General features: G+C 54.4%; 6 protein-coding genes across 43 annotated transcripts; 4 read left to right on the plus strand and 2 right to left on the minus strand.

Annotated features, from left to right (window-relative positions):
* Nucleotides 1–29,435: 29,435 nt before the first annotated feature.
* CACNA1S (calcium voltage-gated channel subunit alpha1 S) lies at nt 29,436–99,570 on the plus strand. Of its 23 annotated transcripts, XM_080367426.1 has the most exons (48): nt 29,826–30,361; nt 31,673–31,792; nt 35,217–35,420; nt 35,561–35,654; nt 36,816–36,981; nt 53,911–54,050; nt 58,836–58,941; nt 63,716–63,855; nt 64,434–64,567; nt 65,159–65,311; nt 65,595–65,800; nt 66,394–66,497; nt 68,277–68,425; nt 69,435–69,516; nt 70,032–70,192; nt 70,906–71,131; nt 71,712–71,919; nt 72,249–72,369; nt 72,842–72,956; nt 73,082–73,175; nt 73,951–74,020; nt 74,267–74,399; nt 74,671–74,800; nt 75,433–75,492; nt 76,098–76,204; nt 76,644–76,731; nt 76,987–77,094; nt 77,908–77,960; nt 78,231–78,377; nt 78,659–78,860; nt 80,280–80,438; nt 80,785–80,895; nt 81,405–81,488; nt 84,861–84,917; nt 89,205–89,333; nt 89,977–90,042; nt 90,558–90,649; nt 91,131–91,290; nt 91,787–91,914; nt 92,332–92,428; nt 93,793–93,895; nt 94,379–94,480; nt 94,603–94,727; nt 95,799–95,927; nt 96,664–96,863; nt 97,495–97,559; nt 98,040–98,149; nt 99,077–99,570. In XM_080367426.1, the coding sequence occupies exons 5-48, from the start codon at nt 36,925–36,927 to the stop codon at nt 99,335–99,337; spliced, it is 5,472 nt and encodes a 1,823-aa protein (XP_080223552.1). In that variant the 5' UTR covers nt 29,826–30,361; nt 31,673–31,792; nt 35,217–35,420; nt 35,561–35,654; nt 36,816–36,924; the 3' UTR covers nt 99,338–99,570. The 23 variants fall into 23 exon arrangements, 20 of the variants coding, with proteins under 20 accessions (XP_080223551.1, XP_080223555.1, XP_080223554.1 ...); XM_080367425.1 differs by lacking the exons at nt 35,217–35,420; nt 35,561–35,654 and adding an exon at nt 29,436–29,544 and having other exon boundaries at nt 30,314–30,361; XM_080367428.1 differs by lacking the exons at nt 29,826–30,361; nt 35,217–35,420; nt 35,561–35,654 and adding exons at nt 29,455–29,544; nt 31,104–31,303.
* Nucleotides 99,571–101,747: 2,177 nt separating this feature from the next.
* KIF21B (kinesin family member 21B) lies at nt 101,748–146,019 on the plus strand. Of its 3 annotated transcripts, XM_080367430.1 has the most exons (35): nt 101,749–102,088; nt 117,427–117,649; nt 118,007–118,189; nt 121,265–121,414; nt 121,652–121,786; nt 122,160–122,327; nt 122,853–122,968; nt 123,579–123,774; nt 124,163–124,352; nt 124,464–124,527; nt 125,006–125,230; nt 125,538–125,619; nt 125,946–126,063; nt 126,368–126,559; nt 127,248–127,447; nt 127,614–127,721; nt 128,139–128,207; nt 128,618–128,847; nt 129,266–129,413; nt 129,503–129,697; nt 130,532–130,633; nt 130,771–130,936; nt 131,209–131,269; nt 131,591–131,648; nt 132,162–132,367; nt 132,848–132,922; nt 133,094–133,207; nt 133,874–133,912; nt 135,639–135,775; nt 136,078–136,258; nt 137,141–137,305; nt 137,838–137,955; nt 138,685–138,855; nt 139,339–139,538; nt 140,864–146,019. In XM_080367430.1, the coding sequence occupies exons 1-35, from the start codon at nt 102,051–102,053 to the stop codon at nt 140,916–140,918; spliced, it is 4,878 nt and encodes a 1,625-aa protein (XP_080223556.1). In that variant the 5' UTR covers nt 101,749–102,050; the 3' UTR covers nt 140,919–146,019. The 3 variants fall into 3 exon arrangements, with proteins under 3 accessions (XP_080223557.1, XP_080223556.1, XP_080223558.1); XM_080367431.1 differs by lacking the exon at nt 133,874–133,912 and having other exon boundaries at nt 101,748–102,088; XM_080367432.1 differs by lacking the exons at nt 101,749–102,088; nt 117,427–117,649; nt 118,007–118,189 and adding an exon at nt 118,214–119,667.
* A 3,974-nt stretch (nt 146,020–149,993) lies between these two features.
* Nucleotides 149,994–192,875, plus strand: ELF3 (E74 like ETS transcription factor 3; the record flags this gene model as incomplete). Of its 5 annotated transcripts, XM_080367467.1 has the most annotated exons (8): nt 150,874–151,036; nt 151,716–151,937; nt 152,202–152,288; nt 152,382–152,501; nt 152,713–152,802; nt 153,447–153,563; nt 153,744–153,939; nt 154,086–192,875. In XM_080367467.1, 8 exons carry the CDS (start codon nt 150,874–150,876, stop codon nt 154,204–154,206), a joined length of 1,116 nt encoding a protein of 371 aa, XP_080223593.1. In that variant the 3' UTR covers nt 154,207–192,875. The 5 variants fall into 5 exon arrangements, with proteins under 5 accessions (XP_080223589.1, XP_080223590.1, XP_080223593.1 ...); XM_080367463.1 differs by adding an exon at nt 149,994–150,100 and having other exon boundaries at nt 150,868–151,036; nt 151,716–152,501; XM_080367464.1 differs by adding an exon at nt 149,999–150,100 and having other exon boundaries at nt 150,921–151,036; nt 151,716–152,501.
* Nucleotides 192,876–192,885: 10 nt separating this feature from the next.
* GPR37L1 (G protein-coupled receptor 37 like 1) lies at nt 192,886–205,801 on the plus strand. Its single transcript, XM_080367462.1, has 2 exons — nt 192,886–199,487; nt 202,891–205,801. The coding sequence occupies exons 1-2, from the start codon at nt 198,801–198,803 to the stop codon at nt 203,701–203,703; spliced, it is 1,500 nt and encodes a 499-aa protein (XP_080223588.1). The 5' UTR covers nt 192,886–198,800; the 3' UTR covers nt 203,704–205,801.
* Nucleotides 205,802–205,898: 97 nt separating this feature from the next.
* ARL8A (ARF like GTPase 8A) lies at nt 205,899–222,980 on the minus strand. Its single transcript, XM_080367486.1, has 7 exons — nt 222,673–222,980; nt 213,049–213,129; nt 212,205–212,278; nt 210,232–210,325; nt 208,969–209,036; nt 207,877–207,947; nt 205,899–207,738 (listed from the first exon to the last, which is right to left on the minus strand). Exons 1-7 carry the CDS (start codon nt 222,793–222,795, stop codon nt 207,689–207,691), a joined length of 561 nt encoding a protein of 186 aa, XP_080223612.1. The 5' UTR covers nt 222,796–222,980; the 3' UTR covers nt 205,899–207,688.
* A 3,989-nt stretch (nt 222,981–226,969) lies between these two features.
* PTPN7 (protein tyrosine phosphatase non-receptor type 7) lies at nt 226,970–236,768 on the minus strand. 10 transcript variants are annotated; one of them, XM_080367478.1, is made up of 11 exons: nt 236,609–236,759; nt 234,929–235,157; nt 234,314–234,497; nt 233,805–233,889; nt 233,095–233,171; nt 231,501–231,638; nt 229,999–230,100; nt 229,776–229,886; nt 229,020–229,177; nt 228,037–228,150; nt 226,970–227,508 (listed from the first exon to the last, which is right to left on the minus strand). In XM_080367478.1, the coding sequence occupies exons 2-11, from the start codon at nt 235,057–235,059 to the stop codon at nt 227,415–227,417; spliced, it is 1,194 nt and encodes a 397-aa protein (XP_080223604.1). In that variant the 5' UTR covers nt 235,060–235,157; nt 236,609–236,759; the 3' UTR covers nt 226,970–227,414. The 10 variants fall into 10 exon arrangements, with proteins under 10 accessions (XP_080223604.1, XP_080223605.1, XP_080223602.1 ...); XM_080367479.1 differs by having other exon boundaries at nt 229,999–230,043; nt 233,766–233,889; XM_080367476.1 differs by having other exon boundaries at nt 233,766–233,889.
* Between the last annotated feature and the right edge of the window lie 2,504 nt (nt 236,769–239,272).

Raw genomic sequence — 239,272 nt, forward strand, 5'->3', positions numbered from 1 at the left:
CCAGGGCAAGGCAAGCTCTGCTCCACATCATCTCCAGCTCCCAGCGTGCTGCACTGAAGAAGCCTATTTAGCTGCTCTCTCCTGCCATACAGGAATAACCTGAATCTGGCACAGAGCAAGTTTTGCTGCCCAGGGCTCAGGAGGGGAGACATGACTTCGCCCACTTCCTATGGGGACAGGAACTGAGCCAGCGCAGGAAAACTCACCCTGATTAACAACCACGGAGCCAGAATCAGACCCTGCTCGCACTTTCTACCTGCCCTTGAAGCAAGTAATTGAGGGGCCAAGGCTGAACTCCCCCAACTGTGCCCTGGGCGTGCAGAACCACAAAGGATGCTCTGAGCCTGGGTCTGCCATCCACAGCAAACAAGCCAAGATTCGCTTTAGCACAGCTCCTGCTCAGCAGCTGTCAGCCCTCCTGCAAGTTGTGTGGGAAGTTGAGGGAAAACAGGATATTAATCTGCCAAAAACCTAGATGGTTCCTCAGCAGGCTTTTAGCACAAGGCTGGAGGCTTCCAGCAGGACTAAAACCACCGAGAACTACTCCTGAGCCACACACGTTACGTCTCTTCTGGGGAAACCGCTTTTTGGGGCTCTGAACCAAGGGGAGACAGAAGAGTAATGGAATAGACAGTCCTGCTTGAGGGCTGCCTCCTCTTGGGTATGCTGTCTTCTAAAATACTCCTATGGGTACGGGCTCTGATCTCCCCCCTCAAAGAGGGGGAGATCCTGCCCCCAGGCTTTTGCTTCTGCATTAGACTCACAGAGCTACTGAAAGAGAGCCATCTGCATCGTTACTTTTATTACTGACAGCAATAAAAGCATCTCAATATATAGCGCCTGTCAGCCATGCACAAGCTCAGTGGTGCTTTGCTAATTACTGAAGTTTTCTGTGCTGACAAAGAGATGCCAAGGAATGCAGCAACCGATGGGGAAAAACTGCACAGAGGAATTTCAATACCGCACCACAGATCCCCTGGGCTAGAAGCGTGTTGTAGCACCTTGCCACAAGGGCCAGTGGGCACTGCAGGCACCCACATACAGGCACAGGATCTGGTCCTACATCTTGAAGACCACCCATCATACTATACTAGGTACTCTTTGGAGACAGGAGTCTAATGTGAGTCAGCATTTAGGGAGCTCTGAGTAGAGAAGCAATTCTCCTTTCACAACTCCAAGCATCTCTCTGGCACTTTCTGCCTCTGGCAGCCTTCTTCACCTGCATGGAGCACCTGCCCTAGACGTTATTGTTTCTGGATGGCATTGGACTGGTGGATTTGCTTTGCACCTCTGTCACACCTCTGGGAACCCGTCATGCATCTCCTCAGCCACGTGTCCCTGAGCAAAGCTCACCTTCCCACACCAAGCTGGTGCTACGCTGCCAGGTTGCAATAAATGTTGTTACTGCAGCGAACTGGGTTTGGTGTACAATCAGCAGCACTCAGGGCAAGCAGCTTGGGCATCATCTCACTTGAGCAGGACTTGACAGCTGAAAGAATATCTAAACTTTATGAATACTGACTTGGTTGAGACTAGGACTTACCTCCATAAACTTATTTTCCCACATCCACACGGTCCACACAGGGTGGGCTGAACGTCATCTGGGAAAGGCCAAGTGACCGACAGGACTTTCAGTGGTATTGAAACCTTTTCCAAACCTGTACGAGTGCTTCGTACGCAGGTTTCAGAAACCCTTTCAAGTACCATAATCTGATGTTAAGGTGCTGGGCAGGGATATGCTGGAGCCCAGAACATCCCAAGTCACCCTCATTTCAGTACGAGCTGGGATTTTTCACACCCAGACACATGTACACAGGTGAAAAGAAGGAGTTTAGGCATGTAAAGCACTGAAGGACAAGTTTTCATTGTAAATCATTACGCTCGTAGCAGCAAACATTTTCTCCACACTCATCCATAAATTTGTAGCAACAGAACCGCCACCACACACACAGTCTATCCAGGGGACAGTACCTGTGCTCCTAAGCAGCCCAAAGGACACACAATTTAAAGCAACCAAATCATACGCTAAGGGAAAAATTGTGACTTGTTCACATGGAAGAGCTCCATGCTTGCTTAAGCAATGCTAGGGACAGATCTGACCCAGCTTCAGCAGAAATTTAAGCAATGTTCACCTGATCCTGCTTAAGTCACCCTAAGAAGGGTGTGATCCATTGAGAACTACTGCTGCCTGTGAGCAAGTCAGTACCGATACACAACAAAGCGAGGGAAACGCCTCCCAACACCTTAAACTGCTGTTTTGCTCTTAGCACTTCTGTTTCTTAATAAACACTCTGTTGGTGGCTCCGAAAGAGCAACCCGGCTGCTTTCTGTACGTGAGACACAGGGAGCCTGCCGTGGTGCCGGACACATTAGCCAGGGCTCGCCGCGCGAGGTCAGGGAACGCTGTCTGGTGCTCTGCACTACTCCTGCAATAAGCTCTGCACCACACCTCGAAAGACTGATTGATTAAACGTTTCTGCTTCACTTTAGCAATTAATCTCAGCAGCCTTTCACTTACCTGTGTGCTTCAAAGCTAGAGAGATAATCCCTTCATTATCCCCTTGCTCTCCTTCGCAATTCGTAGTTTATTTCAAAATAACTGCCACATTGTACTGGCAGGCAGGAATGAAATCCCAGGGAGCTGCACATGTTCCTGGGAAATCACCCATCTCAGAGGCAGCAGAGAGTTTATCTCCGTGGCCTACCCACACAAATCACTTTTGCAAAGATTGACTACGGAGGAACCAGCTGTTTCAATAAGAACAAGACTCTCAGGTTTTTCAAAGCAAGCCACAAAGATCCTGGCCCTAATTATTTACTCACTCTGTTCCATCACAAAGTATAAACCCTACGGCCCTAGTCTCCACTGTTACTGCTCATCTGCCCCAGAGAAATTCTAGCCCTCTCAATTTCATCCTATAGATTCTGTATAGGCATACAAATAAGGCACTTTTTTGTGCTTCCTTAGCTGATATTTCATTTATTCATCCTAGAAACTGTTACCCAAAACAATAAGCTCCTCTGAGTGAGCATAAACCATTCTCCGTGAATATGTCAATAACTGGAAAACATTAGACAAAGCTGAAATAAGTCGTAAGGCTACATAAGCGTTTGGAGGATACAGGAGCATTTGTAACTTCCACAAACCCAAGACAACTAAAATGCTCTTTGCTGGGCTAAAGCAGCACACAGTATCACCTCGGTTAGGACACCACGCTTCCAAGGACCAACGCTGAGGAACAGGGACAAACCAAACCTCCCTCTCAGGCGAGAGGAAACACACGCCAAGTGCATTCATGCAACTGAGGAAGCGTCTCGTTCGGCACCACAACATACCCCTGCTGAGCCAAGGCCGACAGAAGCATTTTAACATGACGCCTTTTCCTAAAGATATTCCCCACTTACTCTTGAGTGAAGCTTAAAGCTGATGGTGTTTCTGTGGCCTGATCTTGGCTTCTCCCAGCCTAATATAAATTTTACACCTATCTCAGGAGGCAGCGAGCTCTTCCTCCCAAATCCCAAGAGCCCTCAAGTCCTGGCTGCATTAGTCCTGATGTCGTGAGCTGTGGGACGCAGGTGGGAGAGGGCAAAAAGAAAGAACAAGGGTCTGCGGCAAAACAACGTAGAAGCAGTGCAGGGGACAGGTGTGTAAGAGACAGTGGCATTGCAGCGAGTCTGACAGAGGCACGCATTCCCACGTTGCGCTTCAAACATAGCACCGCCAAGGAATGAAGCTTCACACGTGCATATGCACACCGTAACGGAGAATCAAGGTTCCTCCCGCCTCCAACTCAGCAACTCCCATCAAAACTGGATTCCAAAAAACCTCATTCCTGCTTGAGGGGATGCACTTTAAAAGCCCCCCTAAACACCAACTATTTGTCCCTTTTCTTTGAGGCAAAGCTGGGACAGGGGAGATACACCTGGAGAGGGAGTTAAGGTGACCAGGACAACAGGGAATGATGGTAGATGACAGTCATGGGGGGTGCTGGGTGGAGAGCACCGAGCCGACACCAGCATCCCCCAGGGAGAGACCGGCACACAGCCACACAGAACAAGGGCACAGTCAGCCTTTGTCCCTTACCTGCTCACTTAAGCACCAAAACATACTGAGGTTCTGAAATACAAGGTTTTAGAAGTAGTCTGCAAAGCAAGCTTAACATTTTTCTGCTTTGAAAGGTCTCTGTTTTGAAGGACGCAGAGACTGGGCACCATGCAGTGCCCAGACCTTACCTGTGTCGTAGTGTACTGTCAGGGACCCGGAATAATCACCAGTCTTCTCTGGGTGGAAGTCCACTGTTACTTGCACGGCATCGCCAATCCCAAGAGTCCCAGCAGAGCGATCAACAGAGAAAGGGCTGCAACACAGACAGGCACATCAGGATTATTGTGGGATATTTGGGGACTACGCTCCTTCTGCCATCTAGCTCACTCCAGCTCACCTGTATTAGCAAGGGGCCAAGAAACCACAGTCAGCAGCAGAAAAAGAGAACATACAGGGCCAGGAACTGAGCCACCGACCCAACTCCTGAAGAGCTCCAGCCTAAGCTATAAAGATCCTATGCTATAAAACGACCTCGTCTCCCCCATACCCTGCATCCAGTTCTCTGCAGCAAGGCTCAAGAGTCTGACTGCTAGCGGTACAATTGGAGGAGGGTTTTTGAAGGGCACAGAGATGGCAAGAGTTATTTGCATTCACAACTTGACACTGAGTTCCTCAGGAATCCGTCTTTTCCTGCCACCTATACACCTCAAGAGATGCAAATGTCAAGGTGATACCTGTCCCAGTGAGATTACAGCCTGGAAATCAGACAGGGAGAACAGAAGTTTATTCTTGAAGAACAGAAAATAATTAAACTCCAATTGGCAGAATTAATTTTTTTTTTTTTTTTTTTTTTTTACCTTGAAAGCATCCTGGTTTTGCCTAAGAAAGGGCACATTTTATCAGCATTTCAATGAAAGCTGCTCTAAGCCAAGAAAAATCTGTAGGAGTGCAAAGGCACGTTAGAGTGATACAATAACAAGAAAACAAGACACAAAAGGAGTACCCATTTACAGCCTGAACAATTAAATCTCTAGCTAAATGAAGCACCATTACCAGGAGCATTTCAAGGCACCTTTAACAGGAGGTTTTCGGTGTATTCACAAGCAATGCAGTCTGGGGCTTTGGGTTGTAATCCAAGCTTGGTAACTGTTTGCTTGGCCTACTAGAGAAATTCTGTGCAATGCATTGGAAATAATTATGAAAAGGTGTTGGTGTACTTTGGATTTAACAAGAGCAATTATGATTTGTGGCCAGGTAAACAGCTCTCAGCTGACAGACACATAATTCAGTCCCTTAATGCTCAGGGAAAAGTCAGATGCAACATGTTTCTGCACAACAGCAGCTGGGCTTTGTGGCTCTTGTACAGCCTCATTTAGAAAGCAAAAGTTATTTGGTTTAGCACTTTGCTGGTGGTCAATTAACCTTAAAAATATGTTCTGCAGAGTTTCCCAGTGATTGGGGAATGCAGCCCACAAAAATAATGTGAAAAACTGGAGCCATGTGCAAGCTGAGCTTCGTTCATGTAAGCAGTGACAGCTGATGAAATTGCTGGAGTTCCTGCTCATTAAGGAGATATTGCTGCAATGAGGGGCCTGACCTGCTCCCATTACAACTAGCAAGAACATCACCAGTGACTAATGGGGAAGCACTGGGCCTGCAATGTTCACGTGCTGGACCTGAGACTTTTGAGAGGGAGGAGGAAAGCCAAGGTGCCACCAGCCTCAGAACCGGACTGCTCTCCATGGCCCTGCACCTGCACTGGGGGTTGTGCCTGGTTATACTGGGCAGGGCTCTGCTGGTGCTTGGCTGGCATCACTGCCTGCTGGGGGAAAGGCACAGAAAAATTCCCCCCCCACCTCTTTTATTTTGTTGTTTTTACCAGAAACATTGCCGGAACAGAAAAGTTGCTGGTTAAGGGCCACACTTCAGCACTACCTCCCATCCCATCCCCTTCCTAGTCCATCCCCATGTCTGCATACCCCTGCCCTCAGATAGCTGGAATGGGAATGACACTCCCGAGGATGACTTCAGGGGATGCCCAAGAAAGTAGATACCTTCACATCTTCAAATTACCAGAGAAGAGGATCCCACCGAGGTCAGGACTCATTCTCAGGACTGAGAAACAGAGCGCAAGTCAGACACCGCACCTCCTGCCTCCCACCCCACGCTGTACCCACAGGACAATTTGGTTCCTGCTGTAGCAGGAGCTCGTTATCCCTCACGTAGACCTGGTTCTCAAAGACCCAGAGGGATGCAAGGTCCATGCTTAAACTGAACTCTGAACTTCAGTGCACGTCACTAAGCTGTTCCCTGCAGCCTACAGATAAGAGATGCTAAGGAAACGTCCCTGACACACTAATAGCCACATGAAAGCCACTGCCAAGAGATGAAGCTGGCAGGCTAAACTTTGACCTTTTAGCCATTAATTGTGAGCTGTTATTTAAGATAATTCTTGTCCTGTTAGATCTACCCTTGTAATGAATAACTACTGCTCCTGAAAAGACAGGAAAGATAAGGTTTGGAGGTTTATTGATAGCTCTTCTTCTGACATCCTGTTTAACTATGCCCATTTGTACGTTTGCTTTGTTGTACAACATCTAAACTGTCACAGGTCCAGATCTCCCAGCGGTGCCTTGCAATCCCCAGCTTGTATAAACTCATCTAGCTGCACCAATCTGAGGGAGACCTTCCCAGCAGAACCTGCTGAGATCTTGCCCATAGTTGCCCTTCAGAAAGGGAACAACACCAGATTAGTAAGCAATTTCATTGTGATCTGTCTTGGTGTTTACATCTTGCTTGCTTTCACCAGGCATCAGCTCCCCATCTTGACAAAGCTGGGCAAAAGTTAAATCCCATGAGGATACCACGGGCAAAATACTCCTGACAAGTCAGAAACACAACTGACAAGTGAACAACGCTGACAATTCTGTGGCTCAGGATTTCCCGACTACCGCGCTGCCTTTTCTCCTGCAACCATACGTTTAGTCAGTGCAGTGTGCAAGGAGGCTGCAACATACTTCGTCCCATGGTATGTTTCTCTTCTACAACCACAACCCCTTTAGTCCACTGGTGCCTTAATTTGCATTATAAATCATCTGAGTTTGTGAGAATTGATTTCATTAAAAGCTGCCTCCAACCCCAAGACCGACAGTAAAATTACTGGTTTGAATTGCCTCATCTGTCAACTAAGACCTATTGCAGGAAAAAAACCCAAAGATCATTTAATCTTGGCATACAGAATTTTTTGGTAATGGTATAAAAGCCAAAGTCGAGCACTGTAACCATTCCAGTAAACACAGTCTGTTAGGTCAAAGCATCCAAGACTCCATCTCCATACTGAAAAAATCCTGCACAGAGCCAGCATCTGACAAGCTCTCTCTTTCCCTCTTTCCCTGCACATAGGCTCTGTTGTCACATCCCTGTACATCCCATGGTAACTCTCCAATCCCACGCCTCCATGTAGTATAATGGGTACTGCAGGGAGGGATGCAAGGCGGCTCCTAGCACTGTGCCATGTAGGATCCTTTCCTGAGCTTCCAGAGCTTGATGGGACATTCCTAAATGGACCTTCTCAGACAGATCCTCTCTAACCCCGTAGCACAGCATAGCACAATGTAACATCAGGAAAAGGCAGTGCTGCACTGAGATCTGCTTCCAGGCAAGGTTGGGGGAGTACAGTCGAGATACCGGACTGCTGGGCTGCTATTCAGGGGACACAGCAGAACTGCATGCAGCCGAGGGATGGGAAATGCAAACACCTGTATTTGTGATGGAAGAATCCCTGGCAGTACAGGCTGGTGGGCACGAAAACCTTTCTACGGAAAGGGAGCTTAGGGGCTGCAGCACAGGACATAGAGGGAGATGCTGGGATAAATGGCTTTGCACAGCCTTGAGAAAGAAAAACAAAGGTTGGTATCACTTGGTCTTACTTTTCGTGTTGTGTGCACACCTGATCAAACTTTGACACTTACTTTGAGCACTGTGTTTGCTCAGATGATCTCCAGAGGTCTCTTCCAAAGAGATCTTCTCCATCAGCCCAATTCCATTTCACATGTTCCCCAAATTTCCAATATTTCCTATACACCTGTGCATATATATAGGCAGATGGTAGACAGACAGGCATTAGAGGAACTCAACCTTTAAGAAAGTTCCCAATGAGGAATTCATTATGACATTTTGCTGAACACTTAAAGCCAAAAAAAAAAAAAAAAAAAAAAACCAAACAAAAAAAAAACTAGCAAAAAGACAGGAACCTCAGAGTATTTAAAAAGAAATCTGAAGGAAAGTGGGGGTGACCTAATTAGAATAAAAAAATAAAACGCTGCTTATATTCAAAGATCATCAGTTTGAAATTTCAAACTGGCTTTCAAAAGTTCGTAACGAAATGGAAGAGATGCCTTTGGCTGACATGGGAAATCTTACCAGCTTTTGATCTCTGCACACATGCAATCCAGTTATTCAGAATTGTACTTTCTTGTGTAGTTTGAAATAAAGCTTTTGTAACGCTTCCCATCCCTTTGTTGCAAATCAGGACTGAAACATTCAATTGCTGAACTTCAGCATAAAAATCGTATCAAGCAGGATTCAACATACGCTGGATCACTCAACAGAACAGTTGGCAAGGACGTTGCCAAGAGATGCCAGACACGACTGGGTATCTGTTTTGGTGGTGACGACTAGATCTGGAAATCCCAGAGGGAAGCTGTACAGGGATTTACAAGGTCCTGCCTACGTATTTCCACAGTGACAAGCAGCAGCCTGCTTGAATAGCATCCTGGAAGCCTGCTTCAACAGCCTTGCCAGGCTTTGGTAGGAGCCTCTTGGACTTCACGCTTCCCAGGAGAAAGAGCAAAGAGCCTTCTCTTGACCCCTGTTTTCCTGGGGAAGAAACTGAAGCAACTGAGGTGCACTAAGGCAGACGGCATGTCTTTGCTGCATTCTGGACCTCAGCTCCTGCACCAAGACCTCTGGGACCAAGCAACTCGGAGCTAACTACCAGCCAGCTGAACTGGCTTCCTTGCAGGTGCAGCGTCCAAAATGCATTACCTTCTCCAGTTCAGCAAACTGGAAAACCAGTGACTGTCTTCTGAGACCAACAGGAACAGTACAGGCTGTCCACGACACAGCACACATCGGGCGCTTGACCAGGAGACTGCCCAAATACCACGTCCTTGTGGCCTCCCAAGGAACGCGTATATTTGGCCAACAGGGCCACATACCCATTTCAGAAGGTACTGAAGATCAAGGAGCTTGCCGGTAGCTACTACAAAGTGCTAGAGCACTTTCCAGGAGGTCTGAGAGAGACAAAGCTCTACAAGAGGCTCCCACCCCACATACCAGGTATTTGCTGCACCTTTGGCCTGTGCGCCCATTGGCATTCTGGTTTGGGGCTAAAGTGCAGTTTTGAAGCTGCTGCCAGCTCATCTCCACTTAAGAGCTCATTCTAATGAAGAATATTGGATCCCAGGGACCAGATCAAACCTACTGGAAAACCAGGTTCTGGACCCCACAGGGTTTTTGTCAGGGTCTCAATACCAATTGCTTTGATCTATCATCTCTGATTGCACTTGCTACTCTAGACAAACTGCTGATAAAGCTGCTGATAAATTCTTAAATGTCTCTTCCACCAGCTCAGAGCTTGCCTATTTCTTAACACTGCCCTTGGTCTGCAGGAACTGAGCTCCTAGAGCTGTCGTCTGCCCCGCAGGATCTTCCACAGCCCAAGGGCAGTCCAGCTGCCTTCTTACAATTGCTCTTTCAGTCTAACAGAATCAGCCTTGCACGACTGTGCACTGAAGACACCGTTGCACTATAAAACTCCACTCTGCAGCTTGCAGAGTTTAAGCAGAGGTTGTGCCATGCTTCAAACACTATAATCAACAGCAAAACCCACATGCCCTGCCCATCTCCAGCCACGGCAGCAGCACAGCAGCTCACATGCTCTGGTTCCTTTTTGTCGCTGTTTCCCAACTATATTATCACACCACAGTGTTTTGCACAAAAAGAGATGAGCTCCCTACCTCTGCATGCTGATGCAGTAGCGGGCCACCCGGTTACCAACGTTGCGAACCAGCAGTGTTTTCTGGGTGCTGTACTTGACGGGACAGGCTGAGAAGTTCACCTGGTTGGGGAAGTCCAGGATAGCTCGGGCACCTATAGCTCGGATAGGCACAACAAACTTCTCCCTTTCTGTGATGCAGATGAGCTCGTGGAAATAATCCTGCAGGGAAAGAAACAATCTCAGCACAATGCTTTTAGCACCATTCCCACGGCAGAAGAAAAACTGCTGTTTTCTAGGACTGTTGCAGTAGCATTCAATAACGTAATAATAGTACCTTTTACCTTCATGACCTTTCATTCCAGTAGCATGACTTGCACAGGGTTGTTAACTTGCAAAGAAGAAACAAGCCCACTGATTCACCCGCTTTCGCAGCAAGCTGGCAGCACCACAATTACCTGATGCTTTGATTCCGAGGCACCAAAACAGAGTCGCTTCACGCAAGGGATCACAGCACTAATGGAACCTGCTTCGATCGCCACCGCAGACTATTGGAAGCACCACTGAGAACCCAGCTGTGCCACAGCACTAACTCCAATGCCAGCAACGCGGCGACCTCGTTGAAGCTTGGCAGGGGATGCTCAGGTACACTTTCAAAAGGACTTCACCACATACGTGAGCAACGGTCAGTCTTTGGTGAAATACTTCACAAGCTGGTGACATACGGAATGAGACAATTGCGGCAGCGTCAGGGCAGTGTAGGGTACGGGTGTATTTCCTGCCCCTTCTCACAGTGTTATAGGGCCAAGGCTGGGGACACGCACCCTTCAAAAGCCACCTGATCCACCTCCCCACACCAGAGCTGGCTCAGCTCCAGACCCAAACTGTTTTTGCAAGAAGTTTCACAAGTACTTAAAAGCACTAACAGTTCCACCCCTGCCCTCAGCAGCCTACGCCAGCTCTGCGCTAGAGTTAAAGGGTGTTAGTTCTTCCTGTGTCTGAACTCTGTTTCCCTTTACATCTCGCCCAGCCTCAGGGGACACAGGAGACAGCTCTGGCTGATGCCTTAATCACACCCCTCTGTAAGGTCTGTTCTAGAGGAGTAAGTGACGGGGTGCCTGGTTAGCACACCCACCCCAGGCAGGCGGCATCGGGAGCTGCACACGAGGGACACTCAGACACCCCACCAGAGCAAAGCCGGCTGTGCATTCCCAGCCACTGCCTTCTGCAGAACAGAGCCAGGCAATCCCCCCCCATCCCGGCTGTCTGGTGTTTAGCAGCAGGAAGGCAAATCAAATTACCAAAATCTTGTTACTGTAGAGATGAGCAGAGCAGTCTCCAGATGTATGGCGTGGCGTCGCTGCGCTGGAACTATCACCTTGCCCCCACTGAAATCAGTGGTAAAACTGCTGCCATAGGGCCAGGAGCCATTACCCCCAGCAGCGCTCTTGTTGATGAGCTGATAAAAGCTCTGCTTCTCATCACTCACCGGCTGCCCTGATGTTTTCCTCAGTGCTTTTAATTAATTTGATATTTTTATCATTGTTGAAGCAGCAAGCACTTTGATTTAGGAATTGCATACAGCATCAAACGCCCTTCAGCAGAACTGATCCAGACTCCTCCACGGCTGGGATTTCTGCTCCCATCCCCATCCCCTCCTGGAAGGGCCCTAAGGCAGCCAGCCCAGGCACAGACACGTACCTATTGCTCTAACAGAAGCGCTGACAGCCAGTGCCTCACCCACCACCCAGCACCTCGCCTACCACCTGCTCAGCTGGGGTTTAAGGTTGTCAACACAGATGCTGCCCCATCCAAGACAAAAAGAATAATCTCTTTTTCTAGACATCTCAAATATTCACCCTAGAAACTGCAGAAGGGCTTTTGCTTTTCCTATTTGGAAGGTAAAATACTAGGAAGGGAACTGCAGCAAGCAACCTGCATGATTTAATACCAGATTTCAGGAAAGCGTTTCATCTTCAGCAAGTCATTCTGAATTGGCAATTTTGTACTCAATCTTGCAGCTAAGCCCTCTAAAATAAAAGCTATGGGCAGCCCATATGAATTTAAAGCACCTGTTATCTGGGTACTTCACGTCCTGCACTGTCTCGATCCTCAGAAACTCATTAGCAAATGAAGAATGTTATTTGCTTTTGTTGTTGTTGTTCTTTTGGCCACACTACTGTAACAAAGGCATTGCAAAGCCAGCTGAAAGCTACCTGCCTTATTAAGTCTTGGCATGCCATATTTACTTAGCTCCCTCTTTCAGGTGCCGGGTAGGCAGGGGAGGATGCAAGTTCAGATCAGCAGGAGGATAAAGAAAAAAGGAACTTCAACAACTGGAGCTACTTGAAGGAAGTAAAAGGAAGTAATTGTCAAGTCGTTGTCATTGCTAAGGAGCAAATGGATCAACAGCAATGTAATTAAGAGCCCAAGAAATAAATCCCCCCCAAAAGCAAGCACTGGCAGCCTTCCCAGCTCCCTTGCTGGTGAGGGGCACCGGGACCACCTGCACAGCAATGCACAAGGGATTTCTCCACAGACCTGAGGGCAAGGCTAAAGCAGCAAGGATTTGGTTTCACAGAGACAACTACGACCTTGAGAGAGAAAGATGCCTCTCGCCATTCCTGCAGATGCACATTATGCTCCAAGCCCCCTCTCCAGGGACATCGTGGGACATGGCATCCCGTGCAAGGCTTGACTCAGCACTTCAGAGCGGGCTGACCCTTCAGCCACGCTCTACCACCCCACCAAAGTGGGACCTTGCACCAGGCTGAATGCAGCGTCAGCCCAAACAGGGGGAAAGCCAAGGCAGAGGGGTGCTAGGCAGAAGCTGGCTGTTTGTGCCGCTGTGAACCCATGGTCCCTTAAGCTTTTGAAAGCTGAATTGCCCTCCCTTGGGAGTAAGAGGTTGCAAAGTCTCTACTGCAGCACTGCCTCGTGTTACCAGGGCGCTAACTCTGCTACGCCCTTGCTTGTAGCCTAGGGGCACAGTTGAGACCAGTGCAAAATGTTCTACTTTGCAACTGCAAACCCTTAGCAGACTGTTTAAGACCAGGTTTCTAAATAAACGTGCCTGGATGACAGAGGGGTTGCATCCCATCTATGCTTTAAAGTTTGTTGTGTTTAGACACAGCTTCAGGCTATAGGTTTTCATGCAAATACGACTTCATCCTTCATACAACTCCCCTCTCAATTTCAAGGAAGATACAGACAGTTGTACGATGGTTCCCCTTCTCGTGCTCCCCTGTGACAAGCAGTAAATTACAAGCTCTGGCCTTCCTGGTATCACCACTGGCATCTGAACTGGCACCCACTGAGACTGAGGCAGCTGCTCGTCTTTGGTGCTGTTTCAGGCTCTTTGTAAACTCAGGCTAACAGTAATTACTGTCACACCAATATCAACCCTAACTGCCCAGAACCCCAAACTCAGATGTCAGTTTCCCTGCATAACCTATCCCAAACGCTTCACTGAACTCCTTGCAGCAGCCAACCTGCACAGAAAAGATCCTTGTAGCATGAGGTAACACGGCAAGCCAAGCAGGGAAAGCTCCCGCTGAAACCCTGATATCAGAAAGGCTGGAAAATAAGGGTCATCACAAGACAGGAGAGACCGGAGGATGAAGATCTGTTTGCAGCAGAGGGGGTGCCCCTGCGCCTGCCCCCCTCACCTGCCGGTTCGCAGGAGCCTTTGAAATGAGTCACTTGGCTTCAGGTTCATGTGGCGCCAGGCCATTTGCCTTGGTCTTCTGCCCCTTTCCTCCTCACAAGAGTCATCTTAAAAGTATTTGTGGAATAGCTTCTGTGCACAACAAAATATCTAACAGGGCTGGGCTGAATTTTAAAGGACTTCATTTCAGTAATGCAATAACTCACTGTCCTGTCGTATTCCATAGTAATCAATGAGCATTAATTCAGTCTCCACCGAGCATCAGTAATGAATTTCACAAACCTCACAGAGTGAACTTGCATTGCCTGAAAACAGTGTACTGCTACGGTGAAAAGAGCAAGAGGACAACACAGAATAAGCTCTGCTATGTTTTTATGTGCTTCTTACTTCCTTCTTCCTTTACAATAAACTATTAATAAGCCTGTAGGATGCACAAATGGAAGTATTTCTGTCTGTTGTTTATCTGCCAGTCAGTGCCACAATGGTTCCCAATTCAGCAGAGGCCGTCAGACCATAATGCAAGAACACATGGGAACGTGGGCTGGCACGAGAACACCCACGCTGTACAACTGGAGCCATAAAACAGAAACATGCAAATCAGAAGCAGCAAGAGTAACAAATTGGAAATGTTGCCCAGCAGAAAAATTAGCAGTTAATTTATAGCACAAGTGCCAATAAACCAAGAGGCACACCAGCTATTTCTTTTCTGACAGTCCAATCACATGGCACATTCCCAAGTGACTGCGAGACAGTAGGAAACTGCTCATTTTCCAAGAAAGGGCTACGTGGCATTTCAGCCACTAACAACTCACATGGCCCGATTACTTAGGGCTTAGCCACAATTTTACTCCTTTCAATCAGGAGTGACTTCACTGAAGTCAGACTTACCCCAGGGAAGAACAGATTCAAAGCAAGAGAATTATACAAACCAACGCCCCATCAGGAAGACCCACATCCCAGTTCACTGGGTTACCCACAGTCCCTGTGGATCGTGCAGCATCAGGGATGTAGAGGTTGTTCAAAGGCAGCACTCCTGAGCCTTCCACAACTAACACAGATACTCTGCAGGCAAGCAACTGCAAGCCCAACACAGGTGGCTTTATGGAACCATTTCCCAAAGCCTGCCTCTTGGCCAAGGGCTTTGCAAAGTGCTCTGCACATCCTGACCACGCTACTGATGCATTTCTAGCTGAGCGACAGCACTGCGGGACTTTGCTGACTCACACTCCATCAAGTACGACACAAAAAGTCTGATTTGTACAACATTCTGGTTCTGCTGTATAATCCCCATGTGCTCCTCACCAAGCAGCCCACATCCCTCCCCCAATGCCCTGCAAGGAGCACAAAACACAGTTCGGCAGAAACCGCCAGGGTGTCGCTCAAGCTGTGCAGAGGACCTTGCTGGCACAGCTCCCTAATGCCACACACTCACCAGTTCAAGGGCAAGACAAGGGACAAAGTACTGGACATGAGTGCTCCTGGGGGTTCTCTCACACTACTTCTATTTGGGGTGATGTTCATCTGTTGCTCTGCTGCTTCTCTCTAGTTGAAGAGCAGCAATTTGCCCTTCATGGGAACCAATTTACTTCCACACCCAAAATGAATGCTAATTCATACTAATAAATCACATTTTAAAGGAAGCAGCGTCCTCTGCAAAGCCTACCTCGGTGAGATTAAGCTCTTATGTCACTTGGGCAGTATGGAGAACTGCCCTAGGCCAACATCATTTTTACCTTCCATACGAATGACGTAAAACCATTTCTCAGTCCCTCCCCAAAGCAACAGATCATTTCACAAGCTCAGGGAGCCAGGGACCGCAGGGCATTTCCTCTCTAGTTTGCTACAGCCACGCTGTTTGAGGATAGGACAGGGCATTAAACTAAATCTAAGCAGCGAACGCAAGATGAGAGAACAGCTGTGCCCAAAGGGATCCTGCGCCTCTGGCCTGGTGCGGAAACGCCAGCTGGCTCAGAGCGACCCCCTCACCTTGCATCACCCACAAATTTACACAAAGAACTGCCAAGAGGCAGCAGAGTGCTGGTGCAAAGAATCAGCCTGTCTGTCTGTGTTCCCCTGTAGGACAAGGCCTCAAGGACAGGAGTCCAAGTACTGATAGCCTGATGAATAGAGACTTGTTCAAACTTGCAGGGCACAAGCCCTGGGAACCAAGGAACAAGCTAACTGCAGACCCCTGAGCCGTTACAGCTGAGGAGGCAGCCAGGCGGACAGAGAAACAAGTAGCCAGATAAGGGAACGGATGGCGCCGATATGTAACTTTGTTAATCAAGAAAGCCGCCTAGAAAGAAACTACCTAACTTTGGAATAGAAACTGTTGCTATGTCAAGGTAAACTAATAAGTTCCTATTGTTCTAACGGTGTGCCTTAAATATCAGCCAATCAGTGTTTTTTACGCTTAAGATTTAACCAATCAGTGTGTAATATGTAGAAGGTAGAAACGTATAATTGTAAGAAAATCACTAATAAACCGACAACTTGCTTGCATCAAGCTGCGTCCCGTCTCTTCATTCGCTGCAAATTGGTGACCCCGACGTGATCCAGTGAAGGATCTGACGTTGAGGGACTCTCGAATCGCCTAACTGAGCGACATGCAGCAAATCCCACAGAACTTTGAATGAACCGCTGAAAGGAAGCGGGAGCCGGCCAGAACACCCTCCGGAGTTGAGAGGTGAGCTGTGGGAAATCCGTAATGGGGAATCAAGCTTTGTCCCCAGAAAGAGACGTATATGAGCTTATGAAAGGTCTCCTTAACAAACATAAGGAAAGTATTTCTGGGCATGACCTTAAAGCAATGCTTAAGTGGGTGCAAGTAAATATGCCTGCAGTGACTGCAACTACAATTTTCACGCGGGAACTTTGGGATGACACAGGGGTGAAATTGTGGGATTCTGCGACAAAAGGCAATACTGAGTCCCACCGTCTGCTCTCTTCATGGAGAGTTATTTTTGAGAATATAAAAGCACAAAAAGAAAAGGCAGAGGAAGGAGAGGAGGAGGAGTCGCAAGCTCCTATAGCCCTTTCCTTATCAGCCTCTAAATCACAGTGCTCTAAACCCCTGGGTGTCAATGCAGTGGAGTATCTGCCAGAAAAAGATCCCTTTGACCCAGGACCGGTAGAGCCTGAACAAGAACCTGATTTATACCCTCCTGATCTACGTGATGTGTGGGCAAAAATAAAGAAACAAGCCTTAAAGGAGGGGGATCTAGAAATGGCTAAAACTGTAGTTGCTCCGGTCTTCTATTCTCAGGGTCGGGCAGGGGGAGCACGATGGGAGGCTCTTTCTTTTTCGGATGTTAAAGAACTGCGCCGCACAGTTACGGAACATGGTATTTCTTCTCCCTGTTTTATAAGTCTGTTATCTTCTGTGTTTGATGCTTATGTCATGACTCCTCATGATTTGAAATCTTTAGCACGATTGCTGCTAACCCCGACTCAGTACACGTTATGGGAGTCGCACTGGAGAGGGGGACTGCAAGCACTCCTGCTCACGTACGTTAACCATAATGATGCTGCATCAGCTGCACTGGCAATAGAGCATCTTACGGGCACCGGTGCACGTGCTGATCCGGTAGCGCAGGCTCAACACTGCCCCCGTGCGGCTCTCGAGGCAATTAGAGAAGAGGCGAAAAAGGCTTTTTTCCAGGTCCCTGGCATACAAAAGCCACAAAAAGCTTTTACTAACATCACTCAGGAGTCTCGAGAACCTTATATGCAGTTTATTGATAGACTAAAAAAGGCTTTGGAACGTCAAGTAGATAATGCGGAAGCTCGGGATATATTGTTAACAAAACTAGCTGTTGAAAATGCTAATGCTGATTGTAAAAGGCTACTGAAGTCTCTTCCCAACCCGAACCCCACTCTGGTGGAAATGGTGGAAGCATGTAACCGAATCGGTACGGTTGACCACAAGTTTGAAGCTATGGCTGCTGCTTTTGTAGCGATGCATGGTGTGGGAAATTGCTATGGTTCTGGTAAGCCTGGTCATCTAAAGAGAAATTGTCTTGCTCGGGCTGCGGGGAATAAACAACAACCTCCTGGTCCTGGAGTTTGTCTGAAATGTCGGAAAGGGCGTGATTATGCTAATCGATGTTGACCTAAGTATGACTTCCAGGGACAACCGATACAGGGAAACCGACCACGGAGCGCGGGACAGCGACGCGCACAGACACAAATGCCACAGCTGACATTTCAACAAGCTCGGAGAGAAGCACCGACACCTCAAGTCTCTGTCCAGCAACCTCAGGCAGCACCGGATTGGACCTGGCAACCTCACACACAGTAACACTGCTCGATTCCTCGGTTCATTTATTATCAACAAATGTCAAAGGACCATTACCCCCCGATACACAAGCTCTGTTAATTGGTAGATCTTCCACAACATTGTCTGGTCTCTTTGTTTTACCGGGTGTTATTGACTCTGACAGTGTGGACGAAATCAAAATCATGTCACGGACTCCATTTCCACCTTGTACGATACCTCAGGGTAGTCGTGTTACCGAAATCTCGGAATGAAGAACTTATCGACACCAATGTGATGTAGATAAGCAGACACTTCTTTATTGATGGCTGGGTGCGTGAGCGAGTCCTCTCACGATCAACGCACACCAGGTCCCAAAATCAGATTCCATATATAGAACTTATTCATACATATTCATTAATTATTCATGCATAATCATAACATTTCCCGTAAATCATTTACATACTCTCCTCCTATATCCGATTCTGCGCAGTAAAGCTTAGAAAGGTCTAGAATGGGTCTAGGGTACCATTTGGGTAGGTGGTATATGAGTCGGTGGTCGCGATCTCCCCCTGCCGGAATTACCTTTTACTAAAGTTCACGGTTTCTTGGCAGGTAACTACAAGCTGTTCCAGTCGACTCTCCCCAGTTTCCATTAATCTCATACTCTGACATTTCAATACACCTCTGCATACAGAAGACTGGTCAAATACAAAGGAACCTTTCAACCCTAAAGTTATTACCTAAGTTTTAACTATGGTTCCAGCCCCTTCTTCTAGCCTTGGTACAGGACGTACAGAAGATCTCATAGCAGCTTTTACTGTGCAACTATAAGTTTCATTAAAAATATTTCTTATCCTTCTATTTTTCAATTTTATAAAATGATTTTATAAATCAATTAATCAATCAAATAAAGTCAATCAATCTTAACTTATTAACAAATCGATAACATTTCCCCCCTTTGAAAGTGTTGAAAATCATTATTTCAATACTTTCACATTATTCATATATCTTTTGTTTCAACATATTTTGGTGATGGATCATGTCTTGATAAAATAGTTGGTACTTCTCTCATAATCATACGATTCACTGCAATTCTATTGGTAAACTGTTTCTTCAGACATGCATATACTAGCATGCTCATCAAAAAGACAACTAGTAACAGAAACAAAGTTTTAATTATAGATTGTATCCAAGAGCTCAAATTCCATCCCAGTTTGTTAAAAATTTTCCCAAGCCAATCTTCTGACATATCCTTTTGAATTGCTTCAGTTTCTTTTTCAATTTTTCCTAATAGGTCTAGATCATGTTCCACATCCTGAGTGACATTTGGAATGTGGATACAACAGTGGTCCAATTTATCCTTGAGATATCCACACACTCCATGTTCTTTAAGCAGGAGCATGTCTAGTGCCATTCTATTTTGTAAAGTCATTCTGGAAGTTGCCTGTAGTTGTATATTAAATTCCTTAAACCCCTTCTTGGTAACGTTTGCCAATTTTTCCACTTGACCAGTTAAATGATAGAGCCATGCTCTGTTTCTATATGAAGCTATAGGATTTCAAAGTGATTCAAGTGCCCAGCCAATTTTCACTCCTGTAGATGGTTCATTCCAAATATCATCATTTATCCCAGATCTCTTTATTCATTTCAATTCTAAATTCTCTAGAGATCCTTTAAATGGTGATTTCTTCCGGATTGGACACAATGTTGGCATGCCTAAAGTGATTTGTTTCACCTTACCATCTAATGGTAGGTGTGTTGTGCAGGTTCCATCACTTAATTCCCAAACTAAATGTCCTGGACTTTGAATAGTAGATTTTCTACAACTAAACAAAGTTTCTCTTCTGACTGTAAAAGCGCTGGTTAAATTTAGAGTATTCTTAAGACCTCGACAAAAACAACCATATTTCAAAGCAGCAGCCAACGGAGGAATTCTTTGGATTACCAAGTCTGCATTACTACAATCATACACTTTTTCACATTTCCACCATGGCACTATTTTATTTTCCTTCTCTCCCGATGTAGTTGACCTATCATCTACCCAGGGTAATACTGAAAACACCTTTCCATCCCAGGTAAAACACCAAAAAGTTCTTGCTATATACTGAAAATGGGAAAATATGGACATAGACCATATAGAGTCCCACTGGTCTACTAATTGGGTGCTTTGGCCAGTTTCGTTACACTTCCATTCCATAACACTTTTTCTCACATTGGTTTTAAATTGTTCATCATAAGAACACCATCCCACAGTCTTAAATCTCCCTATTTTGGTAAAAACATGATTTAACAATTTTTCACAATCTGCCAGACTACCTGGAGTTTTCCACTGTTTTCTAGTAACCTTTACTTGTTCATACCATTGAGTTACTGGCCTTTGTTCACAATAGGTGGTTTCATTTTTATGTTCCAGGTTAGTCGGATTCATAGTTAAAATTCCCCATGGAATAGATTCACCTACTGCCCTTGGTATTGGCAAACAAGCAGTGATCTGCACGACATTTTGTAAACTGGCAAATTCTTTAGTCAATCCTACCAACAAATTTTCCTCAGCCATTTGTTTGGGAATTTCAATCACTTGTTCTGTTTCTATTTGTCTTTTGTTCCTGTCCACCAAGCCAGCCCATGATCCCACCAACATTACCAACCAAAAGAAAATCCAAAAACCAATCATAACCTGATATAAAAAATTAGACATGTTTCAAAGTCAATTTTTAAGTCTCTGGGTCACGATTAGCAATCTTCCACGGAGTAGATGCTTTCTTCACGGTGCTTTCTTCACTCGAGTATAATGTATCCAAGCATCCGATTCTGCAATTTTGATAGCTGTAAAAGTGGTTAACGGTATCTGGAAAGGTCCTCTCCAGCGCTCCTGCAAAGGTTCAGAGGTCCAAGTCTTCACATAGACATAGTCTCGTGGTTGGAAATCATGCACTGAATTTTCCAGGGATAAAGGTCTATTCCAAATTACTACACTCCAAATCACAGCCAAAGTTTTCCTTAGAAAAAGCAAATAGTTATACACATCTTGTTTTCCTTTTACATGTATGTTTAGATTTGGTTCTAGAGACTCATATGGTTTTCCATATAATAATTCATAAGGACTGACTGAGGTTCCACTCTTTGGCTGTACCCTGATTCATAATAATGCCAATGAAAGTGCCTGAGGCCACTTTAGACTGGTTTCTTGACAAATTTTACTTATTTGTCATTTCAAAGTTTGATTCATCCTCTCCACTTTTCCACTAAATTGTGGTCTCCAAGACGCATGCAAATCCCAATTAATAACCAACACTTTGCTAACACTTTGGACTACTTCAGCAACAAAGTGTGGACCTCTGTCAGGGGAAATTCCAATAGGAACTCCAAATCTCGGAATTATTTCTTGTAATAACCACTTCACAACCTCTTTTTGCTTGTGTGGTGCGACAGGGAAGGGCTTCTGGCCATCCTGTAAAAGTATCAACCCCTACCAGGATGTACCGGTACCCATTTTGTCTAGGTAGCTCTGAAAAATCTACTTGCCAATAATCTCCAGGTTCTGTACCAGAATTCAGTCTACCCATTTGAACCTTTTTCTTAATCACTGGATTATTTTTCAAACATACTTCACACTTTGCAGTTACCATTTTAGCTATTCCCAACATCTTAACTGGTATTCCTTGCTTTCGTAAAAATGTTACTAAGGCTTCTGCTCCCCAGTGACATTCTTGATGTCTCGTTTGAATTCTCTCTCTCATCACAAGAGGTGGAATTACTACCTGTCCGTTAGGAGTTATCCACCATCCAGCTAAGTTTTCTTAGCATTTAATAACTGACCCAATTTGTCATCTTCCTCTGAATATCTCGGTTTTTCCCTAGGAAGGGTTACTGTTTTAGAAGGAATTATTGCCATTTGCAATGCTTGTTTCTTTGCTACCTTTTCTCTCTCTCTCTCTCTTTTTTTTTTTTTTTTTTTTTTTTTCTGTTCTATCAGCTAAATTATTCCCAGCTATTATTTTTGTATTCCCAATCTGGTGTGCCTTACAGTGCATGATTGCTACTTGATCTGGCTTTTGAACTGCTTGCAATAATGGTAAAATTTCTGTTTGATGCTTAATGTTTGATCCTTGAGAGGACAATAACCCCCTCTCTTTCCACAAAGCTCCATGGACATGCACTACCCCAAAGGCATATTTTGAATCAGTCCAGATATTTACTCTCTTGTCTTTGCTTATCTCTAAGGCTCGAATTAAAGCGATGAGTTCTGCCTTTTGGGCTGATGTGGTACTCGCTAATGCTCCTGCTTCTATAACTGCAGTCTCTGTTGTTACCGCATATCCGGCGTATCGGACTCCTTGTTCCATAAAGCTGCTTCCATCAGTATACAATTCCCAGCCTGGTCGCTCCAATGGCACATCCTTCAGATCTTCATGACTGGAATAAACATACTTGATGGTAGCCAAGCAATCATGTTCCAGTCGTCCTTCTTCCTGTATGGAACTTAAAAACACTGCAGGATTTACCAGGTTAGTTGTCTTTAGAATCACATCATCTTGTTCAGTCAATACCACCTGGTATTTCATCATTCGGCTGGGGGACAGCCAACGTTCCCCCTTCTGTTCTAGGACAGTTATCACCATGTGTGGAACATAGACTGTTATTGTTCTTCCCAAAGTCAATTTCTGAGCTTCTTGTATGAGCATCACTGTTGCAGCCACTGCTCGAAGGCAGTTTGGCCACCCTCTACTCACTGTGTCCAGTTGTTTAGAGAAATATCTGGCTGGTCGTTTCCAGCTTCCTGTCCTCTGGGTTAACACGCCCAGTGCAAGGTGTTGTCTTTCATGTACAAACAGTTGGAAATCTTTGGTTAGATCCGGCAGTCCCAAGGCAGGTGCAGACGTTAAGGCACGTTTCAACTCTACAAAACCCTTTTGTTGTTGTGGGCCCCACACAAAGGGAGAGTTCTTTTGGGCCTCGTACAGCGGTTTAGCTATTAGCCCATAGTTCATGATCCAAAGGCGACAACACCCAGTCATTCCCAAAAACGCTCTGAGTTCATGAATATTTCTCGGCTCAGGTATACCACAAATAGCTTCTTTGTGATTTTTTCCTAATTGTCGTTGTCCTTTTAAAATCTCAAAGCTGAGATATATCACAGTCTGGCAGGCTATTTGGGCTTTCTTCCTGGATACCTTGTACCCATTTAGTCCCAGGAAATTCAAAAGGTCAATAGCCACCTGTATAGAAATAAATCTTTCTTCTGTAGCAATCAATATATCATCCACATATTGTAAAAATAAATGTCCAGGTCTTGGTTTGTCCTGTTTCCAGATTTCAAATTCCTTTGCTAAATGATTTCCAAAAATAGTTGGACTGTTTTTAAATCCTTGGGGTAATCTAGTCCATGTCAGCTGCATCTTTTGCCCGGTTTGAGGATTTTCCCATTCAAAAGCAAACAGTTTTCTGCTTTCCTTTTCCAAAGGTATACAAAAGAAAGCAGCTTTTAAATCAAGCACTGTAAACCACTGATAATTCTCCCTCAATGCTATTAACAGTGTATAAGGGTTTGCTACTACAGGATAAATATCCTTAACTATTTGATTTACTGCTCTCCAGTCTTGTACCAGTCTATATTCACCCGAAGGTTCTGACTGGTAAAATAGGAGTATTATACTCAGATTCACATTCTTCCAAAATTTTATACTCCAAAAATTTATCAATCAATTTCTTCAATTCCCGTCTCACTTCCGGTTTGATTGGATATTGTTTAATTCTCACTGTTCCTGCGCCTTCCTTCAAATCTATTTTAACATGTTCTGCTAGTTTCGATTTGCCAGGAGTATTTGTTTCCCATACAGTAGGGATCACTGCCAAATCCACCTCCGGTGGAATTTCTTGTTCCTTTACCTTTTCTTGTATCATCAGGATTTCTCCCTGTTTTTGACTCAGGTATTTTCAAGAAAAGTTCTCCTTCGTCAAAAACACTCTGTGCGTTTAATTTGGATAACAAATCTCTTCCTAAGAAGGGTATCGGACATTCTGGTACATACAAAAATTCATGTGTAATTGTCTTATTTCCAAATTTCAAATCCAGGGGTTGCAGGAAAGGCCTGTTTTTGTTCCAGTTTTTCCTTTACAGGTATTTAATAGAAAAATGTCGCTCCTGTATCCACTCCCAACCTCACAATTTAAACAACATTTTTTTCCACTTTCTTATTATCAGAAGTTATAGCCATTACCAAGTTATCTCTAATAGTTAGCTTACATTCATCCTGCCAATCCTTTCTTTGTCTTAAGTAAAAAAACAAATCCACATCTGGCATTTTATTCATTTCCCTTCTCTTTTACAATACAGTATTAACTGCAAAATAGTGTTCTAATTCAGTGTGCCATTCGTGGGCCACTTTTCCTGATCATCCAATATATACAAAGGCCACCAATTATTACAATACTCAAATTATTACAATACTCAATCTTCTGGCTCTTTTGCAGATCATCCTGTAAATTTCCCCAATGTGCCAATAAACATCCCAACAAAGAATTTTTTGGGATTTTGTCATTTACAGCAAGATTACCCATGCCTTTACTTTTAAACAACCGAGTTAACTTAGTTGCCATGGTGTAATTACTCACAGTACAATACACAATTATTCAACTCTGTCACTCCGATCCGCGGATCCACACTCCACACTCGCTTTCGTGCTCAATTATACGTCTCACCCTTACAGCCACACTCACACTTTCCCACAGTTACTTCAAACAAACATATAACACAGTATTATACCTCTTAATTTTCTTCTTAATACACAAACTCACAAAACAACAAAGAACACCAAAAACTTCTAACTTCTTGTTAGAGGCACTACCTTAGAGAACACTATAGCATATAGTTTCTCTTGTCTACACTTTTGTCCAACCCTGCAATAGCTTTCGCTTATGTCTTACGGGCAGACTCCTAGGCTTCCACTTCCACAAGGATCCTTTTAGTCCAACCCTGCAATAGCTCTCGCTTATGTCTTACGGGCAGACTCCTAGTCCTACCCTGCGCAGGTCTTTCACCACGTCTGACAGGTAGACTTACTCAGTGGGACTCCAGCCCACTGGTGGGACTCCATCCCACTCCTTACCATACACTTATTATAGTGGGACTCCTACCCACTTCCTCTGGTGCACTTACTTACTACAATTAAAAAAAAAGAAGTGGCTTACCCAAAAATCCAGGGAACGTCACGAAGAGCCTTATGGATCGGGGATCGATGGGTATCCCCGAGAAATCCTCGGTGCCGGCCGGAACCGATCAGGTCCCCGACTCCTCTGGTCTCCTTCAGCGAGGTCCCATCTGGGTCGCTAAAACTGTTACCGAAATCTCGGAATGAAGAACTTATCGACACCAATGTGATGTAGATAAGCAGACACTTCTTTATTGATGGCCGGGTGTGTGAGCGAGTCCTCTCACGATCAACGCACACCAGGTCCCAAAATCAGATTCCATATATAGAACTTATTCATACATATTCATTAATTATTTATGCATAATCATAACATTTCCCGTAAATCATTTACATACTCTCCTCCTATATCCGATTCTGCGCAGTAAAGCTTAGAAAGGTCTAGAAATGGGTCTGGGGTACGATTTGGGTAGGTGGTATATGAGTCGGTGGTCGCGATCTCCCCCTGCCGGAATTACCTTTTACTAAAGTTCACGGTTTCTTGGCAGGCACCTACAAGCTGTTCCAGTCGACTCTCCCCAGTTCCCATTCATCTCATACTCTGACATTTCAATACACCTCTGCGTACAGAAGACTGGTCAAATACAAAGGAACCTTTCAACCCTAGAGTTATTACCTAAGTTTTAACAAGAGTTCTAGGCCCTTCTTCTAGCCTTGGTAAAAGACGTACAAAAGATCTCATAGCAGCTTTTACTGTGCAACTATAGGTTTCATTACAAATATTTCTTATCCTTCTATTTTTCAATTTTATAAAATGATTTTATAAATCAATTAATCAATCAAATAAAGTCAATCAATCTTAACTTATTAACAAATCGATAACAACTCCACCGGGGAAGGTGACAGGAAGGAATTCTGTTGGTAGTTCTCACACTGCCCCGGTAGCCACATGAAAGGCACCACGAAAGTTGGGCTACCTGCTCTCTGGGCTGAGATGGGGAACCGCTGATTTTTGAACTTGGCCGGAGACAAACTGTTCCAAGGCACACCCCATGCACAACTCCACCGGGGAAGGTACAGGAAGGAATTCTGTTGGTGGTTCTCACACTGCCCCGGTAGCCAGATGAAAGGCACCACAAAAGTGGAGCTACCTGATTCCCCATTACGGATTTCCCACAGCTCACGTCTCAACTCCGGAGGGATTTAAGGCCGGCTCCTGCTTCCTTTCAGCAGATCATTCAAAGTTCTGTGGGATTCGCTGCATGTCGCTCAGATAGGCGATTTGAGAGCCCTTCACATCAGATCCTTAAACGCATCACATCGGGGTCACCAATTTGCGGCGAATGAAGAGACAGGACGCAGCTTGATGCAAGCAAATGTCAATTTATTGTACAGAAGCACGAGGTTTTATACACTTTCAGAAGCTGCGCGTTTTAAACAGATTGGTTCTTGAAGCTAAGCATTGCATACTAGGCAATCCCTGATTGGTGGTTAACTACCATCAATTAACAGAAAGGTGTTACCTTTCCTTGGCGCCACCCTTGGCGACATCTGTCCCCCACTCCCCTGTGCTCTGTAAACATGCCTCATCATGTTAATTGTTGTCTAGACAAGCTCGAGAACATTCCCCTCAGCTAACTGATTGCCATGCATGGTCCTAGTTTCCAGCCCGCTCCTGCATAACCCTAACCCTAGCCCTAACATAACCCTAACCCTAACCAACACCCTAACCCTAACCCTAAAACACGTCTAAAACTATCCCTAACCCTAACCATATCCCTATACCTTACCCTAAGCCTAATCCTAACCCTAACTCTAACAATAAACCTAACCCTAACCCGAACTCTATCCTTAAGCTGTGCATGGCATGTACCTAACCCTAACAATAACCCTAACCCTAACCCTCACCCTAATCCTAACTCTAAGAGGACTAACCCTAACCCCAACCCTAAAACCTAACCCTGACCCTAGCCCTAACCCTAACTTTAAACACTAACCCTAAGCCTTACCCTAACACTAAGAGGCCTAACCCTAACCCTACCCCTACCCCTAACCCTAAACCTAACCCTAACCCTAACACTAACCCTAATCCTAACCCTAAACCTAACTTTAAACACTAACCCTAAGCCTTACCCTAACACTACGAGGCCTAACCCTAACCCTACCCCTAACCCTACCCCTAACCCTAACCTAACCCTAACCCTAACCCTAACCCTAACCCTAACCCTAACCTTAATCCTTATGCAAACCCTAACCCTAACCCGAACCCGAACTCTAACCCTAAGATGTGCATGTCATGTTCCTAATCCTCACTTTAAACCTAACCCTAACCCTAACAGGAACATTAACACAAACTCCAACGCTAACCCTAAACCTAACAATTACCCTAACCCTAAACCTAACCCTAAGCCTCACACTAACCCTAACCCTAACCCTAACCCTAACACGCATCTGAAACCATCCCTAACCCTAATCCTAACCCTAACCCTGAACCCTAAACCTAACCCGAAATCTAACCCTAACCCTAACACTAACACTAACCAAACCCTAACCCTAATCCTAACCCTAACCCTGAACCCTAACCCTAACCCGAAATCTAACCCTAACCCTAACCCTAACCCAAACCCTGAATCTAACCCTAACCCAAACCCTAACCCTATCCCTTACCCTTAGCCTAATCCTAACCCTAACCCTAAATCTAACCTTCAACCTAACCCTAAGAAAGGCCTAACCCTAACCCTAAGCCTAACACTAGACCTAATCTAACCCAAACATTAACCCTAACCCGAAATCTAACCCTAACCCTAACCCTAACCCTAACATAAACCTAACCCTAACCAACAACCTAACCCTAACCCTAAAACACGTCTAAAACTATCCCTAACCCTAACCATATCCCTATACCTTACCCTTAGCCTAATCCTAACCTTAACCCTAAACCTAACCCTAAATCTAACCTTAACCCTAACCCTAAGAAAGGCCTAACCCTAAGAGGCCTAACCCTAACCCTAAGCCTAACACTAAACCTAACCTAACCCTGACCTGAAATCTAACCCCAACCCTAACCCCGACCCTAACCCTGACCCTAATACGCATGCGCAATATCATTACAGGCAAACTAAGGGCGGCGCATGAGCAGAAGGGGCTTTACCCCGCGGGGCGTGGTTTCCTGCCGCGCATGCGCATTACGTAATCTGCTTTCCGCATGCGCAGTCTCATTACTGGCAAAACTCATGGTTGCTCATGCGCAGAATGGGCTTGACGCCGAAGCGCTTGATTTCCGGTGGCGCATGTGCATGACGTCATCGGCTTTTACGCATGCGTAGTGGAGTTTCTTTGAAAACTAAGGGCTGCACATGCGTAAAGTGGGTTTGACACCATGGTGCATGGTTTCCGGCGGCACATGTGCATTACGAAATCGCCCTTTATGAATGCGCAGAATCGTTTTTGGCAAAACTAAGGGCAGCGCATGCGTAGAATCGGCTTGACGCGTAGGGGCGGGGTTTGTGGATGCGTATGCGTATTATCACATAGGATTTTACGCGTGCGCAGTCGCGTTTCTTGGAAAACTGAGGGCAGCGTATGCGTGGAATTGGCTTGACGCCTAGGGGCGCGGTTTGTGGCTACGTATGCGTATTACAAAATCCGCTTTTACGGATGCCCAGTAGCGTTTCGGTCAAACTAAGGGCAGCGTGTGCGTAGAAGTGGCTCGACTGCAACGACAGGGGTTCGCGTCACGCCGTCGGTAGAATCTTTCCCGCTCGGAGGACACGCATTCGAGCCCCGTGGTCTGGTACCAATTTTTGGCCGCCAGATGGCAGCAGCGCTCCACCAACCGTGCGGCTGCAGTACCCAAGTATTTTTCGCTAGATGGCAGCAGCGCTCCACCAATTCCGCTGCTGCAGTACCCACATGTTTTCGCTAGATGGCAGCAGCGCCCCACAAACCGGGCGGCTGCAGTACCCAATTATATTTCGCTAGATGGCAGCAGCTCTCCACCAACAGGGCTGGCTGCAGTACTCAAATATTTATCGCTAGATGGCAGCAGCGCTCACCAACCCGGCGGCTGCATTACGCAATTTTTTCTCGCCAGATGGCAGAAGCGCTCCACCAAGCCCGCAAAGACACGAGGGCCGGCTCAGAGCAGCCCGCGGCGGCACCGAGCCCCTTCCCGGCCCGACGCAGAACGAGAGCCCCAGCCCCGCCTCGGCCGGCTCCGGGCCGCGCTGCACGGCGGGGCGGGGCCGGGACCGGCGGGCGTGGGCGGAGCCGGCGGGCGTGGGCGGAGCCAGCGGCGGGCCCGGCCCGGCCCCGGAAGGTGGGTTCATTTCCGGCCCGCGCGGCGCGCTGGAGCGGTGGTGGCGGTGCGGGGCTTCCCCGGGAGCCGGGAAGGCTTTCGGGCCGGGCCGTGCGGCGGCGCGCTGGGTGAGCGGTCGGTCTGAGGGCGGCCGGGGGCCGGGGGGCGAGCCCGGGCGTGGCCGTCGGGCAGCGGCCGACCGGGGCGGGATGTGGCGGGCCGGCGCTCGGCCGCGGCAGGGAGCGCCTGGTGCCGGCGGCGGGCGGGCTGAGGCGGGAGGACGGCCCGGGACCGGCGGGGCTGCCGGCGGTTCTCGTCTCCCCGGCAGTGACGGTGGTCAGCGGCCTCCTCACGGTGCTGCCTTTTTTTTTCTCGGAGCTACGCCGCTACTTCAGCGAGGAGGTGAGGAGCGGCGGCGGGGCGGCCGCGGTGCTCCCTTGTGGCGGCGGGGCCCGGGAGGGGGGTCGGCCCGCGGCGCCCTGCCGCCCCCCCGCCGCCTCCGGGTGCCCGGGCAGCCGCCGCAGCTCTGCGCGGGGCTTTGTCTTTCCCCCAGCCGCCGGCCGGGGCCGTGGCAGCGGGCTGGTGCTGCCTTGGGGTCTGCGGTAACGCTGTCGCGGGGGGGCGGCTCAGGAGCCTCTTCAGCCCCTGCGAGCGGGCAAGGGGAGGAAAAGGAAGCCGGCGGCGGACTCCGCCTCCCCCTCCCCATTGTTGTTTTCTCTAAAGTATTACAGACGGCAAGCGCTTAGCTACCGGGGAGGGTTGGGAGGCAGCAGCTCAGGTGTCTCGCTGATCCTGTGTCGTGACAGTCAGCCCCTGGGCCGGAGCAGCCGAGGGGAAGAGGCCTTTGGATTTGCTTCCCAGTGAAACGGGGGTCTTTTGTTTTTTCTTTGTATCTAGGTTTATCCGGAATTGTACGTTGACAAATCAAGGGGAGCTAAACTGAAGGTCGGTCTAGATGTTACTTTTCCGCATGTGCGTTGTGCTTGTGAGTCGGACTGCTGACTGCGGAGGGATAACTTTTGTACTTGCCGAGGGCCCGCGAGGCTCCGTGTGCCCGCTGCTGCCGAGTGCTGCGCTGCTGCTTGGGCAACAGCCGGGGAGGAATTGTTGGTCCCTCGTGGTTACATAGCCAGGCCTGCTGGGCGCTTAAACCAGCGCGTCCAGTCGGGCAGTATTATTTTCCTAGATTGTAAATGAGCCTGAGGCATAAACCGATTTGCATTTCTGTATGGCGGTGTACTTGTCAGAGAGCTCAGTCGCACTGACGGAGCTGGCACAGAGTTCCCTTGGGACTCCAGACTTGACTGTCTTATTGAAAGGCTCGAGAGCCTGCTTGGGAAGTCACTTGGCAAGGCACAGCTTTGCTGTGAGTTTTGTACTTGAATTTTGACTGTAATACCAATGCCACATCTTAGCCTTTCTCCAGAAGTTATAAAAGCAGAATGAGCGTTAAGAATCTGATTACCTTTTAACTAAATTCAAAACAAAGTTGCGGGATGAAGTGACTGGAAGTCCTGCAAGTCTGACTGGGTATTGCTGCCGTGCATGTTATCCGCCTGTCTACCTGCCTCGTGTTCTGCTGTGGTAATTCCTTTGGGTAATGCGTTGGGCTCTAGATGGAGTGCATCTTGACTTCCTCCTGATCCCCTGCGATGTTATCGGTCTTTGCCTTCCTCACGTTTCACAGGGCGTGGGAAGGCCGGAGAGGCTGGAAGCCTCGGCTGTTGTGTGCGGAGAAGCTATGAGCCTTCTAAGAGAGCACGTAGCCAGCAAGTGCATCGTGGTGCTTCGGCACCAAGCCGATATGACAGACCTCAATGTTTTTTGTGAAAAGGGATCACAAGGAAATGTGCTGATGTTGAAGAGGGAAAGGTGGCGGGGGAAGAGGTAGGAGGCAGTTTTCAACCAATTTTAGGCTTAACTCCTGTGTTCCTGAAAATGGTTCTGGGCTTTGAGGGGTTTGCTTTTGGCTTTTTGCCTTAAGCGCGTCTACCTTTCAGGGTAACGCTTTCTTGGAAGTTGGAAACGGTCCTTCTGGGACACCAAACCAAACCCCGTACCTGGGAGGGCCGTTTAGGGTGTTGCACCGTGTGTTTTATTCCCTGTTGGTCACTTGACACTAGCTGTACGTGCTCCCCCGGTTTGGCACGTTCTTACCCTGCTGGCCGAAAGATTCTGTCTTTTCACTTCCTCGGCTTGCCACAGGCCATAACAAATGTGTGTTCATAGACCACTTTCCTTGCTCGCTGCTTTCAGATTTGAGCATCGATGCCATGGACGGAGCAGGAGAGCCTCAGCAGGACGTAGAGCACAAGCCGTTTAAACAGCGCTTGGATAAAGCTGCCAGTCGTGTGACTCCAGAAGCAGAGAGACACGGTAAGATGCTATTCTGTCATTCTTGGATGGATGCTCTCACAGCCTTTCCATTACCGTATGCCTGCTATGAGATTCATGGGAACAAGGGACGGCTGAATTCACAGCGTTTTAAACACCACAAACTATTGACAAGTTTATAGGACACAAGTCTATTACACTGGCAGATCAGACAAGCTCCTCTGTGTGTGTATATACGTTATACTCGGTACTTTTGCGAGGCAAGTCTTTGCCTGGTCCCTCTGAAATTGGGACAAGGACTCATTGATGCGTTTCAGGAGCAAAGCTGCTGAGTGAATAGGCTTTTCCTACTAGAAATCAAGCAGCTGCTCTGGCAAAACTTGTCTTTGGTTGCATTTTTAAATCCTAGGAGGCTGAGAAACGGGACGAGCTGGTTAGAGGAAAGAGCCTCTCTCCAGGGAAGGCTCCGCTGACTTGACCCTTAAGCCTAAACTTGTGTCTTACTATGTTTGCTTTGTGTGTGTTAGTGCATACCTGATTAATAGATTTCAGTTGATTTATCAGTTACGAGTTGGAGTAAGTGGTCCTTGGCTACATAAACCTCTCCTCTGTATTTTTTGACATGTTACGGCTTACTGTTCTACTTCAATACAAACCGGGAACGATTCTGGTAGTGTTGCAGTCTAACGGTAATACTGCAAGACTTTGTCTTTCTAAAACGTGAGGTCCTTGTTATCTGTTCTGGGAGATAGTGTAGTTCTGTGTATTGGCATGAACTAAAGTTGCTGATTTGTTGTAACACAGATTTAGCTTTTCTGTTCTTAAAGCTGAAAGGCTAAACTAAGCCAAGAACTGAACAGTGGGTAGGTACGAGACCTTCTGGTGTCACAGAAGTGAGGTGATAGCGTTCTTACTGTTGTGTCATTTAGCAGCCTTTCTGTATTCGGAGGCTGTGGCGTGACAAATGTAATGTCTGGGGTCAAACCCCGCTTTTTTGTACCCAATTCTCTGTTTCCACATATGGGCCTCCTGCCTTACTTGTGTTGCCAGCCTCCACTGGGGTTACTAGGTCTGAACCGGTTGCTCTCGCTCATTATATTATCAATGGAGAGGAAGAGAAACTTGCAGGGAGCAAACAGTCTCATCCAGGAGAGGCATTTTGAAAGCGATCAAATTGCACTGCATGCAACGAGCAATTTCTTCTGCTGTCTGGAAAAAGGATATGGCGAGTTTGATTTCCACCACACATGTGGCAAGTTAGATTGGAAGTGTCCACCCACCTTTGTGAAACTCTATGATTATCAGTTTCTGTTAGTAACACTTGATGTTCAGTCAGTTATTTAAATGGCAACTATAGCAGTATTGTCTGGTAAAGGAAAAATCCACACAGACGTGGTTACCGCTGGGCTGGCTTTAGTCATGACTCAGAGCTGGGCCACCACCCCAGTGGGTGACAGAGAACCAAGGGATACAGCGTAGGTTATATACACTTATCAGATCATTAGTCAATGTCTGAAGTTTTTAGGAGTTTCTTTTGGTCCTGTCAGTTCTGTGAATCCATCACCTGACTCTGTCCCAGTTGATTCACCTGCTCGGTTCCAGTCTCTGCCTCGGTTCCAAGCTCCTCCTTGGATCGTGATCTTCTTTCTGCCTGCTTTAACTCACAGGCTCCTTCAAGCACACTTAGTCTTTGAAAGAGCAGTTCCTATTCACATGCACCAATTTTTCCAAAACTGCCTGTGTTTCTGAAAGCACATGTGTCCACAGATTGATCATCTGTTGCTTCTCTGTTCTCCCACTGATTAACTGGACTGGGTTTTAAACCAGCCTTGGATTAGGGCTATGCTAGGGACGGGGCCTGGTTCTGCCACTTAGCTGCTTCGGCACTTTAAATTTCTTAGTTAAAAATACATTTTATTTAACATTAACCTTAAATTTAGTAAAGCATACCTAAATATTATGGAGCAGTATGTGGAGGCTTTTCCTGATCATAGTTACATTAAAATAGTTAATAGCTTAATGATTTCTATGGTAGGTTGCATTCTGTGCTGGGATGTCATCTCATTAATTTCCCCTGGATGGAGATAGAGAATTGAATTTTTTTTATTTTATTTACTGTTTCGTTTCCTTTTAACATGGACCGAGTTTTCCAGCGTCACGTGTCATATCTGCATGCAAGTCGAGGACCATGTTAACAGCACGAAACTTTGCATGTGGGGTTTTATGTACTGCAGTTTCTTTATAGTATCCAAGCTGTGTGCAGTACCTCTGGGTGCTCTCTGAGACAACTTGACAGGCAGCTGCCGATTACATTCAGAAAGCTGTTACTAGTTGCTGTATCTTGAAAGACTCCGTGTGTTGTACAGGTGTTCTTCAAATGGCAGGAATCATGGCTTTGACAAAGCATAGGAATTATTAAGCTGCATTCTTCCCGATGCTATCTTTTAGTGTAATTACAGGATCAAAACCCATACTGGTTGAATTCTTAATTGTACTCTCAACTTGTTTGAATGTTGTAAGCTGTAGAAAGTAAGTCTCATACAGTGGTTCAAGAATGGGTACATTTTTCTAAAATTTTTTATTTGCTTGATCATAACTACCGTAAAGTGAGGTTAACGATTGATTTTCATGCATATTTCATACTTCTTAATTAAAATCTCTTTTTTTTTCTGTGGCTAATACAGATGTCTTACATACTCACTTCTGTCCACCTGTTATACCTCCCAATCTCAACAAAGAGGGTCCCGATAACATTTTGTGCCCTCAGCAGCGTGTGACTTATCACCTGCCCCGGCCTTAGTTATCCAAGAAGCCGCCTTTTTGAGGCTTGTAAGAGGGTAGTGCGGCGGTGCCTAGACAGCCTTAGAGGGCTTTTGTAATCCAGCAGACTTGGTCCTGTCCTTCAGGATTTGTGAGTGGAACAGCCTGGTTTTAAGGGGCCTCTTCCAATAAGAACCCATGTTTCTGAAAATTTCAGACATGCAGTTCCTTGGCTCACTTATTCCGAACTCCAAAGTTTACAGACCTTTCTTATTTGTTTTGGGAAAACAAAGGTCTTGTTTGAGTTTTCTGGAGGCATGTCTTGCCCTTTGGCAGGTTTCAGCTGTCACCAGCTCTCATCTCCTCTGTAAAGAGTCCCTCTGCAGCCTTCTGCATTTAAGAACATATTTGTGCCCCAGCTGTACTGTGGCCGCGCATTCAACACACAGGTGGCACAGACACTTGCAGAATTGTAAAATCATGACAAAGATAGAAATTCCTTGGAGATTTCTAGTAAGCCAGTGGTTAATGTGTGTGCATTGTCAGCATCGTTGTACTGGAGAGCTGAGTGTCGGTTTTCCACTTGGGAGACTCCCACTGTGATCTAGTTTCACAGCAATATATAACTGTGTTCCCTACATATCTTGGGACAGGATTATGCGCTATGCGCTGCTGTCTGCTATTTAAAATGTTGTTTGTGTAACAGGTCCTGTATTGGTCGCAATTTGCTGTTTGGGTCTGCTTTAGACAAAGTTTTAACAAAGCCTTTGTGCAAGTAACATCTGCTCAGCGCTCCAGCAAGGCTTACAGGTGGCTGGTTCTTTCTATGGAGGGTGTTCTTCAGATGGCAAACGCTACTCTGCTTGTTGATCTTATTTTGCAGCTCAACAGGCCCTGTGCATTCTTTCAGGTGAGCTTCGGGTGCAGGATGCACAGATTCTGATACAAAATCATTTCCTTCATGTGTAGAACAGTTTCTGTGCGTAGAGCAGAAGTACCAGGTAGTGTTTCTAGACGTGCCTCGTCACTATGAATCCTCTTTTGTCTTAGAACTGGGGAAAGAAGAAGAAAAGGTGTTTGATCCAAATGCTTTGGATGCCAATTGCTGTGAAAGCTGTTACGGGGCAGAGTCAGAGGACATTCGGTAACCTTTACATCTTCTTAGTGCTTGAATCTATACAGTTAATGTGGCATATGTGTTGGAGGTTTTTTTCCAAAATGTCTGTGAAGGTCCGTGCAGTGAAATCCTCCTGGGCACCTGTTCAGAGAATGGTGAGAGCTGTTGTGTTTTAGTACGCCTGTGCTGCGCTCACGATTGTTAAGAGCGTGCACAGTTAGGTTGTCTGTTTTGTCTGCATGCCTGTTTAAGGGCAGTAGCACAAAGATTGTATCTTAGCAAACAGAACCTTTTCTGGGATTACTTGGTGTCCAGAGGGGAGCTGTGTAAATTATTTCACAGTTCTATGAGCTGTCTTGGAATAAAACCCTGTTATGGCTTTGCCTTCTCGCTTCTGCTGCAGGCTTTGCAACCTTATGGGAGCAAAGACCAGACACCCATCACTCACACAAATGATGGGTGTCATTCTGTGTTTCTCATTCCTTCTACCTGCAAATTTGTGTAAGAATGGATTCGTGATAGTCCACAGGTTCTGGACTATCCTTTGCTATTATTGTCTCTGTAGTAACTTAGTTTGTCACGTCTGTCAAGTTGCATCCTTCCCCAGAGATGTTTCCATCTTGAGGGATTCATGATTCCAGCCTTCAACTTTTTGTTTTGTCCAGCACAGCGTGGAACAGAGACAGACAATTGTTTTTTCTGGTGAGCGTGATAGAGACTCTGGTGAGTCCGGAGGTAGAAAAGCAATGAAGAAAGTTTGCCATTAACCTTGCCTCTGATGTTGGCAGTCTTTCCCTAAAAACGGAAGAAGGGAGGAATAGAAACAGGTAGATGCTTTGTTCGCATGGCGAAGTTCCAAGCTGCTCAGAACTGTGGGAGACTTCCCACAGAAACAAATGTCATTTCTGCAGCAAATTTATTTGCCAAGAATGGACTTGGCTGTCTGAATGGACAAGTAAAGCCCTCTTCAGAATTAAGCGCTGCATTAAAACAGCTTGCGTCCTCGTGCCAAAATCTCAAAAAGTACGTCAGGAAACTCAAGTGCCTTCAGGAGCATTAGACCACCTTTCAGTGTCCAGTTTCTGAAGTTTGCTGCTTTGAAATAAAATCCACCGGGGATTTGAGTCCTGAGCTGGAGTGTCTCTTTATCGCTGTAAAGATGATAAGATGATGTTTGTGCTCTTGCAGGTGCTGCAATACTTGTGATGATGTCGGAGAAGCATACAGGTGACGAGGCTGGGCCTTTGAGAACCCGGATAGCGTAGAGCAGTGCAAGAGGGAAGGATTTAGCCAGAAAATGGAAGAGCAGAAGAACGAGGGCTGCAGAGTGTGTGGTTTCCTGGAGGTCAACAAGGTGAGAGATGGGTTTTGCCGTGAGCCTGTTGCATGGTGGTGATGAGCGTCAGAAGGCACAGTCGGGGCATTCTGCTCTTTTTTTCCAACTTTAAGTGTTCACAGGACTGTAATAACCCCTGGGCTCAGCAAGGTACTTGTGCCTGTAGAGGGGCTCAGTAGGAGGGTCAGGAAAAGGGTGGGAAGGGGCTAGTTCTCTATTTCGTGACGTGGGCTGGCTGGAGAAGCTTAGCTTTTTCTACCATCTAGCTAGTGAGTCTTTTTACCGAGGTTTCTGGAGGGGGAGAGGCAGCTTCTTTGCGGTGAGGTTGTCCCACCTGCCCTTCTAGTCTCAAAACAGAGACCACCGGTGGGTGCTGGAGATAACAGCAACCAACAACTTGTCAGCAGAGGTGCTGGAGGGAGTGAAATGTTCCCTTCTTTAGAAAACCAGTGGAAGCAAGACTATTGGAGTTGTCAAGGTTGAAGATGCTTAAAGAGATGTTTTTTGCAACTGGTGTATGAAAATGTAGTACAAGATACACCAGATGACTATGTAACTACCCTGTCATTTGGCATGTTACTGAGCTCAAAACACTTGGATGTGCAGGTTTCGTACCCAAGTACATTCTAGCAGTCAGGCCCAGGGTAATTTTTTTTTTTACTACTTTATTTCAAAATCTGGAGGTTTTTTACATCTTTGTGTACTATTCCTGGAGGCAACATTTTTTATTTCTGAAAAACAAAACCAAAACCAAACACACCCCACCCTTTTGCTTATGAAGCCAGACATCGTGTTTTGAACGTCATCATAGGTGCTGAACCATTACAGGACCCTTTGCCACAAAGGTGGTGAGCAGGAAAGATTCAAAGGGGAGTGCTGTGGGTAGCAAGGGTCCAAGGGTGCGTGGGTGTCACTAGGGAAATTTCTGGGGGCCCTTGTTAGGCACTTGGACTTTTGCACATCTCCATTCTCATCGGGTCCGCAGTTAACATATGCGATAGGCTTGCACGGACATTCACAGGTGTAATGTAGCGTGTGAGCTTGATGCATTGAAATCTTCCAGGGGAGGGTGTGTATGATTGCTAGCGAGTGTCAGGGAGGACTGACACCTAATATCCATATCCTTTTCATGTTCAAGGTTAAAATTTGAATAACCTTTGTCTTTTGGGGGATTTTGGAGTGTGGGGGGTTTTTTGGTGGTAGGTAGGTTTAGTGCTTTATTTTTGAACACAGCTTGTTTTCATGGATGCAGACATAGGACCGCTGTTGTTTATTGTATTAAGGGTTTTCTTACCCTGCCTGCTCACCCTCCCAGCTACTTTCTCCACTCCGTTTCTGTGATACCTTTTGATATTTCCTACAGCAGCAGTTAGTTCCCTCCCACTAGACTTGATTCCTTCTTCTTATTTTTATGTCCGCTAAAATACTCTGCGTAGAACAGTTGTTGTCAACATCGGTATGTGATTATGGCTTTCCACATGACTGCCTGTGAGGAAGAGGGGAAATTCATATCTTTTAGGACAGTATTTGCTGGTATTGTCACCCATGACAATGAGTTGCTTATTGTCTATCTTATTCAAATAAAAATTTGAAAATCCAACCGCTGGTATGACTGCTTTGTTTATATAGATTCAGGCCTTTTAATGAAAGATTACTGTCTCCTGCAGGTAGCTGAAAATTTCCACTTTGCACCGGCAGAAAGTTTCCAACAGTCTCATGTACACGGTAAAGTATTTTCTTTTCCTGCTTATTGTGACCTTTAGCTTCCAAGTGTTTCAGACTGTTTCCTTTGAACATCTTTGCATTGCTATCTGTGGTAACAGCAGCACTGCTTCAGGGGGGAGGACATTGGTGAAATTTTGTTAGAGATGTTTAGAACTATCGGGAAAGAATAGAAAAGTGTTCTCTGAAGGTGCTGCCACATGGGTCTGGGAGAACATGGAGGAGAATGTGTCTGGGCAGTCTCTCGGCCTCACTTGTTCTACAAAACTTTGCTGCCCTGCTGTAAAACAACCTCAGGTACGGTGTTGGGTCCAGGACCTGAATATCAGTATCTCTGGAAGGGATGTTTTGGAGAAAAGCTTTTGAGAATTTCAAGGCAATTCAGAACTTTCAGAGTAAAATTTCAGTCATGAAGAACTTTGACTTCCTCAAGTACATATAAATACACAGTGGCTGGAATGACAGTGGTAGTTTACAGAATCATAGAATGGTTTGTGCTGGAAGGGACCTTTAAAGGTGCCCTAGTCCAGCCCCCAGCAGGAAGCAGGGGTATCTTCAACTAGATTGATTTAAAGAATCATTCACCTGTATTCGAGTGAGCGGAGGAGGTTATCTTTATTCGCCAGCGCTGGGTGCATGGGGGATCCCTCCACCAAAGTCATGCACCCCGAGGGGATTTTTCAGTCCCCTCTTTATACAGCAACTCATACCTATTCATTAACTTTCTGGGAAATCGTTTACATATTCATTACAATTCCGGGAACCCATTTACATATCTCACTAAGCTAGTGACCATGATTTAATTCCTTGTCTTTGCCATGTTGTCTAAACAACAGGAACTTAGGACCGGATAGCCTTTATAAAGATGACAAATCCAAGGACTTAGCAATTAGTACATCCGTCATGTTAGCAATAAGGGTCCTTGGACGTTTCCCAACTTTTAGATAAACATAAGTACATCATCCTTTAGATAAGTGGCACATCATTCACCATTCATTCCCCCCTTTTCTAGTAACTTTTGCAAATCATTTTGCAACTACAAAAAAATCATTATGCCTTATGATCGTTCTTTGACAGCACCAAACAAAACATTGAAGTAATACACATAATATTCCTAAAACTATTACAATAAGTATTATAATAAAAGTATGTTTTAACCATTCCAAATTAGGTAACCACAAAGTCAGTTTGTCCCATATAACTTTAAAACTCCATGATAAATCGTCTTTAGCAATTTCACGCAGGATCTGCACCTTGTTCCATATCTCATGGATGTCTGTTTAATCATTCCATCCATCAGATTGGGAACAAGTGTTTTGCCCTGGGTTTCCAGGACATGCTCTCCCTGTCTTGCTTCGAGCTTTCCAACGACAGTTATTATCACTTTTAATAAATATTGTGGTGGTTAGGCTTAATATTTGTAAATCAAATCTGGGACCCAACTCGTATGTTTTATTATCAAATAGGCAATATCCTCCACCATCGGCTGGCTTTTTCCAAAAGTCTGGCCAGGTAGTCCATTTGTCATCGAGATAATTCCAGTTTTGGGAGGCCACCCCATACAGTATTATTTTGGCACAAAAGTGTGAGCCTCTATCTGATGAGATTGTTGCCGGAACCCCAAAGTGGGGGATAATTTCATTTAACGATCCCTTCGTTACCTCTCTTGTTTTGCTTGTTCGACAAGGGGAAGTTTCTGGCCAACCTGAAAACGTATCAGTCATAACTAATAAATATCAGTACCCCCCTTTTCTTGGGAGTTCGGAAAAATCAACTTGCCACTGTTGTCCTGGATAATTTCCTCTACTAATGTTCCCTAGTTTTATTCTGTTTGCTACATTGGGATTATTACGTTGTTTTATTACAGTATATAAGTTTCACCCTATCAATTTCTGATTTAGGCTTTTATATAACATATCAGCTCCCCAATGACTCTTATTATGTTCTGTTAGGGCTGTGGTCCATATTAAATTGGATGGTACCACTATACGGCCATCTGCCAAATAAGCCCACTTATTTAATTTTATTTTACCATTCATGTCCTGAATTAACTTTAGGTCTCCTTTAGAATAATTTGGCTCCTCATCTGTACTTACAGTTTGGATTTTACCGTCTGGTATTAAGGATAGTTCCTCCTTTTGTACTTTCTCTGCTGCTCATCTGGCCTCATGGTCGGCCAGGCGGTTTCCAATTTCCAAATCCGTGCCTCAATGGGCCATCTTATGTTCTTCCTTCCTGGATACCCTCTTATAACAGCAGGGGCCATTCCTCACATCAGGGTCTGGCATGGCATATGTCCCCACCGCTCAACGCCTACTGGGTTGCAGCCAGCAGCAGAGCTCAAGATCCTTCTTGGTGGCAAACACCGAGGCCAGCCCGGTCTTGCCCTTGATTGTGGTAGGAGGCACCTGACCAACCTTATTCCTTGTACTTCGTTGTCAATGCAGAGTTTCATCTGCGCATCCCGTAACAAGTCACTGTCATGGCAAAACACACAGATTTACATTAGTAGAACGACTACAGAGTGTATTTTATTTCAGTTTTTATGCCAATATCCCCCCCAGCCCTGCTGACCAAGGGATATTCTTTTACCTGAACTAGGCAGGCCTCCCGCTTATCATTTTTACTGTAGCAGGTAAAGCATTTTTCGCCTTACCTGGAATTTATTCCCAGATATACCTGGTTAGAGATTTCTTTTACTTCAGGGAGGTCCTCTTTTCCACTTTTCTGTTGAATTAAAGATAAGCTCAAGATTTCAAGTAATTGATCATTTTTAACTTTTGGTTGCATTTCTCCTTCTTTAAACATTTAGATGTTCTAACAAATCTCATCCCAACAAAGATTTTGGTGAATTTGGCGCTCTTATCTGTTTTCTTAGTTTGTACTTTAAAGGTTTCAGGATGTTTTCCTGGTGACCAGCAGCTCCCACAACTGTAACAAATTCTTTTCACTGAAGTTCAACACCAAATAAGTTGTTTCAATGAACAATTGCCAAAAAACAGATTCTAATTTTTTTCTGGCCTTAAGCAGAGTGATAAGTTTTCAGCTATTTGCCTAGAATTACCAGAATATTATTTTTTTTCTTCCAACTCCAATTTTGAACATGTAACAAGACAACATATAGAACAAACAAGACACAGAGTGCTATTTCAGTTGTTACATTCTAGGAATTCCCCAAATCTGAAGACAACCTAAAGGAAGTTTTTAGCTTCCCAAGTCTTAAGACAATCAAATAGGGCTATTACCCTTTTTTTTTGTGCCAAAATAATACAAGTGAGTATGGTATTGGGAATAGATTGGCAATTACACACGCCTTACAGGCCTCAAGCAAGTGGAAAAGTAAACCACTTAATTAAACAACAGATAGCGAAAATAGGACAAGAGACAAATCTAACTTGGCCACAGTCTCTTCCCTTGGCATTATTAAGAATATGATCTAAACCTAAATTAAGAATATGAACTAAACTAAAGAATATGGACAAAGGAGAATTTGAGCCCTTTTGAAATATTATATGGGAGACCATACCAGTTACAATTTGCCAGAGAAGATTTAAGGCAGTTAGGGGAGGGATGTTTGTGTGAATATGTGAAGACCCTCCAGGGACAATTAAAAGTTATAAATAAACAAGTATTGGGAACAAGGGCCAGAGGGTTGGATTAACCAGTCCGTTCCTTTAAATCTGGTGACTATGTGTATATAAAGACATTTTCAGGGAAACCTTTGGAAGAAAAGTGGGAAGGACCCTATCAGGTGCTGCTGACAACCTTCACCGCCGTCAAGATAAGAGAACAACCAGCCTGGATTCACTACTCTTGGATAAAGAAGGCTACTGAGAAATCATGGGCTGTCACCCTGGCAGGACCATGGGACTACGGTTCTTTAGATCATAAAGAAATCTCCGGAGACACAATGGACTGTCAAAAAGGATCAGGGACATTTGTGTAAAGTTATTCTGATCTTAATTGTAACTGTTCTAGAGATATTAGAAACTGAAGCATGGGTAAACAATACCCATCTTCAAACATTGCAAATGATTGTTAATGCTACAAAAGCTAAGGAATGCTGGATATGTACCTCTCTTCCTAAAGGAGTCTTGATAACACCCCTGTATGGGGTGGCCTTCCAAAACTGGAATTATCTCGATGACAAATGGACTACCTGGCCAGACTTTTGGAAAGAGCCAGACGATGGTGGAGGATATTGCCTATTTGATAATAAAACATACGAGTTGGGTCCCAGATTTGATTTACAAATATTAAGCCTAACCACCACAATATTTATTAAAAGTGATAATAACTGTCGTTGGAAAGCTCGAAGCAAGACAGGGAGAGCATGTCCTGGAAACCCAGGGCGAAACACTTGTTCCCAGTCTGATGGATTAAATGATTACTGGATGTATACGTAGATCAGAGTAATCAAATTGAAACAGATATCCATAAGATATGGAACAGGTTTCAGATTTTACATGATGGTTAAAGCATGCTTTTGTTATAATACTCATTGTAGTAGTTTTAGGAATACTAATATGTGTATTACTTCAATGTTTTGTTTGGTGCTGTCGAAGAATGATCATAGGCATAGTGATTTTTTTATAGTTGTAAAAGAATTTACAATAGTTGTTAGAAAAGGGGGAGAATGAATAATGGGCTATATATGATTTATTTATAGAACCGTGTGCTCATGTTTATCTGAGGAGACCCTTATTGTTGACTTGAGGATGTACTAAATCCTTGAATGGGTGACATAGGGAGTGTGCTAATTGTCCAGGCACAAGATATGTTAATGTTGTTAACTTGAAGATATGCTAGGTCCTTGAATGGGAGTGTGCGAATTGTCCAGGTGTGAGATATGTTAATGAGTTCCCAGAAAGTTAATGAATATACATGAGTGACTTGTATAAAGAGGGGGCTGAAAGGTTCCCTCGGGGTGCATGACTTTGGAGCGATCCCCCATGCACCCAGCGCTGCCGAATAAAGATAACCTCCGCTCACTCGAATATTGGTGACTGATTCTTTAAATCAAAGATGCTCCTCTCTCCCTGCCCAAAGAACAACTGTGAGCCTCTTCCAGAAACCATTAGTGGATGAAAATGTCACCTCCACCATGTGGACAGCCATGTTTAAGTGGCTGCCATCGTCACCACCGCTGTTGTCCGGTGGCTTTGCAGCTGCTGCAGGGACACATACAGCAGCTCATGTGCTCCGCACCCACCTCCAGCCCCCCCATCTCCCCTCTGTCTCTCCCAGCCTCCTATACCTCTGGAAGCCCTGGCTAAGCAGCCTTCCTCAGTGGAAGGGAGACACCATTTTGAACCATCAATTTCTGAGTTAATAAACTCCAATCGAATGAAATTCAGTCCCTCTTCCACAGATATTATGCAGCCAGAGATAGTTGTACTGACCAAATTATCTTTCAAGTCACTGAGACTTGTTTGTGTGGCAACCAGTATGTAATTTATTCATATTGGTTTACACATGTTGTCCAATTAAATTGAGGACAAGCATAAGCTGGGCAGCACTGCCTCTGGAGCTGTTGGCTGAGCCCAATGATACCCATGGGCAAAGGTTTCAGGCAATGAATATTAATTGAAGCCAGAAATTTATTTTGCCTAATTAAATACTATGAATTGGTTGGTGAAGCCACTCGATAGGGTGGGTAGTGACTATAACCCAGAATGGGGCAGAAGGTCAGCTCAGTTATTACCCCTCAAGGGCCATCTGGCAGGATCATGAGGAGGTGTGACCTCTGCAGCTAAGCCCAGTTAGCAACTATGATCCTGTTTTAAGAGAGTCATAGTTACTCCTGCCATTTACCTGGGAGTAAAAGGAGTACCTCTCCCCACCAGACAGCCCTTGCTGCTGCACTGTGGGGCACCTGCTGGAGTCAGAGCTAGGAGCCTCCAGCCGCAGGGCTTGCCCCTTACTGCCAGCGTGCTTAACAACCCGGAGGCAAACACGTCTGAAAAACAAAACCACCCTGAAATTGTATTTCAGCATATTAAAAAAAATAAAGAAGAAAGAGGAATTCAGTCAGAATAAGGGATACAATAGTTGAGCTAAAGAAGGCATAAGCAGTGTCTCCTTACAGCCCCTGGGACACTGCTGTGAGGTGTCTTGCTACCAAAGCCAGGCAGGCAGAAGGGCTCCCCTCCTTTAGTGTCCCAAGATCCTGGCCCTGGTGCCTCAGACATCCTGTTGCAGCTGCTTGGTGTCCCTCGATCCCCTGTTTTTGCTGGGTGTGTTGGTGCCCCAGAACATCAGGTCATGTCAGGTGATGTCACTCTGAACCTGGTGTCACCATGCTACCACACAGTCAACGTTCTTGTCTGCCAGCCACAACTGGGGTTCACACCACTGTCTTCCCTGTAGGCATCTGCCAAGCACTGCTGTGAGAAGGGTAGAGTGCTTGGTGGCTGGTCCCAATACCATCCCTGTGCATGGGGTCCTGAGGACCTTGGCCCCCATGTTGGGTCCTTAACAGAGTGGTGGGCGAGCTGCCAGGTGCCACAGCTGGGCTGCTCACTACAAGGTGAAGCACCACCTTCCTCACGCATCTCGGTGGAGTGGACACAGGATTTTGCTCTGCCACCTCCACCACACCCATGACTGTGAAAGGGGGTCAAGGGTACCCCAACAGTGAAGTCCATGCCTCTGTTCTTTCTGGAGTTCATGGGTCAGCTGTCCTGGCTGAGTGCCTTGCCAGGCCTGTGGAACCCTGGTCCAAAGGCTTTTCCTGACTTTGGGTGGTTGTCGCACACTCAGCCAGTATGTGAGATCCAAACTCCCTTGTAACTCCTTCATCTTTGGAACTGTGGAAGGGAGATTTGCAGGTGAGACCAGCAGGGATGTGTTAAGGTTGGGGCTGCTCTTAATAGCTTGCTAATGCTCTTAATGCAGCCCCTTGGGCACTCACCAAGCCTTGTAAAGGTTCTGTTTTAAGTACCTCTTGAGTTTCTCACCAGTGTTGTTTGCCCATGTGTCATCTTCCATTTACACAGTATGGAGATCCATCGGTGAAAAGGGTTAGAGTTCTCTAGAGGTTGATCTCACAGATCTTCTCATAGGTGGTTGGAGTTGAAACACTACCTTAGCACAGTAATGGTGTGGCTCACCATCAGAGGGAACTGGTAGTAAACTTGCTGGATTCAAACGTTACATCTTTTTAAAGTAATATTAACAGCATTTAAAATCATGACTGCATAACGATGTGCTCTTTGTGGGGGACAGTGCTTGTGTAGCATGTTGTTTAACAATCAATGTTTAAGAAGCAATTCGTGCAGGCCATACATACACAGTTGTCGGGTGACTCTACGCCTTTTTGTGGCAGTTGCTGTTTCTTGCTTTAGCCACAGGGTGGCGGTGTGGGTCTGCCTTGTGAGGCAGGACGCCGCCGGCTGCTCCTTTGTTCTCACGCACGAATAGTTCAAAGGATTTGGGAGTAATCCGGGAGCAGAAGCTAAAACTCCTTTTATAGCTTGGAAAGCCTTTTCTCTCTCTGGACCCCACCATACAGGCTCCACTTCGTTTGCCTTGGTAGCTTCTATCAACGGCTTACTTAACGCCCCTAGCCCCTGTATCCACAGCCTGCAGCATCCTACTGCACCTAAAAATTCTCGCAGTTTTTTCTTTGTTACTGGTCAAGGTATTTCTACAATAGCCTGCACCCCTTCTGGATCTACTAATCCTTGCCCGTCTTTTAATATGAATCCTAAATATTTTGCTTCCTGCTAACACAGCTGAATCTTAGAAAGAGATGCATGGTCAGCTTTTTCTGCTAAAGCAGTACACTGACAAGTAGTATCTTTCAAACAACCTTTGCATGTCTTGCTGGCCAGTAACAAATCATCTACATATTGTACGAGTTTTTCAAATTTTCTCCTTGTCAGCCAGGAATGCGATCCTTTAAATAGTTGCAGATGATAGAGGCAGCTTGGTCCACAAACACACTGGCTGCCAATTCATTATTAAAATTGCAGAGGGAGGAATGTGAGATGGTGCAGAGACTGGGCTCTGCAGGTGCCTTGGTTAAACTACTCACAATTACTGCAGCTAAAGTTCTTCCTTGAGGTTTTTGTACTCATTTTTGACCATCCTCTTTATGATGGTCATATGCCCAGTTATCCCCTACATACCAATAATTCATTTGTTGGGGTTTTTCATCTTCCAAAATTTTCCAGAGCACAGCAAATTTCTTTAATATGAAAGATCCAGCACAGGGCTATACCCCCACTCCTAACTAGCAGCAGGATGGCAAACAGTCTTCTCAGCAAATGGGTTCTGCTGAGGCTGAGGGAATTAGGCTTTGGTCAGAGCATAGGAGGGTCATTTAGGCTCATTGCTCAGAAGACTGACCTGAAGAGCTAGGACTTGCTAACCACTATGAAGACCACAGGAAACTGAGGACATAACTGTTTTTTGGGGGATGAAGTTGTTATCCTTCCTGCTCCTTCAAAGTTACCACCCCTACTACCCAATTCAGATTTCCCAAGACTCTGCCATGTTGGAGTCGTGGTCATTTGGCTGTCTCTAGTAATCCATTCATTAAGGCAACCCATCCTTTTGGGCCTACTCTCTTCAACAAGTGAGAAGGGGAGAATTGGCAGAATTAACACAACAGATGTGTTTAGAAACCTGGGTGGTGGGTGGCTTTTAGAATATACTTACCCAACTTGAGACATCTTTATTCCTTGCAGTGTTGAATTTTTTCTTCATATCCAGGTCCGGGATCACTGGAGCAATTGGAAACACAAAGTCTTTTCTTTCAGGGTTATTTGGTGTCACAAGGCCACTTAGCACAGTGGAGATTTTAGAATGGGAAAGGACTCCAGTTTTCTATCTACCATTATTGTAGTACCTGGACTTCTTATGGGATTTAGACTGGTGTAGACTTCCAATCTTATTATAATTAAAGGAATAATTATTATTTTTTTTTACGCCTGTATCTATGTCTATAACTATAGATCTTTGGGAGAGTTTTTTTGATAACTTGTGACAGTGACAGATGTTTGAGTGCAAAACAGAATTTGTCAATTGCTGTTCTGCTTTTGCTGGGCATTAAGAGACATCCCCTTTAGACAGGTCTGTGCTAGGGAGGCAGAAGGAAAGATGATGCAACACAGGAACATGGGTCAGTATTTATTAGCAGAAAATCAGTAACATTTCACATCAGAACAAAAGTTACACATTTCAGCTGTTTCTTCTTTACAGTTTCACAATCACAGATCATACAATTAATTTCCTAGCTTCTTGTCTTGTATTTTCTTGTCTTTTAACACTGTTAGATGCAAATTTTAAAGATTTTATTTAGGAAAAAAAGTTTGTGGTGATTCTTGGGCTTTTCTAATAGAAAACTGTGCAGATTATTGTTAGTACTGATTTGAAATAATTATTCTGGGTTTGATGAGAAAATCCAGTGTGCAGGTTCCAAAGAGGTTAAAGTTTCAAGGGGCTTGTGACTGAAGAGCCAAAGCAAGCAATTTCATTTAATTAGTTTGTTTCTCCAGGAAATTGCTTGGGATGGTTTTAAGAAGCTCTCAGTACATGCAATTAAGAAGCTTGTGCTTGGCAAATTGCAAAGATGTAACTTCCCAAATAAATTCAAAAGCATCTTTAAATTGGCTCCACTGCACATTGTTAAAGTCCAATGATTAGTCCTTGGAAAACAGCGGTTCTCAGAGTAAATTACTGTCAGGGTAACAATGCAAATGACTGAGCTGCATGTGAAACAGCTTGCCATAATCTGGTGCTGGCAATAAAGGCTGCAGGACAAACTGATGTTATCTGGGAAAGAGTTCAGGAAGGGAGGCAAAGATCAGATAAGCACCTGAGTGACTTTTGGAGTCATTTGCAGCAAGCATTATGGCAATATGGAGGAATGACTGAAGATAACTGTGTGTACATCTGCTTCCTTCTTTCCAGTACCCATGCATGAAGTAGAAGAAAATGCAGGCAAGTCCTTTTTGCTAACACTGTACTGGTTTTTGGCTGGGATAGAGTTAAGTCTCTTCATAGTAGCTTGTACAGGGCTGTGTTTTGGATTTGTGCTGAAAGCAGTGTTGATAACACAGAGATGCTTCAGCTGTTGCTGAGCAGCGCTTGCACGGCATCTAGGCCTCTTCTGCTCCTCACACTGCCCTGCCAGTGAGCAGGCTGGGGGTGCACAAGCAGTTGAGAGGGGACACAGCTGGGACAGCTGACCCCAAGTGACCCAAGGGATATTCCATACCATACAATACCATGCTCAGCAATAAAAGCTTGGGGAAGAAGGAAGGGGGTTGTTTGGAGTGATGGCATTTGCCTTCCTAGGTAACCATTATGTGTGATGCTTTCCTGGAGGCGGCTAAACATGTTCCCACTGATGGGAAGTGTTTTGCTTTGCTTGTAAGCACAGCTTTTGCTTTACCTATTAAACTGTCTTTATCGCAACCCATGAATTTTTCCATTTTTACCTTCTGATTCTCTCCTTCATCCCACTGTGAGGGGAGTGAGCAAGTGCCTTAGCAGCCTAGTGAGGATAAACCACAACACCTATGGAAGTTAACTACAGCCTTTGATCCATGATATCTGGAATATCAAACTAGGGATTGCTGGATTGTCTGTGGCACACACATGCCGCAACCTTGCAGGGTTGGTGAAGTAGGTACTGGCATCCTCCAGGAATTGTCTTTGGCCTTTGGCCACTTTCTTATTGGCTCATTACTCTAAAGGCATTCTAGACTTTCCAGGCGTGCTTGGCTAGCCAGTTGGTCCTCCTCCTGGGAGCAGGAATAAAAGGCTGGCGTTGAAGGCAGTCCTGACAGACAAGACAGCTCAAGTCGCTTTGGCACGTCCTTGCTATGGACTGCATTATGAGAGAGGCAATGCTGCTCTTTGGCTTTCTTCTTTTCTTCCTTGTCCTGGCTCTGCCAGGCACCCAGGGAAAAGTCATCCGCTGATGTGACTTGGTGAAGACCCTGTGGCACTACAGTTTTGAGGGCTTCATGAGCAAAACTGTAGCTGACTGTGAGTATAACGAGTTCCCATTGCACCCCTTTGCCTATACCACCCTTGTCCCTCTCAGCTTCTTTGTAATATTCCAGCAGTACTGGTCTGTCCCCCCATTCCTTTGACTTGGTCATCTCTCTTCCTCATCCCCTTCCTTGACCTTTTCTATTGTTTACACAGCAAATACCAGTCCAAAAGTTTATTCTTCCAAGCATTTATCCACCCATTTCTCAGACTTACTATATCATCAGTTTAGTTAGTTCTCCAGCTCTTCATTCATCCTTGATCCCTTCATCTCTTTCTTCTTATTTACCCTGAGCATACCTGGCTGTTCCTCCTTTGGGTGCTCTCTTCCTCCTGCAGGGATCTGCCTGGTGAAACTTGACTGGCCAGTAACAAATCATCTACATATTGTACAAGTTTTTCAAATTTTCTCCTTGTCAGCAAGTAATGTGATCCTTGCTCAGCCCATTGTCATGAAACACTTTAGTGTTGTAACTGCTTTCCAGTGCATTACAGGTTGAGTTTCATCCATTTACTTGCATAATTCTGTCTCAAGATTGTGTTGTCCTGACTAACAGCTTACCAACGTTTAGGGTTTCTCTCTTTTTGTCTCTGTCTTTTTCCTCTCGTTCTCCTTCACTCTCTTCCTTATCTTCCCTCAGTCTTTTGTTCTTTGTTAACTCAGTGTAGAAAATACAAAAATTAATGAATGGTATATAAAACCTGCATAATTGCAGTTGCCTTAGAACTAGGACACAGTCACTGACTGAGGTGAGTGGTACAGTTGGCAGACAGAGAGAGACAACTACACTAAAACATGACCTTGCTTTTTAAATTTATGCGAGCGTCTGCTCCTGGCTGGTGTGAGAAATAGGACACCAAAATGTATGACATCTGGCCTGGCTAAATATGGCTTTTTTTATCATCCTTTGAGGCATCAGAACAAACACAGTCTAGGAAAGATGCAGGCAGCATCTCTGTGAGGAAATAATGGGTTGGAAAGCCAATTGGGAACGGGAAATGTTTTACTATTGAAGCCACGAGTCCTTTTTCCAAATGAAGGCTGAATCCAGAAATGGTGTACAAATGGAAGGTGACAATACTGAAACCACATTTGTTTCTTCATATGCTTTGTTCTGCTACTTGGTAAGCAGTGACTGCTTTTAGGTTTAAGCAATAAACAGATGCTTTACATCTTGTCTTACGTGAATTTTATAAACTAACTATGAAAGGTGTGTTTGTTAAGATGGCTGAACCTAAAAAAAAAAAAAAAAATGCTCAAAGTGGCCTTGCCAGAAGATCCTCTTCCCAATTACAGGGCAGACAGTGGCTCTTTCCCCTCCCATGACCCAGGAGGTTCTGTTCTCTCATTAAGTAACTCAAGGCAGAGCAGTTTTATGTGCTGATTTGAGTCACATGAGTCCATGAGGTTTTTGAGAAAAAAAGAAACTTGAGACAAAGCCTTACCTTGCCATTGTCTTCAGTGTAGGTACTGTTCACCAGTTTGGGAATCTGAACAAACCTTATCTAGGGTTTTGGCTTACGGGTTCAAGCCACACCATCTCACGAGCTCCCATGGTTCCTCCAGGAGCCACCTGTGCCCGTGGCATCGGGAGGCGCTGACCCCCCATCCCAGAGGTGGCCGGCAGCGCGGCTCCCGCCCAGCAGCTCTCCAGGGATGTATCGGGCCCCGGCTGCGGAGCTGGGGTTGAACCTCAGGACCGCTGTGGCCGCCGAGGGGAGAGCCTGGGCCAGGGACAGCCGCGGTCCGGCCGCCCCGGCGGCTCCAGGCTCCTCGCCCCGGCCCGGATGCCGACACGGGAGGAGCTGCAGTGGGGATCCAGCTCCGGCTGAAGGTTCCTGTGGGACATTGCACCCTTCGCAGGGACCGTGGTGGGCTCGGAGGGGGACGGGCCTCGCTGCCATCTGGCTGTGTCTGTCCAGCTCAGGCAACCCTGAGGCACAGCAGGGCACGGTCCTGCGGGGGCCGGCAGCGAAGCGGAGAGGTGCCTGGGCTGGAGAAAGGAGCTTTCGGGAGGAATGTGAGCACACATCTGTGCGTGCTGGGAGGTGCGAAGTGTTCACTGCCACGGGGCGTTTCTGTCCTTCACAGCAGCAGGAGAAGCCCAACTGGGGGCGGCAGGCCTCCATCATGGGCCCACTGCCTTGGGGTTCCTTCCTTAAGTCGTGTCTTTGGTGGAGCAGGAGGTGAACATGAAGGCCCATGAAGTGTGCGGGGAAGATGGGGATGGTTGTGAAAATGTTTCACAAGGAAGGAGTGTCTCCCTGCCCAGCAGGTAGGAACGTCTCCATGGAGCAGAGCACTGCAGCGTGTTTTGTTGAAGCCCTGTGAGGTTGGTGGTTGCCAGCACAGCTCTATGCGAAATACAGAGCACAGCAAGGCGGTGAGTGGTTGCACACGGAGTCTGTGAGCAAAAGGGTGTAGAAGATCAGAGAGGCCTCGGGTGTCCTCTCCACAGGCCCCTGCCTGCACCAGGCTGTGCCCTCCCGGCTCACTCACGCTGCTTTCTTCCTCTGAGGCTTTTCCAGGGTGAGTCAAAGGGCAGATGTTTCTTCTCAGGCTCGTGGCCAGATGGGCCCCACATTCATGCTGTCCCTGGGACAGGTTCTCCTGCACAGCCAGCAGCAGAAATGCAGCTCCTGGCTTTCACTAGAGTTTAGAGGGAAAAACAAGGACTAAATAATGAGAAACGGGAACATGCATGGCCCTGACTCACACGGAGACAGGGCTGGAGCCCTCAGCAGGAGTTATTTGACTCTGATTTTCACAAAATGCAGCAGTGGTGTAGGAGGGGGCAGGTTACTAATTTAGCCCCTTTACAATTGAGGCCCCGCTCCTCCAAAGTACATCAAAACTGGCTGGAGCAGCTGCAGGAGTTGCTCTCCCAAGCTGTCTCCCGGCTGTGGGCAGGGAGTGGTTAGTTCCCTTGGCCCTGCTGCCTTGCAACGCAGCCTGCTGCATAGCTGCAAAGTCATTCCCTCCACAGTGGAAATGACCCTGCAAAGCAAAGGAGAGGAAGCTTTCAGCAAGGCCGTGTGGTGCAGTGGGTAGAGCAGCTCCCTGCGATGCATGTGGTTGACTGGGGCACAGCTGGTCAGTCATGTTAGACTGTAACATCTCTGTAAGACATTTGCCATGGGACGTAACTGTAAGTAATAAGATCGCTGCAATTATTTTGCTGACTCAGTCCACGAAAACCCCAAGAGCAACTCTTCCTGGTGCCTCAGTTTTCCCTGCTGTGAAGAGGTGCTGATACCCTGCCTCTCTCCCTGCCTGCCTTCTAGCTCAGAAGTCACCATAAGTGTCCATACCATTCATCCAGTTGGGCTTTCTCAAGCCCAGCTGGACTTGCCAGGACACAATCCAGCCTAGGCTTGTGGGGGTTCCTGCATCCCCAGGCATCCTCCATACCCTGGAGGCAGGACTGGGGAGGTGAGGCTGAGCAAGGGGTTGAGTGATCAATGCCAGCCAGGGGCTTCCTCCGTCCCTCCAGAAAAGCAAGCAAGAGCACGTTTTGGACTCGCCGTGATTCCTTGGAGCTCTGAGCCTGGTGTCAAAGTCCCTGTCAGTGAGATGGACCCAGGCCCAGAGGCCCTGCAGCCCCAGGATCACAGGGTCTAGGGCTCAACCAAGAAGTAAAGGTGAAATCCTGCAGAGGGGACTGAGCAGTTTGTGGGGTACCCTTCTTTGGGAACCAGCCAGAGTCCAGTTCTCCATCTCACCCTGAGTAATACGATTCAGCAAGTGGGGCTGTGTGCTTTGCCCCAGGTAGCCCAGCTTCCCAGTTCAGGCAAGGAGGCCTGGGGAGCTGGGGAGAGAGCTGACCTGGGACAAAGGATTTTTCTTTCAGAGACAGTGTGCCCAGTGCTGGGGCCTGCTCCCCCCAGCCCGGGTCAGTGGCATGTGAAGCACTCGCCCCGCTCCCAATGTGCTGGGCAAAGAAGCAACAGCTGCAGGGGCCCTTTTGCTGCCTCAGGAGCTGTGACAGCACCCGGGAGCCAGGCAGAAATCTAAATTTAAACTCATGCTTTGTGTGTTTGTACACGCGAGTGCAAGCTCCAGCCCCCACTCCCCCACCACCTCCCCCAGTGCGCAGAGGAGACAGACTCCACGAGAAGGGAGATCCAGAGGAGCTCCAGCTGGTTGGGACCTGGGAAAGGGGGGCTCAGCTGTGGGGCAGGAGGGGGAGAAACACCATGGAGCCTGCTTCTCCCCAGGATGACGTGAAGAGGAGGCAACAGAAGGAGAAGTCCAAGAAGCCGGTGCCACCAGCAGCCCCTCGGCCAGCCAGGGCTCTGTTTTGCTTAACCCTGCAAAACCCACTGCGGAAGGCATGTATCAGCATTGTAGAGTGGAAGTATCCTTCTGGTTGTGTGGGCTTGGGAGCTCATGTGTTTGTGCCTGTGAGCAGGGGTGCTGGGGAGTTGTGCTGGGGAGCAGGACCCCATCGGCTGCAGACAGGATTGCTGTCCGTCCACTTTAGGCCTGTGCTGGCTGTCTCATTGGGTCTGTAAAATGCAGCAAGGCACTCGGGGAGCCCTGGTGGGATGCACTGGCAAAGGCAACAGCTGTGCAAACTGGGGCATGAACAGCCTTGTGGGGGAAGCTGGGGCTGAGAAGCAGGTCAGGCCACAGGGACCTTTGGTAGTGTGGTGCAGGGGCAGCCTGGGTGGCAGGGGTCTTGTGGGAGTCAATACTTTTTGTGCTGGCAGGAACTGTGCTGGGGAGAAAAAGGGAACAGCCCGCTGGGAGGGAAGAGGACTTGGCGTGTGAGGAGGGGGCACAGTGCCCATCCTGGGGTGGGGATGGGACCAGGCAGAGGAGGAGGGCTAGGCTGGGGGGATGGGAGCTGAGGATCAAGCTGAATACAACAGGTTGCCCCAGGGAAGAAGTTTTGGGGGTGCGTAGTGAGATCATGGGAGCTGCTTGGGACGGCTCTTTGTGTGTGTCACTGCTTGCCTGATCCGGCAGCTGCTCCCTGCCCTGGTGGTGGGATCTGGCCAGCATCTCCCAGATCCTTGCCAACGCCGTTGTCCTCTCAGCGCCCTCTTTGCATCCCTCCCTGGCACTGCTGTCACAGGTGAAGGCTTTTGTGAGTTTTACCGTTCAGATGGACAGTATCCCTCTGTGCCTCTGGCTTAATTTAGGGATGGGGTTTGGGTGGTTGCTCTTTGACTGGCTATCTTTTCACTGGGGTGTTAGAAACACCAAAATGTCATGTTTCTGCCACTCTTCCAGGAACTATTTTTGGCCATTGGATAATGCTTTGTTCCCCTGTATTTTATAGAAAGGAAGAGAATGGGAGATGAAACATTTCAGTCTGCATTCAGCAAAACATTTGGGCTCAAGTGAAAATGATGGAATTTTGGGACGTTTCCAGCAAATCCAGTTTTTCCACCCCAACTTTTCTCATTTCAGTTGCTGACCCTATCTGCATGTTCCTGACCTTGGCAGGATTATCCCATCCCTGGCCAGGCTTTGCTGCTGTTGGAGGTGGCTTGGTTGCCTTAGGCTGGCTGTGTTGCTTTACATGTAGTGCTGCAGGGACACAAAAACTGTGCTCCTGCACTGCCAGACATGCCATCTTGTTCAAAGCCCAGGGTGCCTGTTTGCAGGCTCTCAGGGCATGCTCACACCTCTGGTAGTGTTGTGCTCGACATGGATTTAAAGCTCTTGTTCCTTCACTGCAAAGGTGCTCTGTGTCCTTCAAGGAGAGGGAGCAGAGCTAAAATTGGGAAATTCTTTGTTTCTGCTTCTCTGGCATGAGGAGAGGACTGCGTTATTCTATAAGAACATGGAAAGGAACTTTGACTGTGTCTTAAATAGGCACTGAGTATGGAAGAAACTTGTGCATACACCCTAGTAGCAGGGGAAGAGCTTTAAATAGGACTTATGTCTTCCAGCATGCTCACACACATTCCTTCTCCTGGGCCAATGCATGCCAGAGAGAGTGCATAGCACAGTGGGGGTCTTTCCCACATCAGTACCCTGGAAAGGGAGTGTGGAGGGGAGAGGTGAGTGTCTCATCAGGAAGGTTGCAGGTGCAGGTGGTTCTGACCTGTGCAGGACAAATGATCCAGGGCATTGGGTTTCTCCGGAGACTCTCTTGTGCCTGGCTGTATTTATACTCAAATGGACCTGGCTGCCCTCATTCAGGGATCAGGCTTTGCAAGGCATGACAGGGTCACTCGAGGTCCTGTGGGTTGTTATGGTCTTCAGGGCCAGGCAAGCTTCCAAGAGGAGATTAGCTGTGACCATGTTCTGTGGGGGATACCTGGCATCCGGGTTCAGTATGGTAGTACACATTCCTGTTCCCTGGGCCTATCTCTGCTGTATAGCTTCTAATAATAATAATAGCACAAAGCTGAGCTGCAGGAGTGAGACAGGGTCTTTTCCAGGCAGTTGGAGAGTGGTGAGTGTCACTGTGCTCAACCTAGGGTAGATGAAAGTCAGGCTGGCTTGAGGCAGAGGGGGCTTTATGCTAAATTTTCTCACATCTCAAAACCATGTTCATTAGAAAAGGGAATCTGGGTACTCTGCAAATTGCTGGGTATTGTGTGCTCAACATCTAGCCCAGCAAGTTGATGGTTGTTGGAACATGTCTAGGTTTGTGGTGTCACTCCAGTATTCCAGGTCATTATGCGGCCAGGAGGACTTCAAGGCAGATGGGTGAGGAGTCCGGGGACCCTGGAGGACCACAGAGTTGCAAGGCACTAAGGGCCTAATTCCTGCTGCAAGGCAGATGTTGGGACTCTTGAATACTGTGTGGCAGGAGGCTGCTGTAGAGAAACAAGTGAGATTGCAGGACAAGGAGACGAGGAGGACGTTGAGGCTCTGGCTCAGTGGCAAGAGGCAGAGACCCTGTGCCCAGTGACACTACGTGTCTCTCTTTTGGTTCAATCTCTCCCACTGCATTTCTACCTAATGACAGTGCCAGACTCAGACTCTCAAGCAGCAAGCTGATTCTGGCTCCAGTTACAAGATAGGTCACCCTTCAAGGAGGGCTGCTGCTCATCTCACCCTGTCGGAGCAGGCAGGAGAGCCTCTAACCCCTGGACTCTGCCCCATTAGCTCGAACACAGAGGGAAACAGCTTTCCCAGCTGACTTTATTTTTTGAAGTGTCATCAAGTTGATGGATAGAAAGGTCCAGAAAAGGCAAAATAACCCGTCATGAGTATATAGGACATAACTGACAGCACTTAGCCAGTTCAGCAGGCCAGTATGGGGAGAATGCTCCCTAGGTGCTCCTTGCCCCGTGGTTCTGGACTGGATAGTGGTATGGCCACCACAGCCCAAGGCAGGCCTCATCATAATTATCTGGAAAGCTGAGCTAATTAGTTGATTAACTAATGCATAGGGAAGCATCAATATGGCTTCAGGGCTTCTCTGCTGGGGTACTGAGTTTTGAGGGCTGTGCTGAGCTTTGTAGTGGCATGAATCTGTGTAGCTGAGCTGTAGGTGTTCCCACAGAGCATGTTCCTGGGAGCTGTTTTCCTTTGGAAGGTTTACACAAAGCAAGATAGGGATGCTGTGAAGTTCTGTCTTGTACTGGGACCTCTGTACCTGCTGGATGAGACTTACTGGTTTGCCCGGGATGGCAGGTTGGAAGTTACAGGTGGGGATGGGGATGAGAGATCTCAAAACAGTTTCAGACCACTGGCTGTGGTCTGAAGTGATAGATATTGTCTGGTAGGACAATGGAGAGAAGAGGCTGGAGGATAGTGTGCTATTTACGTCACTATTCATTGATTTACACTGTGTGTGGGTCTGGCCCAGTAGGCAGCTGGACCATTTTCATTTCCTCCATCTGCTTTTAGTTTCAGTGGCTTCCAGGGGTACAGGCAAGGCAAATAGATCAGGGGCAACTGAGATATACTTGTCAAGAAACATCATTAACCAGGGAACTCTGAGATTAGGATTGTGACCAAAATGTTTCTTGAAGGTTTTCGTGTCATGCTGTTCCCAGCTGCCTTCTGGCAGCACAAGGCCACTAGATAAGTGAAAAAGACCGCTTTGCTTTTAGGTATGTGCATAGCTGCATGGTGTGGTGGCCACGCACAAGCATGTGAGATCTGCAGCAGGACCTGGATGTGACCAGCATAGGGGCAGTAAAAGATGATGGCTGTCATCTTCTGATCAGATATCTGCTGCACTCTCAGGGTATCACAGGGTGCCAGGTTTGGACCAGCATGGTGTCCCTGGGGTGAGAGCCTGGCTGTGGATGAGGTCCCGAAGCCAGAGCTTGGGGCTTCAGGAATGTGATAGCTGAAATTTGACCATGAGGTTTTAGGGGCCCAGCAGTGCAGTGACAGCAGCAGGAGCCTGGGAGTGACCAAGTGCCTGTCCTAGGGCCTTTGGGGGAAAGAGCAAGTCACCCCGTTTGTTCAGAGATGTCATAGAGCACAAACAGCACAATTCTGCCTTCTAGGAAGTGGGATGGAGCTCAGGCTGAGCACTCTGGTTACTCCCAGCCCATGGCACTCCTGGGGACAGTCATAGGACCACTGCCTGCGTTGGGGCACTGAGGCTATAGGACACCCAGGGATGTTAGTATCTGGATATTCTGCTAGAAGAGACCCTGGCTGAACTGTCGTGCCCCTAGATACCTTCTAGTCAGGGGAACGCGACCCACCCGAGATCTGCTGCTCAACAGCATCTCCCTCATGGATGCTGAATACAGAGGGAACCAGGGCCAGCACACTCCAAAGGGTGATGCTTTGGTTAAGTGCCTATATTGTGCAAGAAGGTCCTGACTCTTCAGGATTGTTCACTGAAGAATGAGGAGGGGAAACTACCAGCTCTCCAATCCACTCGTTATTCCTCCTCTGCAACCTTTTAATTTTTGCTCCCTCCCCATGTGTCCCATGCCAAAGCTGTCCCTCTCCAGCAGCCATGTGCTGTGTCCAGGCCCCGTGTCTCCTCCTGGCACATTCCCTCCCTCCCTGGGGACCCAAGAAGTGGTCAGCAACTGAGAATGTGCAGAGGATGGTCTGACTGCTCTGTCTGGTACTCTGCCCCGGTGGGAGGTAGTTTCCCCATAGCCAGGGGGGTTTCCCCACGCATACCCAGGCAGGACAGGCCAGGGGCAGGGCTGTACCTGCTTTTTCGTTCCCATCTCTACTCCTTAACGCTTCCTCTCAGACCCTTCGAGATCATCATCCTCCTGACCATCTTTGCCAACTGTGTTGCACTGGCCATCTACCTGCCGATGCCCGAGGATGACACCAATGTTGCCAACTCCAGCCTGGTAAGGCACAGCCCTTCCCACTGTCCTGCTGGACAGTCGGGTGCTCGGCTTTGAGGGTTCCGCAGGGTGGGTCGCTCAGTGTGGCATGGCGTGGGTGCAAGATGGTAATACCTGTAGTGAGGGCATCTGCTGATGCCCTGTGTGGGGTGCAGTCAGGCGTTGTCAGTCCAGCAAGAGATGCAAAGCCATAGGGAGGCAGAGTGGTGGAGAAACCGCTATAAAATGGATTTTTCAGAGGGTCTGAAACCAACCCTAGGTTGAGATCAAAGGCAGCAGATTGGTGTGTGAAGTACACAGGAAGGAAGAATTGATGCCAAAAAGAGAACAAATTCCCTCATGTTTTTATCATGATACTTCCAAAAGGAAACATCCTGTTCCAGAAAGGCTCAAATGTTTTGTTTCAGCATTTTTTGAATACATTTTTTTGACCTTTCATTTCAAAGTTGTATTTTAATTTTGGTACTTCTTATTTAAGAGAGAAAAAAACCTTCTCTGTTAAGCAGAGAGGTTGCTCCTTTCCAATCAGTTATTCTTTTTTTTTCCTAGTCACCATTTTGCCTGGAATAAGATGTTTGATGTGACCCAAATCAATAGTTTGCACTATCTTTAGTTTCCCCACCCTTTTCCCCTCCTCAGATCCCCTTTTGTGGTTCAATCCACATTGATTTCCATTGACAGTCTGACTTTGGTGACTGAATCAAAGCATCTAAATACACCCTTTTTAAATTAAATGTTCTCTTCTGTCAAGTATAAATGAAATTTCTCCGATTTATATTTACTGTGTATTAGATTACTTATGTTATATCCTATTGTGGGATTTTTCAGCCTGTTGCCATGCCAACAGCCCTCTGTATCAGGAGCCTGGCAGCCCCAGGCTTCTGTTCTTTCATCCCCACTCTCCATGTCCCTTTGTCATCATGTTCTGGTGGCTTTGTGGGAGCAATCCCAGCTAAGCGTTAAGCCACAGCCCCATCACCTTGAGTGTCAGGCTGTGCTCTGCACAGGGCCTGCAGATAGTGCAGTAAAGGCTTGTTGGAGCTGCTTCTACCTGCAGCAGAGAGATGCTGTCACTTTTTTAATTGCCTCTCTTCGTTGCCCAGTCGTCTCTGGAGAGGATTGAGTTTATATAAAGACCTTTGAAATTGTTGAGGAGGCAAAATGTGTGAGGGGAAACTGAGTCAGAGCATTGAGGACATTGCCCCGTGTTATTTGTGAAGGCAGGATCGACGCTTGCTTTTAACAGAGCTCACCACTAACATCTGTGCAGGACCTTCTCCAGCCCAGGCTTCCTTCAGAGAAGCCTCCTGCATCCCAGGCACTTAATGCCAGGAAAGCCACTCTGCTCGAAAGCGGAGGGTCTCCAACAAGGAGAGTCTCTGGAAGGAGGATCTCCTGGGAGACCTCTGCTGCCACTTTCTTTCTGCAAGGTTGGAAAACCTGGAGAGAGCCACACTTGTGACTGTCTTTCCAGGACCACCAGGGGAAGATTTGCACACAAAGTTTACACTAGATTTAGAATCTGTTTCATGAAAGCTTTGTTAACCAGAACTCTTTTTGGGGGGTGAAAAATGTATATTTAATAACCTGTAAATCTTCTATGAATCCATTTTGCCTTATCCTGAAAGAAATACAGTTGTTTAATTTCAACATACTTTGTTACTATTATTTTTAGATTAGATTTCTTCTGATTCAGAAGATGGTTTTTGTGATGCTCTTTTTGTATAATTTTGTCTAATTCTAATGAAATCAAAGTATTTTCTCTGACCCTGATAAAATGATTTTGACTTTTCAACTTGATCAAAAATTCACAGCATTTATTTTCACTTTGACTTGAATTTCCAAAATTGTCAATGAGCTCCAAATCATGCTTTCTTTCACTAGAAGCCTTGCTCCAGGAGCAAACAAGTTCAGAAATGTGTTTAGCAAGGCAGGTTGTTCAAGGGGATTCACCCAAGAAAATACAGATGTCTGCTTGTAAGCTGGCTGCCTGGACTCCATTTATGGTCAATGGACAAATAAAGGCAAATTTAGAGTAGAGTTTGTTTCCTAGGACAGTTGGCTCCCTCCTGCAGTTCTGGTGGGTGGTGTTTGACATGCTGCACACACTGAAGTACCTGTTTTTCCCCACTAATGGGAAACAAGTGTGATGCTTAGAAGGAGGCCCCCCTTTCAGAGCACCCAAAAGCAGCTGGGCTTGAGTCCCGTATGCTTTGTAAGCATATCAGGTAGAACATGGGGCCGGGGGGGTTTAGTGTCAGAGCTGGAGCTTTAGCTGTACAGAAGCCACTCTTAATAACACAGGTAGTGGTCTGTGTGTAGGCACCCTGTTAGTATCACAGATAATGGCTTTATGTTTAGGTAGAATGGCTGTTCAATATAAAGGAGTATGCTTCCGAAAATCCCACCGTTCTGTGTTGCATTGGGTTGTATCCCACCAAAAGGCTATACCACCTCAGACCACTGGCGAAGATGCTTGTGAGATGTCCGTGTAGTCAGGAGCCTGGCTTCTCTTGCCCTGCTAACATCAGCACTTGCCCACAGTTTACAGCCAGATAAGCCAGGGGAACTGGACCCACAGCTGTAGGACAGGTGATGGTGGAGCCCCACAGCCAGCACTGATGGATCACTGCATAGAACCTTCATATTGGTCTTGTTAAGACTTTTCCTTGTTTCCATGTTTCCTTTTCTGCCCAGCAAAGCCCCCAGGCCAGTTTCTAGCAGTTCACTCTGTCAGGAAGACGTGACCCCAAGGCCTCACTTCCCTGGGAGCCCAGGGCACAAAGCAAGCCACAATGCAGGCTGCCTTCTCCCATGGTGACTGTGGTGTCTCCAGGACAAACCCAGCAAGCCCTCAGCTGGAGAGGATGAGGAGAAGACATCAGTGTTGCCTGTGAGAGGAAGGTTATGGGAGAATGGGATGGTGAGGCAGCAGGGAGGAGAACCCAGGGGGGGTTACACCAGCAGGGCAGATCCAGCTCCATGTATGTGGCTGGATTTGCAAAGCACAACAATGAGCTGGTACTGTAAGGAAATCTGTACTTAGTGCCTCTTCCAGGATGGGTGGAACGTAGCCAGGTCGCAGAGGGCTGTCTGCTCGCTCGCTCTCTCTTGGCCCAGGTTTGAATGCTGCTGCTCACTGGCTGTATGTGGTGGGCAAACAGCATTGGAACTGGCCAAAGCACTGTTCATCTGGTTTGGGCTTCTCAAAGGGACCTCCAAAGAATAGCAAGTACCTTTTTATTCTGGGCAAGGGGTTTTTAGAGGGAGATCCCTGCTAGCCAGAGACCCTAATTCTGTCCTGCTGGATGAAGCGGGGCAGGAAGGGGTGGCATGCTGAGCCACCACACACCACTCCCTGGCCTGCAGCATGATCCCTTGCATCCCCTCAGTGGTGCTACCAGGACCATGCCAGAGGCTATGGGGACCTGTTCTTACAAACTGTGCCAGCAAAGCCACCACTTCCCAACTCAACAGCCAAAGGTGCCTGGCCCAGGGCACTGCACATGTCTGGTTCTCCTCCCTGCTGCCTCTGGTTCTCCTCCCTGCTGCCTCACCATCCCATTCTCCCATAACCTTCCTCTCACAGGCAACACTGATGTCTTCTCCTCATCCTCTCCAGCTGAGGGCTTGCTGGGTTTGTCCTGGAGACACCACAGTCACCATGGGAGAAGGCAGCCTGCATTGTGGCTTGCTTTGTGCCCTGGGCTCCCAGGGAAGTGAGGCCTTGGGGTCACGTCTTCCTGACAGAGTGAACTGCTAGAAACTGGCCTGGGGGCTTTGCTGGGCAGAAGCATTGCACCCACTCCCAGGTGGGACCTGGCACCCTACTGCAGGGGCTCAGCACAGCCCTGCAGCTGCAGGGCCCAGAATAGCTCATCTTTCCCCGGAGTGTGGCCAAAGGCTGCCTGTGCCCATCTGGTTCTGCCTGTCACTGTGAGCACTGTCCTTGCTGCTGATGGCCCCTTCCAGACTGGGATTAAAATCCCTCTGAAGCAGCCAAGTGGATGGGGCTATTTATATTTCTGGTTTTCCATGGCCCCTCTCCTCCATCTGCAACCCATGAAGGGCAAGGAGCATCCCTGCTTGGACTCTGCATGGAATTGCACCCAGGAAGGCAGAAACATTTCTCTGAGACTAAACTGGGAATGGGTCTCCACCGGGGAAGCCTGCAGTGCTGCGAACACACCTTCCTTCCACAGTCCCTCTGGCAAAATGCTGTCCATTTCAGAAACCAGGGCTAGGCCTCAGACAGAAGCATTGCTTGCTCAAATTACCATGTCCAAAAGTGTCCCTGTATGACTGTCACCCATACAAGTGACAGTTCCTTGTTGGATCTGAGGGCAGCAATGGTAAGGACCAGAGACCTAAGCAATGTGATTATTGGTGTTATCAAGGCTCTGTCTTCAAGGTTTTAGCTAAGGCAACTCAATGCCACTCACCTACACCTCTTATCAGTGACAGAACCCCCCTAGTCTGTCCCCAAAAGCCTGTCCTTGCAATCCCAGACATGTAAACACAACTATCGTGAGGATAATTTCAGGTACAGAAGGACTGCAGAGCCACACCAGCAGCCAGCGGTGTGGTGGGGAATCTCGCCTGCTGCAAATGGAGGAGAAATGGGGGAGCCTGGTGTGCGTGGGAGATCACGGATGGGTTGGCAGCATGGGCTGATCCAGAAACATGCAGGGGGCAGCCGTACATGGTGGTGATACCAGTGGAGGTGACAGTCTGCTTTAATGGAGCATCCTCTCCTGCTTGCCTTTCCAATCCCCAGGAGAAGATTGAATACGCCTTCCTGATCTTCTTTGCCATTGAGGCAATGCTCAAGATAATTGCCTATGGGTTTCTTTTCCATACGGATGCCTATCTCCGAAACGGCTGGAATGTGCTCGACTTCTCCATCGTGTCTTTAGGGTAATGCAAGGAGGGGAAGCTGCTGGTGCTCAGCCTGTGCCAGGCCTGGTCCATAGCCCATCAGCTACATCATCTTTTCTAGTGACTGCAGTGGGTTTGGGGGCAACTGGTAGGCTCAGTTAATGGCCTTCTCCCATGGGCCCCTTTTTCATGCCCTGACATCCCCTGGGTTCCTCTCTAACTCCTGTTTCTTCCTTTTCTGACTCCTTCATGCCTCTTTGGTCTACTTGCCCTGGAGAGTGGGAATGATGTGGGGTCCTCTGGGGTTTGGCACACTAGGAGAGGGTCCACTGGGCATCAGGGGGTGGGAGGGCCCCCAGCTGCTCTGCAGTGTGAGTAGCATCCAGTGGGGGGGTGCCCAGCCACAACTGTGCCCAGGAATTGGACTTAGCCAAGAGCTGTTCCCTGGACCAGGCTGAGTGTGGCTGGCAGAGCCCCATCCCTCACTTTCCTGCCTTCAGAGCTCTGAATCCTTAGCACAGATTTCTTGGTCTCCATCCTCATGCCTTTCTCTTTGTCCTTGTCCTTCCTTCTGCTTCTCCCCCTCCCTTCCCTGCTCTGTGCCCTGGCTCTTTCAGGCTTATCACCATGACCCTGGAGCAGGTCAATGCGAAGCAGGGAGGGACTTCAGGGGGAAAAGGCGGCTTTGACGTGAAGGCCCTGCGAGCGTTTCGTGTGCTGAGACCCCTGCGCCTGGTGTCCGGAGTGCCAAGTGGGTGCTGGGTGCCCTGCCAGCATGAAGGGCTGGCTGGGGCATTGAACCCCTGTACCTAGCCGGGGGGGGGTGCCATGGGGCAGGTTTCTTGTTGCTGCTGGATCAAGCCCAGCCCCGAGGTGGGTGTAGAGGAGCCACAGGTTCTTGCTCATCCCTACAGCTCGCAGTTGTCAACAGTGGGGGGCTGCAGGCCAGAACACATATAGCTCCCTCCATGGCTGAGTCTCAGCACCTTTGAGTGGCCAGTGTGAAAGGGGCCAGGACCTCACTAGTTTCACAGGGTAGGGATCTCCTTCTCCCATAACTCATGTGAATACAACAAGGATGAGAGCAACAGAAAAAATGAAGAAGCATGAAGCAGCCTCCAGCACTGCCTGGTGCCTGGCTCTGCTGTGGTCTTCCATATGCTTGCATAGTGGTTACAGAAAGAATTTCTCACTTCAGAGATTTCAGTCCCAAGCCACCTGTGCCCCTCTTCGCTTGGCACAGGGCATTTCAGAGGCTACTTGTCAGAGGGGCTGGCAGGAATGCAAGGTGCACCCAAAGCTGTTTGGGAAGTTGCTGACCTCTTCTTTCTCCTTGGTGCAGGCCTTCAGGTTGTCCTGAACTCCATCATCAAGGCCATGGTGCCCTTGCTGCACATTGCCTTGCTGGTCCTCTTCATGATCATCATCTATGCCATCGTCGGGCAAGAGCTTTTCAAGGGCAAGATGCACAAGACCTGCTACTACCTTGGGACAGGTGGGACTGGGCAGCGGGTTGATATAGCAAAGATGTCTCTGTGTGGCTGCAGTGGGGACCACACACAGATTCTGTGGGTAGCAGGCTGGTCTTGCCAGCATCAGGCCTGGGAGTGTGGCAGGACCAAAGGATGTTTGGTATAGCACATAGCTTGGTGACGGGACATGGTGTGAGGAGCTGGTAAAAGGGGCCCCCCTTGGAAAACTTAATAGGAGGCTGGGAGGTGCTGGGACAAGCTCTACTTGGCATAACCTGCTGCTCATACCATGACTTTCCCCCTCAGATGTGATTGCCACGGTAGCATCAGAGAAGCCAGCTCCATGCACCAGCTCTGGCCATGGGCGACACTGCACCATCAATGGCACTGAGTGCCGAAGTGGCTGGCCGGGGCCCAACAATGGCATCACTCACTTCGATAACTTTGGCTTTGCCATGCTGACTGTCTATCAGTGCATCACCATGGAGGGCTGGACCGAAGTCCTCTACTGGGTAGGCTCCAGCAGCTGGGGCTTGGTGCCCAGCTCAGCAGAGGTGACTGCTGGTCCCGCCTCAGAGCAGGGAATTCCCTCCAGGACACAGGACCCCACAGCAGGACTAGGTCTCTCAGCCAATGAAAGACATCCTGCCCCTACCAAGGGGGAGTGTACTGTGATGCACATCCCGTAATGCACCAGGCACATCTTCTGCATGTCTGCAGGCACTGCCCAAGCTGTCCTTGCTCTCCAGACAGAAGGGTGCTCCAGCTCCCGCCTTTGTGAAGGGGTACAGTCCAGGCACATCAATGGCTGACTGGTGGATACTTCTCCAGCAAAACCCCGTGTTTTGCAGTCCTTGGGACGTGCTGAGGCTTAGGCATGGGGCTGATGTTTAAATCTGCTCCCCAAATGCTTGTCTCTGGCTTCACCTCCACTAAAACCAGATGCAGTCATAAGGAGCCAGGACTCAGAGTCAGGTTTATCTGCTACCATCCCAAGCACTCACTTTAGAGGGGACAAAGCTCCCAGAGGCTCTTGAGGGTGCCCTAAGGGGTGACAGACAGTAGACTGTGTTCAGAATGCTTCATCTGCCTCTCTCCTTGCCAGGTAAATGATGCCATTGGGAATGAATGGCCCTGGATCTACTTTGTCAGCCTTATCTTGCTAGGCTCCTTCTTCGTTCTCAACCTGGTGCTAGGGGTGCTCAGTGGGTAAGTCCCACTCTGTCCTTTCTCTTTGCTAGCAGATCAGTGAGTGTGATCAGAATGGGGACATTGGCTGGTTTTGACTATACAAGAAGAAATCCTGGAAGTTTCTGTTCCTTTCCTCCCATTCTTCTTCCCTTTTTTTGCATTTTTTTTACTTAGAAACCCTGCACCTTGAGTTACTTTTTGTGTTACTGTCCATGACCACCTGAGGTTTTGGCTCCACACCTAACACAGAAATATTTTCCCTGTAGCACAAGCAGCTGTTTTCAAACACAGCCATGGAGCACATTATTAGGTGTTTGCAGTGTGGTCTGCCAGCACTTGGACTCAGAAAAAGCTGAGCAGGGAGCTCAAAGCAGCAGTCCTTACCCCACGGCTGTGGATCGAGACATCATTCTCACCAGTACCCACAGTGCTGCTGTCCTGTTGTAAGACACGATTTCCTTATGGCCAGCCTAAGGAAAACTCTTTGATATGAATGCAAGGGATCCAAGAGAATTAATGTTAGTCTAATTAATGCTTCAGCAGTCTCATCCAAATACAACAGCAAGCTATCATCACTCTGGTTGCAATGATCGTAACATTTCTGTGCCAAATGACTCAGTGCTAATTTCCATAGTAGTATAGTTAAAGCTGATACACAGAAAATATCTCTGGTGTGATGCTCAACCTACTATGCATTGCTGCACTGAGGTGCCAGCATCCCGATTTTGTTGCTGGGAAGTGTGCATTGTCCTGGGAAGTGAAGGGGGGCTTTTCTCCTCAGATCTGTGTAGGCTCAGGGTCTTTTTTGTATGTTTCAGTCCTGTGTGTGCAAGTGGAATATACTCATCATCTCTATTAGTTCACAGGGTTAGTTATACCCTAATTACTTGGATTTGTTGGTCCTTTTATGTGGCAATAACCATACAACTGCACAAGGTTATAACAAATCAGGTATTAATATAATTAAAACAAGCTCAAAACCCCAAGATGGACCGCAGGCACCTGACCCGTGCATGAAGTTGGTCAAAACAGCAGGACAAGCAGGACAAAACAGCCATCTGATCCTAGACTAAGTTGCAGGCACAGCAAACTATTCTGAACTATTTTGGCAAATTTAGCTAGATCTGCTTGAGATCAGTAAAAGCCAGACAAGTCCTGATGAGTCCTGAGGCTTAGTATGTCTAATTATTGTTACAGTGTCTTGGTCCTATTACTAACACATGGCAACACCAGACTGGCTGGGCAGATCTACATTCCTACCAGATACCAGGAGAGAAAATAAATTAATTAAAAAACAATGAGAAGAGTGGGACCCTATGCATTGGCAGACCTGTCTTTTCCATGTTACCATGAAGAGTGTCCTGTTTACTTGCCATGTGATGAGCTCACCTTCTGCGCATGGAAAACTTGCAGCAGCTTTCTGTCCCCCCCAATGGGTGAGACCTCACTTGCTCTAATCCTTAGCAGCTCTGGAGAATTCCCACAGCCTCCAACATCTCATTTAGTTGGCCTGTCCAGCCACATCATCCTGCAGCAAGGAGCTCCCAAAGAGCAGCTAGTGGTGGGGAAGAAACCCTGTGCCGTCAGGCATCAGGTGATGTTCCCCCATATTCTTGCATCATGGAACAGGGCCAAGAAAGAGGAAAGTCACTAGAGCAATCCAGTGGTAGCACTAGGTGGTAAAGTATTTCAGGCTTCTATCCTTCTGCAAGGACTAGCCTGGCACAGGGCTGTGGTACCTGACCTCCATATGCCATCCCCCTCCTGACTCTCACTCTGCTGCTTGCCTTGTCCCAGAGAGTTCACAAAAGAGCGTGAGAAGGCCAAGTCACGGGGCACGTTTCAGAAGTTGCGGGAGAAGCAGCAACTGGAGGAGGACCTGAAGGGCTACATGGACTGGATCACCCACGCTGAGGTCATGGATGGTGACCGGGCCAGAGGAGAAGGTACCAGAAGGGTCAAAAACCCTTAGCATGAGGGTTGTGTTTCTAACACTAACCCAGAGAGGCAGGGTAGAAACCTTTGAAGAAATCACAGGCTCATTTTGCTTGAAAACCTATGAAACAAAATGCTTCTGCAGAGTGGTTTCCTTTTTCTTTTCTTTTTTTTTCTTTCCTGAATCATTTTATTGAATCTCACCCAAACTAGCAATAACTTGGCCCTCATACTAAATCTCCACCTCAACCACTGTATTTAATACTTGCAGACTACTAGCAAGCCCTAGGTCTCCTTTGGCAAAATGTACTTGAAATGGCCAGGGGAAGCCAAGAGGAGCATGTGTCTTTTGGTGTGCAGGGGCAGAGTGCAGGGTTACTAGCTCAAACACTAACAGGTGCATGAATTTCTTGCCATTGCTTGACAATTTTAAGGGGTTAGAAGGGGCTCAGGGAAGAAGGTGAATATACAAGCATCTAGCCAAAGGCTCAGCAAGGCCTGGGGAGCTCTGCCACTGATTTGCTATATCTGCTAAGTGAAATAATTTTTCACCCTGCCTAGTGAAATAACTTTTGATGCCTCAAGATGAGCAATATATGTGTGCAGAGAGCCTTGGGAAACAGCGGGAAAGACAAAATGCCTTTTCCACACCTGTGACCAGTGCTCTTACAAACCCCTTGTTGTTCAGCATTTGCTCGGATCACAACTGACCCCAGTTTTCTCCATGCTGGGAGTGTCCTGCACTGAGGGAGCCTGTGTACACCCTGCTGTTTCTTCAGGCTGCCTCTCTGGGTTGCTGCTGCTCTTGCTGCAGGACAGGTGTTCCTGGTGCCTCCTACTTGGTTTGCACTTGACACTCAAAACCTTCTGCGCGAACTCACTGCTGTCTCCCCGGGACAGCATTTCTTGATTTCACATCTGATGGGGAAGCTCTTTGTGCTGTGCTCCTAGGAGAGGTTCCCTCCCATATGTTCTTCCCAAGGGCTCCAAGGAAAGCCTGGGATGTCATTCCCTCCTTAGGTATGATGGCATCAGACGAAGGAGGGTCAGAGACAGAGAGCTTGTATGAAATTGAGGGCATGAACAAGTGGATTCTCTACTTGTAAGTATTCACTGGTTGAACCATCTGCTGCTCTGCACAGTCTCTCGCTTGCTGTCCTGGCTGGGCCAGGCTTTCTTGTCACCCACTGGTTTCTGGGGGAGAGCCAGGGGCTGTGTGCTCAGGAGGAGATGCGAACATTGTGGACAGCAAACAGGGAATTTTGCTCTGGTACTGACAAAAAGCCACTTCAAGGTGAACAGCCTCTTCACTTTAGGACCAGTATCAGAGCATATCATGGCCTATCAGCATGTCTTGGGGTTTAGAACCTGCGGCTGTAGCCATCAATCAGCGGTCGCTGTAGGCCAAAATGGAGCGGGAGGTGTTTGTGTGAATGGACTGCAATTTCTGAGTGAATGCATCAAGTACCAGGGGCAGGGTTATGTTCCTCAGACATTTTCAGGGAAGGCCCCTGGAGAAAGAAGCGGGAGTGGCTTTCCTCTGCAGCCTGCAGGCACAGCCCTGGGCCAAGCAGGACCTGGCTGGCCAGCCCTGCTGACCATTGGCTGTCTCTCCAGACGTCAGTGGAGGCGTTGGAACCGAATGTTTCGCAGGAAGTGCAGGGATGTGGTGAAGTCCAGGTTCTTCTACTGGCTTGTCATCCTTCTGGTGGCACTGAACACCCTCTCCATCGCCTCTGAGCACCACTTCCAGCCAGAATGGCTGACACATGTGCAAGGTGAGCAAAGAGTCTAAAGGAGAAGGAGAGCCTGGGACACTCTGCTGCGCTGGAGGCATGCTTGAATTCTTACTGTGCATGCACAGCCACGCCGGCATGGCACAGGGGCTGTTAGACACATGCAGACTTGCTCATGCACACAAACACAGACTGCACACAAGTGTGTATACATCCCCACTGCACAGTCACACAATTGCACGTTGAACATCCGTGGTGCATATGCCTATACATGCACAGTGTATATATTCTTAGGGACATGGGTTTGCATGGTGAACACACACAGAGTGTATACATTTACACCTGTATGTGCATAGTACACGCAAACACACATTGCATACACTTGCACAGCACAGCCATACACATTTATGAGTAGTCACACTACCTGCACCCACACACATGGAAATACACACAGACACATGGAGTACAGCTGTGCCACATGTACATAGCTCAGCCACACGTATACACACACATGCATACCCCAGTACACATGCATGCACTGCATGGATTCACATGCACGGTACAGCCGCACTCTCACATACAAGCACACAGTTGCACATCACCCTTCTCATTTTCCTCTCCTGTGTGCTCTCTGGAAAACAGCCTTTGCTGCAGCTCAGGGCCTAGTGGGCAGAGAGTGGCTCTCCTTCCCTTCCTACTGTGCCATGCTGAGATTAAGAGGTTCATGCTCTGATGGGCTGGATCTCCCACCCCAGATAATGCCAACCGGGTGCTGCTAGCACTCTTTGTGGCTGAGATGCTGCTGAAGATGTACGCGTTGGGCTTACGCCAGTACTTCATGTCACTCTTCAACCGTTTTGACTGCTTCGTGGTGTGTGCGGGGATCTTGGAGACCATCCTAGTGGAGCTTAACACCTTGTCACCCCTGGGCATCTCTGTGCTGCGTTGCATCCGGCTCCTCCGCATCTTCAAGATCACCAGGTTGGAGAGGGAGCCCTGTGGGTGCCAGCAGCTGGCAGTCCCCAGGCATCACTGGCTTTGTCCATGGGGAGGGCTGCAGGCTGAGCAGAGCTGGTAGTTCCTGGATGGAGGAAGCTGGGGGGTGAGGGGGCGGGTCGTACAGTCATTTCTGTCTCCCAGATATGGTCTGGGAGCGGTAAGGAGGACAGGGCAGCGTTTGGTTTGTTGGAAGTCTCCTGAAATCCCTCTCTTGCTCTGGGTTCTGGGGTATCGTAAATGGGGGTGCTGTGGGGCAGGACTCCTGTCTTCACTTTCTGGCACCAGCCCACTGTATGTTCATCCCCCTTCCCCACCCTGCCTGCTGGTTCTCTGTGCAGGCAGCAGGGTGTCTTACCTGTCACAACATACTGGGAGCTTCATTTCCACCTACTGGGGCCTGGCTGGAGCAGTCCTGTTGCCCAGCCTGTGAGTGGTGCTGGTTCAGAACCCCCCTTGCTGGGCTGCTGGCACATACCCTGGGCAGGGTGGTCTGTTCCCTGTGCCTACCTGGTCCTGCCCACAGTCCTCACCTCCCGCACACTCCTGTCTTTCCTGTCCCCAGGTACTGGACATCGCTGAGCAACCTGGTAGCTTCCCTGCTGAACTCAGTCCGCTCCATTGCCTCTCTGCTCCTCCTCCTCTTCCTCTTCATCATTGTCTTTGCACTGCTGGGCATGCAGCTCTTTGGGGGCAAGTTTGACTTTGAGGACATGGAAGTGCGGCGCAGCACATTTGACAACTTTCCCCAGGCTCTCATCAGTGTCTTCCAGGTATGGGGCTGTGGGAAGTGCAGCAGGAGGCTGGAGGACAGGGTGCTGGGGGTCCTGCCTGGGCTGTGGGTCTCCAGGCAAGAGCTGGGGCTCAGAGGGAGGTGGGTTTGTGGGGGGTGATGTGGCTCTGAAGGAGGAGCACAGGAATGGAATTGGAGTCACTAGCAGTAGTGCAAGTTCAGCACTGAGTAGGGAGGTGGCGTTTGGCCATGGGGCTTTAGGGGCTGTGAGAGTTTGTGTCCGGAGCCAGGAGGGAAGGATCAAGCTGTGGGGTTCTGCTGTGCTCTGATGGGGAGGCTCTTGGGTCCCTTTTTCTTCTTCACTCTCAGATCCTGACCGGAGAGGACTGGAATTCAATCATGTACGATGGGATCATGGCCTACGGGGGTCCTTCCTTTCCGGGCATGCTGGTCTGCATCTACTTCATCATCCTCTTTGTTTGTGGGAACTGTATCCTCTGCCTGTGAAGCCAGGCCCAGGCTCCCTGTAACCCAGGCCCATAGCATCAGCTACACAGGACTGTGAAGCGGGGAAAGGTGGGGCTTCCTTAAGGTTTTCAGTGCTTGCCTTTAGCTTTTCAGTTCTGAACAATGAGGGAACAAACCCAGGCTTCAGGGCTTACACTGGTGGTGGCTGGGGTCTGGAATCTGGAGGAAAGCACATCACGAGGCAGGTTTGGATTCAGCCATCATTCAATGCAGTAACAAGACTGAGCTGGACCAACTGAACTAAGGCACAGAGGGCAGCCAGCCCAGAGCTCAGTACTCACAAATATGGGTGCAGGGTTAGGGATCACCAGCCAGGGTTATCTCAAGGGCTTATCTCCAGGAAGGTTTCTCAAGGCACCCTGGAGACCGTGGACAGCTCTGGCCACATCCTCCAAATAGGAACCAAGTTCATGTCCTTAGTGCCATCCCTCCAGATATCCTCCTCAATGTCTTCCTGGCCATTGCAGTTGATAACCTAGCTGAGGCTGAGAGCCTGACCTTAGCCCAGAAGGCCAAAGCAGAGGAACGCAAGCGGCGGAAGATGTCAAGGTGAGTGCTGCAGTCCCTGGCAGTGGAAGCTCCCAAACCAGGTGCTTTGGTATGAGGGGACAAAATGGCATTGCCTATGTCCCTGCTCAGAGTTTGGTTCCTGCTCTCTCCTTCTCTCTGCTCAGAGGTTACCCAGAGAAGTCTGAAGATGAGAAGCAGATGATGGCAAAGAAGCTTGAGCAGAAAGCAAAGGCAGAAGGGATTCCCACAACAGCCAAGGTCAGTGCTGGTGGGGCTGGGCCTTTGGCAGCTCCTGGTGAGGGACCTGGCTCATCCTCCTACCAGCCAGGGCTGACAAAGGCTTGGAGCCAGGCTGGGTCTGGACCCTTCTGGGCCAGAATCACTCCTTGCCGTAGCATCCTCTGGTGATGGGGGCACTCTGGGCCTGGGCAGGACATGTTGCCTGGTGAAACAAGTCTGTTACTGGGGTTTCTTTTCCTCTAATTCATTACCTTGGTCACAGCCACTTTTCAGTGGTTGAGACGGGCTGATGCACACCAGATGGAGGGGAGCAGAGCAGGTCAGCAGCATTCCAGACCTCCTTTATGTCCATGCCACACCTGCGTATGCAAAATCCACTATTCAGTTGTGTTGACTGCGTGTTGAGCTGCCTTTTATAAGCATCTGGCCAGCAGCTACTTCCCTATCCACTTTCCAGAGATGCCTCATGGGAACTCACTCAGGAGTCACCCCATGTCTTATTCCACCCATGGTATAGGTGCACGGCCCCAGGCTCTTGCCCAGCACACAGTCCCCTGTCTCATCCTCTTGGTATTGCTCTTTGCTCAGATTGCAGCATCCCCGAGGTGTTTCTCCTCACCCTACTCCATCCTGGGCCAGGACTCCATGTGCTCGGTCCTGTATGGGTCAAATGCAGAGACACTGCTTGCCCCACATGACTTCCAAGATTATAGGTTTTGGCCAGCATACAACATTTGGCAGCAATACTAGCACACACAGCTGCGTGTCCTCTCTTGTCTTTCCTTTGTTTCAGTTAAAAGTGGATGAATTTGAATCCAATGTCAATGAGATCAAAGACCCCTACCCTTCTGCAGATTTCCCAGGTAAGACTTGTCTGTAGCAGAGCAGCAGGAAAGCTGGGGAGGCACTGCAGAGGGACAGTGCCAGAACCCTGGCTATGTGAGGAGCAAAGGATGGGGTGACCCTCCACCAGCCTTGGGGTACTGAGGTCCTTCTGAGGCACAGATGCCAAATCAGAATTACAGGAGCAGAGGATTGTCAGTAAGGTCACATTCCCTCTCCCTCTCTAAGTGATTCTTTCCTTTTCCCTCCTCGTGGCCACCCTGCAGGTGACGATGAGGAAGATGAGCCTGAAATCCCCCTGAGTCCTCGGCCACGTCCCCTCGCAGAGCTACAGCTGAAAGAGAAGGCTGTGCCCATGCCTGAAGCCAGCTCCTTCTTCATCTTCAGCCCAACTAACAAGTAGGCACTGACCCTTCTCCCTGCCTTGTGGAGCCAGGCCTGACCTAGGTACCTCTGGATGGGGTCCTACTTGTGTGTAACAACCAGACCTGAAGGGAGCCAGCTCACTGGAAAAATTCTTCTCTGTGGAAGGTCTGGCACAGACATCCCATTATGCCTAGGGCCTTCCTGTGTTCAGTGTTTAGCTGTAACCCTCTTCCAGGCTGCCACAGCCCTATCTGATGTCCCTCTGGCCCCTCACAGCATCTCATGCTGTTTCTGTCCCTGGCAGGTTTCGGATGCTGTGCCACAGAATTGTCAATGCCACCTGGTTCACCAACTTCATTCTGCTCTTCATTCTGCTCAGCAGCATCTCACTGGCAGCTGAGGACCCCATCCGGGCTGAGTCCTTCCGCAATCAGGTGCCTGTGTAGCTGTGAAGGGTTGGGATGGGTAGGGAGACCTCATGGAGGCCCCCAGCTCCCCACTAAGCAGAGACCTGCATGCCAGATGTCATGCCTGGGCAGGTATCGGTGATTTCATCCCTGCCTCTGGGAGGGCAGTACACTCTGGGAGGAGAGGCTGGTTGTGTTTTCCATTCAGGACACAGCTGGGACAAGTTTTTACTGCTCCATGTCTCAGTTTACTTCTGGGTGAAGAGATCCACCTGCAGGGTGCACCAGGTTACCTTGGTTCAAGGCTATGGAGGCTTACTGGAGATGCAGTCTCTGGGGTGTCTCACAGGAGACAGCTTCCCAGGGCACTCAGTGCTTTTGGGGATCAGGTGCTTTCAGGTGAATCAAGTCAAGCCTCACTCACTTGGAAACTGTGCTTTGTCTGAGGCTGCAGGTTGGACCATGCACTGGGGAAAATCAGCAAAGCTAAGGGAGGTCAGGAGTCTTCTTGGCAGTGGGTTTTGCAGGCTCTGTTGAGCTAGGTAGGATCCCCAGTCCACAGAGTGGAGGGCAAAATCACAGTGCCAGGATGTTCGAACACACTGGAGCATTTCCCACATTGCCCAAATCTCATCCAGTTCTGGTGCTTCTGTTCCCAGATTCTCGGATACTTTGACATTGGTTTCACCTCTGTCTTCACAGTCGAAATAGTCTTGAAGGTGAGTTTCTCTGCCCTGTGGGACTGGCCACGCACATGACACAGTGCATGGGTCTAAACTGTTCTGGCCATGGGCACTCATGCTTTTTGGGTGCAAACTCCAGGTCCCAGCAAGGGCAAGCTGCCAGCTGACCCTCACATCCCCAGAGTTCATGCAGTCTAGGTGGTATGCAACCTGTCCCAGAGGCCACGTGTCCCTCCAGTAAGGAGGCAGCCAAGTCAGCTGTGCTGTGACACAGATGGATAGATGGGTCATGGCACCAGCATTTTCATTCTGACAATGCCCTTAAGAAAAGTTTTGAGAAAGGGAAAGCAATGGAAATCTGTGGAGTAAAACAGTAGTTCAAGCAGCTGCTGCATGTTGCTCCCACTCCAAGTCTCTCTACTCTTCTTCTCTGATTTGCTGAATGACTGAGAAGTCTTGTCTCCAGACAGTACAGGACAGAGGATTTCCAGCTGAAGCCAGCTTCCTGCCTGGCTGCAGAGGTAGAGGTCTGAGCAGGATAGGGTCCCCAGGCCCCTCGTGCCTTGTCCACCCCAGGGCTGTGGAAGGACCATGACCCTAAGCCTTGCCTGGCTTCTCTCCTAACTCCTTCTGCTCCACAGATGACAGCCTATGGTGCTTTCCTGCACAAAGGCTCCTTCTGCAGGAACTCTTTCAACATCCTCGATTTGCTGGTGGTCGCTGTCTCCCTCATCTCCATGGGAATTGAGTAAGCATTTCCACACTTGACAGGGTGGGCACAGGTCTGTTTAGCCTGGCAGGGTATCTGGAGTGCTGCAGCTCTCTGAGTCGGATGGAAAAGGAGCAGCCAACCCAAGGGCCAAGCCCATGTGCTAGTGTCCCTAAAGTCATGCTTTACTAGTGACAGGGAGGGGGACAGGGCATGCACAACTGGGAGTCAGGGAGGCAAACTCCTTGAGTGTCAAAGGTGAAGATCTGAGCAGGAATTCCATCTGGATCTGCCTTCTCCAGCTGCCAGTGTCCCTTGGTCTTATGTGTGGTGATGGGTTAGCGATATCCGCATGTCTCTGCCATCCCTTGCCCCTCACCTCTGGTCCCAGCTTGGCCTCCAGGACTGCTTGCTGGGGCTGTGTCAGGCTGGCCTGGGCAGGGGAATTGCTCCATCTCAGCTCTGCCTTCCTTCTCAGGTCCAGTGCCATCTCAGTGGTGAAGATCCTCCGGGTGCTGAGGGTGCTGAGGCCCCTGCGAGCCATTAACAGGGCAAAGGGGCTAAAGGTAAAGAGGGAGGCTGGGGCTAGGGGTCCTTGGCCCTCACAAGAGGTCATGTGGCAGACATCATGCCCTGTGGGGTTTGTGAGGCCAGGAACCCAATTCCCACTCCCCATCTGTGGAAGGAGTCTGCCCCATCCCACTGCTCTTGGCAGATTCCCACTCTTCCTGGGGCCCATCCCTGCAGTGAAAGGGTGTGGGACATGCAGCAGGGGCTTGCCCTAGGCATGCTTACCTGTACACTGTCCTCAACCTCTGCAGCACGTGGTCCAGTGTGTGTTCGTGGCCATCAAGACTATCGGTAACATTGTGGTCGTCACAACATTGCTGCAGTTCATGTTTGCCTGCATTGGAGTCCAGCTCTTCAAGGTGAGATGTGTCTCAGATGGGCAGGAAAGATGTTCTGCTCAGGCACATCCTGGACAGGCTCTCCTGGTCATAGCCCTTGGGGATGGTGCCTCTCAGTGTTGAAGTCAGCACAGGCCGTACTCTCTGCAAGGACACCTGCCCGCACCAGACCTGCTGGCAAAAGACCTTGCGGTGAGAGGAAGGCAGGAAACACCCAGGATACTGCCAGGTCCAGACAACACATGTAAAGGGACCAGCTGCCTTGCCCCACTTCGTGCTTCAGTTTCCCCTTTCTAAGGCAGCAAGTGCTTCTGACTTCCTCCGTGCTTTGAATGCAAAGTTTCCTTTTTCACAGCACTACTCTTGCTCTCTGGACCTTGGCTGCTCCAAGGGAGAGCTGGCCCTGGCTGAGCTCTGTTTTGTTCTAATAATTGAGCTTAAATTCCCAGCCAGCGTGAGGAGAGCTTTCAGGACACCTTGCAGACAGAAAAGACCTGTCAGCATACCTTAACTTTTAGTTAATTCTAAGGTTGTTGCTTTCTTTCCTCTTCTCCAAATAGTTGGCTCCCAGATAGGATGAGCTAAACACTAGGCAACATTTACTTGTCTCAGCATGGGATTGACCCTAGGGTCTCCTGTGGCTCCTGAAACACTCTGTGAACTGGGTTGTGTTGGAATGCAGAGTGGGGAAGCCAGCAGTGGTGTGAGGCAGGGGCCAGAGTCAGCACAGAGGCAGGGTGGGGACTGACTGTGGGCTGTGAAGAAGTCAAAACTCCCCAGAGTTTCTGAAGTCACAGCAAAATCATAGCCTCTTCTGATCTCTGTTAAATGCAGGGCAAGTTTTATAGATGCACAGATCCATCCAAGATGACAGAGAAGGACTGCAGGTAAGAGCTCTCTGCAGCTCAGCCCCAGCAGGGCAGTGGCCAGAGATGGGAGTGGTGTGTGTGGCAGGGGTCACTTGTGTTCCTCCATGGGGATGTTGCATCAAAAATTGGACCTGAGGTCTCGTGCTGTTCTCTCTTCCGCTGGGGTAAATCAGAAACAAGTACAGGGTTATCCTCCCCTCCCAGGGATGAAAGAACCCTGGGCCAACACTGCAGCAGGTGGGCTGAAAGGGACCCTGCCTGGTGAGCACCACATCCCTTCTGCTGCAGGGGTTATTTCATCAACTACGTGGACGGGGACCCCAAGCAGATTGAGCTACAGCAGCGTGTCTGGTTGCCCAGCAACTTCCACTTCGACAATGTCTTCTCAGCCATGATGTCACTTTTCACTGTCTCCACCTTCGAGGGCTGGCCACAGTGAGTCTGGCTGCATGCGGGGCCTGCCAAGGGATGGGTCTGTGCTGGGAGCAGGTCACTGCCATAGGCCTTTACCGTGGTAAAGAAAGAAGAGCTGCCCAGGCTGAGGAGCAGGGCTAGCCATCCTGGCAGTGGCTGTGCAGCTGACAAGGTCATCCCGGCAGCCCTGTCCCACCACTGTTGGATTTGGGATGTCCCCTGAGCTCTCTGTAACCTTCAAGAGGAGATGTGGTCTGTCCCACCTAATTAGGATCTCTGTTGCCTTGCTTTCCCTCCTGTAGGCTGCTGTATATGGCTATTGACACTAACGCTGAGGATACAGGCCCTATCTACAACTATCGGGTGGAGATTGCAATGTTCTTCATCATCTACATCATCCTCATTGCCTTCTTCATGATGAATATCTTTGTGGGCTTTGTCATTGTCACTTTCCAGGAGCAGGGGGAGAGCGAGTACAAGAATTGTGAGCTGGACAAGAACCAGGTAATGGGACTGCTGGGACAGGGCAAGGTGGACCAGCCCTGGATCTGGCACTGCTGGGACTGGCTAATTTGGATCAACCCTTAGTGGTGGCACTGGTGGCGCAGAAAAGTTGAACGTGCCCCAGATCTGTTTGCTGCTGGGGCAGGGTGAGGTGGACCCAAGCCTGGCCACAGTGCAGGCCTTCCAAGGGAAGGGCAAAGTGGACCAGAACCAGGGAGTGGGCCTTCTGCTGCAAGCAGGTGCTCACACTGAGCTGGATCAGTGTTGTGCCCAGTTCTGGGCTTCCCAGTAGAAAAGTGACATGGATGTACCAGGGCGAGTCCAGCAAAGAGCCACTGATATGACTGAGGGCCTGAAGCATCTGTCATGTGAGGAGAGGCTGAGAGCTGAGTCCGGTGATGAGAAGAGAAAGCTCAAAGGGATCTTACCTATGTGTATAAATACCGAATGGGAGGGTGTAAAGAAGATGGAAGCAGGCTCTTTTCGGTTGTGCTCATTTAACAGGGCAAAAGGCAATGGGCACAAACTGAAGAAAACAAGAAATTCCATTTAAACATTAAAAAACCCTTTTTTTATGGTGAGGGTGGTCAAGCACTGAAACAGGATGCCCAGAGAGGTTGCGAAGTCTCCATCTTTGGAGGTATTCAAAACCCAGCTGGACACAGTCCTGGGCCACATGCTCTAGCTGGCCCTTCTTTAGGCAGGGAACAGTCACTAGACCATCTCCAGAGCCACTTTCCACTGTCAGCCCTTCTGTAGTGCTGGGAACATCAAAGGTGAAAGCACCAGAAGCGAGACTGGCATCAGCAGAGGATGTGGCATGTTCTGGGAAGGACAGCTAGAGAGTTGCCTGCTGGCCCAGAGGAGGTGCTGGCATGCTCATTTGCTGAGCAAGCCTGCAGGTGCAGCATGGTCACCTTGGGCTAAGGGTAGCAGGGGTCATCTGAGCTGCACATGAACTCAGCAGAAAATGCTCTGGCCTCCTGGGGAGGGAAGGGCCTGCTTAGTACCTCTCAGGTGCAGAGAGAAAACTCAGTGCCCCCTTCACCCCTGGTTCATGTGATGTCTTCAGGCTGCTCTTGGCCAGTCCTGAGAGACCCTGGGAAAGTGCCCTGATAACCAGGCAGGCTCTGGACTGGAGTGGTCGGTACAAGGGCAGGATGGCAATCTTTGGAGGCAAGCAGTGGCTTTGGAAACTTGATCCTGTGTACGTGCCCTGGGGGTGTATTTCCAGAAAGCACAGCAGATACTTGAACCATTGCTGTCCCTGGCCCATGTTGGTGAGCCAAGAGAAAAGGAGGAAATCCAGCTTGTGTCTGTGGGGATATGCAGTGTTGCCGGTGGGGCTGACTCTGTGTCTGTGCCCCTGGCACTGCCCTGTGCCCCACTGTGGGATTACACCTGCCCTCCCCTCCCCAGCGCCAGTGTGTGCAGTATGCGCTGAAGGCTCGTCCACTGCGGTGCTACATCCCCAAGAACCCCTATCAGTACCAGATCTGGTATGTGGTCACCTCCTCCTACTTTGAGTACCTCATGTTCTTCCTGATCCTGCTGAACACCATCTGCCTGGGCATGCAGGTAAGGGGCACAGTGCCCACCACGGGTGGTGGAGGAGTTTCCACAGCAGCAGGCGGGTTAGCTGAGCCCTGCCACCTCCAAGGGAGCTTCTGGGGAGGAGAAGGTCTTTCCTAAACAGCAAAGCTTGTGATGTGTGCTTACCACCCCTGGGGATAGGGGCAAAGTGGGACTGGTTAGATGTATGGAGCCCAGAGAAGGGGCTGCAAGGAAGAAATTTCCTTTTTTTCGATCATTGCTGAGCCATAGGTCTGAGGGACAGGGATCTGCATCCAGCACACGCCTCTGAGTTCACAACGAAGGCTGGATCTGCCATGGGCTAACATGGTTCCTTCTGCCTTCTCGTCAGCATTACAACCAGTCTGCAGAAATGAACCACATCTCAGACATCCTCAATGTGGCCTTCACCATCCTTTTCACCCTGGAGATGATCCTCAAGCTCATGGCCTTTAAAGCCAAGGTGAGAGGAGGGCATGGTCTGGAGAGCAGGAGAGGACCTCAGTCCGGGCCAGGGGTGTCCATTAACCCTACATTTAGCATCTCTGGAGTACAAGCACCCCCAGGCCTGCAAATCCAGAGAAATTCTCCTTTTAAGACCCCTGGGGTCTCGCATGCACAGGACCTGTGAGTTTCTAGAAGGACTACTGTTTGTCAGAGCTACCATTGCTAGCCAAATCCAACCCAATCCAGTTGGCTATTGTTCCCATCTTCAAGGTCATCTGTCACTGGTGAGATCATAGCTCTAGCTACTTCAATCCACCCTTCTCATTTCACACCATCGCAAGACAGGACCAAACAATTGACCAGAGGGTGCAAGGTCTGACCACCACCCCTTCTTCTGACTCTCCCCAAGTTGGCAGAGGTCACTGGTGATTCTTCTGCCACTCCTTCCTCTGGGCACCATCATCTGTCTCCTCTTTGACTTAACCTTTGGATGTTCACTCCTCTTCTCTGGGTCTTCCCTGGCAGGGCTACTTTGGGGACCCCTGGAACGTCTTTGACTTCCTCATAGTGATTGGCAGCATCATTGACGTCATCCTCAGTGAGATTGATGTAAGTATCAGGCTGCTTGGGCACGAGGGTGTCCCTGCAGAGCACCACTGCTGACACCCACCTCAGGCTGTGCCACAGCACTTGCCCTGGGGTGAGACAGGCATGCTGGTGTGGTGTCTAGCTCTGCAGAGTGTTGGTGTCCTCTCCTCTCTCCCTGCTATGCTTGGTTCTGAGGAGGCACAAGCCAGGATCAGCCTGTGACATGGGTCTGTGGAGATCACAGCTGTGGCCCTGTGGAACTTCAAGCACTGTTTAAACATAACGGACCATCTCCAGCCAGTCAGCATGTCTCAGTGGCCCCCTCCCCTCCCCTGAACCTGTAGGCACTGGGGTCCTATGGAACACAGTTTACTTACTGAGGACTGGACCATGAGTAGCAGGATGCATGCCAGCCCCTTCCCCCCTCACCCTGTCTATCTTCCATGTGTGTGTCTGGACAGGCAGTCACCCACACATCCAGCCTCAGATCAGTGCAGGTATGAAGAAGAAGGGTTCCCACAGCTCCCTGTACCCACAGGACACTTCTGTCCCATGCCAGGGGAGGATCAGACATATCAAATTTCAAGGCATTTGCTTTGCATGTGTCTCTTTATACAGTGATACATACACATACACATACTGACTGTGTATGTGTGCATGTGTATACTCTACACATATTTCAGAAGCTCTACACCATATAAACTGCTTGGATGGGTGGCTGCAGGCAGTGGCTATATGGTAAGTGCTCTGCTGGGGAGCATTTTCAGAGCAGTGCTAGGAAGCCAGCATGCCACTCCCTTTCATAGCACTGGGACACCCGCACCTCATCCCTAGCACTGAAAATGTCCCTCTGCACAAGGAGGTCATGCTGCATTTAGCAGATCTGGTGATAACCCTAGAAGCAGCTGTAGGATCGAGTAGATTATAGATTAACTCTCCGTAGTGACTTCGCATGCTGTCTCCTCTTGGGAGAAGGGCTTGCCAGCTCCAGTGCACTGCAGGGCTGTGTCTGGCAGAGATACTGCGCTGCTACCCCTGCACCAGGGTACCCTTCTGCTGTTCTCTGTGCCAGGGAGAAGAGGGCGTTTAGGGGCCCTTGGTGACAGTTATCTGCCAGGTATGGAGGGTGGTCCAGGCCTTACCGAGCTGGGATGAACAAAACCATCCACCTTTCTCCCCTGTGACAGCAACGTGCACCTCCCTGCGCAGACTTGCATGTTGATACTGCCGTCCTCTAGCCTCTGGGCTTCTCAGCCTTGATGAGCTCCCAGATTCCATGCCAGTACCAGCAGCTTTGATCTGTCACCAGATCCTCCAGGACCCCATCCTTGGCCCCCCAGCTCTCTGCACCTGTGAACTGGGTTCCCATTGCCTGTAGGATGTAATTTCCTAATACACTATGCACTACCTCCTTCCCCATCCTGTTATCACTCAGAAATGAAGTCCAAATGGTGCTCAAGCCCCTGGACTGGGCAGAGATTTTCAGTCCCTGTGGAGTGAGAGACTGGGTCAGCTGGCACAGATGCCGAAGTACTGCTGTGCTTGCCATGGGTCTGTGGGGGTGCCCAGGGACACAGGTCATAGGCACCCGGAGGGGTCTGGTGCCCTGGCCAGGCTGGCAGGGTCTGACCCAGGTGCTGTGCCCTGTGTGCTGCAATGCTTTTGGCTGTGGCAGGGCTGTGCAGAGGGCCAGGAAGGATTTCACAAACGGCCCTATATGTCCTGAGCTTCCCTGGCCCTCTCCCCCAAGTCTGGGCGCTGCAGCGGTAGGAGTGCTGGTTTCCCCACCAAGTCCCCCAGGCTCTTCAGGGACCTCCATCACAGACAGTCCTGCTCTGGCAGGTCTCATGCCCCGGTGACCATTTATGTCTCCTCCTGAGAGCAGGGCCCCTCCCAGCTGCCACCTCCATGTGCTTTCTTCTCCATCCAGCCCACATCTCTACTAGCATCACCAAGCTTTTCTCAGCCATCTGGTGATGTGCAGGAGGATTAGGAGGTGGGAGGGCAAACTCACCCCCCCCCCCTTCTGGTAACTGTCCTCCCTGCTGAGAGGTCAGTACAAGGTGGATCTGTTACCTGTGGCCCCCAGGAGCTGTTTGCAACCACTGCAACCCATCACAGATCACCTTGCAGGTGCAGGCAGACCTTGGGGGGCTACAGTGTTTTCAGGAGGATGGCCTTCACAAAACAAGCTTGCACTGTGGTACAGGGGTGGTGAGTGACACCTCGCAGCAGCTGTGCCATTCCTGGTAGCAGCCAGGCACTCTGGTTTGCAAAGTCTGTCCTCTCCTCTCTCTTTCCATTCTGCCTCTTTTTTTCTCCTCCCTCATGTCTCTGTGTGTGGCTGTCAGGGTGAGGTGGTGGGGAGAGTTGTGCTGTCAGGAGCTCTCTGCTAGCCACCACAGCCAATCTTCATGGTTGTCCATTCATTGAGTTCCCCCAGATCCCAGACGGTATTGAGGGATCTGGGGCAAAGGGAAAGTAGGGATGGGGGCTGCTCTGGCAATGCTACCCCAGGCTCTGAAGTGTAGGGGGCTGGCAGTGTCCATGCTTCTATGTCACTCCTGCCAATGCCTGGCCTGGAAACTTGGTCCCTTCACAAGGGCCAACCCTCCCAGCCTACCCAAAGCCTCCTGCAATCGCTGGCTGGGCACCCAGGAACAAACCTGGTCTGTGCTAGGGGCACTGGGGCTGGGCCACCCCACTGAGGGTCAGGTGTTGGTGTCTGCACTGGGATACCCCCTGCCCCAAAGTATCCTAGGGTCTCTGCAGAGAGGAGTGTGTCTCCAGCTAGCTTCGAGGAGCCTCAGGGGTTTGTGCGTGTGTGTGTGTGTGTGAGCACACCCCTGCGTGTGAACACGTGCCCTGTGTGTGCCGATGTGTGTGCAGACCAGCAGTTCCTGCCTCTTGGTTGGTGGGTGAACAGTACCAGGCAGGGAAGGGTTTGTCTCCTACCCCCTGAAAGCAGCCCAGCTTGCTGTGGAGGAGCCATGGGTTGGCTTGAGCTGGTCAGCTTGCCTCCAGATCCCACCTCTGGCCTGACCTGGGTTGTGACCATGGGAACCAGAAAAATTACACAGTTCTGAGGTTTAGCCCAGATTTCCTGGCCCATACACACCTTACTCCTTACGTGGGTAAGTCCTTCATGATCAGTGCATCTCCCTGGCCATCCATCTGCTGCCTCTGCCCCTCAAAAGTCGTCTTGCCTTGTCAGTGAGCCCGTGACAGTGGGTCTCTGCCTGTCCTTCCCCTGTACTCCTCCTCTTGTCCTCAATTTCCATCTTACTCTTCTTTCTGTGTCCAAGTTGTCTTCTTCTGCCACCACTCATCCCTCCCTCCGTCCCTCTTATTCCTGCCTCACTTCTCCTGCTGACTTTCTTGTTCTCTTGACAGACTGTTCTTGCATCCAGTGGCGGATTGTACTGCCTCAGCGGAGGCTGTGATAGCATCGTAAATATCAGCTGCATGTGCTTGCGGTGCGCCCCTCTCCCCTTTGCTGCCGTGGCCGTACCAGTGTGCCTGTGGCCAGTGTTCGCATGTGTCCTGCATGTCATTAAACTACACCAGACCCAGCTGCTCTCTCTGTGGTGCAGCTCCCCTTCCTGAGAGGGACTCGGGGCAAGACACCTCACACACAGGCACCCCTTCCCACCCTGAGATGTACCAGGCTGTTCCCCAGCCCTCCTGAGTCCATTTGCTGGCCCAGTCCTGCCCTCCAGCACTGCGATACCTGACCTGAATGGGGCATCTAACAAAGGTGTTCTTGGCTGTTGAGGGCAGGCCACTTGGCATGGTTCCTCTGAAGGGATTGGCCTGCACGATTACAGCCTCTGGAACTGTTAGCTGGAGAAATGGTTAGAGCGGTAACTCTTGCACCATGCCTTCCCTCAGGGAGCTGGCTGTGTACCATGGCTCCTGGCCTGATGTGCTGGGAGACTGAGTGGGTCAAGCCCTGTGCTGGTGGCTGAGACCACCATGGGGGTGCAGTGGGGTGAGATGCCCTGGGTTGGCCCATAGGAGCTCCCGTAGGAACTCTGAAAACAGGCAGGGGCTGGCTGCAGGGTCCCATGAGCTAGAGCCTCTTCCCAGGGCTCCCAGGGCCCTGGTGTTGGGAGCTGCAGAGGACAGGCTGGCCTTTGCTAGGCACTGCCCAGGTCCTGATGGTGGGGACATGATGCACTGGAGCTGATGAGATGTTCCTGACCACCATGCTCTCTGGGCAGGTGCTAGGCACTAGGAGAGTGAAAGGAAAAAGAAAGAGACATGGGGAGAGGAGATGGTGTTGTGCATTGCAGCCCTGGGAACTCAGAAATGCCAGACTGGGCAAAATGGAGCTGCTGGGAGGGGTGTTTACAGATGGGGTCTGTTGCCCTGAAATAGCTGGAAGCAAGTGAGCTGGATGATGGGAGTGAGGGGGATCCAGTGGCAGCAGTAAAGCTCTGAGAGGCCAGGGTGGCAGTGGGAAAGATATTCCAAGCAGTCATGGCAGTTGGGATCAACAGTGCCTGGAGTGTGTGGAAGAACTTCCTGACACAGTTGGTCAGTGAGCCGACCAGGCAAGATGCCTCCTGGACCTTCTGCTTACAAGCAGGGAAGGACGGGTGGGTGATGTGTTGGTCAAAGGATGTCTTAGGCACAATGATCATGAGATGATACAATTTCCAATTCTTGGAAAAATAAGGAGGGTGTTCATCAGAACTGCTACCTTGGACTTCTGGGGGACAACTTTGGCCTGTTTAAGAGCCTGGTTGGCAGAGTCCCCTGGGACACAGTCCTGAAGGGCAAAGGGGTCCAGGAAGGCTGGACATTCTTCAAGAAGTCTTAAAGGCACAGGAGCCGGCTGTCCCCATTGCCAAAAACCAAGCCAGCAGGGGAGAAGACTGGCCTGGCTGAGCAGAGAGCTTTGGCTGGAACTAGGAGGGGAAATGGAGAGTTTACCACCCACAGAAGGGGCAGGCAACTCTGGAGGACTAAAAGTATGTCACAAATTTCTGCAGAGCGAAGATTAGAGAGGTGGAAGCCCAGCTAGAACTCGGGCTGCTCACTGCCATAAAATAGAACAAAAAAAAGTTTTTACAAATACATTAGAAACCAAAAGAGGGCTAAGGAGAATCTTCATCTTTTATTGGATGCAGCACAGAACATTGCCACAAAGGGTGAGGAAAAGGCTGAGGTGCTTAATGCTTTCTTTGCCTCAATCTTTAACAGCAAGACCAGGTTCCATCTGGGTACCCAGCCCCTGAGCTGGAAGACAGGGATGAGGAGTGGAATGAAGTCCCCACAGTCCAGGAGGAAGTAGTTAGTGACCTGCTGCTCTATTTCGACACACACAAGTCTATGGCACCGGGTGGGATCCACGCAAGGGTATTGAGGGAGCCAGCAGAGGAGCTCACCAAGCTGCTCTCCATCATCTGTCAGCAGCCCTGACTAACTGGGGACCTCCCAGAAGACTGGGAGTTAGCCAATGTGACATTCATCCACAAGAAGGGCAGGAAGGAGGATCTGGGGAACTACAGGCCTCTCAGCCTGACCTTGGTGCCAGGGAGGGTTATGGAGCAGGTTGTCCTGAGCACCATCACATGGCATGGGCAGGGCAACCAGAGGATCAGGCCCAGCCAGCACAAGTTTATGAAAGGCAGGTCCAGCTTGAACCTGATCTCCTTCTATGACAAGGTGACCTGTTGAGTGGCTGAGGGAAAGACTGTGGATGTTGTCCTTGTGGACCTTAGCAAATCCTTTGACACCATCTCCCACAGCATCTCCTGGAGAAACTGTCTGCTCATGGCCAGGACGGGTGTGCTCTGTGCTGGGTTAAAAGCTGGCTGGATGGCCAAGCCAGAGAGTGGTGGGGAATGTAGTTACATCCCGCTGGCACCGGTCACACTGGGTGTCCCCAGGGCTCAGTGCTGCGGCCACTCCTGTTTAATATCGATGCTCTGGATGAGGGGATCGAGCGCTCCCTCAGCAAGCTTGCAGACAGCCCCAAGCTGGGGGGAGCGTTGATGTGGGGGAGGGCAGGAGGCTCTGCAGGGGGATCTGGGCAGGCCGGGCCGATGGGCCAAGGCCAGTTGTAGGAGGTTCAACAGGGCTCAGTGCCGGGTCCGCCACCTGGGTCACACCAGCCCCACGCAGCGCTGCGGGCTGGGGGCAGGGGGCTGGGAACTGCCCGGAGGGAAGGGGGCTGGGGGGCTGGCTGACGGCAAACTGAACGTGAGCCCCCAGTGTGCCCAGGTGGCCAAGGAGCCCAACAGCATCCTGGCTTGTGGCACAACAGTGTGGCCAGCAGGACCAGGGCAGTGACCGTCCCCCTGCACTCGGCACCGGCGCAGCCGCACCCCCAACCCCGGGTTCAGTTTCGGCCCCTCACTCAGGAGGGACAGTGAGGGGCTGGAGCGTGTCCAGAGCCGGGCAGCGGGGCTGGGGCAGGGGCTGGGGCACAAGTGCTCTGAGGAGCGGCTGGGGGAACTGGGGGGGTTCAGCCTGCAGAGGAGGCGGCTCGGGGGGGCCCTCATGGCTCCCTACAGCTGCCGGACGGGAGGCTGTAGCGAGGTGGGTATCCATCTCTTCTCCCAAGGAACAAGTGATAGGACGAGAGGAAACGGCCTCAAGTTGCTCCAGGGGAGGTTTAGGTTGGACATGAGGAAAAACATCTTCACCGAAAGGGTGGTCAGGCACTGGAACAGGCTGCCCAGGAAAGCAGTGGGGTCACCATCCTTGGAGGTCTTTAAAACACGTACAGATGCATTGCTTAGGGACATGGTTTAGCGGTGGGCTTGGCAGTGCTAGGTTAATGTTAGGACTTGGTGATCTTAAAGGTAACCTAAAGATTCTGTGTTTCTATTTTTTTTGTATGGATCCTTGTGGTAGAGCCTGGGGCTGAGTCTGTGCCATGCTGGAGCAACCAGGGGAGCAGCTGACCAAGCCCTCAGCATCTCCAACTGCCAGTGTCCTGGGTGTTCCCAGACAAAACCTGGCCCTTTGAGTCCAGGAGCTGTGCCTGCTGAACCCCCTCCTTCCTGACAATTCTGCCTTGAATCAAGGAGTCCCCAGCCCTGGCACACAGCTGTTCACCCCTCCAAGGGGGGGCCCACAGCCACCCCAAGAAAGTAGGCATCGCTGCAGGTAGGGGTGACACTGAGCAGTGCCGCCCCAGGCCCACCCCGCCTTCAGTCCCTCCTTTGGTCCATGAAAGCCATGCTGGGACATTCCCAAACCAGCCTTTATGTACTTAAACAGCCGTCATTAACCCTTCTTGTGCCTGGCCTACAGCTCACCTTACAAGCAGGCCCTAAGGTGGGAGAATCCCGTATGGTGCATGCTGGGCGAAAGCCTTCAGGGACTTGAGCCTGTCCTTGGGTGGCCCTGTCTGGCATGCGTGTGGTGAACAGCACAGCTCTCCCAGCCTGCCTTACAGCATGCCTTTCTCCCTGCAGCGTCCCATCCCTCTGGCTAACAGGATTACTCTCATACTCATAATCAGGCATCCCAGCAGCCTGGGGACAGAGATGTGAGACAATGGAGCTGGGGAGATGAACATGTTGGGAGGGCTGGAGGAAAGGTGCCAGCACATCCTCTTTTCAGTCTGGTCCCCCATGCAGGCAAGGGCTGCAGGGCCCAGGACTGGTGCCTGGGGGAGGGAATGTCATTACCCTTCCACCCCCCAGGATCTGGACGCTCTCTTGTCTGCCTGGAGGCATCAGCACCTGACACCCACCAAGTGTTGTGCTCTGCCTGCAGGACTCTGATGACAATTCTCGTGTCTCCATCACTTTCTTCCGACTGTTCCGGGTGATGCGGCTGGTGAAGCTGCTGAGCCGGGGGGAAGGTGTCAGGACCCTCCTGTGGACCTTCATCAAGTCTTTCCAGGTATGTGAGTGTTCCCCTCCCAGACAAGCACGTGCCCTGGACTGGCAGCAAGCTCTGATCCTCAGGCCAGCTGCCTGAGCAGTCCGTCCTCACCAGGCAGAAGAAAGCTCCAGTGCTGGTAGGCTGCTGGCCTTAAACTGGACCAGGGGCTTGTGCTGTACAGGAGAACATTCCTGTGTGGGCGTGAAGATGTGGGAGGGCTCCCTGGCTGACACCACCGTGTGTCAGTGCTGGGCTGAGCAAACAGGCAGGGCCTGCCCAGGTCCACCAGCCCCAGTCCCAGTGAGGCTGGGCTCTGCACCAAGTGGGTAGCTCAAGAGCATTCTGCAGCATCTCAGCACATAGCCCCTGAGCCTGGGCAGTTCCCTCAGCCCTGGGCGTTCCTGTGTTACGCTCAGCCTTTGTCCCAGCTGCAGAGACCTGATGCTCCCCTGGGGGCTGGCATAACCTGCCCATGCATTACAACTGGACAGTGGGGCTGGTGGGAGGGTGGTTAGAGGAGCAGGCAGAAAGCAAGCTATCCACTCCCACATGGCGGCCAGGATGCTGGCCTCACACAGTAGCTCCAGACTCAAGCTCCTGTCTCTGGGTTGCCTTGATGCTGGGCTGTTGTCTCACATAAGCCATGGTCCTTTTGTCACAGGCTCTGCCCTACGTGGCCCTGTTGATTGTGATGCTTTTCTTCATCTATGCTGTGATCGGGATGCAGGTGAGAGGCACAGGGGTGGGATTTGGTCTTGAGCAGATGCCCTGAGCCTAACAGCATCTGGGGAGATGGGATGGAAAGGGACTAGGCTGTCTGCCAGGCACTCGCTGGACTTTGCACATGATGGGACCATTTTACCCTGGTCTGCAAGGATGTTTACAGCCCCAGCAGCCTCCTTCCATCCTCAGGCTGCAGCTAGCGCAACTGAGGCATACAGCAAATAGCACTTTCAGAGTCAAAGACACAACCTAGACACAGTCACCAGTGCTTGTGCCTGGTTCAGAAGACCTTGTCTCCTTGGCCTGGATGAAATGCAGCATAGACAGGGGCATTTTCAGCATAGGCAGGAATGTCCAAGGAGCTTGTGAGCCCCCGAGCACCCACAACCCAGTTTCAGTCTCTTCTGGGGACACCCAAAACCAAGTAAACAAGAGGAAGAGGAGCTCAGGGACAGGGGTGCTCTGGAAGGTAGTTGGTGCCTGAGAAAGGTGCTGTGATGCTGAAAAGGTGATTTACAGATGTTTGGGAAGATTGCCATGGTGGATGGGACCCAGATCAACCGAAACAACAACTTCCAAACCTTTCCACAAGCTGTGCTGCTGCTCTTCAGGTCAGTCTTGTCTTTGTGAGCTAACATCTTCAGAAGCGAGCTGGGCTCAGAGTCAGCATGGGAGCCCACCAGCCTGGAGTGAGGGAGACCAGCATTTCTCTGGTTGATTTCTTTTTTGCCCTACAGAAAAATCTCTTGAAGCAGTGGAAACATTTCAGGTTTGCTTGGTGCAGCTGAGTTGGAGGAGAGAGAGGCACTTTGGGGTTTCTATTCTCGATGTTTCTTTCCAAGACTGGATTTTAATTTGTGAATCTTGAGGAAACTCAAGGGGAAGCAACAGCTCAGTCCAAGCCTTTCCTCAGTTCCAAATGCTTCACTTTGGAGCTTTGAATAGGAGACTCCCCACAGCAGCCCAAGCCCAAGAGCCTGGCTGCTCCTTTCCCAGTGGCTCCCCATCCCCGTGTGTGCTGGGCTGGCCACAGCCCTCCCTGCGTGCCCAGCTCATCATGCTGAAGGACGAGCAGGCATCCCCTCTCCCCAGGTGTGCAACTGGTGAGGCCTGGCAGGAGATCCTACTGGACTGCAGCTACGGCAAGCTGTGTGACCCTGAGTCAGACTTTGCTGAGGGCGAGGAGTACACCTGCGGCACGGGTTTTGCCTACTTCTATTTCATCAGCTTCTACATGCTCTGTGCCTTCCTGGTATGCTGGCTTCCACGGGGCTCCCTTTGGCACCCCTGTCCTGGCCCTGGGTAGTCCCTGGTGTTGAGTTAGATTTGCATCTCATGGGGCTGAGCCCACAGCACCCTCTTCCTAGGGGCATCACCCCCCAGCCCATCAACCCAGCCATGATGCAAACTTGGCACCGCATTCCCAGGATCCCCCATTAGTTCCTTCCCACAGACAGCTTCCATGTGCTGCCATCCAGATGTGTCTGTGTTGGCTCTCGCAAGGGTGGAGAGGAAAGGTCCTGTGCCTGCTGCAGCCTTTAACATGATCTCCTTGGGTGGGAGGCCCATTCTTGCATGGGGTGACCCACAGCATCCCCTGGCTCCAGGGGAACTCAGGCTTCTCCTCCTGAGCACATCTGCCTGCATTTTCCCACTGCCCTGCTCTGTGCTGCCAGCTGTGAAGGCCAAGGCACCTGCTGTGTGCCTGCCCTAACTCGTGTCCTTCACATCAACTCCTCTGCCCTCAGATCATTAACCTCTTTGTGGCTGTCATCATGGATAACTTTGACTACCTCACTCGTGACTGGTCCATCCTTGGGCCCCATCACCTGGATGAGTTCAAACGGATCTGGGCTGAGTATGACCCTGAGGCCAAGTGAGTGACAGGGGATGCATGGCACAGAGGGGATGGTCTGTGGGAAGCCTGGGGCTGGCTGCCCTTAGACACACATTAGAGCTGTGGCACTAAGAGTTAGTTCCCAGTGTCTCAGAGGTAGATGTGGACTTGCCAGCATATTCCAGGGCTGATACAAGCCATCAGGAGGTTTGGGGACACAAGACTTCCAGTCCCCTCTTCATCCAGCCCAGGTGATGCTGCCAGCTCTTCCCATGCCACTGCACACCTTTGTCTGCTGTCTGGTGCCATGAGGAACAGCTGCTTTCCCCAAGAGGAGCACAGGGAAGTGTAGGGATTTGCCCACCACGGGAGCACAGGGCAGGCCACAAGCATGAACCCACCCAGCCCCTGCCTGAACCACTGTCCACCTGCTGATGCAGTTTGTCGTCTCTGCAGGGGCAGAATCAAACACTTGGATGTAGTGACTTTGCTGAGACGTATCCAGCCTCCCCTGGGCTTTGGAAAGTTCTGCCCACACCGTGTAGCTTGTAAGGTAAGAGCCAAGGGGGTGACAGGGTGTGTGGGCACAGGGTCACCTTCCCCAAGCTGTGTCTGCTTCCTCCCTAGGGAGGCTGAGGGTGACAATCCAGCCAGCTTCCCAGCATAGTGGTTTATACGCATGCTCTGACCTCTTGTGTTTAATGGAAGAGAGTATTCTGGAGGCAAGGAGAGATGCTGTTAACCTGCACGGAGCTGATGTGTTTCAGGCTCCTGGAGATAAGGAACTGCCTGTGCTCAGCCCCACACTGGGGGGGGGTCTCCGCCCAACCTGGACCACTCAGTGCAGAGGGACTCCCGAGCCACACTGGTGTGCCCCACATCTGCATCTGCTGCAGGAGAGAAATTCTGGGCCTGAGTACCTGGCCATACCAACTGGGCTGTAGAATTTTGTTTCCAAGGGCTGATAGCACTGAGGGAGCTGGAAACACCATCTCTGTGTGCATCAGTACACTTTACCTGGCTTAGCTCGTTGTGCGCAAGTCCAGGGCCTGTGTGGGACTCACGTGTAAACCACACGGGCAGGGGCTTAGGCACTGGTGTAAACCCTTGTGGGTCTTAAGCAAACTCATTAGGAGTTTTGATCCCCAGATCCCTCACAGCAGCCTGGGGCACTTTTTGGAGAGTGGAGCACAATGCAGAATTACTCCCATCTCCCTGACAGCAATACTGTGTCTCTTGCTGGCTGGTTGTTAAGCCTGGAGAAAAGGAGGCTGAGGGGAGACTTTATTGCTCTCCACAACTACTTGAAAGGAGGTTGTAGTGACATGGGTATACATCTCTTTTCCCAACAAGTGATAGACCAAGAGGAAACGGCCTCAAGTTCATCCAGGGGAGGTTTTGATTGGATATTAGGAAATAATTCTTCACTGAAAGGGTGGTCAGGCACTGGAACAGGCTGGCCAAGGAGGTGATTGAGTCACCATCCCTGGAGGTATTTAAAAGACATGTAGATGTGGTGCTCAGGGACATGGTTTAGTGGTGGGCTTAGCAGTGCTAAGTTAATGTTTGGACTTGATGATCTTAAAGGTCTTTTCCAACCTAAATGATTCTATGATTTTCTCCCATGGCACCAATGCCCCATAGATTGTGTTATTTCCACAGATCTGACCTGGTTCTCCCTGTAGCTTCATCCGGTTTAGCTGGCTGGTTAGGATCAGCGATGTTGCTGCCCGTGGCCTGTGTGCCGCCAAGCACTGGTGCAGAGCCCCGTGGGCCTGGATAGAGCCGGGAGGGCTCTTTGACCAGCAGCTCAGTGCCCTGAGCAGAGCCTCTCTCTGGCCAGGACAGGCTGTGTGTTTGTGGGGAGCTGCCAGACTGCTCTGGTGCCTGGAGTCACAGGTGTTGGTTTGCTTGCAGCGTCTGGTGTGCATGAACATGCCCCTGAACAGCGATGGCACTGTCACTTTCAATGCAACTCTCTTTGCACTGGTGAGGACAGCCCTCAAGATCAAGACAGAAGGTAAGTTATGCTCCTGTCTGCCTCTATGGCCTGATGGGGTGACCCTCTTCTTGTGCTGCAGGGTGCTGGTTACACACTGTTCTACTCTGTCCAGGGACCTCAGGGCACTTGCCTATGAGGCTAGACCCTCTGGTGCAACCCTTAGCTTCGTGCTATTAATTACCTCATTGGACCAGAGACCATGGCCATGTGCATGGGGCTGCTGAAACCAAGCCTGGAGGACATTATTAGCTGCAGGCACATGTGTTGCAGCCCTGGAGTGAACCAATGCCACCCCAGCTGAATAACTTAGCCCTGAACAGCTCAGGAGTGGTTCTGACCCAGTTACCATCTCTGCCACAATGTACAGCCACCAGCCTCCCTTCCTGCACTGTTGAGTGTAGTCTGATCTCTCCCTGCACCAGATTTTCACATGCTTTTTCTTCACTCATGTTCACATTCCCCTGGGAATGAACCACTCTGTCCTGCTCACTTTTCTTGCAGGTAACTTTGAGCAGTCCAATGAGGAGCTCAGAGCCATTATCAAAAAAATCTGGAAGAGAACAAGTATGAAGCTTTTGGACCAGGTCATCCCACCTATTGGAGGTATGCCACATGATGGTACTTCCCAGAGGGGCAGAGGGACATCTGGTCAGGGTCTCAACTGCTCTGACAGCTCCAGGGCCTTGTGATAGGCAGTATCATCAGGTTGGTTTCCTCCCCTCCAGATGATGAAGTGACAGTGGGCAAATTCTATGCTACTTTCCTCATCCAAGAGCATTTCAGGAAGTTCATGAAGCGCCAGGAGGAGTATTACGGGTACCGGCCCAAGAAGAACCCTGTGGAGATCCAGGTTGGTAGTATGTGGGTGGTGTTGGAGGGGTGACCCTTCCTGGGGGCAGGCAGGGTGTGGTGGGGAGCTCTGCAGATCAGGCAAGAGGCTTCCCCCAGCTCAGGAAAGTCCAGGGTGAGAGACAGAGCTGCAGTGACACATGGGGACCTCTGTGCCTTGGTCTCTGGAAATGAGGTGGCCCTAAGTGCTGAACTGGCCACGAGCACTCCGCTGCTGAGGGTGACCTTAGTGTCCAGGGTGCAGGTAACTCCAGAAGCAAAGGAGATTTTCAGCTCCCTGCCCTACTGACTTTGGCCACAGAGAGGGCTCAGCAGGGTCTGGGGCCTCACCAAGCAGTTTCTAAGATCTGGAAACCCCCTCCACAAACCAATGTCTGGGCCAAATGCTGCTCATCCAGGCCCTTATCCACCTACTCTTCTCCATTCCCAGGGCCTTCTCCTTTTCCTCACCTTAGCAGTGTTGCAGGTAGTTCTGTGTGCCTGGTGCTCTCTGTGTCATCTTTCTTTGTGCACTTTGTTGCACTTTGCCTAGTGCAACATCATGCGGAGAGGGGTTGATGTGGCTCATCTTGAGCAGGACCACTGCAGTTAGAGAAGCCTGCACAACAGCCCTGAAGGATGCTTTCAGGGTAGGACAGGAGAGGATTTAGGTACCTGGCCAGAGCAGCTGGGATGTCCCCAGCTTCTCCTGACCTTATAGAGAAGAAATAACTTGTAGAGATATAACACCAGGAACAAAAGGTGCAAGGCAAGCAACAGAGCCAGGCCCCAGATCAGCTATCTCCAGATCAGGGACAAAGGCACAGCTACTCTGTGCATCACCAGCTCAGCCCTTTGTTAGGCTGCCCTTAGCGTAGCCCTTTGCGGGACAGCATTAGCCCAGAAGCTATTTCACCAAGCACAGAACCAGCCAGTTGCAGGGCGACCCATGGCCTGTCCCTGGTAGGAGACCTGGCAGGGCAGCGTGGCTTACCTAGTGAACGTGATTCATTGTGTTTCCTTGTCCAAAGCCCAAAGTGAGAGGTGTGGTGGGGCCAGGCCACATCCAGCCATGCCTTCTTGTCCCCACCAGGCTGGGCTGAGGAGCATTGAAGAAGAAGCTGCTCCTGAAATCCATCGGGCCATTTCTGGGGACCTCACTGCTGAGGAGGAGCTGGAAAGAGCAATGGTGGAGGCTGCCATGGAGGAAGGGATATACAGGGTGAGTGCAGCCCTCAGGGCACCCCAGGTGGTGGTGATCACCCCAAGTCCCCATTTTAATGTGTTGGTGGTGGGTCAGTGTGGCTACCAGCAGCTGGAGGACAGTCCACAGAGGTGAGCCTGACCGTGGAAGGCAGTGTGGACTACAAGGATGGGTCAGCACTTCTTTCCTCTCCCTGAGCGTTAGGACATCCTGGTTGTGTCATCCTGGGCAACCTGTTCTCCGCCTCAGTTTCCCCTCTGTAAAAGGACCCTGCTCATATGCCTGGCAGGGGTGTGCTGAATGTTTACCCACAGGTTTGGAGGGACCCATTCACACCTTCCGTCAGGCTAAGGCAGGGCAGCTCAGGTGTTATTACCAGAGCAGAAACAGATTCACTTCCCACTCCCTGGGAGTCTTTGAGACAGCCTGGGCAGGTGTGGTGTTGCAGGGTTGCAACTCCTGCTGTGTTCAGAGGTTTCACTAGCTCAGGCTGTCCCACAGAGGTGGCAGGATTTGCCATGCACGGGGCTGGCTCCAATCCCAGTGCTGCTATGTGACCATCACCCCTCAGTGCCTCTGTTCTTCCCTACCAAGGCAGTCAGGCTTTTGAAACCATGTGGTCTGTGAGGCCCAAGTAGACAGACCAGAAGACTGCTGTTCCCATGGGCACCCCCACACGTCTCCTCCCATGGGAATGGCCCCAGAACAGCCCAGTGCTCCAGGTCTCCCCTGATGCCCTCCCTGTTGGTTGCAGAGAACAGGTGGCTTGTTTGGCCAGGTCGACAGCTTCCTGGAGCCCAGCAGCCCTCTGCAGCCCCAAGTGGCCAGCCAGAGGCCCCTGCAGTTCTTGGAGGTGGGCAGCGAGGACCTCGATTCCCCCGTCTTCCTTGATGACTTCCCCCAGGAAGGCAATACCAACAGCAACAATGCCAACAGCAACAACTGGCTGGAGGGGTAAGGGCTGGCGAGCCTCATGTGGGCGGGTGAGGAGGGGCAGAGCTGGGCCATGCCTGGTAGCTCCCAGAGGGGCTGTGCTGGCAGCTGGCTGCACATCAGTCTTGCCCAGGGTCTTCCTGGATGGGTAAGGTCTGGAGAAGTGGCTGAGTTGCAGCAGCGAGGTCCCTGCAGACTGGGGGAGGCATTGAACGATGGCTGTGGAAGTGGCTCCGTGGTCACAGGAGCTTTGTGCAGAAATTCAGCCCCTGGGATGTGAGTCAGTGTGTGTGATTCCCTGCGTGCCCTTCTTGTCCTTCCCATCACTCCACCTCGGTGCCGTGAGGATCGAGGTGGACAGCAGGGCTCCAGGGATGAACAACCCTTCCCCCTTCCCTGCCAATCTCTCAGTGCCAAGGCCAGGTAGAGGCCACCAGCACCTTCCTGGGCACAGGTACAGGGGACAACAGTTACCGTTATAAGAGGATGTACTTAATACTACTTCTTGGTGTCTCCACCCTGTTCATCCGTCCCAGGTGCCCCTACTGGTCTGCCCCCAGCTGCATTCCCCAGGGTGGAGAAGGTGGGGAGGGCTGCACCCCTGGGTGCAGGGGTCCCTGCTCAGGCTGACCCACCTGCCTGCCCTTGGCAGGATGGAATATGAGAACGAGGTGCTGAGGAAGACGGTTTCAGCAGCACCCAGGCATCCAGCACGGGGTGAGTCTCAGCATCATTCCTCTGCTGAGGGATCTGGACCAGCCCAAAGGCTGGGGCAGGGGGAAAGGGCTGATGTTGTTGGGCAGGAGGAGGAGACGCAGACCCCAACAACTTGAAGGTTATTTGAGAGCCCCAAGCACAGTGGGACCTGTCTGGAGACTTATAGGAGACCATCCTTCCACCTTCCAGCCCTCTGGGGTGATGGATCCAGTGCCTCGGGCTGAGGGAGGAATGGCCACCCCTGGGCAGCAGGGCCAAAAGACCATGTTCATCTCCACAAACAGGAACTTCTCCTTCCCAGTGTGAGTGGGAAGCCAGCACAGGGCAGTGGGCAGACACTGGGACTTCAGTTGGTCCTGAACTTCTAAATTCTTTGGTTCCCCCAGTCTAGTTAACCCAGAACACCCATTCCCAGCTCTGGGCAGCAGTGGTGTCCTTGCTTTTGTGCCCATCTAATGTCCCCACCTTTCCCTCTCCCAGAGCTCAACCACCCCTTACCCATGAAGAGGCTGCAATGGAGACTGAGCAGGAGACAAGGGGCCACCGCTGGAGTTCACCCATCATCAGAGCTGCACCTTCTCCCCCAGGAGGTAAAGGGGGCAATGTATGCCCTGAGACAGCAATGTGTGGGACATTGGTGAACCTCCTTCTGCTCCTGGGAAAGGCTGTGCTGGGGAGGAGCCAGTCTCTAGAGCTGCCGGCCATGAAGCCAGCCTTACTGGAGCTTTCCTTTCTGATCAGCTCAGGGAAGGACACAGGCCCTCACCCCACTGCTGCAGCAGGCACAGGGTGCTCATCCAAGCTGGGATAGCTCAAAGCAGCATCTCTCTGGCTCCCTGGCTGCCTCCAGAGCCAGGGCAGAAAAAAGGGGTGCATCAGATTTGCTCTCACACTCCCCTGGCTGCCCTTGGCTGGCCACAGTGCCTCATCACCTGGCAAGTGCTGTGGCAGGAGATAAGGGTCTGGTTCCCAGCTCTCTTTGCCCACATGGTCCTGCTGGTCCCGTTGCGGGTGGTGTCCTGAACCCAAGAGTTTCTGGCAGAATGGGAGCGCATGTCTAGGCTGGGGACAGTACCTGCAGCCTCCACACGAATATGGGAGGGATCTTCCATGGGAATTGCAGAAGTCCAGGCTGCAGTACTTTGCTCCTCTTGCCCAGCTGCCTGGAGAAGGTGGCATTGTGACAGGAACAGAGTCCAGCTCAGGGTGCCAGCAGGGTGAAAGCGGTGACCCAAGCACATCCTCCACCCTGCCCATCACCTTCCTCATTCAGGAGGTAAGGCAGAGACGCAGCCTGGCAGAGGAAGAGGCAGGGCTGCCAGGGAGTGAAAGGGGCTGGCTGGGGTGCCATGCTCATGCCAGGTTGGGAGGCTGGAGGGCAAAGCTTCACTATGAGCATGAGCAGCAGGTGTGTGCCAGCACAGCAGGGAAAAGGTGGTGAGGGTGGGCTGCCTGCAGCCTGGGACACTTCTACAGACTAAACACACACCAGGCTGTGACCCCATCCTCTGCTGCAGGCTCTGATCTCTGGGGGCCTTGTGGCTCTGGCCTGTGACCCATCCTTCGTAGCAGTGACCAGGGACGAGATGGCAGCCAGCAGCCAGCTGGAGATGGATGAAGTGGAGAAGGCAGCCTTGGAGCTGTTAAAGGGAAGAGAAACACCGCAGGGTACAAAAACTGACTCTGCCCCCCAGGACACCTCGGCTGCATCACTAGGCATCTCCCCAGAGCTCAGCACAGCCCCCTCCCAAAAGACCACCACCTCCACCCGCCTGTGAGTGACCTGCCAGTGCAGCCCAGTGGGCACGGTCCCTTCAGGAGCTTGCAGGGGGGGTTACTGGAGCAATGCCGCACTGATCCCCTTCTCTACCTGGGGTCCTGATGGGCTCTGTCCAGCTGCAGGAGGATTTTTGGGCTGGGTCTCCAGGATGCTGGTGCAGGACAGGATAATGCTGTGCCCGCAGGGTCTTGCAAGAGCTGGACAGGTCATTAAAGTGTTCCTGCTGTGTGACTCCGTGGATCCCCCTGTCCCCTTCTTCCTCTGCCACCCTGCCTTCACAGCCTGTGCCCACAGCTGCTTGCTGCCTAGCCCAGCCTGGGGAGAGGGCTGCAAATGCGAGAACACATTTAATCAGAGCTGGTGGTGATTCACAGGCAGCCTCCAGTCCCCATGCTGAGGGAGATCTGTCCCTGCTCCCAAGTGCTCATGCCTCAGCTAACCATTTGAGGGTGCCACACTGCGAGTCTCCTGGTATCCCCGCAGCTGGACGGCATCCTTATGTCTCTGCTGGAGTCTATTCCTCCTGCTTGCAGCCAAGCATGTCCTGTTGGAAGACAAATGGCAGATCTGCTTTGGGCTGGGGCAGCAGGCAGGCACAGGCTTTGTGCCACAGTGAGGCCTGGGGACTTCTTGGCTCAATCTCCCAACTGTGTGAGAAACTGGGGATGTGACAGAGGTGTGAGAGAGCGTGTCCACATCAGTATGACAGCCCTGGATCTAACCAAGAGGAGAGCTGGCCACTGCGATGCAATTTCTGTCACTTCAGGTATCTCCAAACACTGTTGTCAGGCTTGGGTACTAACTGGTCAGTCTGGCCCACAGGAGGGTCTCATCCAGCCCACAGACATCCCCACTGCTCTGCAAGGGACAGGCTGGAGATGCCACAGCCAGGAGAGCACGGGGAGCACAGCACTTGCTGCATGCCCATGGCCGTACTGCCCAGTACTGCCTCTGCGCTGTCCACTGCTGCCTGGTATCAAGTAGCAGCTGAGGTTATTCCTCTAGGGCAGGGGTCCTCAAACTTTTTAATTAAACTTTTTAATTAAAGCGCGGATTAAGTGGCAGGTAGTCATCTGCATCTGCTTGGTTTCCCCCCCCCAACCCCCGGCAGGGGGGGGCGGCGGGGGGGGTCTGTAAATACCAGGGGCCAGATTGAGGACCCTGGGGGGCCGTACAGGGCCTGCAGGCCGTACTTTGAGGACCCCTGGTCTAGGGGAATGGGTCTGCTCAGCGGTATAGCTTTACAGATCTCAGTGCCCCAGGTGGGGTCTGGGTGCCAAGCACTGAGGCAGCCCCATCTCTCCAGGCCATCTCTTTCACTGGGATCTTGCTCCAGAGGGCCCCCAGCCCAGCCAAACTGGGTAATGCAGGGTTCTTCCTTGCCTAATATATATTAAAATGCAGCAAACTGATGGGTCCTGGGGGAGATGCTGAATCAATAGAGCTTGCCTGCTCTCCAGCAGGGCATTTATTTGTTAACTTAATAAAAGGGAAATGGCTGTTGCTGAGCTCCAGCTGCAGCCTGAGTGTGGGGACATGGCAGCGCAGACAGCTTTCCCCCAAGGGGATGAAGGCAATCAGCAGGGATGTCGTAGGAACAGCTGATGCATCCCTTGTTCTTGCTTCACTGCCCTGGGGCAGGACATACACCCCTTTACACCCACACTCACAGATACACCCACCCGCTCCTGAGGAAGGGGCACGGGATGGTTGCCAATGAGGCTCTGGCATCTGCTCTGCCAGGGGGATGTCAAGGATGTGCTTCTTTAGTTACAAGGTGAATGGTGATGGTTTCCTGGTCCCTTTAGCGAGGTGCAGGACTGTGTGTGCCACTTTCCAAGGCAGGTGGGTGCTCACTGGGGACTCCAAACACAAAGGGTGACACTGGGGTGGGGACATACTGCAGTGATGGGGCAGTGCCTTTGCACGCTCTGCTGGGGTCTGGGGCTGCACAGGGTATGACTTGCCCCAAACTAGCATGTGAGGAGTCTTTCTCGAGTTGGTTTCTAGCAGAACTGGGGGAGAGGTCTGGTTTGTGACATGTCTGGCAGAAGGGCAGGAGTAGAAAGATAGGGCCAGGAACACCAAGCACTATTGCTGCCCATCTCTGCCTGGAGCTTTGGTGGGGATGGGCCCGGCCTCAGAGAAAACGGCAGCTCAGGGTGAGAAGTCCACACCCGACCCAGGTATCCTTGCAAACGTGGCCCCCAGGCACAAAGGAAGAGAAACGCTCATACCCTTGCAGGAGAAAAGGCCGTATCCTGCTCATCCCCTCGATGCTGTGTGAGCACGACGTGCCCTGGAACTTACCCATCCCAGCAGATGCCAAGCCAGCTTCCCCAGGGCGCAGAGCGCCGTGCAACATGGCAAGAGAGAGAGCGCGTGTGTGTGTGTGCAGGAGTGTGTGTGTGCAGGAGTGTGTGTGGCGACGGGTGCGTGCGTGTGCATGTCAGTGAGTGTGTGCGTGTGTCTGGGGGGCGGGGCGTGCATTCGTGTGGAGCGTGTCAGGGTGACCGGGGAACTGGAGCCGTGCGTGTCTCTGTGCCTCTGCACGCCCGCGCCCTGGCCACGCGTGTCCGCGCGCCGGCACTGCGGCTGGGTGGGCGTGGCCGCCCCGCCCCGCCCGGCACCTGGGGCCGCCCCCGCCCCGCCCCGCCCCGCCCGTGGATGCTCTCGGGCAGCGGCGGCCGCGGCGCCCGGGCGGCGGGGGCATGGCGGCCCCGGACAGTTGTGTTAAGGTGGCCGTGAGGTGAGTGCTCCCGCCGGGGGGGGGGGGCGGGCGTAGGGAGCTCGGTGCACCTGGGGGCCCGATGCCCACCGGCAGGTTGGGGGCTGCAGCTGCGTGTGCACGGCGCGGGGGGCGGGGAGGGGTTGCGGATGTCCCGCTCGGCGCTGCCCGTCCCCGGGGCAGGGAGTTCCTCCCGAGTCGCGTTTTTGCTCCCCTCCTCCCCAGCCCCGCTGCCGCTGCTATCCTCCCCACCCCCACCCTGCATCGTTTCGGGGCTGCCTTCTCCCTCACCCCACCGGCTCCCCCGCTGTGCAACCCTGAGGTGCCCACCGCCCCTCCCGTCCCCTGCGGCTGGGGGCGGGGGGGCGAGCCTTGGAACCCCCGGCCCCTTCACCTGGAGACCTCGCCGTCGCCCAGCCTTTGGCAGCTCGGCAGCTACTGGCTGCGTCGGGGGTGGATTTGGCGCCCCAGCGGTATCGGGCAAGATGCCGGGGGGGGTGGGGTGCGGGGGGGATCCCTGCCTGCCCCTGCACCCCCCTCCCCCCAGCTAGGTGGTAGGGAACGATGCGGCATCTCAGTGTCCTTTGTGCTGACTCCGGGCTGGGAACAATGCGCCTTCCAGAGCGTGCACCTCAATAAAGGAGCTGCCGGCGGTATCTAATTCATGCGGGGCCTCGGGGCGGGAGGGGGTGGCGGGGTGCTGCGGGAGCTCGGGGGGCGCTGGGCTGCGCGGCAGCCGGCGGGCAGACCACCCATCGTCTGCTGAGCCCCACGGGGGTGGGTGAAACCGGGGAGCTCTTTGTTAGCGCCGTGCCAGGCTGGGTGTATTCTGTGCACAGCCGCTGAGGTCCCGCAGACCCGCGTCGGTTTGCTCCTGTCTGCCCCGAGAGGAGGACGGGGGCCCCGGAGGAGGTGGGGATACGAGCCCCGCCGGAGCCAGCGGGAGGTGCAGGGACGGACCCTGTCGGCTGTCACGACCGGAGCTGTCGTCCCGCGTGGCAGCCAGCGCGCGCGCGGAAGGGACCGGGCCGGCGGCTCCCCCGGGAAGGGACCGGGTCAGCCGCGTGCTCCGGGCGGTGGGACCCGGCCCCGGCCCCGGGCTCCCGTGCGCTGCCAGGGTGCCGCGAGGGGAGGATCGGGTCCCCGTGGGAACACGGCTCGGCAGGCCCAGCCCACGCGGTCACACCGACCTCCCCGTCTGGCTGTGCCTGCCTTGTCTCCCACCGTGGGTCTGCAAGGTGCCCGCCTGCGGTGGGCAGGGCACGCTGCAGCCCCCTGTCCGCACCCCTAAGGGCACGAGGCAGGTTGGGGTGCTGATGGCAGTCTGCAGGGGGGCTGTGTTAGTCCTCGGAAGAGGATTGCAGAGGGCACTGCCTTGCCTGGTCCCTGCTTGCCTGGGCAGAGCCAGAGCACAAAAGATGCCGGGTGCAGCTGCAGTGATGGAGGGAGAGAGGATGGGTGTGGGGCTGTGTGCGCTGGTGTGTGTGTATGTCTGCATGCATGCGGGTGTGCGCACCAGGACACCTCCCAGCACTGCCTGCCGGTCCAGTCTTCCTGTCTTGGAAGCAGGCAGTGTTGATTTTCTGCCTTGCTCTGCTCAAGTAGCTGTGATTTTAAAGGATGAGGGAGCTGCAGGGGAGGTGACAGCATCCCCCTTGTGTCGGTGCTGCTGAGGTGCCGGGGCAGGGCTGGGCTGGGTTGTGCCCAAGGCAGGGGTGCCCATGCCAGGACACAGACCCTGGGACCGAGTGATTTCGGTGGTTGGATGTGATTTCCTGCTGGCCGGACTCTTCCCATCCTCCATCCCGCATTTCTCTTAGGACAAAGCCTTTTAACAAAGGCCCAGCTCAAGGCTGAATTCCCTTTTGCCTGGGAGATGGAATGGGTGCTGCTGGGAGTGGCACCTGAGTCGTTTCTGCTGGTCTCTTCCCACCTCCCTTTGGCCCCTGCCAGCAATGGGGTCGAGGTGATCGCTACTGTGAAGTGACTTCAATATGCAGCATTGCAGTGGGGCTAGGGTGTTCGCGGTGAGGATCCAGGGTAGGGAGGGGGAGGTCCAACTCTCTCCCACCCCCTCCTTGAGGGAGTGAGCCGGAGTCCGGCTCGGTGTAGCCAGTTGCTGCCGTGCAGGTGGGGCAATGTGAACGGTCAGGACGAAGGAGGAGGGCTGGGCACGAGGGGGCTGTGAAGACAAAGCAGGCAGGTCGCAGCACCATGCTGGAAGGTGGCGCCTGAGGCTGGGCTGGGTGTGCAAGGGCTGAGCTGCTCATCCTGCAGACCACCTGACTTTTCTGCCAAAGCAGCCCCAGGGGGCTGGTGATGGTCACCTCCTGCCCTGCCCTGGGCTGAGCGAAGGGCGAGGTTTTCCTTTGTGAGTGCTTGTGACACCTCGCAAGTGGAATGGCCAGGCTTCAAGAGTCTCCAAGAACCGCCCCCCCTCCAAGCAAACTTGCCTACAGATCCTACCTCCCTCAAGGTGCCAGTGCATGGAAGAGACTGAGTGCCTCTGGAGTGTGGCAGGACATGGAACAAAGCTCCCCTTTTGTTCTTTTATAACGTGAATATGCCAGCTGTGCCACTTCTTCAGGGTCTCTGTTGTCTGTGCTCCAGGTGGGAGTGAGGTGGGACCTGGGAAAGGGCCATAAACACTGGGAAGTGATGGGGCTTTGGAGGAAGGTGCCATGTGCTGCTGGAGTTAAATGTCCGGGTCATGGGGATGACCCAGCCAATGTCAAGGTGCTACAGCTACTGGGACCTGTCTCTGGAGCCTCGCAGAGCCCTCAGGGTGGGAGGAGTGGGGACAGAGGATCAGGGATGGTGGGGCTGAGCTGTTGTTGGGTGGATCCCAGTTCTTGCTGGTCCTCTCTTGGCCTGGTAGGAAGAGGCAGGAGAGATGCTGAGGCATTTCACTGTTGGCTTCATGGGTTCCCATCTTCCCCTTGGGAGACCCCTGGCTGCCCCGTTGGCACTGTGTAACCAAGGGACCCAGGTGCTGAGCCACTGACTGGGGCACGGGCGCTTTATATAGGCTTCCTGCGGGCCACGCATAAAATGGCTGGTACCTGCCCTTCTGTCAGCAGAAGGAAATGCAGGCCCGGCAGCTGCTCCTGGTCCAGAGGCTGATTTGTACCTGCACCTTGTACCTGCAACTCAGATGTGCACCCTCTGCAAGGGCAGGGCTGGATCCTGCCCTGACTCCCACCCTCCCTGCAGGAACCTCACTTGCCCGTCAGTGTTAAGCCTGCCGTGGCACTTTGAGGGCATGTTTGAGCTTGCTGGCTCCAGCAGCCGCCACAGGGGAGGAAGCGATGGGGCTGAGCTGCCAGCAGCGGTTGAGCATCTGCGCACCCTGTGCCGGTGTAACGGTCTCAGCTGAGAAGCTGTGCCTGCCCCGATGGTGCTGAGGGGTGGCCTGGGCACCCTCACTCCTTGCTGTTGGGAGTCATTCTTCAGAGGCTGGGGAAGGCAACAGCTGCCGTTTTATTCTGTAGGTGACCTTGCAATGGGTGGCTGCAACACAGCCAGCTCAGCAGCTCCCTGCTTATGCTCTTGATCTGGGAGCAGTCATCAATTTGAGACTCGTGTCTCCCCTTGAGCCTCAGCAGCACCCAAACTTGCAGTCAGGTGCTGTCAGCTCTTGCAGCTGCAGTGAGCTGAGGGGAGTGGGACTCGCTACATTGGTTGCAGGAGGTGGAGCCCAGCCCCATTGCATGCAGGTGGTTTTGCTGCGTCAGGAAGGGCTGATGGCACATATTGACAGAGAGGCCATTAAACTCCTTGGCCAGGGAAGGTCTGAGAAGCTAGACTGGCTGCAGAAATGCTCCCTGAGGGCACTTTCAAACCGCTCAGCTCATTGGAGAGAAAGTGGCACCCCCTGTGCCAGAGCTGCCCAAGGCACCCGAGCCCGCCTGGCTGACTGCAGAGACTCAGGAAACAAAGCTTGTGAAATTGGGGAAGGAAGTTGCGTTGGATTTCAAGTTTATTTAAACCCTGCAACCTCCAGTGCTCAGCTGCTCTCGTAACAGTCCTGCCGTGATGCTCCACGCTACATGCAGGCAGCCCAGTGCTAGCTGTCTCCTGCCCCAGGGAGCTGCTCCCACCTCCTCCTCAGGAAGAAGGGTGGGATGCGCCACTCAGGATGGGATAGACCCATCACCACGTGCCCTGGAGGGCCTCAGTTCAGTGAAGCATGCTGGCAAAGGTCATGTGCCAGGATTGGGTGGGCTCCTGGCCCTGCCAGGGTCCTGGCATCTTTGCTGCCATGTGGCTGGGGCTCTTCTGCCTGCTGGGATGGTTTCTGCAAACCTGAAGCCTCTGAGAGCAGGTGGTGTCAGTCCCTGAGGAGGCAGAGTTGTTGTAGCCCTTCCACACCAGCGCTTCCAGGGGCAGTTTTGGGTCCTGATGGAGAGGTGATGTGAGCCCAACTTGTAACACACTGATGCGAGTGCTGTCCAATGGCTCCAGCATGGAGAGGGGTGGTACAGCCTGGTACCTGCTGCCCACCATCACGATGGTGCTGCTGCAGGTCTGAGTCCCTTTGGCATCATCTCGGGGGGAGACTGTGGAGTGGATTATGGGACAGTGTCTCCTGCCAAGCCTGCCTGGTGTTTGGCTGGTTTTGCTCAAATGTTGCAGGGCTGTGCAGGGGAGAGGTGAGGCAAACTCGCCTTGCTTCATGGGATGCGGTGATGGCAGGGACAGCCCATACTGGTGTGGTGGCACACAGTCCGGCCCTCGGGTGGCCTGTCCCCCATTTGCGGATCCCAGGAAAGAAGTATCTCAGGAGGCTAGTATAGCCTGGGTGTCTGGGCAGGCAGGGCACTGGTGTGGGCACCCCCCAGTCACTTTCCCCATCCTTTGCCTCCGCTGAGGGCAGCTCAACCCCGGTAGCAGGGTCCTCCCATGGGCTGTTTTGCTGCTGTGCTGAACCCATTCAGGCAAGCTGCTGCTCTTCGGTTTCACTTCAGGGCTTCCCAGCCCCACTGTGGCAAAGGGGGATGTGTGTTCTTGGCTCCCAGCAAGCAGAGTTAAATTGGCCTCCCCAGTCTGGAGAGAGATGTTGAGGGCTGTGGTGGGTGGGGGGCCCCACGGGATCTCAGAGGGAAGTGCTGAGCCCAGGTGTGTGGGCGCGAGGGGTTTTTCTGTGCCTGGCTTCAATCAGGCGTGCCTCGCTGGCTTTTACAGCGGAAATGTTAGAAAGGGGATGGAGATGGTGCTGGTGCAAGGGGAGAGTGTGGCTGCACTCTGCGGTCCCACACAGACGTGCCTGCAGCATCGCTCAGAGCAAAGCAGCTTTAAGAGGCTTTTGGTGCCTGCACCCATCACCATCAGCAAGGGATTTAAATATGTAATGCCACAAAGTCTCAGGAACTTGGGGAGGCTGAGGCTGTCTCTAAGCCAGAGGACAGAGCCAGCTGCAGCTTTCCTGCACCAGCAGTGAAATTGGGGGCAGGAGAAAATTGCAGGAGACGAAACCTTAAACAAAGCTGTTGGGAACATGGCTCCTGGCCCCCTGAGAGGGAAGGCAATACCCCCACTGAGCCTGGTGCCGAGGAGCCAGCCCTGGCCAGGTGGCTGTCATGCTGTTCCTGCTGGGAGCAGGCGCTGGCACCGGTGGTCCCATGGGGCTGTTTCCAGCCGGAGGCTGTCAAAACAGTCCCTGTTGTTGGTTAAACAGCCAGCAGGTTTGGGATGTAGGGGATTGTAAGGGCAGCTGTGCTGGGTTCTGCTCCAGGAGATGAGTGACTCCCTGCCCTGGTCAGATGCTGATGGGTTTCTGCTTTGGCTTGGTGGGAGGAAGGTGACTGGCCTCCCACCATCCCTTCCCCTCTTGGCAGACTGGAAGCTGGTCCAGTGCTGCCCTGCCCTGGCATGTCCCCTCTGGCTCCGCACTGCTGTGAGGCCAGGGCAGCTGGCAGCCTCATCCAGCTTGGCATCTGTCCCTCTGCCCTGCTCCATGTGGACACAACATGGTCATCATCCCCATTGCCAAGTGCAAGTGTTTGGGGCTGAGCCTGAGGCCCCAGGGGTCCCAGCAAAATCCCTTCCCCTTCTCTGCAGCTCTTTGGGGCCAGGACATGGGCAGGGGAGGTGCTTCTTGTCACAGCTTGCTGTAGCTGAACCTGGCCCCAAGCTCCCCTGTCCCATGGTCCCTCCACCCCGTGTAACCTCACAGGGCTGTGAACGCCTCCCTGCCCGTATGCCCATGCCCAGCTGTTGGTTTTGGTGGGTGCCTCTGTGGTGCCCAGGGCGGGTGGCTCAGCAGCCCCCCTCCAAGCTCTGGGTCTGTTCTCCCAGTGTTCCCAGCCTCATGTCTGGGCCAGTGCCAAGGACAAAGCTCTGGTGTCTGGCACTGGGGCAGCCCAAGGGGCCTTCCTGTACTGGTCTGGCCCTCCTCTGGGCTGAAAGATTTCATAAAGGTCCTTCTGCCCCCCTGCCCCTGGGCTTTGCTGCAGCCAGGGCCCGGCAGGCTCTCAGCCTCAGACATCTTCCCTGACTGTTCCTTCCTCTTCTGCCACAGGCTGGGAGACATCTGGGTGGTGGAACCCAAGTACTCCAGAGAGGTGGAGGTGACGGGGGCAGGAGGCTCTGTGCAGCAGAGTGGGATGTGTCGGGTCCGTTCGGCATGCTTTTCCCCAGAAGTCGCAGGTGTCCTTTGAGCTTCATGCGAGCTTCTGCGCTGCTGGGTATAATAACCTAAATAACCAGTTGGCAGCAGCCTATGGGTGTGCTGGGGGCATGCTGCTTGGGCAGCAGGAGTGGGATGTCTCATCCTTGCACTGGTCTGGAAGGAGATGAGCAATGCTGGCAGAGCAAAGGCATCGTGTTGGGGGAGAAAGGCTGGAGCAGGGCTCCTGGTCCTTGCTTTCCTCTGCCCTCTGAGCACTGAACAGGGGCACTTCCTTGGCCCAGTGTTGCAGGGCTGGGAGGCACAACCTGGCTCCTGTCTATGTTAGGAGAGCAGATCTCTCTGGCCATGTTGCTGTGGGTCTCTGATCATCTATTATTTCATGCTGCGCTTGCCCAAGGAGGATGTTAGGGCAAAATGTGCCGGTTCCCTTCCCAGCTGTGGGACCAGGTTTGCTCCTTCCCAGCTGTGGGACCAGGTTTGCTCCTGTGTGTTTCATAGCATCCCCCATCCTGCTGGCAAAGGGTTTCGGATTTCTTTTGGGGTTTATTTTGGAGGGGTGGAGAGGCATCTCTTTGGTGCCACCCACTCTCCTGTCTTGCAGGCAAGTTGCTCCAGAGATGCCCTGTGGGCTTTGGTGTTCCAGTATCTTCTGCCAGAATTGGATTGTTTTCCCAGTGGCAGTCAGAGCATGCTGGGGAGTTTCAGGTGTACCTGCTTTCAGGGGGCCAGGAATACCTTATCTCCAGTATGGGTGCACCAGTACTGGGGTGGGACTGGGATGTGGGGACTTCACAGGGTCACCTGAGGAAGAGAGATACCCAGTGGGTGTGATTCACTGGCTTGGAAGAAAATGGGAGCCTCAGTACTGGGATGCAGAAGCAGGGCGGGGAGTGTGTCCCTCTGTCTCTGTTGGACCTGTGGCATCTCTGTGCCCTCCCGGGGTCAAGCCAGTGGCTCGTCAGGCCTAGAGTCTCCTGGTAGATGGTGGCTTCCTATCGTTCTCCAGTAATTGCTGACACTGCTGCTGAGCCGGTGGTTTTGTGGCTGTTACTGTGCCGTCAGAGGGGAGCAGGGGCCCAGCCGGGGTGTGCATCAAGTCACGTGTGCTGCCATGCGTGTGTTTCCTTGTGCTGGCCATCCCACCTGGGGTGCTGGGGCCCTGCATCCCTTTGTGGGTGATTCTCCTGGGTCTGTCATTTGCAAACATCTTCGTGGTGTTTCCCAGCCTCTTCTCTTGGGCGGGTCCACCATGGAGCTGATGGCATTGCCAGTTGCTTACAGAGGTGGAGGAGTCCAGGGAGATCCCAGGCTTGGTTCACTTCTGCTCGCCTCTAGGCTGGGAAAAGCACGATCCTGTGCTTCCCCCAGGTCCCGCTGGTCTCTGTCCACTGCCTTGGGCTGGGTGTCCCCAGGTGCTGGGTCCCCATGCAGGCAGCATGTCTCTTGCCCCCAACCTGCGGTGGGTCTCGGTGCAGAGCAGATGGTGCAGCTCAGCGCCGGTGTGCTCCTGCCATTGCTAATAAGCAGCACATGGCGGCTGCCAAGGCCTGATTTAAAGGTTTCTTTAAGCCTGGGAAAGCCTGGAGCAGGAGGATTAGAGGGGGCCCAGGGGGTTCTGGGGTCTAAGGCAGTGGTGTTTGCCCTGCAGGGGAGCTGGCTGGGCAACCAGGAACGGAGCACAGCCAGCACATCCATGCAGAGGATCTGTACTAGGGTCTCTTCCTCAGGGGATGGATGTGGGGTAGAGGCACGTCTCCGCTGAGCCGTGTGCAGCACGCCTCCGTGCACACCCCAGCTCTGTGAGGACCTGCTTGTCCCCAGGCTTGATGGTGGCAGGGATGGGAACCCAGCAGCCAGGGAGCTCTGTCTTGCCCCTGGTGCTGGTCCAGCTGTGATGACAGTAGCACCCTCTGCTTTGGCAGTGTTTGGCGGGCAGAGATCCAGTGGCACGGGTGACTCCACAGGTGGGCTGAGCCTGGTGCTTTCCCATGTTGTGCTCACTCCTACTGGGAGATGGCTTGCTGTATCTCTTAATTGGAGCATTTGCTGACCAGACCTGGCAGTCCCCAGGGAGCCTGATTCAATTTTCTCTGATTGTTGAGCCGCTTCCCTGCTGTGGTAATTAAATGCTTAACTTTGTCTTGATTTGGGTCCAAAGCAACCTGTGTGCAAACGGCCAGCCCTTGGCAGCCAGCCCTCTCCTGGGACTCCCTGCTCAGGGGTAAATGGGGCCAGGGGCATCCCTTCCCAGGCAAGGGATCAGATTCCCCCACAGGATCAAGCCATGCTAAGCTGAGGCCTGGGGAACCACTGTCTGCTGGTGAGGGTGGGCAGCTCCATGCGTGCTGTGCTGGTCTTGGAGATACAGGAAAACCTGGAGCGCTTTGCTCTGATCTTACCTTAGTGATGCTGACAGCACCCTGCTTCCTGGAGAGCTGCTTGGCCAGGCTGAGTGCCCTGTACACTACCACGCTGCACCCCGTGTGCCACACGCTGTCTTGCCTGTTGGGTTTCCAATGCCCCGTGTGTTCTTGACCCATAGGATGTCCTAGGTAGGGGCGCACAGGATGACGTTAGAGCTGCTCTCTTCCTGGTTGTCCTGTGCTGCTGGGTGGGATTGCAGGGAAGCAGCAAAACATGGAGAGCAGGTTTGAGGAAGAGGAGAGCAAAGCGTGGGGGCAGTAGAGGGGGTAGTGAGGCTGGCAGATGGGCTATGTGTGAGTCTGGGCTGTCTGGCAGATGCTCCTTCAGCTCCCGTGCTGGGGAGGCTGGAAGGAGTGCGAGCAAGGCAAACGCAGGCAGTGCAGGGAGTAGGGATGAGGCAGTGAGGAGGGTGAGGATGGGAGCAGAGTGAATGCAGGTGATGCAGGATGGGAGTGGGGCAGACATGGGCAGTGTGGGGATGGGAGTGGGCTGAATGCAAGGTCATGTGGGGAGGGGAAATGGGGCAGGTGTGGGTGATGTAGGGAACAGGGTGAACACAGGTGATGCAGGGATGGGAGTAGGATGAATAGGGGCAACGTGGGAAATGGAGCCTACTGCTGCCGGGGCTTGCCCAGATCACCTGTCTTGGCAGGCACATCCACAGCAGTCAGGCTGTATGGCTGATCAGGGTCTGCCTGGATCCAACCTCTGCCAGCCCGCATCAGCAGAGGTGCTCGCCGCTGGGCAGGGAGCAGTGCCCCAGCCCTTCATCTGGTGGTGGAGCTGCCAGCATTGCAGCAGGCAACCTTGCCCCTCTGGAGATGGGGTAGATGAGGGCTAGTGGCTCCGAGCCTCCAGGGCCTGGCACAGGGAGGGAAAATGCCATGGAGCTTTTCCACCTGCCGCTCCCCAGCTCTCTGGCTCAGCTCCCTGGGAAACCAGCCCTGCCTGGCTGGGCAGCTTCCTCGGCTCTGGCCTTGGGAAGGGAGAGGAACGTCTCCTTGCCAGGGGGTCTGCAGGCAGCCACCCTCCCTCCCAGAGCAGTCTCAGAGGGATGGGAGCTCCCTGCTGCAACAGAGACAGGCTCTGCCCTTCCAGAGTTGCAAGATTATAAAAGGCAGTGAAAGGCAGCTGCAGCTGGGGGGTTACCTGCACCCCCAGTCTGGAGCAGCTGCCCTGCAGCTCCCCGCCAGCACTGAGAAATGCTGGTGAGTGGGTGTGTGCTCGGCCTCCCTGGGGAGCTGGGACAGCTCCTGTTTGAGGTGGGTGACATTGGGTGACAGGTCTTGGGGAGGCTGGATCTTCTCTGTCCTCATGCCCATCCTCTCCTGATGGGTGGGATGGTCACCCTGCCCCAGGGGTGCCTGTGTCTCAGCAGGGTGGTATGGCCTGGAGGGAGTTTAGTGTGCAGGCAGTTTGGTGTGCATGGGTGTCATGGCTCTCGCCATGGACAGGAGGGCTATGGGAGTGTGCTGTCGCAACTTCAGCAAAGTGTTGGGGGCCAAGGGATGCTCTGGAGCCCCTTGGTGTTGCCATGGTGGTGGGCTGGGAGCGGGGGAACTGAGGCTGTTGGATGAGGAGGCAGGGGGACATGAGGACGTGAACCCAGCAGTCCATGGCAGCTGAACGGTGCCTTCCTGTGCACGGAAAAGCTCCCTTCAGTGCACAGGGAGGGCTGGGTGGTGTCTGCTGGTGGATGTGGCCCTGACATGGGCATACTGGCTGTGCCTGGTGTGGTGAACCCCCTCCCCTCCACTGGTTGCAGGGCTTGAGATGCTGGGATGGACAGGTCTCTTCCCAGGGGCGCTGCTCCTGCTGGGGTGAAGGAACCCCTGAGCTGCCCCTACGAGGGCTGCCAGCAGTGGTGCCCATCCAGCACTTGGCTCCCACCCCCTGACGCGGCCAAACACTGGCATAGGGCAGCAGCACTGAACAACTCAGCCTTTGTGCTTACGCGAAGCATGCTCGCCTGCGAGCAGAAGCTCCCTGCCCCTCCGAGTGCAGGACCCACTCCCCCCTTCCTCCCAGAAGCTTGGTCGCCCTGGCAGCCCAGCCGTGGAGACGGTGCTTTCACAGCCTGCCAGCCCGGCAGGGAAGGGGAGCGATGGAGAGGCTCCCAGCCAAGGTTCCCTTTGTGCCTCTGTGCGGCTGCGGACTCTCCTGGCACACACGCTACTCGTGCTGCCGGGTTTGGATGCTGATGCTGGAGCAGTCAGGCTCCTGCCATGCCGGCTGTCATTGCCTCAGCGGGAGCTGCCGGTTTGGGAAGGTGCAGTCTCCACCCATGCCTGCGCCTCTGTCTCTGTGCATCCGTCTGCCTCCCAGCCCTGTGTGTTGAGTGCCCAGGGCTGGGAAGCTGCCAGGTTTGCTTGGCAGGAGCACTCAGCTAGGACCTATTCTGTCCTGTCCTGGGTGCTCGGTCCTTGTCACCATTCCTTCACAGTGAACTGGGACACATACACACACACAGAGGTGATGGCTGGGCCCATCGTGCCACTGTGGTCCTGCTGGCTCTCTCCTCCCTGGGTGTGTTTCCTGTGCAGAGGCTGGTTTATCAGCATGGGCAGGAGGGAGATGTGGCTGGCACTGATAGTCTTGCTGGCCCCAAGACAGCCTGTGTCATCCCTATGCCATCTTCCAGCAGGAGCAGCAGTCACCTGCGCCAGTGTGGGGATGACCGGGCACAAGAAGCCTCATGGAGCTGCGGCTCTGGTCTGCTCCTGCCTGAGCTGGGGGGTGGCGAGGCAGCATCCCACTGGTTAAGTGCTGGTTTATTTTGGTTGCTACCTAGCAGATGAACCCCTCAGTGCCACATAACCATAGAAGCCTGTGCCATCGGCTCCTGGGGATCAGCCCAGCTCTCTGTAGGTGTCCCAGCCCTTCAAGGACAGCGCACCCTGGTGTGTTTGGCTCTGCAGTGGGTCCTGGTGCTGGGCACAAGCTGTCCTTCTGTCTGGTGGCCCATGACCAGGCACAGAGCAGGTTGGCTAGCTATGTCCAGATGCAGGTAAGGGAGCAGCTCCATTATCCTGCAGTTTGGGCCCCGACAGCATCACAGCCAGTTCTTGTGGACCCATGGACAGACAGGACACGTCCAGCATCTTTTTTGGTAGAAGTAGGGACAAGGAGTGCCAGAACACACTTGGACAGTGAATTATGACCACCAAAGTTTTTGATCTCTGTTGCAGAGCAGGGAAACTGAGACAGAGCACAAGTGCTGCCAGGTTGCCCAGTGTTACCTGGTGGGGTTAAGGACAGAGCCAAGGAGAGAGCCAATACTGGTTCTGCAGATGCTTATGTCATGTTTGGCTGGAAAGCTGCCCAGTGGAAAAGGACCTGGGGGTATTGGTCGATTGCTGGCTGAATATGAGCCAGCCGTATGCCCAGGTGGCCACAGCAGCCAACAGCATCCTGGCTTGTATCTGAAACAGTGTGACCAGCAGGACTGGGGCAGTGACCGTCCCTCTGTACTTGGCACTGGTGTGACCGCACCTCTAATCTTGTGTTCAGTTTTGGGCCCCTCAGGAGGGACAGTGAGGGGCTGGAGCGTGTCCAGAGCCGGGCAGCGGGGCTGGGGCAGGGGCTGGGGCACAAGTGCTCTGAGGAGCGGCTGGGGGAACTGGGGGGGTTCAGCCTGCAGAGGAGGCGGCTCGGGGGGGCCCTCATGGCTCCCTACAGCTGCCGGACGGGAGGCTGTAGCGAGGTGGGTATCCATCTCTTCTCCCAAGGAACAAGTGACAGGAGAGAGGAAACGGCCTCAAGTTGCTCCAGGGGAGGTTTAGGTTGGACATGAGGAAAAACATCTTCACCGAAAGGGTGGTCAGGCACTGGAGCAGGCTGCCCAGGGAGGTGATTGAGTCACCACCCCTGGAGGTGTTTAAAAGACATGTAGATGTGGTGCTTAGGGATATGGTTTAGTGGTGGGCTTGGCAGTGTTAGGTTGACAGTTGGACTTGATGTTAAAGGTCTTTTCCAACCTAAAGATTCTATGTTTGGATTGTGGTGCCTGGGAATGACTTGAATTATATGTGAATGCCTACCTGTCCTGACCAGGGTCTCAGTTGCCCAGTTGCCTGGCATCGTGATGTTCCTCCTGGGAAGGCAGGGATGGGAACCCCTAGTGTGGGAGAGCTGGGTCAGTTGGAAGCTGGGGAGCAGGAGGAGCAGCTGCACTGGCCTAGAGAAACTCTTTGTGATGTCTGTTGGTGGCCATGTGCATCTATGGTGCTGGGTGGCATCTCTGCGCTGTCCCACCTGGGACTGTGGCTACTGGCACTTGTCCCTGCCCTGCTGCTCTGCTTGTCCCGCTCTTGTAGTGGGAGCCTGTAGTATTTGCCCACCAGCTGGCAGCAGCTCCCAGGGACCTCCCCGGCTGATGCCTGGCTGATTGCCAGGAGACCAAGATCCTCCCAGGGGGTTTCTGTGTCTCCAGTCACCCTAGGGAGACAGGACAGTGTGGGTGAGCACGCTGAGGACTGGCACCGGGGTCCCCTCCAGCCCCCATCTGTGAGAGCTCTTGAGTGGTCACAGCTGGCTGGGCAGCGAGGTTTGGGGAGCTGGAGTGGGGGAGACATCCGTGTTGGTGTGTGGACAGCTGGAACAGCCCGGCATGGCCTGGTCAAGGTGGGTCCCCAAATGCCCTATGGAAGATTGTGTGCACGCTCCTCCAACAAATGTGCTGCTGCTTCTCTCTTCCAAACCCACGTGCACATATTTAATCACCGGGGGGGCGGGTGGGGGTGGGGGAAGAGGGGTAGGAAGGAAAAAGCTAAAACCCCTGTTCTCATTTTTCTTATATGGAAAAAAAAATTCTGAAAATACTGTAGTTCCAGTTTGTTTCTCTGCCCATTCCCCGGGGGCACTATCACTGCAGGTCTGGGGTGGAGAGCAGGAGGAAGCGCATCATGTTGGTTAAAGAGTAATTAAAGCGGGGTTTAATTTTCCTGGAGGAGGGTGGGACCCTGGGAAGGCAACAGGAGTGAGTCTAGGGCTGAGCACATCAGAAGCTGCTTTCTGTTGTGGCTGCTGCGCTAAATATACCCATGGACGCACATAGCTGTTCCCACGTGTCTGCTGCGCGGGCGCCCAGCAGGGTGAGCGGGGTGCTTAAGCTGCCTCCTGCCCCACTTTGGACACCCTGGCCCCCCAAGCACAGCGAGTTTTGCCCCTCTTGGTCTTTGCTTGCCGCTGGCCAGGCTGGCGAGGAGCAGTGGCTCACGCAGAGCCCCAATCCGCAAAGCGTCTGCTGCGGTTGCTGCACTGCCTTGCCAGCAATGCATCTTTGGAGGAATTAATAGCTGTGTTTATGAAGCATCCAGGGAGGGGAGATGTGCAGTCATTAGCTCTAATGAGAGCTGTTTGCCATGACGTTTGGCTCTGCACTCCCTATTTCTCCATGACTCCCCCAGGGCCAGCCAGCTTCCCCTAGCTGGCCCATCCACCGAAAGCCGGAGCTGCTGCAGCCCTAACAGGCACTAGTGCCTGTGCTTAAGCAGAGCTACACTGTTGTGGGTCCGATCAATCTGTACCCTGTTTTCTCGGGGAGGGGTTGAGTGTGGTGGGTGGGGTGTGGTGGGTCAGTCATATGCAAAGCACCAGAGCCAGGAGCCCAGAACAGCTTTGGCTGTTCCCTTCCCATCTGCGGAGTCCACAGCTGGGGACAGCCGTCGGGTTGGGTGGTGGTTTGATTTCGATGGTGGTTTTGGTGCTGAGACTGTCTCGTATTTTTGCATTTTGTATTTTAAGCCTTTGTAACTGCAGCTTGATCTTGCTGCCTCTCAAGCGAACACAACTGGCTGCAGTGCATTCCGGCTGCCTGCCCGTACCCTGGCCACCCATGTCAGGGCTGCTTCAGTGCATTGATCATGTCTCGCTGCCCAGAGCTTGCTGCCTGGCTGGGGGCATTGTGGGGAATGAGCCAGCACAGGCATGGAGGTTGGTGGGCCCCATATGGACTGTGCTGGACAGTACTCAGCTGTTGGTGCAAAGGCAGATTTAAGTGCAGGCTGCATGTCGTCGCCAGATCTGTCTGTGCTGTGGCACCCAGCCCTGTCTGTCACTTTGGCTGCAGAGTTGGCTGGTGGCATTGCTGGGATGCACCATCTTTTCTCAGACATGAACGGATCAAGATTGTCACTGAGTGCAGGAGTTGAAGCATCCCCTGCGCTGTTTGCTCTACACTGAAGGCAGAGGTGCTGCCAGTCCCCTGCCTGCAGCAGCCATGGTTCCAGCATGGGCCAGGCTCGTGTCCCCCAGGACCAGGATGAGCCCCAAGGCTGCCCTCAGCCTGCTTCTCTTCATGCAGGATCCGTCCTCAACTGGCCAAAGAGAAAATAGAAGGATGTCACATCTGTACCTCAGTGACACCTGGCGAGCCCCAAGTGCTGCTGGGGAAGGACAAGGCGTTCACCTATGACTTTGTCTTTGACCTGGACACATGGCAGGAGCAGATCTACACGACGTGTGTGGGCAAGCTCATCGAAGGCTGCTTCGAGGGCTACAATGCCACTGTGCTGGCGTACGGCCAGGTACATGCTCTGGCATGGGCATTGGGCGCTCTTGCAGCCCTGGGTGCTGGGGATGCTGAGGTGGCACCTGCAGAGGTTAGGGAAGGCAGTGGGGTATATAAGCTCCTCCGTAGTGTAGAGGGGACAGAGAGTTGTCCCTGGGCTGGATGAGAGCTGGGACAGGGGGGCGGCCTTGGGTGGGAGGAGAGTTGGGCATGGTTGTGTCGGAGCATGGGAGCTGGTGTGGTGGTGGGGATCAGAGGGGATCAGCAGAGGCATTTGGGGACCTGGGGTGATGGTGGGGAGCTGTGGGGCACATCAGGCAGAGCTGAACCTGGGAGGGCCCAGCCAGCTCCCCCTGTCCCTGACTCTTTGCAGACTGGCGCGGGGAAGACTTACACCATGGGCACTGGCTTCGACATGAACATCTCTGAGGAAGAGCAGGGCATCATCCCACGGGCCATCGGCCACCTCTTCAGTGGCATTGAGGAGCGCAAGCGGGCGGCGCAGAGTCAGGGCGTGGCAGCACCTGAGTTCAAAGTCAGCGCCCAGTTCCTGGAGGTGGGTGACAGCAGGTCTGGGTGACACTGTGGCCCTGTCCTGTCCTTTGCTTAGCTCCCACTTCCTGGGCAAATTGATTCCTCCATGTCCTGGCTGCTTGCTGGCTGACCTGGACCCCAGAACTGCTGTGCGGCTGGGGATGTGTGCCAGGGCAGAGGAGACACAAAGCACCTGAATGTTGTTGAACTCATGATGGCCACAAACTGGGGTGGCACATTTTTGGATCCAGGGAGCCCCTGCCGTGGGGAAGGGGCTTATGCCTCGGTCCTCTGGAGATTCAGGGGGATCTGGGCTTGCTTACTCCTGTTTCAGGTTGGGGATAGTGGCATACCTACTTCCCTGGGTCTGGACCAGCATTCCCAGTGAAACAAGGAAAGGAAAAAGCAGGGATCTGAGGAAGGGCTGTGCTATTTCCCATGTCCTTTGCTGTATCTTTGACCATGGGAACGCTTCATTGCATCCTCTCCTGCCTCTGCTTTGGCCTCTCCAGTTCAAAAGTCTCTTCTATTAACTCCTCCTTTCCCTGGAGAAGTTTGTCCCAGAAAGCTATGGACCTTGTGAGTCTGCAGCAGTTTCCCTGGGGGTTGGTCCTGGGGTGAAAGCGCAAAGTTCAAGATGGGAACTGGTTTAAGACCCTGGTGAGAAAACATAGGGTGGTGTTGAGCAAAGCTGAGCCCCTAAACAAACTTCATATGGTTGGTATCTCAATCTGGCATTCAGCCCAGAGGAGACAGGCAGAGAGGCCCCTGTGCTGTGATCTTGCCTCCATGTGGCTTTGGTGGCCATCACATCTGGGTTCCTCTAGATGTTGAAGGCCTAGAGAAGGGAAGCAGTGCCCAAAGTCACCTCCTAGCCTGGAGGGCTGACCTCCTTGCCAGAGAAATCCTTCTCAATCAGCTTTCCATCTGCAGAGCCCTTGTTATCTCCCATGGTGCTGTTGTGACTGGCCACATCCTTCCCTCCCCACCACTCGGACCTGTCTGAGCTCCTGGCTGCCTTCCCACACATCTTTGTCCTCGTGGGGGTCCGGTCTGGGATGGAAATGGGGACAATTTCCTGCCTGTTCTGAAGTCTTTCTGGGGGCTGAACTTTGTCCGGCTTTCTCCCTGCTGGAGAGTCCCCCCTAAGCCTGTTGGGGCCAGGGCATAGTCCTACTTTCCCTGGTCTATAGGACTGGATACTGGCCTTCAGCCCAGTGTGTCTCCCCCTCACCCTATGTGACACACTTTCCCTTTCCTCTCAGGTCCCCTGTATCTGCCCTCTAGGAGATCCTCTGCTGCCCAACTATAGTTTCTGTTATCTCAGTTTCTTCCACTCAGTTTGGGATGACCCGAAACGACCCCAAGGAGCTGGGTGACCTGTTACCTGGGGTTGGGACAGAAGGATGAACACTGGGGAGGAGATGCCTGTGCTGCCATCTAGACCATCCTAGGAAGCATCTCTGCAGACCAAGAGGTCCAGCACAACCTCAGGGACAAGTGGGTGTGATGGAGCAGTGGCCCTGCACGGGGTCACACCAGCTGCTGTAGGGGTTTCCTGTAGCATTTCTGTCCCGTCACCACCTCTGACCCCTGGTGGGTTTGGCTTTCAAAATAGCTTCAGAGAAGCTTGTCCGGTGGCTGCAGTGGAGAATGGGAACAAGGCTTCCTCTGCTGTGTTTCAGAGCTGCTCACAGTCGCACTCCCCAGGCCAGCTGTGCCCACTGGGACACTTGGCAACCCCAGGGTGTCAGGGGCATCTGCCAGCTGGGGGGACTTGAAGGCTTTCCAAGGGCCCTGTTACACGAGAGAGTAAAAATCCATTGCCTGACGGCCCGGGATCAGGGGGTGATCAGGGCCATCGGAGCCTGTCAAGGGCTTTGCCCGCTAGTCCACCCTGCAGGCATGGCCGTCAAACCAGGAGCTCTTGTGCCGCTGTGCCAAGACCCGTCCTACAGCCACCCTCATCCAGGCAAGGTGGGGGAAGGCGGGGGGGGGGGGGGGGGGGGGGGGGGTGGGGGGAGGGGCGGCAAGGCCGGTTGTGGCAGCAAGGGCTCTCCTGTGCCAGCATGGGCACGTGGCTGCCTCAGACCCTTGTTACCAGGATTTGGCACTGCTGATCCCAGTCCTGTGACTCTCCTCCAGGGAGCAGACTGTCAGAGTGGGGTTTAAACCTGTGGGGAGCCCATTTGCACCTGGGGCAGCCAGGGACGGATTAGCCCGATCCACTCTGCTGGCCAGGAGCCTGTGGTCCTTGGGTGACCCTGCTCTCTGCACTGGGATGTGGGTGTAAAAGGGTGGTGTGTGGCACTGAGTGGTGGTGGCGAGGGGACAGATGGGCAGGGATGTCTTTCCACCCCAGGGTGAGAGAGGGTGCTGTAGGGTCAAGATATCGATGGAGCATCCTCTGTTAGCTCTGAGTCCTCAGGGGTTTCACTGCTTGTCCAGCGCTTCCTGGTCCCTCTTGTCCCCTTTCCCTGGCAGAGGTGACCTTGGGGAGCTGTGGTGGTAGAGGAACTCCACTGGCTCCTGTGGCCAAGGGCTTCCTGCGTGAGCAGGGAAGGCTGAGGGATGCTTAGCTCCCGAGCGTCCACTCAGGCTCTGGGGACAGGGCACTGACTGTGTCCTGGTTTCCACACAGCTGCTTGTGTGGGCCAGGAACAGGACAGGGTAAGGCAGCTGGAACCACCCAGACTGCAGCTCAAAACTTCACCAGATGGACAAGCACATATATACATGCCTGTGCACATGCATGCACACACACACCATTCCTTCTGGGCATCCTGACCTAGCTGGGTACCCATGCAGGCAGGTCAGAGCTTGCCACTGCATCGTCTCCTATCTGCATGCACATGCTTGTGTGCCCTCTCCTACATTTGCATGCATACCAGCTCTCACGGTCAGCTTTGCCTAAGCGCACACATGTGCACACATGTGTGAACACACATGCACCCCCAGCTGTGCAGTTTGTCCTCCTGGCTCTTGGGACTGCAGCAGCAGGATGGCAGAGGTTAGCTCCTGTATGTCCCATTGTGGTGGGCTCCAGCAGCCTCCTGCTTACTACTGCTCACCCCACACACACTTCTGCCCCACTCAGCTCTACAATGAGGAGATCCTGGACCTGTTTGACAGTGCCCGTGATGCCGACACACGCCACCGCAAATCCAACATCAAAATTCATGAGGATGCCAGCGGGAGTATCTACACCACGGGGGTCACATCACGCCTCATCAGCTCTCAGAACGAGGTGGGTGCAGGATGGGGCAGGGATGGAGAAGAGATGGTAGCTGGGTGCCCACCAGCCGGGGATGTGGTGTGTGGGGACAGCCAGGTGATGGGGGAATCTCACTCAGGATGGGAGAGAGCAGCCCTGGGGTGATGCAGGGAGAGGTCAGTATGCCTGCTGGGCTGTGGCAGGGTGCTGTCCTGACTCCCTGGAAGGGTGCTTCAAGGTTTTGTTCTTCCCCGCCCCATGTCATTGTAGCTGATCCAGTGCCTAAAACAGGGGGCTCTTTCCCGCACCACCGCCAGCACCCAGATGAACGTGCAGAGCTCCCGATCCCATGCCATCTTCACCATTCACCTGTGCCAGATGAGAGTGTGCACCCGCCCGGAGCTGGTGAGATGTGCTTCTGTCTCATGGCTGGGATCTTCCTGGATCTGATATCCAGGCAATGTGTATGCATCCCTTTGGAATGGGGAGAGGGTTTGAAGTCTTTCAAAGAGTTTTGTCTTTCTTTCCAGTCATAGCCAGTGTTAGTGTTTAATGGGAGCTGAGGTCTGCCCTGGAGCAGCCCCATCTGTGGCAGGGGTGGTCTGGCCCAAGGGGCAGCTCGGAGCAAGCTGCTGTTGGGATCCTTTCCCCCATCCTTGATGGGCTGGATGCGGAGAGTGAATGCTCAGGTTTTTGCTGACATCTGAGTGTGGCCAAGGGAGCTCCTGCCTGCTCTGAGTCTGTGGTGGTGACCCTCATCATGTGTGCCTGGCTGCAGGTGAACGGGGAGGTGACCAGCCTCCTGGATGGAGCCCAGCCCACCACCGAGTACGAGACCCTCACAGCCAAGTTTCACTTCGTAGACCTGGCTGGCTCAGAGAGGCTGAAGCGAACGGGTGCTACCGGCGAGAGAGCAAAGGAAGGCATCTCCATCAACTGTGGGCTGGTACAGTCCTGGGCACTGGTGTGCGAACGGAGGGGACAGGCAGGGCCTGCCTGAGGGAGCCTGCAACACCTCTGTGTCCTACTTGGAGCTGTTTGGGGCTGTTGGGGTTGCTTCTGTCTCTGCTGGGGTTTATGCTACTTGGCCCTGTGGGCAGGAATATGCACAAACCAAAATGCCAGTGGTGAGGGCAGAGCTCTGCTGCTGAGGGCAGGACTGTGGGGAGGGGTACAGCTGGGCACAAGTGTGCAAGTCCCCAAAAGGTCGAGGTCTTCTAACTTGAACTTAAACAAAACTCCAGGGCTTGATGCTGCTCCTTAGTGCATGTGGGAGAGAGACACAGCCCAGGGAGGGGGGGAGGGGGGGTGAATGCTGAGAGTGGCAAAGGAAGCCCCATGCCGCCACCTCTTGCACTCCAAACCTGTGCCGCAGCGCGTGCCCCACACCTCATGTGCTCGCTACGTGACAACCATATTCTCAGCAGGCGCTGAATTGGGGGCGGGGGGGGGCTTTCCTTTGTGTTGATAGCTGGCCTTGGGGAACGTCATTAGTGCCCTTGGAGACCAGAGCAAGAAAGTTATGCACGTGCCCTACCGTGACTCCAAGCTCACACGCCTGCTGCAGGATTCCCTTGGGGGCAACAGGTAAGGGTGTCGCAGGCCAAGGCTGAGCCCTGGGAGCGGTCTGCAGGGGCTGTCCCCCAGCAAGTAGGGCCAAGGGTCTGTGGAGCCATGTAGGAGCTATTTCAGGACTCGGATGCTTCGTGGGTTGCCAGGTGGGGAGGGGGATGCCTCCTGGCAGGCAGTGCATGACTTTGCAAATGTAAAGACCTTGGCTCCTCATGAGTCCCAGGCACAATTAGCCAGCTTTGGCAGAGTTAGCTGGTGCAAAACACTCCAGAGCCCTTGCAGATCTTGGACTTGGCAGGTGGTGTTGCCCAGCATGGGATTGATTGCATTCCCTGCCTGCTTTGAGGGTACTTCTCCAAAGAGCCTGCTCTTCCTCAGCAATCCTGATACGTTTGGGCTGGCTGGTGGAGGTTGCTCGGTGCTGTGTGATGTTGCTCATGGGGTCTTACCAATGTTCTGGCTCTGGGAGGGACTGAACCCAGTTTATACCTTGGTTATAAAATATAGAAGGGCCTAGGATGGGTGTCTGGGGACAGTAGCTAGTGCTGGGTCCCAGGTCTCCAGATGTTGGGTTGGCACAGGGTCAAAGAAACTGTCCTTTATCTCTGACCTTCCCCTCCCCAAGCGAAACCATCATGATTGCCTGCGTGAGCCCATCTGACCGGGACTTCATGGAAACCCTGAACACACTCAAGTATGCCAACCGGGCTCGCAACATCAAGAACAAAGTGGTGGTGAACCAGGACAAGACAAGTCAGCAGATCAGTGCCTTGCGGGCCGAGATCGCCCGCCTGCAGATGGAACTGATGGAGTACAAGGCGGTGAGTGGTCAAGCAAACCTGCAGAGAGGTAGGATGGCGGCAGGAGCAGAAAGCCGTGTTTGAACTGAGGTGGTTTTAGCAGGAAAGACCCTCCTGCCTATCATGCTGTGCCCCTATTGATAGGAGTAATTGCTAGGAGAGGTCAGGAGGCTTAAGAGACGGGCTCAGCTCCTGCCCTGCCACAGGCAGGACCTCGGGTGAGTCTCTTGGGGATGCTAAGGCAGGGAGAAGCCTTGAAGCATCTCTCACCATCTGCCTGTTTAGCTCAGGCCTTCCTGGTCCTTAGATTTGTCTCTGCCCCTACTATAGTGGCTGGGGCTGCCCTCAGGAATGCAATGGTGGACCCCCATGTCCCAGCTTGCCCAGGACTCCCCTCCTGTCCCCACAGGGCAAGCGGGTCATCCAGGAGGATGGCTCAGAGGGCTACAGTGACCTTTTCCGTGAGAATGCCATGCTGCAGAAGGAGAACAGCACCCTGCGCATGCGAGTGAAGGCCATGCAGGAGGCCATCGATGCTATCAATAGCAGGGTCACCCACCTTATGAGCCAGGAGGCCAATCTGATGCTGGCCAAGGCAGGTGAGGCTGGGATAGTGTGTGGCATGGTGGGTCAGCCCAGCCAGGGTAGCTGGGATGGGTGTTGAGGTACAGCCCATGTCTTGCCTTGATTCACCTGTGCCTGTGCTCCAGGTGACGGTAATGAAGCCATTGGTACCCTCATCCAGAACTATATCCGGGAGATTGAAGAGCTGAGGTGAGCTGGGCATGGGGTCTGGTGGGTCACCTGGGTTCCCAGGCCAGCAGGTGCTGTGGTGGGATCTGAGCCCAGGTGTGGCTCACAGCTGTGTGCCTCCAGCATCACTGGGGTGAGTGGCAAGCCCTGATGGAGTAGCCGCTGACTACACTGCTGCTGCACTGGGGTAGTAGGAGTCTCAGCCTTGGTGCTGGGCAGTACTTGGACTATTGTCATCCTTCATGTGGCCACTGGTGGAGGGGAAGATCCTGGCAGGAGTGCCTGGTGTCTCCCAGGGACTGCTGGCCCCACAAAGTGTGGTCTGTCCCAGTCTGTTGTGCGATCCTGGGATCCTGTCTTGCAGAATCCTGGCTTTCTAACCCAACGTGAATGGGAATGGCTTTGTGGTGACTGTCTCTGGCTCACACCAGACAATATCCCCTCCTTCGGGGACAGTGGGATGTCCCCTCTTTGACCGCATCCTCTCTCCACTCCCTAGGACAAAGCTCCTGGAGAGTGAGTCCATGAATGAGTCTCTGCGTCGCAGCCTCTCGCGTGTCTCTGCCCGGCCCCCATACTCCATGGGCTCATCCCCAGCATCTGGCTTGGCTGGCCTGTGCAGCCCCACTGCTCCGGTGGAGACAGAGGCCTCTGATGTCCTCCAGCGGGCCAAGCAGGACCTGGAGCGCCTGAAAAAGAAAGAGAGAAGGCAACAGAGGAAAAGGTGAAGGCAGCTGCTGTGCAATGTTGGGAAGGGGGAGGCTTGTGTGTCAGTCCCTGTCTGTCCTTGTGGGGTCAGCTATTCTGCTTCCCCCATCCGTGCTAAAACCGGAGCACCGAGAGAGAGCCCAGACACCTGGGTTCCTCTCCCAGCACTGCCTTGTCCTTGGTCTCCTTTTCACCCACCATACGAACTTGGAGGCTGTTTTCCTCAAAGGGTCCAAAAGTAGGAGGTGAGGGGGGCCCCAGCAGGACCTGTCCCCAGGCTCCCCCACACTGGGACTCACCAGCACCCCTCTGCTCTCCCCCAGCCCGGAGAAGGAAGCATTTAAGAAGCGTCAGAAACTGCAGCAGGACAACGGGGAGGAGACGGATGAGAATGAGGTGGAAGAGGTGAGCAGGCTTCATCCTCATACTGGGGAGGCGGGGGAGGGTTGGGTGTGGAGCACTGTCATCACCCCATGTGAGAAAGAGCCCAAGCCCAGCCTGGCCCTGCAAGCAGGCTGGAGGGGTCGTGGAGCCAAGAAGTCCAAGCTGGAGTAGGGAGAAGCTGGGTGCTCCCCAGTGTACGCTGGGAGTCCAGAAATGGTGCTGCAGCCACTGTGCATCTATTGTGGGGGCTGCAGCCCGTTGCTGTAGGGTGAGCTCAGGTTTGGAGGAGTGAAGAAGAGCTGCAGAAAGGCCATGCTGCAAGCTGAGGTTAGGCACTTATCTCTTAGGAGGAGGAGGAACAGGACGAGAGTGGCTGTGAGGAAGAAGATGGACATGAGGATGAAGATGAGGACTCGGGCAGTGAAGAGAGCCTGGTGGACTCAGATTCGGATGCAGAGGAGAAGGGTAAAGCGCAGAGCCACACGTGCAGCCCAGGGTATGGGGGTGCATTTGCTGGTGTCTCTGGGCACTGAGCTCTGGTTCTGGGAAGGGTGCGTCCGCTGGGACACCCTGGCCACATCTCCTCTGGGGAGGGCTTGGAAAAGCACCAGGGTTGCTGCGGGGAGTCTCCAATGCTCTTTGGGGTGCTGTTCCTCCCCAGCAACGTGGGTTCCCATTGGCTCCCTCTGCCCACGATTTGTGTTGTGGGGCTGTGGGAGCAATGCTCCTGCATCCCTCCCCAGCCTGACTGTCCCCTACTGGCCTCCAGCCGTGAATTTTCAGGCCGACCTGGCAGATCTGACTTGTGAGATAGAGATCAAGCAGAAGCTGATTGATGAGCTGGAGAACAGCCAGCGACGCCTGCAGACCCTCAAGCACCAGTATGAGGAGAAGCTGATCCTGCTGCAGAACAAGATTCGGGACACACAGCTGGAGCGGGACCGTGTGCTGCAGAACCTCAGTGAGAATCACCTTCCCTGTGGGATCTTACCCCTGCAGCATCAGGCCCCAGTCCCCAGACCTGCCCAGCTGACTCGGAGCCAAAGCATCTACCTTCTGCATGTAACGCTGGCTCTGGTTGAGTTTTGCCATCCCCCTGCCTCTGTGTGAGCTTCTGGGACCCCCAGGACCCTGCTTGTCTTGCCATAGAAGTGGGACTAGTCAGCTGAATTGCTCCCAGTCCTGCTGTGCTGGAGAGGTGGCTGGAAAGAATGACAAAAGAAGGCAAAGCTTTTTCCAGCCTTGAACGCAACTTTATGTGGTGTGGGAACACTTGGGGAAGCTGAGGTGCTGAGGGGCACATGAAGACCCCAAAGACCTAGCAGTGTAGCTGATCCCTGCACAGCAGGGCAGGATCACCCATGCACATGGCTGTAGGTCTAGATCTGCAGCTTCTTAGCCCAGCGACTGCTGTAACCCACTGTCTCCACCCTGCACTGAGCCCTAACCCATCTCTTCAGTGGATGCCTCCAGACAGGGACCCAGGCTGTGATAGGGCCAGAGCAGAGGGCTGAGCGTGGGGCCTGGTGGGATGGGGAGGGAGCAATGCCCAGTGCCTCCAGGCAAGGTGTGTAGGTACCAGAGGAGCCCAGGGAAGGGGGGGTGGGCAGCGGGCATGACCATCACAAGGCGCCTCCTTGCTCTCCCAGGCACCATGGAGTGTTACACGGAGGAGAAAGCCAACAAGATCAAAGCAGACTATGAGAAGCGGCTGAAGGAGATGAACCGGGACCTGCAGAAGCTCCAAGCAGCCCAAAAGGAGCATGCTCGCCTGCTCAAGAATCAGTCCCGCTATGAGCGGGAGCTGAGGAAGCTGCAGGCAGAGGTGGCCGAGATGAAGAAGGCAAAGGTACCTGGACATGCCAAGGCAGGGAGGGCATCCCCTGGTCAAGTCTGGCTCCCTGCTCAAAGTGATGTTTTCCACTGCCGGTGGCAAGTGCAGGGCATCTGTCTGGTGGGTGGTGCCCTGGGACAGTTGGGTGTCTGCACTGACACACGGTACCTTCCCTTTCCAGGTTGCACTGATGAAGCAGATGCGGGAGGAGCAGCAGCGGAGGCGGCTGGCAGAGACGAAGAGGAATCGGGAGATAGCGCAGCTCAAGAAGGAGCAGCGCCGGCAGGAGGTGGGAGGCCAGCGCACCCACGTGCTGCTGGGCATCCCTGTGGGGGGGGGAACTGGGCTGGAAGTTTGTCCTGCTTTGGCACTCTGGGGTGCCCATAAATATCAGTTGGTGAAACTCAGAGCCCTGCTGCACCTGTGGCCTTGCCAGGGGCTGTGCAACCCCAGCAGACCACACCCGGCTGAATCGCTCCGAGAGGTTTCCCATAGCTCCCAGTGTGGTTGTGGGGGATGCTGTGAGCTCCCCACCATGCTTGGGGGGCAATGTGCCGTCAGGGCCAGCCTCGAGGCTGGAAATCTGCTCGCTATTAAAATCAAGAGTGAGACTGTTCATGCCAAAGTTTGGCGGTGGGAGCCCTGGGACTGTGGCCATCAGTGGGCTGTCTGGGCAGGACCCCAGGGGTCTCTCTCTCTCGTGCAGTTTCAGATCCGGGCTCTGGAGTCTCAGAAGCGGCAGCAGGAAATAGTGCTGCGGAGGAAAACCCAGGAGGTGAGGTGGGGCGGGGGGGGGGGGGGGGGGGGGGGGGGGGCGCGTTGCCTCCACATAGCCCCCATGGGGGTCCTGGCCCCAGTGCTTTGCTCAGACCCTGTCCTCCAGACAGTACCAGCTCTGGGAGCAAGTTTTCCAAAACTGTGAGGATTTTTATGGCTCGGTAACCAAGTGGGCGACAGTTGCAGGCAGCAGAGGAATTACCCATCTCCTGGGGCAGTTGAGCCTGGCAGCAGGTGGTGGGCTATGAGGGAGAAGGGGGAAACCCATGAGGCACAAATGGACCTGGGGCTTGAGGTCTCCAGAGCTTGGTCCCATTCTGGACTTGGAGGTGACAGCAACAGGTTTGGGCCGGGGATGCCTGTCTGACACCCTCTTCTTCACCTCTCCTTTACCCCTCCTCTGGGCAGGTCTCAGCGCTTCGCCGTCTTGCCAAGCCCATGTCAGACCGGGTCGCAGGCAGGACAAGCCAGAAGCCAGCCATGCTGGACTCGGGTGCGGAGGTCTCGGCCAGCACCACCTCCTCTGAGCCAGAGTCTGGCGCGCGCTCAGTCTCCAGCATCGTGCGCCAGTGGAACAGGAAAATCAACAACTTCTTGGGAGACCCCTCGTCCTCCATGAATGGGGCTCGGCCTGCCAGGTCAGAGCAGGGGCTGTGTGGACGGGTGATGAGTCATCCCAGGACTTACACGTCTGCCTTCTGGCTGGTGGCGGAGGTGGAGGCCAGCTTCTTATTGTGCACTTGACCCACATTAAACCACTGACCTGGTGACGAGCTGATAGGCTGTGCTAGCAGTGTGTGACTGACTGTCACGTGGGCTTGAGCCCAGTGCTGGCCTTCCGCAGGTGTTAAAGGCCGCAGCACAAACACTGCTGGATGCATCTGTTGTCCCTCTCTTTGCTAAGGGGTGATGGAGAAGTTGGGCAATCAAGAAACAACGCAGATGCCTCCTCCACTCCTGGCCAGCCAGAGCCCAGGCATCCTTTTGGGACAAACACAGTCTGCCAGGCGTGGTCCAGCTAGTTGCCCATGTTCCTCTTTTCCCCTCTGGCTGTAGGAAGAAGTTCCCCAAGAAGGGGACAAGCCAGACCTTCAGCAAAGCTGCCCGCCTCAAGTGGCAATCACTGGAACGGCGCATCTTCGACATTGTCATGCAGAGGATGACCATCGTCAACCTGGAGGCTGACATGGAGCGTCTCATCAAGGTGACCACAGCATTGGGGACAGAGAGGGTTGGGTGATGTGTGTGGGGTGGAGGGACAGGGAGTGCCAATCCCCATACCTTCTCCCCCAGAAACGCGAAGAGCTGGCGCTGCTGCAGGAAGCATTGCTGGGCAAGAGGGCAAAACTGCAGGCAGAGAGCCCCAAGGAGCAGAAGGGGCTGCAGGAGCTGAACGAGGAGATCGAGGTGCTGGGGGCTAACATTGACTACATCAACGACAGCATTTCCGACTGCCAGGCCACCATCATGCAGATCGAGGAGACCAAGGTGGGCAGCTGGACTGGGCCCAGCTGGCAGGGAGAGAGAAGAAGAATCCCTGGGAGGTGAGGGTGTCCTTGGGCACAGCCAGGCTGGGCATCCCAGAGTCCTCCTCTGAGTCATGTCACATGCTTGGTGGGGCTGCACCCACACAATCACTTCTCATTAGGTGGTTAATTGTGGAGGAGAGTGCTGTCAGGTCCTTGCACGTCCATGGACAGGCTGCCAGTGTCCTATGCCTCACTGCCCTGGGATTATAGGGAAGCTGCAGCCCCTGTCCTGCCCATGGGGTTGGTCGTCACTTGTCCCCGTGGGAGCTTCATGTGCTGGAAGTGCCCTGGGGAGCACTGGCTTTTTTTACAGCAGAAACCCTGTAGGTTTTATGTCTGGTTTCGATACTGGGCATGCTGCAGAGGTGCTGTGCAGCTCCTGGCTCCCCTTTAGTGCCTGCAGCCTGGGCTGGAGGCTGTAAGCTGTCCCTGGCTTGTCCCCAGCTGTCACTTAGATTGGCAGGGAACGAAGGGCTGTTGTTAATTCACACTAGCCTTTGGGTTGGTGACCTGATCTGCTGTGGATTCGGGTGAGGCTGGTGTCTGCAGATTAGTGTCTAATTAAGTGCTAGCACCGGGATTTCTGTAACCGTACAGAAGCCCTTCAGGCTGTGCTGGCCATCTCTGTGGCTGGACCTGCCCAGCAGCCGCTTGGGCAGACTGAAGAGAGCAAGCATTGGGTGCTGGTAGGGCAATGGAGGTGCTGTGCTGACCACCAAGGCTGTTCTGCCCATCCCATGCCCAGCGGCACGGCTCCACCACTGTATCCAACACCCATCCCTCCATATTTCAGGAGGAGCTGGACTCCACGGACACCTCGGTAGTAATCAGCTCTTGCTCCCTGGCCGAAGCCCGGCTCCTGTTGGACAACTTCCTGAAGGCCTCCATCGACAAGGTGCGGGGCCAAGCTGGGACCTAGACGCATGACAGGATTTCTTGCGGCTGGGGAGGGGAGCAGCGTGCCAGGGTGGGGACCTGGTGGTGGGGATCTGAGGCCCCCGCCTGAGGCCCGGCATGGCTGCCCTTCCCCAGGGGCTGCAGGTGGCACAGAAGGAGGCCCAGATCCGCCTGCTGGAGGGGCGCCTGCGGCAGACAGACATGACGGGCTCCTCGCAGAACCATGCCATCCTGGATGCCCTGCGCGAGAAGGCTGAGTCGCACCCTGAGCTGCAGGCCCTGATCCACAATGTCCAGCAAGGTGGGACCCGGGGCAGGCACGTCCTTGGGCCAGGCATGCTGCCTGTGGGGTGAGGTGTCCACCCCTGCCAGCCCCCCAAGAAGCACCTGGAGGTGCCATGTCTGGGACCAGCATGCCCAGGGCTGTGCCGGGGGTGATGCTGGGTGCTCCAGCAGGGATGAAGACCAGGTCCTCTGCCACAACTGCCTGGGCTGCCCCCTCCACTGCGCGGTTCTGATGGGCATGATGGGGTCCCCTCTGCACTGCTGATGGGATGTCTCCCTCCTTCACAGAGAACGGCTACACTAGCACAGACGAGGAGGTCTCAGAGTTTAGCATGGCTTCAGACGGGAGGTGAGCACCCAGCCCGACCCTGCCTGAGCTGGTGGTGGCTGGGGAGGCCAGGGGTGTGGGGCAGAATGTTTGGTGCCACCCATGGGACCTTGCAGGTAGACGTGGATGAACAAAGCCCCACCTCAGCCCTGTGGTACCCAGTCGTTTGGGAGGGAAGCAAAGATGCTTAGACATCAGCAGGGAGTGAAGACTAGGTCATCCCTTGGGGAAAGGGTGCTGGGAAGCAAGGGGTGACCCAAGGAGTCTGGTGGGCCAGTGGCAACTGGCTCTCTGAAAGGAGTTTGGGACTGAAGATCCATCTTTGCTCTCTTCTTCTTGCAGCCTCTCCCAGTCTTTCACTATGAAGGGCTCAGCAAGCCAGGATGACTTCAAATTCAAGGTTAGTTGGCTTTTCTGTGTCGCCCTGTCACAGGGAATGGGAGGAGGGATGGGGGGGCGTGTTGTTCAGTGATGCTTCAAGCCTCTGCTTCTGTAGTCTTGACCCTTGGAGTGCCAGGCTTGGCGCAAGGCAGTGTGGCTGGTCTGTGGGTGGGGAGAACCAAGGCAGTGTGCCTTGCTCTAGGCAAGGGGGGACCAAGACCTCCTGGTGCTGTGATCCTCTGAAGCACCAAGAACTTGGGAAACACCCATCACATTAGACAATACCGTCCAGATGGTCCCTGTGCAGTGCTGCATCCACTGTGGGCAAAGGTGGAGGAAAGCATCTGTTGCTTGCACAGGCTGTCACATTTGCTTAGAGTGTGGAGAGCCAGCACTGTAGTGGGCATCGAGCACAACATGGGGAGATGTCAGCCTCCTGTGGCCAGAGAGCATGAGTTCTTCCACCCACCAGCTCTCTGCTCCCGCTGTCCCCCTGGTGCTGCCTGTGCCTAAGCCCTCTGCCTTGCTCTAGGGAGAGCCCAAGCTCTCAGGGCAAATGAAGGCAGTGTCAGCTGAGTGTCTAGGACCCACGCTGGATGTCTCCACCAAGAACATCACCAAGTCCTTGGCATCCCTCATGGAGATCAAAGAAGATGGGATCAGCTTCTCCACCCGAGACCCCTATTACAAGGAGAAAGTGTCACGTACGATCAGCCTGCCCACACGAGGAAGCACCTTGTGAGCACGGGGTGATGGGTCTCTGGGCATTGGGAGGCTCATGGAAGCATGGGCCAGCAGGTGGGAAGCTGTGCCCTGGCTGTGGAGTTGCAGAGTGGTGAGGGTGACCCCAGTCCTGCCAGGCGTGTCTGCAGCAAGCAGCGGTGGATTTCTCCAGTGGGACTTGGAGACGTGTCTAGGAATGTTGGTATTCTCTACAGACAGAGAAAAGGGTATTCCAGGAGGAGGGAAAGAAGGGGGTGTGTGCAAGGGTCCCTGACTCACTGCTCTTGGGTTATCAGCCTTCTTGAAGGCTTCTTGGGTTGCCAAAAGCTTCCACACTCATGGGATGACTTGAGGCATTCTCTGATCTTGTGATTATGACTCCAGGGCAGCCCAACTTCTCTGCTTGCTCAGCTGGGGAAGGGCATGGGTGTTCAGCATGGAGGGATCCCAGCAGAGGGAGCAGACACCCACTGTGCCCTGTTTCACTTGCTTTAGTCCCAGGCAATCCCGTGGCTCAGACACTTCTCCTCTGACAAGGAGGAAATCCTATGACCGTGGGCAACCTGCCAGGTAAGCGTGGGAGCTGGAGAAGTGGTGACATGGGCAGGGAGAGGCTGGGTGGCCCAGACGGGTGGGGAGAGATGCTGGCTGGACCAGCTCTTGCTGGGCCCTGATGTGCCAGACAGCTGCCAAGGTGAGCAGTTCCCAAGTCACGTGTCCCTCTAATCCTTCCTGGCTCAGGCCTCCAGATGTTGGCTTCACCCCTCCCTCATCCCCACCCACCCGTCCACGCAACGATCGCAATGTCTTCTCTCGTCTCACCAGCAACCAGAGCCAGGGGTCTGCCTTGGATAAGTAAGTCCTGGTGGGTCGGGAGTGTCTGAGTGAGGGGGACCCACACCCATAACAGCAAATGGCACGTACCAGGTCCCGTGGTGGGGTGTAGGAACCCGGGTTGGCTCCCGCCAGCATGCTGCTACCATTTTGACTCCCTGCTCCTCTCCGTGAGGGAGCAGATGCTGTGCAGGGGCCATGCTGGACCCTTGCCCTGTTCTGCCTGTTGTGTGTGTGCCCTCTGAGCTGGCCACTCACAGGAGCTCGCAGTCCTGGCCTCTGGCTAAGCCCTGCTTGGAGACAGGGCAGTGCCAGACTTGGACCACTGGAAAAGGCTATGGAGCAGGATGGGGTGAGGTGGGCTGGGGGCTCACAGGAAGGTGACAGACAAACGCTGCTCCAGCCTCCCCCTGCAGCAGGATGGGTAGCTGTGCTCAACTCAGAGCATTGCTTAGCAGCGCTGATATTCCCTGATGGAGACCTGCTGTCTGATCCTTACATACCCTCCCGCTTCTTTGCTCTCTCCCCTGGTTTTCCACATGTTTCTCTTTCTCCCTCTCTCCCATCCTCCTTCTCTCTGTCCTACACTGGCTTGGATGCAATAACAGTCCTCCATCTCTGACGCCTTTGCTGCCTCTTCTAGTCTGAGTTTTCTCTCCCATAATCCTGCTAATTTTCTGCCCCTAGGTCTGATGACAGCGATTCCTCTGTCTCGGAGGTGCTGAGGTATAGACAACTTTCTATTTATTATCCCTTCCTTTTCTGCTCTTCTGTCTGTCTCACAAGTCTGCTCTCCCTTGTCCCTGCATGCTCCACCTGCACCTTGCTGCTCTTCCCCCCCTCCCAGCTTGTGTGTGCTGTCCCCTCTTGGCATGCCACCTCCAGTGTCTGATGCTGTCTCTTTGATTGTGAATTTGAGCTGTTCCTGCTCTGATTAGCCCTTGGAAATGTGGTTCTGGGCTCACCTATGGACACTGGCTTGTTTGGGGTGACAGCATGTTCTCCTCCATCTCTGATGGGTTCTTGTCAGCATGATACCACTGTGTCCTATCCTGTCCCAGCTCTCCAGCAGGACAGTGTGATGCTGGGGAAGGGGGCAGGCAACCCTGGGCACTCCCACTGTGTCCTTCTTGCAAGCATCTTCCAGGAAAATATCTCCAGGTGCTCCCTACACCTGGTTGTGCTTCCCCAGTGCTGGGTTGTGGGTAGGTAGATCTCTTTGCCAAAGAAACCAAGTCAGGTTGTGGTGCAGAGCTCAGCCTTGGGGTTAAGGTCCTCCTGGGCTTGTCCCGCTGCATCCTCCTGCCTACAGAGGTTTCCCAGCAGGAGGGCCACCTTTTCCCCATTCTTTAGGAACATCAGCCCTCCAGCACCCTCACATTGCCCATGCCCTGAGTTCCCACAGGCACCCAGTCACTGGGGAAGTGGCACCAGATGAGTATGTGCTGTGCAGTCAGGCAGCAATGCAAGGTCCATCAATAACTTCTCACCCTGGGGAGCCAGGATTTCCATTCGGATTCAGTATCAGCTGGAGGCTGGTAGAAACACTAGGGGTCAGGGGAGGGCTGTTCCTTTTCAGTTTGTACATGCAGCTGCTAACTGAGAAAGCCAGATCACATGCATGTGATTTCCAAACCCAAATTAATGAGCCTCATGACTAATGTAAACCTTATGTGGCCTCGGGGCTGCCCTTCTGCAGCCCTGTGCCTCGGTTTCTCTGCCTGTAAGAGGGGACTAGAGCAACGCAGGGCCCCACAGCCGCAGGGAGGCTGTGCTCTGGGATGCCAGCTGGGAAGGGCTGTTGGTGGCCATGCACACTAGGGTCCAGCAGCAGGTGCCCCTTGGAAGAGGGTTTGGCAGGGACAGGTCCTCCTGCCCAGAGCCAGCAGTGGGTGCAGGGCTTCCACAGCCACTGCAACAGGAATGCTGGGTGCAAATGCCAGTGCTGTCCTTTGTTGCTCTTGTGGTCTTGGGTAAAAGAGCAAGGCCCTGTCTCCAAATGTCACCAGCCACAGGCTGACAGCCTCCAGGGAACTGGGGTGCTGGATATTGGTACCCTGAAATATTTATCTCAGCAGAGCTTCAGGCTGGAGAAGGTGCAGTTTGTCCCAGACTGACCTGAGGAACTGATGAGCTGGGTATCCTGGCTCCATGGGTCTCTGCTGGCCAGGCATGAGAGGTTCAGCAGGAGACCAGCAGTCACTGGCCAGCCCCCCTTTCCCCATCTCTAGATTTGCTGGGACAGAGCTAGTCGGCAGGGGCTGCTCCTGGGGAGATTCCCGGGGTTTTCATTAAGACCTTGGCTCAGACATGCCGGGTTCAGATGGAGGGGCTCATTGTGCTGCCAGACTTGGGGTGAGACAGCTCTTGCTCTCCTGTGCTCCTGGGACTGTGTAGCGCGGTGCCTTTCCACACACACCCCACCATGCTTCTTCTTTCTTTCCCACCCAAGGGGCATCATTAACCCAGTGGGTGGCACCAAGAATGCCCGGACAGCCCCGCTACAGTGTGTCTCTGTGGCAGAAGGACACACCAAGCCTGTGCTCTGCCTGGATGCCACCGATGAGCTGCTTTTCACTGGGTCCAAAGGTGTGTAATGGACAGAGGATGGGGCAGTTGCTGGCCTGCAGATGCTATGGGAGCAGGTCAGCACAAGGGAGTGCATGAAGTGCCAGACACCATGGGGATGGTTCCTTCTGGGCCTCTTTCCTGTCCTTGGTGTTGAGCCTTGCCCTGCACTGCCCTGGTGCTGGGGCTGGCTGGCTCCTTTCCTCTGGTCCTGTGGGTAGGGGGAGGCAATGATCTGAAGGGATACTGCCCCCAAGCCCTTGCGGGGAGACACCCATCCCCCACGAAGTCTGACACTCCTGGGCATGTTCTTCCTCCCACAGACAGGAGCTGCAAAATGTGGAACCTGGTGACAGGCCAAGAAATTGCTTCCCTCAAGGGTCACCCAAACAACGTAGTTTCCATCAAGTACTGCAGCCACACAGGGCTGGTGTTCACTGTATCCACGTCGTACATCAAAGTGTGGGACATCCGGGACTCAGCCCGGTGCATCCGCACCCTCACGTACGTGACAGGCAGGAGCAGCTCTGGGGGACCCTGGGCATTCTGGGCACCTCTGGCTCTGCAGAAGCCAGTCCCAGGACCTCCTGGGGTTGAGGACAGGGCCAAATGCCAGCTGCTTTAGTGCCAGTTTGCAGTGCTGCATCCTTCGGGAACAGGGAGGCTGGGAGAGAGCTTGGGTTGAGGGGACCCGTGGGAACCTCCTGCAGCAAAGACTCAGGGTAAAGAGCTTTGAAGAAATTTGTGGCCACTTCTGGGGGTGGACAAGAGAGCCAGCAGCTCTGTAGAGGAGGCACAGGCCCTAACAGCATCATGGCAGAGTAAATCGCAGGCCCTCCAGTGGGAACTCGGGTCTTTATGAGGAGTTTGAGGACCAGAAAGGAGCATGGGACAGGCTGTAGCTGGGGTCTGCTGGTCTGGAGCAGGACTCGAATGTTAGGAGAGTATGGCAGGCCAGGGTTACCAGCTCGCTCCAGCATAGAGTTCCTTTCTCTATCCAGCCTCAGCTCATATATCTTGGCCTGAAGGTGCTTCTCCCTTGATGCAGAGGCCAAATACCTCTGCTTCCCTGTGCTGACTGCCAGCACTAGCCAGTTCTTCCTGCAGGAAGCAAAGAGGAATGGGAGGAGAGAAGAGCAGCTCTCAAATGAAAAGCAGGGCAGGATGCTCCATGTCTCACACCTGGCATCCGTGGCTCCCTCTGCAAGCAGGGCACTGGCCTCAGGGTCAGAGGTGTTTTTGATCCCATTGTGGCCAGAGAGATGGTGATAACTTCAGGGCTTTTCTGGGACCCACCTGGAGCCAACAGTCCCATGCAGTTCCTCGGTGGGGGCTTGGTGGCTCTGATCTCTGCTCATCTTCCACCCCGACCTCTCCCTCCCTTAGATCTTCTGGACAGGTGATCTCTGGGGATGCATGTGCTGGGACCACCACCCGCACTGTCACCAGTGTGCAGGGGGAGCACCAGATCAACCAGATTGCTCTCAACCCCACTGGCACCATGCTCTATGCTGCTACCGGTAACTCCGTCCGCATCTGGGAGCTAAGCAGGTGAGGGGGTAGCACTAGGGTGAGCAGGACAGCTGACAGATGCCAAGTGGACACTGGCTGCTCAGAGGGGCCTGAAATTACTTCCTCCCCCTACCCCTGGGAAAGTGAAAGCCTTTTTAGCGGTGGAAGTTGCCTGGAATAAGGACTTTCAGGACCCATTCCTAAAGGATCCAAGGGGGTGATGAGCAGCAATGGAGCTACTTGGGGTGGGAGATTTGTCTGTGAGCTGGGCAGAGCTTAGGAGAAGGAGAAAGACTGTGGGATGAGGAGCAGTACCCCCCTGGTTTTGCCCTTGCCCCCCTCCCTGCCGGATGGGCGCTGGGCTTCTGACCTGTTGCTGCAGCCTGAGCTCAGTAGGCAGAGGCTTCGAGACTGCCTTCCTCCCCGGCATCACCAGGAAGAGGGCCGTTCCCAAAAGGGAACAACCCCTAATGTAGGGCTCCAGGGCTGTGGGTGTGCCTGCCTGGGAGAGCCCCTTGGAGGAACTTCAGCACCCAGGAAGGGGCTGGCTGATCCATGTTGTTGAACTCAGGTTGCAGCCCATCGGGAAGCTGAGTGGCCACATCGGGCCTGTGATGTGTCTCACGGTAAACCAGACGGCAAGCAACCATGACCTGGTGGTGACAGGCTCCAAAGATCACTATGTCAAGGTATTCTCCTTAGAGAGCAGAGCTCTGTGTCCCATAGGGAAGCCCAGATGTTGGCAGCCCCTAAGGTCTCTCCTCTGCTCCTGAGACCTGAGCCCAGATTCTGTTTTCACCTCTGCATTAGAGGTTTTTGCATTATATCCTCACCCCAAATCTTGCCTTTTGCTTGGCCCACAGTACAAATGCACTTTTGGAGTAGATTTGCATTTCTGTCATCCCCTGGGCTCTGTTGCTGGTACTCGCATGTGACTGACCCAGATCAGCAGCTTGCACTGTTCTGCTCAGTTGTCCTCCCCAATACAGATGCTTGTTCACAGCTTCAGCAGAGCAGGAGCTTGCCTCTTCCTTTTAGGTTTTTGCTGGGTTTCAGCAGGTTGAATTGGAACGGGCACCAGGGGAGCTGAAGAGGGATGGTGAGATGATGCAGGAGGTGGGATCCCACTCTTCTGACAGGTGCAAGCTGTTAGCTTGGCTCATGGAGGTGTGTGAAGGCTCACCATGAGTAAAATACAGCAGAATGGGGTCTTTCTCTGGTGGCAGACCCCCCCTGATGGTGGCAGGATGCCTGGAGAGACCTCGGCCCCAAAAAAGCCTCCACTGGCCAATGCCCACTCCCCTTTCTGGTATCACTCCGGGTGTGCTGAGCCTAGAGGGTGATGGCCAAGTTTCCAAATGAGGATCAGCGCTGTTTCCAGTGCCATCTGGGGTCTTTCACCACTGTTTTTCTCTCAGGTGTTTGAGATCACTGAGGGCATGGTGGGCAATATTGGCCCCACTCACAACTTTGAGCCCCCTCACTACGATGGCATCGAGTGCCTGGCCATCCAGGGAGACATCCTCTTCAGCGGCTCCAGGGACAACGGCATAAAGAAGTGGGATCTGGAGCAGCAGGAGCTTACCCAGGTCTGGAGGAGAGCATAAAGCACAGGTCCTCGGGGTGACATGGGGCACAGGAGTACTGCTGCTGGAGAACTGGGGGGAACCTTTGTTTAGGGAACTGGTGCCAATGTCCAGCACTGAGCTAACCAGGGAGGGCACTCCCATTCCTGGGAATGTGGCAGTGCACGTGTGAGGTGGCTTTGTGCCCCCATAAGTCTGTGCTGTAGGGCCCAGCTCCCCCTGACCACACACAGCAGTTGCAGGGCTGTGTGTTTTGTTCACCTCTCAAGACAGGATTGTTGTCTCCTGCCTGGGGGAGAAATCAAGCCACGACTTTTTGGATCCATCCCCTTGACCTCCTAACTTTGAACCACTAGCCCCACAGTCCAGATGAGCCCTGGGGTGGCAGTAAGGGTCTGAGCCTGCCAGGGTGGGTGCATAAGGCTGCTGATGGTGCTGCAGATGACGAGGTTGGTCACGATCTCTGCTCTGTGCCTGAACCTACAGCAAATCCCCAATGCCCACAAAGACTGGGTCTGTGCCCTGGCCTTCATCCCTGGCCGTCCCATGGTGCTGAGTGCTTGCCGAGGAGGCATGATCAAAGTTTGGAACGTGGACACCTTCACCCCAGTGGGGGAGATCAAAGGGCACGACAGCCCCATCAATGCTATCTGCACCAACTCAAAGCACATCTTCACCGCCTCCAGGTGAGCCCCAGGCTTTCTGCTCCCCAGAGCCCCTGGGAGGTGGGAGACCCCTGGGTTGAACTGTCACCCCAGGCCTGGGTGGGTTTGTGCTGAGTGGACAGGGAGCAGGGAGGGAGGGAAGGGGGGAGTCTCACAGCTTTCTAGTCCCTCCACTCCTTCATCTCATCTTGCCCACCTCAGCCTGCCCCATGACACGGCCTGCCCACTGCAGTGCCAAGAGCCATCCCCTCAGCCATCCCCTGCCCGTGCTCCAGTGACACCCTGGGTTATCGCCCACGCAGAGACCCCTCTCCCCCGGGGCTGGGCACCCTCTGCTGCTCTTGGGGAGCGCTTTGGCAGCAAGACTCTGATATCCTCTTTTCGACCATGTCCCTTTTCTCCCTTCCTTTTTCTCTGTCTCTCTCTGTCTCTCCACCTCCCCACCTCGCATCTGTGCCACAGTGACTGCCGGGTAAAGTTATGGAATTACGTGCCTGGGCTCACCCCTTGCCTTCCACGACGCGTCCTTGCCATAAAGGGCCGTGCTACTAGTCTGCCTTGACCCTCCTGCTCTTTCTGACTCTTGCTCATGCACTCTTCTTCTGTCTTTTCTTTCCTCTTCTTTTTCTCTTCTTCCATCTTTTCTTTCCTCTTCTCTTTTTCTCCATCTCTTTCTCCCTCTGTCTTTCTCTCTGTTGCTTGCTTCTGCTCCTCTTTCTTTCTCTCTGGTCTGAGCTGCTTCTTCACGGTATGAAACTATTTTGCGTTTTTTCCCCACTTGATAAATCTTTGCTAGAAGTGACTTTCCCCTTTGTCTCAGCCATGTGCTCCTGCGTTGATTTGGTTTGCCCTTTTTTTTTTTCCCATCCCCCTCACCCCTTGCCAAGCATCCACATCTACTGTGGCAACTCCGTGGAAGCCACAGCCTGCCTGCACCCTTGCATGGATGGTGGGGCGGGAGTCAGCAGCCATCCCCGAAGCAGCCTACGCCCTGGGGAGTCCAAGCACAGCAGGTCCCTGTGGTATCACTGCTTTGACCCAGTTAGAGCTCACTGAAGGGGTGCAGGAGTCCTGTTGTCAGGGTCAGCCCTGGAGGTCACCATTTCCCTTTGTCCCCATCTGCTGCCTGTGGGATGAGCTGGAGGCTGAGCCCCATTGGGCCCGTCTGCTCCCCAGAATGGATTGGGCAACCTCCTGCCAAGAGAAAAGGGCCTGGAAGTGTTGTGGGCTGCATGCTGCCATGGGCTGCGGGTGGGAGCGTTTCTCCTTGCAGTGCCTCTCTGCAGCTCTGCAGGGCTCCTCCGGAGCCCCTGGGTCACACTGTCCCTCTCACCTTTGTTTCTCAGCGACTTCACAGTGAAGCTCTGGAGTGGAAGGCGGTTACCCGTGGGGTCAAACTAGGAACTGCAGAAGACTGGAAGACATGACAGGTCAGGGTACCTCTCCCTTGCTGTCGAGACCTGGTCATCTACAGGAGCTCAGCCGGGGATAGGGATTTCTTTGTGCCTGACCCAACGGGGTGGACCATGTCCCATCTGGTACTGTAAGCACTGTCAGCTCCTGTGAGGAGGCAGCTCTGTGGGACACTGTCAGCTCCACCTTCCCACCTGCTGAGGTTTCTTGATGGTTTTCCAGTGACCAGGCAATCTTTCATCTGTCTTCTTACCTACCCTGCTGTAATGCCTGCTGGGACTTGTGGGGCTCAGAGCTCCCTTGGCTCCTTCTCAGAGACATCCAGTTCCCTCCTGCCACCATGCACTCATGTGGCCTTCGCCATGATGTGCTGCTCCTGTCCCTGCTGGCTCCCGGGCTGATTCCTGCAGTCTTTCTCCACAGCCACGAGGACATTTGGTGTCTGCTGGCCAGGACCACAGCACAGAGAGGCTGCTTCTTGGGAGATGTTACTTGTGGGACAGCCTCTCTGCTGTGGGGGGTCTGCAGAAGGATTTCCAGGTAGTCCCATCATTGCCCATCCTCTGTCTACCTGTCCCCAGCAGCTGGAGGTGTGCACCTCTGAGCTCCTTTGCCATGTCCCAGCTCCGCAGGCATGGCCAGCCTGGGAGGATCTCCATCAGGCAACATCCAGACAAACCTACTGCAATTCCCTTCGACATTCTTCAAACTCCAGTCATAAAGTCAGCTGACCCATGGCTCTTGAGCTCTTTCCCGTGTGCCCACCCTGCTTTGCAGTGGGGAAGGGATGCTTAGTCCTGCTCGTGACACCTTGTCCCTCAGCAGGGGTTTTGTGGTGGATTCCTGCAGCATGTTAACCCCTTGAGATGGAGAAATGCAAGCAAGAACAGAGGTTACAGAACAAAGAAGCCAAGGCTGGATTTGTCACCCTCACCCCTGTGGCCCATCTCATTTTGCCGTTACTGGGAGCTGGAAGTTGTAAATCCTTCCCCCAGGCTGCTTTCAGCTCTTTACCTGGGAGGGAGATAGCTCAGTTTGGGCCCATCAGCCCCCATGGATCTGGGAGCCAGAGAGGGCCCAGCAAGGTGTGGAGCAGCCGGAGGATGGGCCAGGTTGGAGCCAGCTGTGCCGGGGGCAGGGTGAGGATGGGTTGCACACACTGGTTACACAAGTTCCCTGATTGACCCCATGCCTGAAGGACAGTCCTGCAGTGGATGATCTTGCACAGTCCAATCTCCATGAAAGGCTGGAGGCTCCATCCAGGAGTGTTTCCCCAAGGATGCAGCTTCTCCAGGCTCCCTCCTCCCTCTCCTCCTCTTCAAGGAGCTGGCAAGGTCCAGGTCTCGCACTAGAGCTTTTCTCCATCTCTCCTGTAGCTCACTGGACCATCCCCTGCTTTGTGCTGCCCTGGGCTAGGCAGGGCTTCTCATGGGATGGCCAAGGAGACCCCAGGATCGGTGCTTTTGCCTCACATGCTCTTGCTTCCCCTCTGTCACAGAAGAAGCAGCATTTGAACTCAAATTTAAGGATTTTTCCACATGGTCCCACAAGCACTGAACTGGGATCTTGGAGGCCAGGGGCTCCAGGACCTGCCCCATAAAGCACAGACTGTTTTCCCTCTGCTTTCTCTAACCATGGTAACTTGTGTACTAGCCCCAGATCATTTGCCACCAGCCCTTGTTAAAACTATTCTGGGTGGAGTGTGGAAATTCCTCTGCATCCTGAAAGACAGGTTCATGTCTATTGATTTGAAGGGGGAGGGGGGATGGCACTGAACGACAGGCATGTGACACAGCTGGGGAGATGGATGGACAGATGGACATGGACACACGCATCCTACTGGCTTGCCTTGGAGGAGAGTGTGATGGCGTGTGTGGCTGTGACCCTGCCCAGGACAGTGACTGGTCCCTTGTGATCAGCTGACCCTGCACAGCATGGGACCAGCAGCTCTGTTGAGGCAAAGACCCCTCCTGCTGCAGCTGGAGGAGAAGTGGTGTTAGTGCCAGCAGCTCTGGGCTGTGCGCTTTGCTGGTCTGGATGGGGCAAACAGAAATGCACAGGGCACCACGGCCATCAAAGTAATGCACAGTTGGGGGGGGTGGAGGTGTTACCCTCCAAACCTGTCTTGAAGAGGGTTTCCCTGCTCGTTCCTCAGCCAGTTTAACCTTTGCTTGGCTGGAGGCAGGGGCAGGACAGGGGCCTGTGTGTGTTTGACTGTCTAGACAGACGTACCATGTGCATCGGCGTCTGCACCAAGATCTGCCAGTGCATGACTTCTCCCTGGTCCCTTCTCAAGTTGGTGAAGGGACCTGCTCTTGGGGGACTTGGGGTCAGACTGCCTTGGCTTTTGCCACCAGTTTCTTCCTGTGTGTAGGCTGCAAGTGCCTGCTTCATTTCCTAGAGCTGAGTGGCCAATCCTGGATGATGCTGAGCATCCACCTTGCTGCTACATCCAGCAGTGTGCTGCAGGGGCTTCAAGCCTTTCACAGCCTGCAAGTGGAGAGAGCTGGGTGCTCCCCCTAGGAGAGGGAGGTCTTTGAAGCGAGGGGTGACTGATCACATAGGGGTGGTGGGTGGGGGTGGTGTGTGTGTCTTTCTTACTATCTGTGTGGGTTGATATTTTCTATGGAGGAGAGCAACGGTGCAAGCTGGGTGCTCTCATCATTGGGTTTCATTTTGGAGATGGGGTGGAGAGTTTGTGATGTTACCTTTTTATCTTAATTACTGTTATTGTTACGGTTTTAACACTTGAATTCATCCTGGGGACATGTGGGCTCACTCCCACCTCGCTGTATGTCTGAGCCATGCCTCCTGTCCCTCTCCCTGCCTCCTCCTGGGCAGCGCAGAAGGACCAGCATCCTCCTCCCCACTGTGCTCACAGCTTTCACTTTTGCAGTGGGATCCCCCAGCTGAATTGCAACACTGAGATTTTGTTCCTGTTGCTCATGGGATGCTTGGCATTGTTGCTGTTAGTTATTGGGTTGATTTGCAGCCTGGAAGTGGTCCCTCTTGTCCCTTTGAAGCATGGAAAGGGACTTCTGAAAGGCTCAGCTCAGCCTGTATTCCTGCCTCTGCTCTCACAGATACTCCCTGCAGGTGCAGTGAAGCCCTTCTTGTCCATGCGAAGCACACTGCTGGAATGGGCTGGTCCTAGTCCCCATTTTCCAGAGCCTGCTGTAATTTGGTGGTAGCCTCGAGCAGCAGGGAACTGGTGCTGTAAAAGTCCGTGGGCAGGGTGGAGGCAATCTGTGAGAGAAGCTGACTCATGTTGTGATGTTTGATTTTTTTCACTCCCAAAACACAGTTGAATCTAGGTTCTGTTCCAGGCACTGAACATAAACTAGGGTAGCCCTGGAGTCCTCAGGTTACCCTCTAGTCCGGGCTGGGGAGCCAACACAGGGCTGTACCCCGTTCCTCTGGCACAATGGGGTTTGGGAAGGGGCTTGCAGCTCTGAGCTACACTCAGTTGAGGGGGGGGGGGGAGTTACCCCAAACACTAAAGCACAAGGTCCCAACGTGCAGGTGGTCTAGCAAAGGTGGCCCCTTGGACTCTGGTCCTTCAGAACTCAGATTGGGGCCATGGGCTTGGACAACAAAAGTAGAGGTGGGCCGAGGGGGAGGGCTGTTTTTTTGCTGGAGGAAGCAAGTGAGCTGTTTCATCCTTTTGCACTGTGCTGGGGTGCTCCCCTGGGTCTCGGGGCTTGCACTGCTTGCATAGCTGAAGTCCATCTTGTAGTTTCTGAGTCTCTCTACCAGCCTGTCTATTGCAGGAACAGTTTGGAGCTGCCTTTGCACTGTGCACCTCGCTTTCCTTTGCCCTTGAGTACTTTGATTTGTGTTGAGGGTGTTATGATGCCTGCAGTCCAGGGAGGTCTGTCCTTCCTTTCCTCAAATTGCTGGGTGATGCTTTTTTCCCTGGGCCCTAACTCTTGCTCTACGGGTCTCTTCCCTCCAGCACAAAGGGCCAGCTCCAGCCTCTGCTGAGGGTGTAGGTGCTGCCCCAGAGTTAAGCTTTGCACACAGTGGGTGGAGATGACTCAGAAGTCCAAAAGCACTGGGCCCTCAAACCACTGTGAGCCCTCCCAGGAAGCCTGGACAGTGCCCCCTCCCTGGCCCCCACAGCTCTTACGGCAGAAAAGGACAGGCTGGTGGTGCATCTCTCAGTCTGGCCGCCTGCAAGTAGCTGGAGCATCAGGGTCCTGTCCCCGCAGGTGTGTTGTTCCTCCCCAGCACCTCTGAGCACAGATGCTTTGGGGTCTCAGACGCTGCCTCCTGCCTTGATACTGTAGAACCAGTGCCTGCTCTCCAGGGTGCTCTCCTGCTGTCCCTATCCCTGTCCTTCCCCTGTCCCATGCTGGATGGGGTCCAAGTACAACGCCTGCAGAGCACAGGGCTCCCACTTGCTTTTCAGCAAGCTCACTGCTTTGCTCTGTCCTGCAGGCTACACCCCCTCCCTGAGCCCCCTGCACCTTTCTGGTGGGGGGAAGGGAACTCCTGGCCCTGGCCCCTCCATCTGCTGTATCAAGCTCCAGCTGTAACTGGAAGGGAGCCCTGTACAGCCCCAACCCTGCCAGGCCCTGGCCTTGCCTCCTGGGCCTTGCCCCCAGAAAAGCACAGCCCTGCGCCTTCCTCCTGCTCCCAGGAGCTTGTCCCCTCATCTGTAACAGCTCTGTCCCTGGCACCTGCCAGCTGTTCCACATCCCCCGTGTCCTGGGACCACCCAGTACCTTCAGGTCCAGCCCTGCGGCAGGGCTTGGGCAGCTGCAGCATTGTGTTGCCTGCTCCATCACCTCTTGCTGCTGCACAAGTATTGCAAATAGCAGGTGCCTTTTCTTGGTCAGAGTTGTTTTCTAGAGGCCATCTCTTGTGAAGGCTTTTTTTTCTTTTTTTCCCCTCTGCTGGGTAATGCAGCCCAGCCCACTGGTTTGAATTTGTTAGAGAACAAGGCATGTACATATATTTTATACCTCGATGTGTTCCTGTAAATAGTGTAAGTTATTTTGGTCTCAAGCTGTACATGTTTTTTCAATGGCTGTGTTTGTTCCTTGCGTTTTTGTCTTCATGAATAAAATATACTGAGATGAAGTGATTCAGCAGTGATGACTTTGAAGAGAACACAGCCAGGAACTGCCTGTGCCCATCCTGGTGCATCTGGCAAAGGGGCTGGGGGACAGACTGGGTGAACTGATGCGGCCGCAGCCCTTCTGGCCCTCCCTGCGGTGTGTTGCGAGGTAACTTCATCCTTACAGGCGCCGAGTCCTCGGGCGGACAGGGTATTGCGCTGGGGGAAACTGACGGGGCTGAGGCAGAGGCAATGCCGGCCCAGCCGGGCTGGCTCTGGCCCCCTCGCCTGGCGCGGAGCAAGAAAGGTCCAACCGGGCCGTCCCAGGCCAGGGGGGTGGGCAGCCCCGCGGCACCCACCGCCGTCCGGCGGCCCCCCAGGTCCCCAGGCTGGCAGCGCCCCGGGGCTGCGGGGGGGGAGCTGCGAGCAGGGCTCCGGGTGCCCCCCACCCGCGGTGGCTGCCGACCCCCTGCCCGCTCGCACCCCCTCGGGGCAGCCGGCTCTGCCGGGGCCGGGGGTCGGGGGGAGCAGGGGCGCGCTGCTGGGGAGCGGGCCGGGCCGCCGGCAGGTGGCAGCCCCGGCTGCGGGACCGCGGCCCCGGGGCTCGGCGGAGCTGCTGGGGCTGGGGGCTGCAGTGCCCCCCCCGGGGGGGCGGGCAGGGATGCTGGGGTGGGGGATGCAGGGCGGGGGGCGGGAACGACGAGACCCTGGTGCCAGCGCGTGATGCCCGCCGGGCGCCTAGAGGCGACTGATGCCGGCACCAGCCTGTGTCCCCCAAGACGATGGGCAGCCAACCTGCCCCAGCCCCAGCTGCAGGGCGGGGAGGGGGGCAGCGAGCCGTACCCCAACCCGCAAGGCGGGGCCTCAGCCCCAGCCCCAGCAGCCTCCACTTTCTCTTTCCCAGCCAGCCAGCACTGGTTAAACTGGTCGGACAGAGCAGCTGAGCGGGGAGCTGCCAGCCGTGGGCTGTGCCCGCACAGACCACCCCGGATGCGGTTCCTCCCAGCACACACCCTGCTCCACGCGTGGGGCACCCCACAGCCTGCTGTGCTGCCACAGGGCGAGAGCTGGGCGGCCTCCCGGCCACGGGCTCAAAACACACCTTGAAGTGCTTGTCCCAGGAGCGGAGAGCCAGTCCTGAGACTGGCCCATCTGGCTGTAACCGTGAGGGCTGGTGGTGCCCAGAGCCATACCAGTCCCCAGCACCGTGTCCTGTGTCACCCTCAGCCTGTGTCATGGCTTATTTCCGTGTAAGCCTCCATACCGACAGCCACACCGTGTCGCTGCCAGCACAAACAGGATCCGTGGGGCGATGAATGTGGGCCCAATTACTCCTGGCAGGACAGGTGAATTCAGCAGCATCCCCCACCACCCCCCCACCTGGTGTCCCAGCCACTCACTGCACCAAAGACACTTTTTCTTGCTAGCCTTTGTGTCACCAGCTCGCTCCAAACTCACGACCACCTTTTTCTCACTGCAGTAAGACACCAAGCCTGTGATGGCAGCACTCTGTGCCATGCTCCCCATATGCCTGAAGGTGCCCTGGGAGCTTGGACCAGTAGCAAGGGGAGAGCAGGGGCACATTTCCTGGGAGCCGCCGGCTCTGTCGATGAGATTGTGGCAGCCCTCTGCCACCCATCCTAAGGATCAAGGAGGAGTTGCCCTGAACCCATCAGTGCCATGACTGTGCCTCAACAGCAGAGGGTCCTTTGGGCACCATCCAGCAGCTCGCTGCTGCCCTGTAGCTCTGGGGAGGGCATGGGGATGCCCTGGGAGAGGCTTATGCTCTCCCATGCTCCCGGCACAGTGTCTCAGCATCTCCAGGGAGTGTCCCTCACTGTGATCTCCTCCCCACAGTCCATTACAGGGCCTGGGTTGTGGCACATTGGTCAGGCAGATGGGCAGAACGGCCATTTCTCCAGATCAGTTAAAGCCAAATGGTGCCTGCAGAGTGTTGAGGAGAATTGCTCAGGTCCACTGGCCTTCTGGCTCCCAAATACAAGAGGAAGGAAGGGGGGAAGGCTGGGCCCCAGGAGGATCCAGAGAGCTCCCAGTATGTCAGGCACATGTAAGGGGCTGGGGAGTGTCACCCACTGAGGGCACCCCTCCCATCAATGGCGTAGCCCCGGAGCATGGACTGACCACTGTGCCTCCCCAGGATCTGCTGTGAGTTTGCAGAGAAAGGAGATCTGGGAAAGGGGATACTCAATGTGGTTCATGCCAGAAAGCCCCATCAGGCATCCGATCAGATCCTCCAGGATGGGGGGAGAGCCATGGGTGGTCTGGGCAGGATTTGGGCAGGAGATTCCTAAATGCTACATGCCACCCTCATCTTCCCTTGGCCTGTGGCCTAGGTCACAGCATAGAGCTGTCATGTCCCACTCTACTCCAGAGACATCTGCATTTCAGCAATGGGTGGAAAAAGCTTCCCCAGGGGCAGGTTTCTAACCACAAGCACTGGAAGCCTAGCTAGGCAGCCAGGTCCCTGGGCATAGTGGAGCCCTGGCTCAGGTCCCAGCTAAAGGCAAGCTTAAGGCTCTGTGTGTGTCCAGCAATGGTGTTTTCCCCAGTGGTCTTGGCTTGCCCCACAGCAGCAATGGCCCAGGTGTGGGGATATCCCTGTGCCTAGGAACTAAAAGGGCCTGGCAGCACCCAGCCTCGTGACTGTGCCATGGAGGAATGAAGCTGGGGCAGGTGATCAGCTAGCATGACCTGGTGCCTGCTGGCCCTGTCTGCCCTGGGGGCCACAGCACAGCATGACAGGCCAGGGTGAGGTGACAAGGGAGATGGGGCACACAGCCACCCTGCCCTTCTTGGTCCATGGGCTGAAGTAGAGCATCCATGTTTGTGAGTCTGTCACCACATTGTCACGTGAGTTGGTTTGCTGCCAAGTGCCAGTTTGAGGTGACAATGAGGTGGCTGCGTGATGCCAGGGTCTGCCCTGCTCACACAGTGCCCTGGGTTTGCACCAGTCCATGTGTGGCACAGATATAGCTGGCTCGACAAAGTACCAGCACCAGGGAAACGGGTGCCGAGTTGTTGGCTTAGACTGGCCAGGAGCTCCTTTGCCAGCACAGGGCTAAAACCAGCATGAACATACCCAGACAGGGTCCCAAGTACCCCTGCCCAAGAGCCAGAGGGGCAAGAGCCACCAGAAGGTAAAGCCACAAATGCATCCCACAACCCTGCCTTGCGCCTTGGCATGGGCCTCCGGTGAGTGTATGTGTCTGCCTGTGCCAGGGGCTTGTGAAAGGGCAGGGAATGGGCTGTCACAGCTCTGCAGCCTGTTCCAAACCACCTCCCAGGCAAAACCCAACCCATCCTAACAGAGAGAGTAGCAACGTTCGGGCACCTGCCTGGTGTCTGCTCCACCCCCACGCAGACCACCCACCCCATCTGAGGGTTACTGGGTCCTTCCTCCCTCTTTGGGGGAAGCTGTGCCTGTTGCCAGACCAGGGAGCAGCCAAGCATGTGCTCCTAATGGAGCCAAGGCACCCATGCAAGCTGCTGCTCAGTGAGAGGGGGAGGGGAGGGGAGGGCTGGGCTGCCCGCCTGAGCAGGGGGATGCCACACAGCTGGGTGGGCACCCAGGGTGGCATTCCTGGCCTCTTTGCTGGGGGCAGAGCCCCAGGGAGGGGCGTGCAGCCCCCAGGGCGCACTCCAGCCCTGCTGGGTGTGTTTGCTTGGCAGTGGGAGCCCAGTGAACCTGCTGCTGTGAGCAAACAAACACGAGCCGGGCAAATGCCGGCAAAGAAAACACCCCGCAAAGGCAGTGTGGGTGAAACTCTGGGCACCGGCAGGGCAAGGGCTCTGACAATGATTAAACTGGCCAACCCAGATTTCCCGGCAAGGCAGCGCTGGGCTGGGACCCGGTGGTTCATATTATGCAAATCACCTGGATCTGGGAGCACGAACGTTTCAGGCTGGAATTCCCCTCGGGCCGCCAGATCGCGTTACGCGCCTGAGCTATAAAAGACCGAGGCGGGCAGGGCTTGCCCATCGGCACCAGCCTCCCTGGCCCATGAGAGTGGCTAGCGGCTGCGGCTCCCCTCGTTGCTCTCTGGATTAGCTGCCGCTCGCAGGATTGCCATCGTTGCCATCGCAGAAGGTACCAAAGCTTTTTCGTCCGGGGCCTGTTGATGTCCCCCAGCCCGGGATGGCTGCTTTGCTCTCCTCCCTGTGCATCTTCGCTCTCGCCAGGGGATGCGCTTGGTCTTTCTCGCTGCACACCTGTTCTCCCACCGCAGCGGCCAGCCCTTTCGGGGGGAGCAGTGAGACGGCAGTTTGGAGGGGCCCTCTAACTGGCCTCCAGGTTTTGTCAAACGAACAGCAAGATTTGGCTCTTCCATGAGGGCTGGGCAGGGGCTTGGTCCCCTCCTGGCTGCAGAGTTACTGGGATGTGCTTCTTGCAACGGGCTGAGAGGACTGAAGCTGCCGGCTCCAGCGCTGTTGTGCCGGGGGGCTGGGGGAGCGCTCGGCAGCTGAGTGCGCTGCAACGCCCACCCCCACGGAGGGGCTGTCCAACACCATTCTCTGCGAGCCACCTGCTTGCTGTCCCTTTGTGCTGGCTGCCAGTGGGTCTGGTGAGGCCAGGCTGCTGGAGACGGGGCTCTTCTGCGAGCACGGTGACACCATGTGCCCTGTTTGCTCTGGCTCAGACTCCCTCGGTCCCAGGGCGGTGGTGAGTCAGGCCCCAGCCCTGGCTGGCGGGTGCTGGGCGGGTGTTTCTGCAGAAGTGACCTGAGAGGTGACAGCGGGTGGAGGGAGGGAGAGCCCAGCCTCACCCAGCCTGGCCCCGAGGGTGCTGTGGGTGCTGCGGGCTCAGGTCCCCCCACTTCCACGGGGATCGGGGCTCACTGTCGTCTCTCGGCACAGAGCTTCATGGCAGGATCTTGTGAGATCAGCAACATCTTCTCTAACTACATCAGTGCCATGTACCAGCCGGATGAGGTACAGCCAGCCTTGGACATGCTGGGACACCCTGGAGATGACAGCACCCTGGGGCTGAGCCTCCCTGCGAGCCAGCCCCTGGCACAGACCACAGGTAGGACTGGGGGAGCGGTGGTGGCGGCACAGGGCAGCCGTCCCACAAGGCACCAGTGAGGCAGTTCAGCTAGCTTGGGCGAGTATTGCAAGGTCCTTGTCCCACTCCAGCAGGTCAACAGCTTCCACCATCCCTCAGTTTCCCCATGAGTGTGATGGCTAAAAGGTTGCTGTAGCAGACCCTGGGTGGCATAAGGCACGGCTGCTTGCAGCACGTCAGGTGCATATGGGGGATGAGGGAACCATTGCCCTGCTTCTCCAGCACATCCCAGGGGATGGGCTGCCAGTGTTCACCAGAAGAGCAGTTTGGAAGTACAGTCTCGGTGACAGAGGTCCCACTCTGCCGGTGGGACTGTCATTGGATGGTCCTGGGGGAGGTACAGCAAACATACCAGCAGAGCAGGGCAGATTCCAGCATAGATGGGACAAATGGCACCAAAACCAACATTGCAGGAAGCATCAGGTTGTTGCTGTCCCCCAGGACAGGAGCAGGGCAGAGCGAGGTAACCTGGGAGCAGGCACCTGCTAGTCCCACAACCCTCCAAGCGCAGGGCCTGCTGTGCTCCATGTGATCACCATGGAACCAGACCCAGTGCCCAACTGCAGCTGGCAGCTTGTGCATGGCATGCAGTGCTGGCATGGCCACCCTGCCCCTGAGCGCCGCTCTCCATCCTTTGCAGACAAGCCAGAGTGGTTCAGTGAGCTCCCGTACTTCTGGACCAAGGTGCAGGTGCTAGAGTGGATCAGCTACCATGTGGAGAAGAACAAGTACGACGCCAGCTCCATAGACTTCTCCTGCTGCAACATGGATGGGCACGCGCTCTGCCACTGCACCAGGGACCAGATGCGCCTCATCTTTGGGCCCCTGGGGGACGAGCTGTATGACCGCCTGCATGAGATCAGTGAGTGTCCCAATGTCCCCTTTGTCCCCAGGCCTGTCAGGCTGAGGACTGTCAGGTCTCAGGACCCCCCTACCAGCCCAGGACCCCCTGCTTCCCAGGCACTGCAGAGGGCTGCCTGGAGGAGGTTGCACTGGGGAGGCTGTGTGGGGGGACATGGGGGCACAAAACAGAGTCCAGGCAGGGCTGGGTGGGCTCAGCTCCCAGTTAGGCACTGTTCTTTCCACCAAATAGGCATCACTAATCCCAGTCCTCCCACTCCTGCAGCCTCCGACGAGCTGAACTGGATCATTGATTTGCTGGAAAAAGAGGGTGCAACTTCCCAAGAAACCTTCCTGGACTCCAGTCACCTGGGTAGGAGAGGGACCCCAGCCAAGCCTTTTCCCCAGGGACCACATGCTGATGCAGGCAGGGCTAACCCCTGCTTCCCTTCTTTGCCCCTTCCAGAGCTGGGAAATCCCTGTGACAAGGACTCACTGGAGGACATGAAGCCCACAAACCCTTTCCTATCCACAGACTTCACCTGCTTGCCTGGTGCCATGTCCCCAGGCAGCTCCGATGTCTCAGGTCAGTGTCTTGCCCAGTGAAAAGCTCCCCTTAGCTTGTGCTGCTCTGGGAGGTCAGTGGGCAACTGCCCCACTGCCAGGGGCAGGTTTGGGTCTTGCACCAGGCTGCTTGCAGGGGCCTGGGGTGGAGGGGGGACGGGAGGGACAGGAGGAAGCATCAGCACATGCCAGCAGCTGGCAGTCTGAATGAGCCCTGTCCCTTTGCCTCTCAGGGCCTGTGATGTCCCACAGCCCCAACTCCCAGGACTCCGGTGGAAGTGACCTTGACCTCGACCCCATGGAAGCAAAGCTCTTCCCTGACGGTGATTTTTTTTTTTTTGCTTCCTGCCAGTAGCTGGGGGAGAAGGACTTGCTCCTGGGCACTTCCAGCAGCTGCAGAGTATATCCCATCTGACAATGATTTAGGGACAATACCTGAACATCCATCCTCACATGGGGAAGGAGGGAGGGGGCTGGTTTTCTGTGTGCCCTGGGTCTGTTTCTCCCCATTTAGCATGGTGATGGTGCAGGCTCTGGGGCAGAGCTGGGATTGCCAGGGCAGCAGTGAGCTTGGTGGGAAGGAGAAGGTGGTGGCAGCTGGGTGAAGGCTGCGGCCAAAGATCCTGGGCACTGAAAGCTATGTTCAGTATTGGTCCCAGCTGGTGATGATACTGGGAATACTGAGGATGCAAGGAAGCAGTAAGGTTTGGGGAATTATCGGCTTGCTGCCCTAAGCATGGTGACATGGATGAGAGTGGGATGAAGCTGGAGGGAATGGGGAGACCTTGCTCTCAGGGGTGTGATTCCCTGGTACCCAGGTCTGAAAAGAGGGTGCAGCCCCTGACCCCTACCCCATCCCCAACCAGCTCTCCCCTGCGCTTCTGCTCCTGAGAGGACATCTCTGTGCCCAGGGAGGGGGCAGCTGCAACCCAGCAGGCTTCATGTGTCTCCCTGTCTATGTGCACAGATGGCTTTGTGGGGAGCAAGAAAGGGGACAGCAAACACGGCAAGCGGAAACGGGGACGGCCCCGAAAAATCAGCAAGGAGAGCAGAGACTGCCTGGAGAGCCGGAAGAGCAAGCACTGTACGTGGACCATCCAGCCTGGGAGCTTGGACTGCCTCCCCCAGCTTGGCTTCATGGGGGGGAGATGGAAGGGTGGGCCATGTCTGCCGGCCATGCCCCTTGGCAGGAATGTTTAGGGAGATCTGAAGTGCAGGGACCCACAGGATCTTCCCTCCCCTTCAGCTTGCTTTCCTCTTCCAGCCCCAAGAGGTACCCACCTGTGGGAGTTTATCCGGGACATCCTGATCCACCCCGAGCTGAATGAGGGGCTGATGAAGTGGGAGGACCGGCGGGAGGGCGTCTTCAAGTTCCTGCGCTCAGAAGCAGTGGCTCAGCTCTGGGGCCAGAAGAAGAAAAACAGCAGCATGACCTATGAGAAGCTGAGCAGAGCCATGCGGTGAGTGCCCTCGCCTCTCCCCAGGGAGAACCTCCCTCACAAGGCTGGGTCAGACCCACTGGGGCTCAGCCTTGATCCCCCACAGCAGCTCCCCTGCATGCAGGGCTGCATCCAGAGCTCTGATTCCACCTTCTCTTCTTCTCCAGATATTACTACAAACGAGAGATCCTGGAGCGAGTTGATGGGCGACGGCTGGTGTACAAGTTTGGGAAGAACTCCAGCGGCTGGAAGGAGGAGGAGGTGCTCAACAGGAACAAGGAGCTGTAGGAGTCCTGGATGAGCTGGGGTCTGACATGCCCCTCAGGGCCAGCCCTGAGCTGGGCTCCTTGGCAGGAAACTTTGCCTGAAGCTGTATCTGGAAGACGCTGCCCCGAGCAGTGTGTGAAACTCCAACCCTTGCATGGGCACACTCGTGCGTGCTGGTGACTGCTGGCACTGAGATCTTTAAAGCTAATATTTTGGCTCCAGTAGGTTATTGCAAACCGTTATTTCCCTCACTGGATTTGTACCTCCGACTGGAGTCGCAGTAACTTTGGCTGTTTCAAAGCCTGGACAAATGCAAAGGGGAAGAGAAGTTCAAGTGGCAGCTGGCACCACCATGAGAGGCCAGCAGGTCTCCTGCTGTCACCCACCACCTGCCTGGGCAGAGGGGCAGCGCCACCATCTCACCTGTGATCGGACAGACCTTGTCCCAGCTGTGGAGTCCTCCCTCATCACTGCTTGTGGAGAAGATGGCCACTGTCCTGTTTGCTCTGCGTGGAATAAGTGAGCCCCCTGCTGTGCAGCAGCTTCTCACTGTGGCACCTGCTGAGAGAAGATGGGAACATTGTGGAGCTTCATCTGGCCCTGGAGAGCCCCCACAGGGGAGAGGACTTGGGACAGCAGGGCCAGTCTGCATCTTCAACCTGGCTACCGGTATCTAGAGACAGGTCTTTTCCCCAAAAGTAGCTTCTAATTTATGTAAGACCAAAAAAAAAAGTACAGAATGAATGTACAGATATATTTTTTCATGAGTAAGATGTTCCCGTGTGAGAGCGTGCATTGTAGGGCATACACGTGCCTTGTGGCAGGCGGTGGAGCTCAGCTGGACTGAAGCGATGTCATGGGGCACAGACTGGCTCTGTGTCAGCCACAGGGGGAGGATGCCATCCCAGCCAGGCACCCAGCCAGGTGCATGTGGTTTCCTCCTTTTTGAATGGGAGCATAAGAGGAATAAACTGTTGTTTGGTTGGTGGTTTTGTACCTCCTTGTCATTTTTCGTGTTTTTCTTAAAGACATGGTGGGGACCAGACTCATGTTACCTGGGATGTCCCACTGCATGAACCCTGTCTGCTACCATCCCTCCTGCCTGCTGTGGACTGGGCTTGCCTGGTCATCTTGACACAAGGTCCTCCTTGGGATGAGGTGGGCTGCTTGTCCCTAGGTGGGTGGGAGTGAGATCTGGAGGCCTTGTCTCAAAGCTAGCCGTGCAAGGGCATCTTACACTTACTCCCAAACCCTGACCCTACTAAGAACCCTCCAGAAATTCAGCCCTGGCACTCACCTTTGCATGAGGGCTTTCACGGAGCACTGGCTCCAAGCTGGAGTTTGCCAGTCGCAGTTTGCAAAGTAAGTTCCTGGGTGGTCTGGTGGGGAGGTCTCTTCTCAGCTCCCTCCACATTAAGATGGACTTCACAAGTCCATCTTAATTAAGATGGTCCACACAAGAGGACTTCCAGCCTGTCTCTGGCCTGTGCTCTCTTCTGAGATGTGAAGGTGCATCAAGAAGAAGCACAGGCACAAAAATATGTTTAAAGCTTGCCTGTCTTCCAGTCTGGCTATTTGCAACCTCTCCTAGGGCCTGGATGCCTCTCAAGGACCACATCTTCAGGAGTGGGGAACTGCTAAAGCCTGGCAGTGTGAACAGCCCAAACACATCATCTTCCCCTTCTTGCTCAGTGGCCACAGCAATCTTCCCCAGCTAGCCCAACTGTGAGGAGGCAGAGAGGGTGTCCTGGGGGTGCTGGGAGGACCTCTCTGACCCAGAAGTTATGTCTGTGGGGCAGCAAGAAGGAATTCATGGGGATGAAGGCCAAGCAGGCTCTCAGATATGTTTCTACCACAAGCTTGGCAAACAGTGGTCCACGCATCACTCCCAGTTGGCATGCATTGCCTGTATTTCATGACGAGTCTTTCTGAATATTGCTGGGTACCAGAGGGACTTGTTACCACCCTAATCGCGTGCTGGTGTACACCCTGCCGAATGTAGGCATGCAGGGGCTAGCACTGCTCAGCTCCTGTTCACTCCCATGGGAAAGGCCCTGGGACCCCTCCTCTGAGCTTGGAGCTTGAACAGGTCTGTGATGTGCAGGCAAAAGCAATGCCACATCTTTCTGAATGGTTCCAGCCCATGCCTGGAGTGACTGAGGGGAGACAGCCCACCAGTGCAGGGGTGGCGGAGCTTTTGGGATGCCCCTAGGCAGTAAGGGTGCCTTGCAAAGCCTGAGATGCCTTTTTGGCAGGAGAACCCAGCCATTGTTTCCTGACTGTCCTTCATTACTGCTGGAGACACGGTACAGTTAAAAAACACCTATCACACACTTGCAAGAGTGTGATCAATGCGAAAAAGAGAGAAATAAATCCTTTGAAGCATGGACCATCTGGACTGTCCTGGATGCAGCAGCTGGAACTGCTCCCAGTCTGCCTGGCCTCAGCTTGAGAGTGGGGTTGGTGGTTTAGAGCATCCCCACTGCCAAGCTGCTGTGCTGCCTGGGGAAGTCGAGGCCCCTGCTTCACCAGGCCATGGGTAACAAGAGATAGGTCCAGGGGCTGAGGAAACCACAGACCCTGCTGCAAGTGTTCCATTTCACTTCCTAACTCCCTGTGGCCATGGCCCCTCATGCTTTGCTACTCTGCTGGCAGCCCACAGGTGTGGGCTCAGTGGCAGCTGAAAGATCTGCAGATGCTGCAGTGGCATCAAGGGCTTGACCCACCTGCTTTGCCAGGGGCAGAAGGTGCCTATGGGTCAGAGCCAATCTCTTTGAGGTGGGTTCAACTACTGTTTACACAAGGAGTTGCCTTGCTGGTCCAGCTGGGATGCCTGGTCTCCTATGGACATGCCATGCTATGCCATGCCATGCCCATATCTGCAATTCAACAAGATGTAAGAGGGAGTCTGCAGTCATGCAAAATCCTGGAGATGACAAAATCATATGGAAAGACCTCCATCGCTCACTGCCCGGAGTGCTGGGTTGAAGCTGTACTGCTCCCAGATCCACATGCTGAGATGAGGCCATCAGAGTTGCCCTGTGGTGCAAGAAGAGGTCCCAGTCCCTGGGTATGAACCAAGAGCCAGTCCATGGTCTGGGCTGCAGCCAGACCTCCATGTTCCTTGCGTAACCTTCCCCAGGGAACAGGTTTTCCCAGCTGGTGTCTGCTGGCTCTAGCGAGCAGAGGGTGCTCCAGGCCCATCCCTGACCTCCTGGAGCTGCCACAAGGAGCAGGCTGGAGTGGGTGGCAGGAAGGACAATGTGGAGGTGCTCATGCTACCCACAGAAGCAGCATGTGTGGGAGGGGGCTGGGATGGTGCTTGGTGGCAATCAGTGTGTCCAGGGAAGGGACACAGTCAGAAGGGCAAGCCCAGCCCCAGGCCAGGTCTGCAGGAGCCAGCTGTGCTCCTGGCTGCTGTCCCTCCAAGTTTGGGGTTGTGGGTGAGGTGTTTATTCTCCGTCAATAGATAACTCTGGCAGGTTGGCAGGGAGAGGGGAGCACTTTGTCACGCAGCCTGTTGCCCTGCCAAGTGCACCTTGTTTGCTCAAGCAGTTTCATTTCTTTCCCACTGAGGTTTGTTACCTAACTGGCCTGGGACAATGTTTAACCAGCTCCAGCGGCAGTAGGGAACCTGACAGTCTCGTCTCCCATGCCCCCATTGTCCCCATTGCCCACCACCGCCACCCCACTGCCATCACCAAGCAGGGGGCACGCCAGGCAGGAGGCTTGGGGCAGAGGCGGGGGGTCCCTCAGGTGTATGGGCACCCTGTGCCAGAGGAGGAGGAAGAGGCAGAGTTGTGCAGGCATGAGCTGGGGGGCCAGATCCTGCAGCCTCCCATGAAGCTTGCATGGGTCTGTGGGGCAAAGAGCCAGGAAGAACTGGAGGAGGGCAAGCAAAGACATACACACACGTGCACACACCAACACACACTCAGGGTAACCCCTACAGTGACCTCCAAGCCAGTATTGAGCCAACCCAGCAGAGTTTCCCTACTAGCATGAAAAAGAGATTTATTTGGTTTTTTAATCTCTTTAGAGGTGCCTGGATTTTACGGCTGTGACAAGCTCTGGCAGAAAATGGACAAAAAGAGGTGGTGGGTTTTTTTTTTCTCCTCCAAAACAACTTCCCCTCACACTTTACACTGGGGTTTGCTGAGAGACTTTTCCCATGAGGTGGTCCCAGGCTGAACATGTTTCTGGCACAAAGTTGCCATGGAAACATCTTGGTCGCCCTTCAAGTTTGAGCATTAAAGTGGATTTTCTCTCCTCCAAGACCCCCCAAAGGGACCATTGCTGTTCCTTGGTCCCAGTTAGGGAAGAAGAGGGCAGTTTGCCCTGGCCAGTGCTTGACTGGGACCTGTGGACTCTGTGGGAGCAGAGAAATGGGGTGAGGGGAGAGGTTTTGGCTGGGCCAGCAAGGTGTCCATTATCCCACGTGCCAGACCATGAACTGCCCCTGAGCACAACGGCATGACCTGATTTTCCAGCTGATCCGGACCGTGGCTATCCTTGCAGTGGATCAGGGTAGACGGGAATGTGGTGGGGATGGGGGCAGCCTGCAGGAGGCAGAGACCATCTGCCTGGGACCCCTCACTCTCACCCACTCCCACTGCCTTTTCTTCAAAACTCCTCCAGTCCCTGCTGGCTTTCACACTTTCTTACCCTCCTGCCTCTGGCTCAGCACAACTGTGGAGCAGGACTGAACCCTAACTGGGGATGTGGGAATCCCAGATTGCCTTCCCATTGCCATGTGAAAGACAGCTCCCAGCAGCACAAGGATGGAGACTGGCCCCAACTCCACAGAGAAGGCCGGAGGAGGGGGCCAGGGCAGCACCTGACCCAAAGAGAAGGTTGTCTCAAAATATCCAGTATCTTCTTTCCTCAGGGGAAGCATTTCTTTGGTGGGGCATTTCTTTGGTGTGCTTCTCCCTGGGGTACCTGGTCCAGGTGGCAATCAGCCCTTCAGACTCTGGAAACAAGCTTGCAGAAAGAAAGGTGTGTGAATTGTTGGGTCTGGTCCTCCTAAAAATATCCAGGGGACAAAAGCCTCGGAAGCCTGTAGGAGACTTTTATTGCAGCTGGACTTCTGCAGCTGTGGCAAGGAACCCTCTCCCCACTGAATTTCACCTGGCACTGCCCTTGCCCGTCCCTGACTTGCCCTGGGCTTGCTTCATGCCATCCAGTCTAATATCTCCCAGGTTTCAGGATGACCTGTAGCTGGAGGAGGTATGCAGGATTTGGCATGGACAGAACAAGGCTCCAGAGCACCCAGACTCTGCCATGGAAATTGTTAGAGAGCAAAAGTGTCAGGCAGTTTGGGATGCCCGACTGTTATGGATGCTTTTCCAGCAGTGGGCCAGGTTAACAGTCAGCTGGCATAAATATGCCTGGAGCAGCATCCTCCTGATGGGGCACCCCCCCTGCATACCCCTGAGCCAACCTGGGAGCAGCCGAGGTTAGCGCACAGGAATGGCAGAGCAGGGAAGCTACTGCTGCAGGAGGGACTGTGCTCTGGGAACATCCACGGAGCTGGGAACACCTGGGGGAGCAAGGGCATTGCATGGGAGGGATTTTCCACACTGCACGGGGGGTGGGGTGGGGGTGGGGGGGTGAAGGGTATGGGGCAGGTTGCACAGCTGCAGGTTGCAGTGCTGGGAAGGGTCTCGTGGGTGGAGGGGCTGTGCTAGGGGCAGGAGGGGGAACGCTGCTGGGGCACATGCTGTAAGGGATGGGGGTGTTACAAACCTGCACTTCTGGAAGCTGAGTTATGTGAGGGGAGGGTTATTGCTCAGATGTGATATGGAGGGCAGAGTTATTGCCCATAGGAGCTGGGAAGAACAGTGCTGCTGGGGGTTTGTAGCAGGGTGCTGCCACAGCAGGCTCAAACCCAGCCCAGTTTCAGGGCTGGGCTGGCATGCCTGGGGATGGGCAGGCCCCCCAGGGCTGCGTCCCTCTTCCCCAGGGTAACCAGTTACCTGGGCTCCCAGTCAACGCTCCCCCCTGCCTCGCAGCCCAACAGTTTCTTTGGAAATTGCTTCCAGCAGTAGCTGCCCCAAGGGTGTCTGGCTTGTCCAGGAGAGCTACCCACTGATGGTAACTCATCTGTTAAAACCCTGAGTTGTTTGGTTGTTAAACAAGAAAGCGGCTGTTCCCGCTGTAGGAACGGGGAAGCTGCTGCGGTGGCTGCCTGGAACCAGAGACAGCAGGCAGACAGCAGGTTGGGCATGCTGGGGAACACCCTTAGGGCATGGGTTACCACCCTGGGGCATGCCACATGCCTCTCCAGCCCGTGCCCATCTTCCCTTTTCCATGTGGTCAGCACTGCATTCAAGCTTCTGCATCCCACCCACCTCTTGCTTCCAGCCGGACCTCCTAGGGGTCTGTACTAGGAAGTCCTCTGCTTGTCTCCCTGGTATGCCAGCACATCCAGGACGGAACTGGAGGGGTTCAGGCTCCCCAAACAGTTGGTTCCTGGTTGCCCCCATGGTGATTCAGCACCAGGTGTTTTCCCCGCAGCCTGCGGACAAAGCAGAAGCTGCCCTGCCACCCATGGGGAGGGATCACACCAGCTCCATCTGTCCTGTGCTGTGTTTGCTGCTTCTCTGTGACCAGAGGTCTGCATGCAGCCTGGCCATGCTGTACATGTGTGGCTCCTGCTCACCACATCGGCTGGTCTCTGCTCCTCAGGAAGAGATTTGGGGACCTGCTCCCGGCCCACAGCTTTATTCCCACCCAGGTCTGACAAAGCTACATCTGCATCCTGCCCAGCTCGTGTTCCCTGAGCAGATGCTTCCCCTCCCGCAGAAAATGCCAGAGCCCAGGCTGCCCAGGTCAGGATAGATGTTCATCCCTTGGTATCTGGCATCCTCAAAAGGTTGGCACTGATGGATCTTCTTGGGTGGATGTCTCCTAGCTTCTTCCCTTTCCCTCCCTCCACCACAGCCACCAAAAATCCCAGTTCTGTTTCATTGTGAAACAAAAAGAAATGTTCATTGCATTCTTGTTTCCTGTCCAACTGTACCCTTTGCTATCCACCAAAGATGGCACAGAGCCTGGGACTGCGCCAGCTTGCAAACAGAGTCACAGGGCAGAAAGCGCAAGCTGGAAAGTCCAGGAATGAGACAGTGTGAACTGCAGCCCCCCCCAGAGCTCAGGGTATCACTGGCAGGTTGGCAGATGCTGAAGAGGCTGCCCAAGGTTACTGCAGCCCTGCTCCCATCGCACGTCCATTTCACTTCAATGGACCAATGCCTCCTGAGATCTACCTTCTAATGGGTGATCATGCACCTCTAGCTCTTCTCCCCACTTTCTGCTGAGCAGACCATGTGGAAACAAATCCAGAAGCGCTCTGTTAGACCATCGGATGTGTGGTCCTAAACCCCCTGCGTGCTGGAAAGGCTTCCTCCAGGCTTGGGGATGAGAGCGCATGGAGCTGGGGAGAGCTGAAGACACTGCAGCTGTGGGATATGGGGGACAGAGCTGTGTTAACCCATGGGCTGCAGCTTCCAGGTGATATTTTTCTTTCCTCCGGCTTATGCAGATTCATTTCACAGTGAGGTCTCTAGTAGCCCTGATCTCCTCCATTCATTGCTCACCTTTCCACCCAGCCATGGCCACATGCTCAACTTTAAGTTTTCAGCTGAGAATCCAGGCAGTAAATTAAGGTATTTGAGCCCACCAAACCATTTTGGGTACATTCTGGCCCCAGTTCAGCAAGGCACTGGTCATCAGGCTACTCTTCAAAAGCCACAGTTTTGAAAGCCACCGTGGCCAGGACACTCCTCCTGGCTTGACCTGCCTTGCTGCAGCACGGAGCAGTACGAGCAAGGCTGTCCCAGCTCCCTGACAGAGCACATGAACACATGCAGTCAGAGAGTAAGGAAGAGAGGAATGAGGTGGTGGAGAGGGGAGGAACATGATGAACACTGGTGTCCAAAAAGCCTGAGAGAAGATGCAAGGGAGTGGTGGGCACTGAAAGACAAAAGCTGACCGTGCTGCTGCAATGCCACGTTCCTGTGTGCCTAAAGATGCCAGACACACGGGGAACCATTTGTTAGGCATTTTAGTGTGTCCACCAGGCCCGGATGAATAGTGCAATCTCTCTCTGGGTGCTCCAGGAAGAGCTCTAGGGAGTTTCTGGCCTCCAGCATCAGGTATGGCGTGAGGGCTGCTGATGGCCAGCAGTTACAAGAGCAGCTGGGGCAGACGTGGAGACTATTACACAGTCAACGTGTCACTCTGCGGTGGGCCAGGGAGGACTGCCATGGCAATGGACAGGAGTGTCACACCCCTCCTGTGTCTACTTCTGGCAAGGTTCCATGGGTCAGTGAGCACAGATTGAAGACATGTATAATGAAATGTCCAGCCTCCTGTACCATACGGTATGGCATGGCATGGTACAGTGTTTGCCAGATTTTCCTGCCTGCTGGCCCCTGAAGTTAATAGCTGGGCCAGTGGGGATGTTCGCCAGCTCAACCTCTTTCAAAACTCCTAGAAAAGTACGGCACCAGAGAGCGTAGCTGTGCCACAGGGCAGAGTGACCCCTCGGCAGCCCCAGTGATGTATGCTGTCATTGGCCACCAACATCACAAACCCCCAGCTGCCTGATGGTTTGGTACCGAAGAGACAAGGATGGCGATGCCTCGCTGAATTGTGGGCACACCCACGGAGCATGAGACATGCTCTTGCGTCAGCTCTGCTCTCCTCCAGAGCCCCAGTGCAAAGGTCTTCTTGGGGTGGAGGTGGCAGGAAGATCTTGGCTGAGGTGAGCAGAGGATCTAGTCCTGGTCATCCCAATACAAAGCCTTTCAGGATGTCCCTTCACATCGATCTGGCCGGCGGGCAAATCTCCTTGACTAGACTGTCTTCGTTCAGGGGACTGCCCCCTAGGGCAGCAGTGTCTTTGCTGTCGCAAAACACCCCAGGGCAAGGTAACCCTCATCTGCTGGCAATCTCCAGTGGCCACAGTGTCCAGACCACAGATGCCAGTCTCAGCCAAGGTGCAGCCAGCTGGCTGAGGTGCTGTCGTCAAGGAGTAATGTGGTAACAGTTCCTGTGGGATCTTCGGGGTCTCCAAAGAGCTGGTGCTCCTCTAGTTTTTGCCTTCAGGACTGCAGGCGAGCAAGTCCGGGCCTGAGCCTGCTTTCAGGCAAAGGGTGGGTCCTACAAGAAGATCTCATTGCTCCAGGCCTTTCTAAAACAAGCTGAATTTCAGAGCGTGCTTTGTGGGAGCCGCCTCCACCACTGCCATTACATAAGACATGTTTTAGGGGCCAGCAGACTGAACTGATAGGAAGCCCCATGCCTGAGCCATGGGGTGATGCTGCTGAGCTTGAGGGGGGACAGGGACTTTGGGGCCAGGTCTTTTGGGATGAGACCATAAAGCAAGTTCACCAGATGCACTATCCCAATGAGATCTGCATGCTCCACCAGATCCATCATACCCCACCAGGACAAGCTCTGCAACTGCTCTAAGGACAGCCTCTGCGTTAGTGGCACCAAGCACTTTCTGGTGCATGAGCAGCATCTGATACAGTGGCCACAGCGTGGCTAGTGGCCGTCAGGTGAGCTACACAGGCTTCCAGATGTGGAGATGCCAGAGCTGCTGGGTGTCTCAGTTTTCTTCCCTGTAAATTCCCAGTGTACCCAGCTGAGCACAGCAACACCTGGCTCTATCTGGCACCAAGCTCCAGCTGGTGCCTTTCTGGGGTGCTGGCCTTGTCAGGAGCAAGGGTCAGAGTGGGAAGCAGGTCCACCAGGATGGACAGGATGGTCTGGCCCCGAGTCAGCTTCTGCCAGTGGCCAGGATGGTCTGGGTAGGATATATAGGGGTAGATAGGCACTGACTTCCCCAGGGCATGCAGGGGAAGCCTTTCATGTTCCCCACCCCAACAGGGCGGTGGGACCCAAGTTGCAGGAGACCCTGCTCCAGCCATGGAACTAGGAGGGAAGGGTGCCGGGATGTGCCTCAGGGGTTCTTTGAGCACAGCAATAGAAGAGATGGGCGAATGGAGGGACCAAGTGTCACTGGGCTGCAGTCCCTCCTCTCCTCGGGCATACTCCCGCCCTGAGGCTCTCCAGGGTTCCTGGTGCTTCCCTTGCCAAGCCATCCCAGGGAGCAGGTCCCAAGGGCTGCTTTAGCTGCCGGCAGGTCCCCAGCCATTGTGCAGAGACCATCCCTCCTGCATCCTCCCTTCCCAGAAGTGACGGTGGCAGGCGGCCAGCCCCACCTGTCTGACAGGTAGAGCAAGGGTGGGGGAAGCTGCTGGCACCCGCAGCCTGCACGCCTGCCCCAACCTGCCGGGGCCCTGCCAGGGATCACCCTGCTGCAGTGGGCAGGAGGAGGGTCCCTGGCCAGCAGTGCAACCCTGCGGGGACAGCTCTGCCCCTGACATGGAAGGAAATCGGGAGGCAACACACTGCTGGGATATCCTGCACTGTGGCATGTTACCCAGAAGCACACGCAGGTGCACACACGTGACCACACATGCAGTGGGTTACACTGTGACAGACACACTTGCAGACACGCAGTTAGGGATGCATACAGACGTGTGTAGAGTGTGTTGCACTGGTAAACAGTCACAAACTGAGATATACAACAGATGCCTGCACAACTTAGGTGGTTACGGACATGCTCAGTTACACACGATAGGCACAGTGCACTGAGCACACACAATGTGCAAGTTGCAGGCGTACATGCACACACACACACAGTTACATACTGCATTACTCAGGCATGCGAGCAGTTACACACATGGTTGCTCACATGCAGTTACTCACACAAGCCCCCACACCACACAACTCCTCACCCATGGGCACACACCCCCCCTCAGACATGTTGCACTCAACATGGTGGCAGCCCATGTTGCACTCATGCCCCATTCCCACCCCCACCAGAAGATGCCCAGGTGCCCTCCGGCCCCACTGTGGCCAGCTGCTCACTCCCCAACCTGTCTTCTTGCTCCCAGCTCCCAGGGTTGGGAAGGGCTTTGGGATGGGCAGAAATCCCTGCAGGGTGCTGATGGGGCCAAGAAATCACAGCGGTGTGTCATGCCCTGCTCCAGCCCTGGGCCAGCTGTAAGCAACAGGCAAGGGCATCCGAGGATACAGCGTGACTGCTCCCTGTTTTGTGGCAGCAGGAACCCCCAACAGTCAGAAGCCGACCCCTCGCCCTGCCTGGTGAAAATGCCAGCAGACCATGGCTGGACTTTCACCCATCCCCAGTATTTTGGCAAGATTTGTCCGTGCCCGGCCCATACCTGTGGGAGTGCTGGCCCACACGCTGCCTGCTCTGGCACCCAGCCACCCAGCTGTCCCCCACAGGGACCACGAGGGCCCATCTGGGGCATGGCTGGGCAGTGTCCAAGGGCTGTGTCATCTCACACTGTTTATTTTCCTAGTTTCAGTCCCCAGGGACCTATCGGTGACCTGAGCTCAGAGCTGCAGGGACAGACTCATCTGGGTCAGAGACCTCCAGCACCCCCACAGCATCTCAGCAGCTAATTGAGGGTCACAGCCTCCAGGATCTGGCTGGGCCACTCCAGCCCCAGGTGACAAGCCTCATCATCTTGCCCAGCCACTTGCAAACAGGCCAAACAGCTCAAGGTCTCCCACACTGGCTGCAGACATCTCAACCCCCTTGCAAACAAAGCAGAGAAATGGGCTGTGCCTCTCTCCTCCAGGCAAAAGGAGGGTCCCGTGTCCTCTTGCTGCTCATGCCTGTAAGATGCAACCCAAAGTTCCCATGGACCCCTGTTTGACATGCCAACCCTGCACCTCCCCAGCCCGTGGGGTGCTGCTGAAGCTGCCCCAGCTCCCTGGGTACCCCACAGGCTGGGGTGAGAGTGCTGTGCAGCTGTGCAGATGGAGGTAGGTGGGCACCCCCCTGCCCTGGCAAGCCAACCACAGTGAGTGGGTCATTCATGTACCAGACCAACTGTCCGGTATTCATCCCAGTTTGCCCAGGCAAAGGCCACCAAGCATCCCTGGGGCTATGAGGTAAGCAGGACACATGGATCCCAAAAAGCAGGGGTTGGGTGGTGGAGCTTACTTGAACGAAAGCAGCAATCAGGTCTACCATGAGGCAGACACGCTGGCCAGGGTTCAAAGCAAATGACTGCAGATGGGAGGTGAGGTAGGCTGAGGGTGCAGCATTGCAAGAACTGACTTGGCAGCATGCAGACACCCAGACGAAACTGCTGGTGCACAGGGCAGTGGGGTGACCATATGCTCACCTTGGATCTGCAACAGCACTTTGGGAATCCAGATGCAGAGCCTACAACGGTGATGTAGCTTGATGACCCTGTCCCCAAACAGCAAGAGAGCAAATCTCATTTGTCCTGAGGAAACAGTCGCCTAACACAGGGTGTGCCACAATGAAAGCTGGATGGAGAAGAGGCCCTTGGCTGCAGCTCCCATGACCTTGTGATTGTCCCATACTGTCCCTGGGGTGGCGATGACCTCATTTCGCTGTGGTTACCCTCGCTGCATGCCAGGTGCTTTGTCATGAGGCAAGAGGAGGAGTGGGAACAGGTTATTCAAGGTGTGCGGGGCCCAGGGCAAGCACAGGTGAGCATGGGTGCTGGGGGTGTCTGGATGGGCGAGAGCAGGGCAGTCAGGCAAAGTGCAGTCCCCTCCTCTTCCCACAGGAGCTCCGGTGAGGTGGGGGCTCTGGAGCCCAGCACCAGGCACTGTGGTATAGCCACAGGGCATGGATGGGGGGAGCAGCAGACTTTGCCCCCACCTACAAGGTGCGGCAGACAGGCTGAACAGTCTGAAGGGCATAATTATCAATGCCGGAAAAGGCAGGCTGGGGTCAGGCTGGGTCATGTTTGGGTCAGATCAGGAGGTCAGATCAGGAGACTGGACCCGGATGGGAACAACAGAAACCCCCTGCGATGGGTTTTGCAGCATGAAAGTATCCCTCCACTGCTTGGGACACAACCTCCTGCCTTGGCCATCAGTGTGTCCCTCACTGTCATCTTCCCAGCCTGAGAACCAGTGGGTTAAATGTCCCCAGATGGATCAGAACATTTTCCACACTCCCAGGAGCCCCCTCCTGCCCTCCCCAGGCTCTCCTTTGCCACCTGATCACCAACCTAGGCAAGCCCCCTTTGGTGGGGCCATGACCCTGCAGGGCACCAGGAGCAGGCAGAGCAGCCCTTCTGGTCTGCCATCCCAAGGCACTGGACCCGCTGGGCACCTTGGAGACCTGCTGATGCTTCACGGGAGGCTGTACCTCCTCTTCCTCTGCAACAGCTGCTTTTCCTCCTGAGATGTGCCCTGGCCACAACCCCTGTGGACCCCATGCCCATCCCACATGCCACTGGGGAGGCTGCAGTGCTGCCACCTCTTCCCCTGCACCACATACCACCCTCTGCCCGCGTAGAACCCTCACTCCTCTCACACACACCCCAGACCTGCACACACGCTCTCTATCCTTGCACCCATCTTTTTCACATGTGCACACACATGCCAGGCCCTGGGACTGTCTGTTTCTTCTCACCTTTTTGCTTTTAGGAACCCATAAATACAGTGAACCTGAAAACACCTGTCTTTTCCACCTGGGCTGTGAAACAACATGGGTGGTGGGATCCAGCCCCAGGCAGGGTAGCTCAAAGCACATGTCTGCAGGCTCCGGAGGCTCCTCTCTGGAAACAAAACCTAAGGGAAAAAGAAGGAAGGAGCAGTCCAGGTACCATAATGCCCCCTCATCCATGTCCCTCCCTGCTCTGTCCCTTGGGCTAGTGAGTTGGGTGTTGGGGGGGGTCTTGGCTGCTGACCCAGAGGGTTTCTTCGGAGCAGTCACAGCTGGAAACCTGATACCACATGTGATCTGTACAGAGAAGATTTGGCCTCAGCCAAGGCCTCCAGAAAACAGAGAAGGGGCCAGGGAAGTACTGCGAGAGCTGAGGATGCTCCTGGGGTCCAACAACCCTGCCCTGGCCCAGGCCTGCCCGGTGGCTGCAGAGCCAGCCCTGCCACCAGCATGCAGCCAAATGCCAGCAAAGGTCTGGGCTGGCCATGCTGCCCTTGGCTCCATCCCCAGCCCAGGGCAGGGCAGGGGGCCAGCAGGGACCTCTGCCTCCAGGGGCCGCGGGACTACACGGGTTCCCCTTCTCATGGACAGGCCAAGCAATGCCTTAACACCGCGTCTGGTCCTGGCTCCAGCCGCTTGCCTGGGAAATGACTGCAGCATCATTCCTGCCCTGATGGTTGGAAATTTTCTCTTTCCCAGCTGAAATATGGCCACAGGCACTGTTGTACATTCACTTCTCCTTGCACGACCTTTGTCTATAGCCAAAAGAGCTGTCCCCCACTCCTGTGAGCCTGTGTAAGCCCGTCAGACAGGGCTGCACCCAGACCTGGCGATGGCAGGGAGGGCAGAGCCTGGGCATGACTGCCCTGGCTGGGGGCAGAGGGATGCTGGGGGGAGAGGTGACCCCGTACAGCAAGCTTGCAGGGCACCAGCCCAGTGAGGTGGGCACACAAGCAGTGCAAAGGAGAGAAGGTTTAAGAGAACTACAAAACCGACCTCCTCCCAGGGCACAGCCTGGCACAGCTGAGCTGCATCATGCCCTGTGGAGCCAGTGCCAGAGCAGGTCACCGGGTCCCTCCCTGCCCGACCTGGCGAGTGGAGGGACCCACCTGCAGCCTCACACCACCACCGTCATCTGAGGCCGATGCAACTGAAGGGCTGTTTGTGTTGTGGGAGGTGTGTGGGGGTGTGTGTATGTGTGTGTGTGCATGCACATGCGAGTACGTGTGGGCAGGGCCCCCAAGCATGGAGCTGAGTGAGGACGTCATGTCAGCCCGGGGTGCGGCACCGCCCAGACATTCATTTTGCAAACAGACATGGGGTCATGAACTACATAACTAGCAGATGTGGATTGTGCCAGCGCCCAGGCTGAACCCTACCTGCCTCATCCAGGTCACCCCAGGAGAGCAGAGCAGCAGCATGGCAAAGGGGGTGGATGGGAGGACACAGCAAAACCTTTGCCCTGGGACAAAAAAAGCACACCACTAGCTCATGTGCAACTGAAGTGTTTCAGGACTGAGGATTCCTGCCAGCAAAGTGTGGTAGGTTTGTAACAGCTGGGACTGCATCCTTGCTTACCTCCCCCAGCAACGGGCACGTGGACCTGGGGTTCATCACATTCTGGCTGGACCCTCAGCGGAGATGCAGGAAACCAGGAGGTTCCCAGCACACACCCAGATCTCCAGGGCAGCTGCGTATCTTGCAATCTTGCTGTGCCTTCCAGGGCTGCTGAAGGTGGCCAGGCTTCTGGCTCGGCTGAGCCATAATGGTCCTCAGCAACACTTGTTCCCTGGCGCAGCAGCAAAAGCCGGGGCTGGATGTCCTGGCTGAAGTGCCCCTGCCTGCGCTGGCTTTAGGAGCACAGCTCCCCCCATGCCCTCACCGCAGTCCATGGCAGCAGCAGCTGGGGACCTCACTCTCCTACTCTGCCTTCCCACATCATCTGTCTTGCAGCAGGGGTCACCGAGGCACAGCACGGGGGGTCCCCAGGACAGGAGCGGTGGACACGGCACTGCCTCCCCAGTCTGCAGGGTTGTGTCAGCCCTGCCACTACCTGCCCTCCCCAGCAGCTCTGCAGGGGGGGTCTCAGCTGCAGAGAGCATTGCGAGTGCGGAGGCGGGTCTGAGCCTGGCTGCAGCTCAGGTCTGCCATGGGGACAGGACCCTGCAGACCTGGGGCAGCCCCGTGCCAGCAGCAAGCTGTGGGGCCAAGGCTGCATGCTCTGGGGAGCACAGTTTCTTTTCAGACAAAATGAAATTAATTTACCTGGAAATCATTTGCTCACAGAAATAAAAAGCAACACAGAGTGGCAGTGGAGGCACCGAACTAAACCCCATTTTGAAAGCACTCCCCACCCCCGCCAAGCCTGCAGCCCTGTACTCCTGCTCTTGTGCTGTTGCTTGTCTGCCTTCTGCCGTGGCACAGAGACTCCGCATCTTCCGGACAGCTGATCTAGGGCTTAGCAAGTGTGGCAGAGCTGCTTACTCCTTTTAACGCAGGACTGGATGAGATATCCACCCTGGATGAAGGCAGCACTTTTCCTTCATTCCCCCAGAGAAAGAACAGGTGTGCAGGGATGGGAAGGGCCACAGGACCCCCGAACTTCTCTCCGACTTCTTGGGACCGGGGTGGTTCACACAGCACCCTTGGGCAGAAGCCCTGCAGCTTTGCAGGCTTTGCCTGATGCTGCTACACGTGCCATAGAGTTTGCAGCCTCGTCCCCAGCCCTGCACCTTGCTACCTGTGTTACTGGCTCGTAGCCTGACCTTGGGCTGGCCACCGTGTCTCTGTGTGTCATTGGGCTTCCCAAGGAGTGGGCTCAGCTCAGCTGCTGGCTGCAGAAATTCCCCACCTTTTTCCAGTTCCCAGGCCCTGCTCCAGCTCAGCACCCAGGTATCCCGAGGGCTCTGCCCCCAGCCAGCCCTGCACACTGCCCGTAGCAGATCTTGTGCCCTGAAGAACAGCCCACACCCCACTTCCCAAAACCCAGTGGCCCCGGGGATGAGCAAGCCCTGACAGTGCTGGAGGAGGAGCCTGGCTGCAAACACTGGCCTCTTTGTGATGGCTGGGAGCAGGCGAGTGCCAGGCTCCCGGTATTTATTTATTTATGGAGTTGAATGCTAACAGCTTCTTTGAAAGAATGTGCCCCTTGGGGCCCCACAGGCAACTGTTCGTGCCCCATGCCTCTGCCCCTGGCCACTGCAATGGCCAAACCCAGGCACCCTACACCATGTCCCCCAGCCAGGGCTGGACATGTGCCCTGGAGGGTGGGAAGGGCTCACAGCACCAAGGTCTCATCCAGTCCCTGGCCCAGAGCTGGTGGCCCACCCCACCCCCACCAAGCTGTTTGGGAAGGGTGAGACTGCGGCAAGGGAAGTGAAGGACAGCAAAAGCCCGAAGCCCAGGGTCCATACAGCGCTGTCTCATGGCCCGGACCCAATGCAGACACCAACTTCAGCTCTTCAGGGCTTGTTTGGATCTGCCCCAGCCCTGACACAAGTTCATCCCACATCTGGACCAGCCCACAGAGCGTAGCACCTGCAGTGGGCAGGTCCTCTCTGCCATTGACCATAACAAAGATAATGCTGGGCTGCAGCAAAATGGTTTGCGTGACACCTGATGCCATGTCTCCCAGCATCCCTCCACTCCTGGGACTTGGAGCAGTGCACTGGGAAGGATAACAGGAGCCAAAATAAGCAAGGCTGCCGTTAGAAAAAGGGTCTTGTTCAGTTTTGGGCTATTCTGCACCAAAGGAGCTTTATGTCTGCCTAAGGCCCAAACTACGGGTCTTGGCTGCCATGAAACTTCATTCCCACCAGCCTGGCAGCAGCAGAGCTTTTCACAGCATGAGCCTGGCTAGCCAAACCCACTCCCCACCCAAGGTACAGCTAACTCACCTATGAAGCCTGGCTGCAAACAGGAGTGTTTGTGTGTTTTGGGAGGCAGGACAAGTGTAAAGCTGGTAGGTTTCCTTGGGAGAAATTTATCCCTATATGTAACCTGGGGCTGTGGAGGGAAGCTGCTGAGGTGTCAGTTTTATCCTCCATCAGCAAGCATCACCCTGGCTCCTGCCTTGGTCACCCCATGCCTGGTCCAGCTGGGTGCCTCCTTCCCCAGCAGCAGGGATCAGACAGCAGTCTGGCCTCCGCTCCGTCAAGGAGCATCATCAGATCCTTGTGGGGGTTCCTTGCAGAGTCATACCCAGATAGCCCTGTGCTGATCATGACTGCAGATATGACTCCATCTGGGAACTGTTGTATTTTGAATCCAGAGACCTGGCACTGCCTCTCCAGAGCTGCAGGAAGCCCAGGGTGTTTCAGCAGCCCATACGTGTGCTTCTGGGGATGCTCCAGCTCTCCAGCCACTCAGTATCCTATGGGAGTATTTAAGACACATACCAACAAACAGCAGGATGTGATGGTATGAGTGCATGCAGTTATGCCCATCAGTCCTACTGCAACTTGGCTGGTGATCTCCTAACAGTAAACCATCATGGCCCTGTTATCCAGCAAGGCTAGGACAGTGGGATCAGGTGAGACTTAAGTTGATCACCAGGTGAAGCTGATCAGCAGTGCTTTGGGACTGTGTCCAGCAAAGCAGGAGAGGGCTGTAGGGGCAGCCTGATCTACTGCAGCTGCTTCTCAGTGCAGCTGATGCTGATGATGGGGTGGCCCAAGCCAGCCTGGACCACTGCTAGCCTCGTGCACACACACAGTGCTGGACTTGGGTGGCCTGGAAATGGCCACAGAAGGGCAATGACCACATGGGACACCCAGACAGTGCTTGTAACAAATTGTGTGTTGAGACACCTCCTGCACAGAGCTGGTGAACCCACATCATCCTCCAAGTGCACATCTGGGCTGTTTGCTCTTTTGCTGATATAGCACTGGCTTTCTTCCAGTTTAGCTTAAACCAGTTAACAAATGACATAAATGAGCACATCAGCTGTCCCATTTATACTAAGAAAAGACACCAGCATCAACCAGTATAACTTTACTGCCTTGAATTCACTCCAGCCTGAGACTGGAGTGGTTTTGCTCTGTCATCAGCAGACTTTGGTCTGTAGATGTCTTCACATTATCCTTCTGGACAAGGAGAAATCAGTTCAAATCACTTCATGCATTTGATCAGTGCAGTTTCCCAGTGGGGACTTGCCTGGGAGAAGCCTGATGTGTCTGTTGCTGCCTGAGCTGGTAGCGCTGGGGATGTGGGGTTGGGTCCTGGGGTGCTTGTGAGCTCTCCCCATCTAGTAGCCCTAGCTAGCTGTGAGCCTGCAGCCACCGAACAGGAGACAACAAATACTAATGGCAAAAAGCAGAGTTCAGAGCCCTGCCATGGCTGAAACCTTGTCCCTGGGACAATGATGGCATGGAGGAGGGATAGTTCAGGTTCAGGAGTCATGGCTAGACTGCTACGGGCCCAGGGGGCACCCCCATTCCCAGCATCCACCCTGTCATGGTATGTTTCCCATGATTTCTATTGTGTCATCACCACCACCATCATACAGGGGTGACAGCATCCATGGGGTAAAGCAGATCTGTTTGCCCCTGAAGGCAAGGCTGGTGAATCTCTCCCATAGGCTACAACAACCCTTGTTGCTCCAGCAGTCGTGGCTCACCAGGTCTCCCCACCCCACAGCCTCCCAGCTCAAACTGGATCTGCATTTTTATTGCAAAGCCTGTAGCGGAGGGAGCACAGGGAGGCAGTAATGGGGACATTGCCAGCATGGGCCGTCCTGGCCAGCTGCTCATCCCTCCCCACGTGCTGTTTGCTCAGTGCTGGGTGCCTTGTGAAGGCAAACACGGTTGTGCCAGAAGGAGCAGAAATGAGGGCAAACAGAGGCTGGCATAGCCCCACAGCCTCCCGCCACAGTGAGTGATGTCTGGGGGGTTCCCAGGGCACAGCAGGAGCCAACGGCACCCCAGGGCCCCAACAGCCCCTCACCTCTTCCCTGTGACATCTCAGAGCACAGCAAATAGGAACCACCACTTAAGGGTCTCTTGTCCCAAGAGCAGAGCTGCACAACCCGCAGCATGGGAGACCTCAGCCCAGGGGCTCCGACTGCTGCAGCCCCAGCAGCCTCCCCCAGCTTGGCCCCAAGGCTGTGGTTCTCAGAGTGCAGGTTTTAAAACTGTGCCATATCAGCCAGACAGACCAAGCTCCCAGGGACAGAGATTGGTGGCTCTTGAGGACACAGGGACAGTCCCCAGCGGGAGGATGGTTGACACCATCATGCTAAATTTGCTATCTTCATGTGCTGTCCTGAGGAGCAGAACCTGGACCAGTCAGTCCTACTGTCCGGGAGCGACCCTGTGCCCCACCAGCAGCGTACCCACATCCCACAGCAGCACCCTGCCCTTCTCTCTAAGCCCCAGGCACATCCTGGGCTGGTGTCACATCTGCAGCCAGAGGGGGCTGGGGTGATGCACCTCCAGCCCCCTCTGCTCTCAGCTCCCTTTGGGTGCCCTGATAGAAGGGAGGGAAGGGAAAGGTTGAAGTATCTCCCCAGCACTGCCTGGGAAAGGACGAGCCAAATTAAACCTGGGGCAGTAGCGGTGGGGTCTCGTGTCCCGGTCTGAGATTGATGTGTGTTGGCCTGGCCTCGTGGGTGAGCTGTCCAGGGCTCTGTCTGGCAGGGCTGCCTTCACCGGGGCAGCAGCGCTGGGGGGAGACAAGATGCTTACCTGACCTGAAAAGGGCCATGCTGGGACTGTGCACACCTGGCTCCTTGGGAACCTGCAGCCCACAGCCAGAGCTGACCCTGTGCCAAGCCAGGACCTGGCTGACCCTTGGTAGGAGCCTCTGAGCCAATATAAATTACTTTCTCCTCCTATATCAGCATGACAATTTGCTGGGGAGCCGTGCTAATTTCTCATATGACATCTCAGGTCAGACACAGTCCTACTTTTCTTCTTAACACCTGCTGAGCCCAACCTGCTGAGAACACACCCTGCTCATCACTCATGTGCCGCAGCAGGCTTTGCTCTCTGCTGGACCCACGGGCAGGTAGGTGCCTGGCCTTGCACTTCAGAAGCCCTTTACACCTCTTGAAAGGGAGCCCGAAATAGCTTTTCCTCCATCCCTGATCTACCCTGTAAGTACCAGCCAAGGAGACTCAGCGTCCCTGCTGTGCCAGGAGCTGAGCTGACCCAGACCAGAGATATGTGGCCCTGGAGAGCCTGGCCTGGTTGCATAAGAGCACTGGCATTTCCAGAGCCACCTCTGCCAATTTAAAGCAGACAGAGAAATACAGTGTTCACAGGCTGATAACTGCATGCACAAGGTGTGTCTGCAGATAATGACGGTGGGGTCTGAAGTCCAGGAGATAAGAGGCTGGGGAAAGCACTCTGGGGAGCTGCCGCCAGGAGAGATCTCAGGGTCCTGCAGAGGGTGTGGAGCAGGCTCCCAGTGCACAGGCTGGGGCTGCCAGCTTGTGCCAGGAGAGGTCAGGTCCCCATGAGCCACCAGTCCAGCACCGCTCTGGCTGCCTCCACACTGCCCAGCTGTGCAGCCCCAGAGCTGGCAGAGGTGCAGAGGGACATCACCGGGGGATGTGGTGGGAGCAGAGGAGGCTGCCTGGCCGTGGATGGTGGGAGGAGGGAGAGGGTGACAGGCAGAGGGGGGCCGAAGCCCCCCGCACCCACCCTTCCCTGCACAACGGTCCTTTGTCTATTCCCATCACAGCAGGGACAATATCCCTGCTGCTGCCGCTGCTCTCTGAGTGAGCACCGAGCCCCATGACCCCAACGGATGTCGCAGGCAAAATGAGAATAATTAGAAGGAGGTGCCTTTTATTACAGGTGGCTCTGAAGGCCTGGCAGAATCCGACCCCCGGGGGCCCTTTGATCTCAGCCTTTGAAACCCTATAGCTTTGCTGACAGAGCTGCTCTGTGTTTCCAGGTCACCAGGATGATCATTTCCATCTGGGAACAATAAGCTCTTTATGTCACCCTTCGTGCTGGACCCTCCCTCCCTTGTGCCGAGTGGACTAGCGTGTAGATGCGCTGCTACACAAGCCCTCATCAGGGTTGGCTTCTTCTCCGGGTGGATGACATAGAGACAGCAGCGGGCAGAGCTCACCAAGCTCAGCATCCTCATTCCCCATGGGAAATGGGAGTCCTTTAGTGCCAGGAGGTTAAATTCCCCCAGTGCTTAGCCCTGTTCGTCCCCAGTACGTACCACAAAATCTTCCCACTGCCCTGGGGGAAACCCCTGCACATCCCCAGCTCCACCGAGTAACCCAAAATCCAGCCTCTGGGATGGGCCAAGCAGGTTCGTGGGAGGGCATCCTGCACACGGGGGGCGTTTCTTTGCCTCCCAGTGCATCACACCCAGCACCTCACTGTAGGGAACAGGGCATGTCAGGGCTCCCAGAGCAGGTCCCCAACCAGGGCTGCAGGGTAGGCAACTCTGCTGCCATCAGAGGGGAAGGCTCCTGGCATTGCCCCTGAAACAGCAGCTCCCCAGGCACTGTCCTGGGGCCCCTCACTGCTCCACACTTTGCACGTTCGGTTCCCTGTGCTCTGTGCCCTGGGCGCGGGCAGCAGTGGAAAGCCCTAAGCCTGCATTTCTCCAGGCGATATGGACTTTGCTGGCTGGACAGCCCTGCTACAGGGCCTGGGAGCTGGTCATTAGGGGGCAAGCCCAAGAACACGGAAGGACTTGGGGAGGATAGCCCCACAACACCCTGCCGACACTTGCACCCCTTTGGGACCCCCTTCCAGTCTGAACTGGAAAACCAGCATCTGATAAAACCCAGCATTTTCATGGTCTACATGGTCTGTCTCTGCACTTTTTCCAGCCCTGCAGCCTTCCCCAGACTGGCAATCTGCAGGAGCACCTTCGTCTCCCCTTCCTCTCTCTGCTGCAGGTTGCCCAGCTCCCTTGCCTACTCTGGAGGTCTGTACCTCCACCCTTATATGGGTCCCAGTTTGGCATGGGGCTGCTGGAGGCTGTGGCTTGCATTTGCCTTTGTCAAAACCACACGTTGTTCTCCAGCAGCAGGCATGGGGCCCAGTTGTGTAAGTCACCTTGGTTGTGACAGTTTTTCCTGGGGTATGAGGCAAGATTTTGACTAGATGTGCACCAAGGTCTGGTCAATGGGGAACACAGTGTCACCACAAGTGCTCTGGGGATTTTTCAGGGTCCAGTGTGACCCCGTTGGGCTGTGCTTGGGTGATGCTTATCATTTCTATACACCATGATGGAGCATGGCTCTTCTCAGCCTGCATAACAAAATGAGCTGTCCCTGGGGAAGCCAGCAGCGTTAGCCACTATCTTCCATCTTCCAGCAGCAACCGGCTCCACTGTCATGCACCAGCCCCCGCTTTTGCCTGCATCCATGGAGGCTTGGCAAACCCTCTGGGATGGGGCATGCCAAAGCCAGAGCACAGATCTAGGCAGCAGCTGCTGTGAAGGCTGTGGTCGTGGTGACTGACTGGCTGATCAATTAACAGACAATATGAACAGAGCCAACAGTATCCTTGTGTGTGGTTTCTGGGTGCATTTGTTGCCCTCTCCTTGTGCTGGGTGTCACCTTCTGGTTTTGCAAAGCAAATCCTGGCTGTGCGGGAGCAGTGGAGTGGGGACACCTTCTCATTTGCCAGGTAAATTTCCCAGGGAGCACAGCACGAGCTAAGGCCAACAGCCAACCTCCCCTCCCCAGCCCCACAAAGCTGTTGTCGTCAGCGGGGTGAGGGTATGGGGGCCCACCTCCACACCGATGGCCAGCTGCCTTTCCCCACCATGCTCTGGCAGAGCTATCTCCAGGCAACCCAGCCAGATCTAAGGGGAGTCTCTCCCCTGCTGAGCTTGTGCAGGCACATACCTCACATACCTGGATGTAGGCATCACCAGGAACGCTAACCCTTTCCTACTCTCCGGACAGCAACGCCCATCCGGGCACTGGCCTCCCATGGGTGCCGCTGGCCTCCTGACCCAGTCCCAGCAACCCGAGGATCCAGCACTGCCTAGGCACCACTGGCACCCACCTGGGCAAGGAGCCAAGAGCCTCCATGCTACCAAAGCTCATCCTTCACTGCCTCTGCATGTGTCCTTGCTGTCTGAAGGCTGCTTTACTCCATGAGCAAGCTGAAGGGTCCTGTTCAAACCCTGTCACCTGTGCACTGCTACAACCCCTCTTGCAATTTGATTGCATTGCCCTCTGGCAGCCCCAGGGGCAAGGATGCTCCCAGCTGCCCCAGCAAAACAGAAGTTACAATGCATACAGAGTCCACTGCAGGTGGGTGGCTTCACAGCAGTTCTTTGCTTCCCCTAAGCAGTGCTGATGTGGATCAGACTGAATTCCTGTGCATGGTAAAAGGTCCACCATGCTCCCTTCAGCATCTTCCACCTACAGCTGCAGCCGGGCCAGATGTGCACTAGCTCCTGGTGGCTGCCCCCAGCCAGTACCCACCCCGTGCTTAGGCCATGGTGATCTGACAGATGTCCTGCACCCAAACCTGGTACATGCAGGGGCGTTAGGAAGGGAGCCTGGGGACAAATCAACCCATGCTGCATGTGGCAGTTTGCACTTGGTAATTGCTCTTCTTGTTCAGTTCAGATGTCCCAGCCTACACTTCATGTGAAACATCCCTGGAGGAGGAAGGTGTCTTTTCTGCTGGAGGCTGAGATCCAGCTGAGGCTGCATCAGGGCAGATGTGAAGCTGACCATGCATGTGTGGCACTGCAGGTGCTGCATGTCCATTTTGGCACACGTGTGCTTCTGTGTACATGCCTTAATGGGTGGGAATGTGAATGCAACTGGGTCCCCAAGTTGCTTGCAGATGTTCGCATGTTCTCGTGGCTCTGTGTGCTCTCTGCAGGGACGCCATGCACGGAGAAGGGGATTAGTCTATGCCTGCCCAGGAGCTGCAAGTCCTACTCTTACTCCATAGGTTCTCATTGCAAGGACCCCACAAGATCTCCTTACTCTCTTCTCTCTGCCAGGTCTTGCTTAAACCACCCTAAGATCTACTCCTGCATCCTTCAAGCTGCTGCCCATCTGGCTTCAGGCAGCCCATGCTGCAAGCTCTGAGACTCAGATGTAGCAGACAGCCTGGGACTGCCTGAAGTAAACCTCTCCCCTGACCCAGCCTGCCTATCCTGACCATGTCCAGAGACTCTCATAATCCAGGTCTAAGCTCCCAAAAGCCCTTTATCCAAAGGCCGAACTTCTCAGGGGTGTATGGGTGGTCTGGACACCCTCAGCCACGTAGGCTGCCCAGCCTCTCCGCTGCAGCTGCAGCTCACCACAGACATGCACAGCCCATGGCGGAGCAGGAAGTCTGCAGCATGGGGCAAAACTGTGAGTGGGGTTTTTTTGTGCTGGAGACCAGGTAGGCTTGAGCCTCCATTGTCCCGAGGCTTGAGCAACGTTTTAGAAGTAGATGAGGCATGGAAGAGCACAGAGACAGCCTGAGCAGTGGCATTAGGACAGGCATGGCCTGGGATGCTGGGGGTTGCACTCATAGCTTGAGCAGTGCCATTTTGAAGCCCCAGCAAGTGATCAAAAGAAGAAAAGGGGCAGGCCACCCTTGAAGCATGTCAGGAGATCAGGCAGGAGTCTCTGGAGGACACTGAAGGTGAGCTATAGGTACAGGCAGTACCTGGTGCACACTGTACTCCAGGACCTTTGCTAGGCAGAAACGTGGGATGGAGTCTAATGTGCCCAGGGGTGCCAGGAGATTTTTTGGCTGTTTCCTGAGGAGGTGGATCCCAGGAGACTTGAGGGACTGCTAGCCCAGGCTCTCTGTGGCTGAAGGTCCTGCCCGCTGGCCTTGTAGCCCAAGAGGCTCTGCCAGGTGGTGGCCGGTCCAGGCTGTGCCAGCTCTCCACCACTGGCACCCTCTGGCTGGTGGTTATTTTGCAGGTGACTAATGGTAAGTGTCCAGATGACAGGGCTGCGTCTGGTCCCTGAAGGCAAGCTGAGTTGGCATGAGCTGGGGATGCAGCTCTGAGTGACAGATCTCTGCTACAGTCCTGGGGGCACAGCACGGAGGTGACCAGGGAAAGCCAGGTGGGAAGCTCAGAGCACCTGGAGTAGAGCCGGGTCTGGCACCTTGGCAGTATTTCCATCTCCCCAGATGTTATTGCTGTTCCAGTATTGCCAGCTCGTGGGTGAGAGGAGTTTAAGGAAACCTCAACTTGGTGTCAAGACCAGATTTACATCTTGTGGCTGATGAAAGGAATCCTGCTCCAGGGCATCTTCCAGCACTGAGCACCCAGACTGGAGCAGGTTCCCAAGCTGACGGGCATCTTGTTCAGTCCCAGGCAGCATGGCTCATGCCCAGCAAGGCTGCTTACAGCCACAGGGCAGCCCCACACTGCCCAGGGTGATATACACCAGCATGTGCAGAGCATGGCTGCACACCACAGATAGCCTGCAGTGTGCTAGCCAAGGGGTAGGGAGGTCCCTGTGGCAAGCAAACCAGTGAAGCACAGAAGGATGCAGCTGTGGGGTTTACCTGCCTGGGACAGAACCGCCTAGCAGCACTGGGAGCTGAGCCTACCCATCGCCTCCAGCCTGTGGGCTGTGCGTGGACCGGCTCTGGGTGCACAGGAGTGAGCCCGTAGCTCTTGCCAGCCCTGCTCCTCTGACACAGCACGAGCCTCCCTGGGCCCCGCGGGGTGGTGGGGTGAGCCAAGAGCTGAGCCCCAGTGCCGCCTTTGAAGGCTGCTCACGCCTTCCCTCGCAAACCCAGCGCTGTCAGCCTGCACCACGCTGCACCTGGGCTCCTGGCCCTGGACTTGCACAACAGGCCGGCCAGAGCCCTGGTGCCAGCTCCACAGCCACCAGCCTGGGGGGGCAGCCTGGACCCCCACCAGCCCCTGCCTCTCCTCCCACCGAGGGTGCTGGGGAGCAGAGCCATGGCTGGGGTCTTGGAGCAGCCCAGGCTGGGACAGCTTTGGGGACCTCCTCAAGTGCTTGCAGCGAGCCCTGTGCCCTGTGCCACGGGTCCTGGTGTCACACTGCACCAGATGGGTGGCAGCACCAGCCTGGCATGCTGCCATGGTGGCTTGTTTCCATGCCAGGAAACTGCATCACTTCAGAGCAAGTGGAGAGAAGCTAAAGTCCTCCCTTGCATGACCTTGGCACAGCAGGCTCTTCTTGGAGGTAGTGAAAGGTGTAGAGATGGCCTTGGGGGTCTCCCAGCCCCAGTCCTAGCCTGGCCCCAATGGTGAAGGAGGTGGGGGGGCCAGCTGAGCACTGCTGCCAGCGAGACAGTGCTGGCCAGCTCAAAGAGGCAGAGCCAAACTCTCCAGGCAGAACAGGCAGCACGCCTGCATTTTTTTTCTCTGTGCCTTGCTTTGCGAGCTGCAATTGCAATGCGCTTTGGTAAGAGGCACTTCAGTCCCTCAGCAGCTTCGGCTTGCCCTGGGTGCACATCCTGGGCATACCTGGGAGGAGTGTCCTGCCAGCTCTTTGCAGGGTGGAGAAATTGTCCCCAGCGCCAAGATCCCTCTGGGAAGCTGTCCTCCCAACACAGGTGTAAGTGCCTGGTGTGCCTGGCCCTGCAGAGGATGTGTCTGCCCTCTCGCAGGCTGGTAAACTGAGTCAGCTGCCTCCTACCTGGGAGACTTCTACCGTGGATGGGGAAACGGAGGCAGGGTAAAGGTCGTGACTCACTCCCATCTTCAGGCAGTGCTGTGGAAGAGCTGGGACCCTGCACCGGCTGTGTGGCCCGCAGCAGGAGGGGAGCTGCACGGGTGCAGAGGAGAGGGCAGGCTGGCTGAGCAGGCACGGCAAAAGGAGGAGCCCGGAGCAGGGGCTGACTCAGCTGTGATGTGGGGGTTGAAGCTCAGGCTCCATCAAACCCAGCCTTTCGCAATGTGTTTACCAGGACCTGGGCCACCCGTGCCTTCCAGGGCGGGCAGCTGATCCCCCTCAGCCCCCAACCTGCTCGCCAGAGGGGAGCTTGCGAGGAGCCTCGGGCTGGCTCTCTGCTCCAGTGCTGCTGCTGGCGCTCTGCCGCTGCCCAAGGGGAAAGTGACGCACCAGGTGAGGTCGGGGAGCGTGCTCCCAGGGCAGCTGAAAACTGCCGGTGCACCGAAACACAGCCCCAGCCCACGGGAATCTGGTGGCACATCGGAACATTTCTATCCACATGATGTCATCCCAGGGAGAGAGACAGAAATTCCCCTGCTTTCCTTACACCGTTTGCAAACTGCTGTCCCATCCACCTGGCCACCTTCTGCCAGCTACCAGGCTGCATGTCCTGGGTGGGCAGGACACAGAGTGAGGGGCAATTCCCTTTTATTTATTGTTTTAGAGCAAAATGTGCTGTTTTGAGAACTTTCCCTAGAGGAAAGCTGGGGACAGCAGATCCAAATTATGTTTTATTTAATTTCAGCTTTTTGTGGAGTTTGAGATGGGAAATGCTGGTCAGAAGCAGAAACACCACATTTGTTTCCGCAATGAGCTGGAAAAGGGGATTGGAGGTGGTGGCCCATCTCCCTGCTTTCTTTACCAAGGCAAACTTGGCTTTGCTACTGCAGCACTGCCAGGGATGAACATCCAACAGCAAAGGTCACCAGTGCTCCCACAACCCACTGCAACTGAGAATGCCTGCTGTTCCATGGGCAGGAGTACCTGACTTGTGAGAACCCACAGAAAAGACACCCTAGAGCCATCAGTGGAGATCTCAGGTGTTTTCAACAGGTCCATGTTGATCCCCACCACGCTGGATACAGGGCACCACAGAGCAATGCCATCATCTGCTGAATTCTGCTTGCTTGCGCCAGCCAGGACCCTTTGTCATGCTAAGCAAATGAACTGTTTTCAGCAGTTAACCTCAAATGTAGTTCCCTGTTAACCCAGTTTATCTCTGGGCAAGGCTGGGCCCTCCAGAGAAAACCATGTGTGGGCTCGTCTCCCGCTGGCCTCTTTGCTGGCTGGTTTCCATTGCATGATTCATGTCAGTTCCCAGCGCCAACGGCTGGAAAGGGACCTGTGTTATTGCATTGTCCCTGGGATATTTATTGCTTGGTTACCGAACTAGGTTCAGGCTGGCAAGAGCTCGCATTACAGGCAGCAGCCAGATACTGGTGCCCCCAGTCTGCCAGGAGTGGTGGCAGGGGCAAGGTGGGCAGCTGGGCAATATTTGTTGCTGCTGAAGACCTGGCTCCTCCAGCATTCCAGGGCTGTGGGGATGGGTGGCAAGAGGCAGCCATATAGTGCTATGGCTGGGCATCGCTTTTGATACTCGCTCTGGCTGCCTGGGCAGGGTTCGGCCACCCTCGCTGCCCTTTGGGCTCCTGCTGGGCACCTGCTCCTCCCCACTGGTGCCCAAGCATTCACCCTGACTGCTCCATTGCCCCATCTCCGCAACAGGAACATCAGAGAGGGCTAGGCCGACACGTGACAGAAACGTCTTCACCCACCCTATGCCAGGAATATCTGCCCACAGGGCGTATGCGCCCATGGGCACAACATGTTTTGTATCAGCTGCTGCTCAGGGATGGGTCCCCAAATGTGCATCCAGCCAGCCCACTGCCCCTTCCTCTCCCAGTACCAGCCTGTGGCAGCTCTCCCTTAGCCTGGGCTGGGGCTGACCTGCAGCCTCCCCGCTACAGTGGCATCTGGCAGGTTTCTGCAAGATACAAACCCCTTGCTCCCATCCCTGAGGGTGTCCAGGGAGGGGTGTGTGTCAGGAGGGGGTGTGTTGTGGGGCACATCCAGGGGCCACCCATGCCTGTAAATCAGTAACAAGGCCAGCAGGTCCTTTGCTGCTCCTGTTTTCCCGCTTGTTCGACTCTTCTGTCTGTGGCCTCTCCCTTTGGATGACTGGCAGGAATGGGTGACAACCTGCCACGTGGCCCTGGGCTGCCACTGCCCTGCAGCATGGGGGTGCACCCACGGGTGTATGGAGAGCAGGGCATGGGATGGGGTGGGCTCCTTTCCTACTGGGGAATGTGCTTACCCCATGCTCCCGGTGCTAAGTAGCAGATGGCCGTGTCAGGGCATGCTGGGGGTTCAGCCCTGGGCACAGACCTGAACCTCTTCTCCTTCTTGCAGTCCTCATTTAGCGACGTCCTTCACTTGGTACCTGCTCTGCCCTGACCACATCACCCTGTACATATGTAGCGTGAACTTACCCGGCCAGCAGCACCTTGGTGGTCTCTGGCAGATGGCACCCCCTGGGATACACCCATCCCTCCAGTAAGCTCCAGGGAGTGAAATAAAGTTTTATTTCAATTATCCTAACAGTAAGGGACAGAGGGGGCACAAATAAAACCCACCTCATTTCTGTGGCAACCAGGAATTATCTCCTTGGAGATGGTGCTGTCTGTGTCAGTCTCTGGTCCAGACCCTGGTGGTACATGGGTTCCCTGTTACGGGAGCAGCATGGTACACTGGCCACAAAAGCCATTTGAAACGCCCCATAAGATCTGAAGGAGAGTTTGCAACCAGCAAGGTCCCTCGACTGCGGCGCCCTCCCAGCCCCGAAACACCTTTCCTTCTCTCTGTACCTGCTCCCCTTGCTCACCGTCCAGTCATGCTCTGCAAAATACAGAGCTGGGAGGAATTTGCAGTTTTGCAGCTGGGGGAGCAGGACAGGGACCTGCCCTCTGGCAGCCGGTGAGTCAGCAGCCAAGCCCACTCCACCAGCCATGCTTTGCTGCAGATGAGCGCTCCTCGCCTGCAGTCTCACCCAGGCTAGGGAGAGCCTCTGCCGCCTCCTGTGCCTCACCAAGCTCTGCGGTGGGTGACAGAACACTGTTCACCCTGTTGAACAGTGGCAGGGGTGCTCCCGCATGGAGAACTCGCTGTGGTGTCCCAGCAGCTCGTGACTTCTGGGAGAAGGCAGCACGTGCTGCATTGTCACATACCTTACGTGTGGCAACTCAATGTGGGGATGTACAGGGGTCCACCACCCCTCCCTGGAGCAGCCAGAAACTTACCTGCTCTGGGATACCTCAGGGCACTGCACGGCACAAAGCTCTCCGTGCCCACAACTAGAGAAAACCCTGGAAGGGTTACCCAGGGAAGTTGTGGAGACATCACCTGGGCATGGTCCTAGGCAGCCTCCTCTAGCTGACCCCAACCTCAGCCTTCCTCTGACGTCCCCTTGGGGAGGCACCTGGAGGGAGGCACCTGAGGGGCTGTGGCTCCAGGCCGCCAGGGTCACAGAGTGCCACCAGGGCCATGCTCAGGCGGGCGGGGGGGGGGGGGGGGGGGGGGAGAGCCCAGACACCCCCAGGCTCCAGGTGTGGCACGGGCCCAGCGCCCACCAGCGCTGTCGCAGCAGCTCTGACGTCATTTTTTTCCAGCAACCGGAAGTTCTGATGCCCGAGTAACCCTGCATTAGCCGTCGCTTCTGATTGGCTCCAGTGCAGAGCAGGGTGGCTCCCAGGTCCAATCAGAGCACAGCTGCCACTCCCACAAGTGCGGCGGCAACAGGCAGTCTCTGATTGGCCGCTTGGGTCTCTCCTGAGGGTTTACTGGCGAGAGCTCGGCTCTGATTGGCTGTTTGCGTCCCTGCTGGGGGCTCATTGGTTTTCACGAGGGGCTGCAGCGTGGTGGGCTGGGGCAGCGCCCGCCGTCACGGCCGGGCCCAGCGCTGGCTCCGGGCCGGACTCACAGGGACCCCCACCCGAGGGAGGCTGGGGGGCCCCCGGCCCCGCTCCTTGCGCGGTTCCAGCCCCTCCCGTGGCGCGGAGACAGCCCTGCCAGGGCTGCCCCAGGCCCCGGTGCCGGCCCGGCAGTGCCTGCCGTGGGGCCTGCCCCCGGGGAGAGGCCAGAGCCTGCCCGTGGCTAGCCCCATGGCTGCGCGCTCGGCGGAGGCCGGCCCCGGCGCGCACGTCCCGGAGGCCGGAGCCGGTGTCAGGACGCTGCGGATGCCCCTGCTTCCTTCCTGGGGTCGCCGTCTGCTGGGAGCGACAGCCAGGGGCCCGGGCTGGGCTTTAGCGTGGGCTCGCTGTCCTGCCTGCGCCCCTCGGTAATCTCGGAGCAAGCTGCAGAGCCTGAGGAAACAAAAGTGCTACAGGCAAAAATTGTTCCCTGCTGCAGTCCTGACAGCTTGGAACAGTATCTCTGATTCCTTGAGAGAACAGTGGAAGGGAGTGGCTCCATCTGTGCGGCAGAGCATGGAGCAGGTCATAAAGTACAGGGACAGGCAGAGGCACCTGGTAAAGCCAGGGGAAATGGGTGTGAGGCATCGCGTGTGGTGCTTCCTTGCTTGGTGTTGAATCGCTTCGTGGCGCTAGGTCCATTAGCGTAGCACGTGAAAACAGAAGGGTCCCTTCCTCTGTGGTACCTGCACAGGGGGGTTTCCCGAGCAGCAGCTCTGTCTTTGTCATTACCAGGCATGTACCGACTCAACTGGCAATCATTTGTCACCATAAGGTCTTTCTGTAGCTTTTACAGCACCAGCTCCAGAAAGGATCCCTGTGAGACTCAGTTGGTAACCTTAATCTTCAAGGAGCATTTCACTGCCAAAATTACTCTGATTCTTCCCCGTAACATACGGCTAAACCACGTGCCACGGGTCCCCTGCTAGTCAGCAGCACCACTGGTGAGCTCCCCAAGCCTCTGCGTGAAAATACTTCTTCAGGTGAAGGTCCTGGCATTTTTTTCTTTCCATTCACATAAACTAAGGTGTTGTAAGTGTTCTCTCTCTGGCATCTCCAATTGAGGGACCTCATCTAACTTCTTCACTCTGAAGAAAGAGGCAGCCCGGGAAGCCCCTGGGTGCCTCTCCAGAGAACAAAAATGTGAGGGATTCATCTCACTTCTCTTTACAGTTTATCTTCACGAGTGTTGCACGCCATTGTTGACTCTAGCCTCTTTGGCAAGCAACCATCTTTTGCTCAAAAAAAGTTTGAAAGTTAGTTGTTATGCCTTTAGCAAGTTGTTTCTCAAAAAATGTGGCTTGCCTTAGTGTGGTTTTACATTTCACTTGCCCAGGTTTATAACCTTTGCTGTTTGCCTTGTTGGGACATGGCTATAGCTATTCAGAGATACCACTTTACTTCCAACAGGGTCCCATACTTGCTTTTTAAAAAACATTAGCTACAATACTGCTAGAATCTCTTCAGACAGACACTGTACATTTACTGAGTGCCTTCAGTATCGTATTTATATAATGTCCAGCGTTTTACTTTGTTTGGTTGCTACTTTTAATTTCTTAATTTCCTCATTTTCTTAGTTTCTTAATTTTAATAGTGTACCTCTTTTTGCACATAACTATTACTGCATGTTTTATGCTGCTTGTTTTCCTATCCAAGACATCGTTATGGTCATCAGAATAACATTTTGGACAAGGTTTGTTGTCCTGCTTGTAGAGCAAAGTAACAGATACACTGAGAAAGTGTGTGTGGGAATGGCTGGGTATGAAACCTAAAGAGGAAATTACAAGTGTGGCCTGCACTGATAACCAGTGGCACAATCAACATCAGGCAGATGCTGGGGAATCTGGTGTTTGCATCAGCCTAGATGGCTGCACTTCGGTAAGCCCTGGGTGTAGGTGACTCACCAGCAGAAGATTCGTGCTTTGATAGCAGGAGGATGGCAGCAAGTTACAAGCACATCCTTTACATCTCCAGCACCATGATGGCACCTGTAAAAAACACCCAGGACAAGGAAGCCCAGACAAAGGCCCACAAACCTCCCTGAGGCTCTGGGACAGTGACGTGGACAAGGATCAGAAGCTAAAGATGCTGCCTTGAAAATGGTTGATTCCTAAAGGGTATAAAAGACCTGTTGTCACCAGTTTGCTTAGCCAATAAAGAGAAGCCCATGAGGTACCATGAAGACCCATCTGCTAGCATCCCTCATGCTCGCTGCTGCACACTGGTAACTTGGCCATACCCCTTGTGCAAACACATCGGGGCGGGGGTGGCTGAGGGTGAGAGAGACCAGCAAGAAGTGTGAGAGATGAGTCAGTTCTATTTTAAATAGAAATCCCCTGTCACCGAGGTCTAGCACTGAGTTTTGTTACATGCTCAGAAGTCAGTCATTGCTTCTCCTGTGTTTCTGCTCTGATCTCCACCAATGCAGTTTGATTAGAGCCATGGCCCTGGTTAAGGAGGTCAGTCGTTCCTTGGCGACAATTCCTGCTTTTAAGTCGATTTTCAGTCCCATGTTCAAATTTTCAGTCAAACGTCAGTTCCTGACATTTGGGGACAGATGTGCTGTTTCCACTGTCCAACATGGTGTTTAGTCTATAATGCCTTTCTCTGCCCGGAGAGGCTGACATAGAGGACAGGGGCGCCAAGTCAAGTCCTCTCTGCATGGAACCCTCTCAACTGGCACCGACAAACTACTTTGGGGGCAGGTTTTGGACAGGCATCGACAGTTATTATTGCAGGATCTTTCACCTCCAAACCTTGCTCATTTTACTTCTCATGGGACTCGGGCACAGTTGCTGGTTTTTGTCTGTTCATCCTCATTTTGGGTGTCTTTTTTAGCAACTCTCTGTGAAAGGATTGGGATATGAGGAAGACACAGGGTATCTGCTGGCATCATCCTCCTGTTACAAGAGTGCAGGCCTCTGGGCTCGGTACAAACACTGTGTGTGCCATGTAAACGGAAAGGACATCCTCACATGCAGCTTTTCCCACATCTGTCTGAGCTGTCTATGCTACTCTCTGCTGGCAGAAGTGTCCTTGCACTACCTGGCAGCATGACCACCTGCCTGGCAGCTTGCCCTTCCACTGGCCCTGGAGCCTGACATGATGCTAGCTCCAATACCTGCCTGTGGTAGCTTCTCTGCCAGCATGCAGTGAGTGCTGAGAGTGGGGAGATGGTCCCAGATATTCCTGTGTTTCCTATGCCCACAACCATGAGCTCGCAGGAGCCCAGGCACACAGAGCAGGAACACACTGGCTGTGCCCTGCTGCTCTGCCTAGCACTGGCTGTCTGCTTCCTCTTCCCTTCTTTGGGGGCTCACTCAGCACCCTGCAGATAAAGGGATGTCAGATCCTGAGGAGCTGGAAATCCTTTAGTGCTTTGCTTCATATAACGCTCATGGGCTATTGCCCTTTGCGTGTCCCACTTTCTCCCTCACCTCCTCCCTGCTGGCAGCCCCAGGATTGCTCCTATAGAGTGAGATCAGAGAAAATGTTGTATTTTCTGAGTGTCCCAGCAGGGAAGGAGACACCTGCCAGGCGGAGCAGGACCTTGTCATGGCCCGCTGAGCTCACCTGCATGTCCATAATTAGGGCAACAGACTTAAGACACCCTTGTAGGGCCAAGGGACCATCTGTCCCAAGTACGAAGAGTCCCTAAAGTGTGCTGGGATTGTGGCCAGCCCTGGACCCCTGCTTTCCATCCTGTAGTCCAGCTTTTCACCTCTCCCATGGTGGGGTAATTGCAGCCCAGGTGGCTGGTGACACAAAACACCAACATCCTCCTCCCATGGACCATGGTGTGTAACTCTTCTCCTGCAGTTTGGAGACGGACATGCCAGGTGTTCAAGGGAAAAGGAACAGAACGACTACTTTCAGGCCAATGGGCCTAAAGCTTCCCAGCACCAGTAGCTGGGATCCCAATGGGAAACATGCCTGTGGCATGCTGCCCTTCCGTCTGAAGGTGCCCTCCCTGCCTGTACAGCACGTAGTATGAACCATCAGGTCTGTAAGTGCTCACCAGCAGCAGTAGAAGTCAAAGCATGTCCCAGGGACTCTTTCTCCCTCTGTCCTGGATGTGCTCACAGTATTTACTGCTGCATTTGGTGTATCCCCAGTCTGGGGGCTCCAGGATCCCATGGCCTGGTGCTGTGGCCTTGGGGAGCCCAGCTCTCTGCTGCTCACAAGGATGCAGGGTCCAGGGCTGGCTCTGTTCCCAGATGGTGCATCTGACTCAGTGGACCAGGCAGGGAAGTTCCCAGCATGATGATCAGGCCATGGCAGACGGCAGACCATGCCTGTGGCCATGCTGTCAGGGACAGAGACGTAGGGGTGAGAAGCCTGCCTCAGGCAGGAGCCCCAGACAGCCCCCAAAGGGTTCCTTGGAGCTCAATAGCTCCTCCCAGGAGACAATGGCCCAAATCCTGGCACACTGGTGACATCTTCCAGCCAAGCAGTCTGTCTTACCAGCTCTTCAGCAATTGCCCAGAGCTGCAAGCAGCAGAAAGATACACCCCACCTACAGTGTCATCAGCACCAGGCTGCAATTAGTGCTGCATCATCACCTACTTGGTGCGAGAGCCAGCTGGCCTCACGTCACCCATTGAGCTGCCACACCTGGGAGATACCAGCAGGATATGGCTGTGTCACCTGGTGACTCAGGGCCACTGGCTTCAGTGTGAAGCTGGAGCTACTGACCTGAATCTAGGGGAGAACATCTTGTAAGCTGCTGGCTGCTGCCTTATTGCAGCGTTGAGAAACTCCAGCCCTTGCTGGGCTGCTGGCTAGTGGCTGTGTGGGTCAGCGTCTCAGTGCTGAGCAACTCACCGCGTGGGACTGAGTCACAAGGAGTGGGGAAAACTGCATAGGGAGCCTCGGTTTTTTTCCATCACTGGGGAGAGGACAGCCTCTCCCTCTTGCTGGCCAGCTGCCATGGCCATGGCTGACACCTCTGACCCACAGGCGACAGGGCTTGGAGCCTGGGATGGATGGTGCCAGCAGCCTCAGGAATTCTGCTTGCACCTCTGTGCTTGTGGCTGCCCTTGCTGATGCTGCGGGTGTTGGGGTATAGCAGCTCCAATGTGGACATAGCCCATCTCACCCACCCACAGCAGTGTCCTCGTGGCCATAACAGGCATCCCAAGATGCAGGGAGTCTGCAGGATAACAGGCTTGGTAAGGCGTTTTTTCCTTCCCTGTGTCATCCATCATCCTTCAAGCATCCCAGGCAGTACCATAGCCCTGGAAAATAGGACTTCTAAAGCAAAGCCTGGTCTGTAGATACCTTCAGAGGATGTGCACCTCTGGGGCCTCAGAGGGGCCCTGCCCACTCAGTTGTCAGGCCAGGTCCGGCCACACAGCATTAGCACAATCCCAGCACCACAGTGCCAAGTGCTCTACAGTGGGCACAGGTACCAATCCTGCATGGCAGAGCACAGACAGATGTCTGTCTCCTCCCATGAGCTCCCAGCTCTGAGGATGCTGGCACAATCTTCTCCCCTGCTTTCTTGGCCACAGCAATGTGGATGTGACCAGCTCAACAGGACAATCCTGGCCCTTGGGGTCTTGGTGTGGCCCTGCCTGCATGTGGCTCCAGCAAAGGCTCCTCTGGCTCCAGAGAGTGGGTCCATCAGGAGAGGGTTGTCTGGCAGGGCATGGGCACAGCTCACCCAGGTGTGTGCACAGGCTGTGGGCAGTGAGAACTGCTCTGGGGACACAGCTGTGCCCTGTGACAAGGACATCTCCAGGGTGGAGAACATGTTTCAGGGGGACCAGTCTGCCACGATGGTGGCCAGGGTAGGGGCAGCACAGGGACCCCCCAGCCCTGCAGGGAATTGAAGAAGGGAGGGCAGTTGCAGGGGGCTTGGGCACAGTGTCCACAGCCTCAGCCCTCATTTCATGTGAGCAGAGCAGGGAATTTTCCGTCAGCAAGCAACCGAAATTTCTGCACGGTGACCTTTGTCCGCACCCAGGGTGGGGCACCCACAGCAGCTGCCAAATGTCACTGCGGTGCCCCACTCCCCACCTGCGGGCTGAGGACCCGTTCCTCTGTGCAGGGGGACAGCAGCACTGTCAGGGCAGCCAGAAAGGGCAAAGGCCAGGGGTCTGGACCCTGCCCCCAGCACCCATGCACTGCTGGCTTGGTGCACAAGCAGCAGGGATACCACCCCTGCCAGCCCCCACAGCACGTCCCCAGGGAGGGCAGGGTCCCCTGGTCCCCAGCCATCCCCAGGCCTCGGTGGGGCTGATGCCCAGGCAGTCCCCGCTGCCCAGCCTGCGTCCAGCCCCAGGTGCCGACACCTCACCCTGCAGGAAGGGGTGGGCAGTGACACCAGCGCTGCACTGTCCGATGGCAGATGTTGGCATGGACGGACTTTTTTTGGAGTGCTCAGCACCTCACAGCATCAGGCCCTGGCTTATGTGGCCAGGTGCTGCCCATGGATGCAGAAAGGGCAGTATCTGGTCAGGATGGTGAAGATGAGCTGTCTGGTTTGAAGGCAAGCTGTGGGGGGACCAGGAGAGGCCGTTCAGGAGACCAGGTCTGGGTATGGGGTGGGGTAGAGGTCTCTGAATGGCACCCCTGCAGCATGGAAACCTGTGGCCACCCCAACCGCCCCGCAAGGAGTTCACAGACCTGCCAGCCTGCACATGAGGTCCCCTGCATGTACCACAATCTCTCACAAGGCTCCTGGCCCATCTGTGCCCAGTGCTGGGCACAGGCCCCCTCCCACAGGGGTTCTGATGCTGGACCACCCTGCTGCCAGTCCTGAAGCCCAGCAGCCCTTGGCAGGGGGGGGCTGTTGCCCCTGCACAGGAGGGTGGTTGCCCCAAGCAGTGCACCCAAGCACAGACTGCCCACGTGCCAGCTCCTTCCTCGTGGCTTTCCAAGGAGAGACACACCACGATATTCCTGGTAAGTGCAAATCACCTTGACTTTTGCACCGAGACCTTGAGTGGCTCGGGCAGAGCATGGGCGCAGGCCAGCGCTGCGCCTCGCTCAGGGCTGCTTGGCGTCGTCTTTCTGCAGACGGGTTATTTTCCACGGGTGTTTCCCCAGCGCCCGTGTGCTGGCAGGCAGGTGGGCTGCAGTCACAGGTCACCCAATCTGCCTCTCCCTCTGCCGACACGAGCGGGGATGGCAGCCCTGGCACAAGTCACAGCGCAGGCTCCCTGCCCTCAGAGCCCCTCAGACCTTTTTCCTGCTCATCTGGAGCCCCCCCGCTCTCTGCAGCCAGCTGGCTTTTAACCTCCATGGCTGCAGGAGGAGTTGGGATTCACTGGGAGCAGTCAGGGACGTGAAGCACCCTGAAAGTGGTACTAGGAAACAGGGGGCGACAAGCCCATAACCTTGCAGTATGGTGGTTTTCACCAGTGCTCCAGCTGACATCCCCCAGGACTTGGAGGGGATGTTGCAGTCGCCTCCATACAACTGTCACCGCAAACCCAAGCTCTGTACAGCAGCCAGAGCAGGGGGACACAGCAGCAAGGGAGCATTGTTTACCCCAAAGCAGGGAGTTATTTCTAGAGCTGGAGGGACTGAATTGAGGCAAATGGAGAAACCAAATACTTCAGCCCCCCCCCCCCCCCCCAAACCCAGAAGATGGTGGAGTTGAAGATGGTTTATTATCTACATTAAACTTATGAGTGTTTTTGCTCCGAGTTCCATTTTTGCATTGGTGAGTCCTTGTGTATTTACAGGGAGCTTGGGGGTGAATCATCAAGTAGGCTCCAGTAAAGGGGCTGAGCTCAGGCCCTCTCCAAATGGCTTCTCACTGCTTCCAGACCATGGCTCATTTTATTCCATGGGAAAATGCTGCCTTTGCCCTAAGCTGAACTTGCCTTGGGTTCTCAGTTCCTCCCCTGAACACAACGTGACCACCCTGTTGCAAACAGAAACCTAGCCCCTGCTCACATGGGCCGGCAGAGCTTCTCTGTGCACACAAGGCTGCGCCCAGCGCCGTGGCACCGACCCACAGTGCACCCGGACGTCCCCGCGGTGGCCCCTGCAAGGAAGACCCAGGAACTCGCCTCCTCCTGTGGCTCAAGGAAAATCCCACCGTCATTTTGGTTTCCCCGCTGCAAAATGGGGTTGAGTGTTCATGTTGTGGTTTAAACCAGCGACTGCTGGGAAACCTGCCCACAGGGACCAGAGCCAGCATCCTGCCGGAGCCCAGGCAGGCCGCGGGGTGCAGGTTCGCTCAAACCGTGCTGGCTGCAGCAAGCTCTGCGCGAGGTGGCTGCGCTTGGACAAGGAGGGGCTTTGCACGAGCTCCAGTGAGGGGGCATGGGAGCAGGGGAGAGGGAGCCACCGGCTCTGAAGTCTTTCGTGGCTCCTGTGTACAGCTGGCTGGCACGGTGGTGTGCTGGGAACAGCTGGTCAAACATCACAGGCTGCTTCAGCCCAGGAACTCCCAACTTCTGGGCTGAACCGTTGCGCACCACCCCTGTAGGAAGACAGCAGCTTGTGGCATCAGTGCCACTGAGACACTGATGGGAACTCCAGACTCCACCACACAGCACTGAGTGAGGCAGGCTCAGCCCAGCACACTGGGAATTAATTTTGAGACACAGAAGCCAGGGTGGGCACGAAAAATCACATGGGAGCATCTTCATTTAGGATGAGGGGCCATAGCAGCAGTGGGGAGCCCCTCGCCAGTGCCCACCTCCCGCAGCCCTGCCCTGCCTTCAGAGCATCAGCTGCCTGAGCACTCGTTTGCCTGTGCCAGCCATCCGTGTGTGTGTTTACCGTGTCCCCTCCCTGCCCTCTCCCCCCTTTCCAAGGAGCCACGCAGATCGGTCTGACAGCACAGGGCAAACAGGCGTGTACCAGCCCTGTTATTGCTTTGCTCCCGCGCAGCCAGACTGTTTGATGGGAACAAAGGGAGCCGTTTTCCTCCTCTCATTGGGTATTTGGGCCTCGTCTGCCCAAGTCTGTCTAGCAACAGGGGATATGCAAGGTGCCGCAGGGTGAGAGGCACCCGCAGTGGCAGGGGGTGGCGGGGGGGCTGGAGCACTCACCCTTCCATGTCTGCAAGGCAGCCAGGACAGATCCATTCTGCTGTGTGCTGTCAGAGAAAACTTGTGGTAGCCCTGAAGAGCTCATCAAAGCTTGCCAGAAGGTAGGCTGGAGCCTCAGGGTGTTTTCTGATATTTATATCGATTTAAGAAAAAGAGTGCTTTCATCAACAAAGAAAAATCAGGGGTGAAATTGAGGCTGAGCGTGCCCGCTCCTCAGTCACTTCAGGCTGCTTGTAGTTAGAGGGGACGCTCACCCGCTTGCAGGGCTCTGGAAGAGCTGAGCTATGCTGCGTCTAAACTCACTGTTAGGTGCATCTTCCAGGGGCGGGGGAGATGGATGGTTCTGGCATCTCCCAGAGTCCTTGGTGAGGATGCTCTGTAACACAATGGCTTGGCAGAGCACAGACCTGCCGAGCTGGAGGTGCAGAGCAGCAGGAGTGGGTCCATGTGGAGAGGAGTGGGGCTGCCAGAAGTCATGGGTGAGAGCCTCAGTGCCAAGGTGCTGGTGCAGTGCACGCTGTGGGGAACAGAGCAGCTCATCCCTTCCACCCTGCTGCTCTCCCAGCCTGCCTGCAAACTCAGCTTAGCATCAGCGGTGCTGTCACCTCCCAGCAAAAATGCTTCTCATCCCACACACAGACAGTCCCATGTTCCTTCAGATGACCACGCATCTAACTGTCCATCTAAGCACACAGCATCATGCTCGCAGGCACTGCTGTCTCATTGCTGCCCAGACTTTCAAGCTTCCTCCATCTCAGCCATGCCCCTGTCCCTGGATTAGAGTAAATTGCATGGGGCATTCTCCTTCTCCCCAGAAATCATAAGGGCAGTGAAAAAGCGTCATATAGGCCAGGACTGGACACCAGCTCACTCTGCTGTGGAACTTCATAAAGGTGATGCTGAAGCATGAGTAAGAGGAGACTGGGGCTTCCTGCAGAGGCAAGAAGGGAGCCAGAGAAATTCATCAACTGACATGTGGGGTCCCAGCTGTCACAGGCACTGCCCACTCACACACCCTGGTGTCTTGGTGCTGGTACCCCTGCTATCGTCTATGGCCAGGGAGAGACATTCCAGCAGTGGGATCAGACACAGCATCTCCCTCATGTCCCCATGTGTCCCTGCTGAACCATCCCCAGCACCTGGAGAGCCGTGGTGGGTGCATGAAAATGGTGGATGGGAGGCGAAGCTGTTGCTGGGGGGCTTTGTAAGTGCCCTTGGCTGCAACAAAGCTGTCTTGCTCCAAATGAGCAGCTTGAAAAAGCCCCAGAATGGGGAAGACATTTGGTATTGTGCAGTGCACACTCAGAAACAGTTCTGGCTTTTGCACCTTTTCTATCAGATGATTTTGAATGTGTTACTGGGGGGGCTGTCCTTGTGAGCCCCGGGGTGGGGAGATGCAGATCTTAGGTGGGATGTGATTTTTATGCAGAGTTGTCCAAAACGCAGAGGTTTGAATGAAATATCTGGAAGAGGGGATTTAGGAAGAAACAGGCCCTGGGTTACAGTGGAAAGCTCAGACTCTGATAAAGTACCTCCAAGGAGACGCCTACAAAACCCAGACACACGTTCATCTCCTGAGAAACAGCCTCAACTCATCTGTGAATTTGGGCTGGAGAAGATAAATGTGCAGTTCCCAAACAGTCTCTGGGGCTGTTGTCTGGCCCCCGGTTTGGGGACAGCCAGGGACCCACGCTGGCTGGGAGCTCCTGGACAGAGAGAGAAGTAAGAGGAACGTGTCAGAGAGGCTACTTGGACAGCAATTCCCTGGGTGACAGAGCCTGCCTGAGGTCATTCCCGTGCCATCACAGTGTCACCTTGCCCCAGTGAACCCTGATGTTGTCTTCAGGCACCTCCACGACAACACACCCAACCATTGTGCAACGGCCGTGAAATGGAACTAAGAATAGCTCCCTCTTCTTACAGGAAAGCACCTGGCTGCCTTGCGCTGGGCTGGGGGCGTGCTGGGTGCCAGCACCCTGCCAGGAGCTGTGTCCCTCCTAGAAGGCGAGGAGCGCACTGAGGGTGCCCTCCTCCCAGCTGATGTGGGCACTGAGGAAAAACACCCACCTTCCCTGCGCTCCGGCCCCAGGCCCGGCCTTGCCTCTGTTCGTCCCTTGCTGCGCTCCACCACCAGGCTGTGTCGTTTTCCTCAGAGCCTCTCAAAGGTGCAATGGCATCGCTCCCTGAGCCTCGTGTGGGGACCTACGCCACACCATCTCTCCTACCTGGCCTTTGCAGAGGGAGCTGCACTGAGGGTTCACTGAGGAACAAGTTCACCTTGCCTGTTCTTCAGTTAACCAGACGTAATTAGAATGCTGGTGGTGCTTGCCTGGCCAAGTTGCCCATGCCCTGACTCTGCTGGCATCCCCACATCTGGACATTTCCCCCCATGCAAACTGGACACAGTCCAGCTATTTGGAGGTTTGTTCTCCACTAAGCAGAACACTCATTTTAATTATGGGATTGGGGGGGGGGGGGGGCAAGGCCAGAGCAGTCATGAACCCTGGGGTCGATCCCCTGATCTTTCACACATTCCCTTGTGCCCTTGCAGCCAGGGAATCTGAAGCAATTGGCAGCCCACAGCAGTCCTGCGCGATCCTCAGCCTGTCACTGAGCTCAGGCTGAGTCATTCTTCCCCTGCAGTAGGTGGGCTTTGCTAGATTCAGGTCAGCAATCACTTCGAGGCACTGATCCCTCTACACCCAGGACAGAACTCAGGCATTGCCACTGTACGCTCCAGTAAAACCCAGCAAGAGCTAAACTCCTCCTTTCCTTATTATAAGTATCCAAATGGTATGCAAATCATAGCAATTATAGAGTCAAAGAGCAGCACCTGGCTGCAGGAGAAGGCGTATGAGCAAGGCGAGCAGCCAGGCACAGCTGCCAGCTCTTGCCTGCAGGGCCCTGGGCAAAGCGCTGCCAGCAAGGGGCCGGGACTTCAAGCAAAAGCACCAGGCTGCAGCGTGCCTCCGATTTCTGTGGCCTTGGCCATCAGCACTGTCACACACAACGGAGGACTGGCTCTAGTGCAGGAGCTTGCGCTTGGCTGAGTGAAATGATTTGGGAACAAAGACTCCTCCTGGCCCACCCTGGAGGGATGTAGGGCAACAGTCCGCCAGCCCAGCGGTGGTGGCCCAGCACCAAGGGCCAGCTGAGTGCCATGTGATTTTAAGCACAGCAGGAGCATCCCGCTGCTGAAACCACCCGCGCCAGCAAATGTCCTGCTAGCTGCGGTCACGTGCTCACCTGGAAAGAGCAGCCTCTGAGCTCCGGGACTCGGCTTCCCAGTGCTGGCTCCAGTGGCATCAGTTCTCCCAGTGACACAGCAAGAGGCCCCTTGTGTCCCCTCAGTGTTCCAGGACATCAGCCCAGAGGCCCTTCTGGCTCACAGAAGAGCAGGCATGGTGCCAGATGGAGATGGCAGTGGGGTCCTGGCTATTGGCAAACTGGTGTTTGCTGGCTGCGATGGGGTGAGGTGTCCCAGCCCCTGCCACTGCCCCGTGCAGGAAAGGGACAGATGCCTTGAGCTCCCCAGGCCTGGGGTAGCCCCATCGCTTCAAGCCTGGCATGCAACCCCATGGGCTGCCTGCGCACCACATGGCATGTCCCCAGAGGGAACCCTGGTCCCTCCAGTCCCACAGTCATGGGGAGAGGTGACAGCACAGGGAGAGACACAGGCAGGGGAACAGGAAACTAGGATAGAGGAGAGGCGGTTGAGTATAGGGAGAGGCAATGGAAATGGGGAAAGATGATGGGTGTGGGGGAGAACTGACGGGTTTGGGGAGAAATTGTAGGTACAGGGGAATAGGGATCTCCGCTCTGTTCAAACTCCTGCCCCAGGGGGGAAGTCAGTAGCAAAAGCAGCAACTAAACCTTGGGAGAACAGGGCCAGCAGATTTGATGCCCCAATGTGGCAAGGAGCATCGTCTGAAGCCAGCCGGTCCTTCCTCTCACCCTGCCATCGAGGGCAGCCCCATCGCCCCTCCAGGTGGTCCGGCCGTTTGAGGGTGTCCTGAGTCCAGGCTGAGCATACAGGGGATGTGTCACATAGTGCCCAGTGCCCGACCTCGGCAGGCAGCACTGCCTGCTCAGGGGCAGGGGCTGGGAGATCTGCAGTGGGGAGAGCTGAGCTCAGCAGCCCATCCCCAGTGCCAGGCTGTGGGCATCCTTCATCTGGCTGGTCCTGGGGAGATGCTGGGGGATGCTGGGGAGATGTTGGGGATGGCGAGCTGCCCAGCCTGGGCGCTGGCGCATCCTTGGCAGCCACCCGGGCGCGGGTGGGTGACCAGCAGAGGGGGCCTGGCTCTGCCGCTCCCCAGCTCGGCTCTTACTCCGCCCGGAGCTCTCCGAGAGCCCAGAGCAGCGGCCGGAGCCGGACAGAGCGGCTGCTCCTCCGCACGGCTCCCTCGCAGCCTGCAGCCCCGGGGTGCCCGTGCTCGGGGCTGCTCTGCCTGCCGCCACTCGCTTTCTGCGGAGGGTGCGAGGGGACCATGCCTCCTCCGCCACTGCTTGTCCTCCTGCTGCTGCTGGCACCGGGGGCTGCGGCGATGCGGGGCAGGGCTGGGCAGCCCGGGGAAGGCAGCACCCGCCATGGCCACGGTGCAGATGGAGGCAGGACTCCGCCGATGATTTCTCGAGACAGTCCAGGGGTCCGGGTGATGAAGGAGAGGCTGCGCCGGGGGACGGAGGAGGACTCCAAGTCAGTGCAGCAGTACGTGCCGGGGGTGCGGGTGGAGTTCCCCCGGCCCCTCAATGCCGCCAGCCTGCACCCAACCAAGGCCCTGCTGCCATCCAGCACGGACCCATCTAGGCAGCAACAAGGGGTCCCCACGGATGGGGAGGGGGCAGAGCCCCGAGCCAACCTCACCACCGTGTCTGACAAGCGGTTGCAAATTCAGAACCCCTTGTACCCAGTGACAGAGAACTCCTACAGCGCCTACGCCGTAATGTTCCTATCCCTCATCGTCTTTGCAGTGGGCATCATTGGAAACCTCTCTGTCATGTGCATTGTGTGGCACAACTACTACATGAAGAGCGCCTGGAATTCCATCCTGGCCAGCCTGGCTTTCTGGGACTTCCTCATCCTCTTCTTCTGCCTGCCTGTGGTCATCTTCAACGAGATCACCAAGAAGAGGCTGCTGGGGGACATGTCATGTCGCGTTGTGCCCTTCATGGAGGTAAGGGGCTGCACAGGGTCCTGCAGGGCTCAAGGACTTGGCTCCACTCTATCCTCTTGCTGCTTGTAGCCTGGTACAAGGGCTGTGTGCCCCAGAGACCCCCACCGTGGGGCACAGCAAGGAGCCAAGGGACAGTCCCAATACTGACTTTCCCTTTGCCTGTGCGCTGGGCCATTTCTCAGGCTCTGCAGCCGGCACCATTGCTGCCAGGGCCAGGAAGAGCCCATGAAACCCTCCTTTGTCCAGCCAGCATAGGGACATCTGTCCATGGGGTCCCTCTGTCTGTCTGTCCCTGTCCCAGCCCGACAGCCCCCAGCCCGTGGGCTTAGTCCCACCATGTGCTGGCGCAGCGCTGGCAATGTTGGGCTGCTGAGGACGGCCTCGGTGCAGGGGCTGCAGGTGGAGCAGTGCTGAGCAGCACTGGGGTGGGACAGCCTGGGAATTAGGTTTGGAACTCAACGTCTTTGCTCATCCTCAAGCCTCACGCGTGATGGGCTGACCCCATTCAGAGTGAGCAGGGAACCCACTGAGAAGGCTGCAGGGATTGTGGTGACAGGGGAAGGCAGAATGAGCAAAAATGCTTCAGGTGGCATGATTTTGCACGGTCCTGCTCTTGTGCTGGAAAAACCCCCATGCTCTGGGGTATCTCCCTTCCCAGAGGGATTTCTAGGTTCAGGCTGCTCTCCTCCATGCCTATGTATGATAGACAGCCTGCCTGTGCATATTGTTTGGGGCTGCAAAGCCTGGTTTATTGAAGAAAGGGTGCAAACACAAGGTTGGAAGAGGTCAGAGGCGATGTCAGATCCTGGGAAATTCTCTCAGGCTTGGTCAGGCCAGACAGGGTTCAAAACCTGCCCATCCTACTGAGCCTGTGGTCAGTGCCCCCAGCACAACATATGAAAACCAGCTGCAAACTAAGACCATGGCTTGTGCTATGGTCGGGGGGCTACCACCCACACTCTCCCCAGACCTGATCAGGTTGTACGGCAGTGCTGATGCCCATGCCCAGGCCAGCCCTGCCCTCCCAGAGCTGTCACCACGCTGAGCTGGGACCTAGCCTTCTGTCATCACCAGGCCTGTCTGTGCCCATCACCAGGACTCAAGCCTGCTCAGGGAAGTAACTGCTGGAGGGGACAGAGACCAGGCCAACGGGAAAAGTTCATGGCTGCAGGGAGCTCAGCCATTACAGGCAAAGAAACAGCCCTGAGACATCGACATCTCCCATCACAATCCCCTCCCCAACACCCCCCTCCCTGCCCCAGATTCTGCTGGAGAGCAGGACGTGCGGGGCTCTCAGGGGCAGGACCTGGCTGCATGCTGCTCCCTTGGGTGGATGGATTATCCTCTCCTGCTTCACCCAACAGCAGCTGCAGGTTGGGGTCAGTCCAGCATGGGCTGGGGGTGTGGATGTAGGCCTGGATGTGCTGGCACCACCCCCACTGCCAGGGCTGTGAGGTAAGCGGGTCTGAGGCCACCACTGCCACCAGTGGTCCCACTCTCCAGCAGAAGAGATGCGGGAGATCCCTGGGGTGGCACCTTCAGGTACAGTGATGCAGCAGCACCACAGTGCCCCTGGGACAGCTCTGTTCCCGAAGCAGGCAGGCAGGATGACGTGATGTTGGGGCTGCTGAAGTTTGGGTATGGCACAGCCCCTGGGGGGCACGGTCCTGGTGTGGTCCACCCAGGAGGCTACTCCTGCTCTGCCACCTCAGCTGCCAATCCTGCCCTGCCCTCCTGCCTCTGGGCCTCAAAGCAAGGGCAGAAAGGGGCTTCAGGGCTTCTCTGTTCACCTGGGATCCAGCACCAGGGACCCTTCAGCCTGGGTGGGAGGGCCTGGCTAGGCCAGAGCTAAACTGCCAGCAAAGAGTCAGCCAGGAGAGGGGAATCGGTCTGCAGTGCAGTAGTTAATGTCCAGCCTTTCTGTGTGGGACTGTGCAAGCGTTTCAGGCTGCTGGATGAACTCTGTACGGAGCAAATCTTCTGTCCTCCACTTTGTAGCTACTCAAATACCCTGGGAGAGGGCACAAAGCCAGATTTTTTGGAGCAGAGCTGGCTACATGGGTTCCTGGTGACAGGTGGTCTGCAGGGATGTGCTTGGGGTGACCAGTGGCACCAGCCGCACCCCAGCCAGGGCACTGGGGAAGGACACTGCCATGTCTGAATTACATGCTAGGACGAAGGAGACCAGAGAGATAGAAGAGCCTGTGGGAGGGTGCAGGGGGAGAGGAGAGGCAGCAGCACAGCAGCGTGGGGGGTGCTGCTGGTACCAGCCAGTGAGCTGGGCAAGTGTGCTGGGTGCTGGTTGTGGGGCAGAACAAGGGTGCTGGATGCTCAGCGTGCCTCTGGGCATTGGGCAGAGGAGCTGGGACATGACCTTTGTTGTTGGGTGGTGGGGCTGGGTGCAGGACGATGATGCTGGGCTAGTGCCCTGATGCTGTGTCTGGGGGGATGCTGCTGTGCATGACTGAACAGCGATGCTGGGTGCTTGGCATCAATGCTTGTCATAAGCTGCTGAAAGGGTCAACCCAGGACCTCTGGAAAAGGCTGGGGATGGCGGGGGTGGGGGCAGTGCCAGACCTGTTTCAGGCTGCTACCCAGGCATCCTGCAGATCCCTGGGAGGTTTCCTGAGTGCTAGGAAGGTCCTTCAGCACAGGGTGACATTTGATGGCTTCGTGAGGCCAGGAACAGGCACAGGGCTGGGGGGCACCAGCATGTGACTCTGCCCTTTTCCTGGCCAAGGGCTGCGGGACTTGGCTCTGACCAAAGCTGCAGCTCTGGGGCTGGGACTGTGAATGCTGACTGTGACCCTCAGTGCCTTGCCAGCCCTCCGAGAGCCACCACGATTCCTCTGCCTCCTTTGGCAAACGGGATGTTTTTCCTGCCATTCTTAATGCAGCGGAAATTGCCCCAAGCTGATTTGCGACAATGGTGCCTTCAACTCCTTTGGCTTGTCTGGGAAGCAGGCAGCAGCCAGGCCAGCCTGGGGCAGCTGGGTGGGCTTTGGAGACCCTGGGAAGGTGCTGGCGAGTGTGATGGTCCTTGCTTTTCCTCTCCGAGTCATCCAGAATAGAGGAAGAGCCTGAGAGATAATCCTGCTATTCCCACCTCGGCTGGACGAACATACAGACATCCAGCAAAGCTTCTCCCTTCTGCAGAAAAGGGAGCTGGGCAGGGACAAATGGGTCAAGGGACATTTTTATCCACTGCCCTTTCAGGAGTCACAGAAAAGTCTCTCTAAACCTGGGATGCAGCCACAGGCTGTGACCTCTCTACAGTCTTGGAGGAAGGGTCTTGGGCTGTGGTCTTGAGTAAGCCAGGGGGTTTGCCACCAGGCTGGTAAAGTCAAGCTCCCTGTGATGTCCTTGCAGCAGGGTCCACTTGTTCTGCCTCCCCCCTCACCAGGTATCATCGCTGGGAATCACCACCTTCAGCCTCTGTGCCCTGGGCATCGACAGGTTCCACGCAGCCACCAGCCCCCAGGCCACTGCCCGGCCCATCGAGCAGTGCCAGTCCATCATCGCCAAGCTGGCTGTCATATGGGTGGGCTCCATGACGCTGTCAGTGCCAGAGATCCTTCTCTGGCAGCTGACCCAGGATACGTCACCCGTGTCCGGCATGGTGACGGAGTATTGCACCATGAAGCCCTCGTCCAACCTGCCCGAGTCTGTCTACTCACTGGTGCTCACCTACCAAAATGCTCGGATGTGGTGGTACTTTGGTTGCTACTTCTGCTTGCCCATCCTCTTCACCGTGAGCTGCCAGCTGGTGACCCGGAGGATCAGCGGCACCGAGAAGAAGACTGAGTGCCGAGGTACCAAGCACAGCCAGTGCGAGAGTCACTTGAACTGTACCATCATCGGGCTGACCATCATCTACGGGCTCTGCACCACCCCTGAGAATGTCTGCAACATTGTGGTGGCCTACATGTCCCCTGACATGTCCAAGCAGACCCTGGACCTGCTCAGCCTCATCAACCAGTTCTTTCTGTTCTTCAAGTGCTCGGTGACGCCCGTCCTGCTCCTGTGCCTCTGCAGACCCCTGGGCCAGGCCTTCATGGACTGCTGCTGCTGCTGCTGTGAGGGCTGCAGCCCCGACACCACCTCCAGTGAGGGCAGCACCGACAGCAAGCTCAAAACTGAGATGTCCTCCTCCATCTTCTTCGACAAGCCCCGGGAGTCCCCTCCACCCCTCCTGGCCCTTGGCACACCTTGCTAAGTGCCACCAGGGAGCTGTAGAGATCATTCCACCGCCTCCTCCCAAGACCAAACATTGTTTTGCCATTAGTGCCCGTGTCTGGACGTGGAGCAAGCAGAAGAGACAGCTGCGCCATGGGCTTCAAACCCCATGTTGGGCAAGTGGGGCTTGATACCCCAGTCCCTGTGGCTACATTGGCAGCTTTCTTGCCTCTGCCCAAAGGCCAGCAAGGACATCAGCACCTTCCCATCCCGGCTGCCTGGCCAGGCTCGGAGGGGTTGCTGCTCTGGAGTTGGAGTTGTGCCAGAAAGGTCCCATCTGAAACTACGGAGGGTTTCCATGGCGGCTTGCAGAGGACACAGCAAACACCAACTGCCCTCGTCCTGTCCCACTCCCTTCTGCCAGCCCCCTCCACAGTAGGAGAAGGTCCCAGTGACTATATCCCACTGGATCCAAGCAATGCCCTGTAAGAGCTCAATAAACCAGTAATCTAGAGCACATCTCACATGTACCCATCCAGCACCACCAAGCAGTGCCCTGGGGAGACAGCACTTCGGGCCTGCAAAGCTCTTCCCTAAAACCTGGGGACTCTGGGGTGGGCATGGGCAGCTAGGGGTGATGAGGACATGAAAGAAGCTGTGCCAGGTCAGGCAGCACCTAAGGGAGATGGGGAAAGGCCCCCAGCCCCTCTTCCCCCCTCCCTCTGGGGTGATGCTGAGTGAGCCAGAGGCAAGCCAGCCCCCCTGGGAGGGTCCCCTCCAAAGCACTGGGTTTGGAAACTGGTCCCAGCAAAGTCCAGCCAGCCCAGCACTGGGCTGAGATGCTCTGCAGTCTGCAAAGCAGCCGGTTCCTCACCTGCACCACGTGGGACCGAGGTGCTGCTGCTGCACAGGCCATGTGGGACCCACTCCCCTCAGCATCCCTTTGGAGGCCGACGGGGTGAGTGCATCTCACCCAAGCACCCCCTTGCAGAGCTCCCACCCTTCATCCACCTGCCCATTGCAGGGACAAAATTGTCCCAGGGCGTCAAAGTTTCCAAGCCCCTCCTCCACCTCCTGCCCAAGGCTCCTGCACCCAGGGGGAGCCCAGGGGAGCAGCTGGGCGGTGGGATCCAGCGGAGGGCAGGCTGGCTACACCAGCCCAGTCCACCGGAGCTGTTAAAGCTCCTTGTCCTGCCGCTGGCACCCGCCCCAGCCCACGAAATGCCAGGGCAAGGGAGACGGTTGCTACGGCCGGGTGAATGCGAGGGGCTCACTGCAGGCTTTGTGCAGCATCGACACCCACCGGGCTTTGCTTTCACAGCCCTGTTTCCAGGGAAACAAAAGCCCCAGTTTTCTTCCTTGAGCACAAAACTGGGTTTTTCCTTTCCTCCCCCCTAGCCCGCGCTGGGCCTCAGTTTGGGAGTGGCCGAGGAGAAGAGGGGGGTCCCATCCTGGCACAGGGATGGAAGGCGGGGAGCAGAGCCCAGGCTGCCCGCCGTGTCCTCGCCCCCTTGCATCCCCACAGGGCGAGTGGGGTCTCTGTGAGGGCTCAGGGGCGGTGGGAGGGAGGGAGCCGGGGCAGCTCATGCGCTCGATCTGTGCTGCTCCGTCCTGTGCCCGGGCCAAGGGCGAACAAAGCCGGGCTTGTTGCTGTGGCCCCATGGAGCTGGATGCGTGGGGGGGGGGCGAGCCGGGAGGGGGGCAGGGAGGGCGCAGGCAGCACCATCACCACGGGCCGCAGGCAACACGTAGTCCCACGGCAAGCAGAGCACCCCCGTGGGCTGCGCTGAGCTCCAGCCCTGGCACCCAGGTAAACCCTGGTGGGGGTCGGTCTGGCCGGCCCCCAGGGGACACGGGGCAGGGGTGCCCCTGCCAGCAGTGGCCACAGCCTCCATGCGGGTGCCGGCGCAGGCAAGGGGGCAAACCGTGCTGCAACCCCACTCCAAACCCAGCATGGAAGCAGGGCCCTGCTGCAGCCCTGGGACAGGATGTGGGGGCAGAGGAAGGTCCAGCAGCAGCAATGGCCCTAGCCAGAGCTCTCCGAGCTTGTCTTCGCATCAAGGCCAAGAAAACGAGGAATCTGGAACCATCAGAGTTGGCTCCAGCACCCCTTGGGTGAGCATGACCACACAGGTGTCCAGTGCCACCTGGGGGACAGAGACCCTCACCCACAGCACTGAGGAGGGACAGACAGCAGCGACAGCACGGCAGTAACATGACTGCAACAACACCCCCCAACGCAAAATTGTTAATTTATTAGGAGGCAAAAAAATTGTACAGTTACAAGAATCATTTCTCAACAGAGGTCAAAACTGAGCCAAAATATCTCTTAAAAAAAAAAAAAGAAAAGGAGGGGAGGGGGGGGCTGAGGGCTGACAACACTTTACAATTCATTGAATTAAAAAAAAAAAAAAAAAAAAAAAAAAGGAAACCTCTCTTTGTGCAATTCTGCAAAAACGAGAACAGAAGAGAAACCCCTGACCTCACCGCCCCAGAGCCGAGTAAAGGGCTGGGAAAGGGGCCCCGCAGCCCCCTGTCCCTGGGCCACCGCAACCCTCCCCCTGCCCCAACCTGGGGACAGATCAGCCCCCTGCCCGCTGTGCCGCTGACCTGACCCTACCACACACCCACCCTCCCGCTGCCAGCGTGTCCCCCCGGTGCAGCCAAGTCCCCAGCCTGCCCCCAGACAACCTGGTGACACACTCAGGCTGTGCCTGCAGAGACCCAACAACTCATCACATGGCACAGATGGGAACAGCCTTCCTGACCACCGCAACATTTCCTCTCGCCTTTTCCCCACCTGTGGATAAGGACCCAACCGCGCCCCCCCCAAGCCCCACTGCCCCCTGCCCCACTGCCTCTGCATCCCCCCGCAGCCAGCAGCCAGTGCGGGGAGCGGGGCAGGCAGAGCACCCCTGGCTCTGGTGGGCAGCCGTGTGCACACAGGGGCTCTCAGCCTCGCGCGCAGCTCCAGGTGGCTCCATGCGTGTCCGTCCCCCGTCCCCCCCCGGCATACCCACACGATGTCCTCGGCCAGGGCAGAGCCAGCAGCTCCCAGCCGGGCACAGGCGATGCTTTTTGGCACGTGGGGAACCAGCGTGGCTGCCCCGAGAAGCTGCGTGGGGTTGAGCTACCTCTGGGGGCAGCTGGGCCAGGGAGGAGGCAGAAGCCAGCCCCCTGCTTCCCCCATGGGTGCTGCCACATCACCGGGCCCTCCCTGCACTAGCACCAGCCCTGCGGATCACCACCCCAGCACGGGACTGGGCAGCAGAGCAGAATTTGGCCCAAGCACAGGGGCTGGGGCGGGAACATGGGAACAAGGGAAGCAGGGTGGCGAGTAGGGGCTGGGGCGCAGTGACGCGGCGGCCAGAGGCAATGGTGGGGAGGCTGACTGCAGCGGGTTGCGATTAGTCCCTGTCCCCCTGGAGGGCCGAGGAGTCTGGGGGGCAGCATCACCTGCCCCCCAAACCCTGCTCGTGGGGCTGAAGCCCAAGGAAGGGCAAGGTGGGTGTGCTCCAGACATCCCCAGGATGTTCTCTGCCTGGGAGTTCAGACAGGACACTGGGGATGGGACAAGGGAGCCCCGGGGGACCTGCCTGCAGCCTGGCACAGCCCCATCCCCAAGGGGCTGCCTTCTGCTACCACCCTCATCTTCCTCCCAGTGCTGACCCTTGGTCGGCCTTGGGGAGCCCACAGCCTGCCTACTGCTCACAGGGCCCAGTTTAGTAACAGCGCTATCGCTTAAATTAAAAAATTAAAATATATATACATATATATATACTGTATACACAGACAACAACAGAACAGTGCCAAAATGGGAGGAAGAGACAGACAGAGGAGGAGAGGAGGGCAGTCAGACATTTTCTTTACAATAAAAACAAGAGCTCCACCTCAATGCGAGCGGAGTCTGGGGTCCCCTAAAAATACCCATCTAGAGAGAGAGCTGGAGGGACAGAACAGGAGAGAGAAGGGGCATGGGCTTGTACAATGGCATCTTCCCGATCTGAGCCGCAGTCCGTGGGATCTCAGCTTCTCCTAGATTTCGAGTGCTGGATAAGCCACTGTAGGGTGATGTCTGTGAAGGCAAGGGGACACTTGCAGCCTCTCCCTCTGGCTGTCACCCCCTCCTGTACCTGGGCAAACAGCCTGGGCATGCTGCTCCTATGGGCACGGGCTGCCCCCCCAGCCACACACCAGAGCTGCCAGTACTCACCAATGTTGTCCTTTTCTTTGCAGGAGATGGAGTAGCAACAAATCTCTCGGTCCTGGATGGCGGAGAGGTTCCTGCAGGAGAGGAGCAAGCTCTGGCTGCAGGCCGCCAGGGCTGCACAGCAGCAGCGATGGAGGATGCCTCTGGGCAGCCTTTGAAGGTTCCCTTTGAGCCTCAGCTCTGAGACAAGGGATGCTTTGCAGGGGCAACGTCTCCCCAGGCTCCCAGGGACCTGCACATGGGTTGAGCGATGACACCAGCGCACCATGCCCATGACTGACGGCCAGGTCTGGTCTGTGGGTACTATGCGACAGGGCAGGAGGGACCCAACCCCACGGAGAGCCTGGCCACAGAATCACACAGCTCCCCTCCCTAAACCCTACCCTGGCTGCACAGCCCTGCGGCAAGGTGAGGTAGGGAGGCCGCGGGAGCAGCACAAAGCTGGCAGCATAGGAGCTGCACAGACGGCCATGGGCCAGGGGAGACCTCTGAGGGGTGGCTGGCCGGGAGCAGAGATGCCACGAGTCAGTGTAGCACCCTCCCCCCCATCTGCTGGGGAGGGGACGGCCACCGGCAACGCAGAGGTGGGCTGGAGGCAGCATCTCTGGAGGCAGACGAGGCCACGTGCTGGCACGGCAAAACGTGGCAAAATAAAGGAGGGGTACATGGATGGTGCCACACACCAGAGCGGGATCTGACCTCCAAGCACGGAGGGCTGCCCGCTGCTGGGGGAGCAGTGCCTGCAGCAGGCAGCGGGGCAGAGCTGCCAGAGGGTGGCTGGAGCCCAGCTCCCCCGCCCAGCACTGTGCCTGGCCGGGCCCCAACGCCACCGTGTGGCACATGGGACCCAGCCCTGGCACCAGTCCCCAGCTCCTCCCCGTCCCCACCAGCAGAGATGTCACTTCCACCAGCCACTGCCTTGGGACCTCACAACATCCCCAGCCACTCATCACCCCAGGCACTGCAATGCCAGTCTGGCTGGGCAAAGAGCACTGGCAGAGCACGTCAGGGTGACCAGGGGACGTGGCAGGAACAGAGGAAGGTCACGCTGTGTCACAGTCCCACCATAGCCACCAGCGCCACTGGCACACTTACATCTTCTCAATGAGCTCCTTCTCATCCAAGGCACCGGGCAGGTCTCGCTTGTTCCCCAGGACTAGGACCTGCAGGGCGGGAGAGGAGACACCTGAAGCTCAGGCCACCAGACCAGGCAGGAACCTGCTTCTGCCACTCAGAAACGGGCCCTGCTTGAGATGCAAGACAGCCCTGGCTGGCCACTTCACCAGGACGTGCCTGGACAGAGAAAACCCCTTCCGAAGGCAACCAGAAGGAGCACTTCAATTAACAGCCTTAATTAGCCCACACACAGCACCTCCTGTGCACCCTGTAGTCCCAGTGTAAAGCTGGCCCCACAGCATGTCTTCCCTGAAGGGCACCAGCATCTGTCATGCCATCCTCAGGAGACTCATACTGACTTTGAGCAAAAAGTCAAGTGAAATAGCTAAATCCAACGTTACCAGGAAGAAGTGAGATGTGGATGCCATGCAGAATCTGCTCTTCACAGGCAGCCAGCCAGCCCGCCCAAAAAAGCAACGGCTGTTTGCACCATCCACTGATCTCTCCTTATTTCAAGGCTTTTCACATCCACAAAGGCATCCTCAGACTATGCAAGGGAAATAATCACCCGCCAGGTCTCATTCATCCCTCTGGAGCACACCACGCGACTGTCACCTGACAAGGGCAGCACTGAGGCTGCGGCAGCCCTCTTGGGGTAAGCTGGGGCCTCTGCAGCAGCATGGTAACACAGCATCTCCCAAATTAAATTTGTGGAGTCATTCTTAAAAAAAGAGAACTCAGAAGGGCTGCAAATGCAGCACATTGTGTTGGGAGCTTAATTTAGTTGGCCGTGAACGTTTGATATCTGTGGCAAGATCCTCAATTAGCTCCTTTCAAAGGATGCTGATTTAGGATGCTCCGTAAGCATCCCACCCCTGCACGCGCAGAGTACCCTGCGCTGCCACCATGTCCCAAGTCCTGCAAATGTCACAGCCCAGCAGGTGCTCTCCTAGGAGACAAGACCTTATGTCCCCACCATAAATAAGGTGCAAATTCATGTGAGAGGGTAGATCACACATCAGGGGTTTTTTCAGGTCTATTCTAAAGCTCTGTTCCCTGCTGGCTGGCTAAGCCCTGGGCTAGAAAGCACCATTGCCCCAGCTCCCACAGGAGTGCAGCAGGGAAGGGGATCCCCTCCCCGAATCTGCTCTGCAAGATGCAAGACCCTCACTGCAAACCCTGTCAGCCACGAGCCAGGGGACTGTGAGTGGCTGGGGGGGACCTATCCAGGCAACAGCTCACCGGGATGCCCTGGAGCTGCGGCTTGTCAAGCAAGTTGTGTAGTTCATTCTTGGAGGCCTCTATCTTCTCCTGGTCGGCAGCATCCACCATGTACCTGCAAGGGAAGAGACACCCCTGAGTGCAATTGCCAAGGTCCCCATGCCCCAGTGCTGTGCCGAGAGGTCTGTGCCACCACCAAACGTTGCTCACGTGACAGCCGCACCAGCCCCGCTGCCTCCTCAGCCAGCGCATGGAGGTGATGGATAATGGGATCCTTCCCCCAGGACATCTCTTCCCAATGAAGGCTCTCGGGCTGAGAGCCCTTCGTGTCTCCCAGGGGAGTGGGTGACCTCCCTGTCCCCATCCCCACAGGGGTCCATCCCATTGGCAGCAGGGGCATGGGGGCGGAAGGAAGCCCAGGCACTGCCCTGGCAGAGGAAGCTGCAAGACACATGTCCCCACGCACCCAGGTGAGGGTCATGTGCACACGCCAGCTCCTACTGAGACACCCAGAACAGAGAGCAACAAGTGGAGAACAGGGGGAAGGCCCTGCTCGTCCTCTTGATGGAAGCAGTCTTGGGCATGGAGCAAAGGGCACGCAGAGCCAACAATCAGCCTGAGCAGACAGGGGAGATTTAGGGAAGGGTTTAACACTTCGGGGCAGACACTCATCCTGCAAAGGGCATAAGCGAAGCCCAAATCGGGGAGAGGAACTGATCAAAGCAGCCCTTATTTGAAAGATCAAGAAGCTGGGAGAGAAGTAGGAAACACCATCAAGCTTCATCAGGCCTTGTGGAGTTTATTAAAAATAGGAAAAGAGCCTTTAGGCTTTTCACAGGAAAATGTGGATGGCTGTACTGAGAGGGAGAGGGAAAAACACCACCAGGCACTGCCACAAGCCTTCATCACACCAGATGGGGAAGCAGGGCTGAAGGCAAGAGAAAAGGGATGCGACACAGTCGAGGCAAGGAAGGTAGACTGGAGTGTGACCCAGATGGTCACAGGTCTCCTCATTTCCTCTCAGCCAGACAGGCCACTTTGGAAAAATTACGAAACTATGGAAGGAGGCAGTAAAAGGAGTGATAAAACTGAGATTTTGTCATTTACAGCAAAGCTCACGTAATAAAGAATGTCAAGGACATGTCCCAGCATGGTGACAGTCAGCAAAGGCAGGACCAGACACTGCTGTCCCAACAGGCAAGACACGCGGTCCCTCACTCCTCCTCATCTGCCAGACCTTACCGTTGGGAAGGGCAGTACAGAAACCCAGCCCCCCAGAATCCTGGGGCACGGTCAATTGGTGAAGATCACATCAATCTGATTTTCTGACTGTGTTTGAGCTACCCTGATGCGGTCTCCCAGGGTAAATACTCGTCCCTAGGAGGGGGCAGCCTGCTTCCCATGAGCATCCTGCCAGGCTCATCCCCAGCCTGGGCTCCCTGGGACTGCGCTTACCACAATGTTTGCAAGCAGGGGATGTGTGAGGACACTCATAAACTTGCTGATAGTCAGCAGTGGGCGTTGCACAGAGACTCCTTCTCTCAGCTCAAGATTCATCTGGCAGCACATCACCATCACAACCTGGAAACATGCTGCTGGCAGCCACCCATAAAACCAGCCTCTTGTAAAGGGCTGAGCCGCACTGACGGCCGGAGGGCTGAGGCCCCTGCGATGAACAGGCAGCACAGGGGAAGCAGGGGAGCGAGGAAGGGGAAGATCCAAGGAACAGCCGGGCTGAGTGATGCTGGAAAGGGAAGGGTCTGACATGGCTGGGGGGACCTGGCTGCCCTGCGCTCAAAGCCCGTGGGGGCACCAGTCCATGGGGGCAGCATCTCAAGTCCTGACACAGCTCCGGCAGCGAAGGCACTGCAGTTTCCCTTGCTCAGGCCTGCCCAGCACTCTTAGGTGGGGTGATGGGACTGTGCCCCCACCTGCTAGTGGGGCTCAGCACCACTGCATGGGTGATGGGACTCCCAGCTCCCAGGCATACTCACACGATGGCACTCACTCCACGGCAGTACCGCTCCCACATGCTGCGAAACCGTGGCTGGCCACCTATGTCCCAGAGCTGTGAGAGGGAGATGGTCATGGTTACCCTACCGTTCTGCCCATGACCCTTCCCCAGAGCACCCAGCCAGAGCACCAGGCATGCACCAAACCCACTGCCATCCCCTCCTCTCCGGCTCAAACCTAACAAGGAGGCTCCTGACTCAAAGAAAGGCAACATCTCAGGAAGGGCGGCTGGGAAGTGTCAAACACCTCCTGTGATGTGCCTCTGATGGCATAGAGGGACCCCTTGGCCCAAGCTGGGGCACTCCTCCCAATGCCCACCGCACCTCCTGGCCTTTCACTGATGCATCTGTCATTTCAAACCACTCAGCATGCTCTTGGTAATGTTTCTGCAGCAGGCAGAGATCCCCAATCAGCTTTTCAAGCCCATCACACTTACTTCCCAATCCAACTCAGGGCCCTTGAAAGATCCAGAAGGGGCAGAAACCTCCTTTCCCTTTGCTCTTGAGGCAGACACCACCACTGCAAGCCATGACTGCTCCCACCCTCAGCAAGGTGACCATATCCACGAGTCCCCACCAGCAAGCCAGAGGTACAAGAAAACGTCCAGCTTCGCAGCCCAGACTAGCTCTTACTGCAGGGGTCCAGATCTCCTACATCCCTTCCCATCATCTCCTCTGACAGGCACCCGCAGGAGCCTAACAGGGCAGATCTTGCCAACTGCAGCCAGGGTTGCTGGCATCCTTCAACCTCCAGCAGAAGGCCCACCAATCTCCCTCCCACCTTTCATTGCAAGAGGCTCCACCGGCAATAACATCTGCACCTTACCTTTATGGTAACATTCCCCTTGGTGATCTTCCTCATGTTAAAGCCCACTGTTGGGATCATGTCTTCATTGAACTGTCCTGACTGCAAGGAACAAGGTAAAACTGCGTTAGGAGGCAGAACCCCACCAGCCTGCCCTGAGCAGCGCAGCGAGGCTGACGGCATGCCTAGAAATAACCCCAAACGCTCTGCCAGCCCTGCAGCAGGCACGGCACAAACCCCCTCCTGGTTCACATCAGGAGCAAAATTAGAGCCAAGGAGACAACACGCCTGTAGGAGAGAACTGCTGCTGCTACGTGGGGTGCAGGGTGCCCTGGTGAAGCCCCCAGCTCTGCAGTGAGCTGCCGCCCCCAGCCCCAGCCATCCTGCTGTCTTGGTGGGGTGGCAGAGGCTCACCCAACCCAGCCCCTTCCAGGCGGATCCCCAAGCCCTTTGCAGGAGGCGGCCAAGACCTTCAGCTGCTGCAGTGACCTCAGGTCAGCGGTGCCAGGCCCAAGCCTCTCCCCACAAAACCTGCTGGCGGCCCTGCAAGGACCCCCACAGGGTGCAGGCAGCTGGCCCGGCCCCTCGCCCAAGGGAGTCACCTCCTGCATCGGCTCCTTTCCAGCCACGAGTCCTGGGCGCTCTGGCACGTTTCCTGCTTGGGATCATGTATGGCCTAGCCTGAACCAGACTGACTTCTTCTTTGCAAGTTTGCTGCCTGCCTGCACGGCTCCTCCAGTCCCTGCACCCTGCCCGTGCACAAGAGCTGGGTGCTCATGTCGGGTGACGTGGGGGGACACACAAAGGGTCCCCTCGCCCCGGCCCCAGGAGCTGCTGACACGTTTTCTCCAGCAGTGCAGCGCTGAGCCGCATCAGGCAGGAGAAGCGTGAAATCGCCACGGATACGCAGCATCCCAGGGCCGCTGTGAAACTAGGTTAGTCCTGCCGGAGCGGTGAGCAGGAGCTGTCCCTCTGCTGCCGCAGCAAGATGCCGGTTCACCAGCCCGCAAGTCCGGCACTGCAGCAGAAGGACAACACGGCACTGGTCCATTAAAGCCCACTCCACCTTCCAGTTTGCTGCTCAAATCCCAATGCTGCAAGACAGTCCCAGGCCGAGCAAGAGAGGGGAATGCTCCATGCAGCCCCAGCAGCAACACAACAGCAGGAGCTGCCACAGCCCTTCACTCTCTGCCTCTAGCACCCTCCCACCTGGGAGGCAGCCTCACTGGGACTCAGAACAGGTTTATCCTCTTCGCGTTTTAAATGCATCCTTGTGGAAGGCCCTGGTGCAGGATGCCAGGGAAGCTGACAGGGAAGAGGGCTGGATAACCAGGATAACAGCACTGGAGCTTTTGGCCATCAGTTGCAAAAACCTGCAGAAACCATGAACCACAACTGAACTCATCCCCAGCAGCTCTCTACTGGCTTTAAATCGCAGTTTCTCTAGGATTTTCTGGGTTTTATTTCAGTTAACACAAACCTCAAAAATGGAAGGCAATTTATGGCATTTTCTGATAAGCAGAATTTTGTATCTGGTTGAACCAACAGCTCCTCCAGACCCACCATGTCAGCAAGTCCCCAGGGTTTTCCTGACCTCTTCCAACAGTTCTGCAACACGCACCACTTCCCTTTTTCATTTCCCTTTTGCATTTATCAGCAAAGCCTGTCAGCCAAGGGGTCTCTGAGCCACGGTGCACCCAGAAACCACACCGGGCACTGGCAGGAAGGGTGCAGGGGCAGAGGGGAAGCAGGCAGGAATCCCTCTACCACCAGCTGACACAGGGGATGTCTCCTGTGGACTGAGGCTGAACACTCAACTTGGCTTTATGGATGAGGTTTTAAGGAATTATCAGGCTTTTATCAGATGTGGAGGGCAATTGCTGAAGTGCTCTTGGAAGCTGCAGGCACCTCCATTGGGGATCCCGGACCATACCACAGAACTGCTGGCTATGTGAAAGTCACCTAAGACATGGTTCACATGTGATGGTAGCTCTTCTTCCAGGAAGGGATGGGCTGCAGGAGCCAGGAATCATTTCTGCTTTCCCTCAAGAGATGGGAGCAGGCATGTCTTCATAAGTGGAGCACAGCCTCGCTCCCTGCCCCAAATCCTGCCCCCGCCACAGCGCCTGCTCCCAGGCTGCCTGCAGCCAAGGGGCCAACACAAAACCACTCCTGCTGTCCAGAAAAGGCCAGGCTGGGAACACAACGCAATGTGGTCCAGGATGGCCTGTGCGTGGTCCCTGCTGTCCTGCCACCTGCATCATTGTCTTCAAAGCGCTAACATGCTGAGCTCCTTCTCCATCGGCTGCTCTCTGAAAGCAACACAATGTCCCCTCTTCCCTCTCCAGCTGTCCCAGACACTAACACCTCCAGCACGTCTTCAACTACCTGCAAGGGTCCAGCCATCTGCAGCTCCACTGCTCCACCAGCCCAGCTGAAGGCATGCAAAAACTTCGCTGGACGCATCCTTCCCCCAAGTTTTGGTTATGCAATGGACACAGCATCCGTGCTGACCCCAGTGATCACGCCCAGCCACACTGATTGCTTAGGAATGGGATTCTACCAGGTGTAAAAATCCTTGTAGGCAAGATGGATTTTGTGGCTACAATGGGTGGATCAGGTCTTTGCAGGCTCTTGGTTTTACCTAGGTCCCCTCAGCACCCTGCCCAAACCACCCTGCTTCGGTGTCCTGGCTAGAAGACAAATGACCTTCCTGCCCAGCCCCCCCACTTTCCAGTTAGGTTACTGGAAGAGGTGGCCAGGATCCAGCTTTTCCGGGGTCAAACAGTGCCCCCAGCTCACTCTGAGCCACATGCTCTGCCATATGCATGTGGACACCACATCACCCGCCATTTCAGCCATCGTCCCCTGCTCAGCCAGCACCTGGGACCTTGGCTAGCTGGCACGGGCCAACAACCTTACCCCCACGCCACATTCACCAGCTCTGGTGAGCAACGTGCCGAGCCAAGGAGGCCAGGTCCTGCTCCCTGCTGTGGCCAGGCAGCTGCCACCCTGTCCGAGCACAGGATGACACTGATTTGACACAATCTGCTCTTGATAACCCACTACTGGCTGCTTTGCAGCCCCATATCCCAGGTGCTAACAAACAAGCCATTCCATGGGGACCAGAGATGGCAGCGGCGAAAGCCCAGCCCCTGGTCATCTTAAGTCATGTCTCCACCAGAACATGGTCCTCCATGGGGCAGAGACAGATGTCCCAACACGCCCCAGGCTGGATGGCACCCACCAGCACCTGGAGCACCTTCAACACCATCCAGCCCTACACTCCTGCAGGCGTCTCCTGCTGTGTGGCACAGCCAAGTCTCTGCTGAACCCTGTCCGAGCTCCAACCTGGAAAGAAACACAGGGGGTTTAATTTGTCACCTGTAACCTCCCAACTGGCTTTGTGCACAGCACAGGGTGGGAGCACCTGGCAGCCACAAGCTTCACTTGCAAAGCCACTGCTCTTCCAGGAGCTCTTCTCTGAAACAGTTAAAAAAGACCAGCACTGCTGCATGGGCTCGGCCCAGCACCCCAGCTTGTCTCCATCACCAAGCCAAGCCATTCAGTCAGATGCTTGACCCCGAGTACCCCATTCGGATGGGAAAAAGCCAAATTTAAGCCAAGCCTTTACGTTTCCCTTTTATGGCAGGTCTTACAGCTCTTTGGGGCCCTGAGCATCACAGGGCACCTGTAGCACGGCCTCCTGTGTCCCCTTGCAGAAGACACGGGAGGGTACAGGGCTGTCCCCAAGAGCAACACAGCCCTCCCAGGGAACCCAGAGACCTGGGAAGGGGGCTGCCACCTGGAGCCAGGCAGGATGGAGCTACTCCAGGGCTGGCAGCAAGGAGGAAGAGCCCCGCGGGTCCACAAATGAGACAATCCCAACTTTTGCCCCAAACCCTCACCATGCTTTGGTTTCAAAACCTTCGTGCAGAGGTGATCACGCTGAAGGGACCTGTGTCGGCCAGAGCCCATTGCTGCAGGCAGGCCAGCAGCTGGAGCTGGACAAGCAGAGTGCTGCAGGACAGGGATGGGTACCCCGGTCCCCCTCCACCCCAAAGCAGATGGTACCACCACCACCACCACCTGCAATTAACACACACAGTCTGGCTCTGCAGCACCCCTCAGCTTGGAAACTCAACACTGCAGGCTTTCAGTATGGTGGAAAACCCACGGGCCCCCTCCTGGCTATGTTCCCCATGATGCTACCAGAACTGAAACAGGCTGTACTGCCCTCCCTGAGCCCACAGACTCTGTACCTCAGAAGTAAAAATGTCATCTGGGGACAAGCCTGAGGATGGCAGACAGGCCATACGCCAGCTGACCCTGGAGCCCTGGTGACGCCGGTGTAACCAACACTGCAAGCTCAACTTCTTTCATAAAAACAAGGTTTCTCAGATGAAAGAGAAAATCCTTGGGCTGCTTTTGCTTTTTCAGCACTGCATCACAGCCCAAAACACCCTGGATGGCTGCACTGACCCAATGCCCTGTTTGAGGTGAAGACCCACTGACAAATATGAGGTGCTCCCAGCAGCTCCCCAAGGACATTCGGCAAAGCTCTCAACTCCAAGGTGGAGACGGCATCTGTTCTGTGCAAGAGCTACAGCTCCCACCTCCATCCAGACAGACCCCGCAAGTGCCTACAAATTCATTAGCAGTTGCTCTTGTTCAGGATGCGTCCGTAATGAGGCAGCATCTGGACAGAGGGACAGTGGTGGTGGCCCCATAAAGCACTGGTGGCTCTAGAGTGACCACTTGCTGCTGGCCCAGGCTTTGGGGTGCTGGACATGCACAGCCCCCACCAGCATCAGCACTACTTCGTAGCAGAGCAGTCTGTTATAGAAACTTTGGAGAAAAGCAAAAGTCTCTGGATCCAAGCAAGGCACTGAGAAGGCCCAGTCCTGTGAGCTCAGGGATCGACGTGGGACAGGACTGAAGCAGAACTGCTCTACACTGCACATCCCAAGCCAACCCTGCAACATGGGGGCAGCAGGCAACACCTTCGGAGGACTCCAGATCCTCTGGGACAAGGCATCCCCAGGGGCGAGACCATAGGAGAAGGTGGCTGCTGGAGGGACCAGGAGGTCCAGGACAACTGCCAGAGCAGAGACCAGCAGTTGCCATAAGGACAGAGAAATAAGCTTACCACAGCCTGGCAGTCCTTAGTTCTCTGAAGCTGGAACTATCTCCAAGGTTGCTCTGCTCTGAAAGACCAGAAATCTCCAACCCAGGCCTCTCAAGGCTCATGCTACCTTTCAGATTTGCAATCTCACTGACGTTTATATTCTTCCGGGGCTGCCTTTTAACTTTGTGCTCTTTAATTAAAAATAAATGAATAAATAAATAAATAAATATGAAACCACTCCTTAATTAGCAGGTGTTTGCTATGTCCGGACCTCAGGTCATGCTGAGGGGGGACTCAAGGACTACACTTGGGTTCTTCAGGATGCGTCAGTGTTCCTGCCCGGCAGACAGCACCCACACCGTGGGACACGCATGGCTGGGCAGATGCTTCCACACCTGGCTCAACCCCAGCACCTGCACATGCTTGAGCCCAGGCAAGCCTGGCCAGGGGTACGGCAGTCCCAAAACCCATCACCTGGGCACAACATGATGCCAGCACACATCAGACCCAGGGTGGGACAGTTGCTCTTCCCAGCTGGTGAGCTGTAAGCATGGGTGTCCCCTGCACCAGGGACAAGTGCCCTCTGAACCCTGATTTGAGACCAGTTGCTGGTGCTCAGACCCCCAGACACACACGTGCACACAGAAGACAGAGGCCCTTATAAAGACCCACCATTGAGGTGAGGAAATGAGGTTGGCAAAACACAGCCACGGTTGCCCATAGAGGCGGTAGATGCCCCATCCCTGGAAACACTCAAGGTCAGGCTGGACAGGGCTCTGAGCAACCTGATCTAGTAGATGTCCCTGCTCACAGCAGGGGGATTGGACCAGATGACCTTTAAAGGTCCCTTCCAACCCAAACTCCTCTATGATTCCATGATCATGGAAAAAACCCACTGTCCATTTTTTCTTAGCTCATGATGACAGATCCTGCAGCAGCAAGGCAAGACTGTGCCCCAGCCGCTTTCTCCTCTTCCAGAAACATGGAGAAACACCCCCAAAAAACCTACCACATTCTGTATTATGAAGCTCAGGTGCGACGAAAGCAGCTGTCAAGGGCCCAGACTCTGCATGAGGAGGCAGAACAACTGCCCCACACAAGGACTCGCATCCGTCTCCCACCCCATCCTGGCCCTGCCAGACCCCACACAAGGAGCACGTCCAGAGTTACTAGGAGAGGCAGGTGCCAGACAGACAAGTGACAGTGCATCAGAGCAAGATCTCCTTGCTGCTTCTGCAGCATTCACACCAGCTCCTCTCTTCTCCACCTCCCCAGCAATCCCTGGAGACCTTGCACGACCTGGAGATGCCGCCTCCCCTCCCAGGCTCAGGCACCTAAGTGCATCCTACCGAGACGGGTCAGCTGGTCAGCAGAGGGGGACAGTGGGAGCAGGTGCTGAGCTCTGTGGTCCCCTGAGCCACTGCTGGGATGTGCCTCCACCAGCAGCACTGTCAGAGAGCTGGCCAGCTGCCACAGCATCCATCATCCTACCTGATGCCACATACAAGGCTGATGTGGTTTCCTCTTGCAGCATTGATTCAAATAAGTTTCCGAGCGGTGCTCAAGCACAGGATGCTGCCCCAGGCCCCCCCACCATGCAGATCCAACATCCCTGCACCCAATTGCTGTGGCTCTGCTCCCTTGGAAGGCTAGCACAGGTGGATGATCTGTGACTTTCAATCAACAGCAGCAAAATACTCTTTCTCTGAACATGTCCTGCACCGATGGGTTTTGATCCCCAGCACCTGCTGATGAGCTCCTGACACCCTCTAGTCTCACTCTCATCACCCTCAGACTGGGGAAAAAGGCAGGTAGAAGCCACTGGCTTCAGGTTAAAACCAAGACTAGATGTGTTTTACAGCCTTTCAACCCTCCTTTGCATGCAGGACTTCCAAGCTTTGGCTCCCAACAGCCAGGGAAAGAAAAAATGAGCCCTGAAAAATAAAAACCCCAGCCAGGTGACCCAGGGAGATTAATCTCCTCCAATTGTGGCTGCCTTCAGCAAAGCCTCCGCCCGGCACAGACATAGCTCTGGGCTACTGTAGGAAACCACCCAATCTTCCAGGCAACTGGATTCCATTTTCAGCCAAATGCAGCTAAAAATCCTGGAAGACAAGGATGGCACCAACAGAGCAGCTCCAGCTCCAGCATCGCCCTGTGAGCTGGGGAGCATCACCTGCATCTGCAGAGATTTCTTGGAAGATCTCTCCAACAACGTCAAAATCTGATACTCTTCAGAACGGGTTCTCTGCACCCCCCAAAGCCAAAATCACAGCTGCTTCCCCTTCTAACACTCTCATTATGTCACCTCAAAGCCAGACGGCTCAAACAGTTCTCATGCAGTTCCTGTTGAGTTGGAATTTTCTGTGTGTCAGGCTGTTACTTAGCTGTCCCAAACAAGTTCTTATTTACAGGATGTTTTCTCAGAGGTCAGTGCCTCTTTTTTGCATGTATCTGCCACAAAATCTGAACTTTCCAAGTAACTTCACAGACAGAGATAAAACTGCAGCAGGGACTTGAGCTCCTTGCTCAGCACCCTGAGCCTGACTGCTCTGCAAGGGTGCTAAACACCCCACCACAGACCTCCTGATGCACCAGACGACCACAAACCCAGCCCATGCATGGAGAGCTTCCCTCAAGAGCTGCTGTAATTCCTGGATGTCACTTTTCCCTACACTGGCAATACTAAGTGGAGAGAGTCTTGGTGCATGGGTCTTGCACACAGCAAAACCGCCAGGTATGAAGCATTTACTTGCAGAAGCAGGAACCCCACCAAAGTCCATGCTGAGCCTCATCAGCTGCAGGTATGCCTGGGAGAGCAAGAGGCACACGGGGAAAGGCGAGCCAGGCTGGCAAAAGAGCTGTTGCAGGATTTCTAGCCCTGCACAGGTAAAACAGCCCAGCAGGTTTGGGATAAAGCTCCATCACCCCTTTAATGCTTTTCTGGTTATTAAAAAAGGCGCTAAATAACTTTTCCATTTTTAATGCAGCCTTCGTTGCTACTAACAGGCTAGCAGTGTATGGCGGGTCCAGAGCAGGACTAGCCCACATGTGGCATGGCCACATACCACCCCAGCACGGGACTGCAAAAAAGGACCTTCAAACATACAAATGGTGAGGAAGAAGTCACCCCAAAAAAGGATTGGTGCTCATGGTCACTGACCCAGAGCCACAAAGCTCCCTGTCCCCTGAGGCTGGCGTGGGTCTGCTGGGAGAATCAGCACGAGCACGGTGTGGTGACTGCCAGCAAAGCAGCTCGAGAGCAGGGGCACCATTGTCTCCAGGACGAAAAGCATTTTAAGGCATCATCTCTCTGCACCTGGGCACTTCAGGAAAAATATTCTCATCCCGGCAGCACCCAGCACCAAGGGCAACCCTCCTGGGGGGCACTGCTGCAGTGCAATGAAGCCTCCAAATTAGCTGCAGAATCTCCTTTGGCAGCCCAGCAGCTTCCTGCACCCCAAGCAAGGAGAAGTAACTCGCCTGGCCTTGGAGCCAGGGCACCGAGCAAATCAGCAGGCACGGACGAGGGGGACCACAGGGGAGCCAGGACAGCCGGAGAATCCGCACCTGCCTCCTTCCATGGAACTGCCCGGGAGTGACAACCCCAGCCTGGGCCCTCATGACCCACCTGCCAGCGGCTCCCCCCTCGCAGCACGGCATCTGGAGAGGGCGAGAGCCACCCAAAATCAAGGGGGGAGGCTCTGCCAGGCACCCCCACGGGTGAAACCACACCCTGGGCTCTGGGACCCAGGGCCCCCAGCTGCCGCTCCGCCACCAGAGCCAGGGCCCCTGCGGCTGAGGAGGCGCAGCCAGGGAGAGGCCAGGGCTGCAGGGCTGCCCCGGCGGGTGCTGCCGCCCCTCTCGGGTGCGGAGGCCGCGCTGCCGTGGCGGCGGCACCCCCGGACGGCAGGCGCTGGCCGCGGGGGAGGCAGGAACCTCCAACAGCGGCCGCCGAGCGAGAGTCCAGCCGCAGCGGGCCCGGCAGGGCGCTCGCGCGGCCCCGGCAGCGGCAGGGCCCGGCGATGACAAAGCGCTGCCGCGGAGGGGGCGAGGGCCGGGGCTCCCCCCGGCTGCCCGGGCCCCCGCAATCCCGGGCAGCAGCAGCCGCCGCCCAGGGGGCCCGGCCGCGGTCCCGAGCTCCGCTCCCCGGCGGCCGGGACCCTGTCCCGGGGCCTGCTCCGCCTGCGGCCGCCGCGCCCGGCACCGGGGACGCGGGGAGCAAAGGCCGAGGCCTGCCCCGGCCCGCGCCCCCCGCCCGCCCCCTCCCCACACGCGTTTCCGGGCTGGGGCGCACCAGGGCGGAGCGACGTGGGGGGTGCGAGGCGGGGGCGAACGCGGGGGCTGCGGGCGCGGGGAGGCGGGGTGCCGGGAGACGGGGTGCCGCGGGGCCTGCAACGCGCAGGGGCCGAGCCGGGGGGCGCGCAGCCCAGCCCCCCCGCCCCTCCCCGCCCGGCAGGGCTGGGCCGCGGGGCCGTGCCGGGGCGCTGCGCAGGGGGCGCGCAGGCGGCGCTCACCGCGATCACGTTGACGAAGGTGGTCTTGCCCGAGTACTGCAGCCCCACCAGCGTCAGCTCCATCTCCTCCTTCCAGAAGAGCGCCCGGAACCAGTCCAGCAGCTTGTTGAAGAGCGCCAGCATGGTGCCGGCCGAGCCGGGGCCGGGGCCGAGCCGAGCGGGGCCGCGGCGGGGCGGAGCCGAGCGGGGCCGAGCGGGTCCGGGCCGAGCCGAGCGGGTTCGAGCCGCCGCCGCCCCGGTATTGTCCGCGCGCCGCGCGCCCCCCTGCCGCACCGCCGCGCGCCGCCCCACGCCCCGCGCGCGCCGGGTGGGGCCCGCGCGCCGCCCGCCGCCGCTGCCGCCCCCTGTCGGATGGGAGGATCTTCCGCAACCGGGCGCGATAACTCCCGCACGGCACGGCCCGGCCCGGCCCGCCACCCCGCATCCCGGGCACCCAGCGCCCTGCACCCCCCGCACCCAGAACGTCTGCGCCCCGGCACGCCTGCATCCAGCAACCCCAGCATCCTGCACCCCTACACCCTGCACTCCTGGCATACATGCATGCTGACACCCAGCACCCACTGCGTTCTGCGCCTCCAGCACCCCTGCACCCAGCATCCCTGTTCCCCCAGCACCCCTGCACCCTGCACCCGGCGCCACCCCTGCACCCAGCGCCACCCCTGCACCCAGCAGCCCTGGCACCTTGCAGAGCCCTGCACCTGCTGCAGCCATCAACGCCCCACCCCCCCACAACCCCCTGTGCCCTTTCGCACCCAGTGACCCCTGCACCTGGCAGCCTGCACCAGACAGCACATGTCAAGCAGCCTGCACTGGCTGGCACACATCCTGCACCCTGGGACAGAGCCTCTGCAGCAGCCAGCACCTGGCTCCAACCATGCCAGCTGCACAGACCCCCATTCCTGCACCCTCACGTGTCTCATCCCCTGGAGGCCAGCTCGCCTGTGCAGCCGGGAGTCCCACAAGGCGGTGGGACTGGCCCTTTGCCCCCCAGCCCCACTGCAGCCCACACCACTCTCCCCCTTCATCACCTGCCTGAGATGCACCAGGAAGAAAAGTGCCCGTCCAGGGGCCGAGGCAGCTTGGGTGGCATGGTGGGAGCCACTGCCCTGCCATGGGTGCCCTTTGCTCAGGGCTGACGGAGGCCACCATGCGGAAGCGCTGGAAGCTCCTGAAGGATGATGTGGCGGCATGACACTGGCGGTGGTGAGGGTGAGGTCCCCACAGGGACCCCAGTTCCCCAGATGCAGCAGACACTGTCGGGTGCAATAAGGGTGACCCAGAGGTCCAGTGCTGCGGGAGGTGCAAGGGGACCTCTTTCACCTGCTCTTTGCTTTTCAGCCGTGCGGCAGTGACTGGTTCGTGGGTTTGGAGGCTGGGCTTTGCCCTGGGGCTTTGCCCTCAGGCCTCAGTTTCCCCCGGTAATTGGCCGCATGCGCTTTTGTATTTTTACACTTTGATTTCTCAAGACAAGACCTCTGCAGAGCCAGGAGCCAGCGCAGTGTCACAACTGTTGATGAGCAATTTTATGCGTGCACAAGACACAATCCAAAAGCACAGCTTTTTTAAGGGATGTTTCTAGTAGATGTTTATACAACCTGCTGCAACACCAGCCTTTAGAGATCAGATTGGGCCCTGCAGCCTCAAAACCTCCCCATTTCCACCCGGCCGCTGAGCTGCTGCTGCCCTGTCGGTGCTTTGAGCTGGCTGTGCTTTTGCTCTGCTTTGTCCTTCCACGTTCGTGCTGAGCGCTGAGGGCAGTCTGCTGCTGGCTGTGCAATGCCAACAAGGCTCGGTCACATCCAGGCTGGAACTGAGCCAGTCCTAAAGTAAGGGCTGACACGGGGGGGGGTGGGGGGTGGGGGTGTGCGGGGTGGGATTTGCGATTCCCTTACACCAGGGCGAAGAGGCAGGACCTTTATTCCAGCCATTGCTGGGAAGAGCCCGTGTGCAGAGAAGGTTGCTCATGCACCCACAGGAGACAAGGGTGCTGGATTCACTGCTGGGGCTGCCTGGCTGCCTGAGCCAAATGCGTACAACACAGAAAAGAGAGAAACTGCACTGTGGTTGGATCTGCCTTACAGTGGGTATCTTGGAGCCCTTGACAATTAACGGTGGGGAAGAGTTTCCATCATGTGCTGTAAGTCTCTGAGAAGCTGCCTTTGTTTTCAGAGACAGAAACCATTTTGCTTTCAGAGATGATGCCGCCTGTTAAAGATCCCTGGTAACCACTGGGTTACCAAAGACCAGCACGAACAGATGTCACGTGCTCTTGAAGGGAGGCCTAAGGAAGCAGGAATATTGTTGCTTTCTGTAATTACTCCATTTTAGCTCCTCCTCATACCAGTGAAAAATGCATCATTCCTCCGATTTTTTTGTGTAATTTCTGCCTGAAGATGTTTAACAGATTTCAGCCCAGGGAATGTCCCTACACCAGTTTGGGGCTTCCCACCCAAAGCAACTGTGGCACTGGAGTTGTTAGCAGAGATTGCCTCCTGATAGCACGTATGTTACTGCAGTCCCTGCCAGAGAAACTTTCCATCCAATGCTCAAACAAAACTCACCCCTTACAGCAGAGATGGCAGCTGGGCAAGTCCATGCCCATGCCAGAAGACACAAGCAAATGAGCAAAAAAGATCCTTTTCATGTAATGATCCCCCCCCCTGCCTGTCCCCATTTCCCTTATCCCCAGCAAGGGAAGGGTCTCATGCCAGCCCTGGCAGGTTTGGAGACATCTGGCTGTTTCCTGTTGGATTGAACCGGAGGGTCCCAGGCTCTGCTCCCGGCAGGGGAGCCGCGGTGGCACTCGCAGGGATGCACAAGCTGGATCTTGTCCCCACGGCTGCACCTCTGCAGCACTGCCCCACTGTGTCGCACTGCAGTTTCCATGCCAGGAGTACGGGACTGGGCAGAGCGTCTTGTGCAAGAGCTGTGCATTGTCCAGGACCTCTCCAGACAAGAGCATACCTGAAATTCCCAGAAGGTTTTGATGTAGTTGCTCAACCAAGTTCCTTAAAGAAACTGAATTGTCAGGGCTGTGCCCATGTTAACGTGCCTAAGGGATGGCTTATTCTCTGTGTTCCCCAAGAACACAATTGTGCTGACCAAGCCAATAATGTGGCTTTATTGTGCTATAGCAAGCACCCTGGCAGGTACTCGATCTGGAGTCTGCAAACACGTGAGAACAACTAAGAACTACCAGGGCTCAGCAATACATGATAACTTCTGTAACACTGGGTATTTTTGCACGGTGGGACACGCCTGGTCTACCGCTGGGTTTGTCTCTTACACCCAGTGAGATCAGGGAGAAAAAGCTGACTTTGGCTCACTACCCATCCCTGCACAAGGCTGATTCTCTTGCTCGCCCACTTACTGCTTTTATAGAGAGTAAATGGAGAGGGGCAGGAGAGGAGCTGTGAGAGTGGGGTACTGGGGGGGATGACACAGACCTGAGGACCCCTCCTCCTGGACTGATGGACTGACGACAAGTCAGGAGAACTGCAGAGTTAAGAATGAAACCTCTTGTTTTATTCAATCATTTCTCCTCCCAGGACAGCCACAGAGCCTGAACAATGGGCACTATGGCAAAACCACTGGGCTGCATTTTGGGGACCCAGAGAGTACTGGAGGGCTGTCCGTGCACACAGCCCTGATCTGGGTATGCTCAGGAGCCAAGGCAAGATGAGACTTTATCAGCAAGACGACCGACCCTTTTTTCCCTGGATCTCACCCATCCAGCAGGCCATGCCAGGGCTTGTGGGCATGGGCAGGTACAGGCTAGGGAGCCCCCAGCTCCTTATTAGTTCCCTCTTGCCCAAGAGGGTGTGAAATGCCTATCAGTTGAAGGCCAGTTTTGAATAGCTTTAAAATATTTTACACACTATTTCTATCTCCATGCTTTTTCCCAAAATTGCCTCTCCCTTTCCTTCTCCCCCCCTGCCCTGCCCCTGAATTTATCAGTGAAAAAAGAACCCAACAAAACCCAAATATTATTTTGTTCTAATTTCAGAAAAAAACCAAGAATGCAAAACCCCCCGCTGTCATGTAACAAAAGGCAACTGGGAACACATTGCTTGCACAACTGTAGATGCACTTAGGAATGTCCCCTATTTTAAGGCTGTCGAGAAGGTGTTAGCCAAAGGTGGAGAGGAAAGCAAGCTGCAAAAGAAAGGCAACCAATCGTGCACCTTTTGTACTAGATCATCAAGGTGTACCTTATGCAAGAAGAGCATCATGGCACATGTTTGGAGCAAGCCCAGCCCTTCACGCCGTGCAGCCTCTGCCCACAGATGATGCACAGTCAGGAGAGAGGCTCTGTTTATTTGCAGGGTAATTCTACCAGCTCTGCATCTAACAGGGTAAACATTTCTGTGCAGCTAAAAGGCAACCCGTGCTCCCGGCGCTCACCCAGCTTCATTTCCTCCACACAGCTCGTTCTTCTGGTTGAGGACAAAACGTTGCACATTTCAAAAGCCAAAGCTTCTTTCCATGGGTGAAATCTGCCTCAAGCAAGCAGCAATGGCCACCTTGAGCGCCCACTGAATCAATCCTTCACATGAACCCACCAAATCTGGCTCGTCCCCAGGGCCACAGTCCCTATGGGTTTGCTTGGTTGTGCTCATCCTGAGGGATGCTCATGCTGCTGCTCTGTGGCCCAGCAGCAGCAGGAGGAGTTTTGGTGGAGGCGTCCCCGAGGCTGGTTCAGGAGAGGTTGGGGTGGGGAGCTGGCAGCCTGCAGCCCTGTGCTAGTGGCCTCCTGCCTCTGGCAGCTGGGAAGCGTAGAGAGCTAGCGTGTGATGGAGGAACTGGTACTGCTCGCTCGTCTGGATCATCCCACCTCTGCAAGGGAAAGGCAGGTCCCACTGACACCTTGCCAAAGCCCACAACACCCTCCCCAGTTCTCTGCTCCCAGGACACAAATATTCCCACTTCACCTGCCACTTCCAGGTACCTCTGAAACAGGCACCAGAGCTGCCCAAAGAGTATTTGGGCTCAGCAGCATTGCTGGGCTTTTCAAAATGCAACTGATTTCACTCTATTTTTTGCTGGTACTTCTTGAAAAGTGGCAAAATTGAGTGTTTCTTGATTTAGTGGCTGAGCTGGAAGGAGCAGACTGGCTGCCAGGTTCAGAGCTGCTTTCCCTCACATCCTCAGATCTCCAGAGCTACAATAGCCCTGACAGAAAAACTAGCCCAGCACTGGGGGATCATTTCCTGTTGACACATCTGCATCTTTCAGCAACCCTTCTGTTTTCCATCAAAAATTATCCCCGTGCCCCCTCATGATGCCCAGCACCTCCCCCATCCTTCCTCCTAGGCTTGGCACCCAGCATGACCCTCCAAGGAGCTGCCTGCTCTGAGCACCCACCTGTCTATGCGGAGACGGCACACAATTCCCAGGATATCCACCTCGCCCTTGTCCTTCAGCTGCTGGCACCCGATCCTGGTAGCAATAAAGCAGCCTGTCCGGCCGATGCCTGCACTATGGGACAGACACAGCTGTGCTGAGCACCAATATCCACTACCTGGACCTTAATCTGTCTGAGCTGGACATAATCTTGGATTGGTTTGCTGCCATGGTTTCTTCCTTGAGGGATGCTGGGGTCTTGGACCCAGCTGCCAGACCAACTTTCTTAGCCAGGCACCAAAAGACATGGGCTGGTGTCACGCTGTCATGGCAAGGGCGTGTGTTGCGCAGCCCAGCTGAGGCTGCTCTGGAAGCACAAAACCAGTCTGTGCTCCCTGTCCCTTGCACAGTGCAGGGGTGTCTGCAGCTCCTTCACCTCCCCTCCCCTTCCAGCTGTGCTCTAACCCCAGGCACCCAGCAGTCTGCGCTGGGGCAGGCCAGCCTGCAGCACTGCAGGTCAAGTGTGTTGCATAGGGATGACTGGGTACTCTGCGCCACTGTCCCTGAATTCACTTAGTAAGAGAAAACAGGCAGAGGCCACCTCCTCCTGGAGGGCTGCCCTGAAAAACAGCTTCACAGTCAAGCTGCAGGTCACGCTCAGTGGCGCAGGAAGCAGGAGCCTGAGCTGTCAGTCTGCTGTGGCTCTGGTGGCTGGGTCCCAGCTCTGCAGAGCTCTCCTGCTCCCACCTTGCTGTCTGCAGAACCATGGCAAACCAGATTTCTTTATGGGGCACTATGTAACCGCGCTAATGCCATCATCCTGATGCCAGCACAGGAGTTGCTGGTTGAACAACTTTGCTGTGGGGATGTCATGCCCTGAGATATCTGCACCACAGCAAGACCAGCTCATGAGCATTCACATGTGGGATTTTCCCCTCCAGCATTTGCAGACTGACCTCAAGGTGAAAAACACGCAGGGATTCAGGTGAGGGGAAAGGTCTTACCTGCAGTGCACAACGATGGGCCCTGGGCTGGCTGCAGCCTGCAGAGCCTCCTCCACCTTGGACACCAAGTGCAGCAGGGGCTTGGCTGACTCGGGTGTCTGCTGGTCCGGCCAGGAAGGGAAGAGGATGTGTTTGACCTGGCGGCATTCACCTTCAAGCTTTTCCAGCACAGAAGAAAGAGAAATCAGGATGTGGGAGCATGGACTTGCTGGGCTGGGCCAAAGAAAGGCATGGAATCCAGCTCAAGGAGAGGCTGGGCAGCCTGTGCCCATCTCATCTGCTCACCTCCTGAATTCCAGTTTGAGCCTCTGCCCCACACCCAGGAGAGACCCCTGGGCCAGGGACACTAGGAAGTGTGCCATCCCAGAAGATGGGGCAGAGTGTCCCCATACTGTCCCCACAGCCCAGGCAAAGGCAGAAAGATCCTTTTGGCTCGTGTCAGCCCAGGGTGACTATGGAGAGCCAACAGGGCAGAGTGCAAACAACAGTGGGCTAGTAAAGAAGGTCTCCCCAGCTGGCCCCCTCTCCTCTGTGCCCCAGGGCTGGGTCCTGCTCCCCGTCAGCCTCCTCAGGCAGGCAGCAGCTCTGTACACCCCTCCTCTGGCAGGGGGCTTATAAGTCCCAGCTCTCGGAGCCATGAGCCCTCTGCTCTCCTGTCACACAAGGCTGCCATCCCACGAGAGCCCGGGGCTGCCCGGGGCACTGCCAGGCCCAACTGGGCTCCCCCTCTGACCCCAGGATGGGGCTCAAACCCACCTGGATGGAGAGATCCCGGACAACGTACTCCACGCACTCACTCAACCCCTGCACACGGACGGTGAAGGGGCCGTAGGTGCCCTCCTTCTCAGGCCAGTAGTGGACACATTTCTGAAAGAACAAGGCAAGGTCTGTGGCTGTGGAGATGCTCAAGGCACCTGCTGGAGGTCTGTAAGAGTTGGTCCAAAGAGAACGATACTGTCTGAACATTGCCAACAGAGACCTGGAGATGGAATGTGGTCCTCATGGATGCCAAGATGCAAAGACCCTGGGAAGGAGAACTGCATGGTATGAGGAGTGCTATGCCGTTCCCTGCTACCTGGGACTGGAAGGAATAACTGCGATAAGGCCGCATAACCACTGTCCAGAAGATGGATCACAACCACTGTCGTAACAACAAACCAGAAAACTTGAACTTCAGGTGAACTTTCTTGATTATAATATCATTATAATACAAAAAGACACCTCCTGGTCTGAAGCTACCTGCCTTTAAGGCAAACCATGCCTCGGGCACCCCTCTTTGGACGTGCTGGTAACCTTGCTCGAGAAGGCGGAGAATGGCAACACTCCATGGGCCAGAGGAGGAGCAAGGTGTGTTGCTTGGCATGAAAGATGGCTCCTCAACAACTGAATTTGGAGATCTTCCCCAACAAGGATCACAATGATCAGAAGGACTGGTGGGATGCTGCCTGGACCTGGGACCATAGGGACACCTTAGACCCATGGTGGTAGCTGTAATCCTCTTCTCTTTTTTACTTTACCTTTTCTTCCCTTCCTGTCACTCTATCTATTGCACACCGCCTTATGGGCAAACAATAAAGTTGCGCTGTTTGATCAAAGCATAACCCCTTGGCGTGGTCGCCTTCATTTTTTGAGCTTCGAGACCATAGTAAACAAACTATCACAAGTCCACTGAGTGGACCATGACGACGTCTGAGCTATGCTTTGCTCAGTGCTCTTGAAGGGGCATCACCTGGGGAGGTGTGGGGGAGTGGGGAAGGTGGACATGGAGTGATACAGAAGGGAAGCTAAGGAAGGGATAGATCTCTCTCCCCACATCTGCTCCCCCTGCACCCTCTCCTATGCCCTGCCATATGGCTTTCAGACCCAGCATGGCTGTCCCCAGCCCACAGAAGCTTTGCCAGACCCAGGAGGACCCAGTTTGCTGGTGAAGGGCACAGGGATGCTGCACCAGCTGGCGAGAGAAGGGAAGAAGGCCATGGCGAGGAAAGAGAGGGCGAGTTTCCCCAGGCAGGTGCTGCTTGGAGGGGGAGCCAGGGATCCCAGGCAAGGCACAGGGTAGCTGCCACGCAGGGCACAGCTCTGCCAGCTCTCTCCCCAGTCTGGACCCACTGGCTGAGAGCTCCCAGCCTCGAAGAATTGCTGCTCAGGGCCAGAGGGACACTGCTGACCACAGCTTCTGCCCCCTCTCCCAGGGGTTGCCCCGATCTCTTTATCCTATTATCTGGCTGGCAAAGCATGCCCAGAGCACGAGAGGCCACATGAGGAGGAGAGGCTTTGCCAGATGGGGCCAAGGCTGCAGCCCTGGGGCTCTCCTCCTCCATGTGTGATCAATCAGGGGTACCCTCTGACAGCAGAGAAAGCAAGCAGGTACTCAGACCCCACGTTTGGTCTCGCATAACCCTTTACTGTTGTTATTACCCCACCCCACCCTCTTCTCCTGGCTGGGATGCCATGCCTGGGCCTGGTGAGGGACAATGGTACCTCTTTGCGCTCCTGGAGCTTGGTTATCATGACGATGAGGGGCACCTCCTCCTGCCACACCATCTCCCAGAAGTCAGTCACAGTGTTCAGCATGGGTCCCTGTGTGGCAATGTACTCCCGGAGCCGCCCTGCATAGCCCTGTCAAGCACATGGTCCATCAGTGACGCTGGGTGGGGACCCTGATGCGTGAGAGGAACCACTCCAGCCCTCATGGTGCTTTTCTTCCTCTGCAGGTAAGAGGCAGAGCCACACAGACTATTTCCTACTAAACCTGTCCTTGAAATGCTTTTATAGACCTGATCAGGAACTCCTAGACATCCTTTCCATCCTCCTGGTCCCACAGTCCCGGAGCAAACCCACAAAGCAAGCCATGTACACCCAAGCTCCGTGCAAGCATCTCCAGGTTATCGGTGTGACAATAGCCAGAGTGATGGATGTTCTGGTGGGGCAGAGCTCACGCAGGGAGCAGCACACCTCGCAGCAGGTATTTCCCCAAGGACAAGCAGAAGCCATCCAGCCCTGCTCTAGCTGGAATGTGGGATAGTCCCAGCTGGGTTCCACCAGTCTTGCCTCCCCACCAGGCTCAGGAGGGCAGAGCTTTATGGTTTTGTCAGAAGAGATCTCTGTTAAAAATCCACCCAAACCCCTGCGATTTAATCCAGATCTTTCAAGCAATCCTGTTAACAGTTTGGTTCCACAAGAAGTTGCACTGGCCCAGCCAAGGGGCAGAGACATTTTCAGGAACATTTTGTATAGCCCTTTTCTCTGCTTTTCCATTCGGAAGGAGACTTGTGGTAAGGTTTGGAGGTGTCAACACTGGGAATTTTGCTCCACCTGCTTTTTATGCTCAAAAACATTTCACGGGATAGAGTCAGCAGGAAAAACATCCAGTCCTGGATGGGGGCTGATAAGATCAAATACCTGCAGAGCTCTACCAGACTCGCTGTGTCCTCAAGCATGCCAGAAGCAGGCTGGACGTCTAATTTTCTGATGTGCCCACAAATTTCTATATTGTGACACCCTTGGAGAGGTAAATGGAAGGAAGGGGTCAAGAAATACCAGCTCCACACAGCAATGTTTGGACACCCGTGTGCTCAGGTGTGTGCACACGTGTGCAAGATAGGGATGAGCAGCATTTGTGCATTTTTGTTAGCTCTTCCGTGAGGCAGAAAGGATGCCATGTGCTCACATACACCCTGATGCGTGTGGACAGGTTGTGAAGCCTGTCCCGTCACAGGTAATGTGAAGCCACACCCTGCCAGGCTGCTTCAGGAAAACTAATCTAAACGTAGTCCTCTACTGCCCATCTTCAAACCCTCATTTGGACCAGCCAGCTCATGAAACTTTCCAACAAAAAGGGACAGTGTGCCTGCCCTGCGCAGATGGAGCTGCGTGTCTCCAGCTCAGAAAGGGGTGGCAAGTTCAAACCGCCACCCCAGGGCAGCCACAGCACAGTGGGTAACAGTCAGTGCCCCAGCCTGTGGGTCCCAGTGTGGCACCAGCAGCACCAAGGGGTTTGCAGCCCAATGTCTTCTGGGCCATGGGCTGCAGGACCTGGGAGACCACCCGCTCTCCAACCAGGCAGGACACTCACCGTGATGTAGTTGGCATTTATGTAGCTGTCTTCCTCCTGGCTCCTTGCCCTCCTGAGACAGACCCGGCTTTCAGGGTCTGAAAGACATGGCAGGCATTACCTCAGGGACAGTCTTTCAGAGCCTGACGCTGCCCATCCTGCCTGCCTCAGCTCCAGAGGCCGGACACTGAGTCCTCCGGCTCTGTCAGAGCTGTCTGCACTGTCCCTCGGGCCTCTTCTTGCCCCACTTCACTCCATGGCAGGGTACAGCCAGTGATGCCCAAACCTGCCTGTACCACAGCATACGTGTGGGGTAATTCACCTACCAGGGCCTTCCCACAGTGCCTGACCAGAGCCCACATGAGTCCTTCTACAATGTTCCATGCCTTTACACTCCTAGCCACATGCATCTGGGACACGTAAGGCCCCACAGTGGCAGGGAGCAATGCAAGCTGGGCTGTCATGCACTGCACACCCTGGGAATACACTCCAAGTAGTAGCTCCCCAATTACAACCCCATAACAGTGCACAACACAGCACCCAGCTCCTGCAACATGGTGAGCAGGAACAAGCACAGCAGGAACACCAAGAGCGCCCAGGAGCGCTCATCCTGGAGCCAGGACTGCTCTGGGTCACCCCTCTCACATGCACACACGCTCATGCACACCCCCCCCTTTCCCTGCATGTGGCACCTGGGCAAATGTGAGGCAAAGGGATGCAGTGGCACATACTGGGGAGGATGGTTTTATATCTGTCCTTGGAGGCACGTCCAGGGATCTCCAGCTCCTCCGGACTGACAAAGTTGGGTGGGATTTTCTGCAGAGGGAGAAAACAACTGTGAGGAAAATTCCATTGCGGCTGCTTGTGACCCCTTGTCATGGCAGACCTGGTCCCCTGAACAATGAGAGGCTGACCCAGGGACCTAGCAGCATCACCAGAGATGTCAGCTCCTGGCTTAGCCCAGATGTGGGACATGTTCCAAAGAGGCCACCCTGGTAGAAGAGCTTGGCATGGCAGGGCGGGACAGGCTTTCCTGGGTCACAAATGGGACTTGTGTGCACCAGGGAGTGGGCAGCCAGGGGATACCCAGGGCACCCGTCACCTGTTTCCCTGCCACCAGTGCTGTGGGGCACAGCTGGGCTGGGAGCCTCCCTTGGAGATGTCCACCCCTGCCAGTTCCTCCTACCACCAGCCCTGCCATCCCTTGTGTGAGGAGGGAGAGGGAAGGGGAGTGTCGCACCAAAAACTCCTCCTGGAGCTGTGTCAGGCTCTGGGCATGTTGCTGGAGCTCCTCTCTCCTCAGCACATGGCTGGATGTCCTCAGGAACTTCAGCGTGATGTCCCGTGGTGTGCAGATGGGCTGGATGGGCTCAACACTTCCCAGTGAACTCATGTCCAGCACCAGTGACACATTGGACCCCCTCCTGCAAGGCAAAGGGGTCCCTGGCTGATCCCCTGCCCCCCCAGGACAGGAGGACAGCCCATCCCACCATATCATCAGTTAAAACCACCCCACGCTGAGTTAAAAGCCTGGCAGAAAATAACAAGGGATGAAGAAAGGGGTCAGGTACAGACTCCAGAAGATGTGGGTGTTGAGGAAGTAGCTAGTCATCTCACCTTCTTGCTGACAAGTCCCCAGGGGACAGTGTCTAGATGTGGCCTGGGCTGGGCTGGGGGCATCAGGGCTGCCTCCACGCTCAGACCTGGCACCTGCACAAGCTGGCAGGGCTGGGCTGGGGCAGGAGGTCTGGGGGAGCCCAGGGCCTTGGGCTGAGCCCTGCTGTGGTTACCTGCCGTCTGGGCTGGGACAGGCGGCGCAGGGTTTGAGCTGCAGGTGCTGTCCAGCCACGCTTACCTCTCCTGAAGATGCACATGCTTCCTGGCAGAGGGACTAGGCTTGTCCGGCTTGTCCATGTCTGCCCCGGCTGCCTGGGCACTCAGGCTGCTGTTATGAACTCTGGAACACACCAAGCAGGCTTGTACCATGCTGCAGCAGCTGCGAAGCCCTTTTCCTGAAGCACAGGGAGTGGACACGCAGGGTCCTCAGCTCCCAGGGAATCAAGGAGCCATCAGAGGAGAAGCAGCTGGAAAAGAAAAGGCAAATCTGAGCGATGCCGTGAGGCTAGGTGGACCCCCTGACGGACAGTCCCTAGGCAAGGGACAGGTTTTAAGTCCTCAGCTGCCCTGGAACCAGAACTCTCAGACCCTGCATCCAGGTGGGTGGCATAGGGAGAGCTCCCAGCATGTTCACCCTCTGGGTTGCCCACAGCACTGCAGCCCACACACACTGGTGACCCTGGGCATGGCACCAATGGCACCTGCTCACACCATGCAGGAGACACCCACGCCCTGTGTTGGTGGAACATGGTTGGGTTTTGGGGGAGCCCAAGATGCTCTCCACCTCCATGGGAAGCACACACTGCCATGTGTTTCCAGCCCTTCCCTGGCATGCCTGCTTCAGCCTGGGGACATGGTGGGTAGGAGGGAAAGTTGGGACCCGCACGAGCACAGCAGTATTCGGCAGGTGAGACGTGGTGGGCTATAGGTACTACGAGGAACCTGGCCAGCTCCTGCTGTTGGGAATCATAGGGCCAGGCACCCTCAACAGCCTCGTGGCTCTGTCAAGGGAGGGATGACCCTGGGACAGCCTCCTCCATCCCACAAGTCTCAGCAACTGTCAAGAGGAAACTGCTTTATCTGGGTGGTTGAGCAAGAAGTGATGGGGTAGCCCAGCTGGAGGAGGGTGCCAGGGCTCCACCACCACCAGCTGCAGGACAGCCCCAGCAGGGATGCGGAGATGCAGGTGATGCTGGTCCACCTCTGGGCAGAGCTCCTCATGGTGCAGGCAGCACCCTGGGATCGTGAGGCTCCTTCTCATCCCTTTCTCCTTCCATGAGGAGGAGATGGACCCAAAGGGACGGGGAATGTGGCCATCGGAGATCTTGATGGACAAAGAATAGAATCCCAGGTAGCCTGTCAGCTCATGGAGATCCTGCAGAGAACCAGTCCGTGCTATGGCTGTGCCGTTTGGGAGTGTGGCTAGGGCAAGAGCTGTTCCCCCTGAATCCCTGCTGCACAGTGGCATCTCTGGCAGAGGTGGCAACACCACTGCTGCCACACACACCATCCCCCTGCCCCATGCAGGGCACGCTGGGGGGCCTGTGCTGCTGGGGTGTCCCCCAGCCAGGCAGGGCAAGAGCAGCTGAACTCCCCAGGAGCCGCAGCACCAGGAGAGATCCTGACCAGAGAGAGCAGCAGGCTCCAAGCCCAGCATCTGCCTCTCGCACACGGGCACAGGAAACACCTGGCGGATGCACCGGCCAAGCCCCTGGCAGTCAGGAAGACCCTGAGAAGACCCCCATCTGCTGGCATCTGCAGGGAGAGTGTCCCCATCACCCTCCTCAGCATCCCAGCCCTGCCTGGGGCTGCCCAGCAGTGAGCACATGCCCGCTGCCCGTGGGCGCTGGGGCCCAGCACTGCCTGGCGAAGATCCCCTGTCCAGCGCGGAGCAGGGGTGGGCTGGAGGGCTGCCTACCTGCTGCCCCACGATATGGGCTCCGTCGGTCCTGGCACAGGCCTGCAGGCGCTGCGTGTCGGTCTAACACCACGGTTTGAAAGTGTTCAGGAAGCTGCTTATCAAAGGAGCTGCTGCCTCTGCCGCTTCCTCTCCCTCCTTCTCCCCCACCCTGCCTGCCGCCCACACACATACCGGCCACATCACTGCAGCTCGGCTCCACTGGGCCGCCTGCAGCCCCAGCCCTGCTCCCCACCAGCGAACTCCCATCCTGCACCTGTGGGCACAGCCCTGCCTCCCCCAAAATCCTGGGGTGCCTCCATGGGCATCTCTAGCAGGGCTGTTGGGGGTGCACGCAGTGCCCTCTGCAACCAGCCGTGATCAGCACTGGTGCCAGCCCATGGGGTATGGAAGGGTGGGCAAGACCTGACCATGGGGCTGGGGCCACTGGCAGGAGGCTTGAGGTGGGATGCTTCATGTGGTGCAGTGGTGCTAGACTGGGGACACCAGATCCCACCTGCCCCACAGGGAGCCAGGGTGAGTCCTCCTGTCCCTGCCAGCCTGGCTGTATCCCCTTTTGCAGGCTGTGCACTGGCCATTCCCCATCCCACTGTGGGGTGAGCCAGGGATCGGCACCTCCCACCCTCAATGCCTGGCCCTGAGAAATGTGGTCCTTGTGCCACACCACTGTCCCCCTAACTCATGTCCCTGATCTGTGTGGGTGCCACCTGCCACCCCTCCGCACCCAGGATCATCCCTAGGCACCCTGGAGGAAGATGTGCAGGCTCCCTCTCTCCAGCAGGGCAGGGAAGGGGGGTATTTGGGGAAGAAGGTCTTTGGAGGGTCTGGCTCAGGTAGGACAGGTCTGCCCTGGGCGCACTGCACATCCTTCCTGCTGATGCCTGCTGCCACCCACCGCAGCCCTGCTGCTCTTCCTGTTTGTTACTGCCTGGGCTCTGTGCAGACACTGCACGCTTCCTTCCTCTTTTGCACCCACCCTGCTGTGCTGCAGCGGCTCTCGCTTCGCCCCCACCAGCCACCATGGACCCTGTATCCCAGTTGCCTTCTTCTCCTGGCTGCTCTGCTGGCTCCTCCTCGGTGCCCTGGGGACCCCCCTGCCCTGGGCCACCTCCAGCACAGCTCATTGCCATGATCAGGGCTGTCCCTGGGATGCGCTGTGCTGGCATTGCCTGTCACCTAGCTGGAGAAGTGCGTGTCTCTGTGTGCTTGTGTGTTTGCAGGAAAGTGTGCAAAGGGGTGCCAGAACCATACCTTCACTGGTGGCCCATGGGAGACCTTGTCAGTGACACCTTTTACCAAAGAACTGGGAGATCACAGGGCCGAAGCTCCAGAGCAAAGCACTGGGCTTGGCCAGCAGCAGAGCAACCTTATCCTGGAGACAAGGGCCACCAGCATCTGTGTCTTATGAGCAGATCCCAGGGTGCCACATCCCCTGCAGACCTGGACTGGACTCTTATTTCAGGCCTGAGGCTGGACTGAGAAATTGCTGCCTGTCCTATGTGCGATGGAAGAACTCGGCTGTAAGGGCCTAGAGACAGACCCACCACAGATGAACAAGCCCCAGCATTGCCCTTCTCTCCCACCCTCTGTCTTCTGACTTCAGAAATCTTCCTGAGGTGACCAGCAGAATAGTACTTAACAAGATGGCCACATAAACTTGCCCTCAGTAGGGACCAGAGTAAACAAAGAGGGCTCTTGGCTGAAGTGTCAGCCTGTCAGACAATGCAGAAGCTTCCCTCCTCAGTGAGGCTGAGGCTGGGACTGTATCTGCCCTCTTAGTGTAGCGGGCATCTCCCCCCCGCCCCGCTTCTGGGTAGCTTTGAGCTCAAGTGTTCCCTGAGGATGCAGCCAAGATGCAAACCCCTGTGGCTGCCCTTCCTACCTTTTGCTGGCCAGACCCTGCACAGACTTGCTGACTCCTCGCCACCCTGCTCCTCTGGCACTGGGTCAAGCAAGGGAAAAACTCAGCATGGCATCAGGGCAGAAACCACAAAGCCACCAGCACATGCGAGTCGTTGAGCATGTGTCAGTGACTTCTGTGCACCCACACTTGCTCCCAACCTGCCCGACTGCTGGGTGGCTGTGGTAGGGAGGACAGACAGAGCTGGACCCCCCTAGACCTTGTAGGGCTCAGGGAACATCCACAAAACCTAGCAGCACCCAAAGGTGCAGAGAAATGGGGCGCTGATCCCCAGAGTTGGGCTGTACAGAGGCTCTTGCTGTACCCAAGAGGCACCACAGGCACATCCCGCTCCTCTGCATGGGGCACAGTGGGCAGGAGACCAGAGGGCAGCACCAGCCATCGGGAGCTGGATTTTGGCCCTTTTTCCAGGAAACTGAGATACTGAGATGCAGCGTATCCTCTCCCTCTGAAGCCACACAACACCAAGGTACTCATGCTCAGGAAGGTACCCCAGAAAACCCTGCAACACTTTCCCCCTGCCTCTCATGGACCTCCCCATGCCACTGGCTTGGCTCTGCCAGCCACATGTGTAGCTGTGCTGGCTGGGACCAAGGACACCCAAGACAGAGCCCTTGGGAACCACACCTGACCCCCTTCAGCTTTTCCTTATTCAGAAAGCCCTGATGGAGAATGAAAGGGTATCCTGGCCATGAGGACTCATCCAGGGTGGAAGGAGGGCAGGAGGGAAACAGAGATGTGGT

The sequence above is a fragment of the Falco punctatus genome (genome assembly GCF_963210335.1).
Source record: "Falco punctatus genome assembly, chromosome: 17".
Taxonomy (NCBI): Eukaryota; Metazoa; Chordata; class Aves; order Falconiformes; family Falconidae; genus Falco; species Falco punctatus.

Excerpts from the sequence above, each read along its gene's own strand:
- CACNA1S (XM_080367422.1), top strand. The coding sequence starts at position 53,620 with ATGTGCTGGGCAAAGAAGCAACAGCTGCAGGGGCCCTTTTGCTGCCTC. Across the intron at positions 64,568-65,158 it reads CCTGGTGTCCGGAGTGCCAA|GCCTTCAGGTTGTCCTGAAC; the intron begins GTGGGTGCTGGG and ends TCCTTGGTGCAG. Across the intron at positions 90,650-91,130 it reads GCTGTGCTGCTGCTCTTCAG|GTGTGCAACTGGTGAGGCCT; the intron begins GTCAGTCTTGTC and ends CCCTCTCCCCAG.
- KIF21B (XM_080367430.1), top strand. The coding sequence starts at position 102,051 with ATGGCGGCCCCGGACAGTTGTGTTAAGGTGGCCGTGAG. Across the intron at positions 129,698-130,531 it reads TGCAGATCGAGGAGACCAAG|GAGGAGCTGGACTCCACGGA; the intron begins GTGGGCAGCTGG and ends TCCATATTTCAG. Across the intron at positions 130,634-130,770 it reads TGAAGGCCTCCATCGACAAG|GGGCTGCAGGTGGCACAGAA; the intron begins GTGCGGGGCCAA and ends GCCCTTCCCCAG.
- GPR37L1 (XM_080367462.1), top strand. The coding sequence starts at position 198,801 with ATGCCTCCTCCGCCACTGCTTGTCCTCCTGCTGCTGCTGGCACCGGGG. Across the intron at positions 199,488-202,890 it reads GCGTTGTGCCCTTCATGGAG|GTATCATCGCTGGGAATCAC; the intron begins GTAAGGGGCTGC and ends CCCCCTCACCAG.
- ARL8A (XM_080367486.1), bottom strand. The coding sequence starts at position 222,795 with ATGCTGGCGCTCTTCAACAAGCTGCTGGACTGGTTCCGGGCGCTCTTC. Across the intron at positions 212,279-213,048 it reads AGGGGAATGTTACCATAAAG|CTCTGGGACATAGGTGGCCA; the intron begins GTAAGGTGCAGA and ends TCCCTCTCACAG. Across the intron at positions 210,326-212,204 it reads CGTGGAGTGAGTGCCATCGT|GTACATGGTGGATGCTGCCG; the intron begins GTGAGTATGCCT and ends CTTCCCTTGCAG.
- PTPN7 (XM_080367476.1), bottom strand. The coding sequence starts at position 235,059 with ATGGTACAAGCCTGCTTGGTGTGTTCCAGAGTTCATAACAGCAGCCTG. Across the intron at positions 234,498-234,928 it reads CATGTGCATCTTCAGGAGAG|GAGGGGGTCCAATGTGTCAC; the intron begins GTAAGCGTGGCT and ends TTTGCCTTGCAG. Across the intron at positions 228,151-229,019 it reads CCCATCGTTGTGCACTGCAG|TGCAGGCATCGGCCGGACAG; the intron begins GTAAGACCTTTC and ends TCTGTCCCATAG.